At 42.0% G+C, this 225340-nt stretch overlaps 2 protein-coding genes and 1 pseudogene across 4 annotated transcripts; all 3 read left to right on the forward strand.

Moving 5' to 3' along the window:
* The first annotated feature begins 41144 nt into the window (after positions 1-41144).
* On the forward strand, positions 41145-55242 carry TSKU (tsukushi, small leucine rich proteoglycan). Of its 3 annotated transcripts, XM_054576302.1 has the most exons (3): positions 41151-41193; positions 46343-46455; positions 52675-55242. In XM_054576302.1, exon 3 carries the CDS (start codon positions 52683-52685, stop codon positions 53742-53744), a length of 1062 nt encoding a protein of 353 aa, XP_054432277.1. In that variant the 5' UTR covers positions 41151-41193; positions 46343-46455; positions 52675-52682; the 3' UTR covers positions 53745-55242. The 3 variants fall into 3 exon arrangements, with proteins under 3 accessions (XP_054432276.1, XP_054432277.1, XP_054432278.1); XM_054576301.1 differs by lacking the exon at positions 46343-46455 and having other exon boundaries at positions 41145-41193; XM_054576303.1 differs by lacking the exons at positions 41151-41193; positions 46343-46455 and adding an exon at positions 51114-51134.
* A 30657-nt stretch (positions 55243-85899) lies between these two features.
* Positions 85900-86314, forward strand: LOC129072642 (60S ribosomal protein L31-like; annotated as a pseudogene).
* Positions 86315-98113: 11799 nt separating this feature from the next.
* On the forward strand, positions 98114-218212 carry ACER3 (alkaline ceramidase 3). The gene is made up of 11 exons (XM_054576304.1): positions 98114-98285; positions 148393-148503; positions 164560-164612; positions 171610-171662; positions 173677-173758; positions 175852-175887; positions 184246-184304; positions 199455-199556; positions 204006-204110; positions 210331-210376; positions 210892-218212. Exons 1-11 carry the CDS (start codon positions 98183-98185, stop codon positions 210946-210948), a joined length of 807 nt encoding a protein of 268 aa, XP_054432279.1. The 5' UTR covers positions 98114-98182; the 3' UTR covers positions 210949-218212.
* Positions 218213-225340: the final 7128 nt, after the last annotated feature.

Genomic DNA, 225340 nt, shown 5'->3' on the forward strand with positions numbered 1-225340 from the left:
GCACCTAAGTGCCAACAGGAGGTTCCCATGAGAGATGGCCCCCCGAGCTCATGCCCCAGCTGTGTGTGTGCAAACATGGGATGAGGTTACTTGTGCGGCTGATGCCTGCTCTGTGGGTTTGGGCTTTGGCAGGATGGGACACTCCATCTCAGCGAGTGCTGCGTCTGCTTTTCTGAGCTTCTTTGAGACAGAAGGAGATCATGGGGCCCAACATGCCTCCCGGAGCCAGCCTCACAGCTGCTGTTTCCATTACAGGGAGGAGCCCGGCTCTGGTACGGCCACGTGGCACAGGCTCCCAGCTCCCAGCCCCAGGCCAGGACACTAATGGGAAAGGGGACTCTGGGCAGGGATAGGAAAGGCGTGGGGACCCGGAAACATTGACTCAGGAATAGACTGAGAAAGCAATACCAGACAGGGAGTTAGGGAAGGGGATCAAGTAGTGATGGATAAGAAGGATAAACAGATTCAGAACAAAACTGTCATATACGGAAAGGAGGTAGAAAGGCAGAGAGAGAGAGACTATAGAGTCGGGAGCAGTGGAAACAGAGAAAGGGAAAAAGAGAGAAATAGATTCAAGGAAGAAAAGTTAAGATAGGAAGTAGATGTTCAGAAAGGGAAACAAAGTCGTAGAAAGAGGAAATAGACTAGGAGAGAAGCAGAGACAGAGAGGAAGAGTATATGGTAAGACAAAGGGCACAAAGAGAGGGGCGAATAAAAGGCGTCCTAGTTGGGAGCCAGGGGAGGGAAGAGCCAGCAGGGGCCTTAGAATCTGCCACGTTAACCCTCCCCATTTCACAGATGAGAAAACTGAAACCAGCAAATCACTGGCAGAATCAGATTCAGAATACAGGCAACAAAGACAGTGAAAGGAGGGAGAAACTTGGCAAAAAGCTGATGGAAGAAGCCCCAAAGTGGAGAGGGGCAGGTGGAGACAATGAAGAGGGCAGGGTCGGGCCCACAGGCCGGGCCGCTGTGGCTGGGAGACTCAGGACACCCAGAGCAGTGAGCATCGGGCCTCTCCCTGAGCTGGGGATCTGGCCGTGGCAACAGACCAGAGAATCCTCCCCACCCCCGCCCCGCCCCCCATCCAGGTCCCAGCTGCAGGCAGAGACACGGAGGGGTGGTGTGGGCGGAGCCACACTAACACGGGGCAGGGGCAGAGAGGGAGTTCATTTTCACACATTCTTATTGATCCCAGGCATTTGCTCCTCAGACCTCTTCAGATTAAAACCAATAAATGGGGAGGAAGCACACTGGAGGTGGGCACACTGATAGGCCTAAGAAATGTGAGCTGACAGGGAAGAAAGAAATGACATAATTATGAACAACAGATACAGAAGTCACCATGATTCTTAGCCTGAGGCCATGCAGAGCAGGGGCATCAGAATAATAGCAGTGAGTGTACTCAGTAATGATTCACAGTTCTCTGGAATAAGTAACCAACCCCCCTCAGTGAACACTGCTTGCAAAGGTACAGAAGCACAACATGCACTTTATAAAAAGAGCCTCCTGTCAGGAGTCCAGCAAGGTACTCTGAGGGCATGAGATTTCTATGTGGATTTTCAAGTGTGTTTTCCTTATCTGACATTATTTTAAAAATTCTCTCCCAATTATGAATGCAAATTGTTTCCTCGTCAGTGACAATGCAAAATTAAAAGAGATGTTTGTGGAATAAGACTTGAATTCCTTTGTCAGGGTTACTCAAGAAAGACAGTACTGAGAGAGTCAGTTAGCCAATGCCGACTTCTCCTTCCTTTTGCTAGGCCCTGGGCCCACTGGGCGGCGGGCCTGTCGTGGAGCATTATCAGAGCGCAGAACAATGTCCACATACAACAGGGGGCAGTGGCTGTGGTGGAAGATTGGTTATTTGCAATCAAGCAAGTAACTGTACTAAGGATAGTGAGCGCCAGGTTTCTGACTGTTAGAAGAGGGAATCACAAATATGGAAAGGGAGAAAAATAGAATTAGCTCTCTGGTGTTAGACTGAACACCAATTCATGATATAAATTCATGATTTTCCAGAGAGATATGCTTGACAGCTCTCACCAATGAGAGGACCTGGGCTCAGTAACACCCCAAAGGCAATAAGCACCCCTACCACTTAGATCTTGGCTTCTAAAGGAACCAAGCCTCCTTGTAGAAATGGCTAATTTCAAGCCTGAGTTAGGGAAAGAACAGGGTGATCCCGGAATGACTTGTTGTTCTGGAAATTAAGGAAGTGCTCAAAGAATGATGGGACATATAAAAAAGACAGAACTTTCTAGTGAAATCCAGAACATTTTGTGCGCCAAAATAAATAGTGATAAAAGCAGATTATAACTCACTGAATAAAATAAGAAGCCATGAATCCAAACTGTCAGAGAAGGAGGGAAGGAGCAGAGAGGAAGAATTTGATGAGGAATGGAATATTTATATAGTTTCAAAACACTTCCCCACATAATATTTATTCATTACAAATAAAAAAAGGAATAATTTTCTGCAGCACTTTTCCTGTGGAGAAGCTTGGCAAACACCATCAAAGCGATCAGACGTCACCAGCAATGGGACAAACTGAAATTATGTGCCGCTTGATAAGATGCAATGAGAAGACTATACTGTCATTTCTGTGATAGTCCTGCTAAAGGTTCAAAACATAAATCTGATCATGAGGAAACATCAGACAATCCAAAATTGAAAAGCATGTGAAAGTATTAAGATCGTTAAAGTCAAGGAGGGGCTAAAGAACTGTTTCATCCTGAAGGAGAGTAAAGAGACGCAACAACACAAGATTTTGAACCGGATCCCTTGGCTTTAAAGGGCATTATTGGGACACTGCGAGAAACATGAATGGAGTCTATGAAGTCTAAGGAGTATAGTATAGTAATGTACAGGTCTACTTCCTGAGTTTGATGGTCCTATTGTGATTAGGTAGGAAAACGTCCTTGTTTGTAGGAAACACTAAAATAGACCTTCAGGGAAAAATAAATTGAGTGTGTACTACTTGCAACTTTTCTGTAAGCGTCAAATTCTTAAAAAGAATTTTTTAATCTTCCCACAATAAAAATAACAAGATAAAGAGTTTTTCATATAAGCAACATCAAACCTTTGATAAATGAATAGCTCTAAATTCATATAATTTTTCCACACAAAAATCAAAGTTAGTGTTGTAAAGGACAATTGTAAGCTTATAGAACTTACGAACATCTATGTAAAAATCCCAAATAAAATACAAAGCCTAGGACACCAGATTCCAAGAGCCTTTCTTGAGAGCACCTTACCAGTCCTTTGCCCTGTGGTCCTCCAGTCCCTGCAGCAGGCGGCTGTGCCCCCGAGGGCCATCCTGGAGCATGAGTGCAAGTCCCTTTGAGAGGTGACGAGTGCAAAATGGGAGAGCCTGGGGCACTGAGGACTTCCTGGAGCACAGTCACGAAGCTCTCCCTGAATCGCCTGCTCCTGGCCTGTGTGTGAGAAAGGCAAACTCCTCTTGTATCTGCGCCCCTATTATTTAGCAGTTTCTGTCATTCATAGCCAAATTTTGTCTTAACTAATATTCAACAATAGCATATTAATGGAGAAATGCCATGTTTTTTTATCTTAGATGAAAAAGATTCAATAAAATTCAGTGCTCATTCATGATTTTAAAAAACTTGATACATGAGAACCGCAATGAGGGTAAAGAAAGGGGTGTTTGCTAAATGGTGCTGACATTTTCAGTTACCCTTCTGGAAAAAAAAATAAAATGTGATCTGCACCTTAAACCATACACAAAAATCAAGTCCAGATGGATCAAGGACTTAAATGTGAAAGGTGGCTTTTTGTTAATTTTAGGAGAAAATACAGGAACATTCCTTTGTGAACTTAAGATAGAAAAGGACTTCTTAAACGAGACATTAAAAAATGCAAACATACCCTGACTGGTGTGGTCCAGTGGGCTGGGTGTCATCCTGCAAACAGAAAGGTCACCTGTTTGATTCCAGGTCTAAGCACACGCTTGGGTTGAGGGTCTTGGGGTCCTGCAAGAGGCAATCTGATGGGATGTTTCTCTCCCCGTCTTTCTCTCTCCCTTCCCTCTCTCTAAAAATAAATAAATAAAATCTTTTAAAAAATGCAAACATAAAGGGAAAGAAAAGTGCGATAAACTTGACTACTATAGAGTTTAGAACTTCTGTTCATCAAAAGACACCATAAAGAAAGTGAAAATACAAGCTGCAAAGTGGTATGTCAGATCGTATTTTCCAAAGATGATGGCAAGAGCACCTCCCATCCCACAGGCTCTATAAAACCTTGCCATTCCCCATCGAGAAGTAGCGTTTATGTCCTCTCCCCTTGGACCTCGCAGGTCCTTGTAACTGCCTTGACCAATAGGGTACAGCCAAAGTGATGCTACGTGACTTCCAAGGCTAGGTCATACAAATGCTGTATTTACAGGTCAACCTCCTTCCCCTGCTTTTGGCCTTCTCTCCCGCCCCCCAGCCCCTGGACTTGGCAGGTGACACAGGGCTGCTTTCTGGCTCAGACTCTGGCTTTACCACATCTGCTCTGACTTTTACATGGGCCTCACTTCTCCAGCTGTCTCAATAAAACCCTCCCCCGGGACCACCTGGCCTGGAGACCTCCTTTGGCCTCACCTGGGGACAGATTCTTGCACAATCTCCAACCTCAGAGGTGGAGGTAGGTGCAGAAAACAAAAATCAAAGGTATATACAACATCCATTTGTGCTGAAGAGTTGGGGAAAAGGTGGCCTAGGGCCAGCCCATGTGGGTTCACTCAGAGTGGGCACCATGTCCCCACTAGCTGCCTGGTGCTGTCCTCCAGAGTCGCGCCAAGGATGGGTAGGGAAAGAATGGGACTTGGAGAGTTTGGGTCCTTGCTCTGCTCCTGACTGTGCTGTGTGACCATGAGTGTGTCACTTTGCTCTCTGGAACTCAGGTTTCTCAGCACCAGTGTTCTTGTGTGTCTCATTTTCATACAGCTACTACCTCCCAGGGGGGCTTGACATAGGGAGGAGCTGCTCCCTACAGGGAGCCAAAGGAATAGCCTCTTCTCCTACTCCCTGCATTGATGCGAGCCAGCAAACTTCTGTTCAGTTGTCAAGATCCATCTCATTTGTCATCCCTGCAGGAAGTCCCCCTTGACTCATCAAGCAACTCAGGGGTCTCCATGCCTTCCTCCATCACAGCACTGAACTTAGTCTCTCGTCTCAGCCACCCATGATGGTGAACCCTCTGCGAGCAAAAATCTTGTCTGAACCATCTCTGTGTGCCAGACCCAGTCCAGGGCCTGGCACAAAGCAAGCACCAGGAAATGGCTGCTGAAGTAATTATTTAATTAGCACATAAGAGGACACAGAAAGGTCTGCTTTGGCTGAAGGCCATGCAGCATGTTTCCAACAGAGTCCCCAGGCTTCTCTGAGATTCCCGAGAGTCACGGGGCTATTGGGGAAAGTCACCAGCTTCCAGGCAGCTGCCTTCTCAGCTGGTCTTGTGATACACATGAGTCTCTCATTTATTCATTTTCCAATATTGGCAATATTCCAATACTGGTATTCTTTCTTTTTCTGGCAAGATCTACAGACATATAAGAGGCTATCAATTAGCACCAATGCTGATTTAAATACATCTTCAGCCCTGGCTGGTGTGGCTCAATGAATTGGGCATCAGCCTGCAAACTGAAAGGTCACAGGTTCAATTCCCAGTTGGGGCACACGCTTAGGTTGCAGGCCAGGCCCCCAGTAGGGGGTGTGCAAGAGGCAACCAGTCCATGTTTCTTGTGCACATGGATGTTTGTCTCCCTCTCATTCTTCCTCCCTCCCCTCTCTTTAAAAGTAAATAAATAAAACCTTTAAATACATCCTCATAGTTTTAATGCCTTAGTCAAAAGACACAGGGTAAAACTCTCAATTATCTGCATGCGGCTTGTCCATGGCCACCGTAGACTCCCAGGTGGCTTCCCCTCCTCAGCAGAAGCTAAGAACCCAATCTTTCCAGTGTAGTCTGAACTGAATAAAATCTGATGTCCTGAGGCTTGCTTGCTACCTCTGGCCTGTTACAGTTCAGTCTTATAAGATTTTATAAAAATACAAGATGGTATATATCAATCAATGGAATGTTAAAGGCAATTGTAAAAATGATGATGTAGGAGGATATTTAACTGAATAACAAGGAAAGATGTTTACAGGATCTTCTTAAGTTAAAAATTATAGCCTAAAATTAGTATTTATACATGAGAGTTTTTGTGTGATTACATGTACACATAGGTATATGTAATGAATTCCCATTGCAGAGCACTCAGACTCAGAAGTGCAAAACAAAGTGATAACTTCATTTTTTAAATTTAATTTCTATTATGAACCCCTATTGTATGAGGTAGACCTTTAATCTGTCATTCCTGGGTCCCTCACCTACACAAACCACCCCCCCTTTTGCCTGTCTTAGAGGTGGGTTGTCAAGTGCCATCTGTTCACAATGGTGTCCCCCAAGACCTCCCATCAGCTTGTCTGAGTTCTGGCTATTAGCTCTCAGGGGGTGCTGCGTGGTCAAGCCTTGTTCCCGACCACGTGGCCCTTCAGTTCCAGGCAGCTTTTTTTGGCTACTTCAGGGCCCCTGTGGTAGGCAGGAAAAAAAGAAAACATCCCCTCCCCAAAGACATATTCACTTTCTAATCTCCTAGACCCTTGTGATAGGACCTTATATGATGAGCTGAAATTGCCTTACATGGTAAAGTATGTGATTAAGATAAAGGTCTTGAGAGGTTACCATGGATTATCCAAATGGGGCCTGACTATGATCACACATATCCTTATAAGACAGAGGCAAAAGCTCTGACCCGTATGGCTCAGCTGGCTGGGTGTCATCCGCAAAGCGAAAGGTTGCCAGTTTGATTCCCAGTCAGGACACGTGTCTGAATTGTGGGTTCAGTCCCCAGTAAGGGCGTTTATGGGAGACAACCAATTAATATTTTTCTTCACATCAATGTTTCTCTCCCTCCTTTCCCCTCTCTCTAAAAATAAATAAATAAAATCTAAAAAAAGAGAAAGGGATGAGTGGACTGGACAGACATGAAGATGGACCAGAGAAAGATGCAGCCATAAGCTAAAGAATGCCAGCAGCCACTAGAAGCTGGAAGACGCAAGAAGAAGTTTCCCCCAGGAACCTCAGAGGGAGCGTGGCCCAGCCAGAACTGATTTCGGACCTCTGGCCTCTAGAATATAAATTTCTGTTGTTTTAAGCCAGCGGGTATGTGGCATTTGGTGTCAGCAGCCACAGGAAATTGATACAGCTACGCATCGGGTATGCCGTGATCTCTCCACCTGTTTGTGAGCCAAGGGGACCCCTGGGAGCTTTCCATTATGCCCTACGACTGCCTCCCCCAGGCCCAGGACCTCCCTCTCTCACCCCCAAGCCTCTCCTGGGCTGGGGGGCATCCTGCCAGGCTGCCTTGGCCCATCTGCTTGGACTTCTGCAGTCATGTCTGTTCTGCTCTCCAGAGCCTCAGCCGGGTGCAAGGAAGTCAAGTGTCCTGGCCTCCCCACCGGCTCCTGGAGTCCCACAGCACCCCTGCCTCCCTGGGGCTGCTCCAGCACACTGGCTTCCTGGGAAAACGCGAGTTGGGGAGGGGTAGCTGATGCTGGGCGCCGTCTTAGCACCCCCAGTTCTTCACCTTCCCTCCACCTCTCTCCTTCGTCTATTAAAACATTTCTTAACTGGTCTGGAATCTGACTCCATCAATTCTTTCAAATGTGCTGTTTACACTCAAACCTCAAAGGCCAACTCTTTGCTGCTTTTATTATCCGTGTTCCACCATGGCATGAAGGTGCAATTCTCCAGCAGCCTGGCTGGGGACAAGGGAGTGGGGCTAAAAGGTTAAAAGTAATTATCTTTGGGTCACATATATTTTCTTCATAGTACTTTACATGGCCATTTTTGCAAAATATCTAACATTAACATGTATTACTTTTGTAACTGAGGAAAAATTATTATATTAAGGAAATTACTTAAAGTGTATAGCATTTAAAATGATTTTTGGAGTAGGCATGGAAAGGAACAAGTGCAAGAATAAAGCTGCCACTGCATTTGCTCCGGGTAGGACACCAGCTTTGCTTTCAGCCTCTCAGCAACAGTAAGCATGAGAAATGCCGCCACAGTGCTCGTGAGATTGGAATGGACCAACTGCTCAGGAGGACTGCTATTCTTAGGCCTCAAAGCAGACAGGAATTTCTGCCAAGGATCTGTTAGACACATATTCTTAATCTGCTTTTTTTTTCAGAGAGGAAACTGAAGCTGAGTGGTAAAATGTCTTGCCCAGTGATGCAGCTACAAAGAGATGGAGCTGGAATTAAACCCATAGAATAGTCATGCAGGGCGATCCTTTTAAAAGATATGTCAATCGCCGTGGTCATGTGGCTCAGTTGGTTGGAGCATTGTCCCCTAAACTGAAAGGCTGTGGGCTTGATTCCCTGTCAGGGCACATGCCTAGGTTGCGGGTTTGGTTGCGGGGGTGCGTATGAGAGGCAACTGCTCAATGTCTCTCTCTTGCATTGATGTTCCTCTCCCTCTGTCTCTCTTTCCCTTCCCCGCTCTCTAAAATCAGTAAGTATGTCCTTGGGCATAAAAAAAAAAAAAAAGATATGTCAAATCATGTCATTCCTTTGTTCAAAATCTCCAAAAGCTTCTTCAGTCAGTCAGGGCAAAGAACAAAGTCCTTTGACCAACCCAATAATGCCCTGGCTTCGTGCCCTAATGTTTCTTGCTCCACTTCTCTACCCCAACAGGTCAGGTCAGGTCAGGTCACCTGAGGGCCCTTGTCCTGGCTGTTCTCCTGGCCAGGAACATACCCCCCACAGACATGTCAACATGGCAAACTCCCTCACCGCTTCGAACCTTGATTCAAAGGTTCTCTTCTAAGGAACCCTACACTGACCTCCCAATTTAAAATTGTAACCCATTCCCCTTCCCCCACACTCCCCCTGCACCGCTCTATTTTTATTCATAGCACTTGTCACTTTCTAACACTGTTTGCTGTCTATCATCTGCTCCCTCTGCCAGAAGACAAGCTCCAGGAGGACAGGATTTGTGACTCTCACTCACTGATGTTACCTGAGTGTGGTCAACGGAACCTGACACATAGTAGATGCTCACTAAGTATTTGTTGACTGGTTGAATGATGCTCAGAGATGCTTCCCATGTTGCCTGGCACGTAGGGAGTGTTCAGAGAATGTGGTTTAATTTATCTTGTGATGGTCAGGGCCAGGGCCACTTCCCTCTGTGTGTGTTGTGGGGGGTCACGTCCTGTGTTTAGCAATGGGGATGGGAATAGCTCTGTCCTCAAGGACTTCCCATTCTGATGGGGCACACATGCCAATTAACGTAAGGGGAATAGTGGGACAAGTGTTTTTTTGGAAAAGGTGTCAGGATAAGGGAGAATTTATGTGTCAGAATCACACCGGACACTCTCATGTGAGTTTTCTCACTAAATATTCGTAAGACCCATAAATAGGTATGAACAGTCTCATCTTACAAATGAGAAAACTAAGGATTAGTGGTCAGGTAACTTACTCAAGGTCAGGTTAGTGAGTGAGTCATTCTGACCTAGAGAAACCTTACGGGTTTGCAGTAGAGCTGGCAGATGAAGGGCGAGCAGGACAGTAACAAAGGAGAAGGCTGGACTGCACGTCTCACGTGGCAGGGACTGTGGGAGCCAAGGCAGAGAAGGGGCCGTGTGGGGGAGGAAGAAACTTTCCTCTACCCCTCCAGGTTCTGTCATTTGATCTAAAAATGAAATCTACACAGGAAAAATTAACAAGAAAAAATAACCAAATTTAATGAAATATGTATGTCCCCCCCCCCAACATACATGAAGAGGTCAGAGCTACCCACCCCCACCACCACATATATGCCAGGCTGAGGGACAGAAAGCACAGTGACGTATATATGGAATTCTGAGCTAAGGATGAAGTCAGGCACCTTGGAGCTTCAGAGGAGAGGAAGGTCAAGGCAGGACGCTAAGAAGAGCAGATGCTCAGTAATTAGATGTTTTCCTGCCTTGTAGATAGTTCATAAAAGCTTATTTCTGGTGATAATTCTTATTATGGGAAGGCCCCTAATTTAGATTCTTTACAGGAAAAGTAAAAGTTACTTGTGAGCTCACTGGGTCTCAATTGCCTTCCGCTCAAAACAATTCACATGCCAAAGCGGTACATCTTGGGGAGGTCTGGTCTGTGCCTCCCCAGTAGCATGTGGGATGTGTTCAAGGGCAGCCAGAATCAAGTTAGGGCAGATCTGTCTGTCCTGCCGCTGTGGTCCTCGCTCAGGTAGGGCAGGGGTCTGGTGCCCAGCCTAGGGATAGGATAGGATGTGCCCTGATCACCATCAAGATGGGGCAAAGCCTATGGTCATCGAAACAGCCTCCCTGCAGGCCTCCGTCCTCACTGGCAGGACCGTTCTCCAGACTCTGGTCTTCTTCGGTCTGTCCCCAGGCTGTGGCTTCCCTGGGTTTGAAGCTCTGATATCTCCGCAGCCACTTTTTGTTCAGAGCTTGTGTAAACAACTTCCAGGTACCTTTACTCAGTCTGCTCTGAGCCCAAGGGCACCAAAAAGCAAGCCAGGCCCTTTGTACAAACCGTGCCTCTTAGCACTGTGGGCTTAAATGGTCAACTGGCCTACTTTATATAAGGATTGACCGTAAACACTGAATTTTTCACTTTAATCCTTGTTCTAAGATTATTATAATTTATATAAGGGCTAACATTTATTGAACAGTAATTATGCACTTTTACATTTCTTATTTAACTTCATTCATATAACACCCTTGCAAGGTAAAAATGATTTTTCCATTTTTCTTAAAGATTGTATTTATTTATTTTTAGAGAGAGGGGAAGGGAGGGAGAAAGGGAGGAAGAGAAACTTCAATGTGTGGTTGCCTCCCGTGCCCCCTACCAAGGGACCTAGCCCACAACCCAGGCGTGTATCTTGACTGGGAACCAAACCCACGATCTGTTGGTTCACACGCCGGCACTCTATTCACTGAGCCACCCCCGCTGGGGCTCTTTTTTCTTGGGGGGGGGGCAGGGTCACAGTTGATCAGTGACTGAGATTCAGTCATTCATTCCCTCATCCCTTCACCTACTCTTCAACCCTTTTTGAGCACCTCTTCCCCCACCTCTGCCCCAGCCACAGAAAGTATAGATGGGATTTGAACACAAGACCCCTGACCCTGGGCCCATGTCTTTGTCAGACATTCAGATTTCGTACCCAGGAACATTTATTGTTATTGTAAGCCTTCAATGTTGGTTTTTTTATCTATGTCTTGACATGTAATTTTTATAACAGTGCACCTGGAGGGAATTAGAGGAAAGAAAAGAGAGGGTCAGAAAGCAGAAGTGGTTTGCCTACGACTACTCCACTGGTAAGGGGCAGAGTCCAGAATCCAACACTGTGGAATTTTACCTGTCTAATCCTCACCTCAGCTTTCACATTCCAGTCTCACCACCTCCCTCTCATGTTTGTTCTTGGGTTCTTAAATCCCTCTGGCTGGGCCTTGGGGCCTAATTCCTCTCAATTGAAGCGGCCCTGATATCAAGTAGCCCAGCACCAGCAGGCTCTGTGGGAAGATGCCAGCAGAGGAAAGCAGCCCCTTCCGAGGCCCATGAGTACAGCCCTTGTTTGGGGGCCCCGCTCCCTGGCCAAGGCACTGGGGCAGTCAGGGAGAGAAAGGGGCCCTGCTTCGTGCAGGCTGGGGGCAGGCAGTCCCAGGCCACAAATGGCCAGGCGACCCTGCCCATGAGTCATGCCACTTCCTGCTCTTCTTCAGGAAGGCACTCCTAGGGGGTGTGAGTCCGGCAAGCCCCCTGCACCGGGCTGGGGCCAGTGGCTGTCCTGGAGCGCCTGGCAGCAGAGGGTTATGGGTGGTTCAGGCTGGCCAGGGCTCGGGCAGGTGAGCCAGGAGCCAGGCAGGGGCTTTGGGAGAAACTGAGACCCACACTGAGCCAGGCCAGGGAGGCTAAGGCCTGTGGAGAGGAAGAACACTAGGTGGAACAGGGGTCTGGAGAGAAGAAATAAGAGAAAAAACACAGACAAACCAAGGCGAGAGAGGGACAGAGAAGGTGTGGATGATAAATGGGTTCTAAGGAAAGCACACTCTCAGGGCTACCTGATCACAACGACCTGATCAGGTCACAGGGAGTAGTCTCCCCCAGGCCTCTAAATCCTTCAGTAAAAGGGTTATCTTTGCCTTAAGCAAGCCCTGTCCATTGTTTTTGTGTATATAGGTTAACACACCTTTGAAATGCCCTTTTTTTAGACCTCTCAGGAGAAACCACCCTCCATTACCAAAGGGAAAAGGGGGCGGGGGGAGGTAGAAGAGAGGGAAGCGGGGGATAACTCGTGATGGAGGAGACTTGTCTTGGGGTGGCGAACAGACAATACAGTATACAGATGGTGTGTTATAGAATTGTACCCCTGAAACCTACAAAATTTTAGTAACCAATGTTATCCCAATAAATTTAATTTTTTAAAAAATCTTAAAAAGAGAAACCACCCTCCAGAAAGCACATAATCATTTATTGTACTGTAATCCAATCCCTTCCTTGCTTTTTCCCACCTTCATGTAATCTTCCCTGTGTTCCCTCCCTAATTCCAAGTGCATAGAAGAAGCTGCAAACAGTCATTCTGAGAAGTACTTAATCTCGGTCTGTTGGTATCTTGTTTCTGGTGTATGCTCTGCTTGGCTCAAATGAATTTTAATAAAAATTCTCTACAGGTTTGGATATTCTTCTGCCAAGGGAAAGAGAGGTACAAAGAATAAATAGAGAGAAAGGCAGAGAGAGAGAAAGAAAAACAAAGCCAGAGGCACAGAGGCCAAGAGACAGACACTCAGAGAAAGGCGAGAGGGACACAGCAGCAGGGAGGGAGGACGCACAGAGAGGCAGCTGAGGAAGAGGGGGCAGATTCCTGCTGCCCGGCGGGCGGAGAGGCCTAGGGCAGCTCTTCAGCAGGGGCTGGGCTGCTGCCGGGCTGCAGGACTCCGGGAAGGAGGCAGGGATCACACCCATCTGGAAGCTTCAGTGTCCCTCCAGGACTAGGGTGTGGGGAGGAAGCCAGACATGAGCCACATCTGGAAAGAGGAAGCAGCAGCATTTTGCGAAGGCCTGAATTGGAGGGGGAGGGGAGGTTACATAGACTGGGTTCTCTGGTCTACATTTTCTCAGTGGGCAGACAGGGCAGAACACCCCGCAGTTTTGGGCTTCTGGACAAGAAAAGGACAGAGAGAAGCCCAGCTGCCCAACCCTCGCCTCTTTGAAGATGGAAAATAGGGCCCCCCCCTGCCCCCGCCCACAACCTAGAGGGGGAAATGACTAGCCCAAGGTCACATGGTTTTCAGGTCTACTCTAAATGCAACCCCTCTCACTCATTTACTCATTTATTCACTTTTTCATTCAACAAGCATTTGCTAAGCCGCCGCCATACGCTAAGAACTGTGCTAGATATTAAGAGTACAGTGACGCATCGGGGGTGGCCCCTGCTACCCAGCGCTCGGAGTCTGATGGGGGAGGGCAACACAGCGGGCGAAATGCTGTGATTAGAGGGAAGCTCAGGGGTGTGGAAGCCAGTCTGGGAGTTCAAGGGCCGCTCCCTGAGCAGGGAAATCAGAACTAAATTTAGAGAGAAGTAGGAGCTAACGGGAGGGGCATGGCAGGCAGAGGAAACCGACCCAGCAGAGTACACTACTGCATCAGGGTCACAAAATTTATCTCACCGTGTGCTCCAGCGCTCAAGGAAGCTGTTGTATATTGTTTGTTACTCAACTGACTTTCCCCCAAAACCGTTCCCTGCCCCCGCCTCAGTTAGCAGAAGAAAATTACATAACGTCATCTAATGCGGTTTAAAGCTTCGTCTGGTCAATGAAACAGTCTCTTTAAGAAATTTTCAGTCTGTCTTGTCTAAAAATGCTCCACTCCTCAAGTCGCTTCCACCTCCTCCTGCCTTTCCAGGTGTGTATGTGTGGAGAGGCCTTAATGGGAGCAACTAGGCAGGTACAGGATTGCCTGGAAGAGGCAGATGTGGTCTGTATCTCTCTGGGATGATCCTGTACCTGCCTGGTTGCTGGGCTCCTCAAGTGAGGCATCTCAAGCTAGTGAACTCTGGGTCTTCTTTCAACCCAGGCCATGCCCCAGCGGTGGCCCTGGCTGACCTGGCTACACCTTGGCTCCAGATGCCTGCAGAACCACAGTCTCTGCCTTATCCATCATTAGCTCCCTGCCCAGTGGTCTCCCCTTTGCCTTTGCCTTTACCCTCCTGCTTTATTAGCTCACTGGCTCTCCATTCAGCCTCTGGGTCACTTAGAACGCAGGACAGCTCAGGAAAGCAAACACTCAGGCCTCCTTCTCTTGGAACACCTACAAGCCCAAGTTCACAAGGCTACATGCCCCTGTTGTTGCATGGTATTGCATAGAATGAATATACCATCCCTTACTCTTGTACATCTTCCTCCAATTTTTTACTCTTATGAAAAATTCTGTAACAAACATCTTTGTACCTTCCTCTTTGTGCCCATATGCAGGTGTGTCTCTGGGGTAGATAATGAGAGGTAAATTGCTAGGTCAAATACACCGAAGTACGTGTAGTTTACATGCTCATACAGTCTGCCAGTTGGCCTCCACAAAGAGCTATACCAACTTTCAGTGCTAGAAACCGTTATCAACATTGAATAGCATCAGTATTTCTCAAAATGTGTCGCTCTTACAGGCGAAAGCTAATTTCCCAATCAATGTTTATTTTAAACTTTTGTTTCCCTGAGGAGAAGCAGGGCGGGCATCTTGGCATGAGGAAATCCTTTTCATGTCTTCTGTGACTTTCCTTGTCAAAAAATTTGTCCAATTTTCTATTGGCTTGTCTGTCCTTTCTTATTGACTTATAGTTCCTTCTATTTTCTAGACATTGATTTCTTCTCATACATGTGCCAAATAGTTCTCTTGATTTGTCGTTTGTATTCTAACGTTACTTTTTCTCTTCTTACAAAGAAGTTCCTAACTAATACATGTTCAAATGTAGCAAACTTACCCTTTGGGACTATTACCTTTATTTTGCTTTAATTAAAATAAGAATTTGCTCAGGTCTCCACTCTGGCCTCGCTCTCTTGGGGAGAGATGTCCTGACTTGTCCCCCACACCAAGGCCTTAGTCCAATGCTTCCAGCAGTGAGCGAGCAGCCGTGTCCACGCGGCCCCTGCCACCGTGGCTCCTGCCTACCCCCCGGCGTCACCACACAGAAACCTGGCCCCCCACGACCTGCCTGCGGAAGCAGGGCCCGCTGCCAGGCCACATGTTTCTCTGAGGGGCCGTTCTGCCACCGCCATGCCGCGCTCAGATAACCGCACGCACACCTGGGCTCCTTGCCTAGCAGGCCCCCTTGCTGGCCTCCAGTCTCCCTTGGGTGGGAACTGGGTAACTTTTTCTCCTACAGTATTTGGCAGCTTTTCCTTTCAACCCACAAAACATGCTAATTACACTCTAATTATACACCGTCTCCCTGACCACGCTGCTGGTCCCACCCAGGGACGGCTTTTCTCCATACCTCCTTCCCCACCCCTGTCAAAGGGACGCTGTGTTTCCCAGAGCAGGGCAGAGAGGAGCTCCAGCGCCCACCTCGTCCCCGCGCAGCCCCTCACGCCCGACAGCCTCAGCTACTGTGTTGCAGCTCTTAGGAGGCCCTTTCTTGGTTGTAATTTCCAAGCATCTCCAGAGCCAGGGATTCAGGTGGCTTCCAGCGTTTGCTTTCTCCACAGCCCTGACCTACGGCCCCTCCCAACATGAGCGTTCTAAGAAAGGCCACACTTGGGGATTTCAAGGTTACTCTCTGCCTATAACTTCTCTCATTAAAGAAAATATAACTTGATTCCTTACAGGACACTCCTTCTGATAGGGTACCCAGTGCCCATCTGAATTCTAGGCTGACCACTAAGGTGCACCTAGACATTCAGAGCAGCGCCCATCAGTCACTGTGACTGAAATGTCACCATGAATGAACTCCATTCTATTGTGCAAACCTACCCCTCCCCTCTCTGTGTCCTAAAAGTAGTTCTGCTGTGTGTTAGGGAGCAAGGGACCCACCACAACAGGACGGACTTTTCTCCTAGGTGCACGGGCCTTAGCAAGTTATTTTCCCCCTCTTGGAGCGTCTGTTTTTTCTTCTGTAAAGTGGGGACAATTATCCGCCTGCCAGGGCGATGATGAAGGGGAACCGAGTCATACATGAAGGACCAAGTGTGGTGTCCCGGGGAGTTCTGCCCCTTCCTTCTCCCACGCCCGGTCGTCCCCACGCCCTCTCTTGCCAGAGGCCAGACCCCCTGCATGGACGGGCCCATGATGGCCTTTGCTGTGGGATCTCAGTTAGGGCCGTGTTTGCCTTGGGTGACCCAGCATTTCTCCCTGGCCCCTGACATTAGCTTCCCCCTCGCTTTTCAGCCTGAGGGGCTTCTCATCACCAGACACCAAAAGGCTCTGGAGAAAAAAAAAAAAGCAAACTGGAATCTTTTGGCTCAAAACAGCTAAACTGGCCTACCAAGCAAGCTGACTGCTGGGCCCTCGTTTAAAATGTACACGTTGACTCAAAGGCTGACAGGCAGTAGGACTTGATGGTCTTTGTTCAATGTTCTCAGGGTTTTGTTTAGTTTTTTTAATTTGATAAGGTTCCTCGAGTGGGCGCACATTCTCACATGCAAGCCTCGTTCTCACTTATGCTCACAGTCAAGCCTACAGTCACACATACTCATAGCCAAGAATATGTGATTCAAGCAGTCACCTGCCGCCAACTGAGTAGGCGGGGCGGTTGGCAGCGGGTAGTCAGGATACTCTATGACATGGGAGACGTCATAATTCTGCACAAACGAGACTCTTTTCCAACTCCCACTCCAAAAAGGGCGTGGCATTTCCAATTGAAACGGGCTCTGATGCTCCTCCCTTCGTAACAGGATGGAAGGTACTCACCAGGGGACCCCCTGACACAGGCTCAGGTTGGAGAGAGAGATGGGCTGCGTCAGCCATGCTCGCGGGTGCACAGGTGCCAACTGCAGGCTTCACTTCCTGCTGTTGATGGACACGACTCTGGCCAATCCAGGGCTTTCCCCTCCCCTCCTCCTTGAGGTGCTGGAGTTCTGGAGGTGGGTAGGGTACATAGTGCCCGGACAATGGCAAGGGCCACCTGTCCTTGGTCATCTTCATTCCATAATGTCAATCCACTGCTGCCCTCACATTCCCACCGGTGGCTCTGGGCACCAGCATCTCTCCCCACTGGCTTCTGTGGAAGGGCCCACATTCCCATCTGAATAGACCCACTCTGACATCTGACATCTGACAAGGGCCCCTGTGTTCCAGAGGCTTGTGCATGTCACAAAGATTGAAATACAGTTATAAATACAGATGTAGGTGTACTATATAGATATGGTCTCTAAGAAATCATTTTGGAAGCCCACTAAATGACTGAGCAAACAAACAAGCCAGAGAAGGGAGCAAGAGACAAATTGCGCGCCCCAAGGTGGGCCGAGAGTGCTCTGTGTGGGCATCAGGCCCTCCTGTGTCGGACACGCCGAGATGTCAGGAGGCCAAGGAGGGTCAGAGCAGAACAGGGCCCCTCACTCCTCACATATCCAGGTGGGCTCTCAGCTGCCCCCCAGCATGTCTGAGCCCTTTAGATCAGCACTACCAGTGCTATTAACCTCACAGCAAGTTAAGCACCCAGAAGTAATGAGTTTGGAGGGGTTTAGGTACAGTAACTAAATCAGGGGCAAGGAGAGCAGGTGGTCGCTAAGCGCAGGGAAGTGAGGCAGCATCCTCAAGGTCCTGAAGGAAAACAAGCACAGAGGCGTTCACGTGAGCATGAGAAGCTCTGGGGGTGACATGGGGAAAGGGGCAGGAGCCCACAGCTGCGGCCTTCTCTCAGACTCAGCAAACTTCAAAGCTGGAGGTCCCAGCAGCCTCTGTATAGCTAAGAACGCAGGCCCAGAGCAAAGCAGGGGTTTCTTCAAAGGCACGAAGCCGAGCTGGAGTGGAAGCCAGGTCTTGTGACAAAGAGGCTCTGCCTACCTCCCTGGGTACCCCAGGAGCCCTAGAAGTTCTGGGGTTGTGTCTTGGTCTCATATGACAGGGCTTTGTTTCTTCATCATAAGATAATGATGTAACTGAGATGAAGGCACAGGGCCTCCCCTTGGCCTTAACTGCGCTCCCCTTCCCAAAAGACATAAAATCCTAAGAATCATTGGTCAAATTAGCAAAGTCAGCAAACAGATTTTCTGCCGGCTGGACTGCTTCCATCTCCTCTGATCCACCCCAGACCTACACAAGGAAGCAGGCATCCCAGGTCACGTCTCAGGATCACCCTCCAGCGGTTTTTGAGCAATCCAAGGACAGGGCTGGGTCCCACTTTTCCCGGTGTCCCTAACACCCAGGATAGAGCTTCTCACAGAGGCCTCAAAGGCGCTCAATGAATGAATGAATGAATGAATGAACTAACAACATCAGTTTTGCCTGGAATGATATCCTCATACCAACAGCAGAGCCTCGCACTGCACAGTACCGCAAGACACACGTGGGGCGGATGGGTGGTGTCTTCCCTTTGCCCCTCTAGATCCATTGTCCACCTTTCCACACCCTATTCTGTGCCCCAGATGCTGACCTGAAGGGACTGCACCAATGGGCCCCAATGCCTTTTGGCTTCTGGTTAGGTCTAGGCAAAGGGGAGCCCAGCAGGAGATGGAGGAATGAGAGAGGAAGGGAGATGGAGGAATGAGATGGAGGAATGAGAGAGGAAGGGAGGAAGCCAGGGTACTTATTCCCCAGGCCCCCTCTCCCAGTGGTGGCTCAGACTGGTGCAGCCCTGGACCAAGGGCGCCACTCCTGCCAGGCCCCTCTCCCCAGGACTCCCTCCCCAGGTTCCATTAACATGTCCGTCCCCTCACCCCTTCAGGTTCTAGGTAACATCAACTTTGCTTTTCCGGACTCCAGGCTGCTGCAGGATCCTGTGTGGTTTCCCTCCACACCACCCCCTCCTCAACTTCATGCATAGTTCCTTTACTAAGTCCACTTTGAACTACCCTAATGAAGTGAGAATCAGTTTTCTATTGGGACCCTATCTGATACAAATGGGTAACTGGATGGATGGAACTAATGTAATGTCATAGTTAGTCCGAGTTTTATAGCCTGGATTTGTACCTTAACTATACCACTTACTAGGTGTCAGAACTTGGAAAAGTTATATAAGATCTCTGAGGTTTTTTTTTTTTTTCCCCAGCTGTAAAATGGGATTAAAAGCAGTAATATACTCACAGGGCTGTTGTGAGGATCACATGTGAGAATAAATGCAAAGAGTTGAGCATCTTGCCTGGCACACAGTAAATACTCAGTAAATGGTTGCTACTGTGGTTGTCCTGTCAGATGGTAAAATGAAGGTCCACAGTGCCTCCCTCTTGAGCCTCCTCCAGTTCATGAACCAGGAGGTCAACCCAGGTCTTGGTGTACAACATCTATGAGCTCTTTCCCTGGAGGCCGCCAGATTGCCCTCCCTTCCTGGAGCCTGGCTGTTGTTCTCACTGGCGTCGTTCTCGCTGGTGTTGCTCTCGTCCCTCTGCTCTGAGCTGGGGCGGGGGTGAGGGTGGACCTGAGCGAGGCAGACAGACAGCTCTGTCTCCACTAGGCATTGCCTTGGGCTTGGTCTTCCTTCTCTAGAAAGGGAGTGAAAGAACGTGACTGAGTCCTTGGTGACAAGTGACTGGCAGTTCAGGGAAAGCCTCCGGACACTGCAGCCCCCTAGCAAGCTTCCAACTCTGGCCTTTCCGAAGGTCCAATAAAGGTCAAGAGCAGTGGGCCTTTCTGTTGGGCATCCCAGGCTATGAGCCCCCCGTGAGGCTGGGAGGAACTCCCCAGAATCTCTCCCTTCAGAGGCCTGGGCAGAGAGGACTCGCCCTGTCACCTGTCACCTGTCACCATGGAGGCAGCCTCCCACCCCATGAGGAAGCAGCCCTGCACCCCAGGCGCACTCCCTTGGTGCCTGCGAGCCCCCACCCCCAGCCCAGCCACACACGCTCCCTCCTGCCCCACAGTCGACACAGGGTCACTGAGGCAGGTCCTCTGCCAAGGGCCACCCCAGGCCCTGACAGCACATATGAGGCAGACATGGTCCCAGCCTTCTGTGCACGTCACACACCCAGAGATGGGTCACAGTGAGAAATGGCTGAGCTCTACCCCTCCCTTTACAGTGTAGGCAGTGAGTCCTGGAGAAGGCAGAGACCTGCCTAAGGCCCTAGCACTTTGGGACAGAGCCTATTTCAGCCCAGGTTTCCCAGGCCAGTGTCTTTTTCACCTCTTGAGTCAGCATGAGTTCCAAGACTGGAGACTTGTACAAAGTGGCTCTTGGCTTGAGGTCAGGGAACGGAGGGTCTTTGGGAACTGACCTGAATCTAAGGCCTGGCTGCACTCCCGGCTTCCTGGAAGGCATTGGCAGGTCACCTGAACTCCCTCAGCCGCAGTTTCTTCAGCTTTCAAATCAGGATAACATGGCTTTCCATGCAGAGAACGTGGAACATCCTGGGCTGTGCCCGAATAACATGTATTTGGCTGAACAAAAAGATATCGTTGGTTTTTCAAATAATGGTTTCACCTAATAATTATCATTTTATTAGTGTAGCATACTCATCATTAATTGTGTGCTCTCATATATATTATTTTATCTCTGTCTCTGCATCTCAAAAAACAAAAATAAAATAACCAGCACAGTGGTAGGCGCTCCCTGAAGCTTGGTCTCCCCCCGTCTCGCTTCCCTTCTCACGCGGTCACTTCTTCTCCCCTGGGAGGTCACAGGGCCGCCTGACCCTTTTGCTGAGAACCACAGCCCCGTGAGGAGGAAGATCGTGACAGAAATGGGAGAAGAGTGAGGAGCTGGCTCCTATAACCATCTCCTCAGAAAATCCTTAAGAGTTAAAGGAAAAGAAAAATAACAAACGAGGTCATGCTTTTAAAAACCTGACACAGTGCAACCCTATGAAGTCATGCCTGAGACTTCTGGCGGCCTTGGGGACAGGACACCAAAGGACTGTGGACGGGGCCTCTCCCTGTTCCAGTCTCCCTGCCAACGCTCTCCCAGACTCCCTGAGCAGGCTTTAACAAGAAAGTCCGTTCAGTGTGTTCTGGGTCACAGCTAAGCAAACAGCCAAACTGTTTTTTTGGCAGCTGGCTGCCACCTGGAGCCATGGCAGAACCGAAGATCACAGCTCTGGGGAGGCCCCAGCATCTCTGAGTCCAGCCTCCTGTCCCTGGGTGAGTGGCTGTGGAACACTGAGGGCAGAGGCTGGTGCTCTCTAGGGATGGAGAGGCCCCCCAACCCTTAACTCCCCTGTAGGGTTTTCTCCCCTGCCGGCCAGGCAACCATTTTGTCCAACCTCAGCCCTTCCTTCCATTATCGATAATCAATAGCTCCTGACGGCGTATCTGTGCTGGCCTTAGGGACCCAGGGACAAACGCAGCAGCCTTGAACTCCCTAGTCTATCGCACTGTTTAGCACCCACCTCCTCCACCAGCCTGGACCCAGGTGAGGGCAGGACCCAGGTGCCACAGGACACACGGGAGTTACTTCCTAAATAGTCGTTCGACATTAAAAAAAGGGATGAACAAATGAATGACTAGCTAGGTTCTATAGGAACATTTTCAGTAACAAGATTCTCACTGCTTCACAAGTTGCCCCTTTTCCTGGAGGGAACAGGATGGAAGTGGAGGGCCCCTCTGGGGCGGGGCAGCTGTCTCCTGCCCCCCAGGTCTCCTGCCACTATCCATTAGAGAGGCCAAGGACCTTCCTTCACACTGGGCTCCAAACCAGGAGCTGGGGATTCCCCAGGTCTGAAAACTCCCTTGAGTCTGGGCTTCTCACACTCCGCCACCCCTCCCTCATAGGTCTGGACAGTCTCAGCACCGTTTCTTGGAAGGAGACAATGGCTAATGATTAGAAGTTCTGGAATTCAGAACAGGAAGCAGTCATTTAAACGAGGGGAAAGGACGCTGACTGAAGACACAAGAATGCTGGGTTCTGACCTCCACGGGAGTGGGATGCAGGATCAAACGGTCCTGAGTTCAACGGCGGCTCTGTTGTTTAGAAGCTGTACGATTCCGGGCAAGTCACTCACTCCCCGCACTGAGCCCTGGTTCTCTTTTTAAGAAGGGATTGCAATATCTCCCTCAGCAGATTCCTGTGGGGATTGTGTGAAGAACCAGGAGCGCAGATATTCAGCTGGCACACAAGGATGCTAACTTCCTTCTTAGTGAATAGTTGCTGCTCAGAGCCCGACTCAGTGCCCCTCACATTCAACATACCACCCGACACCCATGGTCCAGCAACTAAAGGGTTAACATCTAGCCCAACGGTGGGTCTTCAGGACCCTGATGACCCTTCTGATTGGTTGATGCTCACATTGAACCAATGGCTATGCAGAACTGCTTTGTAAGCTGCCTGAGCTGGTGAACTCCCAGATCCACACTTGCAGCTCAGATACCTTCTCCTGATCAGGGGTACTCGGCCCCGCCTCCTGTGCCCCACCTGGATGCCTCATAGGCATGGCATGCTGTCCACTCCCAAACTGAACTGTGTCCTGCTAAATCCATCCGGGAAATTGGCGCCACCTCTGCCCAGCTGCTCCAGTAGCATCCATGCACAGTCTGTCCCCTGTCTGGCAAATCTGTTTCCCTTAAGTCCTCCGGATCCATCCCTCCTTCCTGTCCGCCACCACCTTGTGTCCTCATCATTCCTCTGCTAAATCAGGCCGACCTTCTCACTGGCTTCTGGGCTCCGGTCTCTCTCTATTTTATCCTCTCACTGGGAGCTACCTTCCAAAAGCAGGGTCTGTCTTTGACTCCTCAATGCGATGGCTCCCCAGCACCGACAGCCCTCAATGATGGCGGTCGCAGTTTGGGGTTCCTGGGCAAGGTTGGCAGAAGGGTTTTCGGGGATTGATCTCAAGAACAATGCCTGTTGGGGGGCGACTGAAATAGGACTGGGCAGCGGGACAACTGGGGCTGTGATGCAGACTCCACAAAGGCCTCAGCCCACCTCTCGGGGAGCTCTGGTGCTGGAACGCCTTTTCATAGTTGTCCTGAGCTGGGGCAAGGAGGCTGGGCCTTTATACCACCATGTGGACCAACCATTGGATGCTGGCTTGTCCAGGGAAGGGGAGTGACATGAGATGAGGAGTATCTCCTCAGCCTAAGGCAAAGGAAGGAACAGAGTTTTGTCCTTGGGCTGCCAGCCAATGGAGAGACGAGTGCTCCAGCCCGAGGCGGAAGGCACGGGCAGCTGGGCAGGGTACCACAGGGCCCACTGCGAAGGTGCTTTGAATCAAGCAGATCCTCAGGAATGTTTGTGTTGTGATGAAAAGAATAAGTGGCCATGGCCTTCGCGATACATTTTGAATGTCTTATTTAGCACACAAAGGCTCTTCATGATCTGCCCCCAACATCCCCTCCACTCCACTCTCATCTCTCACCCCTCCCCGCTTGCTTCCAACTTACCAACCATACTGTGCTTCTCACAGTTTCCCAAGCTCAGCATGAAATTCACACCTCTCTGCTTTTGCACATGTTATTTCATCGGCCTGGAATGCCTTTAAATGGGAAAAAGAAATCCTATTCTCTTCTTCCAGCCAATTCCTACTCATCTACAAGACTTGGGCTAAAATCTGCCTCTCCTGGGGAACCTTCTACTAATTCCTTCAGGCCGGGTGCTCCCACACCACCAGGGTGCAGCTGTCGGGTGCTGATCTGCATGAGATCTTCATCCAGGCTCAGATCCACAGGGCCTGGTGCCACGAGGAGCCTCATTTACTCAGGACGCGTTTGTGGAACTGGAGTAGGAGGGTCCCGGGAAACGGTGGTAGCCGTTAAGGAGAGTGAGTCAGTGCAATGCCTGGGAGCAGGAAAGGACCCCCAGGCTGGGAGAGGGCCGGCAGTGTGTCATAGCGTCTGACGTAACTGTTGTCATCATGCTTCAGCCCTCACTGCCATCATCACCGTAATCATCGAGGCCACAGTGTTTACTACATACCAGGCTCTGTGCTGCGTGCTATATAGACACACTTCCCTTTAATTCTTCTGTTATCCTCACTAGCAATAGCCCCCAGTAGTGGGTACTATTATTACCAACACTTTACAGATATGAAAATTGAAGTTCAGAAAGTTTAGGAGCTCTGCCCAAGGTCACACAGCTGGATAACGGGCTGTGTGACCTAAGGACGCCGTCTACCTCACCAGCAGACAGCGGGGGCACCCTGACCTCATCCCCTCCTGCTCCTCCCACCCATCACTGAACTGTGGAACTCCCTCCCTAAATGAAAGGGCATCCCACTGGGATATAGGGTGGGCCCAGCTGCTGCCCCTAGAGACTTGGGCGAGGCCTTGGGAGAGGCTGGGGAGGACATTCAGAATTTTGTCTGCCCTTCTAAATCAGACGGAAACTGTGTTTGACTCAGCTACAGTTTTGGGTATTGCTTGGAGAGCTTGTCCCCTCCTCCCTGAAGGGGAAGAGCCTCATCCCAGAGCCAGCCACGGCTACAGCCTGGACTCAGGGATCCCGGATCAGGCCCCTGCCACTGCCAGGCTACTGCAGCAAAGGCCATCTTTACAGGGAAATCTGAGGGTGCTGGGAAAATCCCTCCTCACCCACACAAAGGCCCACCTCCCCAGGCTGCTGGCGGTGCCTCAGATCCCTCAGCGGTGATGAACATCCTGACCCTTGCTCAGGCCCAAAGTCTCCACCTCCACGGGGAGCTCCCTGCCTTGGCTCCCCCACCTTAGGAAATGCACAAGAAGCCAGGGACTGGTCCTAGGAACTTGGGGAGGGAGCAGACCCCCAATTAGCACGTGACAGGGACAGAGGGACCCCAAGAGGCAGCGTAGCCGAGAGGGAGGCTTTTGGCCAGACTGGTTTAAATCAGGCTCTAAGAATACTGACCGTGTAAACCTTGAGAGGATACCTGCTTGCTCTGGGCTCCAGTGTTTTCATCTACAAAATAGGATAAGAGTTGTTATCTGACAGGGTTGTTGTGGGGATTCAATGAGATAAATATTGAGGGTTTTGATGAGGCAATAGGGCCTAGTGCCCAGAAGGACATGTAGATGGCAGCTGAGATTAATCGTCATTCTAGGGTCACACAGAGCTAGTGGATTTGTCACATCACTCCAGTCCTTGCTGGACAACGTAGACATTTCTTGGTCTGGCACTTAAGATACCCACACTGTATGAATCTGAAAAAACCCTAAACACTAATTTGAAAGAATATATGCACCCTTATGTTCATTGCAGCATTATTTATAATAGCCAAGATATGGAAGCAACCCAAGTGCGCATCAATAGATGAGTAGATTTAAAAGCTGTGGCACAGATATACAAAGGTATATGATTCAGCCATAAAAAAAGAAGGCAATCTTACCATTTGCAACAGCATGAATGGATCTAGAAGGCATTGTGCTAAGTGAAATAAGTCAGTCAAAGAAAGACAAATACCATATGATCTTACTTATATATGGAATCTAAAGAACAAGACAAGCCCTGGCTGGTGTGGCTCACTGGATTGAGTGCCAGCCTGTGAACCAAAGGGTCGCCGGTTCGATTCCGAGTCAAGGCACAGGCCTGGGTTGTGGGCCAGGTCCTCAGCAGGGGGCAGGCAAGAAGTAATCACATATTGATGTTTCTCTCCCTCTTTCTTCCTTCCTTCCCATCTCTAAAAAATAAATAAATAAAGTCTTTTTTTAAAAAAATAAAGAACAAAACAAACAAACAAAATAGAAACAGACTCATAGATACAGAGAACAGACTGATGGTTGCCAGAGCGGGGCCTGGGTGAAAGGGGTAAAGCCATTGAGAAGTAGACTGGTAGTTACAGGAGAGTCACGGGGATGTAGAGCGCAGACTAGGGAATATACTCGATGAGTAACTATGCATTCTGCCTGCTGGACACTGGAAATATTGGGGGAAACACTTTGTAAAGTACATGATTGTCAAAACACTATGCTATATACCTGAAAGGAATATAAAATAATACTGAATTTAAATAGTAATTGAAGACTAAAATTAAAAAAGAATGCTAAGATTTAAAAAAAAGACCCCCACCCTGCCTTTTCACTTCCCTCACTCGTGCTCTGTTTGCTCTAGCAGTTCCAGCTTTCTCTTTCATACCCTAAGTTTTTACTGAAATTATATGTTCGCTCTGTGTTTACTGGTCTTTTTCCCCAGCCTGACATGGTTCTTTAGGGGGAACCTAACTATTTCTGGTTCCTCTGTGTCCTTAGAGGCCAGCACAAGGTCTGGTCAGCATGTCCAGTGCCCAGGACTTAGTGAATTGGATGGAGTTCTGTGGCTTCTGAAGACAGAACAGACCCCAGTGGTTCAGCGATGCAGGGAGGGAGGTACAGTGTGAGGAAGGCGTTTCTGCTAGACCTGTCCAAAGGGAGGAGGAAGATGCGGTTGGTTTCCTGGAAGCATTCAAGCGGAACTCGAGTGGGTATTTGGCAGGGGTGTGATCACCAAGGCCCAACTGGACCCACAGAATCTGTGAGCCTGGGGAGAATGTCTGAGTTGGAAAGCTGTTCAGAGACCATCAAGTCCAACTCCGTCAACATACAGATGGGGTGGCTGAGACACAAAGGGGAACACACCTGCCCAAGGCGAGCCAATGCCAAATCCAGGATGAGGGGCAGGTCTCCTCGGTCTGCGGAAAGAGGACAGGTACTGTTTTATCTGTTTTACAAAAGAGAAGACTGAAGCCCAGAAGGAGGCAGAAGCTTTTTGAAAAGGCCTCCAAGAATGTCTGTGAAATATCAAAATCTGTCTCTGGCTTCAAGGCTCCCGCCTGGCTGCCGGGGCTGAAAGGTTTCTGGCTGGAGCAATCAGAGTCAGGAGCCTGATCCCCACCCTTATCGAGGCTGGAATGAGTCACTTCCTGGGGCCATTGCTCAGCATCTCCAGGCTGGAAAAGCGACCTCACAGCCCTGGCTCCATCGACCAAAACACCAAAACCCTGAGAGGGGAGGCCAGGAAGGCACTTATTCACCCACCCGCTGTGAGTCTGTCAGGGCGGTCCTTGGCCACAAACACTTGCAGGAGACAGACAGACAGACAGACAGACAGACAGACACTGACCCTGCAGCTCTGAGGGGAAATTGAGCTAACCTGGGAAAGTCAGGCAGCAGGGAGGGAGCGTCTGCAACCCCGGGCAACAGCTGCAGCCCCTGGGCAGCCCTCCCTCTCAGCCTTTGAGAGTGAGGGAAACAGCTCAGACTTGCACATGCCTCAGCTGTGCTCCCATCAGGCCCTTGCTCTTCCCCCAGGGGCCCCCTTCCCATCCCCAGAATCCATCTTCTCAGTTGCTGTCCTGCCTCTAAAGCATCAGGTATGTCTAACTCAAAGTGACCTCCTAGGCCTTTGTGCCTTTCCTCATGTTGTTCTCCGTCTGGAATACTGTTCCCTTCCTTGTCCCTCTAACTTCTACTCACCTCACTTCTTCTGCTGAGGCTTCCTTGAGAGGCCTTCTAGGCCCTTCCACTTGGCCCCTCCCGTTCCCTGAGGTGGATCACTTGCTGCCTGCCCTGGCTTCCCCCAGCCCAGGTGCCTCCTTCCCTCTGTCACAGCATGGGTCACAGCAATGGTCACTGTCTGTCTGGGCCCGGGTCTGCCTTCATTACCAGATTGGAAGCCTCTAGAAAACAAGGTTGGGCTTTGACTTAGGCAACAGCCCCAAACGCAGCAAAGGGATGGCCTCAAAGGATCAACTCATTCATTCATTCATTCATTCATTCACTGCGCAAGTAATGACCAAACACCAGCTTTAAGCCAGATGTTGTTCTAGGTGCAAGAAATAGAGCAGGTAGCAAGGCAGACAAATCCTTGCTGCATGGTCAATCAATCATCCTGTGTGTGGGACGAAGGGGAGGGTGCAGGGGACAGTGACAATAAAGTAATCCAAATTAGTTTGGATGATGACAGGCGCTATGAAAAAAGTAAAACAGTGTTTATCGAACCAGAAACTACAAATAATGGAGGCAGGAGTTTCAGACAGGTACAGTGGGCTAGGGGGTGGTAAATTCCAGACCTACCTGTCCCCACCCCTGCCCACAGGTCTCTCTGTTCCCTTCCCTCTCAAGGACTACCAGGTGCTGGGGTGGGAAGCATGTGAGAAGGAAGCCGTGTTCCCCTACCACCACCCCACCCCCGGAAGTGCCAGATGTCTCTTCCACCCACAGACACCCTGCCTGGCTCTCCAAGAATTCGATTCAGTAACAGTTACTGAGCAGTTAATTATGCAACAGTCACAATAACTGTTGATTATTGCAGGCTTGTGAATTTCAGGGGCAGAGGTGGCCTCCCTCTCTTACAGAGCCTGTCAACAGCCTGGCCAGGTGGGGAATTGCCCAGGGTCACACAGCTGATCCCTGGTCCAGCGGGGATATGAGCCTAGATTTGGTGACTCCCGGGCCCACGTGTTTCCCACTGCACCCCATCACCCCCTGAAGGCTTAGAGGGTAGGCAAGTAGTCCCAGCAGTGGAAAGAGTCGGAGCCTGAGTCTGGATTCCAAGGTCCTAATCCCAGCACAGGTTTGCTGAGTCAGGAGAAGTCCCTTAACTTCTCTGGGCCTCAGCTTCTCTTTGTGTCAAGAGGAGCCCATTTAGCCCAGCCCACCTGAAAGGGTTGCTGTGAACATCAGATGAGATATGGTGTATAAGGATTTTGGAAAATACCATCATGACACACAGTCGGCCCCTCTGCCCCTGAGATCCCCCTGGGCCACCCTCCCTACCCCTCCAACTCTGCCCTGGTGTCAGGGCCTAAGACAAGCTGACTGAACCCTCATGGCAGGTTCATGACCCTCATGAACCCTCATGGCAGGTTGCTGCTGAGCATGGGCAGAGCCTCTATGAACCTTGCTTACCTCACTGCCTGGCAGACAGAAAGCCGGCATCAAGGCCAGGGATGGCGCTGAAGACAGGACTGACGTTTGGATAAAGGGGAGGGCTGGGTCAAGGGTCAGGAGTCCTGCAGGTTCATGCTGAAGCAACATGACTCAGTAATATCTCTGCTTCCCCACTGCTATTCCCATGCTTAGAAGAGGAGCCATTACTATGTGCTGGTGCTTTCTCAGGCATTATCTCATTTAATCTACTATGCACATCACAGAAATGTTAACTAAACAGCTCGATGTTGCACACTGAGTATATTGGTCTGCTCAGGCTGCCATAACAGAGTGCCACAGACTGGGTTGCTCAAACAACAGAAATTTATTTTCTCACAGTGCTGCAGGCTAGTAGTCTGGGATTAAGGTGCTGGCAGTGTTGGTTTCTTCCTTGGGCTTCCCACCTTGGCTTGCAGATGGCCGTCTTCACATTCGCACGATACTCTTTCGGTGTCTCTGTGCAAATCTCCTCTTCCTGGAAGAGCACCGGTCATGTTGCCTTGGGAACCACCCATATGACCTCATTTTAACTTAATTACCTTTCAAAGGACCCCATCTCCAAATACAGTCACATTCTGAGGTCCTGGGGGTTAGGACTCCAATGCAGGGATTTGGAGGCAATTCTGTTCAGCCCATAACAATGAGTAAGTAACAGAGCCAGACTTTGAAATTGGACCTTTCTGGCTTAAAAATCTACCCTTTTTCTATCAGAACACATTCTCTCCCTCTCTCCCCTGTACCCAAACCTTTCTCATTGGCCTGCACAAGGGGAGCTAACGTGTTCTGGGCATCTACTGCATGCAAGGTGCTTTGCCCCATTATTTCATTTAATATAAAAATCCTGTGAAATGGACACCTTGAAGAAACTGAAGCTGAGGAAAGGAAAGTGGCCCAAGGGCACATAGGATGTCAGTGGCCAAGGCAGGGTGTGTGCTGGCGTGTCTGACCCTCTCCTTCCTGCCACACTCCTTCCCCTCCTGGGCGGATATTCACCTTACTTGACCAGGGTACGGCCGCACAGCAGTATTGCAGCATGGCCAAACGGAGGCTGGCACTCTTGGCTGGGGCACAGGGCTGCCCGGCATTACCACTGAATGGCTGGAGTCCCTGGGCAGATTGGGGAGCCCTACGGGAAATTAAGGGAAATGGCTATTTACCAACCAGTCTAGAAGTATAGCAATCTTTTTACAACCAGTGAAGCGGTCCTGATACATACAGTCGGAACACCGGTCTTACTCACTTCCCTTAGTCATTTCTTTGGGGGTTAGGACCATGGCTAAAAGCCAGAATGAGCTGATGGGAGTGGAAACACTGCCAGAAACTCCTCCTGATCTAGAAGGTGCGTGTTAAGAAGGTGTTTCCTTCCCTTGAAAAGAGAAGCCATGTCTAAGGACTAATAACTCAGAGCAGAGGGAACAGGGCTGGAAGGGGCCTGGGAAATCATACTATTCTAATCCCTTAGGGTACAGGTAGGGAGACTGGAGCCAGGGGTAAGAATATACCCAGGTTTGTACATTGAGCAGGGCCATAGCCAGGGCTGACTGCATCTGCCCAAACGCTCAGACCCCACCCATGCCCACTCATTGCCTCACTCCATGAGGGCAACAATGTGAGTTCAACAACCTCTTGGTCTTCTGGTTTCTCCTGGAGATAAGAAGCCGCAAACAGGGCACTGGAGTTCCCTGGGGCCCCTTCACCTGACATGAGCTGAGCTAGGTGGCACGAGGCTGGAAACCGTCCCCGGAGGAGATGTTCCATCCCCCTGCTTGTCCAGGGCCAGGTCAGCTGACCATGCTGTCGACCATAGGGCCTGGATGGGCCGCTATCCACGAGTGAGAGGGCAGCGGCCTCAGGGCACCATTGGAACTCCCTCCACCCTGACCCCCATATAAGTGAAGCTGTTAAGAGCGTAGACTCTCTGAAACCAGAGGACCTGAGTTCAAGTCTTAGCTCCATAACTTATAAATTCCATGAATCCAGCAAGTTACTGAATAGTTCTATGCCGTAGTTCCCCTTTCTGTAAAATACGGATGACAACAGTAGTGCCTTTCACATACAGAGTTGTGAGGATTAAACGAGATAAGACAAGAGCTGTACCTTGCCCACTGTAAGTTTCAGAGAACCTGAAGTTTTATTGACTGGGGCCACTGTTACAGGTGTCAACAGCACAACAACTAACTTCAAGCCCCAGCTCTGCCTCTTTCTCACTGTGTGGCCTTATAAAACCACTGCCTCGCTCGGAGTCCCTGTCTAGGAAATGAGGGCATGAGCCCTACCTACCAGGGTCACCGTGAGAATCATTGGTGACAATGGCATGAGCCCTGGGAAAAGCTCTGCAAATGTGCAACTCCTGTGACTGGCAAAGGAGGGGGCCCGGCCTCAGCCACAGGCATTTCACTGACACTGGCTGCTCACCAGGTACTGAAGCCTCCCTCCATTTCATAATTGTTCCCAGAACATCTGTTCTGATAGTTCATAGCCGTAGCTGATGAACATTCTTCACCTACCTGGCAGGGCACCTGGGTTACATCATGCCCTGGCCTTGGGCACACGCCCTGATGTAACTGCACACTGGGTCACGATCTGTTCTCTCCGACATCTCCTCTCCCTCCTCCCCTTACCTCCCTCTGCTTTCCCCTCTCACTCTCCACTTCCTGCCTGCCTCCTAAACTGAAACCATCCTGCTCCCTCCCCTCAGGCCCTGCTTTTGAGGACAGACCTTGACCTCCCAGCTCCCAGGCCTTTAACTAAAGACACTCAGGATTTCAATCCTTAGGGATAAGGGAGCAGCTGTAATAAGTGGTGGACAGAGCCAGAGCACAGGTCGAGAGGACAGAAAGCCCCGAAGTGTCTGGGGCCCTGTCGCCCTGCGGGGGTGATCATTAGCTTGTATAGAGGTGGGCAGATGTTGGGGCCAGGAGGCGGCGGGGAGGGGGGGGTGAGGGGGGGATTGAGGCTGGACAGGCAGGTGGGACCCCACCTTATGGTCTCTGAAGAACATGAGAGGCCGAGACTGGCCGAGGCAGTGGGCCAAAGCCCTGACGGTCAGTGTGCTCCCTGGGACCAGAGCCCACTTCAGGGTCCAGTGAGGCCCCTCACGGGGTGTGACCCGGGGGATCTCTCAGCAGGTGAGCGAAAGCGAAACCGGCTCAGCTCTGAGTGAAGCCCCTCGCAGGGAGGGGTGTGGCCAGGTGCTCAAGGGCTCTCAGATCCAACGTTCTGAGGTCTAAATCTCCATTTAGCTACCAGTAAGCCATACAACCACTTCCCCTCTCTACACTAAAAAATCAGACTAACAATTGTACCTACTTTGCTGGGAGCATTCACACAGGTGATGGCAGCAATTGCAACAATTAGCCCAGTGCCTGGCACACAGCAGGAGTTTCGTAAGTATTAGTCTCTTTCCTTGTCCTCCACTCTGCTACCCTCTGGCTTCTGCTCTGAGGGCAGCTGTGTGAACTGAGTCACCCCATTACACAACAGGACTTTACTGAACAGCATTTCTAAAATGTTTATTGTAAGAGATTATTATTATTGATAGTAATAAATACTTACTGAGCAATTATTTTGTGTCCAGAATTGTGTGAACCACTTTACGTAAGTGATTCCATTGAATCCCTTCCACCATCTTCCAAGGTAATGGTTTCCTTTATTTTACGGAAAATGGAGTCCTTAAGGAGCTTAAAGGAAGTGGCAGAGCCAAAAGTCAACCCTAGCTCTGTGTGGTCTAAGAGTTGAACATTTCCCCACTTTTTCTTGCTGATCCCACCATGGTTTTTAGCTGTTTTCCCAGCAGCCTCCCTGCTCCATTCACTTCCCAGAGCAGGAGGCAGTGAGTGCCCAAGGGAGGCGGTGTGATGCAGCAGAAATAACATGAGCCTCAGAAGCAGAGGCTCAGGTTCAAGTTCTGGCTCTTCAACCGGTGAGCCAAGTGACTCTGAGCAAGTTGTTCTACCTCTCTGAACCTTGGTTTCCTCATTTAGACGACAGAGATAAGATGAAGTAATGGATGTGTGTACTCAGCCCAGAGTCTGAACTCAATGTCCCTTTCCTTCTCTTCCTCTCACACAGGGGTATGAGAACCACTTTGTGCACATGACCTCGCTATGGTCAGTAAAGAGTAATGAAGTGGAACTCTCTGCTTGACTGGTAGACCAAGAATGTAATGGTCTGGCACCAAGTGAAGAATAGACTCTGAACATCCCTGTCGTCAGAAATCTCACGCGTTGTTCCTGTTGTTCCAAGACCAAAGTAAATACCTCCAGATATTCTAGAACCAGGGAGGTTGGGAATTTAAGAAGACTGACTCGGAGCCCAAAGCAGTAGATTCTAGCTGTAGCTCTATCCCAACACTCTGTGTAACCCTGAACAAGCCCCTACCCTCTCTGATCCTCATTCCTCCATCTGTAGAATTCAGGCTTCTAAGGTAGTCCAGCCTGTGCTGGTTGTAGAGAGTCCCTCCTGAGGGGTGTTTGTCCTTGCTCCTAGGCTCTGATCCTGTCCAGGATGGGCAGAGGCTCTGTCCTCTGGGCCCCCAGGAAAATAGGCCCCAATGCACCGTTGGGTTGGGTAAAATAACCAAACAAGTCCCCCCATCAGATAATTAGGACAGTTGTTTATTACAAAGAGACTCAGGTCAGACACCTGCCTTCCCTATCAAAGAGAGAGAGCAAAATGCGCAGGTTCACAGGCAGACTCCGTAGCCTCATTGCTTACAAGCCCCAGACTGAGCAGGCTAAGCCTCTTATCAGCACTTTATAAAAAGTCAAATGGAAATTCATAAAAGGGGCTTCATCAACCTGCTTGAGATCACAGCTGAGAAATGGTAGAACCGAAATATTCTCTGGTCCTATGGTCTACATTCTGCGAATCCAATCACTATATTTCCATGATTCCAACCTCTTCTGACTCTGATTGTAACAGTCTATGTTCCAAACATCTGGTTACTGTCCTTCCTAAACCATGGTAGTTCTGTTATGACTCTAACATTCATTAAGTCTAAATGCCCATTCTTCTACTAATACTCACTGGGCGCCTAGTAGGTGTGAGGTCCTGACTTGATGTTGGGACACAACAACAAGCTCAGTGGAGTCCCTAGACTCACAGTCCAGAGGCTGACATGAGAGGTGGCAGTTAAAGATACAGATACACAGTATTCTGCGTGGCGACCAACTGAAGGCACGAGGCCGGGTGGGTGAGCAGCCCCAGGAACTGAGTGCAGAGTGAGAGGGGGTGGGGGTACAGAGCAGAGCCTGGGGAGCAGTCACATATGGGTTGGGGACCAAGGAGGAGTCAACAAAGGAGACCAAGAAGGAGCAGGCGCGATACGGGAGAAAGTGAGGAAGGAAACCAGGAGAAAGAGCCAGCTGTGACAAATGTCATGTGGTGAGGGTTGGTGAACCAATGTTGGCAGCTTAGCAATAGCAAAGGCCATTTTATGGTTTTCTAGAGGGGATGAATGAAGAGAGGAAACCATGAATCTAGACGGTCAATTAAGAAGTTTGACTGATATAAAGCGAGGAAACTCAGTAAAAATTTCTAAGTGACTATAACAGAGAAAGTGCCAGGGAGCACGGCAGCAGTGAGCAAAGAGCAACTAGGCTGGGGGAGGTGTTCTTTTGTTCTTTTGGCTTGTTTTGTTTGAACATGTGAGACACTGAAACAGAGGTTCTCAAACTTCCCACTTTAACCTGTTAGTGGGATATAAAATCAATTTTCAAGAATGTGACCACTATTGTTATTCCTAATGGAATACAATAAAATAGAAGAGAAAATAGCAGAGTGTATTGCCTATGGTACGGCTATGTGTTGGTCTGTCAAACTTTTGTTTCAGATATATGCACTTGTGTCCCAGAGTGTGTGATAATATTCATTTCTTACTAAGGGCTGTCATTTTAAAAAAATCTGCAAACCTCTTGACAGAACTTTTTTGCTCAAGGGCTAGGAATGATTCTAATGTACTCTGAGACAACAGCTGTGGAAGTAGCATTCCATAATTCTGTTTGTCCCGGGACAGAAGGTAATAAATTGAGCACACATTCCTTTGCACGCAATTAGGTAATCATACATCCCGGGCTTGATAACAAAGTCCCCTGAGTTCATTGGCCCTCAAGGACTGGACCAGTCAGGAAGGCTTCTGTACCATGACATTCATGAGACATCGTCCTAGATCGAGGGCACTGCGGTGTGGGGCCGAGGAGACAATGCTTGGACAGACTTTGTCAGCTGGAAATGGCCCTGCATGTATGTTGTTATTAATAAACTATTCTTGTCCACATCAACTCCTGGGGACAAAGCCAGGACTGGAATCCCTGTCCCGACTTCCAGTCAGGGGCCCTTTGCCTATAGAGTATGGTGGTCGGATACAGTCTGCTTTTGTCAGGAAGACAAGACAAAGAGGAAACGGGAGGATCCAAGTAATTGATAACGACTGAGAGGCTAAAAGTAGAGAGCGGGACAGAAGAGGGTACCCACAGACGGAGAAAGGAATGAGTAGTGTCTATGGGGGAGGAGCTGGAGGCTAGAGAGAGTTGTCAGAGCTTAGGAAGGACACTGACATGCTAACAAGAAAGGGACAAGGCCTCCCAGAGCCATCCCTCCTCCCTGGGCACCCTTCTCCAGGGATCTCTCAGATGGACGTCTGACAACGCAGAGACCATCGGCTCCTAACAGAGATGCCCTTCTTGTACCACAGTAGCACAAAGGAAGGACCTCCAATGGTAGAGTTAAGGGTTGGGAAGCTCAGGGTGAGAGAGGCTCCCTGGAAGAGGGGACACGGAGCTGAATTGTTAATAGTAAGTAAGAGGTGGGGTGGGGCAAGGGACACTTCTGTAGGTGGAACAGCAAGAGCAAAGATGTGGAGGAAGCAAACTACCAGAAGCTGCGAGGAAGCCCCAACAGCTAGGAGCGCTGGCGTGAGTCACGTCTCAGCAAGAGGCAGAGCGGGAGAGGGGCTGCACGGAGACAAACCAAGTGCTTACAGCCTCAAAGGAAGAGAAAGCATGGCAAATGGAAATGTCTTTGAGGAGGGGGAGGCAGCCTGCTTGGAAGACAGTGAGGACTGCAGCTGGTAGACTGGGCTGAGAGAGTCATTCCAGGCAGGGAAAAAAGCATGGATGTGGGAGAGTGGGAGAGAAATATTGAGGGAAGCATTTGATTTGGCAGGAGGGGAGGGGTGTTCATTGTACAGTGTCTGCTGAGACACCAGCAAAGCCCATGCCCAGAATTCCACCTGCTGAGGGATGGCTGGATCTATCTCAAAGGGCCAGTTTTAAGTTCTAGCTGTGTGACCCCAGAAGACCCACTTCTGAGTCTCAGTTTCCACATCAGTGAAATGGAGGTGATAAGCGACTACCTAAGACGTTTGCTCAGAGGTTTGAAACTGAGACGGTGTGGGGAAGTACCCTGCACACCCTAAGGCGCTCTGTCTGCCATGTTTCCCAGTCTCCGAACTGACATCAAAATCACCATGGGAGCTTTTTAAAAACACAACATACCATGGGGCAACCCACACCTACAGAATCAGAAGAAGGCTTGGGCAGGCATTCTTCTTCTTCTGGCCCTTCTTTTCTATTATTTCCTCCCATGGTCCTGATGCTCCATTAACTTCAGATCTGTCGGCTTCTGATAGCTGGGAAGAAGAAAACGCAGCCAATATATATAGGGTCCAGCACAAATAACACCCCTTTTTTATTAAAAAAAATCTATGATTACAAAATCATAAGCATGTAATTCTGTAACATAACACTATCACTCTCAAACATACCATATGACATTTTAGGTGAAATATTCAAATCATAACTATAAACTATTACACCCATATTATTACCCTACCAACCACATTCAAGTAAGCATCACTTCTGCCGGACCCTGTACGTATATATTTAGAGATCCTGGGGGTTCCTGGAATATGCTGGATTTGAGGGTTTTCTGGTCAGGGCTTGACAACTATGATAAGGTGAAGAAAAAGAAAGACCTGTTAGCTTTCACAAAACATGGGAAATGAGCAAGGCAGCCAAAGGGATGGATGGTGGCTTTGACCTTCAGTCTGGAGGGTGGGTCCTGAGAGAAAAGAGACCCTCAACTGGTCACCCTCAGCTGCAGTACGGTGGTCAAGGAAATCAGTTTAAAGCACACAGCTCCCTACAGTTTATAACATTTGAATCTGTATTAATTAATTCGATCCTCCCTATATCCCTGTGAGATGGGGTTTCTTACTTATTCCCATTTGACAGGTAGGGAAACTGAGGCCCAGGGGAGGAAATGACTAGGCAAAAGACCACAGGCAGCCAGGGAGAGAGTCATGATTTGTACCTGGGACTCTTAGTTTCCAAGTCTCTCTATCACACTCTGCTTCGTGTGTTGATCAGAAAGCAGTGGCAAGAACACTGGAGCTCTGTTGTTCTGGCTCTGCTATAACATGCTGTGCAATCCCAGACAGATCTCTTGCCTTCTCTGGGCCTCACCACTATCTAGCATCGTTGTCTTAGGGATTAAGTGATATAATGATCTTAAAAGTATCCAGCACAGTCCCTGGCATGCGATAGCAGCCAGGATGACCACCAGAAGGAGAAGAGAATGGGGAAAGTGATGTGCATGCGTACAAAGGGTGTGGCAACATAATAGGAGGAAGGACCAACTTTGCCAGGTGGAGGGCTTCCTTGGGGAGAGAATTTGGACAGACTTGAAGGATGCAGAGGCCTTTACCTCCCTTACCTTCCTCCCCCAGTTCCACGAGACTAGAGGACTAGAGGTGGGGTGTTTAAGAAGGGATGGCCAGAAATGAGGCTAAAAAGGTGGAGGTTGTGAGGGCTAAAGAAAATAATACTTTTCCTTGCACCTTCTAAGTTCTTCTAGTTAGACTAATAATCAAATTAACAGTGACAGATTGGGTATACATGACACTTTGAACAAAGGAGAAAGGGGAGGAATGGAGTCTTAGATTTCAGAAGTGAGAACGGATGATTTACAGGTAGTTGAGAAAGAGCAGAACACACGTGGCAGACAAATTATTGCTAAGCAACTCAAAAAAATGGGACACGGTATCTAGTTAACAGATCCTTACCTAAAGCCACCCTACTTACCATACTTAATTCAAACTAGGCTAAGGCAATGTCCTCAGGTTTCCTTCCCTGAAGGAGGTTTTATCTCTGAATCTATTGGGCAGGAAAGGGGAGAGGGTCAAAGCTTCTTTTTTTAAAAAAGTTTTTGTTATTATGTTTGTTGACTTTAAAGAAAGAAGAAGCAGGGAGAGAGACACACACAGAGAGAGAAAGAGAGACAGAGAGAGACACTGATTGGTGGCCTCCCATATGCACTGTGGGGTAGGGTTGGGGGCAGGATTGAACCTGCAACCTAGGCACATGCCCTGACCTGACCGGGAATCCCCCAACCTTTTAGTGTGTAGGAGGATGTTCCAACCAACTGAGCCACACCAGCCAAGGCTACTTTGAGTCTTCTATTTCTTAATAACCAGCTTAAAATCAATATCCCAAAAGGCAAAGCTTGTGGTCCCCTTCACTGTGAAGGAGGCATGTCACATGGCTTTGAATGTCAAGCCAAGGAATTTGAATTTTGCCACTGAAAGGTTTTACAGGTATCACGGTCCATTCTGCAGGTCTGCAGTTTAGAAAGGCCTACCTCCCCAACCCCCTACTCCCCACCCCGCACACTCCCCCCACCCCTCGCCCCAGCACAGTGTGACAGCAGACAGGAGAGGGGGCCTAGAGGCAGAGAGACCATGGAGTGAGGCTTAGTGCAGTGGACAGGTAGGGTTGATGGAGAGTTCCCACCAGAAATCCCCCACTGGAAGTCCCCGAGGTCACCTCCTAGTTAGGGAAGATCAGGGATATGATGAAAGTAGAAGTGCTCAGAAACTGCTGCCAGTCACCAGCCCAGGTGTTCTCTGTCATGCCTATAGTAACCGAGAGGCCCTTTGGAGGGCCTTAGAGCCTCCAGCTCAGCTGGCTCAACCCTGCATAAAACGGGCAGTGGGAGTTATCATCCCTGAGTTCCCTGGGAATGGAATGGAATATTCACCTTCATTTCTCAGATATTGAAGTGAGCCTCACTCCACAACACCACATCAAAGGAAAAGGTTGAAAGTCCCTAGGCCAGGGCCAAGGGGGTGGGGGGATTCCTTTGAAACAAAGTCCCTCCCCGACAGGAGGCGAGGAGGGGAGGCTAATCACAGGTAGGCTAGTGGGGCCAGAGGGTCAGGTGACCCTTTCCCTGTCTCCGCCCCTCCCAAGCCTGCTGGGCTTTCCAGACTCTATACCATCCAGGACAGAGACATCTTAGGATAATAATAATGGCATAACAACACACAATGGTCCTTCCTGTGAGCCAGACTAACACTTCACCTAGTTATCTCGTTTTACTCCTCACAACAGTCTCTCAGAGTCATTGGGTAAATTCCTTAATTTTACCCAGCCTGGGTAAGTGGCAGGACTGGAAAATGACCCTTGTCCAAGCTTGGGGTCCTCACCAAATTTAGGCTTTTGCTGGTTTTCTGATCTCTCTCCCCTCCAGGCAAGGAGAAGGGCGCCAAAAGAGCTCTGACTCCTCCAGGGGGCATTGGGATGCACAGAGAACACTACGGGGGTGCAGAGATGACTCTCGGCAGCCCATTTATTCAGCTTGAATATGAGGAGGTGACTGGATGCAAAGAAGTCTATGGTCCAGTTTCAAAGACTGTTTGATGAGAAGTCTGAGCGGGTGGCCCCCACCAGCCTCCCAGTTCTGGAAGCTGGGGAAGGAGGACAGAGAGAGGAGAGAGGGGAGCTCTCCCTACCCCACACCGATCAGGTCAGGCTCCCAGCCTCCTTCCGCCTGCACCTCCCTACTGGCAGGGTCCACAGGGTCCACAGGTCTCAGGCCAGGTGAGTGAAGTCGCCACACCACCACTACATGGAGAATTTTGAGTGCAGGGGGAAGGTTTGCAAGAGCACTTTGTTCTCTGGGCAGCAGCTTTGATTTTGCTTCCCTGAGGCCTGGGGTAGTGGCCTCCACTCCCCCTTCCCCATCTCTCTACTTGCCACTCTCCTTCCCCAGGCAGAAAGGCAGACACACACAAGCCCAAACAACATTTTTAATTTTTAAGAAATAAGGAAAGAAGAAGCAAAAAGACTAGGTGTGCAAGACTGGGCCACTGCACAGGGAACATTGCCCAATCTCTGCACAAGGAAAGTTCCTGAGAGGTCCAGGGTTTGAGGCTAAAGCCTCCCTCAACAATGCCCCACACCCCATGCCTCTCGGGTGCCTTAGAACACCCCCTTCCTCCTCCAGTCTGTAAACTGGGAGGCTCAGACCACCCCCAGCCACCTACCTTTGTAGGGAATGCAACCATCAGTTTTAAAGTCCTTTGGATGTTTTTTCTGCTCTTTTTACCATAGACAGGGGTGAGAGAGGGTGGGCTGCAGAGGAAACAACAGACTTAAATCGCTGCCTAGTCACACATGCAGTTTCCCTTCTTAGAATCCCAACCAGAAGTTCCATGGTTCCCTCAAGAAAAAAATAAAAAATAAAAATAAAAAGTCTGATGCTTTCTTCTCTCCTGCCAGGCTTTCTGCCTCATTCCGGCTCTCTCCTCTAGGGTTTGTCTTTCAGCCTGTCTCTCTCCGCTTTGGAGTCTTGGTCAGACTCTCATTAACGTCTCTGGACCTCTCTCACCCCCCCCCAAAAAAAGGGGGGATACCCAGTCGAGAAGGGGAAGCCTCGCCCACCCCATGTCTTTCTTACCAACTCCCTCCCTCAACCTCCCCCCTCCCCCCTACACCCCCTCCCCGCCTCCCCTCCCCCCCCCCCCCCCAAACTCCAGCGACCTCCAGATGTTACCGACCAGGCAGGCCATCTGCTGAGACTTCTCAGGCACTCCGGAGAGGGGGCAGGGATTCGGGTTCCTGGAAGCTGGGAGCAAGGCCGACTTCAGTGGGCGGGAGCTGCGTACGTACTTTTGAGACGCTCCCTAGGGTGGAACCCGGGCTCGGCGCGGGCTCGGCGGGCGGGCAAGGGGCGGGGGCGGAGAGAGCTCCAGGAAAGGCCCGCACTTTGGTGACACTCCCTAAGTCTCCGGGCGGCCGGCTGGAGCCTCCACTGGGCGTCTGGCGGGCTGAGGGTTCGCCGGGCGGCGGGCGGGGACCGGGGGGCGGGCCTCGCGGCACTGAGAAAAGCACCGGCCGGAGAGCCCGCGGCCGGGCCGCCTGGGTGAGCGTGCCGAGGCGGCGGCGGAGCAGGCTTCCAGGTGGGTGTGGGTCCCCGGTTGGAACGGGTGTCCGCGCTGTGAGTGGAAGTCTGAAGCCCCGGACACCAACCTGGTCGCCCCATCAGGCAGGCGGGCGGCGCTGGACACTGGGCCGAGGGCGAGGGCCTCTCAACTTTTCCTGGACCCGGGGTGTCATTCGCAGCCTCCGGATGCCCGGAACTCGGCCAGAGTGGGGAACCCAGACCAGGGGGAGAAAGCTTCAAAGAGACAAAGGCTCAGGTCGGGGGTGTGGGCCCGCGCCTCTGGGGTCTTTGTGCGGACACGTGCATCTCGCGCTTGTGGGCCTTTGTGGATTTGGGTCTGGGGACGTGGATCTGCTTGCGCCTTTGTGTGTCCGTGGCTTTGCGTGACTGTTTCGCTCTTTTGTCCACATTTTGTGGGCCCTCTTGGTTGTGGGTGTTGTTGGGCGCATCGTTGTCTGTCCGCGTACGTGGTCTGTGCCTGTCGACGTGTCTAGGCTGGGTGTCCGTGGAGTGTGTACGCGCCGAGAGCCAGACACCGCCTCCAACTCCTCACTCCCCTCGTGTTCACCGCCCCCCGCCCCCGCCCCGAAATGGCTTCAAACTTTTCTCCGGGTTCCTCCGGCAACAGCTCCGGTCCTCCTCTCCGCTGAAGCCTGGGCAAGGGGCGCTGGCATCCCTCCCCTCTTTCATCTTCTGAGGTCCGCGAAACCCAGAGGGATGAGTTAGGACTGGAGGGTCGGGGAATCGGCTGCGCCTGGGGACTGGCCCGGGACAGGGCTTGAGGAGCGCGCCCGACACCTTCGCGGAACCAGGTAGGGGGAGGGAGGGCCCCGGCAGGGAGATGAGCTAAGGAAAGGGGAGGAGAGGGCAGCCGGTGTTGCCCGCCCCGCGCTTTCCCGAGAGTGTATGTGGCCCAGAGAGAGAAGTCTGCCAGGCTGACAGATCGGCCCCGTCCCGGCTCCGCTTTGAGATCCGCTCACCTTTAGCATCCTGGGGGACCAGCCCTCCGATCCGGTAGGTGAGAAGGTGACGAAGATGACGGGCCTGCCCTTGGGGCGGCTTCGAGACTCCAGGTGGACTGCGGGGAGTTAGGAACCCTGCACAGAAAGGCTGAGAATGGCCCACAGTACTACTGCACGGGGCAAGTTGCTCAGCCTGTTACGGATGAGGGTGAGCACTCCCCGAGCGTTCGCTGGGGATAACGAGGGCAGCCTTTGAGAGCCGACGTGAGAACCGTGCCCGCCCACACTAGGCCTGGGCAAGTAGGTGTCTCAGGAACCTCTCCGATCCTTCCTCCCTACTTGCTTTACCGTCGGAGAAGTCTAGGCTTGCAGAGACCAAGTCTGACCCTAGAGGGAGGGCTCAGGCGGCAGGAGCCTGCTGGGCTTTTGATCCTGAGTAGCAAAGATAACCCTAATACCCTGCCATCCCCTACTGTGCCCCAGTGTTAAATTTAGAATTTTGCAGGGTGTTGCAGATGTGAAGGAGGGGCACAAGCCCCTCACTTGGGAAGGAGGCCACCCTTGGCACTTTTCCTTCCCCTCTCTGGACCTCAGTTTCCCCTCTGGGAAGAGAGATGTTGACAGCTTCTCTCCTCCCTTCCTATTCTGGCTGACTGGTTGAAACCCCCTGAACTTGGAAACACTTCGATGTTTCTTTTCACACACCTTCATTCTGACATGACCAATTCCCTGGCACCAATTTGCTCTTTTGAAGTGGGAGAGGGAAGGTGGCTTTGAAGTTAGGGAGGGATGGAGTGAGGTGGGTCAGGACCCCTTGGAGCCCAGGAATGAATGAATGGAAGTCTGGAATATAATAGCTGGGGAAGCCAGATGAATATACTCTGGAGGGAGGAAGTGTCTTCCACACAGGGAACAGCACTGACTGGCTCTGTGTGTTCTGATAACAGCACAGAAATGACTGCATTGTGGACCCTTAAATGTAGGGTGAGGGGGAGTGGAGGTGGGTTAGAATTCAACTTGAAGCTGGGGTGGAAGGAGTGGGCCAAATATGAAGCCCTTGAATGCCAGGCCTAGGAGCTGGGGTTTGAACTGTAGGCAGTAGAGAGCTGCTGGAAGTTTGAAACAGGCATGACAGGGTGGGATTGGTAATTCCAAGAAACCTTCCTTTGGTTTCTTGGTGGTTCTGAAGGCTAGGAGACTAATCTAAAGCCCTTTTAGAGTCTGAAGGACCCAGATTTTACTCCTATTCCTTTGTTTCCTAGCTCTGTGGCCTTGGGCAAGTAACTTGACCTTTTTGATTCTCAGTGTCCTCATCCTTAAAATGGGGATAGGAATTCCTGTCTCACTGATCTGTTGTGACTGTTAACTAGGATAATGAATTACATGTGCTAATAAAATGAAAAGAGGTTTTTAGTCTATTACATTATGAAGACATTTATTGAATTGCACTGACAATAGAAGGCAGAGACACCATCTACTATGGTCCTACATCTGATTTTACCACCTGACCAAGCTCTTAGTATCCTGCATACTTGGGTGAGTTGTTAGCCTCTCCAGGAAGAGGAAAGGTTTCTGTCTGGCGCATTTCATTCATCTGGTTTATCCCCCTTCACATGGCCAGGCCCCATAGGAGGGGAGCTGGACACAGATTCAGAGATGGCCACAGACCGTGAAGTGTGTCTTACCTTGGCAGATGGCCTAGGGGCCAGGGAGGCCCAGGAGGAAGGTGACCTTTTACCAGATGAAGGGGCCTGTTAAACTGGGGAGACCTCATAGAAGAGGTGGCTTTGGAATTGAATGAGTGAGATCTTGCACGGCAGACGAAGAAAAGAAGGCCATCTTCATCAGAGAAAACATCTGTGCAAAGGCAGAGGGCCGTAGAAGGGAGATAAACCTCTAGATTGGTAAGCTGTCTTTGTGACATAGGTTTTAAACAGGGAGCAGTGGTGGGATCCTAGTATTCTCTTGGGGTTGTACTCTGGCGCCCACCAAGCCTGGCCCTTGGAGGCAGATGGCCAGGAAGATGGCTGTAGCAACAGTCTAGGCCTGGAGGCCTCCTGAGCCCGACCTGGGCAGGGTGAGTGAGTGCCTGGCTTAGGGATGAGGGATGGAGAAGATACTGACCTACCCACCAAGGGGAAGCTGCTGGTTCTCATTTTGTCCTCATTTTATCATAGGAGACACAACTTCTTCAGCCTGCTTTGGCCTCTGAGACTTCCAAACTCACTTACCTATCTCCTGATAGAACCCAGTCAGCACTCAGAGCCCCCAGTGGGTCCCAGGAACGGTCCACTGAGAAAGAATCCAAGGCTTCAGGGGATGTATTTTGGATTCCTGTCTATCCCCTGCCCGTAACCTGGCCTTTGGGTCTCCTGGTGTCACAACTCCTTTTTCTTACCTGGTCCCTGAAATCACCCATTAGCAGGACAAGGACCCCCCTGAAGCGAGCGCCAATGTGTGTCAGGCCCAAGGCTGTCTTCACTTTCTCTTGTGCCATCATCCGGGTGGCCTGCTGGGAGCAGTGCTAAGATTCTTCCCACATCACAAATGAAGACTCAGACTCAGGGGCGAGGGCAGGCGTCTTGGTAAGGGAGGCACTGTGGGCTTGGAGCCCTTTCTGCCTGGTTGCAAAACCCATTTCCTGTGCCCTGGACAGTGTCTACACGTGCTGCCTCAGAAAAGCTTCAGAAAGAAGACACTGAAAGGACAAATGGTATTGGACCCTCACCTGTTTCCCTGTAGATTATCCTCTTTGGGGAGGTGGTTGGGCCCCCAGGGATGATGTCCTGGAGGAGGCCGTGCCCTGGGTGTCAGATTACCTGGCTCCTGAGTCCAGTCCCTGGCCCCCCTGGCTGTGTGACTCTAAACAGATTACTGAACCTCCCTGTAAAATAGGTAGGATGCCACCTAACCTGCTGATCTTGCAGGGTGACTAAGCAGGTAACAATTGGGGAGGCACTGGAAAAGCTGAGAGGTATCTTTAGGTGAGGTGGTAGTATTGTAAACGCCTGGTATATCTTCATGTAGTACTCACTGTGTACCAGGCCCAGTGCTCAGCCCTAAGGACATAAAAATGAACCTAACCCCATCCCTGCCCACAAGAGGACAGATAGGTAAATGTCATTATAGCCCAGCATGATCAGTTAGCCATCACCCACACAGCCCATTTGTGTAAGGCACATGGGATGAGAAGCACTGGATTTGGAGCTAACGCCTCTGAAGTTGAGACCTCATTCCCCTACTATCCAGCTGAAGAACGTCAGTCTCCTTGTCCGTAAAATAGGGACAGCGACCCCCACGGTCAGAGGCTGTGGTGAGGCAGACATGAGGCGCTGGTATAGAAGTGTGTGGTGAGCTGATGTGTTTGTAGAGATGGGTGGCATTAGTGGTTCTGTTGGGAGAGCCAGCCCTCGAGTCTCCAGGAGTTGGCCCTGAAATTCTTTTTGCCTTGAGTTTCCAGAGCTGACTAAATGGTTGGAGGATAGGACGTTAATGGAATTTCCACCTGGGGATTTCATTGGCGTCAGCTTGAGTGAGCTCATAAGGAAGGGAGCGGGGTGGGAGGCAGCTGGGCACTGAGGAGCAGCTGGGGGAGGCAAGGGCCTGTCTCAAGTCAGTGCAGGGCTCTGGTCCAGCCCAAGGGTCGGCTCCCCACCCACCTTGTTCCTGTGCCAGGGGCTCCCTCTTGAAGATGTGGTTAAGGGGCTGGCAAACCTATGGGCCAGAGATGCTGTATTGCAGCACCAGAGGCAGGCAGCTGGGGCCAAGGGGGCCAGAACTGCTGGCCCCAAAGAGGTCTCAGAGGAGGGAGCTTGGGGCCTTGCTGGCAGACACCAGCACAGAGACCGGAGCATGCTGGCACAACGGTCACAGACCTGCTGGGTACCTGCCACTGCATTGGGTCCTTGGGTATGGAGGAACATGAAGAAAAATGACACAATCATTGCCCTCAGGAAGCTTAGTAAATCATGGCCATCACTGTCTACCATGCCCTGAGCACTTCGCTTTTGGCAGATCATGAGTGAGCCGAATGCTTCACACGCTGTCTGTCCCTTAATGCTTTCGCCGACCCTGTGTTGTGATCCCTACTGAAGACACTGAGACTTGACCAGATTGAGACTTTATTGAGGCTAGTAGATACAGAGCTGCATTCAGATGAGTCCGACGGTTGATGCTTAACTGCTGGGCTCTTTATTTATCCAGCAGTGTTGCCCGCCAGGCCTGGCTCTGGCCCCAGGTGGGGGAAGGGATGAACAGGTGAAGAAGGCAGGGTCACTGCTTCAAGCTGCTCACACTTCAAGTCAGGAAACAGGCAGGTAAATAACTAATGACAGAATTTACTCAGTCTGTGTCTGCGGAGGTGTGCCCAAAGTGTGGTGTGACAGGCCCTGGGAACAAGCAAGGGAAGGAGGGGTAGCCCGGGAGCCTGAGTGGACAGAACGGGCTTTGTTCCCCTGGTGGGGCCAGGGCAGGCCGGGTGGACGAGGGCGATGCTGGCAGCAGGGTGAGGCATCAGGACTCAGGTCCTGGGTCCGCTTCCTTGCTGTCACTGCCCACTCCGTGCCTCGGTTACTCTCCAAGGGACCTTCCAGCTCACCAGCCCTGGAACTCTCTGAATTTGAGGAAGTGTGAGCAGAGGCTCAGATTAGTTCAGCAACTGTCACCATCACTATAGGTTCAAATCAAGATGGGGTGGGGGGACTTGCCTCTGGTTGGGTGGCTCAGTTGGTTAAAACATCTTCCCAATATGCCAAGGTTGCAGGTTCAGTCTCTGGTCAGGGCACATACAAGGATCTACCAATGATGCATAAATAAGGAGAACAACAAATCGGTGTTTTTCTCTCCCCCTTCCTTTCTCTGTCTCTCAAAAAAATCAATAAATAAGATGGGGAGCTCAGCCAGAGGAGGGATGAAGGTGCAACAACTTGCAAATGTCCCCAGTGCTAGGGAGAACTTGATTTCTGACAGTAAAAGTAGAAGTCAAGAGGTTTTTGAGACTTCAAAGTTGTTTTAGAGGCTCTCTAGCAAGGCCTGGAGTGTCACAGTGGGAAGACTGTATGGGAGCCTATTAGGGCCACACCTTTTACTCTTTTGACCTCATGGGCCATCAGCAAACTTTCATGGCCCCTGCCCAGAGGACTTTATGCTGTGTCCTCCAAACCAGGGGTGGGTACAATTTCTGAGCTCCTGTCTTCTTGCTCTTGTGTTGTATAACCTAGCTGATGGTTGAGTGGATCTTTTATCTGCACATTGGGGTTTGGAAGAGAAGTGATGTATCTGGAGCCAAAGATCCTTTTCCTCCCTCAGCCTTCCATGGTGACCAGCTGTCTGCCTTTTCCTTTCTCCAGAGGGCAGATCATAGCTCCCAAAGGGAGACAGAATTAATACTGTCAGGTGCAAACACCGAGGCTCAAAGAAATGAAGACAACTGCAAAGGCTCTACAGATAGTGGCAAACCTGGTCTCCTAGGGCCAAGGCAGGTATACGTGATCTCGTTATGAGCTGATGTCCTGTCCCCGGTGCTGGTCAGTAAGCCCCACAAGGACTTAGCATCCCCTCCCCACCCCAACATACACTTCACACAGTACTTAGTAGAGATTTAGTAAGTGCTTTTGTTAAATTTTGAATGTCTGTAACACCGGAGCTGGATTGTCTAGACCTAACCTCTTACTGTGGAACTGGAGAAACTGAGGCTTAGTGAGGGGATGGGGACTTGTCTGAAGATGTGAACAGGCCATGCAGAGCATGGACTAAAGCTGGGATTCATGACCGGCTTCCAGGACCTGCCTTGGTCTGTGCACATTGCCCAGTTCGCCACCTCTTCACCGCCACCCCCGGAGAGTGGTGAAGGAAGTCGGAGGTAGTCCATGGGTGCCCTTTCTGGGGGATTCCTCCTACCATAGAGCCTAGGAGAGACACAAGCACCCACTGACTGCACATCTGTCAGTGTCCTGACCCTGTGATGTCTAGTTCTCATAACAACCCTTTGAGGAAGGGATTGTCTCCATTTTAGATGAGTAAATGGGCTGAGGGAGAAGAAGATGCTTCCAAAAGTTGCCCAGTTTAGCAGGTAACTCCTGTTCCCAGTGATGTAACGCCTTCAGATCAGAGAATTGATCCCAGAATGAAAGCTTTCATCTCAAGGGCCAACTCTAATCAGTGGGTAGAGGGCACCCTGTTGAGAAGAGCTCTGAGGTCCTGTGCAGATTCCCTAGGAAGTGGTGCTGTGATTGATTATGCCTGCAGTGGATATGCCTAGGTAGAATGAAAAAGAACAGTGTTTCCATGATGTGGCTACCTGTTGGGGCTTCATTTCTCTACAGGAGTGTTCAGCTTCTCTCTCTACCCTTTACAACCAGCCTTTCTGAGACCAGTGGGACCCTCAGTACTATCTCAGATTCACAACTGAAGGAACTGGTCCAGAGAAATAAAGTGACTTTCCCAGTTAACAGTGCACATTGGTGTTCAAAGCCGCCTCTCCATGAAGCTCTTTCCTCTCCACAGAGCAGAGGCTAATGGGTTTTGTCAAGAGGAACTCACGTTACTCATCCTTTCCCAGATCCAGAAGCCCTATTGAGAAATAACATAGTGTGTCCTGCCTGGAAAGAATCACTCTCCAGGAGGGTGCTGAGAAGAGCTTTGTGACACATGGTTGCTAAAGGAAAGAGAGAGAGAAATGGGGCCGCGCCCACCTGCTGGTCCCCACCCCATCAGCCTGTAGTCTAGGGAGACTGTGCCCTTCCCGTGTACGGGGATCCCCGCTAGGTGCCTTACTTCTACCATTTTGTTTCATCTTCCTGATGGTCCTGTGAGGTAGCTATTAATATCCCATTTTACAGGTGAGGAGACTGAGGCTGAGATTGTAGTACCGAACATCAGAGAAAGTAGAGATAGCCATGAGGTGGTTCTATTAGGAGCCTTTGTTACCCAATGTGTTATATATAAATTATAGATAGATAGATAGATTAATTTTACTATAAGAAAGGACATGTAATGGGGGAGTGTGAAGAGATTGAGACATTTTTAAATTGCTCAAAGTTCTACCATCTAAAGAAAACCACTGTTGTGTTGATATATTTTCTTTTGGCCTTTCTAAAATTAGTATTTGGGTTGGGTTTTTTGGGGTTTTTTTCGTTGTTTTTTTTTAATGCATAGTTACAGTTTTCCTAGACATGCAATTTATCCTTATGATATCTATCATTATGGCATCAGCTCCTTCCATGAGGTCACACGCTGTTCAGAACATTATTTTTATTGACTCCCTAAGATCCCTAGGAGAGTCAGCAGCCAACGTGAGTGGCCTGGCAAGCTCTGGGCATGTAGTCAGGAGGCCAGAGCCTGAGCATCAGCTAACACACCTCACTGGTGATCTGAGGACAAGTCACTACATACTCCCTTCGTCACTAAAGTGAGGGATTGCATGCCCACTCTGGAACCTTCCAGCATCAAATAAGCAAAGGCCTTTTTTTTTAATATAAAGGGCTGCGCCCTGGCAGGAATTTTCCTTATCTTCCTTCAGTATCCTCCTGGGAAAGTTCTGCCATCCCCTTGGCCCCTGAGCCTTTTGCTAAGGGCCTTCCAGCAGCAGTGGCAGAACACAGCATCTCTGTGACACAGGAAGGCACCCTACTGTATGTTACTCCAAAGGGGACATTTCCTCTGAGCAGAACAGGGGCCCTGACTTTCAAAGGCCACCAGTCCACACCTCTGCCTTTGCCCACTTCTGTGTGCAAAGTTGTGAGGCCTGTCAGGGATTTCTCCTTTCTCTTTTCCCCACAGCCTGGGACACCCCTGAGAGTCCTGGGCTCTGCTGTGACCTCAGGAAAGCCCCAGAACCATTAAATACTAAAAATCTTGGCATCTGCGTCATCACAGCAGTCAATTGCTGCCAGAGCTTGGCCCTAGGACTCTGGACACCTTCTTTTCCCAGCAACACACAGAAGTAGACATTCCACTGGAACCAAACCAATTATGAGGTTCTGAAGGCGAAAGTTCGGTTCCCAGCTCCACCGTCACCCTTCTCTCATGCTCAGTTTTCTCCACTCTAACATAGACATAAGACTGCTGCACTCCTGAGTGACTGAGGAGTGTATATGAGAGAACACGTGTACAGCACTAGCCATAATGAGGACTGGCTCTGACTCAACGTCAGCGCTTTCCAGGGGAATGTCCAGGCCTGGCGCAGAACGGGGGCCCAGGGAGAGGTGTCCACTGTGCACGGCTGAGCAAGGGCCTGTCCAGGATATCTTGGGAGTGCTAGGTCTCGTTTTATACCCCTGCTCCTTTTACACCAGCCGTCCCCACCATTGCCTCAATTCCATGTCTGAAGTGGCCCACTGATGACCACCTTGCAAGTGTGCATAGCCCTTCATAGTTTGGATTGCATTTCAGTGAGAGTCAGTCAACTATGTGAGGAAGGCAGGGCAAGAATTACTGCTCTGTGGTTCAGAGGACAAGGCTGAGGCCTGGAGAGGAGTGGCAAGAGGCCCCTTCCCTGGAGGGGTAGGCTTAGGGTTGTGTTTGAGCTCCCAGTAAAATAAACAGAGGCCCTTGAGAGGCCATTTGGCATTTAATAGGTACATTGTGGGAACCAGAGGGTAATCTTAGGGCCTTTTTTTTGTACTTGTGTTGTTTGTTTAAACCCCAGGAAGGGTGGATATGAGCAGATCAGCTGAGTAGGGAAGGCAGGACCCTGGGTGGTAATAAATCCCTGTGGTAAGATGTTCACTCAGGGGAACAAAGGGTGCCTGAAGCAAATTAATTCTTTTCCTTTTGGTTCCAGACCTTGGATTACTCTACCCTGCCACAGTTGGGACCAAGCCCAGGGTGCACCTGGGCTGGATTTAATCCTCAAATTGGATTCTATAATAGAAAGGTGTGGGAGAGGAGGGACCCCATAGGAGGGCAGAGGAGAAGAGCCCTACTTCTTCCTGCCCCCATGCAGAGCCAGTGTGTGGATCAAGTAGCTACCCCTTTAAAGTTTCATGGAGTGCTGGTAATACTATCGTGTTGTTCCCTCCCCATCCACCCCAGGCTAGAAGGTGGGCAGTCCCTGGTGCATCCCTCCCTGAAGGCCAGTGGGAGGGTAGGTGGGGGGAAGGCAGGGCAGGGGTGCAGAGCGGGGCTATACCAGGTGAGGAGACCTGCTGGAGTGAGGCCTGCTCTCCCAGGCTGAGGGGCGGCTGTGTGGTGGGAGGAGATAACCATACACTGTCCACTTAGGTGCGTTCATTGCTCAACCCCGTTCCTCATCTTCCCGTGAGCACCACAGAGCACAGTCACGGAGCTACAGTGGGTGTGCACACAGGCTTTGGGCGTGAGGATTGAATGTAGCAGTGTACACGTAGTGCCTGACATATGTGGCAGCTACGGTATAATTGTACAGGGATGGAAACAGGCCAGGAGAGGGAACGTGGCTTGTGTCATAGCATGCGTCTGGAAAAAGCTCTTCTTGGGTCTTGTCTCTCCACCAGTCCCCTTGCCAGTCCTGCTGGAGGCAACAGGTGAAAATAGAGGAATTAGAATTGAGCAGGCTTGGGTTCTAATCCTGCCCTGCTTTATACTAGTTGGGGTAAACCCTTTTCCTCTCTGAGCCTCTATTTCTTTATCTGTATAACGGGGGAACCAGCCCAGCTGCCTAGCCTAAAGGAAGAGCCAAACAGGGGTAATACCTATATAATCTGGGGGTAGGGACAGAGCACGGGGTAAGGGGCTTTGGACGGGTATCCCAGAGCCCATCAGGAAGTCAGTTGGAATAAAGGATCCTGCCTCTGGAGGACAGGCCGGGTGAGGGGGCTTAGGACTGTGGACTCGTCCATTGTCACCCACAAAAGAGGCTGATCTAGGAGGCTGGCATGTGAGTCTCAGGCATGGCGCAGCCACAGCCGAACCGTGACAGTGAGCCATGCTTCCTCTATGCTCCGTCTAGTTCCCTTCCCAGTTACTTGTGGTCAGGCGTGACTTTCTGAACCTCTCTAAGTCTCAATTCCCTCTTCACGAAGTGGTGACAGAAATTTCTACCTTGCAATTTTTGTGGTTGTGAGCGTGAAGCGAGTCTGTGTGGTGGGGCAGCTAGTACAGCACATGGCACGTGCTCAGCACCCGACCCTGAACAGGATGGAGCACCGGGCCCGGACCTCTAAGCTGTGAATGCCTCCCCTGATTGGGCCTGGATCAAGACCAGCCCAGGGACCCTAGGTAGCTGTCAGAGCCCTAGAGGCCAGCTACAGAGCCTTCTGATCCCGCGGGTTTCCAGCTAGGTTCCTTAATGTGCTGCGGCAGAGATGGTGAGGGGGCGTGTAGGGCTCTGCTGCTTCCAGCTTAAAATCCACCGACCTGGCCTCACCTGGGGAGAGTAAAAGGAATGAGGAACTGTATGAGGAGGAGTATTCAGGGAAAGCATCCTGGGAGGACAGGGTGCTGGTGACAACTTTTAGCTGTGCCTAGACACATTGACTGGTGTCCTGTGGGGTGCAGTTAGAATCACCCAGTATGGGGTGCCTGCCGTCAGCCCTCACCTATGGCTCTCCCTCTAGGCCCGACCATGCTGTGGTCCCTGCTGCTGTTGCTGGCTGTGAGCTGCGTCCAGACAACCCGACCATGCTTCCCCGGGTGCCAGTGTGAGGTGGAGACCTTCGGCCTCTTTGATAGCTTCAGCCTGACACGAGTAGATTGCAGCGGCCTGGGCCCCCACATCGTGCCCGTGCCTATCCCTCTGGACACAGCTCACCTGGACCTGTCCTCCAACCGCCTAGAGACCGTGAACGAGTCGGTGTTGGCAGGGCCAGGCTATACCACGCTGGCCGGCCTGGATCTCAGCCACAACCTGCTCACCAGCATCTCGCCCACTGCCTTCTCCCGCCTTCGCTACCTGGAGTCGCTCGACCTCAGCCATAATGGCCTGGCAGCCCTGCCTGTGGACAGCTTCACCACCTCGCCCCTGAGTGACCTGAACCTCAGCCACAACAGGCTCCGTGAGGTCCCAGTGTCTGCCTTCGCTACCCACAGCCAGGGCAGGGGGCTGCATGTGGACCTCTCCCACAACCTCATCCACCGCCTCGTGCCCCACTCCGCTCGGGCCAGCCTGCCCACGCCTACTATCCAGAGCCTGAACCTGGCCTGGAACCGGCTCCGCACTGTGCCTGATCTCCGAGACTTGCCCCTGCGCTACCTGAGCCTGGATGGGAACCCGCTGGCTGCCATTGGCCCAGGTGCCTTCACGGGACTGGCTGACCTGACACACCTGTCGCTGGGAAGCCTGCAGGGTCTCCCCCAACTGGAGCCCTATGGTTTCCGTGAGCTACACGGCCTGCAGGTCCTGGACCTGTCGGGCAACCCCAAGCTCAAGTGGGCAGGACCTGAGGTGTTCTCAGGCCTGGGCTCTCTGCAGGAGCTGGACCTGTCGGGCACAGCCCTGGTGCCCCTGCCTGAGATACTGCTCCTCCACCTCCCAGCGCTGCAGAGCGTCAGCGTGGGGCAGGGTATGCAGTGCCGGCGCCTGGTACGGGAGGGTGCCTACCCTAGGCAGCCTGGATCCAACCCCAAGGTGGCCCTGCACTGCATAGACACAGGGGAACAGGCTTCCAGGGGCCCCACCACATTGTGACAAATGGTGTGGCCTAGGGCCACGTAACAGACTGCTTGCCATGGGCTGACCCAGGTCCTGGGTAATTTATATTTTAATGTGCCAATGCCAATGGGGGCTCTGCAGGCCTCTGTGGCAGCAACACTGAAAGACAGCTGTGGACCTGGGAAGAGGCTTTGGACCTGAGACTTACACCCAGGAACAAAGTCTTGCCCCTTTATATTGTCCCCAGACCATAAGCTGAGAGTCTTTGATGCCAAACCAGACAGCAGTTCCCGGCTGTCCTTCCCCACTTGACCATGAAGTGCCTTCCCTCAGGCCTGGGCCAGCCTGACTGATAGGAGGAAGGTTAGAGGTCAGGTCTGTGACTCAGTGTCCCCTTGGGCCCATGGTCCAGTCACTCAGGGGCATGGGTTTCTCTTGCTCTGGGTACATGAGGCCCACTTTATCCCTTTCTCTTCCCCTAGAACCCTGGGTAGAACTTTAGTTATAAAAAGGACTGAGAAAAAAAAAATCAAGTCCACCTCCTCATGTGACAGATGGGAGAACTGAGGTCTAGAGAAGGAAAATTGCTAATCTGAGGTACTCCAGCCGCAGAGGCATGACTGGATCCAGGGTCCTGCCTCCCAGCCGGGCCCCTGCGCACTTTGCTGTCCTCTCTAAATCGTGCCCTCCCGCTCCTCTTTCTGGGCTCCCCTTTGCTGCCATAACCCACATCCTGCCATATATGCCCTTTTCCAGTCATCTCAAGGACAGGAAAGGGCCGCCAAGGTGGGACCCTGGGCATATTGACCAGCTGTGTTGCCTGGGCTGAGTCTCTTCACCTCTCAGAGCCCCTGGAAGCTTCAGGCATGCCAACCACTCCCACCGGCCGGTTTCCCGCTCTGGGGTGGGGTCCCCCAGCGCCAAAACTGGAAACATACCCATTGATCCTTTAGGCATTGCCTGTAGATGCTCCCCGAAGATGTGGACGTGATCTTGGAGCCCTACCTGGCCACAAGCAAGGAGGGGCCTCCCAGACTCAGCTCCCACGGGCCCAGAGCCCATGGCCCATCCCACACCAGTGAGAACGCCATGGAAGGGGGCAGGCAGTTCCCACTGAATTTTATATACCCCACCAGGGTTGCATCTCAGCTCCCCAGCCCTGGGCTCTGCCCTTTGTGCTCATTTTATACAAGTTGTTGCCTTTTTAATGGACTGCCACTTTCAACCAGCTTCCCACCCCCACCCCTGCTGGCAGGGGAAGGAAAATGTCATTTGTAAAAAAAAAAAAAAAAAACGTTGTACTTGTTCACTTTTGTAACAGGGTGTCCTGGGGATGTGTTCGGGGAGGGGATGTTGGGCGGAAGCCAACCATCAGTGGCCATGTGGGCATGAGGGGGCTGGTCCCACAAAGATGCCCACAGGACAGTGAGAGTTCTGCCCTCCCCCACCAGCCCTGCCCATCTCCTCACTGATCCTTGGTTTAATAAACTTTATAAAGAGTCCCTCTTTCCATCACTCAACCAGTGTCTGCTCACAGTCCCTGGGCTGGACTCTGGGGCCACAAGAATGAATCAGGACCAGCCCTGCCCTGGGCAGTGTGTTCTGCCTGAAAAGCCCAGTAACCACCTCAGCCGGTGGGGTGGGGGGGTGAGATGACACGGAGGGGGTGTTACTCCGGAGTGGGTTGCATCCTGTCCACCTTCCTTATCTCCCCTCTTGCTGCTTCCCCAGTTCCATGAACTTGCATGCCCCTGCCTTTGCTCAGACTGTTATTCTGGGACCTTGCCTTTGCCTTCATCCTCACCTCTCAACTCCTTCCCCTCCTGTCTCACCTTCAGAGGCTTCCCCCCAGGTCCCTCTCCCCCTTCCTCTGAGCTCCAACAGTGCTTTGTTCCTTCCTGGCATTTCAGCTGCTGTGGGAGCCTAACTCCTCTGTACACTTCCAGTGACAGGGAGCTCATTGCCAACTCATCTGAGTGGTTCTATTGTCAGCAAATTCTAACTGGCCAAGGTCTACAGGAATATCCTTCACCAACAACCATAGGTCCACCCCCATCTCGGCCCTAAGGGGACTCACGATCTGTGGGGCAGGAGGGGGACAAAGGACGCACAGGGAGCTCTAAGAGCTCTGTGGTAGGGTTAGGAAGGCCTCCTGGAGGGGGCTCATTCACACAGCTGAGAAGGACAAGGGGGCCTGGCCGTCCTGTCACTCAGAGCCCCTCCCCACACATGCCCCAGGAGCCCAGGGCTGAGAAAATGAGGAAGCCCTGAGGCTTGGGAAGGGGTGTCATCAGAATTCCGTTGGTTCTCTACCCCTTGCATTTTCCCTGGGATTAGAGAGATTTCAAAAGCAAGGGATGGGGAGAGATCCTTGGGATTTTGACCCAATGGGCCTGGGCCCTCCCAGAGCCCTGCTTAAAAGAGGAGCCCTTGGGGGAGGGACATGGAACATGGGTCTTAAAGACAGGGACAACGCAGTGCTGAAGGCCGGGGAGCGGGGGCTCCTGCAGAATAGGGAGCTGAGGCAGATCACCTCTGCCAAGATACAGCTGCAGTGGGCCGGGGGAGAGGGGGCGCAGACACCATCACACCGTGCAGGTTCCTCCCTCCTGGGGGGACATTACCCTGCACCCCCAGCCCTGGCTTACTCCCTGTCGGGAGCACAAGTCCTAGAGCAAATGGGTCATCCCTGAGGCCCCTCCACAGGCTCCCAACTCACAGTGCCACCTTGTGGTCACTCATGGCCAGTCCCAGGGGTTGTCGGAACACAGCCAAGGCAGACCTCCACAGTGTGCGGCCAGCCTCACCTTCCCTAGCTGGGCTGCTCTCAGCCTGCCATGCCCCGCCCTCTTGGAATCCTGGGGCCAAGAACGGGGGTCATTAAAATCTTACAGAATTAAGTAGAGAAGTGCAAAGGTTCTGTTTCGGAGTTCACAGAAAAGGGTTAACCTCCTGGGTCCATCACAAATCAGTTGTGTGACTTTGGCCAAGTCACTTTCCTGTCTGAGCCTGGAAAACAGGGATGAAAATGTCTCCACAGGGTTGTATGAAGAATAAATGAAGTAACATTTGTAAAGAATCAAGAACAGTGCCTGCCACAAAGTAGACACCCCATAAATGCTTGCTCTGGAATGCCTTCATTCAACTATAGGATCATGAATTAGATTACAGAACTATGTAGTCTTAGGCTTCTATTTTGATAACTGACTCAGAACCGGATAATTTCATAAAAGTTTAAAACTTAGAATTGTAGAACAATAATCTTCAGTATCTTCGCATTAATTCAAGTACAGGGCCCTTCTAAGGTCCCATTGCCTGTGAAGCCAGCCCTGGTGACTTAATCACACCATTTGCAAGGAAGAGACAAATACCCAGACAGTGTTGGTCAGGACAGCAGGCAAGAGCCTGTGGGTCCGTGTGTAACCCAATCCCTCTGTAGCTCATTCCCTCCATGGGTGTTACCGCGCCACCCGCCGATTTCCCCAAATTGCCTGGGCCAAAAGGCTGTCCGAGAGAGAGCAGACGGAGAGGAGAGGGCAGGGTGTTTCTCCGAGCCAGTGCCAGCCATGGGGTGGGAGGCGGCGGACAAGGTCCGTCCCCCGCTCATACCTAACATCCACAGAGACAAAATAGAGTTCATCAGAGGCCAATAGCATTTTGCCCATTGATGGTTAATGTTCTGTGTTGGTTCATGCCTACTAGAGAGCAAGTGTCATTGATACCAAATGTTCAGCAATACCTCATGTCCGTCAATGACAGCTCGCAGCAGTGGCAGACATCCACAAAGGGGGACTGTCCATTGGTGACAAGACCCACTACTGCTCAGTATATACCAATGCCCAGTGTTTGCAGGTAGCTAATTGCAATTATAATTTCTCAGTGCCTCAATACCTAATGTCAGCCCGTAGCTCGACATCTGGCAACAGAAAATAGCCTCTCAGTTAAGTCATACGCCTTGTGTTTATTTTTCTGTTTTGTTTATTTAAGTACCAGTAGCTGTCTTTATGGGGATTATTGTGTTTCTTGAGTTCTGCAGAAATTCTTCCTGTGTTTACAGTTTAATTCCAAAAGCTATTTATTATTATCTTTTAAATACCCATTAGTCAAAATATCCTGAATTAAGAATGTCAACATACATTTCTGCGTCTTGATATATACATGTGTATATATATATATATCATGTATATATAATTATTATATACACAATACAGGAAAACAGAGAAAAAGAAACTGGTTTGAGGACAGAAATGTCAAGCCTGAAACAATTTTCTAGATAGATGATTCTTAGAAGCAGCAATTTTTCCAAAGTGAAGTGCTGGTTTATGGCATCAGCTCTTCTGCTCAGGCAAAGAATTGACAAAAAGCCCTACTTTGGGCTGAAAAAAGCCAGGTGCCCTAATAAGGTTAAGGCGCAACACATGGACTCCTTAAGGCAACATAACCAGTGGTTAAGACAGGGGTTCTAAAGGGAGGCTTCCTGGGCTCAAAGCCCGGCTCTGCTGTTTATGGTTAAGTGGCCTGGGGTGAGTCACTCAACCTCTCCGTGAGCCTCGGCGTACACATCTGTAAAACAGAGATAGTCGCTACCTCAGGGGGCTGTTGCAGGGATAGTAAGTCGATGCACTTAAAACACCTAAAATAGTGCCTGGCATATAATAAGTGCTACATAATAAATAATATGAAAAATTAATTTTGGGAAAATTCTCTCTTTTGTCAAACTGGCAAGCATTTCATGGCTCACCATATTCTCAGGCAGGGTTTCTTCAGGGGCCATCAGCTCTCAGCCGTGACTTCATCCATGTTGTTATGCTTAGGAATTTGTCTGAAAAGAGTCTCTACCCTCCACACCATTACATGTCAAAATTGCCTCACCATGACAGCTTCCTTCTGACACAACACTTGCAAGGACACAGTGCTTAGGAAATGGCCTCATGATCGTCTTCCGCGGGCCTGGCAGTCACAGACAAATGGCTGGCCCGCTGTGGTTTGAGAAACAGAGAAAACCTTCCACCCGCCTTCACTCTCCCTGATAGCCTCACTCAGTATGAAATTTCACTGTTACTCTTTAGCTTAAGCTGTGACTGTTGTCTGATGTCCTTGCTAGGTAGGCAGGGGCCCAGGACAATGTGAGTGTCATTGGAGGATGGAGAGAAATGTCTGTGTAGCAATAGGACATTCATTTATTAACCGGGGAGCAAGGGGTACCTGGCCAGTCTATCCAAATGTTGCATACCCTAAAAATGATTTTAAAGTGCTCTGTTGATAGGACAGTTGTCAAGACTATGGTGGTAGGTGTGAGATCGTGAAACCCACAGAGAAGGTAGTTGAAAAATAAGGTCTCTTAGGTAAAGCTGTCATTTCTACCACCCAATGTGATATCCTATTATATTGGTGGCTCTCAGTGACTCACACCTCCTAGTATTATCACCCTGTGTAGAACCTTCCTCTTGAGTCTGGGCTGGGCCTGTGATTTGCTTTAATCAATCCAATAGTGGCTCTGAGCCAGTTCCAGATGTGAGTCTTAAGAAGGCCTGGCAGCTTTCACTCTTTCCATCTTGGGAGCTGCCATGTAGAAGTCCAGTGAGACCACATGGAGAACGTGGGGTGAGGCTGCCATGGGTAGGGGCTGTGGGGGCTGTGGGGGCTGCTCACCTAAGGCCATATGGAGAGAGAAAAGCTCAACCATCAGCATCTGACAGATATCAGACCCCAGGCAGACCCACTAGCTTATTAATGCACATGAGCGGCCACAACAAAACCGGCAGAAGACCCAACCGACTGATCCCAGCCCTGACTGCAGAATCGTAAGCCAATAAAATAATCATCGTGCTAAGCTTTTCTGCTTTGGAGTGGCTTCCTACATAGGACTAGACAACCAAAACAACCAGGTCACAAGCTTCATGTCCTCCCAGCCCTATTGCCCCTGCTCCACCCGCTCTGGTTTCCCTGGTAAAAAGAACTGCTAACTGCACCTTGGGATGTGAGCAGCTGAAAATTCAAAATACAAAAAAGATGCCAAGTGACAAAGCCAGACAGCCAGAGCCTCCTTGAGGATGGCCAGTCCGAAGGTATTGGGAACCGTCCCGCCTGGTTTCAGGAACAGTAGCTTCCCTGACAGGTGAGAGGGCCCCAAGGCTGGAGCTGGCAAGGAGGCCTTGGGAAAATAGGCCACTGAGGAGACAAAACCTGTCTCCCTGGCAGGGGCGCAGCCCCTGCCTCCCTCACATCACCCTGCTGGGCCCCAGAGGATGGCTGGTTAGTCAATGATGGGTAAGACCCCTCGATGGCAGAGGCAACCTAAGACAGGCACAGTCACATGGGGGCCATCAGGGAAGGACTTGGGGGACACGGAGAAGGGGCAAAAGACCATCACCCCTCAGCTTTGTCATGGCCGGAGTCCTCATTCTATCTGAAAGGAGGCTCCTTATCTCTCGGCTGCTCAGCTCCACCCGCCTGGCTCAGGCTTGAAACAATAGTAGAGGCAGGTACTGGATAGGGCAGCCCTCCAGGGGAGATCAGGCCTAGAAGTAAATCACACTCCTTGAAGCATGTTTTGTTCTCCCTCAAGCTGTGAAAACTGGCTCTGGCTGGGAAGGAAATTTACATTATTCATGGATCCTGACCCTAAACCATTTGGCACCATTATGTTTACACTCATCTTGGAACCAAGCAATTTGGTGTTTCCTGCCTTTTGTCTTCTTCAAAACATCACCTATTCTCTAAACATTAACATACCCCTATGTAATGAGATTACTTGTACATTCCTGCTACCTATCCCCCATTGATAACCCTTTCAACAAAAGCCCTTGAGCACAGGGCTCGGGGCAATCACCTTCCCCTTTCCTTGACAGGCATCCAGTGTCTGGAATTATTCTTCCCTCCACAAGGTATCATGGGACTGCGAGAGCTGGGTCCTCCATACGAAGACGGGACAGAGGCACAACTGAAAGGAAACACGTGTACTCAGTGTTTTAAAGTTTATGCCTGCCCAGGAATTTGTCTCTTGTTATATTTTTGTGTCACAGCCACTCGGCAGGCTTGGCCTGTCTCCCCTCAGCCTCACTCTCCTCCCAGGACCCTCCCCAAACCCAGACAAATGACTTGCATGTCCCCAAGCAGACCTGCCTCCCACCTTCCCCTAGTCTTTCCAGAAGCCCCAGCTGGGAACACAAGGAGCAAAGAACTAAACCCATTGTCCTGGTAAGGAGACTTCTTCCCTCAGGGGTTTTCCTCCAAACCCAGGGGCTTCTGTGAGGGGAGCTGGGGCTGGGTGAGGCCAGTCACCGGGTGGGTGGGGCCGGCGAGAGCTGCTTAGAGAGGCTAAGAGACAAGAGGGAAGCTGGTCTGCAACCCAGGGCACTCCCAGCAGACTCTGGGAAAGGCGTAGCTTTTGGATGCTTCCCGCAGACTGTGGACAAAGTCATACTTAGCACAAGCTTTAAAAATACTCTCCCCACACAGACACAAATATTGTAATTCTCTTGACTCGCTCCACCCTCCGGTAAAATCCAACATCGTGTGCAGACACGTGAGAGGGGGTAGGGACCAGGATGGGTGTAGGGAGGAAGTACGTCTGCCAGTCCTAGCAGACCTCTCAGGAGTGACTACGCAGAACCTTCCCTTGCTAGCATGTTCTAAACGAAGGTGACCCTCAAAGGAATAAGGGGGGCGGGGTATGGTCATGAATGCTTCTCTGTTCCCACAGCCACCAGCCTGATTACTTCCGTATCCTTCCTGTTTCAGCCTCAGTGCCACCTCCTCTGGAAAGCATTTCCTAACCACCTCCCCTCATCCTACCCCAGGCAAGGGTTGGATGCTCCTCCTCTGTGCTAACCCAGTACCCTCATTTTCCCTCCACAGTCACATCCATCACATTTATTTTCTGTTTATTTTTCCAGCTTCCACTTTACACTGAGGGCAAAAACTATGCCTACCTTGGTTCCCAGAGGGTCCCCAGTTTCCAGGCTGGTGTCTGGCACATACTTGGTTGCCAACACACACCCAATAAATGAATAAATGGATCTGTTACATCCATTTTACTCACAGTTAAGTGGAGGCCCAGAGAGGTTAGGTGACTTTGCCAAGGCTGCACAGCAAGCTCACAACAGAAATCAGGGCTTGAGGCTTTTAGTTCCTCTACGATAGGGACCTCCCTTCCCTGCCCCTCTTTTCTCCCTCAGGAAACAGGTGTGTGCATTGACAGGTCTGAAGCTGGGACAGGGCAGGAGTCCCCTGTGAGGTTCCATCTCCTCTTCTTCAGCCTCTTGTCAGGGACTTACCTCTGCTCTGACTTTCACTCAGTGACTCATCTGTGTCCCGCCTCACCCACACCAACAGCAGCCGCACTGGCTGTGGAGGGACGGTCCCACCTCCCGGAGCCTGCTGCTCCAGCTGTAGGATGACCGTGAGGCTCTTTCTGAGAGTCTGTGAACCCCTATGAAAAAGGCCGAAGAAAACTGGAGCACGCCAGCTCCCTGCTGCTTGCAATGTGGCACAAAATACAAAGAACAAACCTTCACCAAGCACCAGAAAAGCCAAAAAAAACTCTTTTTTTTTTTTTGCAAAAATACCAGAATTTTACTTTAATGATGCATAAGTTTTCAACTTTAACGAGTGTGTACATGCACACCTGTGGATGGTAGTGGTGGTAGTTTTCAGGTTTTAAAGACAAACAAATCCAGATGATTCTGCTATATAACCAGGTGTGGGCAAGACTTCAAAGTTTACATAGATCTTGCATTCTGTACCCAAACCACAGTTGCTCTTCATAGCTCTCAGGAAGAAAGCTGGGCAGGGCTCATCACTAACCCATTTCACAGACGGGGAACATGATATCCAGAAAGCAGGTGGCAGAATTTGGGAATTGTCCTCAGAAGCCCTACTCCAAACTCTGTCCTCTCCCCATCCCTCTGCAGAGTGATTCAGATTCAAAAACAACAACAAAAGAAGACGAATATAATTACTTGGCTGGTAGTCCTGCCCAAAGAGCTTGCATAGCCCTGGCAGGGAGCAAAATCTTTTGGTGAGGAGCCCATTCTCTAGGAGATGGGGGTGAGAGAGAAGGCAAGAATAACCCAACTCTGGGACAAAGGCAGCAGGGTTCTGAGCTGGTGACGCAAAGGGTTAGGGCTGCCCAGGGGGTGAGCCCTTAGGCCTCAGTGCTCAAGTTCCACCCACACAAACACTTTTAAGCCTTGTGTTTGTCAGAAAGACACCACAGCTCTGGCCACAGGACACCCAGCGGTGGGCCAAACACAGCCCACACCCCAGTGTCTCTCCTGTGGACTAAAATACAAGGTGGCAAGTGGCTACTGTGGCGGGGCTGGAACTTGTGTTCCAATCTGGGAAAACTTGCCAGAACTGAGCTGCATGCAGAGCTTGGAGTCAGATCTCTGACCTGTCACACCGCTGTCCCCACTAGAGGGCGCTTCCCGTGGCACGCCCCTTTCCTTTCTCTGCTTATTTGCCCCTTTTCTTCCCGTGGGTTCCAGGAGTTGACACTCCAGCCCAAACCTGAGCTTGTGTAGTGAGGGGTGGCAGAGGAGGGGTGGTCCCCACGAGTTGAGAGCAGAGGACAAACTCAGAGAAGTCTGAATGAGGAGTGGTTTGGGGGAGCCACCAAGGACTTCATTGCCTTCACATCTCCCCCTCTGATAAAATAACTCCCAATCTTTGTATTTTACAGAATGTTAAAACTAAGATTTATTCAGGTGGGGTTTTTTTCAATTCGACAAATATTCAATGCTTATATATTGACGTTTCTCATTCTCACTATATAAAAACATGATTGACAGACCTGGCTGGTGTGGCTCAGTGGATTGAGTGCCAGCCTGCAAACCAAAGGGTCGCTGGTTCGATTCCCAGTCTAGGGCACATGCCTGGGCTGCAGGCCAGGTCCCCAGAAGGAGGCACACGAGAGGCAACCACATATTGATGTTTCTCTTCCTCTCTTCCTCCCTCCCTTCCCCTCTCTAAAACAAACAAACAACAAACAAACAAAACAACATGATTGGAAGATGAGAAAAGTCCGGCTTAGAGACATTAAGTAATTTGCCCAAGGTCTCACAGCAGGTAAGCGAGAGATTCCAGATTTTAAAAGCAAGTCTGTCTGATTCTGGAGCCCATAAATAAATTGCTAAGTTCACAGAGTGAAAAGTAGAATGCTAACCTTGTGGAATCAGAAACAGAGAATTCTAGATGTCACTTTCCTTGGCTCTTCCCTCACAGAAGCCAAGCCTGGGGGTTGGTGGAGACCTTGGAAGAGACTGGATGTTCTGCAGACCCGTGGTCCAACTGCTTTGATCTAGGCTCCAGCCCAATCCACCGTCCTCGGAGCAGTGTCAGCGGGGAGCAGCTTCTAGTCACCACTGCCTGCTTGCTCTCCTGGCCAAGGTTACTCTGGGTTTGGAAGATCCTCAGAGAAAGGCCCTGAAGGCCCAAGTCTTCATTTTCCCCCTTTTCTTGGGTAAGCTGCCGAGTGGGCCTGGATTTGAACTAGGGTCCTCTGACCTTCTTTGCCCAGGTCTCTTCCTTGCCTCTCATGGGGCCCTTTCTTTCTTTCTTTCTTTCCTTCCGCCTCTTTTGACCAAGCCTGGGCCAGGCTCTAGGCATAAAAACATGAATCAGCCGGGTACCACCCTCAGGAGTGTCCATAGTGGCAAGAGGTGGGTAGAGAAGGGGTTCAGGATGCAGACAATTAAACCAACAATGGTAAATGATAAAGGAAAGCTCAGAGCATTGTGGAAGAATCCAGGGAAATGACGTTTACTCAGTGTTCTTGAAACAAGGAAGGAGAAAGTAACCATGGGCCTGGATTCAAAGGAATGAAAGCGTGATCGCGTGGACAAGAGGGGAAAGGGCATAGTCTACTTGCAAGACCAAGGCATGGATGTGAGAAAGTGCTTCCCCCTTGTGGTCCAAGAAGAGCTTTCTAAAGACCCATGCAAAGGCCAAAACATTTCCTAAGAAGTCAGGGCCTGGGAAGGAGCTGGCTTTGTTTAGAATACTCTGGGGAGAGAACGTGAAACAGAGAACAGAGAGGCTGGAATAAAAGGCCTTTCAGGACTTTGTAAGGTCTGAGTTGACCCCAATTAGAAGGGAAACATAAAGTCATTTTTCCTCTGCACCCAAGAGGCAGTGTCACGTCCCAGGACTAAAGAAGGGTTTTGAGCCAAAGTGACAGGGTCACGGAACTCACAAATGGGATCTGTCTGCCACTGCGGGCACCTTAACCATGCACAGCCGTTCCTGCCCTGAGGGCCTCATCTTCCCAGCATCAAGCTTTCAGTGTCCTTTGCTGAGCTTCTCCCGGGAGGGCATGGGCCCCGCTCCTCCCGCCACAGTGGGGCCTGGGAAAGGGCATGCGGGCAGAGGAAGGCTGGGGGCTGAGCTCCTGGCAGCAGAGCCAGCCCAGCCAGTTCTGACCCCCAAGATGCCCACCAGGCCACCAGGCCATTCAGAAGCCACTTGTTGTTCTGGTGCCCAGTTACCAATTTCTCCCGTATCCCTTGGAGACCTGCCTCCCTAAAACAAGGCACAGTGATCCCCATTAAACACGGTTTTCCTCCTCTGCCAAGATTAGGAGCTTTTGGCTTCTTTCTCTGTCCTTAAGGACAGTAGGTGAGTATGCTGAGAATCATCCTGGTTTTAAGATATTTCAGAATGGAGAAAGGGAGGACTTGAGATGGGGGGGTCTCTAGTAGGCCCAGCCTTTTTGATGGTCCAGTGGGAACAATGTTGCCTGGGCTGGGGCTGAGGGTCAGGAGAGGAAGAGACCACCTGGCAACTGGTGACTGATTGGACATAGAAATAAGAGACAGGGAGGGGTCAGGGTTGACTTCAGAAGGAAATGTAGAAGGAAAAAGCAGGAGAGAGGGCCGCATAGTGAGTTAGCAGAAAATGACCATCATCTCCTTTGAAATTCCCCCTTGGCATAATAGGGAATACATTGTAAATAACTTAGATGTCAAAGAGAGCTAAGTTAAATAAACAGTTACATCATATTAAGCAATATTATGAAATATGAATAGTAGGGAAATAGTCACAACGATTTATGCTTTGAAAAAGAGTCATAAAAAACATTGCAGACTAATCTTAATTTTGGAAAGAAAATAGATGTATGTGCCTGTATATGACTTTTTAAAAAGCGAAATAATAAACATCAAAATGTTAAAAGTGATTATCTCTTGATGATGAATTTTTACTATCTTCTTTGTGTATTTCTCCCCGTTCTTTGTAAGGAGAAACAAATGTTATTTATATATGCTCTCTGCTATGAAGAAGTATGGATTCAGGACTGACAGTCCCTTAGCGCAATGCCAAAGGGTCCAAGGATACTTCTGCCCCCGAAGTATGTGCCTCCACCCCCAGATGTCCAGTCACGTGGGAAGGCAGCTCTCTGGAGCCCACTCAGGCAATGGCTGAGTGTCTGCATCTCTGGGTTCTGTGTGACACAATTCCTCTTGATTCTTGGGTCCTGGTCCAGGTGGAACAGAAACCACCATAAATTGAATCAAGATCTCTGGCCTAGGAGGGCTTTGGGCTTTCACTCCAAGTGGGTTGAGGTTGACCTGCCAAGGCCAAGAGTGTGAAAGAGGAAAACAAAGGTAAGGTGCTGCTGAGCTGGGCCAAAGCACATGATAGATGTGCAACAAAAATGTACTGAATGAATTAATGGAAGGGCAAGGTCAACTTTATGAATCTTATTTGGGTACACTGGAAATTCTTTTTTTTAATGACAGGTGAATTAAAGAGAATTATAAAGAAACTAATTTCAACACCAATGTTAATGACTGTGTATCAGCTGCCCCAGATAAGCAGAGTTCAGTCCTAGTCAGATCAATTGCTCAAGAGACACCATTGGTCCCTTGAGATCCAGCTAAGTTTTGCTCTTCCCCGTGGCAGGGCCCAGTCCATGGTGGCAGCTCAATTATATTTCACTAAGTGAAGAGATGGGGATGGAAGCGAGGGCCTCGCTTCTTGTTTCTTGTCACCCTTCTGACTCATTAATTTTTTCTCACACTTCCCTCCAGAAGTTCTGCACACACAGGATTTCCTTGGACACTTGACTGTGGTTGGCAGAAAGCCCCTATCCTTTTATGAGCAAGAGCATTATTAATGTTCTCTGATTCCTGAATGGCAGCTCAGAGTTTTTTCTTCCTTTCCTAAAAACCTATTAATGTAGAATCATCTAAGGAATTACCAAATTGGCAATGACCTTGACAGCTTCTCTAGCTGGTCTGACCGGGAAGCCCTTGGGCATTCAGTGGTATTCCATGGGCTCACATAAGCCTTCCAAAAGGCACCATAATATCTAGATCAACCCCATCCAATCACTCTGACATCTTCTGAGCAGGTGTGGTTGCCATTTGCTGGCAATTCCTCTTCATCCTGCCTCCCTCTGTTCTGCAGCCCTGTAGTTTCTGCCCCTTGGCACCGGCTGAGTTTTAGAATCAAACACCGAGTCATGCACTCATGGTCAGAGCTGGAGGGGGCCTGGGAGAACATTGGGTCCAATCCTCTCATGTGCAAATTCATTTCGGTTCTTTTCATCCATCATTACTGAGCTGTTCCTCTGCACCAGGCTCAGTGCCAGGCTCTGGGGGCATGAGCTGGCACTCCTCAATTTCCCCAGCAGCCCTTGAAGAATTTCCTCACAGCCTGAGGGTAGGGACAGACTGTAAAATTTATTCAGAAAGATAAGACTTCAATAGAAGACTGGGTATAGTCCAGGAGGGGAGCATGGAACAGAAGAGGGAATGGTTAAGTGGATTTGGTGAAGTCAAAGAAGGCATCCTAAGTGGAAGTAACATTTGAAATTTAAAATTTAACATTGTAAGGATAATAGTCAAGGGTGTAATAAATGAGAATGAAGGGTGTAAATAGATAAGGGAGTAATAAACGTTTGCAATAAAAACAGAATGGCCTAAATGTACAGAGTTTGAGTTCTGGAGTCAGACTGGCTGAGTTTGAATCTGCCTCTAACTAGCTATGTGACCTAGTCACTTGCTTTCAGCACAGCTTCCTCCTATGTACAGTCGATAGACAGCTGGAAACAAGACTATCACACCCAGTCATGCAGTATATCACCGTGCTCCTTCTAAGAATGCGCCCTTCACCACTAAGAATTAGATGTTTGTTATGAGTTTTCTGGTGCATGATAGTCAAGTGCATGTTTTCTCAAAATATGATGACAATTTGTGACAGATAGAAATAAAGTGTGTTGAGGAAGAGTGCTTTTTCCAGTTTGTACAAAGACACCAGGTAGGCTACAGATGACCTGGTACCCATGGTGTCTTTCTTTCTCCTTTCAAAAGTGAAAGTTTCTAACAGGTGGGGTCAGAAGGGCTTCAGTGTTTTTTCTGCTCTTGAGATGTCCACCCAGAAGCACTCCTGGCTGTTTGGTGCCACTGTTCACTGGACCACAAGTCTCTGTCTAAGGATCTGGGCTTTGGCACCACCAAATGGGAGGGTGACTACCCTTCTGCACAGAAGCCCTGGGGGAAATGGGAAAGAACAAAGCTCCTTCCTCCTCACTGCTCTCTCCCTTTGGTCCCCCTAAAATCACACACCCAGCCGGACAGAAGATAAACATTTCTGCACAAAAGGATTGGGACAATCCTAAAAGGCACTACAATATCTGAAGAGAAAGTTAAAGCTCTCATTCTCTTGACATTTCCCAGTATAAAAAGAGAAACCTTCAGGATCTTTCATAAAGAGGGAGTTTCCCTTGGGGTGCAACCCGGTTTCTAACCTCCTCACCCTTGCTCTGAGCGTCACACTGGCCAACTCCAGGAGCCGCCTTCTCTCAAGCCTATCCACCTGTCTCCACTGCGGTCCCACAGAAATCTAGTTCCCACAATAGAAGGGGGGGGGGGTGGTTTGCTCTCTGGATCTATCCTGCCCCTGACCCAAGCCCTATTGAATAAAGATCTTTGGGGGTGAAGCCAGAAACCTATGCTTTTTAATCTGCATTTTTAGACCCATTGAGGCTTAGAAACTTCTACCCTGCCCTGGCTGGTATGGCTCAGTTGGTTGGAGCATCATCTTGTACATCAAAAGTTGGGGCTTTAATGCCTGGTCAGGACACATATCTTGGTTGCAGTTTCGAACCCCAGTTGGGGTGCTTATGGGAGGCAACCAATTGATGCTTCTCTCTCACATCAATATTTCTCTTTCTCTCTCTCTCTTTCTATCATCAGTAAACATTAAAACAGAGAGAGAGAGAATCCAAGATGGTGTAGGAGTAAGTGGAAGCTACACTAGCCTCCTCCCAGGACCAATCTGGAATTACAACTAAATTGTAGAGAAATCATCTTGAATAACCAACTGAACACTAGATGGAGAGAAGCCTTATAACCATGGACAGACTTCACCACAATGAGACTGGTAGGGAGTGCAGAGAAGATGCAAGAGGGCTGACTGGGCTCCCACAGGAAGAAGCCGAAGAGCTAGGGGGATATTTCAGTGGTTGGGGGGTTCCACCTCAGAAGTATGGAGTCTAAACAAGCTGCGCTCCCTAGCCTACAGCACCAGAGCTGGAAAGGAACCCAGGTAAAATTCAGCTGTGAAAAGCAGCAGGGGTTCTGTCAGCCAGGGAGGGATGGCTGGATACACAGAGAACCTCTCAAAGAGCCAAAGCACAAAATTTCATTTGCAGCCACTTACCCTGGGTGCTGGAAAAAAGAGGGCAAAGTGGACTAGAGATGTTTGAGGAGAGTCTTGGGCCAGTGGCTCTGGGGAGAGAACTGAGGGAAGAGCTGCCAGGATCCATGTGCTGTGTCGTTCCCCAAAATGCAGGAGCCATCTCTCTCAGGGAGAGCACTCTTCTCTGAATGGCATCAGGTAAGGGGAAGCAATAGCCCCAATCATAAGAATTACTCTGCCCTGCCCTGTGGTGCTTAAGCCTGACTGCTGATTACAGATTGATTAGGTTAACCACTGATCAGTTTAATGGTGGGTTAGTTTAACATCTACGGCAGAAAATACAAAGAAGCAGCCAAAATGAGAAGACAAAGAAACAGACCTCAAATGAAAGAACAAGAGAATTTTCCAGAACTAGATGAAATGTAGGTAAGCAATTTATCAGATAGAGAGTTTAGAGTAATGATTATAAGAATACTCAACAGCATGAAAAAAGACATGGAAACCATAAAAAAGGATCATTCAGAAATAAAGAATGCAATATCTGAAATAAATAATACACGGAAAGGGATAAACAGTAGGTTAGATGAAGCAGAGGATCGAATTAGTGTTTTGGAAGACAAGATAGAAAAAAGCAATGAGGCAGAACAGAAAAAAGAAAAAGGAATTTTTTTTTAAATGAGGAAAACTTAAGTAACATCTTGGACAACATGGAACATTACAACATCCACATCAAGGGACTACCAGAAGGAGAAGAGGGTGAGCAAAAGATCAAGAACCAATTTGAAGAAATAATGACTGAAAACTTCCCTAATCTTGTCAGGGGAAAAGACACACATGTCTAGGGAGCTCTGAGTATCCCAAACAAGTTGGACCCAAGGAGGCCTACACCAAGACACATCACAATTAAAGTGACAAGGCTTAAAGATAGGGAGAGAATCCTAAAAGCCGCAAGAGAAAAGCAGGACGTTACCCACAAGGGAGCACCAATTAGACTGTCATCTGATTACTCATTAGAAACATTTCAGGCCAAAAGGAGTAGCATGAAATATTCAAGGTGATGAAGAGCAAGGACCTGCTACCAAGGCTACTTTATCCAGCGAAGTTATCATTTAAATCAAAGGGGAAGTAAGGAGCTTCCCAGACAAGAAAAAGCTAAAGGAGTTTGTTAATACCAAACTAGCACTGCAACAACTGTTAAAGGGCTTGCTATAAGAAAAAGAGAAGGGAAAAAAAAAAAAAAGCAGAGGAAAACAATCTAATAATAAAATGGTACTACATACGTATTTACCAATAATCACCTTAAATGTTAGTGTCTTAAATGCTCCAACCAGAAGTCTGAAGGTAGCTGAATGGATAAGAAAATAAGACCCATGCCATATATACACTGCCTCCAAGAGACCCATCTCAGATAGAAAGATGCACACAGACTACAAGTAAAGGGTTGGAAAAAGATATTTCATGCAAATGGAAAGAAAATGCTGGGGTAGCAGTATTTATATCTGACAAAGTAGACTTTGAAACAAAAGCTACCATAAGAAACAAAGAAGGACACTACATAATGATAAAGAGAATCCAACAAGAGGACATAACCCTAGTAAACATTTACACACCCACCAAAGAGCACCTAAATATGTAAAGCAGATCTTGATGGGCATAAAAAGAGAGATCGACAGAAATACAGTCCTCATTGGGGATTTTAACACCCCATTGACTTTAATGGATAAATCTCCCAAACAGGAAATGAACAAAGAGACGGAGGCCTTAAATGACACACTACATAAAATGGATTTAATTGATATCTTCAGAATATTTCATCCCAAAGCAGCAGAATCTACATACTTTTCAAGTGCACATGGGATGTTTTCTAGGATAGGCCATAAGCTTGGACACAAGATAAGTCTCAATAAATTTGAGAAGATTAATATATCAAGCATCTTCTCTGACCACAATTCTATGAAACTAGAAATCAATCACAAGGAGAACACTGAAAAACACACGAAGGCATGGAAGCTAAATAACATGTTATTAAACAATGAACAAGTCAATATGATCAAGGAATAAATCAAAAGATATCTTGAAACAAATGAAAATGAGGACACAACAATCCAAAATCTGTGAGACACTGAGAAAGCAATCCTAATAGGGAAATTCATAGCATTACAGGACTATCTCAAAAAAAACAAGAAAAAGCTCAAATAAACAATCCAACTTAACATTTAAAGGAACTTGAAAAGGAACAACAAACAAAACCCAACGGGAGTAGAAGGAAGGAAATAATTAAGATCAGAGCAGAAATAAATGAAATAGAGTCTTAAAAAAACAATACAAAAGATTAATGAATCCAAGAGCTGCTTCTTTGAGGAGATAAATAAGACTGACAAAACTTTAACCAGACTCATCCAGAAAAAAAAGAGAAAGGACCCAAGTAAATAAAATCAGAAATGAAGGAGGAGAACTAACAACTGACACCAAAAAAATACAAAGGATTGTAAGAAAATATTATGAACAATTATATGTCAACAAACTGGACAATTGGGATGAAATGGATAAATTCCTAGAAACATACAGTCTTCCAAAAATAAATCAGAAAGAATCAGATAATCTGAATAGAGAGATTACACCTAATGAAATTGAAGCAATAATAAAAAAAACTCCCAATTAACAAAAGCCCTGGACCAAATGTCTTCACAGGTGAATTTTACCAAACATTCTGAAGAAGAACGAATACCTCTCCTTCTCAAACTATTTCATAAAATTCAAGAGAAGTCTCCCAAAGTCATTTTACAAGGCCAGCATCATCCTAATTCCAAAACCAGATAAGAACACTACAAAGAAACAAAATTATAGGCCAATATCATTGATGAACATAGATGTTAAATCCTCAAGAAAATATTAGCAAACAGAATATAGCAATGCATCAAAAAGATCATACACCACAACCAAGTGGGATTTATTCCAGGTATGCAAGGATGGTACAATGTTCACAGATCAATACATGCGATTCATCACATAAACAAAATGAAGGATAAAAACCACATGATCATATTATTAGAAGCAGAAAAAGATTTTGATAAAATCTAGCACCTATTTATGATCAAAACTCTAAGCAAAGTGAGAACAGGTAGAACATACCTAATCATAATAAAGGCCATGTAGGGCAAACCCACTACCAGCATCATTCTCGATGGGCAAAAACTAAAAGTGTTCCCTTTAAGATCAGAAACAAGACAGAGATGTCCACTTTCACCTCTCTTACGCAACATAGTACTGGAAGTCCAGGCTATACTAATCATACAGGAAGAAGAAATAAAAGACATCCAAATTGGAAAGGAATAAATCAAACTCTATTTATTGCAGATGACACGATACTGTACATAGAGAATCCCAAAGATTCCACCAAGAAACTACTAGAACTAGTAAATGAATTCAGCAAAGTAGCAGGATACAAAATTAATATTCAGAAATCAGTTACAATTTTATATGCCAATAATGAACTAAAATAAATGGAAATTAAGAAAACAATCCCATTCACAATTGCTTCAAAAACAATAGAATACCTAGGAATAAACCCAACCAAGAATGTAAAAGACCTGTATTTGGAAAATTATAAGACACTGAAGAAAGATATTGAAGAAGATACAAATAAGTGGAAGCATATATTGTGTTCATGGATAGGAAGAATTAACATCATTAAAATGTCCATACTGCTCAAAACAATCTATAGATTCAGTGCAATTCCTATCAAGATTCCAATTATGTATTCCACAGAACTAGAATAAATATTTCAAAATACATATGGAACCACAAAAGGCCTTGCATACCAACAGTGATCCTGAGAAAGAAGAACAAAGGTGGAGGAATAATACTACCTAATATCAAACTGTACTGCAAGTCCATAGTAATCAATACAGCCTGGTACTGGCATAAAAACATAGACCAATGGAACAGAATAGAGAGCCCAGAGATAAACTCATACCTTTATCGTCAATTAATATTCAACAGAGGAAACAAGCACATACAGTGGGCTAAAGATAATTTATTTAATAAATGATGTTGGGAAAGCTGTACAGATACATGCAGAAAAATGAAACTAGACCACCTTATTACACCACACACAAGAATAAATTCAAAATGGATCAAAGACTTAAATGTTAGACCCGGAACAATAAAAATCCTAGAAGAATACATAGGTAGCAAAATCTCGGACATTGCTTGCAAAAAATCTTTTTATCAGCTATATCTCCCCAGGCAAAGGAAACAAAAGAAAAAATAAACAAATGAGACTTCATCAAACTGAAAAGTCTTTACACAGCAAAGGAAATTGTCAACAAAATAAAAAGACAACCCACAGAATAGGAGAACATATTCACTAATATATCTGATAAGGGGTTAATATCCAAAAATTATGGAGTACTTACAAAACTCAACACCAAAAAAACAAATAATCCAATTAAAAAATGGACAGAGGACCTGAATAGACACTTCTTCAAAGAGGACATACAGATGGCTTATAAACCTATGAAAAGATGATCAATGTCACTAATCATCAGAGAAATGCAAATAAAAACCACAATGTGATATCATCTCACAGTCAGAACGGCTAACATCAATAAATCAAAAAACAAGTACTGATAAGGATGTGGAGGAGGCGGAACCCTTTGCACTGTTGATGGGAATGCAGACTGGTGCAGTCACTGTACTGTAGAGATAGCTCAAAAAATTAAAAATGGATCTGCCTTTTGATCCAGAGATCCCACTTCTGGGAATATATCCAAAGAAACCCAAAACACTAATTCGAAAGAACATAAGCATCCCTGTTCATTGCAGCATTGTTTAAAATCGCCAAGATATGGAAATACCCAAGTGTCCATCAATAGATGAGTGGATAAAACAACTATGGGACAGAATGGAATTCTACTCAGCAATAAAAAAGAAAATTTTGCCCTTTGCAACAGTATGAATATACCTGAAGAACATTATACTAAGTGAAATAAGCCAGTCAGAGAAAGACAAATACTATATGATTTCACTGACATGTGGAATTTAATGAACAAACTGAACTAACAGACAAAACAGAGACAGACTCATAGATGGAGAACAGATGACAGCTAATGGGGGAGGGGAGTTTAGGGAGCAGAGGGATTGAGCAAAAAGGAAAAATGACTCATGGACATGGACAACAGTGTGGTGATTGCTGTGGGAAGGAGGGCTATAAGGGGAATAAATGGTAATGGAAAAAATATATGTAATAAAGATTAAAAATTAAAAAAAGAAATATCTACCCCTTAGTTCTCTCCCTCAAATAAAAGAAGGACTCAGATTGACCACTCTTGTTATATTTTATTAAATTCTTTAGTTTTCCTTATGGGGTGTGTGTGTGTGTTTGCATGTGTCTGTTGTGTGTGAGGTGTATGTGTGTGGTACACGTGTAATATGCCTAATGTGTGCTGTGTATGGTGTGCATGTGTGTTGTGTGTATTTTGTCTGATGTGTGAGTTATGTGCATGTGCTATGTGTGTGCATGTGGTATATGTCCGCATGTGTCTATGGTGCATGTAGTATGTATGTGTGTGACATACATGCACATGTGTTCTATGTATGGTGTGGGTGCATGGATCTGTGTGTTGTGTGTGCATGTGTGGGTTGTATCTGTTGTATGTGGGTATGTGCATATGTGTATGATATGTGTGGATGTGGTGTGTGTGTTGGTAGGGCAGCAGGCAGGCAGGCAGGGGGAGGTTGGATCAGTTTTCATGCTACACACCAAAATGATAAAAGTGCTTATCTCTGGGTAGTAGGGCTAATAGCTATTTTTCTTTCATCTTCTCTATATTTTTCAACTTTTCAACAAGGAACATATGACTTATGTAATGAAAAGAAAAAAATTTAAAGGAATTCACTGCGTCTCATTATCATTTATCTTGAATCAATTTAGTCCCAGCAAAGCCTGATGTCTCAGCAGGAGTCACAGACGACTTCCAGAAACTGAGCTGTTCACAGGAGCCGTCTGGAGACACGGACTCCACCCTGTTCTGCCATCCAGGGCTTGCCCAGATGGCCTGGTAGGGCCTTGGCAGGGACCTGAGCATTTAATTCTCAGGGCTCCAGGCAGCTTTGGAGCTGGGTCCTGGCCAAGGTGGGGAAACCAGGTACAGAGTCCAGCTCTGGAGAGAGGCCTGGTGACAGCCAGGATGGCACCACGGCAGTCCCTCCCAGTGCTGCCACAGCTCCTCCCTTCTAAGAATGCATTGTTCTCCTTGTATTGTTTTTGAAGTCAGGATGTATCTGGAAATTGGCATGTATATTTAGTGAGATGATGTTTCTTGTTTTCTTGAAAGGCTCTTATTAAATTGGCAAATTATATTTCCAACAATGGAGCACAGTTCCTGGCTTACAGTCGATGCCAATAAATATCTGTTAATAAATGAATGCATAGATGATAATGACATCTATCTTTTTGTAAGAGCAATAGGTCTGCCACTCATTCCAAAGTGATGTTTGTTTGGGGGTCTCCCTTGGGCTTGGTTAGCCTAGCACTGTTCCTGTGAGAACCTTACAGAGGCACAGTGATCTGTGAACCCTGCCTAGAGATACTCAATTCCCCTCAAGTCTTTATACACACAGCCTTCCCCAGCCACTTCCTGGGAGCATGAGAAAATTCCTGCTAGGTGCACAAAGTTGATGCTCAGTGCTGGGTTCCACCGTGCCACGGCTTCCTCCTGTCTATAGTAGGTCCATATTCCTGTACAGAGCCAGGATTTTCCTTCAAAAACATCTGTGCTCACAGGAGGTAAGTGATGGAACTGAGTACCCACTGTCTAACCAGATGTGAATGGAAAGCAACAAGCCTCTCCTACTCCTATTCCAGAGGGAAGGAATGACAATATTTAAAGGTATATTGGACTGAGGCTTACTAATATTAAAAAAAAAGTGATTTACTCCAGGCATGGACTGTTTCATCACTGCAAAAAAACCCCAAACAACTCTTTTGAATGATTTTTTTCTTGGCCTTAGAAGGGAGTTTCCAAAGGGGTGTGGTATCTAGCTCTGTGGTTTCTAAGTGGGTCTCCTTGGTTAGTTGAGCACCTCTATCCTTATTCTGTAGCTAAAGTTGTTCTCTCTTCTCCCACTTTAATCCCCCTGTTAGGTGCAAGTGGACAGGAGAGATAAGGGACAGACAAGTTCTAGGGACTGTTGCAGATGAAACCTGGCATTGGCCCTGACCAGTGTGGCTCAGTAGGATGGCCGTCAGCCTGCACCTGAAAGGTCACCGGTTTGATGCCAGGTCAGGGCACATGGTTGGGTTGTGAGCCAGGTCCCTGGTTGGAGAGGTACAAGAGGCAACCAATTGATGTTTCTCTTCCTTTCTTTCTCCTGCCCTTCCTCTCTCTCTAAAAATAAATAAGGAAACTGTTTTAAAAAATAGTTGGCATTGGGTCTTTCTTCAAGATAGCTGTGTAAAATTGTTGGCATTTGTCGGTGGTGGGAAGGGGAGTCTGAGGGTCCCTCACAGCCCTTCCTCATCCATGGGGAAGTCTCTTGACTTGGCTTTGCCTTCTTTGGCTGAAAGCTGTGCATTTTCTCTCAGCTCAGCCTTGTTCATCCCCTCTGAGGAGTCATCTGCCTCTCTAGGTCGTCCTCTTAATCCAGGCCCTCTCCATGGGGACCCATCTGGCCTGTGGGAAACCTCAAGCATCCTTATCCTGCCAGTACTTGGGCTTTTTCCAAAGCACCCCCCACCATGACTCAGCTACTAGTAAGCGCCCTAGCCAACGCTCTGGTCCATAGACATTTTCAGGTGTGGGTCAGAGACCAGTCCTTACACCCTCTAAATGTCAAGGCACACAGGCCACATTCTCTGGATGGTTCCCTGGAAGACCCCCTCAGTTGGTTTAGGTAAGAAAACAAGTCCCACGTGGGGATTGGGCTGAGGCACAGGCAGGGACAGAGATGGACAATACTGTATTGCCCACTCACAAATGAAACCTTTGTCACCTTCTTTGTCTGCTAGAGTCTCAGCCTTCTGTGTATCTTCACTGGGAAGGCTCTAGTCTCTCAGGAAATTCTGTGTAGGTTCCCCCTTGGTCTGCGGTGCCTCCTGGACACTGAGACCAACAAGAAGTTGCCTCAGCCCTGTCAGGCTCCATTGATCCAATGCAGCTTAGATTCACAGGAGCCAGTGGGATGTGGATTTAGATCCTTGCACTTTGCTTAACCAGCCCCTGGGGTTGGTTGCTGAACTCTTGGCCTCAGGTTCCTCACTTGAAAATTGGGTTTAAAAATCCTTGTTTTACAGGACTTGGGAGAAGTTTAAAGAGAGAAGATTGCAGGGCATTTGGCACACTGCCTGGCTTATAATAAATACTCACTAAATGGGAGTCATTATCCACACGGCCCCGCTGAGATGCGCACTTCCTGCTCCAGGCCTGGAAGGCATTCAGGATTTTAAGGGCTGTTCTGAAGCAGGATAACTTCATCCGTTACGTTGCCAGTGCCCGTTTGGCTCTCTGAGGCAGGCCTGGTGCAGAAACCCACAGGTGTGATCTTCACACTGGGCCAGGTTCCCTGTCACTTCTCAGCAAGGTGACCTCAAACATCTCTGAGCGTCCAGCCCTCCCTGAAAAATGAAGACAACATCAAACTGAGAAATAAACCCTCCTCGAGGATGAAATTAGGTGGCATATGGCAGGTGTCTGGCACAAGATTTGTGGCCTGGGAGCCCTTAGCCGTGGTTAATTCCCTCCCCCTCCTCCTTTGAGAGGGAGCAGCAGGGGTGGTGTCTTGTCACCTACAATGTCTCAATCCACAGAACTGTGGTAAAGGTGGAAGAAAAGAGTGTCCCTTGTAAAAGGTTGCATGCACTGTGCGGGGTGAGTGGACTCTGACCCAATATATTGCAGCCTGCTCATGCTTTGTAGCAATTAGAAACAAGCTTTCTCACAACTAAAGAGGAAACTGTACTTGTTTACGAAGACCTTACAAAAATGCTGGAAATCCCGCAGAAACGATTTTTTCTGGTGCAAGCTGCCACTGATTTAGTGGCTTCAAGAACCACTATTCTTTCTACTGTGTTAGGCTCTCTAGGGAAGCAGAAAGTGCAGATGGGGAAGCTGTGAAGATACTTCCTCTAGTATTTATGGAAAAAAAAAATGAGTTTTTGAAGAAGTCTAAACCTTAGCTCAGATATTTCGCTTTGATAAACCTAGTCTCTGTTAAGCGAGTGCCACAAAAGTCCTGCTTCTGGGAGGAAGTACCAAACCTCAGGTTTAAGGTTTCTAGGGGAAGTGGCCATAAGGCTGGGTAGAAACGCTGATGGCAATTAGCCCTGGTGCTGTTTCTGTTAGAGCTCTTCTTACAAATGTCAGCATAAGAAACGCCCAAACCTGTAAGAATTTTTATGAGTTTATTTGAGCCAAACTGACAATTGCCAGCAAGCAAATCCTCAATGGATTGAGAAATGCTTTGCAAAATTGCAGTTTTGCACCTTATTTGCACCTTATTTTATACATAACCATCAAAAAAAGAGGGATAAGGGGGTTACATGAAGTCCATTGGTGATAGATCAGAGAAGCAGGAGAAAGCGAAGCTGCAGTTGAGAGGAGGACCTCAAGGACTGGATACAAAAGTGAAATCATAGACACATACTTCTTTCACATAGATGAGTACAAGATAGTTAACAATGAACAATTAACACAGTAACAATAACAATGAGGGGATCTGTGGTCTCCCTCCGGTGCAGTGTCTGTGCTTTGAGGGGCCTGGAAAAAGGAAATTTGATATTCTCAAGGTATGTTACGGTAGATGCAAAAAGACAATAGACAATTAAGACAATAGACAACAGGCTCAATTAAGGTAAAGATTGACTTTTGTCAGGGTAGAGCCTAGCCTAGGACATGACTGCCTGCCATGACCTGCTTTTTGTTAGAAAGTTTTTAACTTCAAACCATCCTATGTGGTTACTTCAGGTCTCTGGTTTTGTAAAGCCATCCATACAAAGCCCCACAGGTTTTGAGTAATCTGCTCAAAATTTATTTTTGTTAAACCTTGTAATGTTTATGCCATGCGATTTTGCAAAAGAATTTGTTTACCTTATTTTATTTTGAGGTTCATACATATAACATTATGACAAAAGCAAATGACCACATTAGAATCCCACGGCAAATCAGGACTACCCCAATATCCACGAAGCAAAAATTAAAGTGTTTGGAGGTAGTTCATTTCTCCTTTACCATATATTTTACAGATTTGGCAAAAGCCATGTTACTAGAAAAAGAGAATACTCCTCACAGAGAAAAAAAGTGAAATTCAGATGTCACCTCTTCCAAGCAGCCCTCCCTGCAGCCTTCTACCAAGTTGGACTAGGGACCCCTCCTCTAAGCTCACCTAGCTTCCTGAATTTCTCTCTGTCTCTGCTCAGATTGTGGTCAGATTGGTCATGTGGTCACTGCCTATGCCCAAGTCTGCTCCTATCCCCTCAAACTGGTCTCACTGGCCTTTGCAGGCCCAGCACAAAGCCAAACATCAGGGTGGAATCAGGAAGCGTTGTGAACTGAAGTGAATCATACAGAAGCACAGTTGGGATCTGGCGAACATAATAGTGTGATTCTGCCTGTACTTCCAGTTAGTGAGAACTTATTTCAGAGAGTTTACCATTGTAAGCCGATAGTAATCCTGAGTGTAAACACTTTTTTATAAAGCTTATGAAGTTTTTCAGCTTTGTTTATTAGCTCTGGCACAGGCTTCCTCACAGCCTAAAAACCCCTTGAGACTTAAGGAGCTGTGTGAATGCATACAAAACCTAGGACAGGACCCGTAAGCTGAAAAAATGAATAAAACCAGAGCAGCAGACTATTGGCGGGGTGGGACGGGGAGGATATAAAAGCTCTGGGCTCAAGCCCTGGCCCCATAGCTCAGTTCATCAGGGCATCATCCCTATACACAAAGTTTGTAGGTTCAATCCCCAGTCAGGGCACATACAAGAATCAATCAATGAATATATAAATAAGTGAAACAACAAACTGATTTTCTCTCTCTTTCCCCCTGCTTTCCTCTGTCTCTACAATCAATAAAAACTTTTTTTTAAATTACCTTGATTAGGTGCCAAAAGTTCTAAGTAAAGCCACACTTTGCCATTCACATGCTGTGTGACCTGGAGAGTCACTTTGCCTTTCTGGGCTACAGTTTCTCATCTGCCTAACTGAGGGCCTCGGCATGGGTTCCACCATTTGTTCATCATTTGTTCATCATATATAGGTCTTCAGGGCAAGACTGCCCTCAGGAAGTCACAGCCTGGAGAGTAGAACAGGCTTACACCTGCAAGGTCTTTCAGTGGAAGATGGAGAAATGAACATGTACTGAGCACTAGTTGTATCCCCGGATCTTCATATCTACTATCTAACTTAATGCCTCCTCCAAGGTCAGCATCCTTACCCCAATTTTACAGGTGGGAACGGAGGCTCAAGAGGTGGAGCTAGCAAGCAACAGAGCTGGCGTTGGAATCCATGTCTGCCTGACTCTAAAAAGACTAAGGCGGTTCCTACCCAACTTGGACAGTCTATGTGATTTAAAAAAAACATAAAAAAGATTAATTCAGGAAAGTGCATGTTTATTTTTCCTTTAGATCTGTGCTGTTTTTAATTAATTAATGTTTTTGATTTAGGAAATGGAAACTATCTTGTTCTAGACTGTGTGTTACAAAAAACTGAAAGATCGCTCATTCATTTGTTCATTCACTCATTCATTCAACAAATATTTATTGAAGGTCTACTATGTACTGACCATGCATTGTTCTAAACACTGGGTAATCATGATCACAAGATCTGTCACATGGAATTGGCATTGTACTGGGAAGGCAGTCCATAAAGATGTGAACAACTAAATACAATTATTTCAGTTTATTGTAAGTTCTCTGAGCAACATAAACTAGGAGAATTGATAAGGCAGATTTGAAGGGGGGATCCGTCTAAGTGAAGGTCATCAGAAGTGGCCTTTCTGAGGAGATGAAATTTGAGATCAGGTTGAGAAGGACCTAGCTATGTGATTATCTAGGGAAAGCGCTTCCTAAACTGAGGGAACAGGAGGTAAAAAGGCACCAAAGTAGGGACAAGCTTAACTAACTGAGGAACAGAAAGGAAGCCAGTATGGCTAGGGTGATTAAAGATAAGAAACACGACAGAAACTGATATAGGAGATGGGGTTGTGAGGCCATGGTAAGGGGCTGAGACAGCTAGAGAAAGTTGCTGTCAGAAGGTAAGCACAGCAATGACATTTAACCTCAGAGGTGACAGGAACCTTAGAGACACTCTGGCCTAAGCACCTCACATTGATCCCCCTGAAATGACCTGTCCAGGGAACCAACCAGGTCAGTTAGCGGTAAAGCCAAGACTTGGTGGAACACTGGTGTTCCTGCTCCCCAAGGTGTTAAAACAGAGCTCTCAGACAAACCAGTGACACCCAGGCTGTAACACAACCACCTGGGCCAGCGTTGTGTCTTTATCCTGATGAGTTACGCCAACCTACCCTGGTCTTCTGACTCCCACCTTTGCTCTCCTAAGTTTTATTGCCTATACAGCAGGCAGAATGGTCACGGTAAAACTTAGTTTAGATTACCTGGTGCCTCTGCTCAAACCCTCTAACGGCTTCCCTGTACTTCACTGGACTTGTTTATTTTTCTTTGTCTCCTCACCAGACTTGAGGGCATACTCTTGTCTTGGATATTCTTGGATCTTCATTCTGCTAAATGTAGGATTTGTCACATAAAAAGAGTTCAGTAACTGCTGAATGAAAGAGTAAACATGTGTAGATATAAAATCCTGCAAAACAAGCAGGTTAGCTGATTTAATTCATGACTTTGTAGGAGAGTTTACCTGCTTATTACTTATGTATAACACATTGGTTAAGAGCATGGGCTTTGAACCAGACTGCCTAGGTTCAAATCCTATCTCTTCTACTTACCAGCAGCTTGACTTTGGATAAATTATTAGTCCCTTGGTATCTCAGTTTTCTTATCTATATAATGGGGATAATAATAGTATTAAGTCACAGGTTGTTGTGAGTATTAAATTCGTTCATATACATAAAGCGCCTAGAACAATTCTTGTTACCTCTCAACTGTTAGTTACTGATATCATTACTGATATCTACATGTGCAATGAGGAAAATGAGTACAAGAAAGGTCTGAATCGCTTCAGTGGAAAGTCTTGGTTTAGGAGATAAAACACTGTCTTTGGAGGGTTGCCCTAATTTGCTGATGCTGTAACCTTGGGCTAGGTCACCTCACCCTTCAGACTCTGTTATCATATCTGAAAAATGGAATTGACCTGCCCCATTTGATTGTAGCTTTGAGTTTAAGTGAGATCATGTGTATCAAGTTTCTGGCATAGTACCTGGCACCTAATACAAAGGCAACAGATGTGTCCTTTCTCTCCTCTCGCAGCCAGCCTGTGAGCTAGCCAAGCACCAGACCGCTGTTAACTGTGCCGGAATCTACCCACACCCTCAGTGCCTAGTACAGAACCTGGCCCTGTGAACAGACAATAAACACTTGTGGACCCTTAAGTAGGGTGCCATTGCAATATTTCATACATCTGTCTTTTCAGTGTCATTTTTTCTGCCCAAAATCTTGTCCAGAGTATCTTCTTCTCTCAAGGTGGCTATGCCAATGACCACCTACTGATCTCCCCACTCAGGGAAGGGCTTGTCTCTCCAGCTGTACTGAACAGGGGGCCAAATTCGTCTTTCTAAAGCACAGTTCAGACCATGCTCTTTAGTGACCCTCCAGTGGTGGCCTAACCCACCCCTGCTCCTTAGGCTGGTGTTGGGGGCGCACCACAGCCCACCCCTGGCTGCCCTTTCATGTCCTCTCTCTCTCCCCATCTAATTGTACACATACGCTTGTGCACACAAGCACCAGAATGAATACAGGTCCTCGGACCTTGACATTGCTGTGCCGTTGCTCACACTGTTCCCCCTGCCTGGAGTGGCCTCCCAAAGCATCACACTCCCCATACCCCACGGTCCCATTCTAATGCTGCCTCCCCACCTAGCCTCGGCCAAGTCCACCAGGTAGAAGCACCTAAGTTCCCACAGTGTTCCCACGGTACTGCTCCTTGCACACTTGCCACTGTGGACGTTGTATTATATCTGTGTGCCTAAGCCAAATGGGCACTCAGTCAATGTGATAAACAAATGCACGTGGGCCTCCCACTGTCACGGTGGAAAAGTACCTCTCCACTCATCTCTGCACCTCTCTTCTCACACAGGTACATGCTTTCTTGAAACAGCAGGTACATAATACATATTTACTAGAGGAGTCACCTAGCTTTCTCCACTCTAGTGTGCAAAAGTGTCTTGACTCAGTCTCTTGTTCCTCAGTTCCTCTAAATCAGACCACATCATCTCATGTGGACTGTTGCAACAGCCTCCTAGCAGTCTCTCTTTTTCCCTTCTGAGCTCCACACAGACTACCAGAGTGACCTTTCTACAACAAAAATCTCATCTTGCCTTTTCCTGCTGAAAATCTTCCGCTAGCTCCCCATGGCCACAGAATGAAGCCTGAGTTGCATTCCTCTTCTGTCTAATCCTCTGCTCCCCCGCCTCTCCGTTCCCCACACAAACTTCCTTGCACTCCTGCAGAGCTCCTTATAATATCATGGCAACACTGTGTTTTTCAGGCCTCTGCATCTTGACATATGCTGTTCCCTCTTCTTCAGACACCTCACCTCCACTCCCCATCCTCCATCACCTGATAATGGCTGCCCATGACTTAACACCCAGGTCTGATGAAAGCTTCCTCTGTGGAGGAGATGACTGACTACATGCATGCTCCTCACTAACCGTTCACCCCACAAATATTGGGCATTCACTGTGCACAAGATCCACCCTCCAGGCAGCCACTGAACTGGTCAGATTCCTGTGGTTGCAGTCACCGCCCTGTGTTGACAAGAACTGTGTTCCTACCTGCGTTGTTTCTCTGGAACACTGAGGTCTGGGCTGCTCCTGGCTCTTATCACTGAGTACCTCTGGTCACTGAGCACTCACACAGTGCTAGCATAAGCGGGCAGCCGTGAATGAGCTGCACTGCGTGTGGGGTGGGGAAGCAGAGGGGAGGAAGTCAAGTGGGGAATAGAGCAAGGTAACTATGAAGGTCCTACCCAAGGCTGACAGGGTCTCTTGTATCTTATTTTAGAGTCCAGATTCTGCTTATCAATAGCAAAAAGATGCTTCAGCTTTGACTGTGCTGGGGCTCCTGCTCCAGCTTCCAGTGAGTGATGCTCAGGGGCAAAGTCCTCAGAAAATTCCCTATAACCCCTTAAATGCTGGGCCAGTGGACGGGTTATATAAGCTGCCAGTAGCCCGGCACATTGTGAAATGTGGCTTTGTTATCTTCAAGGTGGCAGAAAATAAATAACTTACGGTCTTAGCGACAGCTCTTCAGTTCAGACCCTCAAATGTGTCCTCGCTTCTCTTTCACAAAGATGCTCGGCACTGAGAACAGGGAGAGAAATTGGACTGTTCCTGCCCTAGAGAAGTGCTTTGTCTGGGAAAGCAGGCCATGTGCTCCAAGACGTGGCTAAGTCCCTGAAGGACAAGGAGGCATGGTGCATTCTAGGAATGAAAAGAAGATGGGTGGAGAGTACCTGGACATTAGGGGAAAGATCCCAAGGTGAAGCTGGAGAGGTCTTGCAAGGTAGAGGTAGAGGGTGGGGCACAGCCGTATAACTGCAATAACCGCAAACATTTGTCTGGCACTCGCCATGTGCCAGGTATTGTTCTAGGTGGATGCACCCTTTTAATTGTCCCAATAACCTGTCAGGTTAATAACTGTGATTATTATCCTATGAACCATGAGAAGTCATTGAATTATGTCAAGCAAGGAAAAGTGATCAGACTTACATATGAGGATGTTCCCTCTGGCTCTGGTGTAGAGCGCTGAAGCGGGTCAGGGTGGCTGGTGGGAGGCCCCTCGGGAGGTTTCCACAGTAGTGGTCGGGGGCCAGATGCCAGGAGCTTGGGCCCGATGGGTGGCGGTGGGGAGAAGTGGGCATATTGGAGCGCTACTCAGGGGGAGAGCTGACAGAACTGCTCTGTGTCTATTCATTCTTCAGTACTCAGGCCAGGGCTCCAGCAAACCTCCCCTCCTCCAAGCGTGCCTGCGCCTTCCTTCCTTTGAATAGCCCTGATCTTACCCAATACCAGCCTCTAGGTCAATTTTTCAACAAGCAAATCACAGAAAGCCAGCTGTCCAAATAAATAACTCCTCAAATATCACTTTGTCAAATGGCTAATAAGCCAGAAGATAATTCCTCAAAAGCCAAATTATGCAAAGTTAATTCCCCAAATTTGCTTGTTTCTTTTTAAAACTAATACACATTTTACAGCAGCTGGTATTAGATGAGGTAGATTTTTAGAATCCGTTTTATTAAATTAAGTAGATAAAAAATACTTAAAGATATGCATAAGATATAAAAAACAATCATACAACAAAAACTCAAAACCAGTCTTTAAAAATTACCATTACTAAAAACCTTGCTTTCCTTATCCCACAATACCACGCGCTCTTTCTTTCTAGCTTGAGCTCGGCATAATGGCTCCCGCAAAGAAGGGTGGCGAGAAGAAGAAGGGCCGTTCTGCCATTAATGAGGTAGTGACCAGAGAGTACACCATCAGCATCCATAAGCGCATCCATGGAGTGGGCTTCAAGAAGGGTGCCGCTCAGGCACTCAGAGATCCGGAAGTTTGCCATGAAGGAGATGGGAACTCCAGATGTGCGCATGGACACCAGGCTCAACAAAGCTGTCTGGGCCAAAGGAATAAGGAATGTCCCATACGGTATCCGGGTGCGGTTGTCCAGAAAACGAAATGAAGATGAAGATTCACCAAACAAGCTCTATACGTTGGTCACCTATGTACCTGTCACCACTTTCAAAAATCTACAATCAGTTAACGTGAATGAGAACTAACTGCTGATTGTCAAATAAAGTTATAAAACTGCCTTTGAGGTTTGGTTTCCTGTTTCTGGTGGCAATGTAATGTGTTTGTATATCTTAAAGTACTTGCTAATTAAAGAATCATTTGGAAAGCTAAAAAAAAAAAATTACCATTACTGTTACCTTGGAGTACCCCCTCCTCATCTAATTGCCTTCCTTCTCACCCCAGAGATAACCTCAGTCCTAAATTTTCTGCCTTTCTCCCTTGTTTTTCTTTGTAGTTACATATTTGTACCCTCAAAGGGTTTTTTTTAGTTTTGCATGTTTTTGAATTTTATTTATTTTTTAAATATGTTTATTCATTTTAGAGAGAGAGGAAAGGGGAGAGAGAGAGAGAGAAACACCAACTGGTTACTTCCCATATGTGCCCCACCTGGGGATTGAACCTATAACCGAGGTATGTGCTCTGCCCGGGGAATCAAACTTCCAAGGCTGTTTTTGAATTTTAAATAAAGGGAGTTAGAGTATATAAATTTTTCTGTGACTTATTTTTTTATTCAACATTTTGTTTCTGAGTTTCATTCGTGTTGATACATAAACTACTAATTCATTCATTTTTCTTGGCTATGTAGTGTTCTTACATGTGAGGATTTTCCTCACGTATAAAATGTGTTTTATGAACACATTATAATTTATTTATCCATCGAATTGAGATATGCTTAAGATGACCCCAGTGTTTTTCCAATACACACAGTGCTGCTAGGAACACCCCTGTATATGTCTCCTAGGACACATATGCTACAGAATTGATTTAATCGATTCCTTACAACAATCATATCGGGTACATATGTATAATCGCCTCATTTTATAGAAAAGTAATTGAGGTTCAGAAAATTAAAGTGAGTAAAGATATGAGTTTAATTAGAAATATAAGACTTTTGCCCTGGCTGATGTGACTTAGTGGATTGAGCACCGACCTGTGAGCCAAATGGTCGCTGGTTTGGTTCCCAGGCAGGACACATGCCTGGGTTGCGGGCCAGGTCCCCAGTGAGGGGAGAGTGAGAGGCAACCACACATTGATGTTTCTCTCTCTCTCTTTTCCTCCCTTCCTCTCTCTAAAAATAAATGAATAAAATCTAAAAAACAAACCAACAAACAAAAAACCCTGAAAAAAAAGCAACTCTTTAAAAAAAAAAAGAAGTGTAAGAATTTTATACATTGAGCTTCTCACTGCCATGAAGTATTGAATTGTTCTCTCAGAGAAGAAACCTACCCTCTGACCCATTCCCTAAGCAAAGAGTTCCTCTTGGGACAACTTCTTCCCTTAACCCCTCTCCCCTTCCCCCACTGCTCTGTTCCGCACACCGTCCCACCAGTTTCCCTCTCCCAACCTCATTCGTCCCTGTCCCTTTCCTCTTTATCCCCAAACTCCACCATTGTCCATGTTTCAAGTTCATGCTAACCATCCACTGAGTTAGAACCAAGAGCTAAGGACCTTAATCTCTCACCCACTACTTCCCATCTTCTCTAGCTCTCAGCCTCTTGCGTTCAGATAGGCATCTTCTCTCTCACCCTGAGCACCCACAGCTCTGCCCTACTCTGATGGCCCTGATTCCTCTGTCCAGGCCGCAGTATATCACTCTCCTAGATGGGAGCTCTTTGAACAAGAGCCTGGGCCAGTCATGTCTATTTCCACAGCAGTTCCAGGAGAACTTCTCTAGAGGTATTTAGCACCTTCTGCTTCATGTTATAAAGGATCTGTTTTGTTTTCCTTTATCTCCCCAGGGCTCCACTCAGGCCCTGACACTGAGTAAGCAACACATATGTAATGAAAAGATTGATTTTCACCCAAATCACTTCCTGTGCTGTGCTTGGCTTAATTTCAGTTCATGTTTACTGATCTGCTTTAAAGCACCAAATATTGTGCAAAGCCCCATGGTTCTGGACAAGCCAAACCACTCCTCCATGTCATTTCTCCAGACTCAAGCAGAGGGCCTACTCTGCATCTGGTACCTTGCTGAGCAGTCTTCTCAGAGACATCCTACAATTCTAGCCTCTAACAAGCACTAACAACCACATAGCTCTTTCAAGTTTAAGAAGACTGTCAGATCCATTTGCTCTGTCTGACCACTCAGTGCTATAGGTGTCATGATCTCCATTTTGCAAGTAAGAAAACCAAGGTCCAGAGATAACAAGTGCTTGGCCCTGGTTCACAGAAAGTCTCCAAAACTGAATCCAACTTTTCTAACTCAAGAGCTCTTGATGAAGAAGCCTTCAACAAGGCAACGGAAGTTGACTAGGCAGCATGGTGTAATGAGAAAGCATAGCTGCTTGGGGTAAGTAAGCCTCTGAGTCTGAGTTTGAGCTCCATCGGTTAGTAACTGTGTGATGTTTATCAAGTTACTAATTCGGTTAATGCTGAGGGTTTCATCTGTAAATGGGGCAGTAACACTTACCTCCCAAAATTATGAGGATTTGATGAAAAAAATGTGTCTATAAACTGCCTTACATGTCTCCAGGGCTCAGTCTGGTTCAGAGTTTCTCAAGATCTGGTACCTGGACCATCTGCCTCACAATCATCTAGGCTGCTTGTCAGCATGCTGATTCCTGGACCCCCAAGCAATGTTTCTGACATTCTCCTAAGTTTGAGAGCTACTAATCTTGTTGGTGAGGAAGCCAAGTAAACAGATGGTTACAATGCAGAATGATAAGTTACAATGGCAGGTCCGGAAAGAGTTTCTGGAGGAAGCCTGGACTGATCTAAAACCTGAAAGATAAGGAAAAGTTAGCCAAGGAAGCAGAAGTGGAAGGGGAGATTCAAGTTGAAGGGAAAATATTCACAAAAGCCTAGCAGTGAGACAGTGGCTCTTTTAGGGGTCAGTTGGGGAGAGGCCAGGTCACAAAGAGCCTTGTTGGTCACGTCCGGGAGTTTGGACTTTATCCTGCAGGATGGGGAGTTTGGAAAATCACTGAAATTTGTTTAGGCTCGGAGGAGGGCATTGATAGTTTGGAATTTAAGAAAGAAGCCTCTGGCAGTCACAGTGTAAAGAATAGTTTGGAGTTAGAAAGGGCAACAGTTTCCTTGGGACTCTGAGGTAGGGAACAAGCGATGATGACCTCGGTTGAGGCAATGGCAGTGAGAGAAGGAAGGAAATGGACAGGAGAATCTGCAGAGACTGATACTGATTGGATATGGATGGGTGGGGATAGGAAGGAGTCAAGGCTTCTTTCTTTAGCAAACTGGGTCACTGGTTATGAATTTCACTGCAGTAAAAAACCAATGGAAGAGAAGCCGATGTGGAGAGAAAACGAAGAGATCACTTTAGGAAATACTGAATTTCAGATCCTTATGAAATATCCAAGCAGAACTGTCTAGAAGATAGTTAGAAATGCAGGTCTATGGAATATTCTGCTAGTTCCTCTCTCGAAATCCCCTCTCCCTTCTTTCCTAACAGAAGCCAACTTTGGAATAGCAATACTTTCAGTTAAAATATCCACCCTCCTAGGCTTTCTTGCCAGTCTTCCCAAAATCTCTATGGTTGGTCATGAGATCCAGTTCTAATCAATAAACTCTAAGTGGACATCACTGGGTAGAGATCCCAGAGAAGTTGTTCTCCTGGTCACAATGAAGAGGCTCAGCTGGAATCTGACTTTTACCCTTCTTCTTCTTTTTTTATTCCTACCTAAAGAGAGTTGTGTTGCTTAAGTAAGATGCAGCCATTTTGTGACCACAAAGATATAGGCCCAATGTTAAGTGGTGCAGAGCAGAAAGACAGAAGGAGCCTGACATTGTGGAGCTGGTGTGGCCCTGGGCTGTCTACCATCTGAGAAAAATAAATCCTGAGTTAAGCCACTGGGATTGTTTTTCTGTCACCTGCAACAAAACATGATCCTAATTGATTCAAGGGCTAAAGCTCTGGAGACAGATCTGGGTTAGAGATAGAGATTTGGGTCAGCATCCAGACAGTAACTGAAAGCATTTGGGTGGATACAAGAAAACCAGGCACCGATATATGTGCAAATGTAAACAATTCATTTGAGTTCAAGGACAGAGAGGGCTCGTTTGTAGGCAATGTTGAAAGGAGGAATTCCTGTTGACGGGGCAAGTGTCTGTAGGTCTCTTTTTTATTGTTGATGTTTCCACAGCCTTATTCAGTACAAAACAACCCATTTAGAGCTACTTAATTAATACTCAATCCCAGGAAATTTATTTTGTTACAACTTTCCAGGTGCTTAACCAAGAGCTGGTGACTCTGGTCATATTGAGGGAGACTTACCTCCCAGGGTATGGCATGTTGGGGGTTCAGAAGCTGACCCGGTAAACCTCAGCTCTCCTGTTTTTCATGAAGCAAGTGCCTCTGGAGTTCCTTCAGGAAGGCTAGTGCAAGGACTTATGCGGGACCTGAGTTGCAATTTAACCTGTTTGTTCTATTTTTTTTAATTATATTTTTTATCATTCTTTCAAATTACTTTTTATACTTGATTTTTCTTTTCTTTTTAATTTTTTAATTATAGTCGACATACAATATTACATTAGTTTCAGGTGTACAACACAGTGATTGGACATTTATATAACTTATGAAGTGATCGCCCCAAGAAGTCTAGTGCCCATTAGATGTCATACATAGTTATTACAATATAATTGACTATATTCCCTATGCTACAATGTATGTCCCCATGACTGACCTATCTTTTGCCAAAAGTATATACCTGGCAATTTTCCTGATTTCTCTCTTCTCTCCACCCGACATTTTACCATAAAAAAAAAAAAATCCAAAACCAAAAATCTTTGTTCTTAATACATGGAAATGTTACTATTGGTGTTCAGCTAGACATTGGCGGGGGTGGGGGGAGCGGCGCAAAGCAGAACCAGGCATTGAGTTTAATAAAATGAGGAATATAAGCCTGCTTGCTAGCTAGGATGCTACACTCACACCTCCGGGGGTTACAGCATTGCTCCACCAAGGGGGTTAACAACTCCTTCCTTCTCGGCTCCAGCACCATACAGGGAGGCGCAGGACCATAGAGGCCTGTGAGTCTAACTGGGGTATGGACCCTATCCAAATGCTTGAGAAATTTTGGGAAGTTGATTGGTTCTTCAGGAAGGGCACCTAGTCCATCCCAAGCCCATGCTAATATAATCCCAGGGGAACAAAGAAGAACTCCTTCTTTCTCTCTCTCTTTCTTGCCCAGGTGACCTGCACTTGCCTGGCACATTCACGTGTCCTCTCTCCATAGCCATGTGACCCTAGCAGCCACATGGCCCACGGCTGTGGGGACTCCACACGCAGTCTCAAGAAGGGAGGCTGAATATCACAGCACAGCAGTGGACGGCAGCTGGAAACACACATTCAGCTAGCCGGATGCTGGACTGGACTTTGACCTAGCACAGAATCTTGGGACGTTGACTCTGTTCTGGCTCTGATGTTCCACTGTGGGATGGAGGGAGATGGGACATCGGAAAACAAGGGTCACCTTCTGTTTCCACACTAATAAATCATCTTGCCATCCCGCAATCTCCCAGGTGTGGGTCCTGGGAATGCTTTCTTTGTGATCACATGGCAGAGCCTCATTTCCACTGACAACGGATATATCATTCCCTTTCGTGAACATTTTTGTTGTCACTAGGATAAAGCCCAAATGCCTATCACAACGTTAGTCCCCAATATTTCCATTCTCGGTCCTTGATAATTGTCCTCACCTCTCCCCCATCTCTGCACACCCAGCCAGCCACTCTGAATGTCTCCTTCTACCTACATTTCTCTTCCCTTTCAAGCCCTTCCAGGATGTGTTCTTGCTGACAAATGCTTTCTCTGCTTCCTCCTCAGACTACCTACCCCCATCCATCCATTGCAGTTAGATTAATTTTCTAGTCTTCCAGAAGCTCAGAAAGGCAGGAAACCTAGGAGTGGTCCACCTCCTCTTTTCCCCTTAATTCTTTCCCTGACCTCTTTCCAAATCTTGTTGATTCTACCCCCCAAACATCTGTAACTTTGGCCTCTCCTCTTCATCACAACTTTTACTAACAACTCTGCAAATCTCTTCAGGGGCTTTTTGTCTTCAGTCTTTCCAAATTCAATCAATTTGTCCTCCTCTGTGCAAATTTACCGATGCTGATCTCTTCCTTAAAACCTCTTAGGTCCCCAATGGTATTGTCCTTCCAGACCTCTCAAGCTTTATTTCCTACACTTCACATGCAGGGAGAAAGCAAACCCAGTGTTGGCCTACAGTCAGTCCTCTCTGTTCTGCTCCTTCTTCAGAGCTTGTGCAGGGCTAGCATGGAACAGTAGTTAAGAGCATAGCCTCTGGCACCAAGAATGCCTGGATTCTAGCCACTGCTCAGCTGCGTAATAGCTGGGTGCCCTTGGGTAAGACATTTAATCTTACTGTGTCAGTTTCATCATTCGTAAATGAGGGCTAAAGCTAGCTCTCATTTATAGGGTTGTTAGATTGTAAAATTGTTACCTGATAGGGTTCTAGCCCTGAGCGGGTCTGCCGAGGGCCAGCTGTTAGTGTGTAGGTTCTTGACTTTGTGTAGGAAAGATTTTACAACGGTAGTCCAGGTGACTATGGGGGTACATGCATTAAAGCCGGGGACAGTAAAACAAGGAAAGGCTCAGCATAGAAGAAGCAACAGGGTAGTCTGGGTTGGGCTGCCTTATCTCACTGGGAAGTCAGAGAAAAGGGGGCCTCGGGGACAAGTTCAGGGGATCAGCCTGGGAGGAGTTTAGGAGATGAGTGCCTGTCGGAGAAGAGGTGAAGGTAGAAGAGGGGAAACGGAATGGAGGGGGCTCCTAGAGGAAAGTGAAAACTGGGTCCTTTGTCATGAGGCTTTTGGCTCTCTCCTGAAGATGGGAATCTTAGGGGAGGGTTTCAGCAGAATATTCATCAGTTTTCTAGGCACTCCTAGAAATATTCAGAGATTTTCTTGCCCAGAGATATTCTCAGATGAATATTCTGAGATTTTCTTGCCCAGTAACTATCAGAGCTGATAGGATTAACTACTGTGCCAGTTTACTTTATAAAAGTGGATTTGTTACTTAATCAGAGAAATATCTATGAACTTGCTCACCTGTGAGCTCCAGTGCTGGGCACTGGAAGCATCAAGGTGAATATGGGTGATCCACGAACAGCAGTGTGGTCATTGCTGGGAGGAGGTGAGGGAGGGGTTGGGTGAGACAAATGGTGATGGAAGGGGGCTTGACTTGGGGCGGTGAACACACAGTACAGTGTACAGCTGGTGTGTTATTCAATTGTACACCTGAAACCTGTGTAATTTTGTTAACCAGTGTCACCTCAGTAAGTGAAATAAAAAGGGAAAATAAATTTAAAAAATATGGGTGATCCTTTTTCCCTAGGAACTCATAGCTGCCTTGTGGGTACAAACTAGTCGGCATGCAGTGAGGCAGAATGTGGGGAATACACAAGGTACTAGGGAGCAAGGACAGGGAAACACTGACTGTCTAAAGAGTGAGGCCCGGGGTCCAGCTACAGAGGTGGCATCTGAATCTCAAAGTCTGTGGTTGGGAGTGGTGATTACTGGTATATCTGGAAGCATAAGCTTCAATACATGCATAAGACATTCATTCTTTAATGCTTATCATGTAGAGTAAGTGAAAATAGGGAAATGCAAAAATAATCTGTATTTTTAAAACTTGACAAAAATGCATGTATGCGTTTTAATAAAACACACATAGAGAAAAATGTTTGGTCAGTTATACATAAACATATTATCAGTGGTTACCTCTGAGTGACAGAATTTCAGGTGATTCTTTACGTATTTTTATTGTGGATTATACTTTTATTGTATAAATACATTTTATATTGTGAGGCATAATTTTATTGTGGAAATGTAAATTGGTAAAAGCATTTTAGAAATCTGACATTATCTAATAAATTTAAAAATGTGCAGAATCTTTCATCCATAGGCAATATGCTAAAGAAACCCTTGCACATACATATCAGATTTGTAAAAATGAATGTTCAGGCTAGCATTGATTATAATAGCAAAAATTTGAAACGACATATCCATTTATTTTGTTGTGGGAACTAGTAAAAAGGGTTTTCAATAGGAATGCGGTTGAAAGCTTTCAAAATTGGGTTCTCATTTGTTAGCTGAAAAATAAATATAGGTATTGGAAATAGCCTTAATACCCACTAGTACGGGAATAGTAACATGATATATAATAATTAAATTGTGATACACCTGTAAAATTGAGTACAATATAACTATTTATATATTTACAAGGATTTTTAAATGGAACGTGAAACGCTCATGAAATAATGTGAAATGTAAAGGCAATATGAAAATTATCATGTAACAAATCCATACATAAAATGCTGAAAGAAAATACGCTTAAATGTTAACAATAGTTATTGCTAGTTTGTGGGATTATGAGTGATTTCCTTTATCTTTTACACTCTTTGAGGTGTTGTCTAAATTTTCCAACATAAGAATGTATTGCTTTTTAAAAAAAATAGCTTTATTAAGATATAATTCACATACTGTATCGTGCAACCATTTAGAACATTCTGTGTTCAATTTAAATTACACAATTCAATCTTCCGTTTTGTTCTTTTGTATATTCACAGAGTTGTGCAACCATTACCACAGTCTAATTTCAGGACACTTTCACCATCCCAAAAGAAACTCTGCTCCCGTTAGTAGTCATTCGCGCTCCCTCTCTAGGCAGTCACTAATTTTACTTTCTACCTCTGTAGATTTGCCTATTCTGGATGGCTTATATAAATGAAGCCATACAGTATGTACCTTTTTGTGTTTGGCTTCTTTGGTGCAGTATAGCATTTCAAGGTTCATCCATGTTGTATCATGTATCAGTATTTTGTTTCTTTTTATTGCCAAATAATATTCCACATTTTATGAATTCATTCATCAGTTGGTGGAGTTTATTTCCACTCTTTGGCTATTATGAATGACGCTGATATGAACATCTTTGTACAATTTTTTGTGGATATAAGTCTTCAATTCTTTTGGTAAATACCTTGGAGTAGAATTGTTAGGTCATACGGTAAATTTGCTTAACATTTTGAGGAACTGCCAAACTGTTTCCCAAAGTGGCTGCAGCATATTACATACCAGCAATGTATAAGGTTTCCAGTTTCTCCGCATCTTTGTCAACACTTGCTACTATTATTATTACTTTTTGATTATAGCCATCCTACTGTGTGCGAAGTGGCATCTCATTGTGAATTTTGATTTGTATTTCTCTAATGGCAAACATGAATATCTTTTCTCGTGATTATTGGCCATTTGTATGTCTTCCTTGGAGAAATGTTTATTCAGATGCTTTGCCCACTTTTTAATTATGTTGTGTTTTTATTCAATTGTAAGTGTTCTTTATATATTCTGGATATAAGTCTCCTTATCAGACATATAACTTGCAAGGATTTTCTCCCATTTTCGGGTTGTCCTTTGACTTTCTTGATGGTATCAATTATAACAAAAAACTTTTTAATTTTGATGAAGTCCAATTTATCTAATTTTTTTTGTTACCTGTGCTTTATCTAAGCTTCTAAGAGTTTTATAGTTTTAGCTCTTACATGTAAGTCTATGGTCCATCTTGAGGTAAATTTTGTTTATTGTGGCAGAAAGTAGTCTAATTTCATTCTTTTGTATATGGATATCAAGTTGTCTCAGAACCAATTTTTGAAAAGACAATTCTTTCCCTGTTGAATTGTCTTGACATCCTTGTTGAAACTCAATTGACTTTAAATACAAGGATTTATTTCTGGAGTTTCAATTCTGCTCCATTGATTTGCATGTCTATCCTTAGGCCAGTACTACATTGTCTTGATTAGTGTAGCTTGTGTTGTGAGTGTTGAAATCTGGAAGTGTGGGTTCTTCAACTTGGTTCTTTGTTTTCAAGATAATTTTGGCTATTCTGGGTCCCTTACATTTCCATGCATTGCTTTTATACTCAGAGCGAAAAAGATTTTTAGACTGGAGAGAAAGGCAGATAGATGTTGCTGAAGGAATTGGGAAATCCACTCTGTGTTTTCTGAGTGGTACTATGCAGTACATTCTCTCTCTTGGGCAGGGGAATTTTTCTCTCTTAAATTTTGTCCTGGCCATAGATTTTTTTTTTTTCACTGTTGATGAACAATGTGCAGGGCATAGATTTAGCTAAGGCCTCATTTCCTGCCTTGAATCGCTTAGCGGGGTAAGGGGTTCTTTCCACAAAGAGGCTCCCACAACATCCTAATTTTGGGTTTACTCCTAGTGAAGTATTATCACACTATCATTGTGGTCTATACACTGTATTTTATTGTAATCCCATCATCAAATCTCTTTTGAGTGTGTATTCCTGGATATTCATTTTGAGTATACATATATATGTATATTCATTCATTTGTAAAATACATACGCTTATGACTATTATATATTAAAATATGAACAAAACAGAAATTTTAGAGGATGAGATAAAAATGATTGGAAATAGTTTTCCTACTCTTCATAGGTGTTTATCTGTCTGGAGACAAGTCTCTTAGATCTTTTCTATTGACCTCCTGTGGTTCCAACACTCGTCAAGGGCTGGGTATGTAGCAGAAGCTCAGTCTGCTGCACAAAAGAAAATTTCAGGTATCCTATGTCTATTAAAACACAGTACCTCTATTTATAGGTTTTGCACCCTGTAATAAAGGTTCTACCACCTGCTAGGGTCACTTTATGAGGAAGCTGTGGGCTCCTCATCTCTCCTTGTTTTCTCTTTTATTATTGATTACACCTTTGCTGACTTATTTCTTTGGGAAATAGCATTTATATCATCCTTAACTATACTCTTCATAAAGAAGAGAAAGCAAGCTCTCTTATTTGGGTGTATCATGGGCGGGTGTGAACAAAGGGCAAGGAAACTCTTGGGGGTGAGAGTCAGGGTGGGCTTCAAGAAACTGGATTTTGAAGGGCCAGTGGAAGTTAGCCAAATGGGGAAGAAAAGGAGGAGGTCCCAGCTGAAGCGCAGGAGCAAAGGCAGGAAAATGTTGGTGAACCTAGCACATTGCAAGCTAGGGGAGAGTTTGGTGTAGCTGAACTCAAAGGGCAGGGGCAGTTGCATTTGTGTTTTAAAAGATTCCTTCAGGAGCTCTGTTGGAGTATTGAGTCTTGAGGCTGGAAGTAGGGGAGGCTGTCGGTTGCCAGGAGAATTACAATTAGAGGATAGATACCTCTGGCCTTGGAAGCCCAAGCTGAGGCAGGTAAACTCCTCATACTCTGGCTGAGTTCTTTTTTAGGATCTCAAAGTCCATTTTTAGAGTTTTGTCGATCCAAGGCTGTTGTTGCCCTTTCCCTTTGTTTTCCAAGAAACACATACTTATACCTTCAACGAAAAATCAGTGTATTTCCGGGGGCTTGGTGTGTTCTGTTTCTGGGTTCCTTTGCGGCCTGAGGCCACAGGAAGATGCTGAGATGCATTTGTGTACAGGTTTTGTCAAGCCAGGGCTTGGTTGAAGGCTTCATCCCACCCCCGTCCCAATTAAATCAAACTACCACTCGCAGATGGAGATTCAGACACATCATGAAAATCGCCTTGGGACATCAGGAAACCCGAACCTACAGCCAAGGGCGTGTCGAGGCGGGGCTAGCCACCCAAGTCCACGCCAACGGCCTTTCGGGATCACACCCTTTCCTGGGGAAGGAGTGGGCAGGACAACCCCAGCGCCCTCCTGTAGGGGACCCTGCGCGGGCGGGGTCCGGGCGGCCTCTAGGCGCCAGTGGGCGGGGCCTCCCGATAGGACAATGTCGGTGACGGCGCCGGGCCCCGCCCCTCAAGGCACGGGGGCGGGGTGCGAGGCGAGCGCGCGGGCTGGGCCGGAGCTGGCCTGGGAGCCCGCGGAACCCTGCGCGGCGAGCGGAGCGCCTGGGTGACGGCAGCAGTGGGGCGCGCGATGGCTCCGGCCGGGGACCGTGAGGGCTACTGGGGCCCCACGACCTCCACGCTGGACTGGTGCGAGGAGAACTACGCGGTGACCTGGTACATCGCCGAGTTCTGTGAGTGTGACCTCCGGCCCCGGGCCCCGGGCCCCGGGCTCCGGCCCGAAGCAGACGGGCGGGAGGGAGACAGGGCGCCGGGCTGAGGGGGAGACGCCATGTGAGGAAGGGTGAGGGCGGACCTGGCAGCTAGGGAGGCAGCAGGCCCGGCCGCGGGGAGTGGAGTGGGGGCCCTGGCCGGGACGCAGGAATGGGAAGGCTGCGGATGGAGAGACCGGATAGGAATCTAGGGTGTAGCCGAGGAGCCCCGGGGTCTGTACGGGTTGGGGGAGGGGGCACCTGCTCTTTCTGTTGCTGCCACCACCCTCAGGGCACAGAAGGGAGCAAATCTTCGTTTAGTCTCCCCTCCCCCAGACGTGAAAACTCTAAGGTCTTTGCTTTCCTCTTTCTCTGTTAATATTAGACCTCTTCGTTCACCTCCAGGAAACGGTTGTCCAGTCTCAGATCTCAACCCCCTACCTCCCATTCCCTCCCACCTAGGATATCTTCAAGTATCTGAGCACAACTATTCAACTCTCTCCTTGCACCGAGGGTAGAAGGCAGAGCACCTAGTTAGTCTCTACCTTAAGGCTGGTGCCAGGTTCCCGAGAGCACAAGGGACCAAGTCCCTTCTACTCCGCCTCCTGTCCAACCGCCTAAGGGTAAAGAGTCATCTGAGGATACTGCTATCACTGATTGCACTTCCTTCAGCTGCTGCCCCTGACAGGCACCACTGGCCCCCTGGGGTGGGGGGGGGGGGGTGTGTGTGTGTGTGTGTGTGTGTGTGTGTGTGTGTGTGTGTGTGTGTGTGTTTCCCCACATGATTATTCCTGCCAGGCTGGAGAAGCACAGGAAAAATCTGCCGTTCCTTTTTCTGTGGTTTATTTTGGTCATATTTTTGAGAGCACGATGATACTTCTTCAGGCACCTGTTTCAGGCAAGGTACAGAGAATATTTTTTGGCAATTACTTCCTTTTTATTTGATCCACTTTCTCAGGACGTGGAGCAAACTCTTCTTAGCTAACCTTCCCATTATTGGGTCCTTCTCCCAGACATGTGTGTTGTACTTGTAGAAAAGAGGCAACGGTGTCATACAAGCTGATCTATTTCATTGTTTCCAGTAATTGGCCAAGTTAAAAAAAAAAAAAAAAAAGGTAAACAGAACTCGTGCTGAGGTTTTCAGGACTTTAGTACCATTCCCTTTATACCATGATTTAGGCTGGGATATTTCCTGAACTACTGCTTTAAATTAGTATTTTAAAAATAATGGTGAAAGAATGTAGGCAAAGGAATCATTTGTAGGGTAATTACTAGTAGTTTAAATGTTGGCAAAGGGAGCGCTTTACCAGTTTGTTTGATCATGTTGGCAAGCCCATACCTGGTCCAGAGGAGGTCCATGAGGGAAGGGACTTAAAACCATGCTCTCTGAGCTGGAACTGGAAGAGAAACTCAAGGGTCTTCGAACGTGGGGGTGGGCTGTCATATAGAGTGTTAAACTTAAAAGTATTTCCCTATGATCTGGAATTAGTGACTATTCTTGGAAACCTAACTGTAAGGAGAGAGATTTTGCTTCAACATAAGGCAACTTTATAGCTAAAGATGGGATCTTGGAATGGGTTGACTTGTGAGGTAGACGACTTTTTGACACTGAGTTAAAAGAGACATTGCTCAGCTAACTCATGTGAATATTTTAGGGGGATTTAATTGTTTAGTAGAGAAAAGAGTGGATTGGCTTTAGCTGGCTTTTAGGTTCTTTGCATCTTTCTTGGTCAATATAGGTAATAATGGCTCTTAGTTTAGAACCAAGGGTTAGAATTAAAAGACAACTGACAGTTAAGTCATGTGAACCAGATGCTACTATTCCAACAGAAAGCTCTGAGAAATGGGAAATGGCTTTAGTTCTTATGTCCTCAGAAGAGGAAACTCTGAGTAGACTGCAGGGAGGGTTTTGACATAGGAATCAGGGGTGGCAAGGAGATAATGAGTGAATGTTGGCCACCCTTTGCACGTGGTACCTTGGGAGAAAAAAATGATCTGGAATAAGTTGAGGTCAAGTCTTCTTACCCAGCAAGTGAAAAATATGCTGATTAATAATGATGTTTTTAACGCAAGTGCAACTTTATCATTCTAATATTTAAATTAATGATAGAAACACTGAGGATAGTAATATCTATAATAGCTGTATCTAAGTAGCCCCTATGTACCATACTTTCCTAAGCGCTTCATATGTCTTATCTCTTTTGATCTTGACCATAATTCCAAAGAGAAGGTATTATTATCCTCATTTCACAGATTACAAACCGAAACTCTAAGAAGTAAGGTTGCAAAGAGAGGTGTAGAGGTAGTACTCAAGTTGGGGTCTGACTCCAGAGCTACTATAATATGTTACTTCTATCACATTCATTGTTTTGCCCCTCCATGCAATGGATGAGGACAAGCATGAAATAGTATAGTATCACAAAGGAAAAACTGAATAACTGTTGAATAACTGTTCAAAAAACCTATCTTTCAGCATTAGGGTGTGTGTATTTTGGAGAACATAAAGATGAGTTTGGGGAATTGCATGTTCAGATATGGCAGTGGTTCTTAGTCAGAAGCTATCTTCTTAACATCAGCAAAGTCAGTTCAACTTTGTTTTCTGTTTGAGCAGATTGTAAGGACCAGGGGAAAGGGTAGAGAATTTCTCTTTAGTTGTGAAATAATAAGCACTCTGATGTGCCAGAAGTTATAGGTACAGGTAGTCCTCACTTTGCAACGCATTGTGTAACATAAAAGACAACGTAAATGACCATGCAAGTTAAAACGGGCACAGTGGTCTTAATTAATGGGAAAAGTCATGATTGTTCTGTAACCTTTAAAAATTATTGTCATACATTGTAAACCCATTTTTGTTCATTATAAATATACAGAAAAATGAAAAAGATAGTAAAACTAATATTTATATAGCACATTGAGAATTAAAATGTTTTTGTTTTTTGTAAAAACTTAGAAGTAGTTTGAACAGTGCCTCATTTCTTGTCTTACAACTTGTGATATGGAAGGAGTATTTTTTCTATGCCTTGTTGAATTGTCATATTCCTTTCTAAGTTCGGATCAGCTTCCAACATTTTATTCTTCGCACTTTCCACATTGTGAAATATCTGAGAGTTCCTTTAGCACTGAATCTTTTGCTGGCCTCACTTCTGGTCCATCTTCATACTTTTCTCACAACCATTTTCTTTGTGTAATTTATTTGTGTCAATAAGTGTCCTTCACTAAGTTTCCCTGGCTGTGTATGTAGAGTCTCTCAAACGGCAGTGGGGTCAACGTTGTCATGGTCATCTGTTTCTTCTATCACTCTATGGATGATTGCAGTTTCACTTCTAACATTGTCACTTCTGTTTCTTTGCTGTATTTTCATCATCGCTGGCCTGTTCTGTCTTTTGATTGTTCATTTTTGTAAAATGTCACATACATTCATTGCCAGGAAACAAGGAGGCAACTCAACTACATGCTTTGCTATCTGTACGAGAACTGAAAAACAGATGTGCAGTGACGAATCACCAGCAGGCTTTGCCCTGATGTTTTATCCATAGTTAGCAGTTTAGGCAGAGAGATATTTTTCTCTCAGCACTTTGAAAGTATTATTCCATTGTGTCCTGGCCTTTACTGTTGCTGATGAGAAGTTCTCCAACAGCCTAATTGTTGTTCCCTTGCAGTTTATTTTGTCAAATCCACCAACAGACTTTGAAAGAAGTGATTTGGTTAATCACTAATGGTGATGTGCTTCTATTATTTACATAGTGATTTGTGGACTGAAGGCCTAGTAGCAAAGTTTGTAGTACTGTATTTAATTACTCACAGTTAATGTACTGTGAGTAACTGAAATTTGAATTGTATTGTTCGTGGATTGGTATTAATTAGACTGTGGTAACTGAAATTTGTGCATATTAGTACCTTGCAAAGTGAAGACTGCTTGTGTATTTCTAATCCCCAGAACATTCCTAAGAAGTAATAAGCAGGTGGTACCCTGTCTTAGAGAAGTAACCTGCTCAGTGTCATACAGCTATTAAGTGGCAGAAATGGTATTCAAATACAGGTCTGACAGCTCTTTTTAGCAAGACATGCTGTCTGCAGGAAGTAGAATTGCAGGCAAAGTTGGTTTCATGGAAGAAATATTACCTAAAGGGAAGTGGAAGGCAATGCTATTCTTTAATTATGATCTTCGAGGAGAACTACCTAGTGAAAAAATTTTCAGAATGTTTTGTTTATTCAGCCAATAGTTGTGGAACACCTTTTTTGTAACTGAGTCAGAATACAAAAAAAAACTATGTGAAGACACTGTTCAAGGCAGATAACAGGCTAGTACAAGTGTAAACAGATAAGTTCAAATAGACATTTCCCACTTTCAAGGGAAATGCATTACTAAAAATGTATTTGAAGGAGAATATCCAAGAATTCACATATTATGGAGGGTTTATCAGAAAGCTAAAACATATTTTAAACTTCCTAACTACGGGTTTTATAGGGATTATAAAAGCTAATAGTTGCTGTCCCTTCTCACAGTTTTGCTGCCCCTCTTCCCATCCTTTCCACAGGAATTGGGCAGAAGAAAAGTAGGGCAACCCTCACTCTTTAGACCTTTATTGTGGGATTCATTTAGACAGGGTGAAGGGGCCTTATTTTTTCTTGCCACTGCCACTCAAGACCAGAGAGGCTTCAACGCCCTGTCTCTGCCAGACACATAATGCCATTTAAGGCATCTAGCTGCTAGTAGTTCATTGCTGCCTTTCTTTTTCTTTCTTCTTTTTTTAAGCCCCTCCCCACTATCTTCTCTCTGCCTAAACTGCTAACTAGGGATAAAACATCAGGGCAAAGTCTGTTGGTAATTAGTCACTGCACATCTTATTCAGTTCTTGTTCAGGTAGCAAAGCGTGTAGTTGAGTTGCCGCCTAGTAATTTATTATTTCTTCTACATAAATTGTAATTATCAAAGTATTTACCCCCATTTTAATTAATCAAAGTCACGTGTAACTCAGAGAGGATCTAGTCTCTTATCACACTGTATTGATCTGTATGAGATACAGTCACTAATTATCTTAATGTATTGATATAATTGGTGTAAGTCCAAAGCAGAGCCACATAATATCTTAATTGCATCCTTATTGTGAATAAATGTGAACTGAAATATTGAAAATAACCAATAGAAATCATAATGGGCAAAATTGTGAGGCACTTAATGTGTATATACTCTAATGTATATTATTTCATAAGAACCTTTATTATAATCCTTATAACAACGCTTTTAAGTTAGATTCTGTTAGTACTATTTTATAGATGTGGAAATTTAGGACACAGAGGGGTTAAATAATTTGTGCAGTTTTTTGCTTCACAAAATGCAAAGCAAGGGTTTAAATGAACAGAATCTGACTCCAGAGCACGTTTTTTTCCCTCTCTTTATTATTACCTTTTCAAATTAGCTTTGTTAGGTATAATTTACTTACAATAAAATGCATCCATTTTAAGCATATAGTTTGCAAAGTTTTGACAGGTGTTTACATTTGTGCAGCCGTCCCAATCAAGTTGTAGACTGTTTCTATTACCCTGAAAGAGTCACCAATGAGAGCATGCATTTGGAACCATATGATATTCTATTTTATTTCCGAGGTGTAGGCACTATTATAATTCTAATTTTGCAGTTGAAGACTTTGAGGTTTAGGAAGGTTAAGTACCTTCCCCTAGGTCACACACTGGTTAATGGCAGAGCCTAATTGATCCAAGGGCCATTCTATTCCAAAGCTATGCCCTTGACTACCTTACTATCTTGCCTCTCTCCATTACCACTTTTTCAGACTCCAAAGGGTCCAGGAACCTCGGGTTGGGAACAGGTGGTCTAACCTCATTTTATGTATAAGGAGAAAGATCTTGAGAATTGAAGTGATTTGCCCAAGATTATGTTGCAAATTAGTGGTGAAACCTAAGCCAGAATCCACATTTAGTCTCAGTATAGGAAATAGTTGAGTTGAGGAGGCTGACGTCAAATGTTGTTAATATTGTTAATGACTTTACTGTGCATGTAAATTACCTAGAAATCTTGTTAAAATACAAATTCCAATTCAGTAGATCTGGAATGTGGCCTTAGGTTCTGCATTTCTTATAAGGTATTAGATGACTCCAGTGCCACTGCCCTGGAGACTATATACCTGGAGAAGCAAGGTTTTTCCGTTCAAAAGGCATTTTTAGTTCCTTTTTCTTGTGAGGTGTAGATGTTATCCCTGTTTGTATGTAAGGAAACCGAATTCAAAAGGATAGTGACTTGTTCAGGATCACAGGGCTTATACTGGAACCAAGGTTTCTCACTTTAAAAACCAAGTTAGATGTTCATTCCCCACACTATCCCCACCTCCACCAACAGGCTGAAAACACCTCATCTGAAGGAAAGTTTGAAAATGATTGTCCTGGGTAATCAGCAAAATTGGAACTTAAAATTGAACTAACTACTTTTTCATTTCAGAAAGTTTTTATTCTCATTTTTTTCTAATACCTTACTTAGCCAAGCTCAAACCAAACACCATTTAGACTTAAGTCTATAGTTTACTAATTGGAGTTTAGTAATATTTGAAGGCTAATTACATTTTGAAGTCTAATCTTGACAGCAGTTACTCAGGTCATCCAAGATATTAACTAGGAAGAATTATTATTTGTTAGCACATGTTGGAAGAAAAGATTTGACTTTTTTTTTTTAATGGAACAGTAATTCATGCGTGGGTAAACAAGGAGAACAAATAACCTTGTAGTAATTGGGGGAACTCTACTGAGCTGGAATACATAGAACTATAAACCTTTAAATGAAAGTCTAAAATTTTAAGTTGTTTCTTCGAGTTTTGGTTCTACCCTTGTCCCTTTGTCAACTGTTTACCAGTCAGTGGAAATAAAATCTGGTCTGGAGACTGAGGTAGTATACAAGATCATTTATTTTTAATTCTTAACTTATTTTTATTTTTTATTATGTTTTGTTGTTTATGTTATTACAGCAGTCCCACTTTTCCCCCTTTGCTCACTTCCACCCAGACCCCACCCATGCCCCCTCCCTTCCTACTCTTCAGGCCAATACTGCATGGTTGTTTGTGTCCATGGGCCATGGATATATGTTCTTTTGTTAATCCCTTCACCTTCTTTCATTTTAAAATAAGTTAAGGCATTGCCCTGGTCCAGTGGCTCAGTTGGTTGGAACGTTGTCCTGTTGGATTACTGGTTGGGACACATACCCAGGTTGCAGGTTCCATTCCTGATCTGGGCACACATGGGAGGCAACTGACCAATGTTTTTCTCTCTCTCTAAATATCAATAAATAAATTTTAAAAAATACTTAAAAAGGAAATAAAGGCATTGAAGAAACATTTTAGAACCCTGAAAAATGATTGAGCCCAAAATAGAGAGCAAAAACGGTATGGGGAGGAGGAAGTTCTACCTGTTTTACTGTGGGGAAAGTGCCTGGTATAATGACTTGGTGTCAGCATTAAGATTCCTATCTGAACTTTGTTCCATCGACACTTGCGACTTTAGGTACATCACTTAATCATTCTTTGTATAAGTTTGTTTTCTATAAAATGAGAATAATGAGATTTAGTAGGGTTATGAGAATTAAATGTCCTGATACGTGTGAAAGTACACAGTGCGGTTCCTGGCAAATACTAGGTGCTCAGTAAATAGTAGTTGAATTGGAATCAAAAGAATTTTTAAAAAAATAAGTCATGCTTTGTTACAGTTGTGGCCCCCTTATCTGTGATTGTTAGTTTTATATGTAAACTTGGCTAGGTTCTAGTATCCAGTCATTTAATCAAATACTAATCTAGGTGTTTTGAGAAGGTATTTTGTAAATGTACTTAACATCTATAATCAGTTGACTTTAAGTAAAGATTCCTCTCAGTCATGTGGCTTGGCTTCATCTAGTCAGCTGAAGGGCCTTAAGATCAAACACTGAATTTCAGGGGCATGAAGTGGGAAGATTAAATCTTTATTTGGGGAGGCCTCTTACTTGACTCCCTCACCTTAATAGATCTTTCTTTCTTTCTCCTTCATTCTCTCTTTCATTTGTGAATATATTGTGAATATACCTTTTTAGGTGTTTTCCGTGGGAAGGTCAGTTGAGAGTATCTAACGCACCATATGACCTTAACCTAATTGCTTTTGCACTGTTCCCTTTATCATTTGTAGCTACATTCTCTGTCAGTGGATACCTCTTTATACCTTCACTTATTACTCCCTACAGAATTAGGTTCTTCTTCTGATTTTCTTTGACGCCCTTCTATTGACTGAAGGATAAACGCCAAATTCTAAACATGGCATGAAAATCTCTTTTTAAAAAAATGAGTATTTTCACACATACAACAAAGTTGGAAGAATTTTGCAGTGAGTATCTGTTCACCTACTACATGGATTCTACCATTAACATTTTACTATAATTTTTTTTATCACTTTTCTATATACTTTTCTGTTCTTGCCCTCTATCACTTCACTTTATTCTTTAGACTCATTTCAAAGTAAACTGCAGACATCTGTATACTTTCCCTTAAGTACTTCAACATTTCACTGAAATTCAATTCTTTGTTTTTTCCTTTTGGTGTAAAATTTATATTCAGTGTAATGCACAAATCTTAAGTGTATATTTGTTCAATTTTAAGAAATGCATACATCTGTGTAACTAAAACCTCTATTAAGATATGGAACTTCACCATCAAGCAAGAAAGTTCCTCATACCCCTTTCCTGTTACTCCCTACCTCCACGTTCCCCCTTTTCCCCAGAGGCAAAAATGCTCTGATTTTTACTTCCACCATAAGTTAGATTTGCCAGTTCTAGAACTGCATGTATGTAGAATCATATAGTATTAACTATTTTGTGTTAAGGCTTCTTTCACTTAGCATAATGTTTTTGAGATTCATTTATGTCATTGCATGCTTTAGTGATTCCTTTTTGTTGGTAAGTAGTGTTCCGCAGTTTGTTATTTTCCTGTTGAGGGACACCAGGCTGTTTTCAAGTTTTGGCAATTATAAGTAAAACTGCTATGAACATTCTTGTACAAGTCTTCTTGTGTACATGTATTTTCATTTTTTCATAGGGTAAATATCTAGGATTGGAATAACTGGGTCATGGGGTAGAAAACTGTCAGATCTTTTTCCAAAGTGAATATATCTGTATGTATATATTTGTGTGTGTGTGTGTGGGTGTGGGTGTGGGTGTGTGTGTGTGTGTGTGTATTCCTTACCAGAGGCTATTTTTGTTGATTTTAGAGAGAGAAGAGGGGAGAAAGAAAGAGAAACATTGATCTGAGGAATATTGATGGGCTGCCTCCTCTGTGTGTCCCAACCGGGCATCGAACCCACAACCTAGGAATGTGCCCTTTCCTAGGATTGAGCCCTCAATTTTTTTTGTGTATGGGACAGTACTCCAACCAACGTAGCCACCTGCCCAGGGCTTATTTGTGTATTTTACATACACGGTGTTTGAGCCACATTCTTGCCAACATTTGGTGTCAGTCTTTTTAATTTTGGCCATTCTGGTGGATATGTAATTGTAGCTATTATGGTATTGAATTTATTCTGAACTCTTCAGTCTTCCTTCCTTCTTTTTTTGTACTCCCTAAGTTCTCTACATATACTATATGCCTGCCAAAACAAGCTATTTACATATATACTTATACTTCTATGCACCTTTCATTGTTCATGCTGTTGCTGTGAGAGATAGTAATAAATTGTTTTTTAAAGCCATGCAATTTTAGGGTGGTTATTATTCAGCAATATATAATTGAAACAGTGTCTGATGTTGAGTTTCAAGGAATTTTGATTTCCTGTTGTGTAAATTCAAGAGTATACCAAATTATACCATACCTTTTATTTTTAGATAATAAGGCTTTTAATGTAATAAGACTTATTATATGTAATGAGGTTTAATACTTTTATAGCCCTTCTATCTGAAGACTTCAAAGAATTTTATGAACATTTTATTTATCTCTGTAATGTACTCATAAAACTCAAAAGAGGTATTTTTAGTCAATGAAAGTAAGTACTTCAAGGATGAAATAATTCAGTTGCAGAGCTAGAAAAATCTTTGACTTATTGTAGGTTTGCACTCTTGCTCTTAAAGTTGTTTAACTTTTCAGAGCTAACTGCTTTTAACAGCAAGTGGATAGACTGTATGGAGCCAGAACAAAACAGAACTCCCAAATTATAGTTATTAAAACTAGGTACTGCTCTAGGAACTGTTTTTATGACTGACATTTACTGATTTATTCATTCATACACAGTGATAAGGAGAGATTCTAGATAGGATGGTGTTCCCAAAATGAAATATTACCTGCTGGGTAGCAGTCACACCCCCACACCCCCACTTTTTTTTTTTTTTAAGCAGACAGGAGGGCATGACCACTTTGTTGTCTGATATCCCTTTGATCACTGGAGTTGATTAAATTAGTCTTACCAATCAGATATTGTATGTTCTCTGTTCTTTCACTACTCTAGGAATGTCAGACCTAAAGCTTGACAATTAAAGAGGATTATGACCGCGATAAAGAACTATTCTTTGGTTAAGAGCACTCATTAAATAAACATTTAGCTCCCTGTGTGCCCTTCCCTGATCCCATCTTTTTCCTTTTTCTCCAGGCATAACCATTATCTTTAATTTTGCGTTTATAATTTCCTAGATTTTTATAACTTGTGCATTCTTAAAAATACACTGTTTGAATTTACTTGTTTTACATTTTATATTTTAATTGTCCCTTATATATATCCTACAACTTGCTTCTTCACTCAAATTGTGGTCCTTAGTATTATATATGTTCCTGAGAACTGTCTGTGTTGATGGGTATGGGAATTTATATATTTATTTTTATATAGATATTTATTTCTATGTTGTTTAGAATTCTGCTGTATTAATATATTTATCCATTCCTCAGTCATTGGATGTTTTGTTTCCAGGTTTTGCTATAACAGATAATGCTATGAACATTCTTGTACATTTTGTAATACACAGAAATGTTTAAGAATTCAGTGTATACTTAGGAGTGTAATTGTTAGATTGTAGGGCATGCCCATATTCAACTTTTACTAGATCAGAAGTAGATTTTTGGGCTTATTACACATTTAAAAATTATTAAGGACCCTGAAGAGCTCTGTGATAAGTCAGTTGGTATTTACTGTATTAGAAGTTAAAATTGAAAACATTTTAAATCTTTATTAATCCATTTAAGATTCATGCTTGTGAGAAATGAGATTTATCCATGCTGTTGTATCAGCAGTTTGTTCCTTTTAGTTGTTGAGTAATATTTCATTGTATGACTATTACCATAGATTATTTATCCATCTCCTATTGATAGACACCTGGGCTGTTTCTAGTTTTGGCTATTACAAATAAAGCTGCTATGAACATTATTATACAAGTCTTTCTTGTAAACACATATTTTCATCTTTCTTGGGTAAATTCCTAGGAGTGGAATTACCAGATCAGAGGATTATACTTGTTTCATGAGGGACTGTAGGACTTTTTCTTAAAGTGATATACCTTTTTTCATTCTCATCATGGAAATTTTAGGCATTCTATATTCTCAGCAACATTTGGTGTTGTCAGTATTTTAAATTTTATCCATTCTGGACTCATAGTTGTTTTCTTTACATTTTTTTTATTATGCTATTACAGTTGTCCCATTTTTTTCTCCCCTTCATTCCCCTCCACCCTGAACCCCCCTCCCACCAGCATTCCCTCCTGCCCTCCTCCCCGCCACCGGTGGTTCATGTTCACGGGTCGTATATATAAGTGCTTTGACTTCTCCATGTTCTTTGGCTTTTCCATTTCCTATGCTATTCTTAACCTCCCCCTGTCTATTTTATACCTACTATTTATGCTTCTTATTCCCTGTACCTTTACTCCCATTGTCCCTCTCCCCCTCCCTTCTGATCTCCATTTCTGTGATTCTGTTCCTGTTCTCGTTGTTTGCTTAGTTTTTGTTTTTGTTTTTTGAGGGGTTCAGTTGTTGATAGTTGTGAGTTTATTGTCGTTTTACTGTTCATAGTTTTTGGTCTTCTTTTTCTTAGACAAGCCCCTTTAACATTTCCTATAATAAGGGCTTGGTGATGATGAACTTCTTTAACTTGACCTTATCTGGGCAGCACTTTCTCTGCCCTTCCATCCTAAATGACAGCCTTGCTGGATAGAGTAACCTTGGATGTAGGTCCTTGCCTTTCATGACTTGGAATACTTGTCTCCAGCCCCTTCTTGCCTGCGAGGTTTCTTTTGAGAAATCAGCTGGTAGTCTTATGGGAACTCCTTTGTAGGTAACTTTCTCCTTGTGTCTTGCTGCTTTTAAGATTCTCTCCTTATCTTTAATCTTGGGTAATGTAATTATGAGGTGCCTTAGGGTGTGCTTCCTTGAGTCCAACTTCTCTGGGACTCTCTCAGCTTCCTGGACTTCCTAGAAGTCTATTTGCTTTGCCAGATTGGAGAAAGTCTCCTTCATTGTTTTTCCAAATAAGTTTTCAGTTTCTTGCTCTTCCTCTTCTCCTTCTGGCACCTCTGTGATTCAAATGTTGGAGCGTTTAAAGTTGTCCTGGAGGTTCCTAAGCCCCTCCTCATTTTTTTGAATTCTTGTTTGTTCATTCTGTTCCAGTTGAATGTTTATTTCTTCCTTCTGCTCCAGATGGTTGATTTGAGTCCCAGTTTCCTTCCCTTCACTGTTGGTTCCCTATATATTTTTCTCTATTTCACTTTGCATAGCCTTTATTTTTTCCTCCATTTTGTGATCATACTCAACCATTTCTGTAAACTTCTTGATCACCAGCGTTTTGAACTGTAGATCTGATAGATTGATTATCTCTTCATCACTTAGTTCTGCTTTTGAAATTTTGATCTGTTTTTTCATTTTGGCCATATTTCTTTACCTCAGCACACCTGTTGCATTGTAAGGGGTGGAGCCTTAGGTATATGCGAGGGTGGAGCAACCCCTGTTGCTGAGTCGTGATGTTGTCTGTTGGGGAGCGGTCTGAGAGGAAACAATTCTGTTTGCTCGGCTCTCCCCCATCTTTCAGTCACTTCCCCTGCTACCCACAAGCCAATTGGGCTCTTCTGGTGCTGATTCCTGCGTGGGTGGGTTTGTGTACTTTCTAGGACCCCGTGGTATCTCCAACAAACTCTCCTGTGAGGCTGGGGGTTTCTCCTGCCACTGCAACCCCCACAGGTTTTACAGTCAGAGGTTTCTAGGCTTTCTTTCCCTGCACCAGAAACCTGGATTGTGCTGTGTGTCTTGCTCTCCAGCTGTTCCTCCCAGTTTATTTGCATGTAAATGTGGGACCGCCCAGTCTGCCAAGTGCCGACTTGCCCACCCGGTCCTCCAGCGGAGGCCTTGCCACATGTCCTCTCTGCCGCCACTGCATGTCTCCGCCCCTCCTACTGGTCTGGATGAATGTTTCTTCTTTAGCTTCTTGGTTGTAGGAATTCCATACAGTTCAATTTTCTGACAGTTCTGGTTGCTTTTTGTTTTTAAATTTGTTGTCCTTGTTTTGGTTGTGCAAGGAGGCAAAGTATAACTACCTATGCCTCCCTCTTGGTCAGAAGTCTGGACTCATAGTTTTAATTAGCTTTTACCTAATGACTAAATATGTTGAGCACATTTTCATGTGCTTCTTGGCCATTTGAATATCTTTTTTTATGATATGTGTTTTCAAATCTTTTGCTTAAAAGAAATTTGTTTTTTATTATTGCGTTGTTGGGGCTCTTAAATATTCTGGACGTAAGTCCTTTTATCAGATGGATGTTTTGTGACTATTTTCTCACTATATTTTGTCTATGCATTTTCTTAGAGGTGTCTTTTAAAAAAAGATTTTAGTTATTTATGTATTTATTTATTTATAGAGAGAAGGGAAGGGAAGGAGAAAGAGAGGGAGAGAAACATCTATGTACCAGAGAAACATCTATCAGCTGCCTCACACATGCCCAAAACTGGGGACCTGACCTGCAACCCAGGCATATGCCCTTACCAGGAATCTAACCCGTGACCTTTAGGTTTGTGGGACGGCATTCAACCCACTGAGCCACACCAATCAGGGCTAGAGGTGCCTTTTGATGAAAAGAAGTTTTAAATTTTGATGGACTCTAATTTTATCAGCTTTTTCTTTTATGGTTATTTACTTCCTTATCCTGTCTAAAAACCTGTCTACCCTTAGATTGTGAAGATATTCTTCCATGTTCTCTTCTAAAAGATACAGTTACAGCTTTATATTTAGGTCTGTATCCGTTTCACCTTCATTGTCATATATGATGTGAAGTAGGGATTGGGGTTTGTTTATTTCCTACATACACATCTAGTTCTTACAGCATCATTTGTTGAAAAGACATTTCCTTTCCTATTGGATTGCTTTCACTCCTTTGTCATAAATCGGTGGGAGGTACATACTGGTCTACTTCTGGGCTCCCTGATCTGTTGATCTATTTGTATATCTTTATACCATTACCACAAAGTGTTGATAAATCCAGCTTAATAGTATATCTTGAAGTCAAGTACTGTAAGTCTTCCAACTCAGTTCTTTTTAAAGATTGTTTTGGATATTCTAGGTCTTAAGCATTTCCATATAAATTTTAGAATCTGCTTGTCAACTCTGGTGGTTTTAAAAGATGTGCACAAATGCCTTATGTATGTAGTTCTATTCCTTTAAAGGTTACTTAGAATTTTTTAAAAGGAATATTTGACTTAAAGTCCAAACTTATCTTTTCTCTCCTTTTAGTCAAGGAACCTACTTTAACTTTGCATATGTTTCTCCTAACTTATATACTATTGTTGTACAGTATTTATTTCTACCTTATATTAGTCGTCTTTGTTGCATAACAAATTACCAAAAATTTATTGGCTGTAGTTAACACAGACTTAAAATCTCACACATTCTATAGGTTAGGAGTGTGTGCCTGGCTTACCTGGGTTCTTTGCTTAGGGTCTCACAAGGCAGTAATCATGGGCTGCAATCTTGGTGTTATCCGGAGCTGTGGTCTCATCTGAAGTTCGAAAAGGGAAGACCCTATTAGCTGAATTGCTATAATTCTTTCTGTGGTTGTTGAGGAGGCAAAGCATGTTTACCTGTGCCTCCATCTTAACTGGAAGGCTGGGCGGTTGCTTTTCTATTTCACTTAGTTATTGAGTAGATAGTCCCTCAAGCATCTCAGTTTTATGATCTCAGATCCAATTCCCATCCTTGCATGGTCCAAGGCCTCAATTTATTCTTGTGTGAGCATTGAAAATCAACCTCCTGTGGTACTGTGACAGGCAAGTCACTGCCCTGCCTCTTCCTGCTGTAGGTTAACGCTCTCAGAGTTACCTTCAGTCTTTTGGGAGCTCAGCTGTGCATTTCAAGACATATTTATCAAATTTTATCCAGCATATCTAGGCATTTCTAAAGAGAGGATTTTGGGATTATCTGCCATTTCTTTACTTTCTTTTAGCAAAGGACTTATGTATTTCAAAAATGGAAATACTATTTGCTATATAATATATAAATATGTGTATTTACAGATAGATAAAATAAGAACTTCAGATAATCAATATTGGCACACATGGAATATAGAATATAGTTTATGAAGACTTTCACAGTCTAGCCCTTGATGGCTTTTCTGATGTAATTGCTTGCCTTTGTAAACATTTGCACTTTACACTTCAGCAGTATGAGTCAGCTTTCATTTCTTTAACAGAGTGCAGCTTCATGGTCTCATGTGTTCGTATACATTATCTTTTCTGGTTGAGATGTGCTGCGTTATCCCTCTCATTTCTCTTTATGTAGTTAATTAAGCCTCTTTTTTTCCTTCTAAATTCACCTTTTCTCTTTAGTATTTTTAATTATTATAGTTTTCATTTCTAAAGGGTCAATTGTTTCTTTTTCAAACCTGCCTGATAATTTTTGATAAATTTTTTCCTTCTTGGTTATTTTTTGTTCCTTTCCTTTATTACTTGAAACATATCAAGCATACTTATTTAATATTCTGTATCCATTAATTTCTATGTCTTTCATCTTTGCTTGTCTTTGTTGCTTGTTGTTTTACGGATTTTTCCTTTAGGTAGCATGTTTTGTCATGTATTCTTGTGATTTTTGACCATGAGTTTATTTTTCTGGAGATGGGAAATCTTAGAGACCGTGTTAGATTACAAAGTTTATGAGGTCAGGGGCCCTAGGCTCTTGTTCATTGCTGTATCCCAGTGCTTGTTACAGTGCTTGTAAGTACATGAAGCTTTCAGTAAGTATTCATTGAATAAGTGATATGTATATACTTCACACAGTATTGTAATTACTTATATACATGTTTCTATTCTCCAGTATATTGATAGTGCCTCAAGTTAAAAAGTTTTTTAGCTTTACCTCTGTATTCATAACATTTAATCACAGTGTAGATTAAGTTCTCAATAAATGTTTCTTAAACTAGTGAGGAATGGCTTGGCATATTCTGCCCATTGTAATTTATAGAATAAAAAAAGATTTATTTTTGCCTGTTGTCATTCTGAATCCATTTTGATAAAATGGAGAATACTAAATAAATGATGAGTCAACTCAGATAACCCAATAGTATGTCTTGGTCATGATCCATTAAAGCAGCATAATTTTGCAGACTGAACCCCAAAACCAGAACTTTAAGTCCATTGTCACTGAAGGCTACTCATATTATCAACTATTCAAGTACTTACTAACTACAAAGTATGTGACCAACAAATATTTACTAAATACCTACTATATGTATATTACTTTGCAAAGTTGTATGTTGGATTTTTTTCCCCAATAGGTTATGTTCTACCTAGGAGGTAAATATAAAAATTTGAAAAGGTAAATAACACAAAAGAAAAGTAGTTCATTAGAGCAGTGAAGGAATTGTCTTTAGACAGTATCATTTCTTTAATCATACAGATGACAGATGAATAAATTCTATAGATGTTCAGGTGTGTCTACTATAGATGCCAGAATTACATGGTTTGCTTACCTCTTAAGAATTATTAGTATAGACCAAACATTCATGATAATACCTCTTTTGTCCTCTTCTGCTTTTTCTTTTTTGCATGGTGTGGTAGGAGGCATACAACTTGTCATTAAAGGGAAATGGCATGAGATTGAATCTAAGTATTCCTGCTTAGGAGCTGAATGGTAATTGGACAAGTTTCTCAATCCTGCTGTGCCTCAATTTCCTGATACATAAAATAAGAATGCTAAACCCACCTCACAAAGTGATTTTTTTTTTAAAGATTTTATTTATGTATTTTAGAGAGAGCGGAAGGGAAGGAGAAAGAGAGGGAAAGAAACATCGATGTACAAGAGAAACATCAATCAGTTGCCTCTTGCACACCCCCATCTGCGGACCTGGCCCGCAACCCAGGCATGTCCCCTGACTGGGAATCGAACCAGCAGTCTTTTGGCTCTCAGGCTGGAGCTCAATCCACTCAGTCACAGCAGCCAGGGCATAAAGTGATTTTTTTTATATTAAAGGATATTATGTAAATAAAGTCACTAACTTGGTTTAAGGCATATAAACTTAATAGGTGAGAGTACTCTTTTGCTTTATTTTTTTAATTATTTAATATGTGTAATTTTTCACCTTCATCCTATTTATTTATTTATCTTTAAGATTCTATTTATTTATTTTAGAGGAAGGGAAAGGTAGGGAGAAAGAGAGAAAGAAATGTCGATGTTAGAGAGAAACATTGATCAGCTGCCTCTCACATGCCACACGCCCCAACCAGGGACCTGGCCCAAACCCAAGCATTTGCCCTGACTGGTAATCAAACTGGTGCCCTCTTGGTTTGCGGGCGGCACTTAATCCACTGAACCACACCAACTAGGGCTGTTTGTTGATTTATTGATGATAGCCATTCTGACAGGTGTGAGGTAATATGTCATTGTGGTTTTAATTTGCCTTTCTCTGTTGATTAGTGACATTGAGCATCTTTTGATAAGTATATTGGCCATCTGTATGTCCTCTTCGGAGAAGTATCTATTCAGGTTCTGTGTGCGTTTTTAAGTTGGATTGTTTGTTTTTTTTTGGTGTTGAGTTTATAAGTTCTGTATAAATTTTGGATATTAACTCCTTATCAGATATATAATTGGCAAGTGTGTTCTCCCACTCAGTGGTTTTTGTTTTCATTTTGTTGCTGGTTTTCCTTTGCTGTGCAAAACATTTTTAGTTTGATGTAGTCGCATTTGTGTATTTTTTTCTTTTGTTTCCCTTGCCTGATAAGACATATCAGAAAAAATAATGCAATGAGAAATGTCTGAGATTTTACTGCCTATTTTTTCTTCTAGGATTTTTATGGTTTCAAGTCTTACATTTAAGTCTTTAATCCATTTTGGGTTTTCTTGTATATGGTGTACAGATGTGGTCTAGGTCCTTTTTTTTGCATGTGTCTGTCTAATTTTCTCAAAACCATTTATGAAATAGACTATCTTTACCCCATTGTATGTTCTTGCTTCATATATCAAATACTAACTGAACATAAAGGCGTGGGCTTATTTCTGTGCTGTCTATTCTGTTCCATTGATCTATATTTCAGTTTTTATTCCAGAACCATGCTGTTTCGATTCCTACGGCATTGTAGTATAGTTTGATATCAGGTAGCATGATTCCTTCAACTTTCTTCTTCTTTCTCAAAATTGCTATACCTATTTGGGTTCTTTTGTGGTTTCATGTAAATTTTTGGGATATTTGTTCTAGTTCTGTGAAATATACCGCTGATGTCTCAGTAGGAATTGTGTTGAATCTATAGATTTCTTTGGTAGTATGGACATTGTAATGATATTAATTCTTCCTATCCATATAATAAAATAAATAAAGTCACTAGCATGGTTTTGGGCATATAAACTCAATAGGTGTTAGTACTCTTCTGCTTTTTTAAAAAATTATTTGTGTGATATTTTTCACTTTCATTCTCTCATTTTTTAAATAAAATCAAAATTAAGTTTAAACATTAAAAATTTATTATTTTGATTAAAGGTTAATGGGAAAGACCATGGAAATATTTCAGTTATATATATGCATGTGGGTGTAACAGCACTGCTATTTTAGTTGGATCATAGAGAAACCTCTGTTTGCTACACTTGTCTTCACTGACGTGTGTCATTTTCTCTGGTTTTCTTTAAGCAGGCTTTTTTTCAGAACTTTAAAAACTGACACTTAATCAGTGAATGCCCAGGATAAAAGTCTTGGTCCAGTTGGAACTTGGCCCAGAGGATTTGGGTAGACCTAGGAATTTGATTTAAATTAAACACTGTTTGAGAATTAAAGTTAAATGAAATATATTCAGAAACCTATATCTTATTTTATGTGTTCTTTTGAAACAAATATTTAGTTGCTTACACTGTTAAAGAATGAGATACTGCTAAACTTTAACAACTAATTAAATGTTTTCAAAACAATTACACAGATCAGATAGCTTTTCATGTTTAGAAAATACGACTCTAAATTTAATTATTTGTTTTCAGTATTCATATAGATCTGGAGTCTGACTAGAGAAATGAATGATTTTTATTTGCCAAAAAGCTGTTTGAAATTACCAGGGTAAAAATATGTAATTCAACAAATATTTAAGAAACATTCTAACCATCAGTTAGGAAGAGAATAAAGTCACCACTAAGACATTTAAATTACTTTATTAAACTTTAAATTCTAAATTATTAATTATTATGATGAAGTAAATATTACTATTTTTATTTTGTGGGTTTTTTAAACAAACAAAAAAAGAAACAGGACATTTGAATTGAAACCAACACAAGATTAAGAGAAGCCGTTTATAAAGTGGAAAGGCTGTAAATTAACATTGTACTTCAATCCTGACTTTGCCTTGTACAAACTATGTGTGATCTTGTATATATTAGGACAAATTACTTAATTTTAATTTTTACTTTTCTTAGCTGTCATATTGGTTTTTGAAGTAGGTTTGAGAAATGACCTTGTATACTCTAAAGTACCATAAAAATATTTCTTAAGAATTTAAAATATCAGATCATACAATTAACTTCAGACTTTTTTTCATCCATGAACTGAAAAAACATTCATTTTTCTGCTTTAAAATGTCTCATGTTTTCACAAAACTGTAAGCTTTCCCTAACACAGTGCCTAAATCCCTTAATAAGCCTCTCATATAATTGCGAAGAAATGAATGTGTTCAAACATTTGCCATCAACATTATATACTACGATTAACCTCTTTAATAAATAGATGAATGCAGATTCCTTTGTGACTTGTTTCAATAAGCTTCATCAGGATACAGAGATATTACATTAAACCTTGTAATTATACCAGAGGCTTGTAATTGCTGCAAACTTTTGAGGCAGCTTAGACAATTGTTAGGCTGGTGCCCATTTCTGTCCCTTGCTGGTTGAGCAACTGTGGACAAGTCATTTAATCTTTTGAGCCTGAGTTTCTCTACTAAATGGTGTATATCCTTTGCAGCGTTACTTTGGAAATTTGTGTTAGTGTATGTGATAGTATTTATAAACCATAAAACAGTATAAAATATATAAAAATTTTTGTTTTACTAAGATTGACAAGGATATCAGTTGGACCACTTGGCCTATTTTTACATTCATGAAAATGTATAGAAACTATTATTGCAAAGATTTCACAAGTTTGGGTATTTGAAAGGACTCACAAGTCTCCATAAGAGCATTACTCATTTAAGGCTTTTATTTATTTTTTAAAAATATTTTATTTATTCATTTCTTGAAAGAGGGGAAGGGAGGGAGAAAGACCGGGAGAGAAACATCAATCAGTTACCTCTTGCCTGCCCCCAACCTGCAAGCATATGTCCTGACTAGGAATTGAACAGGTGGCCTTTTGGTTTGCAGGCCAGTGTTCAACCCACTGAGCCACACCAGCCAGGGCTAAGGCTTTTATTTAAAAGTCAAGGATATGGTGCCACAAAAGAGAGGGCAGACAAGCTTTGAGGATATGGGGGGCATCAAGGGAAAACTCCTTAGGATCCTAATTCACACCAGGTCCACTTCATCTCTGGATCGAACCACATAGATTTGTGTGATAGATTTTAGGTTTAGAAGAGCCTAAAGCAGAAGTTCCCAGTGGTGTATTCCTATGTAGCTTGGGACATGTAGTCAAGCCAAGCTGGCTAACCAGTTGTACCTGGTGAAACCATCAATAAACAAACTGGTTCATAAACTGGATTTTAAACAGCATATCATGAATCCAACTGACCTTATCTTGTCCAAGAGCCAGATATCCATATGTCCCTAGAAATAAGTATAGACCTTTCCCATTACAGTTGTCAATTGACTCTCTTCTACACAATTACATTTGAAGCATCTACTGTGCACAAGGTATATGCTATGCTTCTGGAATACCAAGAGGAGTAAAACATCATCCTAGACCACTAGAGAGATCAGAGGTTAGTGAAGAAAAAAAGAGACAATCAACAAAGTGGTAGTATTGGCATTTGAAGGAGTAAGCAGCTAACTCTGTAAAGGTATCTTGGTGACTAATCCCCCATTTCTTTAAAACTTCACTGAGGAACTAAAGTTTAAAGTTAGATGGTGTTAAATGATTAGAATTTTGCAAATGTCTAGTACAAGTGCCTAGCCAAGTAGGCTTCCAATTAATATTTGATAAATTTAATTATCGGACACCTAAAGTAGGGAACAGTATGTTCAAATTTATAGATAATAAAGTACAAAGCTTTTCTGGGGGGTGGATTAATCTATTGTGGATGTGCATAGAGTACATGGTGGTAATGGAAAAATGATTCAGGGCCAGATTATTAAAACTCTTACATGCCATCTTAGTGAGTCCCAGTTTTATCCTATAGATCAGCGGTCCCCAACCTTTTGGCACCAGTTTCTTGGAAGACAATGTTTTCCAAAAACTGGCTCCGGGGTCGCGGGTAGGGATGGAGTTCAGGCAGTAATTCAGGCGATGGGGTGCATGGGATGAAGCTTTGCTCGTGGTCTCGCAGTTCAACTCCTGCTGTGCAGTGATTCCTAACAGGCCACCGTCTATGGGGCAGGGGAGGCTGGGAGGGTTGGGAATCCCAGCTTAGGTAATAGTATGTCCTGTATACCTGTTCTAGACAATTTGGTTTTGGAACCCCTTATACTCTGAAAACTTAACTGAGGACTTCAAAGAGCTTTTGTTTATGCAGTTTGTGTCCATCAGTATTTGCCATATTAGAAACAAACACATCTGCTCACTTCTCCAACCATAGCCACAAGCTGCTTTGAGTTGGCTCTCTGCATGCATGGTTCAAGGGTCTGCCAGAGACTTGAGCAGAGTTCATACAGAGAATTTAGTGACTCATCTGTGTTTCTCCCCTCACTTTCAGAAGGCAGTGGTAGCCCTGGGCTCCACACCCTGGTTCCTCAGGCCAAAAACATTTTATTTCTGGAGGTTAGCAGCACCGTTATGACTCTGGCTTGCCTTTAGGCCAAACTGCAAACCCAGAAAATTCACTACATATCAGTCCCTTGTCTGCAAAGGGATTATTGCTTTTAAATGTTTGAGTTTTTGAAACATCTTTCACACATGTACTGTCCACTGGATCCTTACTATTGGACCAAAGCCCAAAATTCTGGAGCTCCACTGGGGTTTTCATGAAGTGCTATCCTTCCGTTTTGTTCCCTCTGCCCCCCGTCCATACCATGGTTAAAGGGCATAAAAAAGACTCATGGAATACCCCGTCAGGCTTTCTCGGTACTGTCCCACTAAGTATAAATCTTTGAGACAGAGGTGCGTTATGATATCTTTGCTAAAGGGGACCTCCCTGACCTTCTAATTTTGGCTTTTTCTGAATAGAAGATTGGCTTGACTGTGGTAGACCGTGCTGTACTCTCCTGTTTGCAGACATTTTGTCTTCAGGACCCCTTTCCACTCTCAAAACTTGAGAACCCTCGAAGAGCTTTTATTCATGTGTTTTATCTCTTAATATTTACCATATTAGAAATTAAAGCTGAGAAAAAGATTTTAAGTATTTGTTTTAATTCATTTAAAATAATAATTGTATTACATGTTAACATAAATAATTTTATGGGAAATAACCAAAACAAACCAAATTTAATAATAAGAGTGGCATTGTTTACATTTTGGAGGTCTCTTTGGTGTCTGGCTTAATAGAAATCATCTGGATCCTCACATCTGCTTTTACATTTAATCTGTTGTAATACGTTGGTTTGATTGAAGTGTATAAAGAAAATCAGGTTTTACACAGTTATATATAGTTGGGAAAGGGAGAATTATTTTAATAATTGCCTTTTCAGAAAATTGTTGATTTTCTTTTTTGACAGCATACCAAAACTTTATAATTGTAAGTCTTAGGGTTAATTGAAGTGCAGAATCTGGGACCATATCATTGAACTTTTCGTACTATGTTACATTAAAATCCATTGGTCTATCTTGCACTTCAAATGGATTTTTATGCATGCATGATTTTATGGTATCATGCATCAATCATATGGAAAATATTGGTTCATTATTGATGTGGTCTTTTAGATGTTGACATATTTCTTTATATAATATCAAAAGATCATATATATTATTAATTCAGCACCTCTGATTTCATTAGAAAAGTCTTTTTAAGTATTGGGAAGCTGTCAAACTCAAAGTGGTAGGTGCAGGTTTTTAAAAATTCTAATTTTTCCTCAGAAGCTTGAATTTTATTGGTAAAAATACTGCCAGTTATTTTTTCTTAAAGAGGCAGTCCCACTTGACTTATTTCTATGAAATGGCATTTCATGGAAAAAGCAGCTAGTTGAGAAGACAACTCAAAACAGTCACACAAATGCTTTTCCTTGAAACAACCACTACACTTAAATATATAGAAGTTCTTTGTGAATATTCCCATTTCATTACAGAAAATATTAAAAAGATGTGCACTCGAGTTGAGATTTAATAGTTAGTAATTTTTATTTTCATCAAAATAGAAGGCATTGTTAAAAGGCTTCAGAATAGAAGGCTTCATCAAAGGCATTGTTAACTGGCTTTAAAAAAACAAACTGTGACTGTGTGGCGGTGGGGAAGAACACAATGACTATAGTATAGTTTGGCTGCTACTGCCCTGTTTGATGCACAGGCGCCAGCATTTGTACCCACCATTGCTTTTGTGCCATCGGTGCAAATGTCAATGCAGTGAATAAGGTAAATAACTCGCAGTATTACGAAGATAGCGTTGAATTCAAGGACCCCTGAAAGGGTCCACAGACCACAGTTTGAGAACTGTTGCTCTAACCTACTGAAAGAGATTTGTCCACTTGCACACAGTATTTAACATTTAACTTTTTGGGATCTGCTATTTTGTGGACAGATTTTAATGGAGTATATTTTAGGAGGAAGAAAGAAGATAGAATTTATTAGTTGGTTCAGATAATGGGCCCTAACTCTGGGGAGCACAGACATTTTTAAAATCCTCATTGGGTGACCTCCCAACTACTGTGAAGAAGTTTTATGTACTTCCTCTTCTATTTAACAATTCATTCAACAGTTAGATCTGATGAAATTCCTTATGCCCTAAGCAGCTGAGAAGATTTAAATTCTGAGAACTCATGCCAAGATTTCAAGGAGACCCACTGACTATTTGTTAGCTAAACTATACAGATTTCCATAGAAAATTGGTTCCTTTTGTGGCCTTTTAAATCATATTCAAAACAACAGTATTAATATAGCAGCTCATATGTATTGGTACTTACTATGTGCCAGCCACCATGCTAGGCACCTATTTAATTATGAAAAATCTGTTTAGGGAATATTTATGATGATGTCCCTGCATATTGAAAGTTATCCCCTCCTATGGAAAGAAAGCAGGTTGTATTTTTTTAATTTATATTATATTTATATGGGTTTCCCTTGTGAAAACACCTTTTCTTGTTGTTCCTATTAGAAAGTTATTACTTTAATTACTTTCCAGTTGTAGAACATTGTGAATCAGTCAGCAGATATTGATTGCTTACTTTCAGTATGCCAGGCACAAAGCTAAGTCTGGGATAAATAGTGGTAAAATCTTCATGGAGCTCATAGTTTAGACTTGGGGAAGTACTTAAATAATTCAACTCTTCAAAATGTTGTGAAGAAGAAATAGAGAAAATACAAAGAGGCAGAAAAAGAAATGAAAATCACCAACAATCACTCTCTCCAGCATTCCACTATAGAATGAAATTGGTAAAAATGGGATCTGGCCCAAGCCGGTCCATGAGACACAATTAATTAAACAGCACAAATAGGTGACTTAAATTGCATGGCACCCGCTTCTTTTATATCACCACTGCACCCTTAACCCTCACCTGTGCCCTCATGGAAACTTTCTTATGACCAGTTAATTATTTGCTATATATCCTCTAGACTATTCTCTTTCTATATTTATACATATATACTTTTAAGTAAAATATGATTATGCATTATGTAGTATTTCGTGACCTGTTTTCTCACTTAATGAATATAATGAACATTTCTGTGTCTTTAAAAAGTGATTTAGAAGATAAACTTTAAAAAAATTCTATATGAGTTTACTTGTAAATTAAAAAAAAAATATTGAATCCACATTTATCTGTTAAGAGTAAAACAGTATCTGTTGATGCCCCTCATGTAAAATGATACATTTAGCATGCATTATTCTTTTACTTTTCACTTTACTTTTTATCATATAAGTCAAAGTGATAGTAAGGATGAATGTAGGGCAAGTCTGCTTCAATGAGCATTCCCATTCCTTGTCCATTGACCTTCTAACCTGCTAGCCCAGGATCCCTTTCCATGACTTTCCTCTTTTCCTTTTCTTTCCCTCAAACTAGGAATACTCTTTTATATGCATATAAAGCAGAAAGCAAGAGACTTGTATAAATGTACATAAAGAAGGATGTTCACTGAAATATTGTTTAGTAGAAAAATATAGGAAACAACCTAGAATGTCCATTGGTATAGGAATAAGTAAATATAATTTGCTGTATTCTTGTGAGAGCAATTGAAAGGAATGAACTACAGTTTCTACCTGATGGATCTCATATATATATATTTTTTAAATTTTTTATTTTTAAATCATGTTTATTCTATTACAGTTGTCTGAATTTTTCCCCCTTTGCCCTCCTCCCTGCATCCCACCCTGCCCCGCTCTCCCACAGTCAGTCCCCACTCTGTTGTCCGTGTCCAAGGGTTATTCATACATGTTCTTTGTTTAGTCCCTTCTCCTTCTTTCCACCATTGTCCTCCCTCCCCATCCCCTCTGGTCACTTCCAGTCTTCTCCATGTTTCTATGCCCGTGGTTTGTTTTGTTCGTTAGTTTATTTTGTTGAATAGATTCCACTTAGAGGTGAGATCATGTGGTATTTGTCTTTCATCAACTGGCTTATTTCACTTAGCATAGTATTCTCCAATTCCATCCATGTTGTTGCAAAAGGTAGGAGTTCCTTCTTTCTTTCTTTGTTTTTAAATGCAGATTTATTTATTTTTTTAAATGTCAAAATCCATTATAAAATATTAAAAAATTTAAATCGATTATAAAGTCTCAGCAATTAAAACAACATGACACCAGCACAGAAATAATCAAGTAGATCAGTGAAATAAAATGAGTGTTCTAGAAACAAACGTATATATCTAACAATGTAATATATGATTAAATTGATATTTCAAATCAATGGGGAAAAAAGGCTTACTCAACAAATAAGCTGCATGGACCACTATTCCTTGAAATAAAACAAATATAGGGCCCTATTTCACACATTATATAAGAAATAGTCAGGTGAGTTAAAAATCAATGTGTAAAATCTAAGGAGTTTTAGGAGAAAATACAAAATAATATTTTTCTTACCCTGAAGTAAAATATTCAAACCCAGAAGCTATAAAGTAAAATATTGACAATATGACTCTATTAAACACTTAAGACTATACAGTAATATACATATACGAAAAGTTAAAGGACAAGTAATAGAATAGGGAAGTAGTTGCAACACATGTAAAAAATGGTTAACGGGTTTTTTTGTTCTGTTTTGATTTTTGTTTTTTAGGGGGAACATTTTACAAACATTTAATCAAAAAATGGGTAAGAATACCAAAAAGTCATTTAAAGCTTATTTTTTTAAATAATAGAAATAGGCAAGAAATCTACAAAAACAGGTTTAGTTTCAACAAATAATAAAGTAACAATTAAAATAACACATCATTGCCACAATCAGATTAATAAGTATTAAAAATAATGGTAATATCAAGTATTGGTGCCTGAAAGGAACTGGGTATCATAGACTCTTTTTTTTCATCTTCTTAAAGCAGTCCCTTTGGCATATTTTACAATGCTGGTTTGGTAGAGGTGTATTCTTTTAGCCTTCTCTTGTCTGGGAAACTCCTTATTTCACCTTCCATTTTAACTGAGAGCCTTGCTGGATAGAGAGTCTTGGTTGTAGGCCTTTGCTTTTCATGACTTGGAATATTTCTTGCCATTCCTTCCTGGCTTGTAGTGTTTGTGTTGAGAAGTCAGCTGCTAGCCGTACTGGGGCTCCCTGACATGTTACTACCTCTTTCTTCCTTGCTTCTTTTAGGATTCTGTTTGACTTTGATATTTGCCATTTTAGTGATGATGTGTCTTGGAGTGAGAGTCATTGGGTTCCTCTTGAATGGGACCTTCTGTCCTTCCTGGACTTGGGTGACTTTTTCTGTCCTCCAATTAGCAAAGTTTTCCAACATTACTTTTTCAAAAAGGTTCTCTATCCCTTACTCCTCCTCTTCTTCTTCTGGTATCCCTATTATACTGATATTATTACAGTTCAGGTTGTCCTGCATTTCCCTCAACACCTCTTCATTTTTTTTTTTTTTTTAGTCTTTTTTCATTTTCTTGCTTTCTGGGAGCTTTTTTTTTACTTTATTCTCCAGCTTGCTGATTCGTTCCTCTGCTTCATCTAGCCTGCTTTTGATTCCTTCTATTGTGTTCTTCAATTCAGAAATTGTATTCTTCATTTCCTCTTGCCTCTTATTGATAGTTTCTATGTCTTTTTTCATGCTGATATAGTTTGCAGTAAGTTCCTTGTAGTTTCCCTGTAGTTTTCGGTAATTTTTTCTGAGCTCACTGAGCTCATTGAGCTTCCTTAGAACCATTGTTTTGAACTCAATATCTGATAGTTTACTTGCCTCTATTTCATTTAGTTCTCTTTGTGGGGATTTCTCCTTTCTCTTCAGTTGGGGGGTGTTTCTTTGTCTTCCCATTATTTGTGAGACTCTTCCTTTTTGCTTCTTCAATTGATCATTCTTGATTTCCTGACTTTGTGGTGTGAACTTCTATGATAGGAGACCACTGTATTTTCTTCCTAGATCTGCCTCTGATGATGTTAGATGTTGTCCCTGTCTAACCTTAGGCAGTCTGTTTGAGACTTCCACGAATCTATTGTCTGTGGCTGTCTCTTTCAACTGTTAATCTAGTCACTCTGCACTCAGCAGGACGGCTTAGACACCACCGGGCGGGGCAGAGTTCCTCCAGAGGGTGGCGTCATTGGGTCCTCTCATGCTGCTGCCACTCAGGGGAGTCATCTGCCTGAGCCAGATGGCTGCTGCCCTAGCGGGAGAAGCCAGCACCAAGGTCTCACCTGCTACTCTCCCCGTTCTCCCCCCAAAGCGTCCGTCTCCAATCTCTCCTCAAGAGTCTCCAGACCATTCTGCGCCCCCTTTAGCCAGGGATTTACTATCTGTGGCTGCCACTCTGTACTCACCAGTCAGGCTTTAGCACTACCGAGCCAGAGCCGAGTCCCACCTGGGGTGGGGCTACTGTGTCCTTTCATGCTGCTGCTGCTCAGGGTTGTGGTCTCTGCCTGAGGAAGATGGCTGCTGCCGTATGGGGGGTGAGTCAGCACCAGGATCCTGCCAGCTACTCTCTCAGTTCTCTCCCCAATGCCTTCTTCCTCAGTCTCTCCTCAGGCGTCTCTAGCCCTCTCTGCCCCCACCTTTGCCGGAGTCCAGGGTAAGTGGCTGCAAATAAAAATTTATGTGTTGGCCCTTTAAATGGCTCTTTGTGTCTCCAGCTGCCTGTCTCTGGCAGAGAGCAACCCTGTCACTTTTCATAGCTGGCCGTTTTCTGTGTACTTGGGGCTCTAGTGCTGTAGGCTGGAGATCCTCGCTTATGGTTTAGACCCCACTCTTCTCAGGGGGATCCAACTGGCTGTTTCAATATCCTTCTGGTGCTGCCACCAGTGGGCGCCCGGCCCGCCTTCTCGAGTCTTTACCGCACTCCTTACCAGTTACGTTGTGCTAAAGCTGATTCTTCTGTCTGTCCGAGGTTATAAGGCTCCTCTCTTGCTACTGTTCAGTTGTTTGTTCCAGGTGATTTCTCCACTGTTTAGTTGTAATTCCAGGTTGGTCCTGGGAGGAGGTCAGTGTGACTTCCACTCACTCCTCCACCATCTTGATTCTCCTTAATTGTATTTTTTATTGATAAAAACTATTTAAAGAATGATATATACAGAATTATCCTATTTAGATAAAAAACACAGCAAAGCAAAACTTTGTTTATAGGCACATATATGTAAAATGATTTTTAAATAAATTACAGTGATTAACACTAGTCATTATCTCTGGAAATGTGTAAAGGGGAATTGGACTGGAGAGATGGGTGACCTTGACATTATCTGTAATAATTTATTTCCTTTATTAAAATAAAGTGCTCAACACAGGCATAAAATGTAAATAGTCAATTCTAGGGGGTGGATATTTGTTACATCATTCTTACATTTTCTGAAATTAAAACAACAGTCATGTTGTATAGCATCTGGTACAAAAGAGATGTTTGAATTTCAGTTCTCCCTATTTTCTTCACCGTTTCCTATTGGAACAGTGGATCAGTAACTTAATATTACACTGCCAGTTTAATATCCTAGTTATTTAAAACTTCTCCAGCAACTTTAAAGACCATTCTCCCCCAACCCCTCAATGATGATAGATTCTGAAGTGCATATTCAGGAATCTATCTTGATGATAGATTGGGCCAGAAACCTGAAATACCAAGGATCCCCATCTAGCAGTTTTTGTGTTGCTCTCTGGTTATTGCTTCTGCACTTGTAAGTTTCCCATAGATTATAACTCACTAAATGCTGTATCAAATGAATTTATTGTGAGACCTGTGTTATTTAGCTAATTTATGGCTAGCAGACATGCTATCGGTGTGCTTTTATCTCTGTTTCTATGTGTTGCCTTTGTCGTATTGTTCAAGTAGATAAGACATTTATCAATATTCTTATTTAGTGAAAAAAGTGCTATCTGTGCAAAGCAATCTGTGCTATGTGCCAGATGAGAGGTTAGAACATTAAGTGCTGTCAGAAAAGGGAGTATTCATTTTCAGTAGGATGATTAGGCAAAACTTACCTAATGGAATTGGGCCCTGAAAAAGTTTTAATAAAAATGGAGAGGAAGTAGGGATTATAAAATAATGATTTTCAGATTGTGTTATTTCAGTAATGCCTCTTCATCCTGAGCATGGTTTGGAAACTTCCTCCTTTTGACCTTTGGATAAATCTAAAATCTTCATTTCACCAAATATTTCTCCAGGGGGTTCAAAACCATCTTACTTTCCTTTTTCTTCTGACTCTTGTCTTCTCCATTATGCTTATCTCTTTGTTAACTGTTTATTCTCACTGTTGAGCTCTTATCCGTGAACCTTCTTTAAAGCATCATTATATTCACGTAATAACTTTTTTTGCTGTGAGTCTTTTCTCTCCTATATAATCTCTATCTTATTAGTCTAGAGTTTACTTGGGCCATAGCTGATCATGGAACTCCTAAGGTCTTCTCTTATCTCTTCACCACTATGTAGTTGGCCTTTCTTCCCAAACCTAAAGTTGTGCATCTTGAATTTAATACGAACATGTCCATTTTTATAATATGTGGTTTAAAAAAATTTTTTTTATAATTTACATGCAATAAAGTGAAAGTGTAATGTATGTTTTAAAAAATAATGTAACAGCCCTGGCTGGTGTGGCTCAGTGGATTGAGTGCTTGCCTGTGAACCAAATGGTCACCAGGGCATATGCCTGGGTTATAGGCTGCGTCTCCAGCTGGGGGCATGTGAGAGACACATCAATGTTTTCTCCCTCTCTTTCTCTCTCTGTTCTCCTCTCTCTAAAAATAAATAAAGAAAATCTTTAAAAAATAATGTAACAATACAGTTTTCATAAATTAAATATTTTTTGAAGCCAAAATATGTGTGTCAAAGAAAAAAGAATGACTCCTGTATTAGTAGTGATAAAAAATTCTTAAGACATAGCTCAAGTGCTGCCTCCTTACCGAAGCTCCTCTTGGGTTCCCTCCCTCCCACTAACTGTGTTTTTATACAGTGTTTGGTTCTGCCATGCTCCCTTGCTAGTTGTTTACCTGTCTTTCTTTCCTATGAAATTATATATACACTCTCTTGGAAGCAGAGCCAGAGTTATTTATTTATTAACCTTTCTTTCCATCTCTCACATCAGTGCCTTGCCCATAGAAAATACTTAATAAATGTTTGTCAAATTGAACCGAATCTGTGTTTATCATTTTTTTAAGTAAGATAGCAGATCCTGGAATAATGTTGCTTCATTCAGTGCTGTTTCATTATAATGTTGATGAGGGGCGAGAATCAATCCAGGCCAGGGCCACTTTTCCCCATGTCTGCATAAGTTGTCTCCTCATACTGCATTTTCCTCCCGCATCCCAAAGATGTGCTGCACGTTAGGCTAACTAGTGTGTCCACACTGTCCTGGTCTGTGTGAGTGTGGGGCGGGTGCCATTGGCCCTGCGACCGGAGGGCGTCCTGTCCGGGGTTGGTCCTGCCTTGCGCCCTGAGATGCCATGAGAGGCTCCAGCCGCCATGACCCAGAACTGGAATAATGGGTTGGAAAAGGATTATCTTACTTGGTCTTACTCATTTTTCTTAAATGTATGTATAACTCACATTTATTTCAATGTTTAATATTAGAAGTGCTTTTGGGCGTTTCCTTAGAAGTTTGGTGATGTTTTTGTGACCAGAAATATACCATAGGAACTTAATTCTTGTTTATATCAACTGGCCTATGATAATATTGGTTCCGTTATTTGTTGTTTCACTTGAAGTCGCAGTTTCCAAGAACCTGTCAATGACATTAAGTGAGGACTTACTGTACCTGTATTGGTTTCCTGTTTTTATTCTGATACGAGTTTTAATTAAAAGCTACTCCTTAGTAGTATCAGAAAATTGATATCAGAAAGGTTAGTAAGTGTATAACTCTGGCTCCTGTTCCAGGAGAGTACTATAACATGCATTTATGTGATTTTTTTTTTTTTTTAACTTTGGGTGAACCAGAATACCCTGCAACTTTCTTTGTTATTGTCTGGATTGGAAGGCACACTTTCCCCCTTGTGACAACTGTTCTTGAGCTAGTTCAAGTACAAGAACTTTTCCCAGGCAGCACTTTCCAGGCAGCACTTAATTCTTAACATTAGCAAGACTGTGCAAATTCCTGTATAATGTTCAGTGATTCTCATATCAGAAATTATCTTTATGTGTATTATTTGGTCATATTTATTGTTTTTATCATATTTAATTATTTAAATAATTTAAATATTACTGGGTTGGAACATTTTACAGGTCAGGAAACTAAAACTTAAGCATAAAGTTGCTCAAGTTCACACAGCTAGAAAGTAGTAGTAGGTTTGAAGAAAATATTGCCTAGTGTAAATTGAGGAGATTAAGTTAGATGATCTCCCTGTCTTCTGAAGTCTGGGATTTTTAACATTATTTGAACATTTTTGCCTATAAAGCAAAAATATTTGACAAAATGCTTTGGTGAAAGTGCCTCGTTTCTTTAAGACTGAAACTAGTTACTACTTTCATCTAGGTCATTTGCTGGCTGTGTGCAGGAGGTCTCCTCATAAAACAGTATATAGATAATGTTTTTAGCTTTACCAGGTTTTAATGCTTCTATTTTTTTTCACTCTTTGCTCTAGGTGGTGGTTATACAGTTCTAAATACAATTGAGTTCTAAATTACCCACTTGCCCCAGGGCTCTGTATATTCCTGCCAGGCTAAGAACTAAGATTGTTGAATAGACTGGCTCCACCTACTGTCAGGCTGAGGCAAACACCTTCCCACTGTATCTTCATTCAGAGTTGTTTGAAATTTACTCTTTTGCACATTGCCACTTCCCCACTTTATTTCCTATACTTTTTTTGCATTAAATAATATTTTATTAACATATTTTTATGGTATAATTATTATACCCACATAAAAACTAAAACACAGCACTAAATACTGTAAGGGGAAATAATCTCTACAAATTTATCTCATATAAATAAATGTCAACACACAATTACAACATAAAAACTGAACTGAGAAAATAAGAACTTGACAAAATTGTAAGAATAACAAAATATTGTTCTGAATGTTGAGAATATTTATATTGAGAAACAATAGAACTATTCTCATATAGAAGGGCATTTTGAAACATTAAACCGTTGTATGAAAGTCATAATATAATAATAAATATTTAAAAAACCATTATCTGTACATAATAATAAAAATAAATCAAACATTTTAGAAACCCATAAAAATCCAGAAGATAAGTAAGTAAATGCAATTATAAACAATTATAACCTGTAGAATTTTAAAGACTCCTTCCTTCAGAACAAATGAAAGGAGTTTTATTACAGAAGGAATATATAACATGAGAATTAGAAAATAGATTTAGAACCATTGAATTTTGAAATATTCAGTTCAGGTAAACACATATTAAAGACTAATAATTGAGGAGGGCAGTCAGAAATCAGAATTATAATTTCATGCCTGCAGTTAAGCAATAGCCATAAAGAGCTCAGTTCCCTAACTGTGGAGCAGCCTTCGTGCAGTTCTGCGGTCACCAAGTACATGTACTACGGAGTGTGCGCTTTGAACATTTATTAACTGAGGTTGGAGACACATCGATGTGGAGCAAATTACCAAATGAATTCAGAAAAATATCATGCAACCAAAGGTCAATCACATATTAAACACGAGACAACATTTGAAAATCTTAGTAGACCAAGGGAACTTTTCAGTTCTTACTATATGTCACACATTGTTCTAAGCCCTCTAACATCATTAACATATTGAAATAAGCCTGAGGTAAATTATCATGGTCTTTCAGATAAAAACAATAGGCCCAGGAGGGGTTGTATGTAACACTAGTTCAAACAGAAAGTAAATTTGAGAGCCTGCAGGGTCAGATCACATCTTCATACAGTGTGAGGGAAGGGGTGAGTGTAAGGGGCTCTGAGAAAATGTGGATGTCCAGGAGCTAAAACTAATATGCTACAAAAGTAATTGTGCTGCATCCAGATTGATAAGACAATCTGAGGAAAGATGGCTTGTACATTTATAAAAATAAAAGTGTGCTAGGACAGGTAAAGTCCTTATCTTAGAAAAAAAATAAACTAATTTAGAATGTGAGACAATAGTGATGCATTCTGATCATCCCCCATAGGTGTGGGGGTGGGGAATGGAAGAAAAAAAGAGTGTGATACAGTAGAAGGAATATAGGTTTCACTCTGTTGTAATATTTGCCCTGAAATTTATCAAACATAATATCCTTGAATTTCTATTTGCAGGCATATACTCAAGAGAGTTTTACATACATACTCCATGGTATAAAAAGCATAATTCTAGAAATAGCACTCAGGAGGAGAATAGGTGAATTTACTCTGTCTATGCATGTGCAGATACAAGGAAACTGTGAAGAATGCAGCAATGGAGGGTTACCGTAGCGCAAGATGATGAGCCACTGCTGGGGAGGACAACGTTTGTTGGAGGGAGTTTGTTAGCAGACCTTTGTCAAGGTCTCAGCTTTGGTGGAGATATGATTATATTAGCTTAAAAGAAATAAGACACCAACTGAAGTATCAGTTACACAATATATTTTAAAAATAGAAATTTATCAATTTTGGCATCTTAACCTTTTTGAGGCTCATTTGTTATATAAAAATAACAGAGTTGCTTTTGCTGGCCTCCTCCAGTTATCTGAAATCCTGTGTCTGGATCTCAGCACAATCACTGACATAAAGAGAAATGAGGTGAGGGATGCTCTTACTCTATAGAGTAGTAGATATACAATGTTATTACAAATAAGTGGAAATTAATATGTACTTACCCAAAATTAATAAATTCTGACTTCATAACAATCATCAGACAAAGGCCACCTCAAGAGCGAAATAACTTAATGACACACGGTAGGGAATGGATTCTACTGAAGAGCAGGTGGTTGTAGAAACAGCTTTAGCCCTGCTGTGGAGGAGGTCACTGTGCAGGGAGGTAGTGAGCAATGTAGGCAGGTGACTGTAGCCAGAGAACAGGAGAGCACCGGGATGTGGGTCAACAGGGACTGCGTGAAGTTTTTAGGGAATCTGGCATAAGATTCAAGGCATCCTTTAAGTGTTAAGTGAAGAATGTTATTCAGTTTCTGGAGAGAAGTTACCCTCATCCAGAGAGAGAAGCTTCTTGTGTCTCCAATATTAGGTTCCTCTTGACAAGGTTCTCTGAGCAGGGTTAGGCATTCCCATTCCTCCTGAGAATTTGATGGCCACAGCACAGGTGAAGAGTCATTTTTGGCTGCTCTTCCTTTCCTTTTCCTTTAGGCTTCTTTCTCAGGTGGGATCAGTCTTGGTAAGTCAATCCTGAGTATGTCTGATATGCACCTCTATTCACTTCTGGGTCCTCTGCACTGTTGATATTTGAGTTTTCTTTTTGCTTGCAAGAGATGACTTCACCTATTAAGAAATCCTGAAGTTACTGAAATGTCAGCCTCATCTCTAATTATTTTGGGAAAGAATACAAAGGGATTGTGTTTGGGGTATAAAAAGCATAGTTTTCAGGTTTTTGAAAACCCCTTAAGCCTATTATACAAATAGGATTTCCCTCCTAAAAAATTTTTTTAACTCTAATATTTTAGTATATAAATGAATCTCTAGTTTTTATTTCCAGAAAAAAACTTAATTGAATTTTCTGGCAGCACCTCAAACCAAATCAAACTCTTAGTAGAAGTAATTTAAATGTTATTTTCTACCATTCATTTATATTATTAATATTTTAATTTTAAATTATATAAATATAACCACATTATATATAAGAAATATGGAAAAAAGGAGAGGAAAGAAATTCATTGTTCCACCATGTTAAAACACCCATTCTTGTTATTTTGTTGCTTGGGGAACCTTCTCCAACCATAGTATTACTCGGCCATGGTTGGTTAAAAGACAATTTTGTAATTGTGCTAGTTATCAACTTTTTACACCTCAGCTCCAAATTCACTATTTACTGCATGCTCTGTGAACATAGACCTGGAGTTTTTTTTTTAAATGTTTCCTTTGACAGACAGCGGGATATTAAACTTTGTCAGTGGAGGTCAAGGAGAAAGGGGTTTTTCTTCCTAATTCTGGTATGCTGGCTTGGTGGCTTTACCAGTGTCTGGGCCTTGCAGTGTGCAAGTGGCTCATTCATTGTCTGTCTCGTACGGTGCCTGAGGCTTCCTTCTCTCAGTGCTTAGATCCTGAAGCTTGGTCAGCTTCTCCAGTGCCAGCTCCTGGAGAGAACTTCAATCAGCAGCTCCTAGTGGGCAGTAGTCCCCTCCTTCCATGTGATCAGCACTCCTTGGCACTGGGAAAAGTAGATTAAGGATAAATTTCAAAGGGTAGATTTTTCAATAAAGGTGTAGGCATAGTGTCACGGCAATTTCTCTGGTGTTTGGTGAGCCATGTCGCGCACTATTCAACAAGGCCTTGATCTCAGCCCTGGCTGGGACCTCTTTTAGTGTTCTATCTCCATCTCATGGAGAGTGGCTGTTTCACACATCCGCTGTTCCTATATTCTGTGGAGTTCTTTTTACTTCTTACTACCTAATCCCTCATTACTCCAGTTCCCTCTTATAGGTAATAACTCTTCATAGTAAACTTCTCCTGTTTAAATTACTCTGTAGTTTATCTCTCCTGATTGTATCTGACCAATACTAATTAACCAAAGTTTTTCAGTCTGTGATCATTTTATGTGCATTACTCAGTAAAATGAAATTAGCTAACATTTATATATCCCCTTATTTACAAAGCAGTTTTATATCTATTATTCTTTAAATTAGCTTTTAAAAAATACTTTATTTTTTTCTTCTTGACTTTATAATCTTAGTTTGACTGTGTAGCCTTAGCTTCTTGATCTTACAGTCTTTTTTGCCTTTGTGGTTAATCGTTTTTGATGGCCTGCTTAAAAATTCATTGCCACTCCAGGGTCATGTAGATGTTCTTCCGTGTTTTCTTCTAAAAGTTTTATTGTTTTACCTTTTACATTTAGATATGCAGTACATCTGGAAATTATTTTTCCCTAAGTGTGAGCATGGTATCCAGATTCATTTTTTTCCCCATGTAAATACAAACCTATCCCATAGTTTTTACCAAAAAGACCATTCTCTTTTGTTTAAATTTTTTTTTTAAAGATTTTCTTTATTTTTAGAGAGAAGGGAAGGGAGGGAGAAAGAGAGGGAGAGGAACATCAATGTGAGAGAGAAACATCAATCAGTTGCCTCCCCTGCTCATCCTGACTGGGGACCAGGGACTCAACCCACAACACAGGCATATACCCACCCTTACTAGGGGTCTAACCAGTGACCTTTCACTTTGTGAGATGGCACCCAACCTACTGAACTACATCTGTCAGGGAAAGACTATCCTCTTAACACTGTACCGCAGGGCCATGTTTGTCATAAATCAGGTAATGATAAATGTTAGTTTGTTCTTGAAATCTTAACTGTTTTATTGTTCTATTTGTCTATCCTTGCAGATAGGCCTTAATAGCTAATAATGTAAATACTCCAGTTTTATTGTTGTCTTGGCTTTTCTTGGCCTTTTTAATTTTCATATAAAGTTTAGTATCAGCTTATCAATTTGAATCCAAAAAACCTGCTGCGAGTTTTATTAGTCTTGTACATCTTTTCTTAGGTTTGTACCTGGGTATGTGACATGTTTTGATGCTGTTGTAAATAATATCTGTAGCTCCACAGCAGCAGTTACAGGTATAAGCTGAGATCTGACTAAGGAGTCAAAAATATCTTTAATACTATGTTTACTTAGCTTTAATTTGTTAAATTTATTTTTTATATATTTTATTGATTATGTTATTACAGTTGTCCCATTTTTTTTTCTCCCTTTATTTTCCTCCACCCTGCAACCCTCTCCCACCAGCATTCCACCCCCACTTAGTTCATGTCCATGGGTCGTACATGTAAGTTCTTTGGCTTCTCCATTTCCTATATTATTCTTAACTTCCCCCTGTCTCTTTTGTGCCTACCAATTATACTTCTTCCCCCCCCCCCCAACCGCTGATGCCTCTCCATGTGATCTCCATTTCTGTTATTCTGTTCCTGTTCTAGTTGCTTGCTTCATTTGTTTTTGTTTTTAGGATCCTTTGTTGTTAGTTGTGAGTTGGTTGTCATTTTCCGGTTCGTAGTTTTGGTCGTCTTCTTTTTCTTAGACAAGCCGCTTTAACATTTCCTATAATAAGGGCTTGGTGATGATGAACTCCTTTAACTTGACCTTATCTGGGCAGCACTTTCTCTGCCCTTCCATCCTAAATGACAGCCTTGCTGGATAGAATAAACTTGGATGTAGGTCCTTGCCTTTCATGACTTGGAATACTTCTCTCCAGCCCCTTCTTGCCTGCGAGGTTTCTTTTGAGAAATCAGCTGATAGTCTTATGGGAACTCCTTTGTAGGTAACTTTCTCCTTTGTGTCTTGCTGCTTTTAAGATTCTCTCCTTATCTTTAATCTTGGGTAATGTAATTGTGAGGTGCCTTGGAGTGTGCTTCTTTGGGTCTAACTTCTTTGGGACTCTGAGCTTCCTGGACTTCCTGGAAGTCTATTTCCTTGGCCAGATTGGGGAAGTTTTCCTTCTTGTTTTTCCAAATAAGTTTTCAGTTTCTTGCTCTTCCTCTTCTCCTTCTGGCACCTCTGTGATTCAAATGTTGGAGCGTTTAAAGTTGTCCTGGAGGTTCCTAAGCCCCTCCTCATTTTTTTGAATTCTTGTTTGTTCATTCTGTTCCAGTTGAATGTTTATTTCTTCCTTCTGCTCCAGATGGTTGATTTGAGTCCCAGTTTCCTTCCCTTCACTGTTGATTCCCTGTATATTTTCCTCTATTTTACTTTGTATAGCCTTCACTTTTTCCTCTCTTTGGCTTGCAACCCTACTCAACCATTTCTGTGAGCATTCTGATTACCAGTGTTCTGAACTCTGCATCTGATAGGTTGACTATCTCTTCATCGCTTAGTTCTGTTTTTGGAGCTTTGATCTGTTTTGTTGTTTTGTTTTTTTTTAAGATTTTATTTATTTTTAGAGCGAGGAAGGGAGGGAGAAAGAGAGGGAAAGAAACATCAATGTGTGGTTGCCTCTCGAGTACCCCCCACGGGAACCTGGCCTGCAACCCAGATATGGTTGCAGTGCCCTGAATGGGAATGGAACCAATGATCCTTTGATTCACAAGCTGGTGCTCAATACACTAAGCTGCACCAGCCAGGGATCTGTTCTTTCATTTGGGTCATGTTTCTTTGTCTCAGTACTCCTGTTACACTGTAAAGGGAGGAGCCTTAGGTATTCGCCTGGGCGGCACAATCCATGTCGCTGAGTTATGACACTGTATGTGGGGGAGGGGTCTGAGAGGGAACAATGTCGCCTGCTCGGCCATTGGCTGGCTTTCAGTCACTTTTCCTGCTACCCACAAGTAAATTGGGCTCTTCTGGTGCTGATTCCGGGTGGGTGGGTTTGTGTACGTTCTAGGTTCTTGTGGGTCTCTTCAGTGAACTCTCCTGTGAGGCTGGGAGTTTCTCCCGCTGCCGTATCCCCCACAGATTTTTATAGCCAGGGGTTTTTAGGCTTTCTTTTCCCACTTGGAACCCTGCGTTGCACAGTCTGTCTTGCTCCCCAGCTCTTCCTCCCAGTTTATCTGCATGCAGATGTGGGACCACCCAGTCGACCAACCACCGCCTCACTGGCCTGGTCCTCCAGCTGCCACCTTGCTGTGTGTCCTCTCCGCCACTCCTACTGGTCTGGATGAATGTTTCTTCTTTAACTCCTTGGTTGTTGGACTTTATACAGTTTGATTTTCTGGCAGTTCTGGTTATTTTTTGTTTTTAAATTCGTTGCTGTCCTTTTGGTTGTGTGAGGAGGCAAAGTGTATCTGCCTGTGCCTCCATCCTGTCAGGAAGTCTATGTGTACTTAGCTTTAAAGAAAGATACAGTGGCTGTAGCATCTTTATATGACCTGAATGCCTTATAGCTGTTCAAATCCCCTGTTTCCAGGTCATTTGAAATGTATTCCTGACATCCATGATATTGGTAACTCAGCTGAATTTAATATATATCTACCATTGAGCAGGTTTCAATTTCTTTATCTCATTCATCAGTAAAGTTTTTTATTTGTTTGATTCCTGGGGCTCTGCTTAATGGCACAATATTCAACATCTTCTACAGGTTTACTTAAAGCCATGGATAACTGTTGTTTGGATATACAACTTTAAAAAAAAAGATTTTATTTATTTATTTTTAGAGAGTGGGGCAGGGAGGGAGAAAGGGTGAGAAACATTGTTGTGAGAGAGAGATATCAGTTGGTTGCTTCTTGTATGCTCCTGGAATTGGGACTGAACCTGCACATGTGCCCAGTCTAGGGATCAAACCAGCGACCTTTCACTGTGTGAGACCATGCTCATCCAAATGAGGCACACTGGTCAGGGCTGGATATGTAAGTTTTAATCTGTCTGATTCCACACCTTATATTTTCACACTCCACCTAGGCAAATTACTTTGCTATTTGTACAATTCGGAAGACCCTTTGATATAATTTTAAAAATATTAATAAGGACATTTTTGTGCAAACATTGTGCTAGTGTATTTAGGGGCAGCAACACTGGCTACAAGGAAAGATAGATCTGGAATCAAAGCTTGGCTCTGTCATTTGCTTAATGTGAGAACTTGGGTAAATTATATAATCTCTTAGCCTGACTTTATTATTTGTATAGTGGCATAATAATATGTCATAACATTGTTGTGAAAAGCAAATCATTTAGCACATGTATAATGTGAGGTCTAGTAGCTGGTACTTAATAGGCTATCAGTAGAATTTAGGTCCTTTCACTCCTTTCAGCATCTAGCTCAAATCTTATCACATCTCTGGAACTACTTCCAACTATTTTATTCCCTTTCCTAAAGGTTTCTTTAATTTTTATTTTATCAAAGTAAGACATTAAAAAGTAGATAAATATCCAGCTAATGTTAAGACTTGTAACCAATCCAGAAAGCAGAGTTTTCTCTAACTCTTTCCTTTCTACCCTCTGATTCTACTGTGTAGAGGTAAAACTTAAAAAAAAAAAGAAAAGCAGCTTTATTGAGGTATAGTTGACATAAAATAGAATGCATATATTTAAAATGTACAAATTAAGTTTTGACATACGTGGCATGTGAAACCATTACCATAGTCAAAATGGTGAACATGTATCACCTCCAAGTTTTCTCATTTCCTTTTATAAGTCCTCCTCCTCCATTCCACTGTCTCCTCTTCCTAAGCCCTACCTCACAATCACTTATCTGTTTTCTGATGCTATAGATTAGTTTGTTTTTCTGACATCTGTGTCAATTGTGGATTGGTTTCAACTGATTATTTTTCTCATTATGGGTGTGTTTCTTCCTTCTTTGTATGCCTGATAATCTTTGATTGGTTGACAGATACTTTGTTTTTTGGGGGTGCAGATCTTTGAAATCCTGTTTTCATTTTCTTTGGACATACACCAAAAGGTAGGATTCCTGGATCAGATGGTAGTTACATTTTTAATTTTTTGAGAACCATCCATACTGTTTTCCACAGATACTGTACCACTTTACTTTCTTATCAAACAATGCACACTGATTCCCTTTACTCCACACCTTTGCCAACACTTGTCTCTTGTCTTTTTGATAACAGCCATTTTTGATTTGCATTTCCCTGATAATTAGTGATGTTGAGCATCTTTTATGTACCTTTTGGCTATCTGTTGTCTTCTTTGGAAAAATGGATATTCAGACCCTCTGTCCATTCATTGGATTGCTTTTTTAATTGGGTTGCCTTTTTTCTGCTGAGTTGGATATGAATGCCTTATCAGTCAATCTGCAAATATTTTTCCCTCATCCTGTAGTTTGACTTTCATTTTGTTGATTGTTTCTTTTTCTTTTGGTCATTCCTGTAGGGTTTTTAAAAAAATTTTTTATTGTTGTTCAGTAACAGTTGTCTCCCTTTTCCCCCCATTACTCTCCCTTATGTTTCTTTTAATATCCAAAAGTTGTGTGTGTGTGTGTGTGTGTGTGTGTGTGTGTGAGAGAGAGAGAGAGAGAGAGAGAGATATAGTCCCACTTACTTATTTTTGCTCTTGTTGCACGTGCTTTTGGTATTATATCCAAAAATTACTGCCAAGACCAATGTTAAGGAGTGTTTCCCCTATATTTTCTTCTAGGATTTCTATAGTTTCAGGTTTTATGCTTAAGACTTAAACTATTTTGAGTTCATTTTTATGAGTATTGTAAGATAGAGGTCCGTTCATTCTTCTGCATGTGGTTATCCTATTTTTCCAGCACAGTTTATTGAAGAGACTATCATTTCCTCATTGAGTGTTCTTGGGTCCCTGGTCAAATATTAATTGACCATATATGTAATGGTTTATCTCTGGGCTCTTGATTTTGTTCCAATGGTCTGTTTTTTGTTCTAGTGGTATGCATCTGTTTTTTGCCAGTCCCATACTATTTTGATTATTGTAGCTTGGTAGTATAATGTGAAATCAGGACATTGTGATTCCTCTGGCTTTGTTCTTTTTTTCTCAGGATTTCTTTGGCTATTTAGGGTCTTTTGTGGCTCCATATAAATTTCAGGATTTTTTTCTATTTTTATGAAAAAATGCCTTTGGAATGTTGATAGGTATTTTATTGAAAATATAGTTCCTTTGAGAAGTCTGGGCAATTTAACAATATCAATTCTTCCAATCTGGGAACATAGGATATCAAAATCTTGTAGTCTGCAGTATACAGATCTGCTGCCTCCTTAGTGAAATGTTAAATTTATTAGTGTTTTATTGTTTTTGATGATATTGTGAATGGGAGTGTTTTCTTTACTTCTTTTTCAGATGTTTTGTAGTTATTGTATAGAAACGCAACTGTTTCTTGCATTTTGATTTTGTATCCTACAACTTTACTGAATTCGTTGATTAGTTCTAGCAGTTTTTTGTTGGGGTCTTAAGTTTTCTATGTGTAAGGTCATATAAGCTGCAAACAAAGACAGTTTGGATACCTTTTATTTTCTTTTCTTACCTGATTGATATGGCTAGCATTTCTAGTACTAGGTTGAATAGGAGTAGTGGGAGGGAGTCAGAACCCTTGTCTTGTTCTTAATGCTAGAAGTTTTCAACCCTTCACTCTTAAGTATAATGCTGCCTGTGGGTTCGTTGTATATGGCCTTTGTTGTGTTAGGTATGTTCCTTTTGTTGTGCTGCACGGTGGCTTGAAGGTGCGCACTGCTTCAGGGGAGTGACGCTGGGGTTGCTGTTCCTCCCAGCACAGGCAGCAACTGCCGCACCAGGGGTAAGGAGCACGCTGCAGGGAGCAATGCACTCCCTGAATCTGAGGGGAAACTGTCAGGGGCCAGCTGAGATCAAAACAGGGCTCTGAATCCCGCAGAGCCCGTCCTGGGGTTGTCGCGGATGAGGGGAATAAACACAAATCGTTGCAAACACTTCTCTGTTTGCCAGGAGAGCAGATGTGGGCACTTCTCTCTTAGTGGAGAAGGCCCAGTCACCCTTTGTTCCAAGGCTTTATTGAAAATCCTATCAATGGGGCTAGGTAGCAGGAAAGCATACGTTATCTCATTACATTAGTATATTAAGTTTCACTGAGAATAGATGATGCCTTTAAGAAGACAAATGACAGGAACACAGTGATTTACATGGATCCGAGAAGATACTAGTATAAACAAAAGAGAGACTAAAGATAAGGGCAAAGTAGACATAAAAGTGCCTAACAATATAGGGTAAGGGGTGTAAATAACGTAAATGTCCTTCACAGGATGAGCTGGCCACAGATCTGAGGGAAGAACAAAACACACTTCAAAGAATTTACTTTTAGACCTGATTTTCCCGGGAACCGCCAGATCTGATTTAGGGCTGATTCCTGCACTGTTTCAAGCCTGAGCCAGGTGTGGGGAGGGAACCACCAAGAGATAAGGAAACTGCTTTTCGGCTATAATGAGGACCCCAGCCATGTCCAAGCCAATCCGAGAGGTGCGGGTCTTATTGCCCTTTCTCCCCCAATTTCTTGTCTGCCGCCAGTACTGACTGGGATCTGTTTTAGGTCACCCATCCCCCGAGGAGTCTTATCCGTCATTGATGCCCAGTCATCCATGGCAAAGCAAGAGAGGCAGGAGCTACACCGCTGCCAGGGGGGACAAGCTATGTCTCCTCAGGAGCCTGTTTCTCCAAGGTCTCCTGATTATTTATAGCCTTGGGGCCCTCCAGCCTGTCGGCAGGATTACAGTTCCTGAAACCAGACAGGGCTTCTCCCAACATCTTTCATGCTCAGTTTGTTGAGTGTTATCACAAACAGATATTGTATTCTGTCAGATGCTTTTTCTGCATCTATTGAGATTAATTTTATTTTTTAGTTGTATTAATGTGTATTTCACATTTATTGATTCACATAGTTGAACCATCCTTGCATCACAGGGATGAATCCCATTTGATCATGGTATATGACCCTTTTAATGTGTTGTTCAATTCTATTTAACATCTGGTTGAGAATTTTTGCATCTCCATTTACTAGGGATATCAGCCTGTAATTTCTTGTAGTATCCTTATCTGGCTTTGGTATCAGGGTATTGCTGGCCTTATAAAATGAGTTTGGAAGTATTCCCTCTTTTAGTTTTTTGGATTTTTTTAAATCCTCATCTATGGATATGTTTATTGAATGTGTGTGTATGAGAAAGAGAGAGAATGAGACAGATGGTGGGGGGTCATTAACGAGAGAGAGAGAAACATCGATTGCTTGCCTCCCATATGTGCCCCGACTGGGGATCAAACCTGTAACGTAGGCATATGCCCTGAGCAGGGATCAAACCCACACCCTTTTGGTGTACAAGACAACTCTCCAATCAACTGAGCCACCGAGCCAGGGCACCCTCTTCTGTTTTTTTAGTAGAGTTTGAAAAGATTCAGTATTAATTTTTTAAAAAATGTTTGGTAGAGTTTGCCAGTGAAACCACTTGTCCTCAACTTTTCTGTGTTGGGAGGTTTTTGATTACTGATTCAATCTCCTTACTTGTTATTGGTCCATTCAGATTTTCTTTTTTCCCTGATCAGTCATGGTAGATTGCATATATCTAGGAATTTATCCATTTCTTCTAGGTTTTTTGTTGGCATATAATTGTTCATAGTAGTCTTTCATGATCCTTTGTATTTGTCGTATAGGTTGTAATGTTCTCTTTCATTTCTGATTTTACTTATTTGCACCCTCTCTTTTTTTCCCTGATTTAGTCTAGCTGAAATTTTGTTAATTTTGTTTATCTTTTCAAAAAACTCTCTCTTAGTTTGAAGAAATGAAATTGATATATTTAATTTCATTTCCATTCTGATCTTCATTTCTTTTCTTCTAACTTTGGGCTTAGTTTGTTCTTTTTCTAGTTTTCTGAGGTGTAAAATTAGGTTGTCTATTTGAGATATTTCTCTCTTAATGTAGGCATTTATTGGTATAAACTTTCCTCTTTAGCTGTATCCTATAAGATTTAGTATGTTGTGTTTTCATTTGCATTTGATTCAAGATATTTTTTTATTACATTTTGATCTCTTTGCTCCACTGGTTGTTCCGGTGTTATGTTGTTTAACTTCCACATATGTGAATTTCTAGTTTTCCTCCTGTTACTGATTTTTAATTTTATATCATTGTGGTTGGAAAAGATATTGGGTTGGCCAAAAAGTCCATTTAGTTTTTTCTGTAAAATAAAAGACATTTTTCATTTTCACCAATAATTTTATTGATTTGGATATTTTGAGTATGTCGACTATCTCTTGCTATTGGCTTCTCATGGGTAGGGGCCAGGGGTGCTGCTAAACACCATCCAATGCATAAGGCAGCCCCACAGCAAAGAATTACTTGGCCAAAATATCAGTAGTACCAAGAAACTTTCAAACCACTTTTGACACGTTTGATCAGTCACAGCACCTTCTCTGTATACTGCACAAACCTTTTCTTACATTTTAGTTGTGTTTTTACCTTACTTGAAATAATAAAGCATAATACATTGAAAATGTTTACCTTTTTTGATCTTCAACATTAAAATGGCTGCATACAAATTCACCAATTTGATAAGTTTTTAAAAAATGCTCACTGATACGACAGCTGTCACAATACAATCTAACAAAATTTTTTCAACTGGGGTAAAGAAAACTAAGCACTACTAGAGCCACTGTATGGAAAAAATTAAATGAAGTTTTTGGCCAACCCAGTACTTTGTATGATTTCAGTCTTCTTAAATGTGCTCAGATTTGTTTTGTTATCTGTCATATGATCTATCCTGGAGAATGTTTCAGACATGCCTGATGAGAATGTGTGTACTGCTCCTCTTAGATAAAATGTTTTGTGTGTCTGTTAGGTTTATTTGGTCTCAAGTGTAGTTGAAGTCCAGCTTTTCTTTGTGGTAGTTACCCCTTATTCGTGGTTTTGCTTTCCACAGATTCATAACTGTGGTCTGAAAATACTAATGGAAAGAAAACTCCAGGAATAAACAGTTTGTAAGTTTTAAGTTGAATGTTGCTCTGAGTAACATGGTGAAAACTGTCGCTGTCCTGCTCTGCGAATCATTCCTTTGCTCAGTATATCTGCACTTTATAGGTTACTCACCCATTAGTCACTTAGTAGCCGTTTCAGTTATCAGATTGATTCTTGTGGTGGTGCACTGCTTGTGTTCATGTGTTACTGGACAGGCACTGGTCAGGAGCAGGTCTCCCTCTGGGTGGCCAGTAGTGTGTAGGTTCTTCACTTGGTGTAGGAAAAATTTCACAACAGGAGTCCAGGTAATTTTGAGAATACATTTAAGGCTGAAGACAGTGAAACCAAGGAAAGACTTAGGGTGGAAGTAACAGGAGAGAGCCTAGGTTAGCCTATCTAGGGAAGTAAAGGTCACAGAGAGAGAGGACTTAGGGTAGAAGGAACGACTGGAGAGGGCCTAGGTGGGGCCGCTTTGGCTCTCTAGAAAGCCAAGGTGGGGCTGCTGTTGGATCACTGAGAAGTCAGAAAAAAAGGACCGTTGGAGACAGGATCAGTGGGTAAGCCGGGGTTGAGCTGCCGCTGCCCACTGCTGCCCTGGCTGCCAGTCTCCTTGGGACCCTTAGAATTTAGGCGGAAATAAAAAGTTCATGCCCATGAAGGGACATGGGTGTGCTCTGGAGTGAACTTGCTCTGTGTCTTTGTTCTGAGGGCTTTTTATCTCTTTTTCTGTGGATGAGGATCTTAGGGGAGGGTTTCAGCAGAATACTCATTAGCTTTCCAGGTACATTTTTAATATGGTGATATGTCACTGTGAGCACGTAGTGGGGTTTTGGGAATATTCTTTGGTCCACTGTACTGTTTTACTTTTGTCTTGAGTCTCTCTGGCTTTTAATGGGGTTTTTGTTATTTGTTCTCCTGACTTCATCTGTCCTTGGGTTTAGCTGGCACAAATGACATTAATGGGCTCTCTGTTCTCTATCTCCCAGACCAGGGAGATTTAAGCTATGTATTCTTTGGTTAAGGAGGAGAGGTATAAACCACTTACTCTTGGTTAGGGGAGATAAGTTCTTGTGATTCACCAGCTGGCTGCAGGTTGCTCAAACTGTATGGCCTTGTTTAATTTTTATGTCTCTGCCTCCCCATTCCACTTACCCAGGAATTTTCCTAGCCTCTTACTATCCTGCCTCACAAGTAACCCTTATTTTACTTAATAGTGGCCCCAAAGCACAAGAGTAGTGATGCTAACAATTTGGATGTGCTAAAGAGTAGCTGTAAGCTTTATCATAGGTCTGTATCTATTAAAAAAAATAGTATATGGTTCAGAACGATCGTGGTTTTGGGTGGGGGGGAAATGTCTTGGAACATAAGGGAGTCTACTGTATTGATTTACTGTTTGGATGATCTGTCTATTCATTGTAGAAAGTAAGGTATTAATGTCCCCTGCTATTATTGTATTGTTGTCTATTTCCTCCTTCAGAACTATATTTGCTTAATATGTTTAGGTGCTCTGATGTTGAGTGTGTATATATTTACAATTATTATAGTCTCTTGATGCGTTAACCTTTAATTATTACATAGTGATCTTCTTTGTCTCTTGTTACAGTTTTTGGCTTAAAGTCTAATTTATCTGATAAGAGTAGCTACCATTGCTCTCTTTTGGTTTTCACTTGCATGGATTATCTTTTTTTTCATCACTTCACTTTGAGTCCATGTGTGTCCTTAAAGCTGAAGTGAATCTCTTGGAGAATTTAATCCAGTTACATTTAGAGTAATTATTAATAGGTTAAGATTTACTAATGCCTACTGAGGACTGCTCATGCTTTCTTGTTTTGTAGTTCCTTTATTCCTTTCTTTATCTCCTGCTGCCTTTGTGAATTGATGATTTTCTGTAGTGGTATGCTTTGGTTCTCTTCTCTTAATTTTTTGTGTGTCTACTGTAGGTTTTTGTTGCTTTGCGGTTACCATGTTGCTTACATGTAACAGTCTCTTTTATACTGATAACTTAATTTCCCATACTAAAACGCTAGCCTTTACTCTCCCCTTTTAGGTTTTTGATATCACAGTTTACCTGGTTTTTTATTGTATATTCATTAACAAATTATTGTAAACTCTAGTTATTTTTAATAATTTTTTCTTTTTACCTTTATCCTAGAGTGATTAATACACTATCATATTACAGTATTAGAGGGTTCTGAATTTAACTATATATTTACCTTTACCAGTGTCTTGTATATTTTTGTTTTCCTAAGTAGTATTCTTTCAAATCAGTTTGAAGATACTTGTTTTTTGTGTGTTTATAAGTTTTCCCTTTACCACGGATTTTGTTGTATACTCTTAAATGTTGTTCTGTTGTGTATTCATTTTAAGTCATCTCTAAGTATTTTCTAATTTCCCTTGTGATTTCTTCTTTGATCCATTGGTTGTTTAAAAAATGTGTTGTTTAATTTTCATAAGTTTGTGAAAATTTCCATTTTCCTTCTGTTATTTATTTCTAACTTCATTCTGTTGTGGCTGGAGGAGATACTTCATATGATATCTGTCTTTTTAAACCTGTTGAGGCTTAATTTATGGCCTAACATATGGACTGTCCTGGAAAATGTCCCATATGCACTTGAGAAGAATGTGTATGCTGTTGTTGTAGAGAAGAGTGTGCTATATATATCCATTCATTGATATTTGTCTTGACATCAGCTCCAATGTTGAAAATCATTTACTTGGAATTTTGAATGTATTGTGCCACTTATTCTGCCCAGATCAATTTATAAAATAGTTTAGCCATTTCCTTCCCCATTTTACTATTTATTTCTGCTATTGATTTTTTAAAAAAATTGTTTCTTTGCTGTTCGTGGTTGAGCTCTGTTTTTATAAAGACAAGAACAAAGATCAGATTAAGATTCATTGTCTTATTAGCTTTATGAGAAACATAAAAACTAAAAACATTTCCACAAAACTGACATTTTAAAAAGAAATGCAAAATACAAACCTTGATTTGTTGCTATTTAATTCAGTAGACATAATTAACTCAATCCTGTATTTTATCTTGTCATACAATCCAGTGGCATTGATGTAGGCTGCCTCTCCAACTGATTTTCTGCTGTATCTTTGAGAGTTTTTTTTCCTGAGATACTTTTTCATCTTATCTTGAGAATTTAGATTTTTCTTCAGTGGATATTCATGTTGACAATTCTTAGTTTCCTTTGTCTGAAGGTATCTTTATTTTACTTGCATTCTTTTAAGAAATTTTTGGTGAATAGAGATTTTTCTTTTAGCACCTTATAAATATTACTCCATCATCCTTCTGAGAAGTTATCTGTTTAATTTTCATTGAGGACCAAGTGTATAATCTTTATTTAAAGAAGTAGTGATTAACCTAATTATGTTCTCATATTTTTCTACAGGGAATACAGTGAGTAACCTGATTATGATTATACCTCCAATTTTTGGTGCAATTCAAAGCGTTAGAGATGGACTGGAAAAGCGGTACATTGCTTCTTATTTAGCACTCACAGGTATGTATAACATTTCATCTAAAAAATGATGTGCAGTATTTGGGCTGTTTTTCTCACTCATTCCTAATATTGGTTCTCAATTTTGTGTTATTATGCAACTTGAACATATTCTGAAACTTCTGAATTAAAACTTCACAAATCTTGTCAGTAAATTGAATATATTTTTTTAAATCACAAACTGTTTAGGCATACAGAAAACACTAGAGGTAATATAACAGATATACCCATGTATCCTATCATCAACCTTTGTCGTATCTTAGTACTTTGCAAAATTTGTTTCAGATCTTACTTTTTCTTTTTTAAAGAAATAAACTGAAAACTATAGATAAAATTGGAGCTTCCTTTATTTTCGTTTCTGATCTTATTCATTTCATTCTCCCACCTCAACCTCCCAGAATTAACTTTTATACTGAATTTAATTACAATTCCTCCATGTCTTTGTATTTATACTACATATGTGTGTGTGTGTGTGTGTGTGTATTGTTAAAATGTGTGTGTGTGCATGTATATATATATATATATATATATAGTGTGGTTTGTATATTTTTAGACTTTTTGTAAAGAACACTGTACTGTATCTAACCTTCTTCAGCTTCCATATTTTCTCTTACTTTCTGTGAGATAAGGGCTTGTCTTAGTTACCTTTGTATCCCCATTATTAGGCAATTTAGTGGTCCTCAATAAATGTTGGATAGATGGACAAATGAACTTTATTAGAGCCCAGGATGGGAAAATCACTTTGACATGTTACGCATTATCATCATAAAGACAAAAATAACAAAGAACATGGATTCTAGTTTGTTTCTTTTCAATAACTTTCTAAACTAAGCACAATTTCTTATGTTTTAGGTCAGAGTAGATTTTATTTACACATGAGCATTAAGGAGTTCTAACTACCACAAAACTGTAAGCTATAGTGTATCATATCAGATTCTACCATACTAGATTATTAATTGGATATGAGAGACTTTTTTAAGATTTTATTATTTAGTTTTAGAGAGAGGGGAGGGAAGGGAGAAAGAGAAGGTGAGAAACATCAATGTGAGAGAGATACATTGATTGGTTGGTTGCCGGTCATACATGCCCTGACTGGGGACTGAACCCATAACCCAGTATGTGCCCTGGCCGGGAATTGAACCTGTGACATTCTGCTTTGCCAGAGGATGCCCAACCAACTGAGCCACATAGGTCAGGGCGATATGAGAGACTGATTTCTGAATCTGTTTTTATATGCATGGTGTTTTAAGAAAGTTACTTGTTTTTCTTCAAAAGGAAGACTTGTTCACAAATTTAGCCCTTGCTTTATTTTGTAGGGTGTGTTAAGAATGTTTTTAAAATACTACGATCACAATCAGTAATAACAATAAGAATAAAAAGATCTGATGGATTTCCAGATTGCATTAGAATAATGGTGGCCTCCTAAATTAAAATTTGTCCACGCATTTTCCCTGAAAACCATACAGGCTAAGAAATAATGTAAATTAAACCATACTTAACCCACACTTCCAGCCTTCCTAGGAGAAAAAGAAGGCTATGAACTTCAAATTGTTTTTGAATAAGGAATAAACACCACATTTTAACAGAACTATATTTGATGTTTTGGACTTGGGAAGATTTGAAAACTACATGGAAAAGAGGAGAGAGGAGTTGAGGGCCCAAGTCTGAAAAAAAAACCAACAGAAAGATAAACCTTCACAGTAAATACAAAATTTCTGAAAGCAATCTAACACCTGATTGATCACAGTACTGGCTAGAGGTAAAAGACTTGAAAGTATGTGAGACCTATGGTGGCATTTTGGGAAATGTATTACTTCTGGGAAAGAGATAAATAGAAAAGGGGAGTTACCATTTGGAGATGGGTTAGTAAAGGGAAAGAAAGGAGGTAGAGGGGGCAATTAAATCCTACTGAAACAAAAGAACTATAAAACATATCAGACCCTTCTCTTACGCACGCCTCCAATCAATAAAATATATATGAAAAAGGATACTGAACTTCACCATTCTTACTTCACTATTCTTACAGAAGGGGACAGTCTTGAACTATAGATATTTTTTTGACTTTACATCTTTTGTTGAGGTATACATACCACAACATTAATGATTTTAAAGTATACAATTCAATGGTCTTGAGTATACAGTCAAACCTTGGTTCTCAAATGTCTCCCATCACAAGCAATTTAGTTCTCAAACTAGCTGTTCACGGAAAAAAATGTCTCCGTTTTCGAACAAAACTTCAGTTCTCTACCTGACGAACCTTTCATGCTGATATCTGGGAAAAAATGATTTGGTTTTCAATCGCTTCTCAAACAGCCTTTCAGAATGAATTAAGTTGGAGAACTGAGGTTCCACTGTATTCACAAGGTTGTTGCAACAATCACCATGATCTAATTCCAGAACATTCCCATCACTCCAAAAAGAAACCCCAATCCTATTAGCAGTCACTCCCCATTCATCACTTCCCTCAGCTTCTGGCGACCACTGATCTACTTTGTGTCTCTACATATCAGTTAAAAATATGCTCACCTGCACCATGTTTTTAACTTTTGGATTCCAAATGCCTCCATTTTCTCGCTTTCTCATTTTTTCAAATTCAAAACCTAACAACCCCCACCCCCCAATGATGGTAAATTTTCCTGTTTAAAATTCAGCATAAAAATGATAAGAACATTCAAAAATAACAAACCCCTTAAATCTCTTCCTCTTACTGTCATGAATTCCAAGGAGATCTTAAGCATAGGGAATGAGTCATTTTGTTTTCTGAACACATCAGTGCAGGAACAGGTCAAGGTGCTGTGTGTGCATGTGATTAAAGAACATTTTTTCTCTGCATTCTGCTGGATCTTTTTTTGGAAACTTATGGTAATAAATCAATTTGCTTCTCTAAGGCCATTTTCCTATGGCTGATTCCCAAGTTGTAGCAACTGATTCATGTTAACAACAAAAGTTTCCTGAGCATAGAAGACAAAATGATCCATGTCACTCCAGTTCTTCTAGATGCCACCAGGTCTGGTTGAAGGATCAGATATAATGAATTAAAAGAAAAAAAAACTCTCCATGGTGTCCAAACATGATATCTATATTTATTTTTAAAATAAAAATTATATTTTCCTGGTTCAAAAAATCACTCTTAACACTTTATAGTTGTATTTGTTTCGTCAATCATGAAATTGAGCGCCCATGGTAACCTTCCTCAACTCTTCCTATTTCCTTTGCCCGGTTAACTTCTGAGTCCTGTGTTTCGGGCGTTGTGTTTTGAGGAGCGGGGCACTGCCTTGGTGACGTGATGGCGATAGTGGTCTGCACCATTGGCAATCCCCTACCAGGGCAGGGTGTGGAAAGCAGGGCCTCTCAGCCTTCACTGTGCATTTGAAGCCTACCCCCCCCCCCCACTCGGGGATGGTGTCGAAATGCCAATTCTGACCCAACAGGTCTGGGTGGTGCCTCACGGCAGCTCCACAGACAGGACTTTGAATAGCAAGGAAAGAGTGGTCACCATGTTTAGACCTGGACTGAGAAGCGGTGCTTTGGGGAGCAAGCCTAGGGTAGAATTTGCTCTGATGGTGGTTGGCGGGGGGCACTCAGAGGCAGCTGCAGATGTCCCAGCTGTGTGTGAGCAGAGATAGTTGCCAGCGGCTCAGTAGGTGTTGGCTTCCTGGAGGGCTGGGTTGGGGTGAGTCCCAAGGCTTCCTCAAGTCTGGGTGGCAGGCTGGGATGGACGAGCAGGGCTGCGCGGACCCTGGACGAGGGGATGGAAACAGGCACGGACTGCCTCACTGTCCCCGTGTCAGTCAGCATTGGGGTCCTGTGGTTGCTGTACCAGGTCAGCAGCTTAAAACCACAGAAGTTTACCCTCTCATGGTTCTGGAGGTCAGAAGTCCAAATGGATAGGCTGGGCTGTGTTCTTATTGGAGGCTGCGGGACAGATGTGATTCCATTTCATGGTGCAGCATCGGGAGGACACCTGCAGGACACCTGCCGGGCCAGGTGCCAGGCTTCGGTGTCTTGAACTAGAGATTTTTTAAGCCACCCCAAACATTTATTCTTTCCACAAAATGGGCCCCCCAAAAAGCAGTCTACATCCAAATAAGTTTTTTTAAAAAAGAGAAATGAGAATCAAAACCTTATGCTCAGCCTTAGCCAGATTGAGTGCTGACCTGGGAACCTAAAGGTCACCAGTTCAATTCCCAATCAGGGGATATGCCTGGGTTGAGGGCCAGGTCCCTAGTAGGGAGCGCTCAAGAGGCAACCACACATTTATGATTCTCTTCCTCTGTTTCTCAAGGGATGTTGGTTTGGTCCCTGGTCTAGACATGTACAGCAGGCAACCATCGATGTTTCTCTCTTACATTAATGTTTCTCTTCATCTTGTTCTCCTTCCCTTCCCCTCTCTCTAAAATTAAAGAAATAAAAGCTTTAAAAAAGACAGAAAGAAAGAGTACCAAATACAGTGAGGAAGAAGTAGGGAAATTAAGAGTTAAAAACATTTTTTCCTATTTTTTCACTTCCTGTGCCCTGAGCAATTGTCAGTTCTTCCAGTAAGTGTGATTTCAGTTTAATTTACCATCTCAGTTATAGCTGCTTTGAAACCACCCACTCCCTTTGTCTATCTTTCTCTTATTCTTTATTTTCCTACTGTATTATATTGCAGATATACACACTTGATGAAAGGAAGAGATCCTCATAACAGATCAATAAAAGAATCAAAGATATCTTCTCTGATTATTTTTCTAATAGGTCTCAGTAAAGTTTGCTATTAAATTGGAGGATAGAACCCAATATTTGTTTAAGTATATTTTATTGATTATGCTATTACAGTTGTCCCATTTTTTTTTCTCCCCTTGATTCCTGTCCACCATGCATCCCCCCACCCCTACATCATTCCACCTCCCTTATTTCATGTCCATGGGTCGTACATATAAGTTCTTTGGCTTCTCCATTTCCTATACTATTCTTAACCTCCCCCTGTATATTTTGTACCTACCAATTATGCTTCTTATTCCCTGCACCTTTTCCCCCATCCTCCTCCTCCTGCTCCCTGCTGATGCCTCTCCATGTGATCTCCATTTCTGTTATTCTGTTCCTGTTCTAGTTGCTTGCTTCATTTGTTTTTGTTTTTGTTTTTAGGATCCATTGTTGATAGTTGTGAGTTTGTTATCATTTTACTGTTCATAGTTTTTGGTCTTCTTCTTTTTCTTAGACAAGCCCCTTTAACATTTCCTATAATAAGGGCTTGGTGATGATGAACTCCTTTAACTTGACCTTATCTGGGCAGCACTTTCTCTGCCCTTCCATCCTAAATGACAGCCTTGCTCGGTAGAATAAACTTGGATGTAGGTCCTTGCCTTTCATGACTTGGAATACTTCTCTCCAACCCCTTCTTGCCTGCGAGGTTTCTTTTGAGAAATCAGCTGATAGTCTTATGGGAACTCCTTTGTAGGTAACTTTCTCCTTGTGTCTTGCTGCTTTTAAGATTCTCTCCTTATCTTTAATCTTGGGTAATGTAATTATGAGGTGCCTTGGTGTGTGCTTCCTTGAGTCCAACTTCTTTGGGACTCACTCAGCTTCCTGGACTTCCTGGAAGTCTATTTGCTTTGCCAGATTGGAGAAAGTCTCCTTTATTGTTTTTCCAAATAAGTTTTCAGTTTCTTGCTCTTCCTCTTCTCCTTCTGGCACCCTTACGATTCTGATGTTGGAACGTGTGAAGTTGTCCCAGAGGTTCCTAAGTCCCTCCTCATTTTTTGAATTCTTCTTTGTTCATTCTGTTCCGGTTGAGTGTTTATCTCTTCCTTCTGCTCCAGATGGTTGATTTGAGTCCCAGTTTCCTTCCCTTCACTGTTGGTTCCCTGTATATTTTTCTCTATTTCACTTTGTATAGCCGTCACTTTTTCCTCTATTTTGCGACCTTACTCAACCATTTCTGTGAGCATCCTGATTACCAGTGTTTTGAACTCTGCACCTGATAGGTTGGCTATCTCTTCATTGCTTAGTTTTATTTTTTGAGTTTTGATCTGTTTTTTCATTTGGGTCATATTTCTTTGTCTTGGAACATCTGTTACGTTGTAAGGGGTGGAGCCTTAGGTATTCGCCTGGGCAGAACAACTCAACGTTGCTACATTGTGCTGTATGTGGAGGAGGGGTAAAGAGGGAACAATGTCGCTTGCTTGGCTCTCCACTGGCTTTCAGTCGCTTCCCCTGCTACCACAAGCAAATTAGGCCCTCTGGTGCCGATTCCCCAGTGGGCGGGTTTGTGTACGTTCGAGGACCCTATGGGTCTCTTCAACAAACTCTCCTGTGATCCTGGGAGTTTATCCCACTGCTGCATCCCCCACAAGTTTTTACAGAGGTTTTGAGACTTTCTTTTCCCGCACTGGAACCCTCGGTTGTGCAGTCTGTCTCACTCCCCTGTTGTTCCTCCTGCTTTAGCCACGCACAGATGTGGGACTGCCAGATGCTGTCCCTCCCGCCCAGTCCTCCAGCCTCCCTCTTGCCACACATCCTCTCTGCCCAGGCTACCTGTGTCCACCCCTCCTACCGGACTAGATGAACGTTTCTTTTTGCTTCTACTCCTTGGTTGTAGGACTTCCATACAGTTTAATTTTCTGGCAGTTCTGGTTGTTGTTGTTTGTTTTTAAATTTGTTGTCCTTTTGGGTGTGCAAGGAGGCAAAGTATATCTACCGACGCCTCTATCTTGAACAGAAGTCCTCTGTAATATTTATTTTAAGTAACCATTCTAAAACCAGCAAAATTATTTCTGCTTATATAGAGAGAAAGATGATGAAGAATTTAAATGAGTTCACTATTCCTTGATTTATAATAAAACTAGGACAATCAATTGAAAGTAAAGACAAGGTATTTGGAGCTAAATTCTGCCTGCCTGGTTACAATTATTAAAGAACAAAACTTCAACCACGTAGGTTTAAAGATCCCATTGGCTTTATTGAACAATTCATGAATCAGGCAGCATCCCACCTAATAAAAACAAAGGTATTCTGAGGAGCTGCACAAAATGGAGACTTTTATAGGCAGAAATGGGTCATGGGGAGAATAAGAAAATTAAAAGGGTGTGTTATTTCAGGCAAGGTCCCCTTCCCAGAGGGGACGGCAGGGGGTGTTTTACGACAGATTACCCCAGTAGTGCTGACCAGGAAATTCAGGACTGATAGGTTTAAAATTCTATTCCTGGGAGAGGCTGAAATTGCATTTAGGTTGGGTATTAAGTGTTGGTGGGGCTTTAGCACAAGTGACTACTTTTTGGGTCTTCATGTTGTTTCTTTTTAACATTATTTAATATTTTACTTTAGAACCCATAGAATTTCACAAGTTTAATATGATAGTGGCTTAGTCCTTAATTTTTATACGGCCATAAAATTTGCCATTAATGTTGTTGGAGTTTGAAGAGACAACAGTAGTTCTCATTCATAGAGCATTTATTATATACTAGGCTCCGTGGAAAGTATATTAACTTATATTATGTCATTTAAAACTCTTCACAACCTATGGGGAACTCTTTAATTTCACTTTATACATATAGTATTTAAGAAGTAACTTGACCAAGATCACTCAACTAGTAAATGGTGAAAACATACCTTGAACCCAGATCTATATGCTTTTACAGTCAGTCATACACCACCAAATGTTTTGGTCAACATAGGCTGCTTGTATGACAGTGGCCCCATAAGATTATAATGGAATTGAACAGTTCCTCTCGTCTAGGTCTAGTGACACTGTAACCATCAATGATGTCGCGCAAAGCATTGCTCACATGTTTGTGTTGATGATGCTAGTATAAACAAACCCACTGCGCAGCCAGTTGTGTAATACAGTGCACACAACTGTTGTACTTGATAATGTTAAATGACTACGTTGCTGGTTTATGTATTTACTATACTATATTTTTATGGTTATTTTAAAAGATTTATTTATTTATTTATTTCTAGCAAGAGGGAAAGGGAGGGAGAAAGGGAGAGAAACATTGATGTGTAACTGAGAGAAACATTAATCGACTGCTTCCCACATACCCCCAACCAAGGACCTGGCCCGCAACTCAGGCATGTGCCCAGACCAGGAACCAACAGGCAACCTTTTGCTTTGCAGGATGACACCCAATCCAGTGAGCCATGTCAGCCAGGGCTATATTTTTATGGTTATTTTAGAGTGTACTCTTTCTTTTAAAAAAAGTTTGCTGTAAAACAGTGTGCTGTGTTACACTGGCAGCAGCCTCATCTCATGTTTACTGTCTCTTGATTGCATCATTTTCTCTTGTGATTGATTTAATCTCATGTTTTTTTTGTTGCCAATAATGACTACATCAAGTGATTAACCTGGAAACAAAATTAAAAGTGATTGATGACTATGAAGGTAGAAAAATCAGTGATGGCTATTGCTTGCTAGTCAGGCCCGTCCCATTTCACAGTAGTTACAGTTTTAAGAACAGAGTGACAAGCGTTAAAGGATAAACTTTATTGAAGGCAATGAGACTAACAAAAGTATGAGAAGGGCCTATATCAGACCTAGAGAAAGTTCTAATAGACAGGATTGAAGAGCAAATATAGAAGTACATTCTTCTCAGCACCATGACATTCACAGCCAAACTAAAACATTTGTTAGTGATGATGAAAGAAAAGGCTGGACCAGACGATGATGTTGAACTTACTGCTAGCTTTGGGGTTTAAATGATTCAAGAATATTATTCATTATATAATGAGAAAGTAAGTGGTGAGCCTGCAAATCCTGATTTAAAGATTGCTGAAGAATTTTTAGAAACTCTAGATAAGCTGATTGTGGCAGAAAATTACTTGCCAGAGCAAATATTCAGCATGGATGGAAAGCTCCCTATTCTGGAAACAGATGCTCTAAAGGACCTTCATCTGTAAGGAGGCCAAGTCAATGCCAGGTTTCAAGGCTTTTAAGCAAGGTAACAGTCTTGGTTGGAGGCAATGTTGCAGAATACAAATTGAAGCCATTTTTGGTCTGGCACAGTGAAAATTTCAGGGCCTCAAGCATATCAATAAGCGCACACTGCCATTGTACTACAGAAGCAATAGCAAGTCATGGATGACCCAGCCCCCTTTCCAAAATGCCCTCCTGATTTGCTATGCCACATCTCCATACAGTTCATCCATCTCCGATGGATCTAAAGCCTACTACCTGAGGAGGACCTTTGCCTTGGCTGCTGCTGCAACTGAGGAAGACACTGATAAGACACTGATGCAATTCTAGAAGGATTACATTATCTCTACTGAAGTAATGACCACTAGGGCTTGGAGTGATGTTACCAAGGAGTATATGAATGGCATGTGGAAGGAGACACTCAGGAGGTTCGTCCATGACTTAAAAGGATTTACCAAGGGTAAGAAGGTTGCAAAAATCAACAAGGCTGTGGTTGAGATGGCTAACAACTTAAACATGAGTGTGGATGAGGATGGCATTGAGAAGCTTCTACAAGTGGTTCCTGAGGAATTGACTAATGAGGAGTTGTTGGAACTGGAATAGGAACACATAGTTAAAGAAGAGGCAAGAGAAAAGAAAACTGCAGGAGGAGAAAAAGAAGAACACCCAAGAATGTTCACAGTGAAGGGTTTAGCAGAGCTCTTGCAGATCTCAACAAGCTCCTTAAAAAGTTTGAAAACATGGACCCCAACACCAAAAGTTTTTCATTATTAGAGAAAAATGTTCATGGTGTATTATCTGTTTACAAGCAAATCTATGATGAAAGAAAGAAACAAACCAAGCAAACCACCACAGATATATTTTCTCAAGAAGAATCTCAGGCAGGTTCTTTAGTAGGTGTTCCAGAAGAAGACATTCTTGTCATAGGAGATGACAGCTCCATGTTTGTTATCGCCAATTGTCAATATCACAAGACAGTGATATTGATGATACTGACACTGTGTAGGTCTAAGCTAATGTGTATGTTTGTGTCTCAGTTTTTAGCAAAAATTAAAAAGTAAAAGTAAAAATTTTTAAAATAGAAAAAACTTATAGAATAAAGATGTGAAGAAAGAAAATATTTTTGTACAGCTGCACAATGTGTGTACTTTAAGCTAAATGTTACTACAAGAGTTGAAAGTTTAAAAAATTTGAGAAGTCTACAAAAGTAAAAAGTTATAGGCAACCAAAGTTAATTTATTATTGAAGAAAGAGAAGTATTTTTTATAAATTTAGTGTAGCCAAAATATACAATGTCTATGAAGTCTGTGGTAGTGTACAGTAATGCCCTAGGCCTTCACAGTCACTCAACACTCAATCACTGCCTCACCTAGAGCAACTTGCAGTCCTGTAAGCTCCATTTATGGTAAGTGCCCTATACAGGTGTACCATTTTTTAAAAAACCTGTTATATTATATTTTTACTTTATCTTTGTTTAGATATGTTTAGTTACACAAATATTATTGTGTTAAAATTGCCTACAGTATTCAGTACAATAACACAGTGTCCAAGTTTATAGCCTAGGCGCAATAAGCTATACCACGTAGCCCAGGTATATGGTAGGCTCTACCATACAGGTTTGTGTAAGTACACTCTGGTATTTGCACAAGGACAAAAACTGCCTAATGACACATTTCTCAGACCTTATCCCCATTGTTAGGTGGCACATAACCGAAATCAGTGTGCTTTAAGTTAGTAATTTAAAACTGCATTATCTAAAATAGAACCAAGCCAAAAGAAATCTTTTCCATGAAATTTAATTTTTCTCTTTACTCTCAAAACTCACAAATTGTGATTTATCTTATTCCTTTAAAGTAGAAATGTGTTCACTTATTCTTTACAAATGTTTTTGGGTACATATTACATGAAAGCAAAAATGATAAATCCCTTGTCCCCAGAGAGCTTATATTACATTGAGGGCAGATGACCTACAAATAACAAAATCTATTTGTAGTTATATAAACCTATTTGTTGTGCAGTATTTAAGTGAGTAATTAATGTGCAACAAGAAAAATAAAATGAGTTGTAAAATAGTAAAAAAAAAAAAAAAAAGTAGAGCAGGAAAGAGTTTATTATAGATTTTTATTATCTAAGTCCAATGCTGAAATAGAAAGTTACTGAAGTATAAATATGAAACACAAAGTCATTTTCCTATGAAAAGGACCTTTGCAAATCTTTACTCGGAGTTACCTTAAGTTTAATGTGATCATACCTAGACTTTGTTAGTGCCAGACTAAATCAAAATCATTTGAAATGATCTTAAGAACATTATGTCTCTTGTCAAGGGGCAAGTGAGTATACTTCATACTAGATTAATAACATTTTAGATTATAGCAATTATATTTAGTAATGAATTATACATAAAATCTATGTGCTGTGGAAAGTACCTTTAGAAATCATTTTATAACTTGTTTACTAATTTATTTATCCCTCTTTATTTAGTCCCAGTTTTCCAAACGTTGCCAAAAGCATCAATGATCTTTTTTCTAGTTTTTTTTTAAAAAGTGTGTGTGATAGTAACATTGAAGACAAATTTGGAAAATAATGTAAAATGCCCATAATCCCATCACCCAACAGAAGCAGTATTTTCACTTTTAGTTCATTGTTCTCAATCGTTGTGCATATGCTTACGGTTTTTCATATGAAGACACTGACTAAACATGGCCAACCTAGTAGCCAAACCCAGCAACAGTCTCAACCAGGGAAGCAGGAACCACAAATAGTATTCTAAACAGCCCATGTAGTCAGTGAATAGGAAGTGAGGAAAGTAAAAGTAGAAAGGTAGAAAGAGCCTGGTAGAAAATAACCTGAGGCAGAAAGCAGGAAGTTGTAATGGCTCCTCATCTGGTTCCTGTGGCTGCAAATGTGCCTTATGTTTCAGTGTTTTAGACTGGAACCAGAATAAGACAATAATTGAATGACAAATATAAAATCATAACATCATTTCATTTCTATTATTCCTTTAGCTCCATTCTCTTGAACATACCTTAACCTACCAATGCCGTCCAAATATTCACCTCTTTTGGCTATAGTTCTTAAATAGAATTATCTTAGTTCTCCCTTCAATTACCATATTATCTCTAATCTATTATTGTCATTGTTATTTTGTATTCTTTCTTTTCCTCTACCAGTAGAACATTTGTTTACTAATGCTCCTACCTTAATGTTTACTAATGTTCCTAATGTTTACTTAATGTTCTTAACATTTACTATTGTTACTAACCTAACCTGCCTGAAGGCTTGGGTAAATGTTCCAGAAACAGTATGCATAGTATTAAAGCAAATCACTTTGGTAGGAGTATTTTGATGGGCAATATGTGTTTGGAGCACAGCAGGCAAGAGGTTACCCCTTCCAATTCTTTTTTTAAATTGTGGTATATTTCATACTCTTCAAAATGTACAAATCTTAGATATATATAACAGTTCAATGAGATTTCACCTATGTAACCACCACCCAGATCAAGATACAGAAAATTTCAGTCACTCCGCAAAGTTCCCTGTGCCCTTTCTCAGTCAACACACCTCCACCTCAGAGATAACCACTATTCCAACTTCTGTTCTCATATGTTAATTTGCATGTCCTTAAACTATATATAAGTGGAACCATTCAGTGTGTATCATGACATCTAGCTTTTTTTACTTGATGTAGTATTTTTGAGTATCAGCATTGTTTATATCAATAGTCCATTCTTTTTTATTGATGTGTAACATTTCATTGTGTGAATATAATATAATCCATTTGCCCGTTTTTCTGTTAAAGGGCATTTGGGTTGTTTTCAGTTTAGGACTTTTATGAATAAAGATTCTGTGGGGTTTTTTTGTATGTCTTTTGATGGACATATGCACTCATTTCTTTTGGGTGTATGTCTAGGAGCAGATTTGCTAGGTCACAGGGTTGTCTGTGTTGAAATTATTTTTAGAAACTACCAAACAATTACCTAAAATGGTTGGGCCATTCTATACTCCCACCAGCAATATATCTGAGAGTTCCTTTTATTCTGCCTTGTCACCCATACTTGTCAGTCTTTTTCAGTCATTGTGGTTTGGTGCAGTAGTATTTCACCGAGGTTTTAATTTGTATTTCCCCAACAAGTAATGATGTTGAGCACTTGTCAAAAGTTTATTGGCCCTTTGATATCTTTTGTGATGAGTCTTTTGCCCATTTTAAAATTGAGTTGTCTGTCTTTTTTTATGTATTTTTATGTCACATTTTCTGGACATGAGCCTTTTGTCATATATTAATATGAATTGTGAATATTTTGTCAATCTACAACTTGCCTTTTTACTTTTCTTGAGAGTCTTCAGATGAGCCAAATTTTTTAGGCAATTTCTAAAAGGTACTTCAGATACAGGTTCAGTAACTAGTATACTAGCCAAGTGTTAGTAATTGTGTTGTTTTTCTATTGCTATTATAAGAAAACACCATAAATTAAGTGGATTAAGACAATAAGATAAATATATTATCTTACAGTTTTGTAGATTAGAAATCTAACACAAGTTTCACTGGGCGAAAATTAAGATGTGGGCAGTTCTGTGTTCCTTTCTGGAGAATCTAGGGGGAGAGTCAGTTTCCTTTGTCTTTCCCAGCTTATATGGCTGCCCACACCTCTTTCCTTTCTTCCATCTTCAAAGTTAGTAACCCTGCATCTCTCTGACCATTCTTTCGTAGTCACATCTCCCAAAGAGTCCTTTTGACGACTCAGGTGATTAGGTTGGGCATACTGTAATAATCTGTTTACTAGTCACAAGATTAGGATGTAGACATGTTTAGGAGCCATTGTTGTGCCTACCACAGTAATGTGGTTACTACTGTAGCCCATGAGTTGCTAAATTAATGTAGTAGCCCACCTACTAATGTTGCAGCATCCGTATTTGGAGTAGGAAGGGAAAAAGTAATCCAAAACACATTGATAAGACTAAATAGGATATTCTGGCTTTTCTCTGTGTGTTTAATAACGTTATATGCTAGATTAGTGATAGGTTAGAAAAGGGAGTGAGTGATCAGTTCCCTTTACGGTAAGCTGCAAACAATTAGAAAAGCCATTGTTAAATACCCTAATGTCTTCCCATCAGTCTAGGGATGAAATCCAAACTTCTTAGGACAATTCTACAAAGCTCATGCTTTTAATCATTGCACTCTACTACCTCTCTAATATGACAGAACCTTTTGTTTCTAATGTGAATGCTAACTTTAACAGGAAAGTACAATTCCACATGCCCTATAATTGTAGCTGGCATTGTTTTGACACCACCAATAACACTAAGTTGTTCATAGATTTAAAAACAATCATACATTGTAGTGTTAATGCCTTTGATACTTTATAGTTAATATGTCCTTCTCCTTCTTCATCTACCCTGGGTCCCTTCTTATGCTTTATGGTAAATCACGATGTAATTTAAAAGGAACTGAGTATTTCTTGGGCCTTTAATTTTGTGGCATGGCAAATGAGCTAACCTACTTCCAAAATCTAAGGATTTCATTCTCTATGTACATACATTTTCTCATAGCTTGAGTTAGAAGCTGGAAAATAAAATTTTTTGATACATAGTTTATGCCAGGTACATGCTAGGTAATTCTCAAGCAACCTTTCATGATAAACATTGTTATTCTTATTTTACAGATGAGGCAACTGAGCCTCAAAGAGATTTAAGCAACTTGTTCAAGTTGATACGTAGTAAGTGATAGATCTGGGATTCTAGTTAAGGTCTGCTTCCAAAGCCATTGTGCACTCTTTCCACAGTGTAGTTAGTCAAAATAAATATGTACCAGAGCATATCTGTATTCTTTTGTAACCTTGAAAACTTTGACTGGTAGCATGCCAAAGTATTTGAATCAAGAGGTTCCAACACAGTGAAATCTATTATATGCTTGAGAGACTCTTAAAACTATAGTAAAGTGCTGTGACTATGAACATTTAACTAGAAGATGCAAATGGGACATTGACCTCTATTCCAATGCCATTACTATTTTGTCTGCCTCAGTTTTCTCTTCAGCCATGACCATGGCAGGGAACTTGTCCCTGTTACTTGATTTTTGGCATGCTCTGGATATTCCTATAAATGTGAATCTTATTTTAACTTTCATGATTCAGTCTTTTCAAGGGAAAAATTATATAAAATGTTGGCCAAGAGTCACCCTTATATTAATTCAATATTTTATTCTCCACGTGATTGGATCGATCAATTTGCATGCAAGAGGAAGAAAAGAAAAATGATTAGATTCAAGTATCACCAGAATTTCTAATTTGTGTAATTTAAGGGTCAATGAATATTGTTTAACTTTCACATATTTCGCGTTTGTCCCATTGGCTTAACTAACTCACCCTCACCATTCTTGAATTTTTTATTTGGGTCAATTTAGATGATATTACAGAAAGTATGTACCTGTTGATAAATTGTAGCCTATCAATGCTGAAAACTGGTTTACTGTGCCTAAATTTCACCAGTTTTTTCCAGCCAGGCATGCCATCTTTGAATTCAACCATTTTTTCCTTTAAAGAAATAACTAATTTGTAAATCTATGTATCTTGACTGAGGTTTGGCCTACCCTGGATTCTCTGCCTCATTAGCCACATCTTCCACAGCTCTCTCACATGTACATTACACTTCAGCACCTAATTTGCTGTTTTTAGTAACACGTGTATATACATCTCTGCCTTTAACCTCTTTTATCTAGTAAGCTAAACATCTTTGTCATTCAAGATTCAATTTAGGTGTTATTTCCTCTAGAAAGCCTTTCTTTAAACTTTCTTCAGCTCCCTGATACAGATTTCATAAACTTTGTTCTTCCTAAAACTCAGTGCTTTGAGCCCTGGCTGGGGTGGCTCAGTGGGTTGGGCATCCTCCCACAAACTAAAAGGTTGCAGGTTGAATTCCTGGTCAGGGCATATGTGTGGGTTATGGGCCAGGTCCCCGGTTGGGGGCATGCAAGAGGCAACCAACCAATCCTTATTTCTCTCATGCATGGATGTTTCTCTCTTTTTTTCTCTCCCTTACCCTCTCTCTAAAAATAAATTTTAAAAAAATACAGCTTAGTGCTTTGAACTGTCTTATTGTCTTCTGAAGTCACTCTGTCTACCTCCAAAGAATTTAATGCTAATTGTTTTATTTGTTTGTTTTAATTTCAGTGGTAGGAATGGGATCCTGGTGCTTCCACATGACTCTGAAATATGAAATGCAGGTCAGTAATGAAAAAATTGACTAAATGCTTATTTTTCCTAATCCAGAGATACTTCAAATTTGAGAAAAGAGCATGTTACTAGAGGATAATCAAGACAAGAGCCTGGAAAACAAAATGAAATTAGTAATCTCTGGAGTTTTTACTTGAGGCCAAAGGATCCAGATTGACTAAGTGAAGTAAAGAGGCAAGCAAATAAATGGTCCATGACAAGTGAAGGGTATAATTTTTGATCACCTCTGTGTAGGTATGTACAATTTTAGAACAGGATTAAAGAGTAGAGTCCCATAGAGACATCTTAAAAAGTTGTAATGAGTTCATCAAAATAATATATTTTTATTCTTAGATGCCTGCATTCCTTCATGTTTCTCTCTTTCGGAGTCCATTTGAATGTTCTGGTTCTTCTAGGTAGCAAGGTTTTAGAGCTGTGCAAACATTTTTATGTATTGCCCTTGCTCTAAGGAGGCCATGTATCTAGTCCTCAATCTTCTGACTTCTCTTTTCCCCATCACTAAACCAGAAACTTCTAGAACAGCACTGTCTAGAAACAGAAATATAATGTGAGCCTCATAAGTAATTTAAAATTTTCAAGTAGCCACATTAATAAAAACCACATTAAAAAAATAAGTGAAATTAATTTTAATAATATATTTTATCTAATCCAATATACCCAAAGTATTACTTACACCTGTAGTAAATATAAAAATCTATTAATGAAATGCTTCACGTCCTAAAATCAGATCTATATTTCATAGTTTCAGTGGATCTTAGATTAGGTTTATTTTAAGTGCCCAGTAGCCACATAAGGCTAGTATTGGACAGTGTTAATTCTGGAATGATCTGTATATACAACAGTATATGAATGATTAATTTTAGCTATATTAAATGTATAAGAATTCTTAGATTCATTTTAATTTTCAACACGTATTTATAAGAAAATGTCATGTGTGTTGTGCATGCCATGCTTGATTTGGAGAATATGCAAATGATAAGACACTGGTCTGACCTAATCAAGCATAGAAAAAATTCTTATATTTTCTGGCTGGGAAAACAACAATATAAATATTAAAATTATTTTTAAAGAAGTATAAATAATCTATGGTAACATGGAGGAGCTTGGAAAGAATCTAAAAATTGAAGACATTCAAACCCAATCTAATTCCAGGACATTTTCATCACCTCAAAGAGAAACCCATTAGTAGTCACTCTCTACTATTCCCTCCACCTACCCCCTAACAATGACTAGTCTACTCTCTGTCTCTATGGATTTGCCTATATGTCTTAGCAATGAATCATATGATATGTGGTATGTGACCTTTTGTGTCTATCTTCTTTTACATAGGCCAATTAAAATTCCATTGTCTATATATACCACATTTTGTTTATCCATTTGTCAATTAATGGGCATTTGGGTTATTTCCATTTTTTGGCTTTCATGCATAATGCTATGAACATTCATGTACAAGTTTTTGTGTACAAGTTTTCAGTTCTTCTTGGTATGTGATATTTAGCAGTGGAATTGCTGGGTCACATGGTAACACTATGCTTAACCTTTTGAGGAGCTGCCAGACTGTTTTTCAAGGTGACTGCACTATTTTACATTCCCACCAGCTATTTCTTAATATCCTTGGCAATAATTGTTATTGTCTGTCCTTTTGATTATATTGTCCTGTGTGTGAAGTGGTATCTCATTGTGGTTTTGGTTTGCATTTGACTGTAATGACTAATGATGTTGAGCATCTTTTCATGTGCTTATTGGCTATCTGTATATCTTCTTAAGAGAAATATCTGTTCAGATCCTTTGTTCATTTTTAAAAATTGGGTTACTTGCCTTTTTTCATTGAGTTGTAAGAGTTTTTATCTGTTCTGCATACTAGACCCTTACCAAATACATAGTGTGCAACTATTCCATTCTGTGGAGGTTTTTTTTTCATCTTCTTAATAATATCCTTTGAAGCAAGAAAAGTTTTCAGTTTTGCTGAAGCCCATATTATCAATTATTTATCTGTCCCATATGTATGAAGAAACAGCTAGATGAATGTGCTGAAACAAGATGTTAGGCAAGAATAGGCATCTGAGTCAGGGAAGGGATAGGCTTGCCCACTCTGTGTTGATCAGATCGTGGCAAGAATATTACATTCACTTCTGAGGACTAACCTAGCATGTGTTCAAATGAAGGACACCGGAATGGTGAAAGCACTAAAAACCTAGTCATGACTCCTGAAGGGAAGGAACTGGGAATACATTCATGTGCTGCTTGACATTGGAATATGTTCTGAGAAATGCATTGGGCAATTTCATTTTTGTGCAAACATCATAGTGTACTTACACAAACCTAGATGGTGTAACCTACTACTGTAATTGTATGTGCTATACTTTTATACAACTGGCAATGCAGTAGTTTTGTTTTTACCAACATCACCAAAAGCATGTGAGTAGCATGTATGTTAAGACTTCACGTGGGCTACAACATCACTTGGTGATAGGAATTTTTAATCTTTCCTTATAATCTTATGGGACCACTGTTGTATATTCATTCCATGATTGAGGGAAATGTCACTATGTGGTCAGTGTGTGACTGTATTTACCTGGAAGAAGAGAAGACATGCTCAGTGACCCATACTCACCTCTAATCACCAAACTCTCTATTCTGTGCATTTGTTCATGCCTGGCTTTACTGCATTTCCCCTCATGGACAATTTCTGTTTGTTCTTCAAAGTCTCAGGCAAGGTGGCACCCCCACCAGGTAGCCTTCCATGGCCCCAGGGCAGGATATGTACTCTTCATATGTTTTTCCATAATACTCTGTGCATCTCTAATACTGCTCTTATCAGTGTTATTTTATGAATATATTATATATGTGTCTGACTTCTCTGCCAAAATGTGAGTTATCTAAGAGCCAAGGACTCTGGAAAAAAAAGGCGGGGGGCAGGGACTCTCTCTGGTTGACCTTGGTGTATGACCTGTTTCTATCACAAGAGTGCCATATAGCACTGCATAAATGTTTTATGAAATCAGTGTTTAAGGTTTGACTTGTTGAAAGTATTAGATTTATTCCATGTGGTCCTAAGGGCATTAAAGATAAAGAGACATCTTGCTCAGCATAAAGAAGAATCGTCTGAACTAGAAGATGGCAAAGACTGCCTTGGGAGATCTTGAGTCTTCTGTCCTTGAAGGTGCCCAAGTAAAGGTTGAACAAACACTTTAATTAGTTCAAATTTTTGTATTTGATACCCGGGCAACATGTATGCGTAGGGAAAGATGATGTTTTTTCCTTGAGGAGTCATTTGTCTAGGAATGAAGATCGAATGCAGTGACAAAGGGATATACAGAGTCCTATAGAAATAGAAAAAGAAATTAATTATTTAGGGTAGGAAGATCAGAGAATGGGTTTCACACAGGTGACTCAGACCCATGTTTGAGTTGCATTGTCGAAGATGAATAGGAATTTGCCAGGCCAACTAGAATGCACAGAGAAGTGGGAGTCAGGCTGGTATCTCAGAGTACTGCAAGTGGTGCGTTAGGGTTGTAGCCATGGAACTGAAGCATGTGGTGATGATGGCAGTAGTGCTGCCAGTAATAATAGCTAATGTGTGTTAAATTATTGATTACCTGCTCTGGGGCAGGCATTGAACTATGTGGAGGTGTGGTTTGGGAAACTGACCAGAGGACAGATTTAAGCCTCTTGAGCTTTATCCCCTGTGAGCCACTAATGGATTTTGAGCAGAGGTGGGGACACACTTGGATTGACATATAAACTTAATTGTTGGCAAGGTCGTTAGCAAGGTAACACACATTTGGATGGACAAGATGGCCTTTGATCCTTAGAACTTTGAATCTGTGCTTTATCATCACTAAAATACTACTTCATCATGGACAAATTATACAGATGGCTTATTTTCTTCCCCTTTTGGACTACAAGTTATGGTTTTATGTACCTGTCTAACTGGGCAGAAATGACATGACCCATTTTCCCAATTATTGAGGAGGAAGGAAGAATCATCAATAGCGAAGGACTTCTCCATCTCTTTAACCTAAATATTAAATGATCATGAATATTCCTTACAGGATCCCTGTGTTGCCTCCTTTCAGGATAAATCTAACTTGGTTATGTTAAGCCATCATTTATTATATACAATCACCCATGTAAAGTAAGAAATGGCAGTGCTGTCACTTAACCTGGCCCTGGTGATCAGTGAACCATTCTGCCAGCTTGTAGCTGTAGAGATATTGGAGGCCCAGTTCTGCCTAAAGTGAGCTCAAGCAAATATTGACAGTTCTGTTTTAAGAATGAGTTAGAGCATGGATGGCATTTTCTTCAGATTTATTATGTTCCAGTTCTGACTCTACCCCTTTGCTGGCTGTTCAAGCATAGACATACCACTTAATCTTGCTGAACCTTAGTTTTCTCATCTGTCTAATAATACCTGTTAAGAGTATTATGAGGATCAGTGGATTGGCATATGTGAAAACACAATGCCAACATAGGATCTGGTAAATAAATATTTAATAAATAATAGTTCCCTTCCATTTTCTTCAGCCACTCTGAACATCTGAAACCACCATTACTGGTCCATTGTTAGGAATTCACTCCTTTGAATACTGTGAAGTTTTATGTGCCCTTGTGAAGGGTAACATTTTAAGCTATTACAAACTCCTTTCTCAGTATTAATGTGTTATGTTCTTGTGGCAACTAGCCAATAGCAGTGCATTTGGAGATAAGGTTGAGGAAAACATTAGAGATGGGGTAGAGTGAACAGATGGACTTCAAATAAGGGGTAAATGTACCAAAAGACAATTTAAAATCACCGGGCTTTAATATTAGAAGAGATTTTTAATATTTAGTACAATCTACAAATTTTATAAATGAAAAATAGCCTAAGAATGCTTTGGGAAGTTGAAGACAAGATTAGGGTCCAACTTCCATTTTGTTTTGTTTCCTTTATCTGTTTTAGGATTGTGTCTTGTATTGAGCGTGGTAGGAGTATAAGTATCTTAAGCTTTTGGATGTCTTCTCCCACACCTTTTTCATTTATTTACTCATTCAACTCATTCTTTTTTGCTCTCACTAACCAAAATATACAGTTACTGGTAGCCTTGGGGAGGGTAAAATTAAAGGCAGTATCTTAATTTTTTCTTTGTGTTTCTCTGCCTTTTCCAAGTATTCTGTAATGAACATATAATATGTTTGATACTAGAAAAAATAAATGCTAGTAAAAAATGAATATAGTAGCTTTTTCTCATAAGTAAAAAGAATTTACTTATCCTAGAAAATAAAACCAAAGAAAAATGCTTGCTCACCTATAACTTTATGATACAAAAATAAAAAACAGCTTAAATGTTAGGTAATAATGTAAGCTAATTCAGACTTTATCATGTAAACAACAGATGTTCTAGTTAAAAATACTACCTCCCTTTCTCCTTTGTTCCCTATCTTAGTGAATGAAACCATTTTATACTGAAAGCCCAAGCCAAAAGCTTGTGATTCATCTTTAATTTCTCCACTTTCTCACCTCTACAGCCTCTAAAACCTCTTGATTCAACTTTCATAACTCTTGGGTACATCTGCCTCTGGCTCTCTGTACTGCCACTGCCGGAACCCATCACCTCCAGCCCGGATCTCTGCGATCGGTGTCCCTGCATTTCCTTATCCATCTGTCACACTGGGACAGAAGCACTTGTCCTACAAACAAAACTAATTGTTTTCATTCTTTGAGCGATATTTGCTAGGCTTTGTGTAAGTGCTGGGGATGAGATGCATAAAATACAGTCTCTGCTGTCCCAGCGTGCCACATTTTATAGTTGAAGCTTATAAATTTGAACCACAGGCTTTGTCATCTGGCCCCTGCCTACCTCTCCAGACTCATCTTCACATCCATACCCCACGCTACTCTGGAACTCTGTGCCCTTTTACCAGTCATAATTTTGCTATTTATGGTTTTGAAATAAGATTATTCTACTTGTATCACCCAGATTTTAACATGTCTTAGTTCAATTTAGTTCTTTAAAGAAATAAACAAGCAACCAAAATCTGGAGTCCAGAACTTTCTTTTCCACTACAGGTTTGCATTTCTAATTGTCCGATTGGTATCTGCCTCACAGCTACCTCAGACTCAACATTTTGAAAATCGTTCTTATAATTTTCTCTGTTTTCACAACCTCAGTAAACTGTACTACCATCATCTGAAGTGCTTAGCAAAACACTAGGGAGTCATCATTGGTGTCCGTCACCTTTGTATCAAATCAGCCACAACTCCCTGTCTATTTTACTTCCTAAATATCTCTCAGGCCTGTTGACTTGTGTCTAATCCCAGTTCTGCTACCTTAATTCCTGAAGCAGCCTTCCGTAGCCTGGGCTGCTGTGACTGCTTGGCTGTTCCTCCCACATCTGTGCTTTCTCCTTTCAGAGCACTCTCCACACATAAGATTGGGTTTAGGATTGGTTTAAGGATTAGCAATAACCCACCTATAACACTTAGCTTAGTGTCTCACTGTAGTTTAATATGTAATAGCTATAATTATTATTGATAATAATATTCTTTTTCTGAGACATAAGTTACTTAGATTAATTGAATGACTTCCCTGACCATTCATACTTCTTCTTAGTATATTAGTAGACATTTTACCCATCTTAAATGCTATAGGAAAGGGCAGAAATGTAAAAGAACACTGATAGGACCCACAGACCTCTACATAGCGGACATCATTCTTTCCTGGAAGTATGGTATTATAGTTTGTGATCCCAAATGATCTGAGCTGCCCAATGAGTCCTACATTATACTTGGGTATGTACATTAGGACAGACACATGGATGGATAAGCTTGTTTGTTCAAAAACAATAAACTAAAATAAATACAGTGTAAATTAAGTAATATATAAAAGAATTAATAAAACATACTAGGTAATGAAGTGACCATTTTAATCATGTTTTATTTTGATTCGCATAATAATCGCAACTCTATAATATTCATGTACTGTTATTTGCCTTTGTTTCTTACAGCTTTTGGATGAACTCCCAATGATTTATAGCTGTTGTATATTTGTGTACTGCATGTAAGTATTTAAACTTAAGTTGTTTGCTATATTTTAAAATTCATATTGACCTCATAGCCAATTAAGTTATATAACTAACTCAGTTAATATTACTGAGAGATTGTAATAATGTAGGTTATGATATTTGTGATCTTAATATAGAGTATAGTCTCTGGGAAGTTAAAGTGTTGTTTATTAACTTTTGTTCTCAATACCATACAGCCAATCAGGTAGACTCTTACTTAAATTTGACTTAACTTACATAATTTGCCTTTCCTTGAGTTATGAATGTATACATGTTAAAATAAATATTTTGTGTATTATGCCATAAAAATAATAGTTATCTACTTTGTACCTCTAAATGTTCTAGAGATACCAAGTCATCTCTAATTCTCACAGTTGTGCAAGATGAATGCATATTGTTCCCATATTATAGATGACAAAATGAAGCACAGACAGATTTAGTAACTTGTCTGAGGGTATTGTTGATACAAGAATCTTCCAAGCCTATAGAGAGGTTTTTTAAGAGTTTATCTGAGCCCAAACTGATGACAGTTACTGGGAAGCAAGATTGCAAATGGTCCAAGAATGACAGTTTTGCAGTTTCTTTTATGCATTTGGAATTGAAGAGGGAATGAGGGAAGATTACATGAAGGTTGGAGAAAGCAAGGCAGGGATTGGATAGTTTACAAGATTATGTACTTTCTTAAGGGTGGTTGAGCTTATTTCAAAGATGTGTTAACCTAGATGCACAGAAACAATGGACAAGGCTTCCTATGGCAAAGATAAAACTTTTACTAAAAAGTTATATGCCTGAGGCGTTGCTACCCACCATGACCTGACCACTTAGGAATTTATGATCAGATGCCCTGCGAAGCTACTTTTTTGTAGAACCCCTTTTTTTTGTTCACAGATATAAGCAGAACTTATGTTTAGGTGACTTACCTAAGGTCATGCAGTTAGTAGGTGTCAGACTTGGAAATTGAACTACAAGTTTAATAACCTTACCTTCAAAGTATATGTTCTGTTCCCTAACGCTAATACTTAAGACATCTCTGAGCTTCTATGTGATGGTAATCTGATTATTTTCAGTGTATTCATCATTGCTAGCTCAAGAATAGCTTCTAAAGACATGTAAAATTCAGAAAAATAGTTCAAAAAATATTTTTAAAAAAGAGTTCCTCTGAAATGTTTTTCTGTAAAGGGTCAGATAGTAATTATTTTTGCCTTTGTGTGCCTATGGTCTCTGTTGCAACTCTTCAACTTTGCCTTTGTAGCGTGGGAGATATGCAAAAAAGTAGGTGTGGCTATGTTCCAGTAATAGTTTATTTATGAAAAAAACAGGCTTAGGCTGAGAAATTGCCCTCGGGCTGTGGTTTGCTGCCTTGATCTAGAAAAATACTTTCAGATGAGCTCTTATTACTAAGTCATCAAGTTCCAGAATTTAAAGATAAAAGAGATCTTGGAAATGATCTGGGCCACCACCTTTCCTTACAGGTAAGGAAATAGGAGTTGGGTCCAATTCCTACAGCCAATGAATTAGTAAACTGAGAACACTCTTATTGCTTGTACTGAAACATAGGTTGAAACATTGGATACTTAAACTGATGGCCATATATTTATTCATACTTATTATTTACTGAATATCCTATCATAGTGACTCAATACATGGAAAAAAGATTTTATCCCTGCACACAAGGAATTTATGGTCTGGTTAGAGAGACAGGTAAGTAAAGAGACAATTATAATAGAATGATATTTTCTATAATGAAATGCCTCAGTCCAGCTATTAAACTCCAGATTTTTAGGGGAGAGCCTCTCATTGGACCCGTTTAAGTAAGGTGCCTTCTCCTGGCCCCCCCAGGCTCTCGGAGGCTGTAGACAGTACAAGTTCTCTAAGGTGAGGGTATGCATGGAAGAAATGACGGGCATCAGTAAACCCAGAGGCTCTTGTGCAGGTGGTTAAACAGGATTTTATTTATTTTCCTAGTTATATATTCTAAAGCCATTTTCTTTTTCTTCCTCTGTTTTTAAGGTTTGAATGTTTCAAGATCAAGAACACAGTAAACTACCACCTGCTTTTTACCTTAGTTCTATTCAGTTTAATAGTAACCACAGTAAGTCATCCTTTGTCTAACAGATTAAGCATGTGAACTAGCCATTTATGAAGTTTGGCACATTTTGCTTCCAGTGTTTGCTTCATGCTGTTCAAACTGAAATGTTTCTACACAAAACTCACAGATACTGCTTTTTTTGTTTCTTGTTTAGGTGTTATTTCTCAACAAAAAGTTGAAACAACTTTTGAAACTCTGGTTTAAAAAAAAAAAACAGGGAAAAATCAAAAGGCTAACAATGTTGAGTAGTAATGGAAAAAATAAACTTTTTCTCATAGATATATTGCCTTCTGTTTGTTAAAGAGAGAGAGAGAGAGATTAGCTGTGCTCTTTCGAGCCTAGTATGTCTATATTTTAACCTTTTCCTCGTAACTTGAGATAGCTTTTTTTCCCAAGTGAATTGCGTTTTGTTTAGAGAGATACTCATTTCAATAAACTTTTATTGCAGCCCTACCATATCAGGAATTGAAAATACAAAGATGTTTAAGAAGAAGTTGCTTTGCTTGAGGAGTACTTTCTAGTAGGGAAGTCAAACATGTAAAAAATGAATTGCTTCAAAAGATGATAATTACAATAATAGAGGCAAAAAGTGGTTATAAAAGGATGAAATGAAGGAGTATTCAATGAAGATTGCTTGAGTGGATCAAGAACACTTCCATAGAGAAGGCACTTAAGCTGGGTTTTAACTGATGATTAGAAGTTCGCCAGGCCCTTGGGCAAGAGTGTAGTGAAACATTTCTAAATAGACTGTATGACGTTGTCCATAGGCATAGAACCATGTACACATGGACAATAAGGGTACAGAGGAAGATGAGTGGTTGCTTTTGTTAAATAGGGAGAGAATCAGAAAAGGCTTCAAGAAAGAGGTGTAGTTTGAATTGAATCTTGAAAGATGAGTATTTACCAGCAGGGGAGGATTTCTGAACAAAGTGAAGAACAGCATATTTAAAGATACAGAAGCATGAATATAGCACATGTGGGAAAACACTGTAGTTTCTGGAGCCAAGGATGAAACAGAAACAAGAGAACGGCAGGAAACCCAAACAGGAAGGCAGGAGTGAGATCATGGAAGGCTTTGAAAGTTGGACTTTGTCTTGTAAGTGATAGGAGTCATTTCAAGATTATGATTTCAATTTTGATTCCTCTACAACATCATTTTAAAGGCATACTCCTGCCCTGGCTGGTGTGGCTCAGTTGATTGAGCTCCGGTTTGCAAAGCAAATGGTTGCCAGTTTGATTCCCATTGTAGGGCACGTGCCTGGGTTGGGGGCTGGTTTCTCAGCAGGGGTACACAAAATGCAACCACATATTTGATGTTTCCCTATCTTTCTCCCTCCCTTCTCTCTAAAAATAAATAAATAAAATCTGAAAAAAAAGGCATACTCCTATAATGCAATAAATGCATGCTAACTCTTGAATAGGCATTGAACTTAACCACTCACATGACACTGGAGCCTAAAACTATAGTTTGTGTAACTGGGAACACATCTAGGTGAGTGTGTTAAAGGTTTTGGGAAGCAGAGGCCAAGAGACTTCATTTTAAATGTTTTCACTTACAGAGCATCTCTTATGCTAACACTTTCATGTATTTTAGCTTCTTATTCCTTACCACTATTATTCCCATTATTCAGATAAGGGAAAATTAGTTTTTTGGTTGTGATGCCACTTACATGTGCTGCTCAAATCATGTAACAAGTGAGTGGCAGAGTCTGAAATTTAATTTGTGTCTCTAACTCCAAAGCCAGTGTTCTTTCTACTGTAGAACAGGATTGTCTGGCGTAACCTCATCAGCCATCATGAGTACCTGTGCATTTTTGCCCCTCCTTGATACTGATGCAGAGGCCAAGAGGCCAGAGTCATCCACAACAGTTTAGAAACTACAGTTTACCATTGTAAAGCTAGCACTGGGGGGAGACCCACCCGTAGGTACTAGCCCTCCATGCCACCTAATCTGATTGGTTTTATATGGCTGGAGCCAGGTCTAAGTAACAGGACTAGGAAAGCAGGAGAGGTTTGGGATTTGCAGAATTGTTGGAATAGGTTTTCTCTTCCCCTCCATAATACACTTCATTTATATGTGTTTTAATATTTTGCAGGTTTACCTTAAGGTAAAGGAGCCTGTATTCCATCAGGTAATTCTTAAAAACTATTACACATTTAATTGATTAATCATACTTGCCTGTCTTATGTTTTTGTTTTCTGGTAAATAATATGTAGATACAACTTTAGAAAAATAAAACTGTAGATATCCTAAGAAAACTCAGTGTTGAAAACAGGTTGCGAACTCAAGTGCCTATAGGAGTCCACTGTAGGTAATAAGAATCCACCTGGAACGGTCATTGCCCAGGCCCACCTGGCTGTTGGAAGTCAGTAATGCAGATGTAGCATTGCTCTTAGAAGCAGAAAGAAAACAAAAACAAACAAACAAACAAAAAACAGGAAGCCTTATACATAGGCATATATAAAGTCTTTTGTATGACATTCTTTTCTCAGAAAGATAGACTGAAAAGTCCTTGAATATTTTCCCACTAGTATATATTTTAATAAGTTTTTTGATGTGGAAGGTTATTTAAATTGAGGGGAGCAAACACAGGAAACTTCACTGTAGGAAATAATGATTTAAATGCATCCCATAATGAAACCAAAATGAAATAAAGTAGCAGACCCTAACTAAAGAGAGCTGTCTATTGTTTATTGAGTGCTACCATGTGCTTGGCACTATGCTCATTACTACACAGACTAATCTCCCCAGCAGTCCTGTTAATTAGGGATTATTGTCCACGTTATAAGGAAAATGAGCTCAGAAACGTTAAGTAATTTGCACCAGGGTTACACAGCTATTAAGAGGTAGAGCCAGGAGGACTGTAACCTAGGTTTGTTTGACTCCTGTCACCATTCTTTTAACAAACTAGCAAATAAAAATAAAGAAATAAATAAGCACACATTTCAGGATTATCAGAGACCTTGTAGTTTTAGAATATTTTGTGCTTATAGAATAAGTAAATATTTGTTACTTTTATTAATTTTTTAAAGCAGACTATATACATTGATTTTTTTTTTTCGAGAGAAAGAGGAAGGAGGGGAGAGAGGTAGAGAGAGAAAAAGAAAGGTATTAGTTGTGCCACTTATTTATGCATTCATTGGTTCATTCTTGCATGTGACCTGACCGGGGATTGAATCGTACCCTTGGTGTATCAGGACGATGCTCTAACCAGCTGAGCTACCTGGCCAGAGCTGAAATCTGTTTTTTAAAATAAATTCCAAAACTACCTTATTGTGCCTTGCTTTTTTACAGGCCAGCTGAAAATAGACATACTTACGTAGATATGACAGGAGAAAACACCCTCAACTTGCTTCCCTGTTCATTATAGTTTGAAGTGATGTCATTATTTAGAAAGATTTATTGATACAGTGTAAAAAAAAAAAAAGTAAGTTCATTTATTTTTTAAAAAGTTTAGTTTTTATAAATCTTTGGTTTGCCTTTATAAGAAAGAAAAATCAACCACCAAAAAAATGTGGAAATTTGAGGTTAATTTTTATAAGTTTATGACCATCAGTTTTCCATTTTGTGTTTAAACTTATTTGACATGTTTATATAATAAAAGTTACAAGCTATTCATATAATTTCCTATGCTGCAATTTCCATGTGTTTTTCCAGTAATAAATATTTTCTTATCAGTATAGAGTGGTAATATTTGCTGATAGGAAAGTAGGCAGAATGAAAGCTTATAGCTATGACTTACATCCTAGGCTCAGAGATTAAAAATTAGGATAGAAAAGCAGAGAAGTAGGGGAATGCCAGTGTGAAGTGGATAAGCAACCTGAAGGCAGAACACATTCATTCATTCAGCAGACGTGCACTGTGCACCTTCTCAGTACCAAATTCTGAGCTGTAAGTTGGAATTAAAGTAAGACTTCAAAGTCAGGCAGACCTGGATTCCAGTGTAGTCTCTTCTTTTACTAGCTGTATATCCTGGACAAATTCTTGAACTTTGATCTTTTTAAGTGCCAGGTGCTATACTAGGCACAGGAGATACATTAGTAGATGAAGAGGTCCCTGCTCTTAAGAAGCTTATTATACAAACTAAAATTGGTATCATAGTCTTGTAAAGTTGTCTGAGGATTAAATGAGATAATGCATATAAAAAACCCTTAGCACAAAGTAAACACTCAGTAAACATTAAGTAATATTGATATACCAAGGCAAATAGATACGGCTGCTGGTCTCAAGGTGCTCACTACCTTGTCAGGAAAATAGACTTGTAAAAAAATATATGTAGTATATATGTATTGTACTGCAGTGCTAATGTAGACAAGGGCACAGTCTGTCTGTTTAGATGACTCAAGAGAGGATTACAAAGGACATCTATTGCATGTAGCCTAAATTATTACTTACTCTAGTGTTAAAAAACAAGGACATTGTTCTTAAAAGAAAATTGCATTTTCTGAGTTTTTTATGTTTGTTAAAGTTTGGAGTATTGCTTTTATTCTTTCATATAGCTGGGTTTTTTTTTTAAAAGGTCTCTTTTTTCCATTAAAACAATGATTATAAATTATTCACATGGCTTCTGGTCTTCCTTCCATGTCTCCCAGCTCCAAGGCAACACTTGGCCTTCCCTCTGTAAGAGGTGCCTTCAGTCCCAGTGTAGAGTGGGCGCGGGGAAAGCGGCAGTTCCCTCCCGCTTTGGCACCCTGGTATTCTGGATACCTGTGGAGTAGACCGATAAGAAGGCCAACACCTGAGGCCATCTAGGAGAAGAGTAGGCAGAGAGGCAGCAACAGAATGTAGAAAACGCTCATGGTCGCTGCCAGGCTGGGTTGTGATGGCAGGAGGAAGAGAGGCTGCTTGTGGGCTGAACTGACAGGCTTCTAACTGCTGATGTTCTTAGGTACAAAAACTTAGAAAAATCATTTTGGAATATTTAAGTGGAAGATTATTTTGGAGTTTGTGACAAGATTTACAGTAACTTTCAAAATCTTGGAAATAATGGAAAAGGAGGGAAAAACAAAAGCACAGAAATAAACAGTTCAGTGTAATACTAAAAGTACATACTGAGATGTAAGATGACATGCATAAATTTTTATCTGTGATAATCACGGAAAGTTTCTGAAATGACATATTTGAGTTGGGCCTAGAGAGAAAAGCAGTGACATAGTATTAGAAGGAAGGAGTTAATAAACACTTTAAAAGTATCTGCCACAACCAGGATGATTGTTTTGCTAATCAGATTAGCTTCCCAGAGGGAGAAAATACTGATAACAGTTCTACTTTATTACATTAAATATAAGGTGACCCAGACATCTCCAAAAGAGAGCCAAATGCTATTTATTTAATTTGATAGCCTTGCCAAGGGTACAATACACAAATATGCCACATTAGGTAGAAATACCAATGTATCTTAAATAAGGAAACAAAAAAGAGCATATATGAGACTTGATTAAAAGAATATTTAAGAAGTTAGTAAACCCTCTCTGAGAAGCTAATTGACAAATTAGTACTTGAATATCTCAGATGAAATCTCATCTGATGTTTCAAGGAGTACTATTGCTTAAAATCTTCCCCCAAAGTAGATGTCTCCTGAAGATTGTTTCTAGACGGGACAGATCAGTATTTTATAACTCTCCCTTCTCATTTGGCCCTTATCATTTTTAAGAAAGGACACATTATGTAAACAGTTTAAAAAGCAGGAACTTAAGCAGATTTATTAAAATTTTATTATTTTTCATTTGTGCCACTTTATTACAAATTAGAGATGTAAGGAAAATACACTTGGAAAAGAAGCAAAAGAAGCTAACATTTTTGAATATCTGTTAATATGCTAAGTATTATATATTCTTTCATATAGTTTATATGGATTGACTTAACTATTATCTTAAAAATATCGACAAACCTGTATAAAATTATCATCTTCATTTCGTAGGTGAGATAACTGAGAGTCAGAAAGATTAAGTAATCTGCCCACATTTCTCACCTAGTTATTAGCAGAGCTGGGAGTTGAACTCAGGTCTTTTTAATTTTAAAGCCCATATGTCTTCTGTGATGTGATGATGTCCCTGTAGCAGTTTACTATGGAATCTAATTTATTATCAGAAAGATATGTTACTAGAAATAATGGAAAACGCTATTTAAATTTTAGTGCATACTTATTTTAGATTTTGGTGCAATGATAAACTTAGTAGAAAAAAAATGTGAAGACTGAATATGTAAAACTTAAATCTAGCTATGCTTTACTTTAGGTAAACCAGGATTCAGTTACCAACTTTAAAAACTGCCCAAAGTCAAATATAAGTGAAGTACTTTGGGAATAAAAAGAGATTAAGTAATATCTATAGAAGGATTTCAAGAAGGCTTCACACAAAAGATGATATTTGAGCTTGATTTATTGGTCTTCATTATTATTATTATAATATAATTATATAGATAATTATATAATTATAATAGATATATATCTCTATGGTTTCCAAAGTCCCACTTAATTTACCCTTTTTTACCTCTTGGTTTTATCCATCTTGTTTCCACACAGGCATCTTAATGCAACTCACAAAACACAACATTTATCTTTTTCTGCTTTTCTCATAATACTTTAGTTTTCTTTTTACTGATAAACAAAAATACAGCCTGCTTTTTTCCCTAGGTGATAGGTTTCTTGAGGATAAATACCAGATCTCAGTTTATACACAGCATATTTCTTGGATGCTTTAGCAGAGAGGAAACACTGATAAATATTATAGTCTTTAGAACATGGAGGCTGAAAAATTTATTAAATATGAAAAGACATAAACATTCCTTGTAAAATACTTTTGCATGAAAATTGCAAGGGGCAGAAAAGTATGTATTCTATTATCTTTTTAATATAAAAATGGCTAATATTAGAATATGTATAGAAAAAGTTGTGAAGGTCATAAGACCACCTTTAGTTGCAAGAGAGCCTCGAAAATCAAGCTTTTATAGCTAAACATATTGCCAGCTGAATAAAGTCAGTCTTCTATAGACAGAAGGAGAGCCTGGCCAGTGTGGCTCACTTGATTGGAGCATCATCATAATATGCACCAAAATGTTGAGAGTTTGATTCCTGGTCAAGGCACATACTTAGGTTGCATGTTTGGTCCCTAGTTCAGGTGCATACAGGAGGCAACCAATCAATGTTTCTTTTTCACATTAATGTCTGTCTCTCTCTCCCCTCCCTTCCTCTCTCTTAAAGCAATGAAAAAATGTACTTGTTTGAGAATTAAAAAAATAAAATAAAAAGAGAAGGAGAGAATGGATATGGACTATTGCCACTAGCAGGGTTTGCCACAGATTCCTTGGGGAGAAGCAGAATGTCTAGTGTGGGGTGCTTGTGGAAAGAAGAAAATTAATTTGAAAAAGCCCCATTTCGCTGGTGGGGTACAGATTCTTCCTTATCCATTATCTGGTATGTTTACCATGCTTCCTGACAGTCTATTTTCCTTGATTTCTGTATGGTGATGATTGATACATCTCTTTTTTCAGCTCAGATTTTTCTTTGAAGTTATAGACCCAGATATCCAACTACTGCTAGAGATCCCTACATGGATATCTCACTGGCACCTCAAACTTTGAACATATCCAAAAATGAAGTCACCATTTTTCTGTCCTCAATCTTTCTTTTCAAATAGTCTCTAGCCTACTGAACAATTTAACCGTGTACCTAGCTGCTCAAGTCATAAACCCAGTCATCACTGACTTTGCCAACTCTTTCTAACTCCCATATCAAATTTTCTGTCCCAGCCCTAAATATGTCCCTAACCTTTACATTTCTCTCCATTCCCATTGATACTACCCTAGTGTAGGCCCAATTTCTTACCTACGTTACTGCAATACCTTGTCACACGTCCTTTCCCCATCAGTCTTGTCTCCCTCTAAATCATTTTCCACCCAGCAAGACAGGAACATCTTTCTAATACATGAGTGATCATGCTGAGCTGCTGTTGAAACTTTCATTGTCTTCCCATTGCTCTTAGGATAAAGTCCAGCTCCTTAACATGACTTGAAAGGCCAGGCTTCATTTTTCCTGTTCTTGTTTCAACAATGTATTCTAGACATCCTTACTTTCTTCTCGTCCCAGAATATGAGCTGTGCTGGTTACACTCTGACACCTTCTCCAAATAATGTTTCAGTTTTTATCATTAATGTTCCTCGTACAAATGCTTCATTTACGAAATTAAACATCATACCCTCCATGAAAGTCTCTCTGATCTGCATAAGTCTAGATCAGGTGGCCTTTCTACTTGTCTACGAGGATTTTGTGCCCCGCCCCCATCACAGAGTTAAAATAGTACATTTTAATTGGTTACTTATCTTCTCACTAAATTGTAATTGCTGTGAGGGCAGGTATCAGGCCTTTCTTGTTCATCATTATAGCAGCATAGTTGCAGTTATGGATTTAAACTGGCAGTCAGACTCTAATAGGCTTTAATCTAATGCAATATTTTTAGCTTTATAGAAGAATACAAGGTGGAGTATACAGCAGGTGTCACATATTCATCTCATCGGGAGACTCCATTTGCATACTTTCTTTTGCCCTCTCATCCACTTAAGTTGTGTATAGCTGCCAGAGATGAGAGCTAAATGTAGTGGAGGTCATTGTAATACACAGAAGCTACAGAATCTTTTTCCTACCATCTTTATAATGGGCATCTTTTGTACTGTTCTCATACAGGCCTCAAGCTTTCAACCTAGGTGCAGTCCTTCGCAACAACCAAAGCAGACACAACATTCCCCATTTATTCTAACTGTTGCTTTCAAGGCTGGGAAACTGAGGTCATTCTCAACCAGAAAATCAAATGTAAAAATAGTTTTGAATACTAAAATAAAAAACATCAAATGGCCAGTAAACATACATAACATACAGTGTTCAATCATAACCAGGGAAATATATATAAAAAACCACGTAGATTGACAAAAAGTCAGAAGCCTGATGGTATCGTGAGTTGGTGAGTATGTTGTACAGAAGAAACACTTGAACATATTGGTTGGAGTAAAAATTGATATAAGCACTGTGGAAAACAGGTTGGCTTTTTTTTTTTTTTTTTTTTTTAGTAATTTTGATAGTATATATACCTCTGACCCAGCAATTCCATTCCTAGGTACATACCCTAAATAAATTTGTGCACTAGGATATGTGAATAAGAATATTGATAACAGTGAAACTGGAAATAACCTAAGGATGCCCATCAACACAAGAATGGGTAAATAAATTGTGGCAGTTTTATCCAATTAAATAGTATATAACATCAAAAATGAATGAGCAAAGTCTACATATACAGCATAACTGAATTTTAAAAGACAAGACCAAGACACATCTATTTATAATATTCTGTTGAAAATTCAAAATCAATTAAAATTCTATTAAAATTCAAAAACAAGTATTACTTAAGAATGCATATTTTGGAGACACGTTTAAGTTAGTAAATATGTAGAGAAAAGCAAGAAAATGTTTATTGTAAAAGTCAAGAAAATGATTTCCTCTAAGGAGGAGGGTAAGAAGGTTGCACTGGGAATAGACACATGGAGCACTCTGGGTATTAACCAGGATCCTGAATGATACTCTTCTAGCTATTGTCCTTATAAATATTTGTTAAGTGTACATCTAACTTGTATTCTATGCAATTTTTTGTATTTACTGTTTCACACATTTAAAAGTTGATTTTTTTTTCCACTAAGTTTAGTTTTCCAGGTAGTAGTACTTACACAGGGCCCAATATAGAAAGGAGGGTAATTGATGGAGCCAAGTCTAGGAAGATGTGGGAGCATATACATGGAATAAAGAACCCACATTTGATTAACTTAAGAAGAGAAAGGCACCACTTTACAGACTAGGAATGGGAGAAAGAGTATGGGGAGAAGACAACTTTTGTGAATACAGAAACATTCAGAAGGAGAATTTAAAAGAGTTTGTATTTATACTGTTATAAAATGGGAAGTAGAATCATTTGCCGAAAGTGAAATTAAAGAGAAGGGAAGGATCTAGGGAGAGTGAGGCAAAAATATAGCATTTGTTCAGGCTTCAGATATTTAAATTGATATAGAACTTCTGGTACTGGTTATTCACAAGAAGGCTCTTAATTTTTCCTCAAAGGTTGGCATGAGTCTTAATTATATGATTAATTTTTTTAAAAAATTCTGTTCTTTAGCCCTAGCTGGTGTGGCTCAGTGGACTGAGTGCTGGCCTGCAAACCAAAAGGCTGCCAGTTCGATTCCCAGTCAGGACACATGCCTGGGTTGTGGGCCAGGTCTACAGGTGGGGGCATACGAGAGGGAACCGATTGATGTTTCTCTCCCTCTCTTGCTCCCTCCCTTCCCCTCTCTCTCAAAATAAATAAAATCTTTTTATAAAAATTCTGTTCTTTAAAATATAAAGAAGATAATAAATGTTTACATTTAATTGGGCTATTTTTGTAGGCAAAATATACTTCATTTGCCAAAGAATCATGATTTTACTAACATCATTTTTTACTTTCTTATTTAGGTCATGTATGGAATGTTGGTCTTCACATTAGTACTTCGATCTATTTATATTGTTACATGGTAAGTAGTTTGGATCATCAACACTGTGGTATGGTTAGAGTACATGCAGGCAGTAAATCTACAGCCTAAATTGAAATAACAGACAAAACTGACCTCCAACAGGGATATTGATGGAAAACTATGTCAACATTTATTATAGTATAATAATAAGGAATATTAGTTCTTTAAGCAAATTATTAATAGGCATCATGTGAAAACAAGAGTTCCAAAATCAAAGAAATTTGAGGAAAGCTAATATATGATGGCCTCATATTGTTTGTAATGTACATTAGTATATTAAAGGCTTTTAAAAACCCTAGACTAAAAAAAAATTTGTTTCTTAAACTATTTGACTAAGAAAGCCTTTTTATAGAACACCTCTCAAAGAAGGCTATTAATGTCATAAAGAACCAGTGTTCCAGAAAAATGATTTAGGAAATAGGCATAATCTTTATAGAGTTTGTGAAGATTAAATAATGTATTCATTTGACTACCTTACATAGGAGGGCCTGCCCATACATAGGTGCTCAATAAATGGTATGATTTATGGTTTATTCTTTTTTTACTTAAATTTTTATTTTGGAGTAAAAAGCACATGCATTTGTAAGAAATTAGTATTCTTTACTAATTTCCTCCAATGGTAAACATCTTGCAAAGCTATAGTGCAATATTACAGCCAGGGTTTGACATTGATAGAGGCAAGAAACAGAATAATTTTTGTTATTCAACGCAAGGATCCCTGTGTTGTCCTTTTATGGTCACATCCACTTCCCTCCCATCCATCCCTTCGCCCTCTATTCTTAACCCCTGGCAACCACTAATCTGTCCTTCATTTCTATTTTTTTTTCATTCCAAGAATGTTATATAAATGAAATTATATAATATATGTAACCTTTGGGATTGGCCTGCACATAACATAATTCATTGGAGATTAATATAAGTTGTTGAGTGTGTCAATACTTTATTCCTTTCTATTGCTGAGCTGTACTCCACCATATGGATATACCGGTTTAACCATTCACCTGTTAAATGACACCTGGATTGTTTCCAGTTTTTTACTATAATCAATAAACCTGCTGTGAATATCTGTTTACATGTTTTCATGTGAATATAAATTTTCATTTCTTTGGAATACATGCCGATAATGGAAGTGCTAGGTTGTATTGTAATTGTATGTTTAGTTTTTCTCAAAACTGGCAGTCTGTTTTCCAGAGCGGTTCTATCATTTTTCACTCCCACCAGCAGTGTATAAGTGGCCCAGTTTCTCTGCATCCTTGCCAACATTTGGTGGTATTGCTGTTTTTTATTTTAACCATTCTTAAGCGTATGTACTGATATTTCAGTGTGATTTTAATTCTCATTTCCCTGATGTCTAATTGTGTCAAATGTGGTTTTATGTGCTTATTTGCCATCTGTATATCCTTTTTGATGGAATGTCTGTTCATGTCTTTACCCATTTTCTAATAGGATTGTTTCTTTTTTCCATTTCAATTTTGAATGTTCTTTTATATATTCTAGATACTAAACCTTCATCAAATATGTGGCACACAAATATTCTTGAAGTCTGTACTTGTCTTTTCACCTTCTTCACCTGTGTTCTTTCACAGAACAAAAGTTTTTAATTTCGATGAAGTCCAATTTATCAATTTTTCTTCTTTATGGATCATGCTTTTGGTGTCAAGTCTGAGGATTCTATGACAAATCCTAGATTTTCTCCTATTTTTTTCCTAAAAGTTTTGTATAGTTTTGCATTTCACATTCATGCTTTTGGTGTCAAGTCTGAGGATTCTATGACAAATCCTAGATTTTCTCCTATTTTTTTCCTAAAAGTTTTGTATAGTTTTGCATTTCACATTCATGCTTTTGGTGTCAAGTCTGAGGATTCTATGACAAATCCTAGATTTTCTCCTATTTTTTTCCTAAAAGTTTTGTATAGTTTTGCATTTCACATTCAGTTAGTTTTTGTTTACGATATGAGGCTTATCCTATTTTTTTCCTAAAAGTTTTGTATAGTTTTGCATTTCACATTCATGCTTTTGGTGTCAAGTCTGAGGATTCTATGACAAATCCTAGCTTTTCTCCTATTTTTTTCCTAAAAGTTTTGTATAGTTTTGCATTTCACATTCAGTTAGTTTTTGTTTACGATATGAGGCTTAGGTAGATGTCTATTTTTTTAATCTATGGATGCCCAACTGCTCCAGGATCGCTGGTTGAAAAGGCGATCCTTTTCCCATCGAATTGCTATACATTTCTCACAATTTATTTGGGTATATTTGTGTGGATCTATTTATGGGTCTTTTAAATTCTGTTGCATTGATCTATGTATCTGTTTCTTCACCAATCCCACACTCTCTTGTTTACTGTAGCTATAGAATACCTCTTCAAATATAGTTCTGGAGGCTAGAAGTCAGAAATCAATGTGTCACTAGGAGGATGATTCCTCTGAAACGTGTATCAGAATCCATCCTTACCTCTTCCCAGCTTCTGGTGGTTTGCTGTCAATCTTTGGCATTTCTTGACTTTTACCTGCATAATTCCAATCTCTGCCTTTGTTATGATGTGGTGGTCTCTTTGTGTCTCTGTGTCTTCACATGTCCTTATAAGGACACCAGTCATATTGGGAAAGGAGCCTACCCTACTCCAGGATAACTTCATCATAACTAATTATATCTGCAGTGATTCTATTTCCAACTAAGGTCACATTCTGAGGTACTGTGGGTTATGACTTCAGTATATCTTCAATATATCAATTTAAGTATTTTCTTTATATGCATTTATAACCTCATTAGATAGTATTATGATTTTTGCCTCAACCATAAAAAATCTAATATTAAACCTCCAGAAGAGAAGGAAAATGTATTATATTTACCCATAATTTTACTCTTCATTTGTCTTCCTTTCTAACATTACAAAATTCATTCTCTTAGCATTTCCTTTCTGTTTAGAAAATGTCCTTAGCCATCCTATTAGGGTATATATGTTGGCAACATAATCTCTTAGTTTCCCTTCATCTGAGACTGTCTTGATTTCTGTTTCATTCCTGAAGCATATTTTCACTGGATATAGAATTCTAGGTTGACAGTTCCTTTTTTGCAGTTCTTGAAAAATGGTATGTCAGCTCCTTCTGGCCTCCGAGTTTTCTAATAAGAAATCCTGTCATTAAAATTGTTTTTCACCTATAGTATAGATAGTTTTTTCTCTCTCACTGCTTTCAAGACTTTTTCCCATGTCTTTAGTTTTCAGAAGTTTGACTATGATGTGTCTTGCTGTGGATTTCTTTGAGTTTAACTTTTTTGAAATTGACTCAACTTCTTGAATCTATGGGTTTATAGTTTTTTTTTAATAGTTGTTCTTTTTGGGAGTGGGAGGGGTTGACCAAATTTGAAAGTTCAACCATTATATCATCAGGTACTTTTTCAGCTATACCGTCTTTCTCCTCTCCTTCCAAGACGCCAATAGCATGGATGTTAGATCTTTTGTTACAGTCCCACAGGTCCCTGAGTGCCACCTCATTACTGTCAAATACTGGTAGTTGTCCAGGTTTCTCCTAGGCCTCTCTTGGCACACAGTGGGGAAAAGAGCTCCTCATTACTGTTGGGCTGGGGTAGAATTCCCATTTCTTTATCAGGCCTTTCTGAGACCACCCTGGCTGGGAGGGGCAGGAGTGCCTAATTATTGCTCACCAGGTGGTCTCCACTGACTCTGTAGGGAGTGGGGAGCTCATTACTGCCAAATGCGGATGAGAGTCCCAGGCCTACCCTGCCTGACTTTAGTCTGGAAGGAGGTTGTGGCACCTTCTTACCGCTGATAAGGAAGGAAATCTAGGCCCCCGACAGACTTCGCAGCATGGATGGTGGTGGGACCATAGTTCTTTCCTGTGGTATTTGGCTATAGAATAGCAGGTAAGTTTTCTACCTTGCTAAGCTGCCTCTTTCCTGGTCCTTTGGCTAGAGAAAACAGGCTTTAGTTGAGCTTGCCTTTTTTTTTTTTTTTTGTCTTTATCTATGTCTAGTGGCATTTCTGCATTTCTTGCTTTTTCAGTTCTAACTCTGAGATATATGAGGCAAAAAGAAAATACTTGGAACTTATTAGTGTAGTGTTACTCAGGTCCAGACTTCCTAACCAGTCTGCCTTCTTCTCTTCATCTTTCAGAATCTTATGTTTGTTTATATATAATGTTAAGTATTTTTACATTGTACTTTGTAGGAAGAATAGGGGAAAGTATGCCCGTTTCATCTTCTCAGAAGCAGAAGTCCCCAGTTTATTCTGTATTTAATCTAGGCAGTTTAGGGAAATGTAAAGAAGCAAAAAACAAAACAAAATCGTCCTTGTCTAAATCAGGCCTGAATGATAGAATACCAATACTTTTAGAAACACAAATTACAGACCTATAAGAAATATGTAACAGTGTAAATCCTATGAAATAAAAACATCTGTCCTCCATCTGCCTTGCCACAACCTATTTAAATTTCCATTTGGTGATTATTTCATTTAGCACTATTCATTAATTATTACTTACTTGTCTGCATAACTAGACTATAAGTTTCTTGAAGTCTTGTTTATCTTGGTAACCCCTGCAACTGAGTCAATGGATCAGTTAAAAGTAGACAAAGTTGAAGAGAGAATGAGTTGAAGAGTTAAACAGATTCATGTTTATTATTAAAGATTTTTTTTTAAGTCAAATTGAAACCCTAAAACTTTTGTTTCTCCTAATGTGTTTGACAAGATATCTCTTGTAACAAAATTTCAAAAAATTTTGGGTAAATTTTGAAACGTCCTTTTAAATGCATAGCTGAGCCCAAAAGAACATAGAGAAAATTCTAGAGCATCAGATCCAAAGAAGGAGCTGCAAACTAGGCTGACAAATGAGTTCTGAGATCATGATCAACTTGAAATCATTTGCAGACACTAGGAAGTCAGAGTCTTGGCTTGAAAAGCTTCAAGAGAGATAGAAGACAGAGCTTTTGGCATGTTTCAGATGGGCAGTTGGAACTGTTTCCCCACCACCACACACATAGCCCTAAAGCCAGGACAATCAAAGAGATAAACTATTAGTGAAGGGCTGGGTTAGAAAAAAAATATGCCCTTCAGTAACTTGTCTTTCATACTTAGTTTTAGGTAAGAAAAATGACTTTCCTGAAAATTTGTAATCAATATTCTGTATTCAGACAAATTTGGGATTCAAATGTAACATTAATTGTCTGGGAAACCTCCAAGTGTAAAATTAACTCAAACTAATCTAGTTTCATAGAACCCAAGCATATCTAAGAGAAGCAAAAGCAAGTTATTATCAAAGAAATGTACCCCTGATGTATGCCTCCCAGGATTTTAACAAATTAGTGCTCAAACATGTGCACACAATCAATAATTCCAAATACAGTGAAGCAAATAAGCTGCCATAAGCAAAAGTCATAAGAAACAAAACAGCAGAAATAAACTCTCCAAATCAGATGCTGAAACATAAGTATTTAAAAATATTTAATGAAATAAAAGAGAAGATGAAAAGGTGACCTAGGAACAGTAGCTTATCAAAAATAGAATTCCAGGTTTGAAAAAGAATTAAAGAACTTCTGACGTTTAAAAAAATAATTGAACCAAAAAACTCAATGGATCAGTTAAAAGTAGACAAAGTTGAAGAGAGAATTAATTAAATTGGAAGACAAGTCTGCAGAAATAAACTAGAAAGCATCACAAGAAAAAACACCTCTAACTGCAGTTCCTAAGGGAGAGAGTAGCAAAATTGGGGAAATAAAGAGATAATAGGTGAGAAGTTTCCAAAACTGATAAAAGACATGACTTTTCAGCTTCAAGAACAATTTCTGAGCAAGATAAATAAAAAGAAATCTTTCTCAGGTATGGCAAATATGATAGATTAGCTCACTCAGCATCATTCCATCCTTCTTATAATGTAGATGCTAAAAAGCTAAAAGTTTATTTCCCATATTTCCTTTGCAGGGAAGATTCCAGGTACATTCAGGTTCTGCCATTTACATGCATTCACTTGAGACTGGAATTCAGAACCAAATCAACTTGGGGGAGAGAAGAGGTAGTATGAAAGGCACCCGTTTACTGTTGTGTATCTAGTGTGTGCTTACTATGGCTCTGGAACAAACAGGTGTGATGGCAGCTTCCTGATCTGTGAATTATAACTAAAATAGTATGATGCTGGATGCAGTGGTTGGTGCAGAGGCTTCCCAATTCTCACTTCCTAAATGTGAAAAAAAAAAAAGTTCCTTAGCAAGATAATACTGTGGTCACGTTCATAAATCACCCCAACAGAGCCTAAATCTTGCTCATTCAGAATTTCTGTTGGAATTGAAAGTACTAAATTCTTTCCTGCTTTGAATAGAGTTGAATCCTGAAAAAGCATACTGAAATTGCTGACTTCCAAAATCAAAGATCTTAAAAACATGAAGAGATAAGTCATATTACCAACAAAGGAGTAACAAGTAGTCTACTGCAGACTTACCAACAGCAATAGTGGAAGTCAAAGCACAATAGAGTGTTATCTTCAAAGTGTTTGAGAGAAATTAACCATGGACTTAGAATTGTATACCCAAATATCTCTTAACAACAAGCATAAGTTAAAGACATTTTGAGACAAACAAAAATGGAGAGTTTTCCAATACACCTCACTAAAAGACCTTCTAAAATATATTTTTTTATGAGGAAGAACTGAGATACAAGAAAGAACAGTGAAAGAAAAACAATAGTAACCTGTTGGACTATCTGAACAAAATATTGTGACTGTTTAAAATAATACCTAACTTGAAAGATTTTAAAAATGGAACTAAAAGATATTTTTATTAACATGTGAGATACAAGGGGATAATCCTAGTTACATAGTTCTTAAAGTTTTTTTAAGAAGGTACTACAGTGATTAATTTTACATGTCCATTTTTGGTAACCAGTAGTTGATTTTATAATAACTTTAAAAAATGTAAAGGAATTAAATGGGATTATGAAAACTGAAGCCAAAAGAAATCAGGAGAAGGGGAAAAAGAGAAGCAAAGAAAAGTCAGGACAGATGTAAAGCAGAAAATAAAGGAGTACAAATAATTCAAATTATATCAGTAATCACAGTAAATATCAATTGGACAAAGCTAAGCAATTGAAAGATAAAGACTGTCAAACAGGAAAAATATTCAGCAATATGCTATTCATAAGAAACATGGTTAAAACATAAGTAGACAGTAATTTGAAAAGGATATTAAAAATACACCACACAAATAATGACAAAAAAGGACTAGCCATTTTACTGAAGGACAAATATATTTAAGACATTTAAAACATGTGTTCACTGTATAATTACTAAATTCAGTTTACTAGAAAAAATGGAAATCTTAAATTTGTATGGAAATTTTTGAGAAAAATTTGACAGAATAAAAAAAGAAATAAATGTTTCATTATGCTGAGATACTTTAACACAGTAACTCAGAATTTAAAAATATAATCAAGATATAGATAAAATTTGAGTAACAGAATAACAAAATGATCTAATACACTCAACAATTAAAGAATGGATGGTTTTTACAGGCATGCATAGAGTGATTATAAATGAACAAGATACCAACTTTAAGGTTAAAAGAACTTTAAAGAATTGGTTTCTTTCATAACATGTTCTCTGACAATCATACAATTACTTAAAACAGGATTAGTCAAAATAGCCCATATATTTGGAAACTTAAAACTACACTTTCAATGCAAATACCAAAAGAAATCATAATGCAAGTATTGAAATGCTTAGAAAGGAACCATAATGAAAATACTATAAAATCAAAGTGGGGTATAGCTAAACTGATTCTTAGAAGGAAATTTATAGTCTTGGTTGTTTACATTAGAAACAGAGAAGTTGAAGAATAATGAAGTAAGCATCCAACTTCAATAATTAGAAAGTAGGTCCACAGAATAAACCCAAAGAGAAATGAAAATGGGACCAATAATGGCAGAAGCTGGAAAGTAAATGAGTTACTGCTAACTGCCTTAAGTAACCTGAGAAGGCCAAATCCTAAGCCAAGGACCCCCAATTTCATTGGAGAAATTTCTGAAGTATCAGGCATTAACAGCAACAAGCAGTTTGGAAAAGGACATGGAGGGGGGATCTGAAAAAAAGAGGAATGGGCCCTGATTGGTGTGGCTCAGTAGATTGAGCACTGGCCTGCGAACCAGAGTTGCTGGTCGATTCCCAGTTAGGGCCCATGCCTGGGTTGCAGGCCAGGTCCCCAGCTAGGGTAGTGGGAGAGGCAACCACACATTGATGTTTCTCTCCCTCTCTCCCCCCCTTCCCCTCTGTCTAAAAATAAATAAATAAAATCTTTAAAAAAAAGTAAAGAGGATCGATTGTTAGCTTTAAGAAACTGTTAAATGACTAGATCTCCTTACCCACTCAGTATCACCGAGCAACTGCAAAAGTCTGGAGGTTTATTCTTTGGAAAGGATGAACAATGTCTCTAGTAGATTTTACCAGGCACAACTGAGCATGTGAATATCATACTGAAATAAGGGAAAGTGGGTGACCTTATGCATTCTCGATGGTGAATGCAAAGACCTGTAGGCAGAAAATTGGAAGATTCTTCTTTTAGAGAATTTGAGCATCCTAGAAGACCTAAAGATACAAACAGTTGGCCCGGCAAAACTACTCTACAGTGAAGGATGTTAGTCTAACAGCCTCGACCATATGCTTAAAGCTTGTCACCATTTTAGTTTCCCCCTCTTACGAATGAGGAAACAGTGTCAGACATATAATGAATGCATCCAATATGAAAAATAGAGGCCAAAACATATAATGAGGAAAAATCAACATAGAGGGAACAACTTATGCATGAAGAAAAAAATTCAAAAATCACAAAACAAGAACAAATATTAATTCATTAATATTTCTAGAAATATACTGTATGAAGACTAGGATGCTTTAAAAAGGAACATTCAGAGAATCCCTCCCCCAAAATATTAAAAATATAAAACAAAAAACTGTAGTGAAGGATTTGAAAGATTCAACTAAAGAAGCCACTGGAATTCCTTCTTCTGAACACACATTGTGATTGCATTATAGTCCCTCACCCCCTTACCCTATTCACCAGCAAGCACCCACCCACAGGACAGGCATTAAAGCCATGGTACAGGCCAGAGTAAACAGGACAGCGCAAGACCTCTGGACCCTTGGGTTCACTCTGCCACTACTGTGGAGAGACAGGAAGGTGTTTCCTTAAGTCCATGGGCTTCACTGTGGAAAGGACAGAAGCAAAGACAGGAAGAGAGAAACAAACACACACCCTGGGGTCCATTAGGGCGATGAGAAAGAAATGAAGAATAGAAGAAACTTTGTAGAAATACTACTGGACCAGAATAGAAGTACCAACAAAAAGGCGGGGAGGGGGGATGGCTGTAGAGAAAATAGAAAGGATGAAATTATCACCCAAATAAATCAAGAAAATATTCTTTAATTGAAAGTCATAAGTTAGTAAATTGAAAGAACCCTTTGGCTCTTCAGCATAATGGTGAAAATATACCCATGTCAGTTTAAGAATTCTAGACAAGGAAGATTTCATAACTTTATATAGTTATATATAACTATACAGTTAGAAGCAGATATACATACAAAGGATCAGGAATCAGAATGGCTTTGGACTTACCAAAACAAAACTGGAAGGTAGAATTATAGGATTCTAACCTAGAATTCTATAGCCAGCCAAATTATCAATAAAATATGGGGACAAAATACATTTTCATGCATTCAAGTTTTCAAAAAAGTATATCCCATAAACGGATGCTCAGGAACATGTTGGAGGATACGTTTGAGCAAACTGAGTAAACCAGAAAAGAGGAAGACTTGGGATACAAGGTAGGAAATTCAACACAGAGATAGGTGAAGGCAATTTCAAGGTGAAGGCAAAGGGATAGGATTAGTCAGATGTTAGGCACATTAGGCAGGCAGCCAGTCAAGAATGAAGCAGTGTGACTCCAGAAAGATATGTTAAGGGCCTTTTGTATTGTACACTCTTGTGCCTGGTAATATATGGGTAGTCTGTCCCCAGAATCACATCTGTACTTAGTTTGCATGGATCATGTGCTGATAAAGTTCTTGCTCTCTCCTGCGTACCCTGCTACCCGGATAACCAGACATTCATTTCACCTCACAGAAAAATTTTGCTTTGAACCACTGCTGAGAGCTGAAGATTGGCCGTGGTAAGTAAGCTTAGAAGCAGAAGGAGTATCCAGCTCTTACAGATCGTACTCCTTGTCACATCTCGGCACTGGTCCACACTGCAACCCTGCCAGGTGCCTTCACAGTTTTAAGCCTTATGTTCCCTGGAACTCATTCTTGCCTCCCCCAGTGGGGCTATGATAAACTCTCTGAAACAAGCTGAAGACGAATTTTGATACTCTTAACCTCATCTTCTGTGAGAACCTTCATCAAACAGTCAGGCTTGTGCTTTCCTGATGATTTTTAATTACCTTTTTCATTCATTTATATACAAATACTTATCATTAAAATAAAATACTTGAGAAAATTTATCCTTGTCATTCACCATATTAAAAAAGCATGATAACAATATTTAGAAAAACTTTTTATAATTCAACAGCTATTTATGATCTAAAACTAAACAAAGATAAAGCCCTTTACACATTTGTAAAAATAGAGAACTTTCCTAATCTGTAAACTCTACAGCATCTAACACATTTAGTCATTAAACGTTTAAAAAACCTTCTCTTTGAAGCCATGAATAAAACAAGGATATATATTATCACCATTACTATTCAGCATTATACTAGTGGAAGGCCTATCCAACATAGTATTTGCAAATCACATGATAATTTACAGAAAATATCACAGGATGTGTATAAAAAACTGGAAGCAATTAGAGGAATTCAGCAGGGTCACAAGATTCAAGTCAATATTAAAAAATCATATTTTTAGGTACTAGCACCAAACAACTGTTAAGTGAAGTTTTTAAAAGTACAATTTACAATAACATCAAAAAATGTCAAATGTTTTTAGCAAGTATATGCAAACCGGTATATTGGAAATTATGATAGGGTTTTTTTGTTTTTGTTTTTTGTTTTGGTTTGGTTTGTTTTGATTTTTGCTGAGAGAAATTAAAGAAGACCTAGATAAATGGAGAGAAGTATCATTTTTATGGATCAAAAACTCAATATTGTTAAGATGTGAGTTCTTCCCAAATTGATATATGAGTTCAACACAATCACAAAATCTCTGCAGGATTTTGGGAAAAAATTGAGAAACTGAATCTGAAATTATGTGGGAAAGCAGAGGATCTAGGATAGTCAAGACAATTTTGAAAAAGAACTATACAGTTAGAAGACTTGTACTGCTTGTTTCACTCTGTGATACATTAAGTCAATGTGATATTGCTAGTAAGAATGAAATATAGATCAATGGAACATCCAAAAACAGACCCATGCATCCATACTGACCTGATTTTAAATAAGCTTTCTAAGGTGATTCTGTGCAGAAAAGTTAATCTTTTTCAAATTGTGCTGAATAGCTTGATATTCTTATTTAAAAGTGAACTTAAACTCACACCATTACAAAAATTTACTAGAAGTGGCCCTGGCTGGTGTGGCTCAGTGGATTAGGCACTGGCCTGCAAACCAAAAGGTTGCCAGTTTGATTCCCAGTCAGGGCACATGCCTGGGTTGTGGGCCAAGTCCCCAGGTTGGGGGCATGCGAGAGGCATCCAATCAATCTATCTCTTGCACATTGATGTTTCTGTCCCTCTCTTTCTCCCTTCCCCCCTCTCTAAAAGTTAAAAAAAATTACTAGAAGTGAATCATATTGCTAAATGTAAAAGCTAAAAGTATAAAGCTTCTAGAAAATATAGAAGTCTTTGTAGGCTTGGTTAAGCAAAGAGTTACTAAATAGGACACAAAAGGCAAACTAATGAAAATATTGATAAATTGAACTTCATCAAAATAACAAACTTTTGTTCTTCAAAAGACACTGTTAAGAAAATGGAAGATGGGTCACAGAGTTGGAGAAAATATTTGCAAAATATATATCCAGCAAAAGATTTATATTTAGAATACATAAAGAACTCTTACAATGCAATAATAATGCAAACAATTTTTAAATTGGCAAAGATTCAATAACAAAGATATATGGATGACAAATAAGCACATGAAATAGTACTCAATAACATTAGTCATTAAGGAATTGCAAATGAAAACCAGCATGAGATACCACCATACACCTACTAGAACAACTAAAAAGACTGATGTTATAACAAGTGTTGGTGAGGGTGTAGAACCACAAACACTCATACACAGCTGGTAGGGGTGTAAAATGATACAATCAGGAAAACAGTTTAGCGATGTCGTGGAAAGTTTAACTTTCACCTGCTTTACAAGCTATCCCTTCCTCTCCTAGCTTTTACCCAAGAAAAATGAAAGCATATGTGCATAGAAAGACATTTCTGTATGGTTGTAGGTGCTTTATTTGTCATAGCAAAAAAACTGGAAACAACACAAATGTCTACCAATATTTGGACAAATAAATTATGGTATATCTATATAGTAGGGTACAACTCAGTAATAAAAGGAACTGAAGTATTGATACACATAACTACATGGATGAATTTAAAAATAATTATGTCTTGTGGAAAAAACTACACAGTAAAGCGGATATACTATATTATTCCACTTATGTCACATTGTAAAAGAAATGCAAGCTCAGCTTTTGGAGGTGATGGATATATTTATTATCCGGAGCTTAATGTTGGTTCCATGGGTACATATGGGTATACTCATCAAATGTGCACTTTAAATATATGCATTTTAATGTAAGTCAATGAAACTTCAATGCAGCTATAAAATATATGTATAAGCTGCTGCTAATATTGTGAGTAACTCACCCAGCTTCAGTTTTCTCATCAGTGAAATGAAAAGAATACTACCTGCCTCACAGAGTTTATTTGAAGATTTTACTCATTTGTGTGTGTGTGGTGTCTTATCTGACTTACTAGTGCCCGACACAGAACAGGTGACTCAATGTTCATTCTGCTTCACCACCCCCCTTGCACTTCCATGGGACTGATAAAGTCACCAGGGGCTTTCAAATTACCCTCTTGATAAACCTGGCCAAGTCTTGGAGGCATATTCTCTCTCGTTACCTTTTAATGGCTAAATATAATAGAGAATTTAATAAATAGGTTTTCATTTAATACTAACAAAAACCTTTCCTTTCTCGGCGTGCAGAGTGACTAGATTAACAGCTGAAGGAGACAGCCACAGACAGTAGATTCGTGGAAGTCTCAAACAGACCGCCTAAGGTCAGACAGGGGTGACATCTGACATCATCAGAGGCAGATCCAGAAAGTAAAACAACAGTCACCTACCATAGGAGTTCACACCACAAAGTCAGGAAATCAAGACAGATCAATTGAAGAAGCAGAGCAAAAAGGAAGAGTCTCACAAATAATGGGAAGATAAAGAAATACCTCCCAGTTGAAGGGAAAGGAGGAATCCCCAGAAAGAGAATTAAATGAAATAGAGGCAAGTAAACTATCAAATATTGAGTTCAAAACAACAGTTCTAAGGAAGCTCAATGAGCTCAGTGAGCTCAGAGGGAATTACCAGAAACTACAGAGAAACTACAAGGAACCCACTGCAAACTACATCAGCATGAAAAAAGGACATAGAAACTATCAACAAGAGACAAGAGGAAATGGAGAATACAATTTCTGAATTGAAGAACACAGTAGAAGGAATCAAAAGCAGGCTTGATGAAGCTGAGGATCAAATCAGCGAGCTGGAGGACAAGGTAGAAAAAAACTCCCAGAAAGAGCAAAAAAATGAAAAAAGACTCAGAAAGAATGAAGAGGCGTTTTGGGAAATGCAGGACAACCTGAAACATAATAATATCTGTATAATAGAGATACCAGGAGACGAAGAGGATGAGGAAGCAATAGAGAACCTGTTTGAAAAAGTAATGTTGGAAAACTTTCATAATTGGAGGAGAGAAAAAGTCACACAATTCCAGGAAGCATAGAGGGTCCCATTCAAGAGGAACCCAATGAGGCCCACTCCAAGACACATCATCATTAAAATGGCAAATATCAAAGACAAACAGAAAATCATAATGGCAGCAAGAGAGAAATAGGTAATAACATACAAAGGAGCCACAATACAGCTAGCAGCTGACTTCTCAACAAAAACAGTGCAAGCCAGAAGGGAGTGGCAAGAAATATTCCAAGTCATGAAAAACAGAGGCCTGCAACCAAGATTGCTCCACCCAGCAAGGCGCTCAGTTAAAATGGAAGGCGAAATAAGGAGTTTCCCAGACAAAAGAAGGCTAAAAGAATACACCTCCACCAAACCAACTTTTCAAGATATGCTAAAGGGACTGCTTTAAGATAAAAAGAGTCTGTGAATAAATACCCAGTTCCTTTCAGAGTTGCCAATACTTGATATTACACATTTTAATCTGATTGTGACAATGATGTGTTATTTTAATTGTTCCTTTATTATTTGTTGAAACTAAACCTGTTTTGTATATTTCTTGCCTATTTCTATTATTTAAAAGAAAAAGCTTTAAATGACTTTTTGGTATTCTTTATCCATTTACTGATTAAAGATTGTAGAATTTTTTTCCCTGAAAAAAAAACAACAGCTATTAACCCTTTTTTAGATGTGTGGCAAATACTTTCCCATTCTATTACTTGTTCTTTAACTTTTTTTATACGTATATTACTATATAGTCTTAAATGTTTAATATAGTCATATTGTCAATATTTTACTTTATAGTGTTTGGGATTGAATATTATACTTCAGGGTAAGAAAAATAGTAGTTTGTATTTTCTCCTAAAACTTCTTAGATTCTACATACTGATTTTTAACTCACCTGAATATTTCTTGTATAATGTGTGAAATAGGGCCCTATATTTGTTTTATTTCAAGTAATAGTGGTCCATGCACCTTATTTGTTGAATAAGCCTTATTTTCCCCATTGATTTGAACTGTCAATTTAATCATATATTACATTGTTAGACGGATATATGTGTTTCTAGAATGCTCATTATATTTCATTTGTCTACTTGGAAAACAAACAACAACAACAACAAAACCTTTCCTTTCTCATGAAAGTGATAACTTCAGGCTTTGATCGTGACATGACTTGACAAAATTTCATTGTACTTTTTTATTTTCTCACAGGGTTTATCCATGGCTTAGAGGACTGGGTTATACATCCTTGGGTATATTTTTATTGGGATTTTTATTATGGAACGTAGATAACATCTTTTGTGATTCACTGAGGTAAGATATATTTTCAATCTTTGAGAAATATTTTTGGGAGCAATCTATTAAGCAGAGCTTCATAGACTTATAGAATTATTAGTGCCCTGAAGTGAATTTTTGTCATTGTTGAAATTAAAAAGATACGTACATTACAACAAAGTTAAAATCTAGCAAAACATGTATAAATTACTTAAAAATTTAGACCTAAGGATATTTTGTAACATCTTTAGGGATTTTTAATTAAATGTTGACTGGGCCTTTGAAATCTGCTCAATTTGCTTTACTGTAGAAATTAGTATGATTTGAAATAAGGATATGAAATACATGTATATAATTTTGTACTTAAATACGCTTAATGTTATTTTCTAAGAAAGGCACGTGTTCCCTTTGTTTCATCTTGTCAGCAGTTATATATTGACTGGAGTTTGCATCTTGAGTCTCTGAACTCTAGTCTGTTACTAAAACACTATCATCCTGGGCCTCAGTTTCCATTACAATGAACATGTTAAATAAATTAAAATAGTGGGTCCTTCCAATTCAAAAGTCTGTGAATTAATGGTTTTGTGTAAGCACAGAGGACAAAGGGCTGTATTGAACAGCACCAGAAAGAGGCAGTCAGCAAAATTCAGACAGTGGGAAATACACAGGATGGATGACCTGGTTTTTTCAGCAAATAAACTGCAGAGGGGAGAAAAAAGAAGGAACATATAGATTAAAAGACACTTAAGAGATATATCAACCAAATATACTGTGTTGACCTTTTTTGGATTTTGATTCAAACAAATGAATTATTAAAAAAAAAATTTTGAGCCCTAAATTGTTTGGCTCAGCGGATTGAACACTGGCCTGTGAACTGATAGGTCACTTATTTGATCCCAGTCAGGGCACACGCCTGAGTTGCAGACCAGGTGCCCTGGCTGAGGGCATGTGAGAGGCAACCGATCGATATTTCTCTCGCACATCCATGTTTCCCTCCCTTTCTTCCTCCCTTTTCCTCTTTCTAAAAGTATATAAATAAATAAAATATATTTTTTAAAACGTTGGAATGAGTTAGCAATGATTTTTTTTCTGTTCTTAAATAGCATTTTCTTTATTTAACGTATATTTTACTGATTCTGCTATTACAGTTGTCCCATTTTTTCTCTCCCTTTTATTCCCCTTTGCCCTGAACACCCCCTCCCACCAGCATTCCTCCTCTCCCTTTGTTCAGTTATACATGCGAGTTCTTTGGCGTCTCCATTTCCTATGCTATTCTTAACCTCCCTCTGTCTATTTTGTGCCTACCATTTATGCTTCCTATTCCCTGTACCTTTTTTCCCTTTCTGTCCCCTCACCCTCCCCACTGATAACCCTCCTGTGATCACCATTTCTGTGTTTCTGTTGCTGTTCTAGTTATTTGCTTAGTTTGTTTTGGGGTTGTTTTTTTTTTAGGTTCAGTTGTTGATAGTTGTAAGTTTGTTGTCATTTTACTGCTCATAGTTTTGATCTTCTTTTTCTTAGACAAGTCCCTTTATCATTTCCTATAATAAGGGCTTGGTGATGATGAACTCCTTTAACTTGACCTTATCTGGGCAGCACTTTCTCTGCCCTTCCATCCTAAATGACAGCCTTGCTGGATAGAGTAACCTTGGATGTAGGTCCTTGGCTTTCATGACTTGGAATACTTCTCTCCAGCCCCTTCTTGCCTGCGAGGTTTCTTTTGACAAATCAGCTGATAGTCTTATGGGAACTCCTTTGTAGGTAACTTTCTCCTTTGTGTCTTGCTGCTTTTAAGATTCTCTCCTTATCTTTAATCTTGGGTAATGTGATTATGAGGTGCCTTGGGGTGTGCTTCCTTGGGTCCAACGTCTTTGGGACTCTCTCAGCTTCCTAGACTTCCTGGAAGTCTATTTCCTTGGCCAGACTGGGGAAGTTCTCCTTCATTATTTTTTTAAGTAAGTTTTCAATTTCTTATTCTTCCTCTTCTCTTTCTGGTGCCCCTATGATTCTGATGTTGGAATGTTTAAAGTTGTCCCAGAGGTTCCTAAGCCTCTCCTCATTTTTTTGAATTCTTGTTTCTCCATTCTGTTCCGATTGAATGTTAATTTTTACCTTCTCCAAATCGTTTATTTGAGTCCCAGTTTCCTTCCCTTCACTGTTGGTTCCCTGTATATTTTTCTTTATTTCACTTTGCATAACCTTCACTTTTTCCTCTATTTGGCAACCATACTCAACCATTTCTGTGAGCATCCTGGTTACCAGCACATCTGCATCTCATAGGTTGGTTATCTCTTTGTCACTTAGGTTTTTTTGTTTTTGTTTTTTGTTTTCTTTTTTTGAGTTTTGATCGTTTCTTTCATTTGGGCCATATTTCTTTGTCTCAGCACATCTGTTACATTGTAAGGGGTGGAGCCTTAGGTATTCGCCATGGCAGGGCAACTCATGTCTCTGCATTGTTGTGCTGCATGTGGGGGAGAGGAAGAGAGGGAACAGTGCCACTTGCTCAGCTCTCCGCTGGTTTTCAGTCACTTCCGCTGCTGCCACAAGCAAGTTGGGCCCTTCTGGTGCTTATTCCTGGGTTTGTGTACATTCTAGAACCCTGTGGGTCTCCAAAAAAACTCTTGTGAGGCTGAGTTTCACCTGCCACCACAACCCCCACAGGTTTTTACAGCCAGACGTTTTGAAGCTTTCTTTTCTGGCATTGGAACCCTGGGTTGTGTGGTCTGTCTCGCTCCCTTGTTGTTCCTCCCAGCTTATTTGCATACTAATGTGCGACTGCCAGCCACCGTCTTGCCTGCCCAGTCCTCCAGCCACTGTGTGTCCTCTCTGTACTTCCTACTAGTCTGAGTGTTTCTTCTTTAACTCCTTGGTTTTCGGACTTCCATACAGTTTTATTTTTCTGACAGTTCTGATTGTTTTTTGTTTTTAAATTTGTTGTCCTTTTGGTTGTGCGAGGAGGCGAAGTATATCTACCTATGCCTCTATCGTGGCCGGAAGTCTAGCAATGATATTTTCTTTTAAAGTTTGAGATGATTGAAACTTTGGTAATTGAATATTTGATGATATGAAGGCATTATTGTTAACATTTTAGGTATAAAAATTGTATTTTGATTAAAAACTTTTTAAAGAGTTTTTTCAGAGAAGATTTTCTTTATTTTTAGAGAGAGAGGAAGGGAGGGAGAAATAGAGGGAGAGAAAAACCAATGTGTGGTTGCTTCTCACACACCCCTACAGGGGACATGGCCCGCTACCCAGGCATGTGCTCTGACTGGGAATCGAACCAGGAATCAACTGAGCCACACCACCCAGGGCTATTTTTAAAGAGGCTTTAATTATTAAGAGATTCATATAAAATACTTAAAGGTAAAATGATACAATATCTGGGATTTGCTACAATATAATATTGGGTGATCGGGAGAAGTGGCCAAGAATTTAGATGATACAATATTGGCCCTAAGTTATAATTGTTGAAGCTGGGTAGTGGGTACATTATTATTTTGCCTACTTTTGCACATTTGAAAGTTTTCATAATATAAAGTTAGATAAGTAAATGTAGACTTTAAGGTACATAAGCAAACATAATACAACTTGCTTAGAAAACTGAAATCTAATTGAATGGTTCTGAATCAGAAATACCTATCAGAAACCCCATTAGAGCTTTTACACTGCTAAGGTAAGTAAGTCATCATCCTGTGGGTGAGAGCCACTAAGAAACAAAGTAGATTCTTAGAGATGGTAATTGTCTCAAAAATTCTTGGGCATATCTAGATAAATAACTTGGTGTATCACGTTGATTTTCCTCTATAATAAAAGAGAATTGCAATATGGTATACACTTAATCAGAAGATCTAGAATTTTAGACTTGGCTGTGCCACTAGCAGTGTGACTTAAACAATTCAATTAATCTCTGAATTTAGACTCTTAATCAGTAAGGCAAAGCTAATAATAGCCACCCCAGGGATTTACTGTGAAGTAAAATAATAGATACAAAAGGACTTTATAGACTATGTGATGCACTTCTAAGACAAAGGCTGTATCGGGGCATAGGAAAAGCATACATCTAGTTCCTTAAGTGCATGAATAGCTAAGCAGACCAGTGGTTACAGCGTTAATAAGATAATACCTAAATATAGGGTTCCATGGACAAGTAGGTTACCTGGGGAAAAAAAGATGAAGGTAAACTCATTTAGTTATGGTAGGACTTTTCCATTTTTAATCTGTTAATATGCATCACAGATCTTCAAGAGGGCAATAAACTATGTACTATTTTCCACATTTATTTTGACCATAGAGTCCTTTCTTCATGGAACTCTTTGCTAGGAGTACTATTCCTCAAAATAACACTTTGGAAAACAGTACAGCAGATGAGGAAATTAAATAATTGCCATATTTGCAAATGGTATTTCAGAATGCCCTAAGACTGTCAGCATTAACTATTAAATATAAAAAATAATAATAACATGGTGATTTTCTCCCCTCTCCTCACAGGAACTTTAGAAAGAAGGTACCACCTATCATAGCTGTTACCACACAGTTTCATGCATGGTGGCATATTTTAACTGGCCTTGGTTCTTATCTTCACATCCTTTTCAGGTAGGCAATAGACTTTTTAAACCTAGTATTTGAGTGTTTGTTTTGTTTTGTTTTGTTTTTTATATTCTTCAAATAGGATGTTGGAGACAGAATCAGGAACTTACGTTCCAGCTTTGCCTCTGTCACTGGGTGACCTTATGCAAGTCCCTTAACCTCTGAAGCTCAGTTGTCTTATCCCTTAAGTGAGACAGTTGTACTAACTAACCTCTGACACATGATCTACATTTTAATGCAAGAATGATATAAATATTTCCATTTCTTATTGATCAGCATTAAAGAATAAACTTAGGGAGAAAAGAAAAAGCATCCAGATCCCCTGAATAGGGGCCTGGAAAAGTGTAAGTATCTGAAGTTCCCTGCTTAATTTAAATACATTGGTTGCCACTTTTCTTTCCTTGCTCCCCTAAAGAAGAGTCTATTGGAGGTCGGCCGTTAACAGCAAATATGGAATCAGAATTCTCTCTGATCACCCCATCCAAGCAGTACTTCCATATCACTCTTTCTCCCCTTATTGGGCTGTATTTTTCTTTAAAGCATTTTTAACCAGTTACACATTTATTTAATTGTTTACCTCCCCCAGCTAGTCTGTAAGTTCCTTGAGAGCAACTGGGACTCTATCTTATTCACTGCTACATTCCCAAATGTCGTAGAACAATGCCTTTCGTGTAGTAAGCACTCCGTATATATTGTTAAATGATTTAATGAATAAATGTGTTCATATTGATCTCTTTACCAGGGGATCAGGCTATGTTTAATCTCAAATTCTTCTCAAGAATTGAGAGAACTGAAATATTTGTAGAAAGGGGAAGAAATTGTTTCTTTGAGCCAATGTGAAAATTGACTTAAGCAGCCTGGCTGATTTTATCAATTAATTGATAAAACTGGTTCTTCTATATTACTATTGATATGATCACTCAATTTGCATTCCCTAATTGATTTTATAATCTAGATTAAGAAATATTTAACTGGACCATACAGGGACATGATCTTGATAAGGTCATGGAATGAAAAGATGGTGGAATTCTGATTTAAGTAAAATTTTTAGAACACTTCTTCAAAATAACATTTGCATCTCACCTATCTGGAGATGAACTTTTAGGCAACCTGAATGAACAAAAATTTAGCTACCTGAGAATTATATAAATAAAACATCTGTGCAGCCCAATAGGAATCACTGAATTCATGCTGTGAACAGCTCAAGGTTGTTAATTGTGGAAGAGCTCTTTAAACTCTGATTCTAAGCATATTTATTTCACTTTTTGCAACTTTTTACTGCGTTGATTATTTGGATTCTCAGCCCATAGCATATGAGAAATATCTATATTAAAAGAGAAAGGATATGGGAGAAAATGCTTGTGGAAATTGACATGATAGAAAAGCAAAAACAAGAATAACTATAAAGCAATCCCAAGAATTAAAAACCTAGCACCTTAACACTGCCCAAGAAGTCCCAAGGGAATTGTCACATTATAATACAGCCTAAAATGAATACTCAACAGGAGGTGAAATTATACTCATTATATTCTATTTTAAAAGACTAGGGTTTCCCACTTTCCCCTTTCCTTTTCCACCTTCCTTTCACTTTTTCCTCTCCCCTTCTGATGTGGAAACCCTTCAAGGAAGTAGGGCACTGAGGGGGAAGAAGTGTTGTGCAGACATAGTAGCATTCAATGTCCAAGGGCTAGGGAATGAGGAGAAGGGGTCAGTGGCAGCAGCATGCTGAGCTGGCAAGAAAATTCGGTGGTGATGGGAAAGGGGCCTCTGTGTAGGGCAAGGAAGCAGGGTGACGAGGAGAAGGGGTCTGGAGGAGGTAGATGGAGGAAGTGGCTGGAGATGGGAAATAAATTAATTAAACAGTAAGTGAATATATCGAGGATGACAAAAGCCTGTTTTCTCCAGTCTCAGAAGGGACTTACAAATATGAAAGAGAAAAAGTGATAAGGAACTCTGAGGGGGTAAGATTAGAATTTAAAGTATTGATATAAACTGGTGAATGTGTGACATGTATACATATAATTGTTATTTATTAATTATTATTTTCCATTTGAACAACTGTAAACCTACTTTTGCCCCACCCTGTATATACATATGTACACACACTCAGATATAGAAAAGGTTAGATATAGATGTGTTGTATGTATTATAAATGTGTATTTATACATGTGTTTAGACATGCATATATTACCTAGCTCTGTCTTCTTATGAAAACTGAAAGCAAACTTTGACCCATTGGCCAAAGAAAGCTGAGATCATTTGAATGTCAGAATTAAATAACAAGAGTTTCTAATTATGAATCAAACCGGTGACCTTTTGGTTTGCAGGCTGGTACTCAGTTCACTGAGCCACACCAGTCAGGGCCCAGCAGAATTTTTGTCAGTTGTTTGATTTTATGGCTTCATGGAACAAAGTGGGCAGAAGTCAAGGCCTAGGGCTAACCAAAAGAAAGGAAGTAGCCCAAGGAAGAGAGTAATGGAAGACCTCCTCGCATCAAGCTGGGTGAACCAGGAATAAGCTCACTTTATACTCCATCCTCAACTGACTGCAAAGTAAATTGTTTTGGCATGGAGCAGAGCAAGAAAAAGAAAGAAGCCATGGCCATCACCCATCCCTTACAAAGATTTGCAGCCCATCTACCTAAGTGAACTGGAGAACCTCATGCCATGAACTTGGGTGAAGGTTGTCTTAGACCTGTATTATTCCCCCAATACATGGTGTCTGGCAAAAGCAAACACCAAAGCTTTCTGAAGAAGGACTTTTATTTTTCTCACAGTGTTCAAACTTTCAAAAGTAATTTCTAAGAAAAGTAATTAGTGCACAGTCAGAAATAACCAAGCACACAAGGAAATAAGACACCATGAGCAAGAACCCAGAAGAAGTAGTATAATAGAAAGATACCTGCAAAAATATTATAATTAGAATTATCAGTGATTATTAAAATGATGTTAATTCCTATGCTTGAAGAAATAAATCAAACAAAAATAAGTTCAAGGAAAAATAAACTTTTTCAAACAAACTTTTTAAGTAACCAAATAGAATCTCTAGAAATGAAAATGGTAGTGACCAAAATGCAAAACTCAATGTACATGAATAATAGCAGATTAAACTCAATTGAAGAGAGAACTAGTAAAGTGGAAGATCAGGAAAAATTACTTACATGCAACAGAGGCAAAAATATGGAGTTGAGGTTAAGAGAGATGAAAGATAAAGTGAGATTAATTGGAGTTCCACAAAAAAAGGTTGGGGGTTGCGTATTTTAGTTACAACAACCCCAAACTTATCAGTTTAAAATAAACTAGTTTGTTGTGGGTCTTGAATTCAGAAGGGCTCAGCTAGGCAATCCTCATATGGAGTCTCTCATAGGGCTGGTGTCAGATGTCAGCTCAGGCTGCATTCATCTGTAGGGTCCAGCTAGGTTAGATGTACAAGATGACTGACTTAAGATGCGGTGTCATTTGATACTGGCTGTCATCTAGAAGCTGTGGCTATAAACTAGAGCTGCCTGCACATGGTCTCTTCATCCACAGTGTAATCAGCCTTCATACCTGGCAGATGGCTTCTCCCAGAGGGAAGGTCTCAAGAGAACCAGGAGAAAGCAGCAGTGCCTTTTATAACCTAGTTTCAGAGTTCATATGGTGTAGCTTTCACCATACTCTATTGGTCAAAGTCACAGATTTAAATAGAAAGGACATAGATCCTATGAGGGAGGGAGTATTGAAGATTTTAGGGTCTCCAAACTGAAGTCTGAAGAGGAGGCACTGCTTAGCTGGTGCTGGTATCTGAGTTCAGAGGAGAGTCCTCTCTGGGAGGGAACCCAGGCCTCTGAAGAAGGGCACTGCTGCCACAGGAACAAAGAGCTGCTGCCCCAGTGACAGAGTGCTGTCAGGATGCTGTTCGCAAGAACCACAAGCCAACAGCCCCCCCCTCCCCCCGCTCCAATGAAAATAATACAGGAACATCCTGGCCTCTGTGGCTCAGTTGGTTGGAGCATCGTTCCGTAACCAAAGGGTGGTGGGTTCAGTTCTGGTCAGGACACATTCCTAGGTTGTGTCCTAGTCCAGGTGTGTGCAGGAGGCAACCAGTCAATGTTTCCTTCTCACATTGATGTTTCTCTCTCTCCCTTCCTCTCTCTCTAAAGCAATGAAAAAAGAAATGTCCTCGGATGTGGATAAAAAAATTAAAATACCTTAAAAAAAGCAAATCAAGCAGGAAGGAAGAAGTCCTTTCTTTCTCCTCCAGCTTTGCAGTCTCTCTTGAATGCCCTCTATTAGAAGAGCCTGTCAGGGAGCATTTGTCAATGCAAAAATGTGCTTTGTATTCTCAGCTCCTGCCTAACAAACAGAATATAGAAGGGTGGATTTGGAGCTGAGATACAATAACTTAATAACTGACATATCTGGTAACATTAAACAAGAAAAGAGGAACACCATAAATAACCAGTATCAGGGATGTAAAAGGAAACATCATTATAGATGCTGCGAATTTAAGAAGATTTTTAACAACTTTATGTGATAGATACTTTTATTTATGTTTGAAATGTTCCCTAATAAAAAGTTTGAATTTTAAGCTCATAACCTCCTCTGGGTTAGGCACTCGATATATATTACCTGCTTTAATCCTTACGACAATCATGTACGGCAGGTATTATTTTAGACTTGAGGAAAGACAAGGTCAGGGCAGCCAGGCACCTCATACACGACCTTAGTGTCATTGCCTGGATTTGAGCCCAGAGTTTTCTGTCACCCCAAACCAGTCTAGGAAGCCTTGGAAATCATCTAATATAACTTCTTCATTTGATGGTAAAGCAAACTGAGACCCAGAGAAGCTACTTGCTCAAGGTCACTGGCCAGTCAGAGTACAATATATTGGTTTATGTCTAGACAGAACCAGAGTTCAGGTTCCATTTCTAGCATTTACTAGCTGTGGCACCTTGCATGGAATATTTGACCTTTCTGAGACCATTTGTCATATGCAAAACAGGACTAATAATGCCCACCTGCTGTGGTTGTTTAAGAATTAAATGTGTAGAAAGCTCTGGACCAGTGCTTGCTCCACTGCTGTAGGTACTGTTGGGAGGGATGGAGGTAACAGCAAGGGTTGGAATCCAGGCTTCTCCACTGCAGTGCAAGATACTTTCCTAAAGGAAAGGGAAAGATGGCAGCTTTCTTTTAGAGATTGACATCTGAAAAACAGTCAGAGGGGTTATATTTTAAGACAGTAGAGTGTTCTTCATAATATTGAAGCTCCTCCTTACAGTTCTGGTTTTGGGTAGAGTGACATTATAGCCACATGAAATTACACAAATTCAACTGTACATGCTGTTTTACCTTTTTTTCTCTTATTTAAAAGAGAAAAATTTTCATACTATAACATTATGTCTTGCATATTCACATGTTACACTGTATATTACTATTCAAATACATTTAATTAGTGTACTATACACAAAACTATGCTGTATGCTATGGACAGTTTAATGAATTTTTCACAGGTAGATTTAAATTTACCTCCGTTTTATGCACTGATATTAGAATCTGATATTTTCAGAGATGACTCATTTTAAAGGATACTATGAAAAAAAACTCTGTTATCTTTCTGTTTATTTTATACCTCTGTTGTAATCCTGTAGAGCTGATATAACCATTTCCAGAATATTCTAAGAATACTCTAATCCTTACTATCATATATCTTCGAAGAGGAAACCAGCAATCATGATATGAATCCTATGAAGTATGAATGAAATGCCCCCTCCTAAGCTGAAAACATCCTGAGGTCATAGTCTGAGAGCGGATCCTTTCTCTGTCTCCCTTAGCATCTTGCCAAGTGCTGTGTGCAGAGTAGGTTACTAAGTCCTGGTTGCATGACTCTGTTGGAGCATCATTCCATGCACTGGAGGGTTGCTGGTTCAATTCCCAGTCAGGGCACATGCCTAGGTTATGGGTTCGAGCCCCTGTTGGAGCACATTCAGGAGGCAACCAGTCAATGTTTTTCTCTCACTCTGATGTTTCTCTCTCTCTCTCACCCCTCCCTTCCTCTCTCTAAAATTAATAGAAACATGTCCTTAGGTGAGGATTAAATATATGTATGTTTGCTAAAAGAACAAAAGATATACCAATGTTGCTTGTTCTTTGTATATACATAGACACTATGGTTAAATTTGTCAGTATGCCAGTTTGCATGGGTTAAAAATCAGTATGAGCAACTTTCTCCTCCCCTTTTCTTTCAGTATATATACAAGAACACTTTACCTGAGATGCAGGCCAAAAGTGAAGGTAAGTCCACTTCATAGGGGTTAGGTGTGGGGGGGCGGGTGTTGGGAGAGAAGGGATATTGGGAAGACGGGATGGAGTGGAAGAAAGGGATGGGTTGAAGAAGTAGGGGAGTGAGTACAGATTTCAGAACCAGGTACTCTTGAACCTTAATTCTTCCACTTAATGCTCTTTGACCTTGGGCAGTCCTCTTTAAGCCTTAGTTTCTTCAACAATAAAATGGACCTGTTAATAGCTACCTTGCACAGTTGTTTTAAGGATCTGAGATTATTTCAATGCCCAGCTCTGTGGTTGACAAATAGATGCTTAATACAGTTTAATAAATTAAGTAAACATAGTTTCTGAAATCTAGTGCAAACCTGAAAAAATATGCTATGCTCAGGTACTTCCACCAAGACAATCACTAGCAAACCTACCAAGCACTAGAGGCATAGCCCATGGATTCTTTCTCATTTTTTCAGGGATAATATGGAACACTTTTATCTTATTTCATTTTGTCCTGACTTGTTTCCAAACAGTTTCTCTTCGGAATCTGGCCAGTGATCCTGTTGGAACCTCTCAGGAAGCACAGATAAATTATTCCACTAAGAAAACAAAAAAACACCTGCCGTAGGCCTGGCCAAAGGAATAAGGAGATCCTTAAAGATCTACATGCTCAAATTTATCATGACCATTGCAGCTAAGGAGTGACTCTGACTAACGCTGTCAGCCCCACGGAGAGTGAGGGATGGCGCTTGTTGGATGTTTAGCTTGTGTCATTGTCTCCTTCGTCCTCCTCACCCCCACCCTCACCCTAAGATGTTTAAAAAGAAACAGACATTGTATGTCTATATATACTTGAATGCTAGAAAAATTGGGCTTTTCTTAACAGGTTAACAGTTTGTGCTGATAATAGGAAACTTACCATTTCCTCTTTTTTTGACAACAGTTGCATGTGAATTATACTTTCTTAATATTTGGTTTTAAATAATGAAATCAGCTATATTGGCAAAACCCCATATCCAGAAGGCCAGCTATGAGCTAGCACTTAGCTGTGTCAGCCTTGATTTGTATTTTTGTCCAAGTAAGTAACCTCATGACAGTTGGTTTTCCAAAGTTTTTTTGTTTTGTTTTGTTTAAAGAGCGATCAGTGGGATTTGGTAGTTTTTCATTGTCTGCCTCTGTGCTAATCCGAGTGTGTCATAAGCGAGCTCAAATCTGCCACTGGGTTGTCACATCCCAGCTCTGGCTTGTCTGTGTGTGGCCACATCACAGCCAATCAGAGTGGAGGGGTCATCTTGCAACCTTTATAGAGGCTATGAGAACACCTGTGTAGAATGTTGTCTCTCCAGACACTTAAAGGTGGTTGTTCTGTTTCCTTCAATCTTTGCAGATCTTTACATTGTACTATATTTATGGCGAGGCAAACATGATTGGTGGTCTGGTCTGCCCATATTCCAGCCTGGCATAACTTATTTGAAGTTACCAATGAATGTCTTTATACTCTGACTTTTTAAATTATGCAATACTTTCCAGTTTTCAGAGAAAATATGTTGGGTTATCTAGAGCTAAATGATCAGGATCCTATTTACATAAAGCTTTTTATTTAGAATACCTGCTCCTTCATTTTTTGAAGGAAATAGATTTAAGGGTTGGGAACAGCTCTAACTTACTTGAACTTGTAACAGAGCTCCCGAAAGTTAAAGTGCTGAAAACGGCAGTGAAATCTCACTGTAAGGCAGCTAGCGCTAATTTGGATTTGAATGTATAACAAACTGTGTCAATTTTCACGAACACAATACCTGCCCGGGTTTAAAAACCTGGTTTGACCCCTTTGCTCATGTATCACCGTATTTGTAGCTGTATGCCATTAGCAATTTTATGACTCTTCTTGCTTATACATTATTATAAGATGCAGATTGTTGTTATGAGCTTCAAATGGAGGCTCATTTTTTTCTTATGCAAAGGTATGAAATACGTCTGTCACCCCTCCAGCATTCAGCAAGTAGCCTTAGTACAGTTTTAAAACCAGTACAAATTTTGTTTTTTTCACCTACTTGCCTTAGTTTTAGTCCAAATAGTATTTTCCTTACCTTAGCATGCTAACATGCCATTAGACAGATACTTCCCCCTACTTCTATGATCCTCCAGAGAGAAAAGCACTTGCCAAAACATAAATGTAAAAGAACTGTGGTCGTGCCTTAGGAAAACATGAAACTAAACAGTTCCAACACAGCCCACAAGACTGTTCTTTCTTTTACCACGAGATTCTGACTCCTGGCTACATTTCATATGCAGCTACCTAGGTTATCAGCCATTTTACATTTTTACACCATTTGTTTCGCACCATTGTCCTTTGCACTCAAGATATACTTCTGCTTAAAGAATCTATATATAGAAACAGGCACATCCTTAATCATAGTGCTGCTAAACATTGGGAAACTGAGGTTCTACAGTAGTAGAGTCAGATTAAGTGTATAGAGAGCACATCCTGACAGAGGCTCTTTAGTTTGTTGAATGAGCAGTTCAGCCACCACTTGTTAAATAAAGTTGTCTAAGCACCTCACCTGAGCAGTATGAGTACCACTGGGTGACTTGTACCACTGGCTGGCCAATTTTTCAAAGACCTTTGTTTCCATCATGAAAACAGGATCAAACATTTTACAGGTATTGAGCAAGAAGCAGAGACTAAATCCAGTCTCTTTCATTTTCCAAGTTTTTGCCCCATGTGGCTCTCTTTTTAGCAGCCTAAGTATTAGCACACTTAAGACTTTGTATTTGTGCCACAGCAGGTATTTTGGAAATACTGCTAATCTTTAGGATATTGCTAAATCACCTTTATTTCAATGGTTTTATTTTTTTTCTTCTAGGATTCTGGGTGGGCATTATAGGGTTGGATTACTACCCCTTTCCCTTCCCTTTATTTTCTTGGAGGACTTCCTGTTAACTAGAGTATACAAAGAAAAAAACAAAAACAAAACAATAAACCCTGCTTCCTGCTAAGCAAATAATGGTTTGTTTGCATATCACCTGATGTAAAAGATGCTCATCTGTGTGCCCTATAGTAAATTATATTTTAGAAAACATTAATACTTTATGAGGATGTGAAAGAGGCAATTTACTTGCACATTTTAGTGTCCTTCCTGTGTTGCCCTTTTCGCTCCAGAAAATTTAAAGCAGTTAGACTTTTTTTTTTAAAGGAAAAACTAGGTGAAAGGTGGTTGTGTTAGTCAGATTGGTCATTCTACCCACTCCTCCCCACCTTGGTACATTCACGAACATTGCCACCACCTGAAGTGATCTCTTTGATCCTTGTGATATTATATAAATCGATCATCAACAGGAGAAACATTCATTTTTGAATAATCTACAAATGAGAAACCCAAACAGTAGTATGTGGTTTAGCAGAATTCGATCAAATATTATGGTTTAACCTTATTGCAAAATTTCCAGGACTGTTAATCTGGGCTTTCCTTCCACTAAGAGGATTTTTCTTATACTTTAGAGGAGGGCTGAGTCAAAGAAAATCAAAAGACCAAAAATTTCCGGTACACAAAGCATGAAAGCCCTCAAATGCCTGCCAAAACGAAGTTCCATTTTAATGCAAACACCTTCCGAATTTAGCCAATGTCCCTAAAAATGTTTAATACACTACTTTATTTTCTTGAGAGTTTTAAGGGTTCCATATTAGTTTATTCTTGAAAACAATCATCTTTTGCAGTTTACAGTTTAGCTCTCAATTCCACATTTACATGACAGAGACATTCATTTAACCCTGTGGTTTTGTGAGGTGCTAATGGATAAACATTTGTGTAAAACTGAAATTTCAAAGAGAATCAGTTATCATTGGAATTTGCAACTATATGGCGATTTGCAGATCTACCTTGGTCTACATTTTACATCATATCAATGCCATAGTATAATTGGTTTGATAATTTGTTTTTTAGTGTCTAGAATTACAGCTTGTTCACTATGCTGTAAACATTTGGAAATAATGACTAAAATTTGGCTGGAAGTGGTCTTTGGAGGAGCTGTAAAACGAAGAAGAAAAACAATGGTCATGACCCCTCTGACTGAAAAAATTCAATGCTGTTTTTTAAACCGTGGCACTTCCTTTGAGAGTAAGGAGACTTCTTTCTTTATTGCTGAGGTTTGTGTGAGCCTGCCAGCGGACCTAATTTCTCGTGTCAGAGAGGGAAACTCTCTCCTCTGTCCTCTTAGAGTCAGTGGTTGGGAGCCTGAGAATTTTTTTTATCAGTAGTTGGGGGCCTAACAAGTGACAGGTTAGCAATGGAAAAGGCAGACTTTTATTCACACACTTACATGGGAGTGCAGAGAAAAATGTGACTCAAGGAGGCAGAATGGGAGCTTAATAAGGAAAAGGGCCAGGGACAGAGGGCACTTATGGGAAAACAAATGACTTTTAGGAAAGGCCTTAAGGAGAACAGGTGGAGGAGATGATAGTTTCGTGACAGCGTCTGTTCAGGTGCAGTACGAAACTCCCAGGAAAAGGACTTACGACGGCTGAGTTCTTTTGTGAGTCTCTACTTTTAGGCAGATAAAGGGACTTCGGGGGTGGGGGCAGAAAGAGGCTTCTTCTTGCATCTGCTAATTCCCAGGTGCCTTTAGCTCAAAATAATTCTTTTGCCACAGTGGTATATTCTGCCCCGCCTTTCTGGCACCTGTCTAAAACCTCCCACAGAGTTTAACCAGAAGCTGAATTGGTGGCTATGGAGAGAGGTGTGTTACAAGTTGGGAGGTAAGAGATCTGTGAAGGAAAAGACATAGATTTTCGGAGAAACAAAAGGAAAAACAAAGCTTAATTGTTACAGTAGATTATAAACTCAGTTTTCGAGTCCTGGGGGCAGTCAAAAGGATCCCTAGAAGTTGGTCTTGAAGTGTCTATAGGCAGTGGAGTAAGGGCAGACATAGTCTCAGTCATGCTTATTTCCTGAAGCTTAAAGAGCCATGTTCTTGTGAACTTTCTGAGAGCCATGAGCTGTCGTAGTGATAGCCCCTTTAAAGTATGGCAAGTCATCCAGCTTCAGCTTGCATGGCTTCAGGAAAAGGGCAGTTTTAGTTCTCAGTGATACCAGTCAGGAGTGGGAGAAAATTGGAAATGTTCATCACTGAAAAAATGCACAAGACAGCAGGATCCAGCTTACAAACAGGTGAAAGTATATCAGAGAGAACGAACAGGACTAGAATCTAGTTTTCCACTGAAACAAAATTTCTCTCTATACTCACCCTCATTTTCATCAAAGACAGTTAGGGAAAGACTATTTTTGTTTGCAAAACAAGTCTAGTCTCATCACACTTGGCCTAATTGTTTAAATGCAACAAAAATAATCATTAATGACATAGGCCTTTTAACCTTGTTTTGCTTGGACTTTTATCAGGAATCTCAGATTGGACATTTTAAAGCCTCAAGCCTCAGAAGCCAAGCCAAGGACTCACCATCAGGCTTCCCTTGCAGTATCGGCAGATGTAGATGAATCCCTCCTTCTCAGGGTTCCCAGAACACTCTGAGCTTTTTGGGCCTGCCAGGAAGTGGCCTTCCTCCCCAACCTGTGAGGCCGGGAACCCTGCAAGGGTGCCAGGCTGGTTTTCCAAGAGAGCGTTGTAAGCACTGGCTCCTTCTAAGTCGAACTTACTTCCTTAAAACTAGTCATATCTTATTCTATGCATATCTTCTCAAATACAACGTTCTAGTCAAAGCCTTCGTAATATAACCAGTGCTTCCTGTTGTGTCCTATTACAAGGAGAAACTCTTTTTGGACACACTCAAATAACTATCTTGCCATAAAAATAAGAATATTCAAAGTTTCCAAATTTTGGAGGGATCAGCCATGGAAGAAAGATAAATGTTTTATTTTTGTTTACAAAGATGTAATCTACTAAATTCTGTACGTTTTGTAGATAGATTAAAAGAGTTAACGGGGTTCCTTAAATCTGGAAAACAGAAAATTAAAGAACAGCAGTACTAAATTTATGGTTAGTAATTAATGCTTCAGTCTTTTATCTTATTTGGAAGTGACCTAGACCCAGATGTAGATACTGCTTCACTTGAAAATCAAACTGAAGATAAAACTCTGGCTTCGGACCATGAACTATCATCTTGAGTAATGAAACCTTGATTGATGTCATTGAGTGAAAAGCGGAAAACATAAGGGGTAACAAATTTCATCAAACATCAGCCCTTTCCCTAGTAAGCCATCAGAGCAGCTAAGGAGAGGGCGTCACTAAAGAATTTAAACAGAATTATTAACTGCAGAATTTCTGCTGTTCATGCACATTCAGCCATTTTGAAGAAGCAGGACTGACCCCCGTTTTAATACACTTTAAATATCTAGTATCGTTTCACAAGACCTTCATTTTTCATTAAATTCAGCAAGGTACTACCTGTTTTGATTTGTAGCTAATGTGGAAAATGATCACAGGAATATTTCCTACTAGAAAACCCTAAAACCTAACTGAAGAACTTCAATTACAGGCATGCATATGACTTAAAATCGCCCCACTCTGCTTAGCTCAGCAGCTGGCAACATTATACCACCAACCACACGTCACACTTTGCTCACAGTTCCTTTCGACCCTCATTAACAAAACCTCCTCCTTGTGTGCTTTAAAGAACACAGTGTTAATATTTAAACTAGATTTAGTCATTGGTAATTTGAATGTTCACCAAATTGTCATAAACATTCTGAAACATGGCATTATGGCAAGTTAGATCTGCAGATCATCACTTTTAAGTCGAGTTTACAGAAGTAACTCTAAGGTTGCAGCAGGGTACATTCATTAGGCAAATCGTAAAATATATATATATATATACCCAAAAGAAAATGACAAAAATGTTCTGTGATACCAACTGGCTGTAGACCGCGGATAGGCAGACTACAGCCCCCAGGCCAGATCCAGTCTGCAGTAGAATGGGCTGCAAAGTAAGAATGATTTTTACATTCTAAGTGTTGTTTAAATGTACAAAAAGAAAAAGACCGGCAAAGCCTCCACGGTTCACTCTGGTTCTGGGAGACCTTCAGCAAGTGAGCTCCATAGTGGCAAACCAGTAGTACTCCTGACTGCCCTCCGCAAGGTGATTCAATGTGTATTTGTTGGAATGAAATATTTTATACACTTAAAACCTCTCATTTCTATGGTGAATGTAATCATATGATTAGTGTTTAAATATTTACACTATAAAATTATTTCTTTATATCAGTTTTACTAGATTGGCAGCAGTCTGCTGCGAAGTGCCTAAACCTTTGGAAAAAACTACATGATTTTGTTTTTGTTATAAAGGGAATTCCATCCCATACCGTAAAGTCCAAAAATGTTAGTAGCATTCATCTTTTGAGTTGACTTCCAGAAAGTTGGGCTCTTTAGACCATTTTTTCTCATGCCATTTAAAATGTGCCATATAGTAGTTGCAAAGAAACTAACAAGCTATACCATAGTCATGTGCACTTTTTTTTTCAAAAGGAAAAGTTCAACGTTTTTTCCTTTTCAAGGTAGTCCGAGTTTCTTTTTGGCTCTTTGTAGAGCTAAAATGTTTAATACCTATTAATACATTAGTCTATTTTAAGAAATAGCTGTTATCAATTTCTGTTTAATGTACTGATTGGGTATTGTTTATTGTCAAGCATTTTCATACTTTTAATATTGCTGGGTCATTTATCAGTGTTACCAGCCGATAAACTATTCAAGGTAATTATATGGTTTCCTAGTTTCATTTTGGTATAGATGTTTGTTCTGCTAGCAATTATTTAATAAACATAGGTTGTCCTGAATCTGTTCAAGGAACTAACCACTTCTAGGTGATCTCATGTCTGCTTATTCACTTTTTCCATTTGATTTTCCAATGCCACAATAATTTTTCTAGAAGATAGTAGAATTATGTATATTTATCTAATCTGCTATAATCTAGGCTATATTTCAGCATTAAATTGCCTCTCTGTTGGTGACAGTATTAAATGATGCTGTTTCAAATAAGGCTTCTGGTGATGTTTTATCCCTGGTTTATATTCAATGTACCAGTACATTCATATGGAGACAAGGCCACCATGGTTAGTCGCACCTTTTGCGCACGGCACTAAGGCCCTCTGTTGGGGGTGGAGGGTTAGTGGAGACTGAGATTTAGCCTCCGCTCAGCTTGTCAAGGTATGTGCCTCGGTAGGGCTGCATCTCAGGACACACTGTATTCCAATTTCCAAATGAAGAGGGCCATATAGGCCAGCAGCCGCCCTGTTCAGGGGAAAGGATGCTTAGCAATTAAGCTAGGATTTTTTTGTTGTTAGTCTTAAACTGTACTGCAGTACCTTTCAACTCCAAGCCTAGGGTAGTTTACAAGGCTAAAAACAAGAAAGAATATGAAAAAAAGTTGAATTGTGACCTGCAAAGCCACAAAGATTCACTCTGGTTCTGGGAGCTTGCTTCCTTTCTTTAGACCTTCAGCAAAGGAGCTCCGAAGAGGAAATTTGGTAACTTTTCCATTAAACAGTTATGATCTATAAATACCAAGTATGCTCATGAACCCTCCAGGTTTACACAATGAAGGGGGGACAGATCACAGACACAAAAATTATTGTATAAGGCACATATGTCAGCAGTGACCAAAGTGCCATCTACAAGATTTAAAACAAATTAGAATTTCCCACAATTCACTTAGTTTTCCAAATCACAGCATTTTTTTTTTTTTTTGAAGTTCTATGAAAGTTTATGAGAAAGTTTTGTGGAAGTTCTAGGAGGAAAAATCTGGAACAATACAGTATTCATTATAAGTTTTGAAAAATAACAGGAACAAAAAATTTTGCCAAATTAATGTGGCTATCCTATTGAGAAAATACTTCATGATTATGTGATGTGCATCTGCCTGCCTACTTGCAGTGACGGCCGGGAAGACCTTGCCAGACAGTCTGTACAAGGGGCCATAAAATCATGCAGCCAAGTGCCATTCCTGCCTCTCCCCAGCCTGCCCCCTGTGTTCTGCCTCACTTCCCTGGAGACTGCCATGTAGTTAGTTCACTCTCTCACAGAGATGCTTCCCACCCAGATCCTGAAGAATCCACCCGCTCCAGCCCATTCCCAGCCATCAAGGAGCTGTCGCTAATGTATGTGAATGATGACATCGGAAGGGGGTCTGGAGCTGAGACAGGGAGGGAAGAGAGCAGGAGAAAAGACCGTGAGGTGATCTAACCACTTCAAACTCACAAGGCCCACTCACGCTCCACAAATAAATTATTCTCTCGGAATCAACGATGAGGTTGGCGAGTTAGCCGTGAAACGGGATAAGTCTGAACACTTGCTTACAGACATCTGAGAAATCTTGTCTTCCCCCTGCAGGGGGCACCGTAGATGAGCATGCAGTTTATTCCCAGGTCTGGTGCAATCAGCAATCAGAAGGCTCAGGTGAGAAACTGCAAAGTGGTTCTTGTCAGATGCACCCTCTCAGGAGAGTGGCACAGTGTGTGCAATAGAAGCTTCAATACAGTATTTGCCCTTCGTGTGAGATCTGCAAATCCAAGAGGGAGCAAAAGATTTCTGCAGGTGGGTTTTTGTGGAAAAGCCAAATTAAAACAAAAGGACAGGCAGTTCATTGAGTCTGTTGGAAACAGACAATCAGGGAGACTCTGGGAAACAACACAAGGGATAAAAATCAGACAAGAGTGAAAATTTCAAGTTCATGGTATCTCACTAAGGTCCAGCAGGAGTTGTCTTGGTTAAAGAGGATTCTTGCAGTGCATCTTTTAAAGGACCTGTTGTCTTGGGATGGGATGAAGGAAGTCACTGAACAAATCGGCCTAAATCCAGAGAATCTTCACTCTGACATGTAACTTTGCAAGAACTGAATCAATAATTATTGCCAGTGTATCTGCCAAACACTTGAAGCTGCAACCTTAAAACCTACCCTGTTGTCTGCTTCTGGCTGGTTTTGATGGAGCCAGTGGCTGCCAGCACCTTGGCCAGTTTCCTGGGAGATGGCCACCACATCAGTCTCCTCTGAGCCTTTGAAGCCAAGTCCTCTGCCAGCCTTGCTTCCGGTGCTGCCACTGCGGCTTCTCAGACAGAATTGATTACCCTGTTCTCGTCTCTGTGATGAGCCCATCAAAACTGAATAGATACAATTGTCTGCCCTGATGTTTATCTTCAGGCGCTCTAGAGGTTGATCTGTGTTTAAGAAAAGGAAGGCGATTTAGCCTCCCCAGGCACACCTTGGCACGTGGAGGAGGGAGGGTGGAGCCGACTAGAGTCAGGTGAGGAAAGACTGAGTTTGTGGCTCTTGGGAGAGAGCTGAAGGGACAGCTACCAGGACCCTCATGCTGAGTCACGCTCCCACATTACAGATGGCCTCTTTCTTGGGTGAGCATTCCCCTCCCTGCCCAAACCTCAGCTCTCAGGCATTAGCTTTTCAAACCAAGCCTGCTGGAGTGGGTAGATTCTATCACTGCTGACCATATGGTATATTCTTCCTCTAGTCCCTCCTTTGTGTTTCAGAGAGGAGTAGCCTTGCCTGGATCAAGCCTTTCCTGACAGAGAACACACGTGAATTTGCAAAGCATTTTGAATTGTGCTTTGTAAATGGGAAGGCTGCAAAGGAGTTAGGATTGCCTCAATTCCACCTGTAAATCAGACACACCTTTCTAAAGCCACCCTGCCACGGGCATCATTTGATGTAGTGAATTTTATTGCTCTTAACTCTGGGCTCAGCTCTGGCATGTCTGAGGCATTTTTTCCCACCTCTTTCTCTTGCTTCAGCGCTGGACTGGAACACAGAAGGGTCTACCCAAGTAAGAGAGAAAGAAGAACCTGTCTCATCTGGTAGGGTGTCCTAGTCCCAAAACAGGGCTTGATTCTCAAAGGAACATGTGAAGAAAGCATAAAAAGAGAAAGAGGATTCATTTTTTGAGCCCTGTTATGTGGGGACTACACAGCACTGAGCCATCCATTCAACAAACCGGAATGCTGTGTCCATGGTAGGTGCCATGACTGCAGTGGAGAACAGGACGGACACCTGCCCTGTGGCACTCTCAACCCAGTATCTAACCATAGTGCCAGTCACGTCTGGGATGAGCGTCACGGAGGAAGGGTATGGAGTGCGCCCTGGGGAACTGGAGCAGGGAAGGCTTCCCTGAAGGTGAACATTATGTTAACAACTGAAGGATGAGAGGAATTAGGAAGAAAGAAGCCTGGTTATGGCAGAGAGAGCAGGAGGCGAGTGGAGACAAGGGCAAGTCCCACAGGGCTTTGAAAGCGATGGTAAGAATTTGAATTTGGAAAGCTGTTGAAAGCGTGGGAAGTGGAATGCAGGAAGCCAGTGTGGATGGATCTAGGGATTCCAGGTAGAAGAGAGGGCGGTAGTCCAAGGAGAGGTAAGGGCGGAGCATGGCACTGGAGATAGGAAAGTATGAGTTCTGTGGGAGGAAGCAGATTTGGGTGAGTTATGAAATAAGTGGAATTTGTTGAGTTTGAAGTGTGTGTGAGATAAATACAGAAAGTCCTCAAATAACAATTTTGTTCAATGTAGTTTCATTCTAATATTGATGAGAGGAAAAAAAAAAATCGGCTCCCGGCCTGGGCCCCAGGCTGTGTGGAGTCTGCTGCGCCCTCCCTCGTCTGTGAGTGTTTTCTCTCCGCGCTCCGGTTTCCTCCCTGTCCGAGCATGGGGCGCAGGTGTAAGGGCCACAGAGACAAGGAGGTGTCTTCAGACCAACAAACAAAGCAGGCAGCTCCACAGAACGTGACAGGATTTATTACAAGGTAATTACTTGCGGGAACACAGGGTCAGAGAGGACAGACAACCCAGCAGTTCTGTGCAGATCATTGTCCGTCCCAGGATCCTGTTATAGTACTTCTTACAGTGATGATCGACAAGACAAAGGAACAAAGAATACAGTAAAGCCAAGGGCCATACCTCCCGGTGGTCTGGTGATAGATGACTGTTTATAATCGTTACTATCACCGGTTTGATATGTATCTCTGTTGTCATGCCATTCCAGGCAACTGTTACTAACAAAAATATTTATGGTTGCATTTTAAGGAATACAGATAATCAACTAGAAGGCTATGATATACGTACTGAGGACAGTGAAGTTAGATGTCACAGCATGAAACTTAGAAATGAAATCTAGGACACAGGGATGGGATTGGCTTTGTTCCCATCTATGTCTCACACACCCGCATCCCAGAGATGTGCTGCGCGTTAGGCTAACTAGTGTGTCCACACTGTCCTGGTCTGTGTGAGTGTGGGGCGGGGGGATTGGCCCTGCGACCGGAGGGCGTCCTGTCCGGGGCTGGTCCTGCCTTGCGCCCTGAGATGCCGTGAGAGGCTCCAGCCGCCATGACCCAGAACTGGAATAATGGGTTGGAAAAGGATTATCTTACTTGGTCTTACTCATTTTTCTTAAAGGTATGTACAGCTCACATTTATTTCAATGTTTAATATTAGAAGTGCTCTTGGGCCTTTCCTTAGAAGTTTGGTGATGTTTTTGTGATCAGAAATATGCCATAGAAACTTAACTACTGTTTCTGTCAACTGGCCTGTGGTAAAATTGGTCTCGTTATATGCTGTTTCACTTAAATTTGCAGTTGCTGAGAACCTTTTGATGCTGTTAAGTGAGGACTTGCAGTATGCTGGTGGAGAGCTTAAGGAGAAGCGTGGATCTGGAGCTCAGCTGAGAGATCGGACTAAAGATAATTTAAGAAACAAAGCATACACACTGCTTGAAACTGTGGGAGTGGACGGGATCATGGAAGTAGAGGGTCTCAGGCTGAATCCTAGGAACCACCCATTTAAGAACTAGTTAAGAGGAATTTTTAAGGACAAGGGCACCTCCAACCAAAGGGAATTAGTGGCCACGCAGAAAGGACATGTGGAGTGAGACTGAGGTCTGGCTCCGCGGGCCTGTGGGTGCCGGCGGCTGGGCGCGCTGTGGCCGTGGAGTTGACAGGGTCCTTCACGCGGCATGAGGGGCGGAGGGCGGTGACCCTGACCCGGCACTGCACTGAGGTGCAGTCCCCGCCCAAGCCATCGGTGTTAGTCCCGACAGGGCGCTGCTACATGCTTTGCGTCCTTGTCGGTGTCTAAAGCTCTGCCACCGCCATCCCGGTCCTCCCCTGAAAACCTGTGCGATGGTGGCCAGGTCCCTCACTTTACATGTTGAATTCTACATCTGTGAAATATAGGATTGTCTTAAGGGCTAGCACCATGGCATAGCGTGACCCTAACTAGAATGGGGTGTCTGAATGGGATCCTTCCTGAAGAGAAAGCGCGCCTGCTCTGGGCCTGCCAGGGGCGCCGCCATGCTTCTGGACAAACCCGGCGAGTCTGCCCCACCCCCAGGCCCCTCGCTCACTGTGCAGTTCAATCCGGAACAAGGGACTGTCCTCCATTCTGCCCCGTGCTGGTCATCAGTGCTGGCCTGTGCCCACAGAACCTGTTTGTCCTGGGGCAGGGACAGGTTCCTCTGCGTTATCCCTCCCCAGTGTTTGGGACGAGGCTGTGGCAGAATGAGCACTGGAGGGGCCGAGACTTTCACACTAGATCCAAGCGCCTGCCCATTGCCGGGGCGGAGGGTGGGCCTGAAAAGGAGTAGGGATTCCTTCACTTCCATCTCCGAACGGTACACGCCTCCCTCAAGCCGCCCTGCCACACACACCCACTACACACATCTCACTGAGTTCCTCTCTGGCCATTCCCAAACCTTCCCAGAGAGGTCATAAGCTGCCTGTCCTGAAGTCTGTTCATTTTACTGCAATAAAATTACCCCCATTTATCTTTCTTCCCCCTTCATTTTATCCCTAAAATTCCCCAAAGAAATTTCTGCTAAGGTGAAAAGATGAGTTTTTAGGGGGCTTGACAAAAATGAACACAAATAAGCTATTCGGCTGGCCCATGCGGGACCTGCTCCACCCGGCCTTGATGGGCCGGAGCTGCTCATTCTGGAGAGGAACACGGTCAGTCCCTCCCTGGGGCTGCACTCTGGCCCTTGTTTGCTCCGGATTTAATTGGTGCTTCCATCCTCTCTCAGCCCCACATCCTCCCATCACTCTCTTCCCTCCTCATTCTTACCCCTCACTCTCCGCAGACATCCCCCTACCCCAGGTTCCTCTAAATTAGCAGGAAGGACAGAGAGCCTGAGAACAAACATTCTCATAGAACACCCAGTAAATTACCAAGTTTTGAGGGTGCCACCCCTGCCCTTCTGGCAGCCCTTGCCCAGTTCAGGCCCAGGCCTCACATGCCCCGCGGAGCACCGCCCTGCCTGCTCCGGGGCCCTGCCTCCAGCCTTGCCCTCTCCAGCATCTATACCACCTGCTCGAATGGGCTCTTGAAAGCAGGTATGAACTTGTCCAAACTTCCAAAGGATCAAGTTAATACTCCAGGTATGACCTTCAAGGCCCTTCTCAGGGTCCCTCAAATCTACCTTTGCATCAACTCCCAGTATTTGCCTCTCCAACCACATTAACCCGGAATGTATCCAGCATGTGTCCTGTTTAGTCCCGGACAGACCTCTGTGCCTCTGCCCGCAGTACCCTCTCCCTCTCTGCACCCCTCCTTGCCTGCTGAGACAACTTACCTCCTCAACACCCATGTGGTAGGTTACAAATGGCTGCAGGTTTTTGGAGTTCTTCCTCACCTGTTGCATCTGGGCTGGTCTTGAGATTAGCTTTGACCAACACACTGTGGTGGATGTGATATGATGCAAGTCCTGAAGCCCAGGACTCAAGGGGTCTCACAGCCTCCAGCTTCACCATCTTCGACCCTGGGACCACCAGGCCAAGAAGCAGGCCAGGATGGAAGAGCACAGTGAGGGCAAGCCCTGCCCTCCTTGCTGAGCAGCTCCCAGCTTACACGTGGGCCCACCAAGATAATCCGGAATTATCTTCCTTCTTAAGGTCAGCATATCAGCAACCTTCATGCCATCTACAACCTTAATTCCCCTTTACCACATAACCTATCATGTTCACCAGTTCCAAGGATTAGGGCATGGA

This window comes from Pteronotus mesoamericanus, unplaced genomic scaffold (genome assembly GCF_021234165.1).
Source record: "Pteronotus mesoamericanus isolate MK-2021 breed Mesoamerican mustached bat unplaced genomic scaffold, CSHL_Meso_final contig_33, whole genome shotgun sequence".
In the NCBI taxonomy this organism is placed as follows: domain Eukaryota; kingdom Metazoa; phylum Chordata; class Mammalia; order Chiroptera; family Mormoopidae; genus Pteronotus; species Pteronotus mesoamericanus.

Excerpts from the sequence above, each read along its gene's own strand:
- TSKU (XM_054576301.1), top strand. The coding sequence starts at position 52,683 with ATGCTGTGGTCCCTGCTGCTGTTGCTGGCTGTGAGCTGCGTCCAGACA.
- ACER3 (XM_054576304.1), top strand. The coding sequence starts at position 98,183 with ATGGCTCCGGCCGGGGACCGTGAGGGCTACTGGGGCCCCACGACCTCC. Across the intron at positions 175,888-184,245 it reads AGGAGCCTGTATTCCATCAG|GTCATGTATGGAATGTTGGT; the intron begins GTAATTCTTAAA and ends TTTCTTATTTAG. Across the intron at positions 210,377-210,891 it reads GATGCAGGCCAAAAGTGAAG|TTTCTCTTCGGAATCTGGCC; the intron begins GTAAGTCCACTT and ends GTTTCCAAACAG.